At 44.4% G+C, this 244,736-nt stretch overlaps 1 protein-coding gene and 1 long non-coding RNA gene across 7 annotated transcripts; one reads left to right on the top strand and one right to left on the bottom strand.

Annotated features, from left to right (window-relative positions):
* Positions 1-4,854: 4,854 nt before the first annotated feature.
* Positions 4,855-210,777, bottom strand: RBM20 (RNA binding motif protein 20). 3 transcript variants are annotated; one of them, XM_057530739.1, is made up of 17 exons: positions 210,387-210,436; positions 172,449-172,492; positions 168,340-168,458; positions 167,773-168,245; positions 68,238-69,324; positions 66,773-66,834; positions 64,802-64,893; positions 63,896-63,993; positions 51,887-52,021; positions 47,005-47,136; positions 38,441-38,520; positions 35,494-36,142; positions 28,923-29,027; positions 26,888-27,548; positions 25,206-25,340; positions 11,727-11,848; positions 4,855-7,880 (listed from the first exon to the last, which is right to left on the bottom strand). In XM_057530739.1, exons 4-17 carry the CDS (start codon positions 167,811-167,813, stop codon positions 7,770-7,772), a joined length of 3,510 nt encoding a protein of 1,169 aa, XP_057386722.1. In that variant the 5' UTR covers positions 167,814-168,245; positions 168,340-168,458; positions 172,449-172,492; positions 210,387-210,436; the 3' UTR covers positions 4,855-7,769. The 3 variants fall into 3 exon arrangements, 2 of the variants coding, with proteins under 2 accessions (XP_057386722.1, XP_007173136.2); XR_450227.2 differs by lacking the exons at positions 167,773-168,245; positions 168,340-168,458; positions 172,449-172,492 and having other exon boundaries at positions 4,855-6,279; positions 7,470-7,880; positions 210,387-210,777; XM_007173074.2 differs by lacking the exons at positions 167,773-168,245; positions 168,340-168,458; positions 172,449-172,492 and having other exon boundaries at positions 210,387-210,777.
* Positions 210,753-214,995, top strand: LOC114236602 (uncharacterized). Of its 4 annotated transcripts, none has more exons than XR_009005637.1 (3): positions 210,753-210,789; positions 211,439-211,989; positions 212,125-212,856. It is a non-coding gene; the product is annotated as an uncharacterized LOC114236602 (long non-coding RNA). The 4 variants fall into 4 exon arrangements; XR_009005638.1 differs by lacking the exon at positions 210,753-210,789 and adding an exon at positions 213,360-214,995 and having other exon boundaries at positions 210,996-211,989; positions 212,125-212,209; XR_003622512.2 differs by lacking the exon at positions 210,753-210,789 and adding an exon at positions 213,360-214,995 and having other exon boundaries at positions 210,996-211,989; positions 212,125-212,201.
* Positions 214,996-244,736: the final 29,741 nt, after the last annotated feature.

The raw sequence follows: 244,736 nt of genomic DNA on the forward strand, positions 1-244,736 counted from the left end.
CTAAAGAAAGTCATAGTTTCCAAATAGAGAGAAAGGAGAAGGGCATCCACGCAGTGGGAGGGCCAGGCGCAAAACTGAGGGGCTGAGAAGGGGCCTATTTGGGGACTGATGCGGCACTGAGCATGGCCGGACCACAAGTGGAGGCTGTGGCGGTGAGACAGCAGGTGGAGATGAGGCAGGCGGTGTGTAGGTTCAGCTGATGCCAGCGGAGGCACACGAGGAGCCAGAGCCCAGAGGCCAGGATGGCACAGGAGTCAGCCTGCCCCGCAGACGCACCCGTGTTTGCTCCTGAGAGGGACCTGTCCCCCGCCGACGGGGGACCGCCCCAGCGGGGATGGGAAGATGGTAACAGGACCAGATCTCCCGGCAGGCCTGTGGCACACAGCGCTGGGGCTGCGGGAAGTGCAGGACAGAGACGACCATCCCCCCGCTCGTGACTGACCTCGAGTCCCGCTCAAGTCCCACTTTCCCTTCAACAACCTCGGGCAAGCTCAAGACACACATCAAGTGCAGATGGGAAGACTGAGGTGGCGGGAGGTCCACATTTGCCCAAGCTTGAGTGAGTTCATTGTGGATGTGACACAGGGGCTCAAGGCCCTGAGGCCCGGCACAGGGAGCGGCCCCTGAACCAGAAAATTCCCTCCCTCCCGGCCTTGTAGACGGCAGCAAGCATGAGAGCGCTCACAGGCGGGTCCTCTGCGCCCCTCCTCCCCAGGGCTAGTCCTTATCAGGCAGGTTTGAGGTGGTTTCCAGGCTCAGCCTGAGGGGGTCCGTGCTTCCCAGTATGGCTGGGTTCCCTTTTGGCTGAGGTCAGCCCATGCGGGAGCCCCAAAGAGTAAACGCCCTCGAGATTTTCCCGGAACCCAGACTGGCAGGGTCCCCACCCAGAGTGCTCTGTTCTCAGGTGGGTGCGCTGAGCAGTCAGATGGTAGCAATGACAGTGGCCCCCTTGTCCTGTGGACACGGCTCCTGGAAGCTCAGCCAAATAACAAGAGAAATGTGAAAAAGTTTGGAAAAAAAGCTGAAACACACCAACTCAAACCAGCACACTGGCTCACGTGGGCTAGGCAGGCATGAGCAAAGGTCAGGCATTTGGACGCTTGGGAGGCCTAACTGTGACATCAGGAACCACTTCACACAGAGCAGGGACCATCCTAATGTCCCCTCCAGAGTGGCCGCCACTGTGTTCTTTTCCAACTTTGGGCTGCCAGCTACCTAAGGATATTCTCCAAGCCTCTTAGTGCTTCTGCCCATACCACGTTCGGTCTCAAAGGAGAATTCTTCTAGAGTCTGGAATCGAGTAGAACAATTTTCCCAGATTAACTGGCATGCTCTCTCTATTCTAAGAAGGAGTGCCAAGTAAGGGAGCATGCTTCCCCTTTTTGCCTTGGCTCCCAGGAGGCTCCCAATCACATTTCATGCTTCTTCACCACCACCACATCAGCCTTTACTGCTCAAACACTTGCTGCCTCCAGGTTTCCTGAATTCTCACTTAAAAATCTTCCCTCGGCTTAATCTGGTCACACATGGCCTGTGTTGTATATTATCTCAGCTCCTTGCTGTTAAGAGGCTGTGGGTAAATAAACAATGAAGTTCCCCTCAGGAAAGAAGGGTTAAAAGTGCAAAGCCTGGCCCGCATTTTGGGGCAGTGGGAAATCCCCTTCTGATCACGCCCTTATACCCCTGAATTCCCCAGGAACACAAAACAAGGCACTTTCCTCCCGGCCCTGAAGCAGAAGCAGCACCCCCCAGCACCCGGCCCTCACCCACTGGATCCAGCTCCCCGGGGTGAAAGCTCCTGGGTAGAGAGAAGGAAGAAACAGTGTTTCTCTGGCACCTTCAGCCTTCCTGCCTGTTTTCCTGCCGTGCGTGGGTGGAGGCCTTTCTTTAGCTACATTCTAAGGAGGGGATGTGTTGAGGAGATCAGTTTCAGGAATTTAACAATCAGGAGGTCAGTCATAAGCACCTGAGTCTAGCTAAATTTGGCTCTGTAATCCTCCCAAACTGGCTATTCCTGGCCCACCCAGGGTCTAGAGGTTTCAGCAAGAAGCAGGAACAAGAGAAGACCCCAGCCCTGAGACGGGCGGTAGAGAATAGTGGTTAAAAGCATTGTTTGAGAGTCAGGTGGACCTGGGTTTGAATCCCAACTCTGCCACTTACTGGCTGCCTGTCCCTGCGCAAACCGCTTTGTGTTTCTGAGCCTCATTTTCCCCATCTGTGAGATGGGAGAATAATGGTGCCTGTCTCTCAACGTTGTAAAGAGGCTAGGAGACAGTGTCCCTACAGAGTGCACACTGAGTGTGGCGTGCAGACAGGCTTAATAATCTGCAGGGCTAATAATGGTATTCGTGGTGGCTCATGGAGCATGGGAGAGAGTGGGTGTGACCCCAGGGTTCCCCGCTGGCAGTGACAAGGCCCTGGGGAATTCCCCTGCTGCCTGTGACTCCAAAAGGCCTGCTGACTGCACAATGCTCTGCCCTGAGGGGGCCAGCCTATCACCAGGAGTCTTCTTAATAATCACAATGCGTTCAGCCATTAACCAGGGTAAAGAGACCATTGGAAGACTTTTGCCTAACCACAGTAAGTATGAATTCAACTGAAAAAAATCCTGACACATGCTCCAAACCCAGTCTGATGACCGCCCCCTACCACCACCAGCTCCCACCATCTCCATCTGCCATGGCCAGACCGTCGCTCCTCCCCGCTCTGTCTCCCATCTTGAAGCCTTTTCCACACTGGAGTCTTCCCTACCTTGAATGGTTTCCATTCACATCTGTTCTGTCCTTCCCCTCAGCAAAATAAATGTCCCTTCTATTCCAGGAGCTGCTGGGGAAGTCCCCGGTTGACATCTAGGGCAGCGTTTGCAAGCGGTGTACTCCACCTGCACTGAATCACCCACGAGGCTTGCTAAGATGCACATGCCTCGCCCCCAGCCCCCATGACCTAGTGAGGCAGAATCTCCACGCAGGGGGCCGGGAATCTCTAGTTCTAATGAGATTCCCCAGGTGATCCAGATCCACGCAAAGCACAAAAACCAATAGTTTGTTTTGAGTCCTTGCTGATTGCTGGAGTCCAGCTAGGGCTAGACCTAGAAAATTCATGAAATAATTTAGCTGAAAAAATCCAAACTCCCCATGTGTTCCCAGTAGGACCACCCAGGAGATCTGGATTCCATTCTTACCTTATAGCAGTAAGTGGTGTTACCTTAAGCAAGTCACTTCCCCTCTCTGGGCCTGTTTTCTCACCTGTAAAAGGAAGGGCCAGGACTTGGGGGTCTCTGGGGCCATCCTGCTCTAACATGTTTGGAAATCCACTTGGGTTAGGCTGCTTTGTAGGGTCGGTGTGGTGGGGAAGGAGAATGGGGAGCTGTTGAGGGTGAGCCCAGATGTCCCATGACTGCCTTGGGGGACAGTCAACAGTTGCTGTTGATGTTCAGAGGGGCACAGAGATCTCAGGCCAGATGAGGGCCAAGGTCAGTACCTACGCGGCCTGGCCTGCGAGGGCTTTGAGGAGCAACTCGAGTGTCTGGGGCCGTGGCGGAGTCAGGCTGGGGCAGTCTGGTGCTGATCCTTGGGGAAAGGAGGGAGCCTGGAGAGTGGGTCTGAATGTCAGGGCTCCGGCCTGGTAGACTGGCTCAGAACCTGGCTCTCAGGCCCTTAGGAACACAAGAGAGCAAACGGGAGCCCCCAGGAATGGCAAGGAACTGCAATTCAGGGGGCCCCCTGGCAGGACGGCTCCACTGCACAGCTCCGGGGGGCAGGGGCATCTCACAGAATACAACGTGCGTGGTGCCCCCAAGAGTTGTGCCACATGGAGGGACGCGCTGGGACTAGGCACCAAGGGTACCGCCAGCCATTCTGGATCCTGAACTTAGGGCAGCAGGACGAGCTCCAGGCCCACCCACTGCCTTGGCCTGCTAGGGCGCAGCCAGCACTTGCGGGGAAGGATGTTTCTCCACCCGTCCCGGTTGGGAACTGGAGGCCTGAGCTCAGCCCTCCCATGGCCACAATAGGTGGGGGGGGGGGCAGGGGGCGGGCAGCAGCAGGCTTGACGGGAACTTACCGCAGATGGACAAAGCTGCTCCCACTAATTACAGGCAGCCCTGCTCACTATGCCCTCTGGGGCCAGACTGCCCAGCCCCTCCCCGTTGACTCAGGAGCACTGCCAACAGGAGGGGAAGGCCCAGAGAAGGTTCCAGGCCATTCAAAGGACTTGCTAACTGGTCCCAGGAGATTGGCATTGTTTTGCTAGAAGAAATGGTTGAGAAGGAACTTAAGAACCACTGAAAATTGGAGGGTTGTTGTCCTGAGCACAGACTCCGAACAAAAAAGATTCAGGGCCATGCAGCATAGCAAGTGCTTTGACCAGCAATCATCTTAACCCTGAAACAACCAGGGAGGTGATTAATACCATTACCCGCCCTCACACCCAAGGAAGCGGGACTTCAGAAGCCACAGAGCTAACAAGTGCCCAAGCTAGGCGCTGACCACCTGACCATGATGGAACCTCTAGAAACAGCCTGACCCTGGTGCAGGACAACAAAGTTTGGCCACTAGAAGATCCGAGAGTACTGGGTAGAAGGGCCGGGGGGTATAAGAGGCCAAGAAATTTTTCTATCTGACCCTTCTGGCGTGGAGAACAGCAGCTCCCCACTTTCCCAGACTCAACTCTCCTGGAGGTTCACCCCTGAGAAGCTCTGATCCCCCCAGAGGCCTGAGTGTAACCTCTTGTGTCTTTTCTCAACTCTTCAGAAACATTCCAGATTCAGAGAGGGACCAACTCCCAACTTCCGTGCTCGCTGAGCATCCCCCAGCCAAAGGTTGAGGGATCCCTGTGTGACAGATGGCTACTCACTCAAGAGCTTTCAAATTCTCTTTATTAAAAATCTTTTTTTTTCCTTTTGTAAAAACAAACACTTGCTGTCAGTTATACAGATCGGGAAAAGTGGTGACGATTTATGAGACACTCAACAAATTCCAATACTTTACAAGTTCAAACTTAAACGAACTAATGTTTTTTTTTCATAAGCTCAAAAGTCAAACTCTGGTCCAGTTCAAGTATAATCTAACAGATCACAGCCTCAGAGTGTCAAGGGAAACCCTGATACTAACGGCTGCTGCGCACACCAACATCAAATTTACCAAATTCTTTGGGAATACTCTGTGGATACACTTTATTTCAGGTGCTTACGATAAAGAGAAAGTATACAGGCCTTTTGTTATGTTAACCCGGGGTACAAATAAATTTGTTGCTCAAGGCAGCATTTGCTCTTGAACAACCTTTTCGGGGACACATTTTGAAATGGTTAACAAACATTGAAGAAAAGCTTTAAAAAAAAAAATCAATATTTTCCTGGTTGCTTTTAATACTGCGTTGTGTATGTCACACGTAGGAATAAAAAGTGCAAATTATAGAGTGGGTGAAACTATGCCAATGGAATTGTATAAAAATAAATAAAAATAAATATATATATACACACAAAAAAAGGATCTTAGATGATTTTTTAAACTACAGGTTCTGATTGAATGCAAAGAGCCTCTTCTCTCTCCTTCACAGGGCCATTCTCCAGCTTTAAAATATGGGGAAGGTCAGTCTATCAGCAAGGGAGCCATTATGTTACTAGGGAATTCAGCTGTTGGAACAGCCATCCAGATTTCCATGGAAACGCTGCTTGGGGGGATGAGCGGGCAGGGTCAGCTTCCACTTTGCTGGGAGAAAAGACTGCCAGCATCTCTGAAAATGCAGTTTTAGCCTTTAGGTTTTTCCCAGCAAGGTTCAGTAAGGAGGCCAGAGAGCTGTCCCCTGGCTTCCCACCAGTGGGAAGGAAGACACACAGGGTCAAAAGTTTCCAAAAAATGGAGGAGGTGGGTTTCCAGAGCACCAGGTAAAAAAAACAGAGGAGTCAGCCAGGGGACCAGGTCTGGGCTGAGTCACCACTTTCAAACTCTACTCTCTTTGAGACACTCACCTTGCTGAGGCCCCCAGCTGCTTGATGCCAAGTTCAGGCTCCCTGCTGCCTCCAGCTTCTCCCTACACCTGTCCAAGCTGGTCTGTGCCTCTGGTGCTCGCCTGAACTCTTCCCTCTCACAGGTCCCCAACAGTTGTCTCCTTGCCAGCGACCACTTGCCCCAAGGTTTACACGTGATCCTCTTATGTTCTGTTTTTCCTTCCTTTCTGTGCCTCAGTTTCCTCACTGATAAAACGTCAGTGTCGAACTCAGATAATCTCTCTACCCTTCTGCCTTTAGTGCAGAGGACAGAATGCGCAGTATAGTCTTATCTACCGTTGAAAGAAAAAAAGCAAAAAATTAAAATAAAACACACAATCTCAACCTAGTCTACCTGCCTGTGGTCAGGAATAGAACTACCAGGAACCGTCTTCCAGGGGCTGAGCTGGGGCGGCTGCTTCCAGGCGAGTGTCTCAGCTTGAGGAAGTAGCACCAGGCTCCCCTCTGACCTTCTCAAGGGTTTCTCCAGGGCTGCAGCTGAGCCTCATTTCCCCCCAGCACCTTTTCCCAGACCCTTCCAATGGATGGCAGACCCTGCAGCCTGTTCTGTCTGGGGCCTGAAGCCACTGACCTTTCAGTATCACAGAGCCTGGTGGGAAGGAGCTCTGTGCTGCATAACATTTAATATCAAAGTCTGCACACGGGGTCAACTCTGAGATGCCCTTGACCTTCTGCCCAGTTGGAAAGGGTCCACCTACAAACACCTGGCAACCCTCAAATGCTCCTCAGTCCTGCAGTCTTCTCTCTCATTTGTGTCCCCTGCCTCCAAGAGACCATTTAAAAACCATTCTGCTATGAGGCTGCTGGAGCCCAGAGTGTAGGCCCCAAAGGGCGAGTCAAGGGCAGATGCCACTTCCTCGTTTTGGTGTCTCTCAAGCCAACCATTTACGGCTGGGAGGCCAACCTTCAACGGAAGCCCTGACCTTCTGCTGTTTTAACTGGAGGGGGAAGACGCTTCTGTTTTCATTTTTACTTAAAGTGAGTCTAGACCAAATTCAATGTCCAGAGTAGAACAAACCCTGGCATCTCTTGAAATCAAGAGGAAGGAGATACATTTGGGGGGAACTTATCAGAGCTTCCAAAACGAAGGGGTCTTTTCCTCCTCAAATTTTATTTTAAGGCATGAATCTGGTGGGCTTCTAGTACGATGGAGAGGATGAAAGAGTTATGAAAATCAGGGCTTTTCAGAAAGGTGGTCCAGCTGGAGGAACTCCCAGCTTCTGCCCACTGACTGTCTAGGGTTCCCCCCTCCAGGACTGCAGGACCCATCTCAGCTCCCCACACACAGGATGCCAGGCAGAAAAACTGCTCCAGGTTCACTGGCATGGTTCTCAACCCAGGAGTCTCCGTGAAATCTTTTTTTTTTTGGAAGACTCAGCCTGGCTTGACCTGTCCTATCCCATCAAGAATCGGAACACTGTGAAAATCCCTGAGAAGTTGGATTTTATGAAAAGAAAATTACCCTGGGCACAGGAGGGAGAGGGGGATGGGGAGGGAGAAAGAGAGAGAAGCAAACTGAAAGACTGTTTGAAGGAAACAGGAGTCGACAGGAAGAGAGTGGGTGCCCCTCAGCAGACTGGACACACCGCGGTGAGGAATCCGGCAGACGCTTCAGGGGCATTTCATGAGTCTCTGAGGACAAACCCAGGCCACGTGGCCTGCCTGGTCTTCCTTCCTCTCTGGCCTTAGTTCCTGTCCCCGAGGGCAGGAAGGCCCCACCTCTCATGCCCTCCTCTCCCCTCTTGCAGCAGTGGCAGGGATGTCAGAGCTTTTTCCTTTCAAAGTGTGGCACGATTCCGCTGTCCTCGGGCCGAGGGCTGCCTGCCCCCTCGGTCTCCATCAGGCCCTCCTTGGCCAGCTGGGACAAGTACTTCTGTGGGACAAACACGGGGGTGGGGGGGGGGGAGAGAGAGTGGTGAGCTGCCAGGAGAGGAAGGGGGTGTGTGCCTTGACCCCCTCTCCTATCACCTTGCCCAGTGGGTGGGACCCCTCTTCTTCCTCCCCAGATTCTTCCAGGGCTCCAGGACCCATGCTAAGTGATGAGCTCCGCCCCCTTTATGTTAGTTTACAAATGACCCATAGAGAAGGTAGAAAGTACAGATCCTAACCATAGCAAACACATCCGTAGGCCGTATCCCAGACCAAGTGCTATTCTAACTGCTTTTCTTCTATAAACTCATTTAATGCTCACAACAACTCTACTTCTTTTCCAGAAAGGTTTCTAGTATCCAGGCAGCACATCACGTGTAAAAGGCAGAGGGACGAGAGGGAGGCTGGAAGGGTGGGGAGGGGAGCAGCTCTGTCCTATAGTGACTGTGAAAGAGAAACCGCAGCCTTACGTTGGAGACTCCAGCAGACGGGCTGGCAGCCTCTGTGTCTCGGAGGTTCCGTGGTGGGGGGCTACCTCCGCCCTGCCCCAGAGCACTCACTGCTCCCGCTGGCCCCCAGCCCAGCTCGGCGAGCCTGTCGGGCTGCTCCTGGGATTCTGGATTCAGCGCAGTGAGGTGGAACCGGAAAATGCCTGGCGCCCCAGCTGCATATCCTCTGATGGCTGGGGCAGCCAAGGGCAGTGCAGAGAGCACAGCATTACGAGTCAGCAGGGTTAAGTCCCCTGCAGTGGTCAGGTGTGTGGGCTTTGCCATCAGATGACCCGGGTTCAAATGCTAGCTCTCAGCAGGCAAGTTCTCCAATATCTTCGACTGTAAAGTGTGAGTAATATAGTAACTACTGCATAAGGTTGCTGTGAAGTCCAAGAGAGGTACCATAAAGGATTGAGCACACTGCCTGGCATGGAATAAACACTCAGCAATGTTGCCCTTTATCATTAGTGGCACCAACTGTCTGATTTGGGGAAAGTCACTCATCTTTTCCCAGCTTCAGACCCGAAACTGTTAAATGGGAGAAATGATATCTTCCTCCTTCCTTCTCCAGGGTTGATTCTGAGGGTCAGACAAGATGATGTGCTTGAGGTGACAGGGTCGACCTGCTCTCTCTAGGAGGGACTGTGGTTGGCTTTGAGTGGTGGGTGAGCCTGACGGGGAGAAGGGCAGACCGTGGATCTCTCCAGGCTAGGCTGCTGATGGAGGGCCGGGTTTCTCCTCCACCTCGTCTCAGGGAAGGCAAGCAGGTGGGTGTACCACCAACTGGACTGAGCAGGCGTCTAGTTTTCCCATCTAGCACTGACTCCACCTGCTATTCCGATCACTCTGGTGCGTTCTCTCAGAGCATGACCACCAGTGGGCACAGCCGGGATTGCAGAGAGAAAATGAAGGTTCCTTCTACCCTGCCTCAAAGAACAACCTGACTCCTACCTCAAGGCCTCCCGGGGGTGCTAGGTTTACAAGTTGCCTGACTTAGGTGTCAGCCAGCACCTGCTACTTGGGGCTGAATTCCTCCCTTTTCACAAGTGTAACATGGAGTGTGGTGCAGTGGGTGTGACTGTGTGGACAGAGACATTCTGTCAAGGCCACTTCCCAGATAGGCAGAAACCCTATCTGGGTAGCCTGCGATGGAGGCTCCCATCTTCAGGACAGGTGTGCCAGGGCAACCTGAACTGCAGTTGGCGGGCGTAAGGGGCTTAGCCAGCATCTGGACCTGACATGCCTGGGACCACAGGAATGGTCTACTGTGGGGAGGCGAGTCTGCCTGGGGGTTTGGCCCAGAGGCCCAGAACACAGTGCAGTCGGCTGCCCTGCAAAAAACACAGGGTTTAGAATTCAAGGCCCTGGCAAGTCTGCACTCACTCTTCCTACCTTCCTGGGTGACCTTGAGCTGTGTGTCTCCTTGGGGGCTACACAATCCAGCCAAGAATGCCGGATGAGATCACAGGTTCTCATGTTGAAGTATCATAATCTGCTGGAAAGACTTTTTAAAATGCAGATTCTCAGGCCCCACGCTACAGAGAGAATGAATAAGCACGTATAGGGTAGGTCCAAGAAGCTACATTTTTAAAAGATTCCAGCTGGTGTGAAGACCAAGGTTTGGGAAAATCAGGACCGGATGATCTTGAAGACCCCGTCCAGCCGTGCCGTTCTAGAGGTTTAATCTTGTTGGGGGTGAGGGACGATGATGTCTTCAGGGTAGACAGCTGCCCTCGGCTGGCGCCGGGTAGCCCAATCCGAACCCTTGGCCTGGCCAAGTCACTGCCCGCCCCCAGGAGAGGCTGGGACCTGGGCCCCAGACCTCGTGGCTTCCTTGGTCATAGAACAGCTGCTTTCCAGAGGGAAATCAAGAGGCTTAAATGACCTGAGTTTGGGCATAGCCAAGGACAGTCCCTTGCAGATGGTGACCCAGGCCATGACATGGGTCTCAGTTTGCAAGACTAGCTTAGTAGAGTGAAAAGAGGAAAGGGATTAAGAATCAGGCAATCTGGCCCCAGGCCTAGTAACTCACCATCTACATGGCCTTGGACAAATGCAAGGCTTGGACAAATCCTTGGCTTCTCTGGGCTCCAGTTTTCCTCAATTATAAAACAAGAGAACTGGCCCATATCTGAGTTTTCTTAACTGGGGTACACATTCAAACCATTTGGAGAACTTTCTCAAATTACATATTTGAGAAAGTTCTCAAATTCTACTGAACACCTGGCCTAAGTAGTATAAATACTTTTGAAACACTGTCTAGGGGATTTTGGTTCACATCCCTGGTTAAGAACCACCAGAGCAGCCATTCTTTAACAATTAAACTGATAGTAATGCCTGCTCTGGAATTAGGGCATGCTGCTACCACAAGGGTCTTCTAATGTCAAGGCCTTGTGCCTCAAAAATGTAGTTTGATTCCTTGTAGTAAAAACAGGAGTTGCCTTGATATACTTACCCCTGAGTGTCTGATCTTCCATGATTTGTATTACATTACTAATCCCCAGCTTATACCAGAAGTTATATGAAAATCACATTCTAATATGCTATATATTATATAGGTATATATTATAGGATATATTGCTATATCTTGTGATTTTAAGAAGTGTTTTTTCCACACATTAACAGTTCTGAAATTGAGATGCATTTTACAGTTGATGGAGTCTCACCGTTTAATTTGTAACATTTTTTTCCTTGTTGATATCAAAAAATAGTGGTGTGTCTTACCACCGATGGCACCTTAGATTAGATAAAATATGGTATATAGGGTATTTTTTATATGCCATGGTTAATATACTATGAAACGTACTTATTTTATTTTTTGCTTATCTCCTACGCTAGAATGGAAGGTCCATGAGGGCAGGGATTGCTGTCTGCTTTTTTTGTTGTTGTCTACCCAGTGCCTAGAATAGTGTCTGGTCCATGCCTGGTATGCCTGTGATAATAGCTACAGTATGGACGGACATTTCAATAGAACATAATAGTGGGTTTTATTCTAGCAAACAAGGATAGTGCACAGGTAAAGAGAAACATAGAGAAATATCTGCATCTGGAACATCCAGGTGAAAAGGGACCAGACCCAACCAGGGGCCAGGTGAACGCTAATGAGTCATTCGGTCTAGAGGGAGAGGCAGTTACAAAAAAACCCAAGCCAAACAGAATGCTTTGTACCAAGGTGGAGACAGATGTTCTGAGAGCGTGTGGGAAGCTGCTACCATAAGGAGCCACCTGGTAGAGTCAGGACTGAGAGAACAGGAGGAGTTTCCCATGAGATGGAAGGAGACAGCAACGCACAGAAACTGAGACCAGGGCGCACTCCCCACACCCTCCCCGGGCGCTAGGCAAGGAAGGCCAACGGTTACCTGTAAGTTCCGGTAGTGGACGGCACTGCGACAGTGGCTCATCTTTGCCATCTCCTCGCTCGTGTAGAACAGCCCACACAGTTTGCAATAAAAGCCGGTCCTGGGCACCACGAACTCCACCCCTGCAGAAGGATTGGAGGTGGATAGGTAGGCAATTAGGAAGGTGGAGGGAGGCCCCCGGGGTCCAGACAGCAGTCAGGTGGTAACAGGAGCAATGCACTCCAGCCCTCTATTACTGTTGACTTTGGCTGGTTACCCAGTTTCTTCAGGCCTCAGTTTCCTCATTTGAGAAACAGGCACGAAGAAAATAGCATCAACTTCATTCACAGGCAGCTGTGAATGTGAGGGATGTACTCCCTGAAGTGTGATGGAGGGCTTAGCAATTATATGCTCTGCAACTGCCTTTGGGAAGTAGGTCCAGGCTCTACTACTCAGCCTATTTCCAGGGAAAGGAGGAGGAAGGAGGTTTCTTACATTTCCCTGGGTGGATTTTGTTTCTCCACACTGTACCCCTCTCTGCAGCTGTTGTGGCCAGGACTCTGGAAGAATGCTCTCTTTTTTTTTTTTTTATAAAGTGAATGTTTTTTAAAAAATTTATTTAATTAATTTATTTTTGGCTGTGTTGTGTCTTCGTTGCGGTGTGTGAGCTTCTCATTGCGGTGGCTTCTCTTGTTGCGGATCATGGGCTCTAGGCACATGGGCTTCAGTAGTTGCGGCACGCGGGCTCAGTAGCTGTGGCTCGTGGGCTCTAGAGCGCAGGCTCAGTAGTTGTGGCGCACGGGCTTAGCTGCTCCGCGGCACGTGGGATCTTCCCGGACCAGGGCTTGAACCCATGTCCCCTGCATTGGCAGGAGGATTCTTAACCACTGTGCCACCAGGGAAGCCCAAGAATGCTCTCATTTTTGTTTGCTTATTTTCGAATTATGTTCATTAAAGAAAAATTTTAAAGATAGAAGTGAGGAAAAATCACCCAGAGTCATTCCAATCAAAATATTTTCTTCCACACTATCTATATAGAGAGCCTTTTTTGGGGGGAGGGGGACATTTTTAATCACACCCTAAGTGTAATTCTATCTCCTCCTTTTTTCATGTGATGATCTAGCATAAACATTTTTCCATCTTTCTCCAGTCTTTACACCTGAATCATTAATTAGTAACATTATATTTATGATGCGTTAAATAAAAGTGCCAGGATTCTGGGAGGCGTTCTGATTCTGAGGAAGGGAAATGGTGGCCCAACAGCCAGACAAGTGACAGTGTCACAGCCCAGAGGATTCATCTCTGAAGTGGGACGGTGGCCGCTCCAGCCTCCACCAAGGTGTTTGAGGGTCACAGTTCTCCTCTTGAAGACACAGACAGCAGACTGGAAAGAGCCCAGGTCTGAGAAGGCACAGACCAGAGGCTAAGAATCTGTGTAGCCTGGCGAGAGCTGGCTGAACCCCTCCTGGGTCTCAGGTTCCTCAGGCACCTGATCGTGAAGCACCAGCTAAAGAACAGGGTGTGAGGGCCATGATGAGCAGGACCCACTGCGGAACTAAAGGAAAGGGGCTAGCCACTCAGGACACCCAGATCCCGCCTTCAGACTGGGGCCGCTCCCTGTGTGCTGACACACTTCAGCTGGGCTTTGCTGCTGCCCGTCTGGTTGGTTCTGCTGGGGGTGGGGGAAGGTTGGAGATCTGGCCCCAAGGGGCGGCAGGGAGAGCGGGGCTGGGAGCGGCACACCAGGGCCAGAGCAGCTTCTTGCAGAGAGGGGGACAGGCCAAGGCACTGCGTGTGACCACAACCCTGGGCCTCGCTTCACTTTCCTTCTCCTGCCTCCTGACAGACAGAGCTAAGTGCACAGGAGACCCTGTCATAGAGGAGCAGCTTAGACTTGTAATTATAACTTTTTTTTTTTGCATTTCAAAAGAGCCACTTATCAGTGTGGAGGGGCAGGCCTGGAGGGAGGAGGGAGCATGGGAGGCCTGCCTGCGGCCTGCCTTGACTGATGGCTCCTCTGTGGTCTGGGGCCTGGGCGGCCTCAGCCGGTTCTAACTGCCACACAGCAAGCCCGCTGCCGTGCCCTCAGCAGTCTCCAGTGGTCCCTGGGCGGGGGGGGGGGGCATCCCAGCTGCCCAAGGGGAGGCCGAGTGTCCTTCCCCTCCCCACCATCCTCCCACCCTCACTGCAAAGGATGGGAAAGCGTTGGCTTTGCCTGTGTGTGGCCAGCCCACCCCTCCACCTCCCCCGGGCCCTGGCTCCTGGCTGTGGCTGGCAAACGAGCATTAAGCAAGGCCTGCTTTTGTCCTCTGTTCCTGCAAAACACTTCTCCCCTTTGCTGCTGCTCTATGGGGAGCAGAGGCCCACACAAGACAAGAGACGGGCAACCAGAAAAGGAGAAGCACCACCCGAGGCCACGTGGAGCAGACGCAGGCCTGTGATCAGAGCCTCTCCCTGTGTCCCGTCCCAGACCCTGCAGGATCGGCCAGTTGGGTAAAACCAGGAAAGAAGCCTTGAGGTTTTCACTGCAGACCCTGCTGAGGCCTCCAGAATCTTCCAGGTTTCCCAAGAGGCCTCCTAGTCCCTGTTCTTGGCCCCCCAAAAAGGGTGCAGCTGCCTCAGAAGCCACCACAGAGGGTGAAGCAGGGTCTCAGCAGTGCCCCTTTCGACCCCAGCAGCACAGCTACCATCTGTAGTGAGATTTCACTTGAACAAAGGCTTCCACTGGGGAAAACAAAACAAAACAAAACAGCTCGGAAGCCACAGTATACTGGAGAGAAAATGGAATATGGAATTTAGAGTCAGATAGACCTAGCTCTTTGACTCACATTGTGTGATCTCAGGTATGTTATTTAACCTCTCTGAGATCAGTTTCTTCATCTATGAAACAGGAATAATAATACCACAAATGGTGTTATGGGGAAGCACCTATCATTTTGCCTGGTGCTCAAAAAATATTAGTTTCCATGGGGGCTTCCCTGGTGGCACAGTGGCCGCCTGCCAATGCAGGGGACATGGGTTCGAGCCCTGGTCTGGGAAGATCCCACATGCCGCGGAGCAACTAAGCCCATGTGCCACAACTACCGAGCCTGCGCTCTAGAGCCTGTGAGCCACAACTACTGAGCCCACGTGCTGCAACTACTGAAGCCCGCGTGCCTAGAGCCCATGCTCTGCAACGAGAGAAGCCACTGTAGTGAGAAGCCCGCGTGCTGCAACAAAGGGTAGCCCCCGCTCGTCGCCATTAGAGAAAGCCCGCGTGCAGTAACGAAGACCCAATGTGGCCAAAAATAAATAAATAAAAATAAATTTTAAAAAAAAGCATTAAAAGAATATTAGTTTCCAGACACGTGTTGAACCTTTCTGCACAGAGGCCAGAAGGCCCTCCAGCCTTTCACCAGAGCCGCCTGGAGAACCCAGACTCCACGGCTGCCAGCAACTCTCCTCCCTGCCTCCACTGGCCTCTGGGGCTCGTTGGGCAGGTGGTCAGAGACAGCTCTGAGGAAGGAGAAGCTGGGGCAGGATCCCCAAACGCCTGGGAACTCACCCTTGAGTAACCGGCGGTTGCACGGGCACTAGGATACCAACACTGCCTCGGGATGCCTCTGGAATGTGAGGGCCAGGGGAAGCAGCAGCGTCAAGAAAAAACTGCCACAGCCCCAGTGAGTTCTGGAGCAACCTGGTCCTCCCATTTTTCAGCCTCTCCTAAGTACAATAACTAAAGCTACATCTGCCTTCTAATAATAGCTCCTGGCACTGGTAATTACAACTCTGTCATCCCAGCAAAGCCTGGGATGGGTGGCGGGGGAGCTTGCATTTTGCAGGCAATGCCCTTTGGTTCTGGGAAGAGCAGGCCTTGGCAGGCTCACACTGGCTGGGGTCACCCAGAGCTGGCCTGAAACACATAGGGTGCCCTTCCCCACCCCCATGCCCAGTCCAGCCCCTAAGCAGCAGGACTCTGCCCCCCCTCTCCTCCTCATTCTGCCTCTCTGCTCTCCACAGGGACCAAGCCTGAGTTGTTCCTCCACCCCCAGAACTCTCTCTGCTAGGAACAGACCATGGAGGGTGAAGGGTTATGTAGCCCCCAGTGAGAGGAAGCATAGTAGGTCTCAATAACTATTTCATAAATGAATAATAACAATAGACAACCTGTATTAAGTACGTTCTACTGGAAGACACTGAGACCTTACCAGTACTCATTCAACTCATCCTCAAAATAACCCTACATGGTAGGCGTCTATTACCAGCCCTTATTTAGAGATGAAGAAAGCCAAGGAGAGAGGTTAAATAAGCAGCTTTTTGTCCCACAGCCAGCTGGGATTTGAACCCAGGAAGTCAGATTCCACAGTCTGTGCTCTTAACCACTCCACCCAATTGCCTTTCCTCCACTGTGCTGCCTGAACTGTAGGAACAAGAGGGTCTCCAATTAGGAATCCTCAGTTCTGACATGAGCCTGCTGTGTGATCTCAGGTAAGAAAGTCTCTGGGCTTCAGTTTCCTCACCTGTCAAATGCAGAAAATAGTACCGTATGCACCTTACTGAGATGGATGAGACAATAGGTCTCAAAGCTAATCAGAGGGGAGACCTTCAAGATGGGGGAGGAGTAAGACGTGGAGATCACCTTCCTCCCCACAAATACATCTACATGTGGAACAACTCCTATAGAACACCTACTGAACGCTGGCAGAAGACCTCAGACTTCCCAAAAGGGAACAGACACCTGAGGGCGGCCTACATGCAGAGGCGGGGCCAAACCAAAGCTGAACCCCAGGTGCTGTGGGAACAAAGAAGAGAAAGGGAAATTTCTCGGTGCAGCCTCAGGAGCAGTGGATTAAATGCCCACAATCAACTTGATGAAACCCGCATCTGCGGAATACCTGAATGGACAACAAATGTTCCCAAAATTGAGGCGATGGACTTTGGGAGCAACTGTAGACTTGGGGTTTGCTTTCTGCATCTGATTTGTTTCTGGTTTTTATGTTCATCTAGGTTTAGTTTTTAGTGCTTGTCAGCATTGGTAGATTTGTTTATTGGTTTGGTTGCTCTCTTCTTTTTTAAAAAATTATTATTATTTTTTCCCTTTTTTCTCTTTTTGTGAGTGTGTATGTATATGTTTCTTTGTGCTATTTTGTCTGTTTAGATTTGCTCTTACCATTTGTCCTAGGGTTCTAACTGTTTGGGTTTTTTTGTTGTTGTTGTTTGTTTGTTTTCTTTTTATGAGTGTGTGTGTATATGATTCTTTGTGTGATTTTGTCTGTTTAGTTTTGCTTTTACCATTTTGTTTGGGGTTCTATCTGTTCATTTTTTTTTCTTCCTATTTTTTCTTCCTTTTATTCCGAGCTGTGTGGCTGGCAGGGTCTTGGTGTTCCAGCTGGGTGTCAGGCCTGAGCCTCAGAGATGGGAGAGCCGAGCCCAGGAGATTGGACCACCAGAGACCTCCCAGCCCCATGTAATATCAATCAGCGAGAGCTCTCCCAGAGATCTGTGTCTCAACACTAAGACCCAGCTCCACCCAATGGCCAGCAAGCTCCCATGCTGGAAGCCCCATGCCAAACAACTAGCAAGACAGGAACACAACCCCACCCATTAGCAGAGAGGCTGCCTGAAGTCATACTAAGTTCACAGACACCCCAAAACACGCCACTGGACATGGTCCTGCCCACCAGAAGGACAAGATCCAGCCCCACCCACCAGAACACAGGCACCCGTCCCCTCCACCAGGAAGCCTACACAACCCACTGAACCAACCTTACCCACTGGGGGCAGACACCAAAAACAACGGGAACTATGAACCTGCAGCCTGCAAAACGGAGACCCCAAACACAGTAAGTTAAACAAAAAGAGAAGACAGAGAAATACGCAGCACATGAAGGAGCAATGTAAAAACACACCAGACCAAACAAAAGAGGAGGAAATATGCAGTCTACCTGAAAAAGAATTCAGAGTAATGATAGTAAAGATGATCCAAAATCTTAGAAATAGAATGGATAAAATACAAGAAATGTTTAACAAGGATCTAGAAGAACTAAAGAGCAAACAAACAATGATGAACAACACAATAAATGAAATTAAAAATTCTCTAGAAGGAATCAATAGCAGAATAACTGAGGCAGAAGAATGGATAAGTGACCTGGAAGATAAACTAGTGGAAATAACTGCCACAGAGCAAAATAAAGAAAAAAGAATGAAAAGAATTGAGGACAGTCTTAGAGACCTATGGGACAACACTAAATGTACCAACATTCGAATAATAGGGGTCCCAGAAGAAGAAGAGAAAAGAAAGGGTCTGAGAAAATATTGGAAGAGATTATAGCTGAAAGCTTCCCTAACGTGGGAAAGGAAATAGTCAAGTCCAGGAAGCACAGAGTCCCATGCAGGATTAATCCAAGGAGAAACAAGCCAAGACACATATTAATCAATCTATCAAAAATTAAATACAAAGAAAAAATATTAAAAGCAGCAAGGGAAAAACAACAAATAACATACAAGGGAATCCCCATAAGATTAACAGCTGATCTTTCAGCAGAAACTCTGCAAGCCAAAAGGGAGTGGCAGGACACATTTAAAGTGATGAAAGGGAAAAACCTACAACCAAGATTACTCCACCCAGCAAGCATCTCATTCAGATTCAACAGAGAAATTAAAACCTTTACAGACAAGTAAAAGTTAAGAGAATTTAGCACGACCAAACCTGCTTTACAACAAATGCTAGAGGAACGTCTCTAGGCAGGAAACACAAGAGAAGGAAAAGACCTACAAAAACAAACCCAAAACAATTAAGAAAATGTTAATAAGAACATACATATCGATAATTACCTTAAATGTAAATGGATTAAATGCTCCAACCAAAAGACATAGACTGGCTGAATGGATACAAAAACAAGACCCATATATATGCTGTCTACAAGAGACCCACTTCAGACCTAGGGACATGTACAGACTGAAAGTGAGGGGATGGAAAAAGACATTCCATGCAAATGGAAATCAAAAGAAAGCTGGAGTAGCAATACTCATACCAGACAAAACAGACTTTAAAATAAAGACTATTATAAGAGACAAAGAAGGACACTACATAATGATCAAGGGATCAATCCAAGAAGATATAACAATTGTAAATATTTATGCACCCAACATAGGAGCACCTCAATACATAAGGCAAATGCTAACAGCCATAAAAGGAGAAATCGACAGTAACACAGTAAGAGTAGGGACTTTAACACTTCACTTTCACCAATGGACAGATGATACAGAATGAAAATAAATAAGGAAACACAAGCTTTAAATGACACATTAGACCAGATAGACTTAATTGATATTTATAGGACATTCCATCCAAAAACAACAGAGTACACTTTCTTCTCAAGTGCACATGGAACATTCTCCAGGATAGATCATATCTTGCGTCACAAATCAAGCCTTGGTAAATTTAGGAAAATTGAAATCGTATCAAGTATCTTTTCTGACCGCTACACTATGAGACTAGATATCAATTACAGGAAAAAAACTGTAAAAAATACAAACATATGGAGGCTGAACAATACGCTACTAAATAACCAAGAGATCACTGAAGAAATCAAAGAGGAAATCAAAAAATACCTAGAAACAAATGACAATGAAAACACAACGACCCAAAATCTATGGGATACAGCAAAAGCAGTTCTAAGAGGGAAGTTTATAGCAATAAAATCCGACCTCAAGAAACAAGAAAAATCTCAAATAAACAACCTAAACTCACACTGAAAGCAATTAGAGAAAGAAGAACAAAAAAAAAGCCAAAGTTAGCAGAAGGAAAGAAATCATAAAGATCAGATCAGAAATAAATGAAAAAGAACTGAAGGAAATGATAGCAAAGATCAATAAAACTAAAAAGCTGGTTCTTTGAGAAGATAAACAAAATTGATAAACCATTAGCCAGACTCATCAAGAAAAAAATGGAGAAGACTCAAATCAACAGAATTAGAAATGAAAAAGAAATAACAACTGACACTGCAAAAATACAAAGGATCATGAGAGATTACTACAAGCAACTATATGCCAATAAAATGGACAACCTGGAAGAAATGGACAAATTCTTAGAAAAGTACAACCTTCCAAGGCTGAACCACGAAGCAATAGAAAATATGAACAGACCAATCATAAGCACTGAAATTGAAACTGTGATTAAAAATCTTCCAACAAACAAAAGCCCAGGAAGAGATGGCTTCACAGGTGAATTTTATCAAACATTTAGAGAAAAGCTAACACCTATCCTTCTCAAACTCTTCCAAAATATAGCAGAGGGAGGAACATTCTGAAACTCATTCTACGAGGCCACCATCACCCTGATACCAAAACCGGAGAAATATGTCACAAAAAAAGAAAACTACAGGCCAATATCACTGATGAACGTAGATGCAAAAATCCTCAACAAAATACTAGCAAACAGAATCCAATAGCACATTAAAAGGATCACACACAATGATCAAGTGCGGTTTATCCCAGGAATGCAAGGATTCTTCAATATACATAATTCAATCAATGTGATACACCATATTAACAAATTGAAGGATAAAATCCATATGATAATCTCAATAGATGCAGAAAAAGCTTTTGACAAAATTCAACACCCATTTATGATAAAAACTCTACAGAAAGTAGGCATAGAGGGAACCTACCTCAACATAATACAGGCCATATATGATAAACCCACAGCCAACATCATTCTCAATGGTGAAAAATTGAAACCATTTCCACTAAGATCAGGAACAAGACAACGTTGCCCTCTCTCATTGCTATTATTCAACATAGTTTTGGAAGCTTTAGCCATGGCAATCAGAGAAAAAAAAGAAATAAAAGGAATCCAAATCAGAAAAGAAGAAGTAAAACTGTCACTGTTTGCAGATGACATGATGCTATACATAGAGAATCCTAAAGATGCTACCAGAAAACTACTAGAGCTAATCAATGAATTTGGTAAAGTAGCAGGATACAAAATTAATGCACAGAAATCTCTTGCATTCCTATACACTAATGATGAAATATCTGAAAGAGAAATTAAGGGAACACTCCCATTTACCACTGCAACAAAAGGAATAAAATACCTAGGAATAAACCTACCTAAGGAGACAAAAGACCTGTCTGCAGAAAACTATAAGACACTGATGAAAGAAATTAAAGACGATACAAACAGATGGAGAGATATACCATGTTCTTGGATTGGAAGAATCAACATTGTGAAAATGACTATACTACCCAAAGCAATCTACAGACTCAATGCAATCCCTATCAAACTACCAATGGCATTTTTAACAGAACTAGAACAAAACATTTTACAATTTGTATGGAAACACAAAAGACCCTGAATAGCCAAAGAAAAAGAAAAGAGAAAGAGAAAGAAAAACGGAGCAGGAGAAATCAGGTTCCTGGGCTTCAGACTATACTACAAAGCTACAGTAATCAAGATAGTATGGTACTGGCACAAAAATAGAAATATAGATCAATGGAACAGGATAGAAAGCCCAGAGATAAACCCACGCACACATGGTCACCTTATCTTTGATAAAGGAGGCAAGAATATACAATGGAGAAAAGACAGCCTCTTCAATAAGTGGTGCTGGGAAACTGGACAGCTACATGTAAAAGAATGAAATTAGAACACTCCCTAACACCATCCACAAAAATAAACTCAGAATGGATTAAAGATCTAAATGTTAAGGCCAGACAGCATAAAACTCTTAGAGGCAAACATAGGCAGAACACTCTATGACATAAATCACAGCAAGATCCTTTCCGACCCACCTCCTAGAGAAATGGAAATAAAAACAAAAATTAATGAATGGGACCTAATGAAACTTAAAAGCTTTTGCAGAGCAAAGGAAACCATAAACGAGACAAAAAGACAACCCTCAGAATGGGAGAAAATATTTGCAAACGAAGCAACTGACAAAGGATGAATCTCCCAAATATACAAGCAGCTCATGCAGCTCAATATCAAAATCCAAAAATGGTCAGAAGACCTAAATAGACATTTCTCCAAAGAAGACATACAGATTGCCAACAAACACATGAAAAGATGCTCAACATCACCCATCATTAGAGAAATGCAAATCAAAACTACAATGAGGTATCACCTCACACCAGTCAGAATGGCCATCACCAAAAAGTCTACAAACAATAAATGCTGGAGAGGGTGTAGAGAAAAGGGAACCCTCTTGCATTGTTGGTGGGAATGTAAATTGGTACAGCCACTATGGAGAACAGTATGGAGGTTCCTTAAAAAACTAAAAATAGAACTACCATAGGACCCAGCAATCCCACTACTGGGCATATACCGTGAGAAAACCGTAATTCAAAAAGAGTTGTGTACCACAATGTTCATTGCAGCATTATTTACACTAGCCAGGACATGGAAGCAACCTAAGTGTCCTTCAACAGATGAATGGATAAAGAAGATGTGGCACATATATACAATGGGATATTAGCCATAAATAGAAACGAAATTGAGTTATTTGTAGCGAGCTGGATGGACCTAGAGTCTGTCATACAGAGAGAAGTAAGTCAGAAAGAGAAAAACAAATACTGTATGCTAAGACATATATATGGAAGCTTAAAAAAAATGGTTCTGATGAACCTAGGGGTAGGACAGGAATAAAGATGTAGACGTAGAGAATGGACTTGAGGACTCGGGGAGGGGGAAGGGTAAGCTGGGACGAAGTAAGAGTAGCATTGACATATATACACTCCCAAATGTAAAATAGATAGCTAGTGGGAAGGAGCTGCATAGCACAGGGAGATCAGCTCGGTGCTTTGTGACCACCTAGAGGGGTCAGATAGGGAGGGTGGGAGGGAGACTCAAGAGGGAGGGGATATGGGGATATATGTATATGTATAGCTGATTCACTTTGTTATAAAGCAGAAACTAACACAACATTGTAAAGCAATTATACTCCAATAAAGATGTTAAAAAAATTCTAATCGGAGACTACAATCAAGAATAAAAGTACAATATGTAATAGCCCCACACCAGAAACAACCCAAATGCCCATCAACAGCTGAATGAATAAACAAAATGTGATCTACCCATAACCACAATGCAATACTCCTCAACAATAAATAGAAACCAACTATCCATACACCCAACAGTTCAGATGAATCTCAGAATAATTATTGAGTTGAAAAAAGCCAGGTGACAAGAGTACATACTGTATAATTCCCTTTATATAAAATTCTAGAATGCAAACTAATATTTAGTGAAAGGAAGGAGGGCAGTGGTTACTTGGGGACTGAGGGTGGGAGCGAGGGATTACAAAGGAGTATCAGGAAATATGGGGGGTGAAGAATATGTTCACTACGTTGGTTGTGGTGATGGTCTCACAGGTGTGTACATGTGTCAAAATTCATCAAATTGTGTGCCTTATGTGAACTTCATTATCATCAATTATACCTCAATAGAACTGTGTTTTAAAAAATAAAATGAGCTACCATTTTCCTCCTAACAGGTTGGTAAAGATTAAAAACTGATAAGATCCAAAGTTGGCGAGGATGTGGAGAATGAGTACTCTCACTTGAGGTAGCGCTGAAAACTGGTATAATCTTTTTGGGGAGCAATTTAGTGGCAATTATGAAAATATGAAATACAAATATATATGGACATCCCCCCTCCCCCGGGCCAGAACGTTATCCTCCAGAAACCCTGATTCACACACAAAGGTGACAGTGCGTTTGGAAGGCAACAAAGCTCAGAGGCAGCATGGCACAGGGAGTCAAAGAGCTGGGGTTTGAATCCTGACTCCAGTCTGGGCTGTTCGTTAGCTTTGTAACCCTGCATCTCATTTCTTATCTGTGATATAGGGATAAAAATATTATTTACCTCACAGGTGTTTTGAGAGTTCAATGAGAAAAATACTAGAAGTGGTGCCTACATGGTAAATGATAAAAGCCTAACTATTATAGCATTTTAATAATGGAAAAAAAATGAAAACATAATGTTCACCAGTAGAGGAATGGATCGATAACGTATGGTACAGCTTTTAAGATGGAATATTTGCGGTGGTTAAGAAGAATGCATTCTCTATGTACTGATGTGAAGAGCTCTCTAAGACCCACTGTTACATTATAAAAGCAAATTGCGCAACATTATGTGTATAGTTTGATCCTATTTTTGTGGGAGAAAAACTATCTGTGGGTATGACAGTGGCTACCTCTGGCGAGGGGGAGAGACTGGAGGGAAGAGATACAACATTTAATATTTACTTCATATGGTTTAAAAATTGGTTATAATAATCTTTCACACTTTTTATAATAAAAAATAAAATAAAACATGAATTATAAGGTAGCAGAATTTATTCTTAATTTTTGCCTGTGTGTGTCATATAGATTTCTAAGTTCCTAGATGCCAAGAGACTTGTGTTCCCTTTCTCAGTTCCCCCTGAGCGTCTCACAGAGTGCCACGTTATCCAGGAGGGGCTGCTGACTAAGTGAATGCATAAATGAACTGTCTGGCACCTTTTTCCTGAAAGGCAGCCTTTGCAACTATTTTCCAGCATTAAAAAACCCAGGGCCTTCTGGCAATCATCTTAGTTCATTCGAAGGTCAGTGTGTATTTGCTTTTTTTAGTTTTTGTCCTGGAGCATACTGGACGCTATGCAGCAAACTCATCCTTTAAAAAAAAAGAAAGTTTGCTCTTCGAAGCTGACTAAATGGTACACTTGGAGGACAGGAAACAGTACGAAATTTTTAAAAGCAGATGAAAAGGAAAAAAGGAAACCTGATGGAAAGGGTGAGCCTCCATGTTGACTCGCCCCTCTGGGGCTGATTGACTTGTTCATAAAGGACTTGCAGTGACTGGAAAAAAAACCCCAAAAACATTCCTGGGTATGACTTGTTTGAGGATGTGCAGTTACCCAGCATGGGAAGGACAGGGGCCCACGTCTCTGTTCAGTGCTCTTCTATCAACTATATAGGGTCTGCCCCAGACGCAGTCTATTCAGCGTCAATGGCTCAGAGAAGCTGGTCTCTCAAAGAGAAAACAATGCAGCGTTGTTTTGAGAAGGGCTGGGGCCAGGAGGGCAGGGAAGACATTAGCAGAAGAGGTGCATTTCTTTCTTTCTTTTTTTTTTTTTTTTTAACATCTTTATTGGAGTATAATTGCTTTACAATGTTGTGTTAGTTTCTGCTATATAACAAAGTGAATCAGCTATTGGCTTTATGGCAGCTGTTGGTCTCTGCTTCCCTGGCTGAATAAGGGCTGTGTGGTCAGGAAAAAAGCATTTCCTGACAGGGAAAACAAGTCTCTGCTCTGGCTCCCAGGGCAGTGCCGTTCAAAGTCTGGCCCCATGAGGTATCTGGTCTACTATGGGAGACTGAAATTTCAAGAAACTTTAAGGCAGCACACACATCTAGGTAATTGCATCAGACACGAAAGACAACAAAATGACAAAAAGCCCTCTCAAGCTCTTAGATGTTATTACAGGACTATCGTTTCCTGGAGCCAAATTCTCAGGAAGGACTGTGTATTTCACCCACCTAGAGGAATGCTAAGTTCTCTGAACACATCCTCAGGTTCCCAGGAAGGCAAAGAAAGGGGCTGTTTCAGCTCCACTTCAGCATATTCCAGTGACCTCACGTCCAGAGATTTCATTTCCATGTACCTGGAGTTATCTGCAAAACATGAGCCAGGGCAAAGTGATAATGAAACACAACATGCCTCAAAGAATCCCTGCAATTGTATTCCTTGCACTGTGTGATGGGAAACAGTCCCTTGTGCTGCTTAATAACATGAGACTAGGCCAGGGCTGCTAATTAGAACCAAAGTGCTATAACAAAGAGCTTTTTCCGCTGCCAAAAGAATGCCACACGCAAGAAAACTTGGCAAGCAGCTGCATCAGGTCCGTGGGGGGATGGGCTGCTGATGCCTTCAGTTGGGATGATCCATCCCCGTGTCCCCGGTTCAGTAACAACTCCATCTCTGCAGGCAGAAGAATTATTGAAGTGCAAAAATTGTGCTGATGTCCACAGAAGCACTGAGGCGGGCAGAAAAGGCAATGCCATTCTCACCCCAAGCCTGTCGAGCAGTGTTATTAAATATGAACTCCAAACACTGGCTAAGCTAACAAGCCATTAACACCAGTGCATGTCGAGACCTATACCGCAAAATACAAGGGGTTCAATCAGAGCAAGGTGAACACCACTTCGCTCCTTTATTCTTGCCTTCTCTAGACACAGCCCAGGCCTCAGCGTTTCTCTAGCAACAAGGCAGCTCACAGCAGAGTTTCCATGGAGACTCAGATCCACGCAGGTGAAAAACAGCTCAGGTCAGCTTGACATGGAGGGAAGTCCAAGCCGCCAGCTCACCTACCAGCTCGTGCCAACCACAGAGCACTGGGTTGACATGTTTATTTTTAAGCCTTTCCTCTGTGTTTTCTGCCCTCGACTCTTATCCCCCTTACTTCAAACTCTGGAATACTGCAGGCTTTCTGCAAAATGAATTTCTAGCTATTTTCATTGAGAGAAAAATGAGGACTACTCTCCCCTCCCCCACCATCCTTGATGGATCTTTAGTTTCCACTTGGCACAGAAAACAGGGCTTAGCCTATTTTAAACTCTTTCATGATGTCATAGTGCCAGGCACAGACACACATCACCTCCAATGGAGGTGGAGGAGCTCCCGGGACAAGTCTTGCTTCACTGTCAGACGCTGGAGAAAAGTGGGTCTGAGGTGGTGAGAATGGGAAACGGCCATGCCCCTTCATAAGCCCCTCATTTTTCCCTCTGCCCGTTCCCTTCTCGGCCTCCCACGCTCCCGCCCCCTCACTCAGGCCTCACAGAAACAACGGCCTGGGTGGTCCTCGGTGGTGCAGACAAGAGAGGCTGCTTGCTGATCCTTAGGAAGCAAAGCTCCTTTGATAACTCCAAACATTTGCTAATTTAGTTGGCAGAGTCCATCTGGGATCCCGTAAATTCAGAGAAGTCCGTCCTATCTGAGTTTGCTTCTCAGAAACGTGTGGCCTCCCATCCGACTTCCTTTACACCAATTGCCTAAAAGCTCTAACGATTTAGCCAGGCTGTTAAGCTTGCCTTCTGCACCAGCTTTCAGGCTGGCTGAAACCTTACTTCTGTCCGTTCCAGCCTGCACATGCCCATACACTGCTCTAGGGAAGCAGTGGTCCGATCAACCCAACCGCACAGGAGAAAAAGGAGGTAGTTACCCTGGGTCGACACTCCTTGGCAAGCCTGGCTTTGGAGGTCTGTTTCGGTGAGGGGGCTGGCTTTCTCCTCCAAGGGGCTGCCTTCACCAGCCCCATCTTCCAGGGTCCCCCTGGCCTTACAGTCATCAAGAAAGGGGCCAGGCTGCCAGGCTCTCTCCTCTGCTGGCTTGGGGGAAGACATTTGCTGGAGTGTGGGGGCCAGACGAACATCTGAGCTCTCTGCTCCCTCTGCCTGCTTCTCGCAGCAATCTGAACCCTCCAGTGAGAGGCCCGTCTCGCATTCAGCTGGCTTCCGCTCAACATCCAGATTTAGGCCAGGCGTTTCCACGTCCATGTCACTGGGACAGCTCATGGAAGCAGAAGGCAGTGCTTTGGGCGACTTGAGGCTGATTTCTGCAGCCTCATTACCTATGGTCTTGACTCCCTCCTTGGTGAACTCTTTGGCTAAGTCCAGGTCTAAGGTGGTCGTCACACAGGGACATATTTCTGGACAGATTTTGTCCTTCTGTTCGATGGGCACAATTTCCTCCAGTTCTGGGATGTCCGGTTCCATGATAAAATCTTCTTCCTCCCCCACCTCGTCCACTGTAACCAGCTCCTCCATGTTCGTGGGGTACCAGCTCTCCCCCTCTGCCTCACTTCCACTTTCCGAATCTTGCTCCTGAATACAAATGAGGAATGGAGGTCAGAGGGTGGCTGAGGAGTGGGTCTTGGTATTTAAGCAGAAGAGGGTGCAAACCTTGACCACAGGACCCCTCAAACCAGAAAGATGCTGAGCAATCTTACTCCTACCTGGGAACATTTACTGGGTAATTAGGAGCTGTAAACCACTGAAGTCTCTCATCACTGATTTATCCCTAGGATGAGGCTCCAAACAGCACAGGAGTTGGAATAAGCCCTTAATGTTTAACCCACCAAGTGGACAAAGAATTTCAACTCCTGGTATATAGTAGGTGCTTAATAAATAGTTTTTTTTCTTTTGTTTTGTTTTGTTGTTTTTTTAGTTGTGGGCAACACATTTTTATTCAGTAATGTGGCTTAGAGGTGTTTCTATATCATCGGATCTACATCTACACCTTAACTGTTAATGCCCGTGTAGGATTCCAATCAAAGTTATTTAGCCTGCTTCCTATTAATAGATATCAATCTCTGCTCATCTTTTTCTGATCAATTTCTGGAAATTTTATGTTTTTTTAATTCTGAAAACTAAATAGTTTTTGAACAAATGAATGATTGAGTAGTAAGCGCTAAATGCATCAACTTGCTGGAGCTATTTCCTTGCATGTAGGGCATCACTAAATGTTAACTGCAGCAAAGTCCCTGCAAAATTCCCCCAAACACCCTCTCCCAGCAAGGGTGCAACCCTCCGTAGCCATGGCTCAAACTTGGCCTCTCCCGAAACTTTCCCGTTGCGTCCCCAGCAGCCCAGGGACCCAGCAGCCAGCTTTAGGAGATCAGCTTCCCTGCCAGCGATACTCATCTCTCCGCCTCTCCTGGCCGGAAAGTCACGAAGCTGGCCAAGTTCCAAGGACACTTCTTTTTGCTGTGGCAGCCCCAGCCCTGTAACTGGGTTTTTCATTTTAATTAAGTAAAATAATCTTTACAAGCACGGTAGATGTTTTGTTAATCCCAGGGTCAGGGCCTGCTGAGGTCAGGGCCCCAGCTTCAGTACCCAAAGCCTCCTTCCTCCTCCAGCCCCTCCCAAGGCAGCTGCCTATTTTGGGAGCCTGGCTCTGAAGCCTGAGTCTTTTTTGGGCACATGTTTTCTCTTATGAGTGCAGCCAAGTTACTGAAGACTGAGGCAGAGCCCAGGCATGTGGTAAAGATTTCCTCAATAAAGACTGTGCAAAGATCCCAGGCAAAGCCATTCCTCCAAGAAGTGCTGGCTTCTTTCACAGACCCGCTGGTGGGGTCTCAGGCACATCCCATGCAGCAAGCAGGTCATCACCCGGCAGGATGGGGACGCCTGTGACTTGGGGCCCAACGGCTGTTGTGTTGATGTGGCTACGCTGCCAGCATCTGGGACAAAGTTTACCTTCCTTGCCTTTGTGTTCTCTGCATCAAAGGACTCTGTTTCTTTCTCCTGCCTGCCCAGATGCAGGGGGCTCTCTTCCACGCTGTCCTGTTCCTCTTTTTCAGCCTTACCGAAGGAAGAGCAGAACAAATCAAGTCAACAGTGAGAAGTGGCAGAGGGCACGCCAAGAGGAAAACAACACTATTGAGCACAGCTAACGCTGTCGGATGTGTTTCACACACATCACTTCCTTCATCCTCACAAAACCCCTCAGAGGCAGGTGCTATTATCATCTTCATTATATAGATGGGGAAACTGAGGCTCAGAGAGGTTAAGTAACTTGCCCAAGGTCACACAAACGGAGGCACAGAAATGTCTTCACGGCTGGCCTCAGGGCTTTAGGGAGACAGACATCCCTGGCAAGCTGGGTACTTTTTGCAGCTGTAAAATCTGTAGACAGTGAGGGTGAGTAAAGGGGCCAAGGGGGAACTGACCCTGGGGTTCACAACCATCATGGTGACATCTCACCAACAGATCAGTCTTAGCCATAAAAAATATCACCTCCAGGCCACTTATGGGTAGGAAGGGTGTTGTCACCCAATCAGGGCCCCTCTCACCTCTCTTTTGCTTTATCTCTGTCCTAGAGCTATAGCCCCAACTAGCAATGCCGCCCCGTCTTCCTTCCTCCTATTCCCTCCCTCAGATTAAGTCCCTCACACGCTAGTGCTCATGTCTGGGAAATTGAACAACTGAAAGCAGATATTTCCTTTGAGAATTAGGGTCTCTGACCAGCCTTGAAAACAGGGGTCAGCCAACTATAGTCCTCAAGCCAAATCTGATCCAGTTCCTCTTTTTTGTACAGTCTGCGAATTAACAATGCTTCTCATGTCTCTAAATGGCTGCATGTTAAATGCTTATATTATATTACCTACATAATATCCTCAATTTTGCCTCTTGGCCCATATGCCTAAAATAGTTACTCTCTGGTGTTTTGTAGAAGAAGTTTGCCAATCCCCATTTCAGAAGTTTGAGGAGGACATTCTCCCATGACAAACTTTGGCCACCAAATCAATCACTGTTCCTGGGCATTCTTGGGAGCAAGCTGCATTTTCTCGACAATTTTGGCCGGAGGTTGGCTCAAAGTAAACCACTCTCGCTCTGATTTCTTATGAGCAGACACACCCGTCTTTGCCAACAAGGAGGCAGCCGGGGGCAGGAGCTCAGGGCTGACGGGTTTAACCAGTTGTTATGGGACAGGGAAAGACAGTTTAAATCCTCGAGTCTTTGCTCTTTCCGGTGTTCGGAGCGGAAGCTCTGCTCCAGCCTTCTGAGCTGACCTGAGCTCAAAGCAGCTCCAAATGCCTTTTTAGCCCTCAGAACCCAGAGCTTCTACCAACAGGGGACCCCTTTTCTTTATTTTTGTCTTCCTGAATAAATTATCCACGGCCCTCCCTTGTCAAAATAAATAGCCCTTACCCTTCCCAGGCAGTTCCTGCAGCACACGCCCAGGTCAACACAGTAGAGAGACTCCCTCCAGTTCAAGCTGGGAGAGGCAGGGACGGCCTGGCCGCCGAAAGCCCCCCGCCAGGCGGACCTGCTCTCCCTCCCTGCAGGCAAAGGAGACAGAGCGGTGCCCTTCAGTGCACCCCTGGCCCTGGGATCCTTTCCAGGTGACAGCAGCTAACAGGGAACAGACAAATGCAACCAAGGCACTCGTCCCACCCTGCCACCAACCAGCTCAGGGACCGATGTGTTAGGTCCCAGCTGCTGCAAGCAGGGCTGCCACCACAGGACCGGGGTTACTGTTAAACCACCTCCTAACTGGTCTTCCACTTCTGCTCCGTAGCCTCCACTCAAGTGTATTCTCCCCGAGGCGATGAGGAATGATGACTCCAAAATGCAAAATCTATCATATCCTCACTGCACCTTTTTGCTTGAACATTTCGTTCGCTTCCCCTTTGCTTCACCCAGTAAATACCCACCTTTCCTTTCAACCCCAGCAGCCACATCCTAACCAAGGAGAGCCTCTGATTCGTGACAGGCAGCGGTCCCCAACCTTTTTGGCACCAGGGACTGGTTTCGTGGAAGACAATTTTTCCATTGTCGGGGAGGGTTGGGGGCGCGGGGGATGGCTCAGGCGGTAACGCCAGTGACGGGGAGCGATGGGGAGCGGCAGGTGAAGCTTTGCTCGCCTGCCCGCCGCTCACCTCCTGCTGTGCAGCCCGGTTCCTAACCGGAGGCTAGGGGACCCCTGGTTACCGGCACTAACAGCACTGTATCCTCCATCTCCTTAGCACTTCACACTCACACTCGGGTACTCATTTAAGGAATTATTTGATTAGCATGTTTTTCATTAGACCATGAGCTCTACGAGATCAAGAGTCATTTTAGCTTTGACTCACAACTGCAGCCCCAGTGCCAGGTGCTCCACGAACACTGGTCAGTACAAGAATGGAGACTGGTAGGAGAGGGTGGAGTGAATGACAAGTACACACCTGCCTCCCAGCATGCTTGGGTCTCTGTCTGGGCTTTGAACTGAACATAAGTGGGTTTGCTATTTCTGTCTCCTATGGATTGTTTATACTGGGGGCTGCGTTCTAGGGACGCCTGGGGCTCCATCTGGCCCACAGACGCGTTTTGTTCTATACAGTTTCTAAAACGTGGGAAATTTCATACAGATACCTGCATCTGGACTTTGGTCTTGCTCTAAGAAGTGGGAAATCTGACGACACAGGGCAGCTGTGGCTGAATGGCAGCCACGGAATGGAGCTGAGCAGTGGCTGCCCAACAGACAGGTACCTCCTGCTTGGTCCACCGCGGTCCCAGCTCTCCACCTCGGCTTCAATCATGCTGTCTGGCCTGTGTCAGCTGCCTGGCTTCCCTTCTCTAGGCACCTGGTTCTGTAAACCCTGATGCCCCTTCCAGGAAAGTGGGGGAGCGCTTCTTTTCCAAGACTCCCTATTCAGTGACTTGACTTCTTTTTTTTTACCTCTGGTCTCATGGTCAGGGCTGGGCCTCATGTCTGGCTGTGGCCACCCAGAAACACTGAGCAGCGCACACACTGGCTTCCCCAGCACTGGGCACTCTCTCCAGAATCTCCCAGGGTTCCCCGTGAGCACAAGCTTGTTAAAGTCCTACAGCAGCCTTGTGATCACACCCATTTCACAAACAAGAAAACTGAGGCTGAGAAGAACAGGGTGTGACTTGGTTCTCAGAAGCCAGGCCTCTACCTCCAGAGTCTGGGTTCAGTCATTCATTCCTTCAACAAATACTTATTGAATGTCCACTCTGGGCCAAGCCCTAATCTAGGAGCTGGGGGCAGGGCAGTGAGCACAGCAGACAAAAATTCCTGCCCTCATGGAGGTTACATGGGGGATGGGGGTAGGGGAGGGTTGGGAGGGAGAACAGACTCTAAATAAAATAAATAAAGACATTAGGGGATAGGTCGGAAGGAAACAGATGCCACCGAGAAAAAGAAAGCAGGGAAGGAAAAGAAGTGGGTTGGGATGTTGTGATTTTATGTGGTGGCCACGAATAAACTTGGGAGACTGTGACAGTGAGCAGGGAGCCACATGGACTTTGGTGGGGGAGGGGCTCCCGGGTAGGGGAACACGTGCAAAGGCCCTGTGGTGGGAGGTGCCTGGTATATCATAAGAAAGGCAGGGACCCTGTCCTCAGCCCTGCTGCCTTCATTCCCCAAGTTTAGTTGCCGCCTGTTCTCGGACTCCTGGGGCAACCCTGTGGGTTCTAGGCTGTTCTCAAGATTGTGATGAGATCAGTGAGGAAAACTCTTTGTTCTGCTGTTATTCCAACAAATGGTATTGGGCTGCCTGGCTCCAAACCCACAGAAACAACCTGTTGGGGACCCCAACAAGTCCCTACTGACCCCGCTCTAGGGCTATTAGAGGCAGAACCTACGAGAAGGACAGAATTGTGGGGAAACCCACGGGGCCTTTCTGGGAAGCTTTTTTTTGCAGCAGGGGCTCTTGGGATGATCCACAGCGTGCGTCACCGTGAATGAGCAATGTTGTGCAAACCAGTGAAAGCAGGGTGGGTACAATAGGAGAAGTTACCAAAGAAGAGTCTCAGAAGTGTGGGTAGGAGGGCAACGGGGCAGCTCCGCCCCTTTGCCATGGGGGACAGAGGGTTCCAGACTAGTGGTACGTGTATGAGGCCTTGAGGCCCTGCTAACTCTTGCTCTCTTTCCTTCTTTTCTCAAGGTACTGACCCATCACCAGCCCCTTGGACACCTCTGAGCATAGACACTCTTCTTAAAAACATCCACTGGTTCACAGGTCCTCTGGATCCAGTTCAAGTACACACAAGAGGTCCTTCATGGGCCCACCCCACCCACTTCCCTAATCTTGTCTCCTGTGCTTCCCCTGCTCTGCCAGGGGAAGTTGTGGCAGACTTTGAGATGGGCAAAAAAAGACTGCTGGGAGTCCTTCCAGTGTAAGGCTGGGCATTTGTCCAGCACCCTTCCAGGGTACCTGATTCTATCGGAGTCTGCACCTTTCATTAGCTTGAACTGAGCTATTTCACAACTTTGTAAATTGCCGAAATAGGATAATAGTACAAATGATTCTTGTTCATAGAGATGCGAAGGAACTTTATCTGCTGGAAGTGCCACTGATTCCCACAGAAGAGGCCAGTTTCACATCTATTAGCAAATTCATCTCAGCATTACTGAGTGCCTCTATATGCCTGCTCTTTGGATTCTCCTCTGAACAGCCTTTTACATCTTACTGGTTCCCTCATTAATTAATGAGTTAAACGATACCTTTGACAGGTATTCATTTTATGTTTGTATGAGAGCCATGATTTTACTTCTTAAAAACATTACCCTTTAATATGCCCTAAAGAAGCAGCCACGTTGAGTATCTCCAGATTCTTCAAAACAGTCTTCCCTGTTATGAAGAACCTGGAGTATTACTCGGCCATAAAAAAGAATGAAATAACGCCATTTGCAACAACATAGATAGACCTGGAGGGAATTATGTTTAGTGAAATAAGTCAGACAGAGAAAGACAAGTACTGTATGTTATCACTTATACGTGGAATCTAAAAAATAAAACAAATGAATGAATATAACAAAACAGAAAAGAGTTCACAGATACAGAGAACAAAAGAGTAGTTACCAGTGGGGACTGGGAAGGTGGGAGGGGCAAGATAGGGGTAGGGGATTAAGGGGTATAAACTGCTATGTATAAAATAAGTAAGCAACAAGGATATATTGTAAAGCACGGGGAATATAGCCAATATTTTATAATAACTTTAAATGGAGTGTAATCTATAAAATAGCAAATCACTACGTTGTAAACCTGAAACTAATATATTATAAATCAGCAATAAAAAAAGTCTTCCTTTCTCACTTTTGCCCTTGCTGCTTCCCAAAGTGCTTTTTTCCCCACTTCCGATGTCCAGCTCAAATGTCACCTCCTCTGTGCAGCTTTCCTTCTCTCCTGTGCAGAGCTGACTGTCCACTCAACTCCAGCAGGGGCCCCACTGTATGTAAATTATTTTTGTAGGTTGGCTTCCACCACTAGAACTTAATCTCTGCCATAACATGACTACTTCCTACTCATCTTTGAACCCCTGTGCCTAGCACACCCCCCAGCAATGCATGTAGGAATAAAGTCGTGGCCAAAGCACAGCCCTTCAGTGTTCATGGAGTTGAGGCCTGGGATTCTTATTTGGACTTAGTCACTGTCAACAGCTCCTGGGTCAGACTAGAAAATATGCATGCAGGATTTTTTAACTGGATTCTTTATGCAGGCCACCCCCACCTCCTCGCCAACCTCCACCATCCCACTCCTATTTAAATGCAGGCGGCTCTGGCAAGAAGGAAGTGCAAGCCAAACTAGAGTATAAACCTGGTACCCAGAGTCCTCCTTGTGACCCACTGTGTGAACTGAAGTTGTGCAGCACGCTGTGAGCCCTGGATGAAGCACTTGGATGAAAGGTGCCAGCCAGCTGCTGAGCATTTTTATTCCAGTGGAAGGAAAACACTGTGGACTGGGTCTAGAGAAATACATCAAGCCCTGGGTGCCCAGTATCACTGAATGGGTGGTGGCTGCTTCTCCTTTACCACCTCTCATCAAAGCCCCAACACTGGTAGACGCTTTTGGCAGGAGAGAGGATGGAGCGAATCAAAGGTCTAATCTCCCCCGGCACAGTCTGTGGGTGCAAATACCTCAGGGCCGTTCCACTCTAGACAAACAGACAAAATAGAAGGACTTTGCATCACGTCCCTGCCTAATTTCTAGTAAAGGTAGCAGGGTGCTGTGGGATTTGGAGCCAGATCACCATTCCAGCTCCACCATTTCCTGACTGTGTGTCCTTGGGCAACTAACTTAAACTCTCTGTGCCTCAGTTTCCTCATCTATAGCAATGATAGTATTATTACTAGTATTACCTCATAGGCATGCCGTGAGAATTAAATTGAGATAAAGTGTTTAGCACAGTGCCTGGTACAGAGTAAACATTCAGTAAACGTTTCATTCACTCAATAAACGTTCATCACCATTCTATTAATAGTATTCTCCCGTGGGACCTGCCTCTCCTTACCTGGCGGAAGGGATTACATCATTACCTCATTCTCTGCCATTCTGCTTTCTTTCCTATCAGCTCCTTCTTGGTCTCTATCAGGTCTCTTGGTTCTGGTTTTCTCACTCTGCTTCGACTTGGTGCCCTTCGGTTCCAGCCCGTCTTCCCTGCCCGAGTCGTCAGGCGGGGGGTGTCTGCCTTCCCGCAGCCTGGCCTCATTTTTCCTCCTGGACCTCCCAGGGACATCCTGCTGCTGCTTCAGATACCTGTCCGATTTGCCCTTGGACTCTTTGCGGTAGTAGCCGTCTTCTCGGCTTTTGTATCCCGACGCGGAGTGGAGCGGGTTGGGGGACCCAGACCTCGGGTGCCTTTCTCGGTAGCCCCTCCCTCCTTCCAGTCGCTCATCTAACTCGGCCTTGTCCAGCTGCCGGGGATACTGTTTGCGGTCATGTGCCCACGTGTCCGTCCTCTCCCTCTTGTCCTCCCCGTTCTCCCTCCAGGGGACCGGGCCTCGCTCTTCCTCCCTCCTGGCGTAGGGAGAGTGCTCCCACGAGTCCCGGCCGTTGCCCCAGTCGGCCCGAGAGGGGCCCAGAGGGCTGTGAGAAGAGCTGCAGGAGGTGAAGCTCGGAGTGTGGGACCTCGGGGACAATGACCGGCTCACCGGACTTCGAGATCTCGGCCTTTCTGGGCCGTATCTGTGAAGGAGCAAAGGAGCCGTTTTAGAATCTGCACCTCCCTCAGCCTCCATCCCCAGATACACCCCGTCTCTGCAACAGACATACTGTGCACGTGACCCCACCTGGCCATACACGCTTCACCACAACTGCGCAGAGCGCACAGAGAGGTCCAGGAGCAAGCTCGTCCTCCCTCCAGGCTTCTGGGAGGGGTTTTCCCTGAGCACGGTCCTGGGGGCTTTCTGCCCCTTTACTCATTCTGCTCCTAGGAACTGGGATGAAAACTTGGGCTGTTTTGGCTCACCCCAGCTCTCTTCCTCTTGGAAATGAGCTACGCCCAGGGAGCAGGAGACTCTCCTGGGGCTGGGGTGGCTGTGGGCCAGGTTGCCCTGGTCCAGCCTGGTGGGCAAGACTGGCTAACCCCGGGGTTCAGTCAGCCGACCTCTTGACTATGAGACTGAAGCCGCCCCTCCACCTGGCCTCTACCGAAATAAAGTCCACCTCTTGGGCTGCATTCTCCTAGGAAGGCATTTTGGGGTTGGAAGAATCCTTAGAGCTCTGACCTGCGCATGTATCAGACGAAGAAACAGAAACCCAGAAAGAGACCCCAGCCCGTATAGCGTTCAGAGCAAGACCTCTTGGTCACCTGCCCCCCGACTCTACCACAGAACTGCAGGGTCACGGTGTGGCTTCACACATCTTTTAAAAACCCAAAAAACCATAATATTAAAAACAAACAAACGAACAAAAATCCCAAACCTGAACAGCTACATACAAAGATACACATACACACACACACACACACACACACACACACACACACACACACACAGGTTGTTATTAAGCAGGTCAACTGAGTCGTCCACCTGACATTCTAAAAGGACAGGCAACTTTCATTTGGTTCCCAAATACAGGAAAATCACGCAGTCCTCACTGACCAGGGGACAAGAGGCGTGGCTCACTGGGACCAGCCTTGACCTCCACTGGGGAAGCGGCCTGGGCTGGGCCCTCTGCAGCGAGGTTAGAGTGCCATCTGCGGCAGCCCTGGGTAAGAACTACAGAATGTGCCGGCCAGGTGCCACTCCTGCTGTTTCCCACAGTGGCCTCTGCAGGGACTGTCTCCATAGGGCAGTGACAGTGGTGAACTTGTAGCCTGGGCTTGGCAGGGTCACAACTTCAGCTGGGAGAAATGAGTTGGAAATGTGACTGCACTCGATGTGCAGAGTAAATGACTGGTCAGGTCATGGATGTTTCTACACCTACATTCAGCTCAAGAAAAATCAAGGGCTGGCTCTAAACAGAAGACACCCACACCACACACCACACACACACACCCACACCACACATATACACCCACACATGTACCACATACACATACCACACACGCACAACACAACACACACCAAACACATACAACACAAAATGCAACCACACAACACACACCAAACACAACACACCACACACCAAACACACACCACACATACACTCACACCACACACACATACACACCACACACATACACCCACACATGTACCACATACACACACCATAGACACACTACAACACAACACACACCACACAACACAACCACACAATACACATACCACACACACACAAAACACAACACACACAGTACAACACAACACACACCAAACACACATAACACACACACACACCCCACACTACACACACCACACACACAATACAACCACACAACACACCAAACACACACCACACACAAAAAACACACCACACACAATACAGCCAAACAACACACACCAAACACACAGAACACACCACACACACATACCACACACCACACACACAACCACACAACACGCAATACAAACACATACCACACACACACAAAACACAACACACACAGTACAACCACACAACACACACCATACACACAACACAACACACACACATACAACACACCACACACACAATACAACCACAAAACACACCAAACACACATGCACAACACACACAACACACAGACACACTTTCAGGCTGTTTTAAGAGAGTGTACATTGCCCCTGAGAGCCATAGATCAGCCTCCTATACTCCTTGACAACAAAGGAGGAGCAGCTAAGGGGAAGCTTAGCATCTTGAACTTTTCTGAGGTTTAACCTGAGCACTGGACTGGACTGATGCGTTCCATCAGGCACGTGGAAATAGAGGGCCCAGAGAGGCTGATGGACAGGGCAGAGGCAAGGGTAGAGCACAGAGTGACTCAAATACCCCTAAGAATGAGAAAGGGCAGAATGTTCCAATGACCCAGAATCTGCCCTGAGACCTAAGACAGGGCCTCACCTGTCTGCTTCCCGGAACATGTCCCTCTCCCTCTGGGAATGGATGTCCTGGATGATGGCAGCCACGGTTTTCCCAGGTTTCTAGGCAAAGTCAGAGGGGTCACCATCAGACCAGAGACGGCCTTGCAAACACCAGAAGGAAGCAGCTAGGACTTGGGTTCATTGCCCTGTCCACCAAAGGGGGGAAAGTGCCTTTTTAGGGGAAGAAAAAGTTTAATCCAGAGGATGAGGAGTATGAGAATAATGCTGAATGGCGGTGGGGCTGAGTGGTCCAGGGCACGTGGCATCCACTGAGCTGGGAAGGAAGGAGCCTGAGGCTCACCATCCACACGCTGGGAAAAAGCAGCATTTGTTAATACCCACCTCCCACCTCCTTCCGAATAAAAGAAAATACCTAAAATGTGAAAGGAAGGAAGGGAAAGAGGGCGGGAGGGAGGCAGGCATTATGACTTGGAAAGAGACTTGAAGATCACTAATATGCAGCCTCCACATTTTACACCTGAGGAAACTGAGACCCAGAGAGGTCATTGAGGCAGAGTTCTGCCTGGCACAGCTCCAGTCACCAGCCTCATTGTGTTCTAGGGTGACTCCTGGGGTTGTGCTGTGTTTAGGAACACATTCAAGGTCACAGAGATCATTAGAAAATCAGGACTTGACAACAGGCATTTTAACTCCAAGGTCCTTTCTATGCCCCACACTTCCTGCAACTCCTGACTTCAGTGCGGGGCTCCGCAGGGGTCATTTGGTGCTCAACGTAAATCTGCAAGGTGGGCAGTGCAGGCTGTGAGCCAGGTTTCACAGCTGAGGATGCCAGGCACCCAAAGGCTCTGCCCTTCCCAGAAGTTACTACGGAATGACTGTGCCAGGACAGGACCAAGCCAGCTCCCAAATCCCAACCAAAGCCCTTTCCTAAACCCAGAATGGCCAAACGTTAACAAAACAATAAAAAATAAATGATTAAAATAAGAAATTCATGAGCACAGAAGAAAGGATGGAAGCATTTTCCAAAAGACTACACAAAATTCATCCATTCAATTAAAATGTATGGAACAGGCTGAATTTATGGTATGTGAATTACATCTTAATAATACTGATGTTAAAAAAAGACCTAAAAACCCTCAGTCTGTGATGTCAACTTTTGACAAAGAATTTTATTAAGAAACTTAATCAACTGCTCTTTTTATCCTCAATTTTTTTCCTATGTACTTAACAAAGGATCATGAAATCTTAGAGCTATACAAATGTTAGGTCTCATCAAATATCTCATTTTATAGGTGTGAAACCCAGGACCAGAGATATGAAATGAGCTCTGTGATTAGGCGGGACTAGAATTCTGTGAGTCCTCTGAGTGCGCAGCTGCTTATCTGTGTTATTGTTAAGATTGAAGCTTGGGCTGGGAAAACAGTTCAGGAGAGAATAAAGGAGGAGCTGCCTGTGGTCTCAGGGGAGACGTCAGAGCTCGGACTTAGGGAAAGGATGTAAAATGTTCAAGCCAGGGAGGGATCTCTTGTCAACTCGAAATGCAAGAGGAGAGAACATCAAAGAGAAGGAAGTGGTCGTGAAGAAGGAGGAGGTCAAGAAGGCAGTCAATCCCCGTTCAAGAAAAGGCCCAGGAACTGAGCACTGGTCAGGATACCCACCTGAAAGGAGCCTCACACTTTTGGCAAATGGTCCCTTTCATCTGACTGTAGCTATAAAGGTTGACCCTCTGTAAGCATATGGAAGTGTCACCTACAAGTAACCAGATAACCCAAGCCCTGCAATGTCAACTGGCACCTGAGCTGCTTAAACTGGGCCAGAAGCAGAGACCGAAGGCCAAGCAAGAAAAGAGCTGGGGCTGTGGGCCTGGGCGGAGAAGAAGGCTACTTCCCAGGATGCTTCCTTCCACCCCACCCGAGACCATCTGTCCTCCCGCCAGCGTTGTTGGTCACCACCTGTGGGTAGAACGAGAAGGTTCACGTGGAGGTGATTCCACTGAGTGGGTCTTCCTCCTGCCTCCCCACCTTGGGCCACAAGGTGGAAGTTGCCTCCTGCACCATCATGGGAGAGGCCCGCCTGGGATGGCTGGTCCCCAGGAGACCCACTGCAGCACTGCCTCCATGCTGGCCAGCTTGGGAAAGCCGGCGGGAGCCATCAGGATCAAGTGCAGGGACGTGTGATGAGATCTCCTGGCACTGGGGAGGCCACATCCCAAGTCCCAAATCTGTCCTCACCCTGCCAAGCTGGAATAGGCGAAGGCTAAAGAATGTGCCCCCAAACCGGGTACAATATACCATGGCGACTTTTCAGAACACACAAATTCCCTGAGGGGATTGGATCAGGGACTTTCTGTGGCAAAAAAGAGTCCCCAAAGTCCCCAAAACTTTTCTTCTGCTCTCTGGAATCTCAAACCCTCGTGATTGTTCCTTCCGGTCCAGATCCAGGAGAGCCTGGTGTGAGAGCAGGGGGCCTGGTCAGGGAGCAGCTGAGGTTTTGCCGGTTACCCAGGGGTAGCATGGGTGGTGGGGTTGAGACCTGCAGGGACGGGCAGGTCAGGCCAACGTCAGAGCCAGAGGTGTTCTAGGAGCTCACGGTGCCTTCTGCACCTCCATCACCACAGACAGCAGCCCCTCGGGCCCTTCCCCTCTGGGTGCCCCCTGATGAGGGCAGAGCAGCCAATCAAACACCACAGATGGAAACATCCTCTAGTGGCCCAATGTGGTCCCCCGGCGGTCAAAGAGATGCATCCAGAGTTCTTTGGGGGCTAGAAGAGCCTCTTCTGGGCTTAACTATTTCCTTGCCCCTTATTTTCCCAATCACAGAACAGCCTCCTGGGGCCACTGTCAGCCCAGCGCCCCCTGAAGTTCCTTCTGTTCAGGTTGCATGGCCCCAGTGAGGCAGGGAATGGGGTTATTGATCGCAGCCGTTAGTGGCACAGGGCCCCGCATGGAATGAGCGCTCCACGATGACTGGCTGGAGAGATGGAGGGATGGGCTGACGAGAAAGATCATGACAATCTGCAAATACTATACGCTGGGGCTGGCGGTCACAGGCACTGTGACCCCCCTCTGAGGACCACAGGTCAGTTTCTCTCTTTTAAGTGATAATTCCAAATTGTTGGCACTCTCTGGCCCAAACACCCTGCCAGCTGCCATCTGAGAAGGAGTCAGAAGTGGCCAAAGACTTTCAAATAACAGAGTCAACTTTTCACTCTAAGAAAATCCTCTCAATCTTCCTCTTCAGGCCTGGCCTCGTTATCCTGTGGTTAAAGGTATAAAGGAGGCAGGTACAATAAAGCTGTAATCGTTGCAGGGGAATGGAAATGGAAGAGAACAGAGTAGGTCTGCGATGATGTTTGGGGGTACCTTTTTATTGCAGAACATTTCAAACACACACAAAAGTAGACAGAATGGTATATTGAACCCCCCCCCCACGGTGAATCCATTTCCACTGTCAACAAGTCCCCAGGGGACCATCCACAGTGCTCTTGGTCAACACATCTTGCTACTTTAGGACAAGGGTGAGCTTTCAAGCCCCATACAGTCCCAGGGAAGTGTGCCCTCAGAGGGAGGCAGATGCTGGGCCAGCATAAAAGAAGCTGCTAGAGAGCTTCGTGCCTTCGGACCCCTCCGTGGCTGTTTTACATGTCTCCAGAGTCCCAGGAAGATGCTGAAACCTTCCAGATGAGCCCTGAACTTGTCAGAGCCAGATCCTGTCCCAGCAGCCCTGACTGTTTCTGACATGAGTGTGCTTTCCAGGCTCTACGTCTCTTCTCACCCGACTGCTGCCCAGAAACCCCCTCTCTGTTTCGTTAAGTTGCCTCATCCTTCAAGGCCCTACTCAGGAATCTCTCCCTTTACACAAGCAAGTCACACTGCCTTTTGCCACTGAACTTCTAGGAGTTCCGTACGTATGCACTCAGGTTGAAATCACAAGAATTGTTTATCTGCCCAGTTTAACTCTGCCAGCCCCAGCGTATAGTATTTGCAGATTGTCATGATCTTTCTCGTCAGCCCATCCCTCTATCTCTCCAGCCAGTCATCGTGGAGCGCTCATTCCGTGCGGGGCCCTGTGCCACTAACGGCTGCGATCAATAACCCCATTCCCTGCCTCACCGGGGCCGTGCGACCTGAACAGAAGGAACTTCAGGGGGCGCTGGGCTGACAGTGGCCCCAGGAGGCTGTTCTGTGATTGGGAAAATAATCACAAGTGAGACAGCAAACTTTCCCCAAGTGAGGACCATTCTCATATTCATTGTAGCTCTCAGCACCACATCTTATATGGAAAAGACCCTCAATCATCATTTGCTGATTTATTCTTCCTAACCAAGAGCATCATGGACCACTCACAAGACTGCTTCCCAGGGCCAGGGACCATCTCTGTGGCTAGGAGGCTGGCAATTTACCAGTGGCTCTGAAACCAGGCCCGCTGTCCCCAAACCACCTGGGAGCTTCAGTCCCACCCCAATCCACTAAATGAGAACATCTGGGCAAGAGGACTTGAAAACTCCCCTGACAGTTCTCTGATGGAGTGACTGGAACACACAGGTTCAAACTATTCCAAGTTCCCTTCTGCCAGTAAGACACTGTGACTCTGGGGAAGTCGCTATAGAATAACCAATCTTGTCACGCAGGTCTGCTGGCAGGAAAACACTCACTTTTTATTGTTCCTTCAGATTTTCTTTCTCATTCATTTCACACATTTGTTGGACACCTATTATGTGAAAGTTTCTGCCCCAAACGCCCTGAGGAATAAAATCTCTGCCACAAAGAGTGAGACAAGATTACTGGCATGAGGAAATATTCAAGAGAGGAGAGGAGAAAATGCCTTAAAAATCTCTCCTTCTTCTCCCTCCACTCTGCCTGGTGAGCAAAAGGTAAAGTTACAGGACAGAGACCCATCAAAATTTCCCCCACCTCTGCAAGCCCTGGCGGGACCCCATGTGATAGTCCTTTGGCCCAGAGACACATGTGGATACAGTGCCACACGTGGATACAGTGCTTTGCTGTCTGCCTCCCCAGGAACCATCCTCTCTTCTGCAGCCTGCTCCCAGGACTTAGCAGGTGACACAGGCCTGGCCAGTCACAGCACGGCCCCAGAGACTGGCTCAGGGAAGAGCACGTGTCCAAAGCTAGCCTGATTGGAATGACTCTCGGGACTTCTGTGGGAGCTACTAGGAAAAACTCTGGCTTTCTCTTGGTGGAGGAAATGGGAGGCTGAGGAGCCAAAGCTGCCGGAATCACTGAAGCCATCACGCCACCTAGAGGAGAGAGCCGGGGGCTGTCAGGGGCCATCGCAGGGAGACCCCAGTGACAAAGCCAAGCGAACAGAAAGCAGAGTGGAGAGAAACCAAGTCCTAATGATAGCATACGGGCCCTGAATCCAGCCATGCCTGCAGCCAGGGCTACTCCTTGGTCTTTTCAGTTACATGAGTGAAAAAATTCCTTTTTTTACTTTAGCCATTATGCTAAAGTTCTAGCTGATTCAGGTCAACATAGGGACCACAATGCACATATTTCTATGCAGTGGAAACATGCCTTGAGATGCCTTCACATAGAGGCAGTGTGACTGCTTGGGAAGCAGAAAATCCTTACTAAAGGTCAGGAACAGTGTTTTCTAGCTGCTCAAAGTGTGCTCTGAGGACCAGAAGCTTCAGCATCTCCTGGGAGCTTGTGAGAAACGCAGAATCACCACCCCGCCTCAGACCTACTGAATCCGAAATTTTAACGAGATCCATAAGCGATTTGTATGCACACTGAAGTTTGATAAGCTCTATTAGAATACCATCTCTGCTGCTTACTGACTGGATGACTGTAAGCAAATTACCTGATTTCTCTGTTTTTCACATGGACAATAGAGAGTATAAAAACACAATATAGAGATGCAAATACAGTGCAAAACCAAAACAGTCCTAGGTTTTAATCACGGCTCTTCCAGTAACTATGATCTTGGGCAAGTTACTGAACTTCTATGAGGCTCAGTTTCCTCATCTGTAAAACTGAGATAATAATACCTGTCTGACAGGACTGACGCCAGGATCGCAGTAGATAATGTATTAAAGTGCTTGGCACATTACTTGACCCAGGACTCAATTAAAGGTACATATTCTTGTTATTATTGTTGTACTATTTTAATTACTGTTATTATCCACCCTACACACCTCATAGGGGAGGGTGATTGTGAGCCTCAAAGAGACCATTTATGAAAAAAAAAATGCTTAAAATCAAAGAACACAAGGTATAGTACTTTACTGATCTGGAAACTGAGGTTCACAGAGGTTAAGCAATTTGCCCAAGGTCATCAAAGAGGGAAGGCATAGAGGCTAGGCTGGCGCTACCACTCTGCAATCTAGTGTAGGTCACATGGCTGTTGATGGTTCTATGTTTATGTGTTCTGTCTCCCCAGACTTGCTACCTCCAAATCCGTGGGGCCTGGCCCAGTTCCTACCCACAGTGAGCACTCACTGAACATTTGCTGAATGCAAACTTTGACCATCTGACCTCTTTAACCCACAGTTTTTGCACCACCCCAAAGGACCTCTCTTGATAAGGGACTACAAACGCCTTGGTACTTTAAGAAGCAGAGTACTGCAGTTAATCCTAATTAGAACCTTATGACAACATCTCATTTGGAGACCAAAGCTCCCCTGGGAATTCACTGCAGTAATTCAATTCTAAGCCCCCAGGGCAGAATCCAGGAGAACAAGAACTTTGGGTACGGAATGGGGTGGGATCGTTGACTTGTCTGAGAAAAGCAACAGGCTTTCCTGAGTTGGAAAAAAAGTGCCAGGTTCTGCCTGAAGCAGAACTGTTGGCAAAGGAACTTCAGAAGCAATAATGCAAGCAAAGCAGAATCAGGACTTTGACAACTGGTTGACATATTACCGATCTACATATGTAGACTTGTCAGAATGCTAGTCCTAGCTAGAAACAACCACTGAGCCTTTGTCTTCTGACTTGAACCTTGAAGGCAGATTAAGGGCTGTGAGCCTTGAACAAAATGGACCCTAACAAAACATGGAATGAGCTGAAGTCAACTGGAAAATCCCATTAAACAGGACAGTAGAAAGCACAAAATAAGAAGTTAGATTTAACCACAAATATGGCATTAAATACAATAAATCCAAACGGACTAATGGCTCCAGCCAAGAGAACTCCTGCAAACCAATAGGAAGATACAATCCAAAAGAAAAGCATGGGCAAATGGCTTAAAAAGAAATTTCCCACTGGAGAAGACCTAGATGGAATAACCAACAAACACATGAAAAACTGCTCAACCTCAATTAATATAGAAAATAAAAAATAAAATCATAATAAACCATTACACTCTCCCCAGAGAGGCAAAAATTAGAAAGTTGGACAAGACTAAGTGTTAGCAAGAAGGTGAGCTATTGAAAACTCTCAGACACTACTAGTAGGAATGCTATCATCTAGTACAGTTGAGGGTAAGCATGCCTTGTGATCCAGCAATTCTACTTCTAGTTATGTACATTTTCCTGGTTATATGCACATGTACATGGGTACTGGGATAACATGTTTGAAAATGTTCATGGTAGCAGTGTCTCTAATACCCTAAAACTGGAACCCAAATGTCCATCAACAGTGGAATGGCTAAACAAATTTATAGTCATACAATGGAAATTTATATAACAATGAAAATAAAGATGCACCCAACATAGATGGCATAACGTAGAATGAAAGAACACAGTATGATTCCATTCACATAAAGTTCAAAAATAGGTAAAACTATAATGTTAAAAAAGGCATAGAGAGGGGGTAGAATAATAAGGAAAAGCAAGGAAATGGTTATCTCAGGGTCAGGAGAGTGGAGAGGGAGGGGTTGAGCACAAGAAGGGACTTACAAAGTCTTCTTGGTGCTGTCCGTGTCCTATTTCTTGACTTTGGTGGTGGTTTTGTGGGATTTATGGGAGTTCACCCATTATTACTTTTTCAACTGTGCAATACAAAATTAGTCACTTTTCTGTCTGTATGTTATACTTCGTGATAAAACAAAAAAGAAAGAAAAAAAGAAGAGAATGGTAGAGCAAGCTGAAACAAAAACAAAAGCCCTGTTTGGAATTACCTCAATTCAATCCTGAGTTCGGACAATGGCCAACTCAGTCATGTGCTGCTTAGAAGGCTTTCTATGGGGCTTAAGACAATAAATATAGAGAGGGTGGAGGAGAGAATATAAGATCAATGGGGCGACAGATGAAGAAAAAGTTACTGAAGACCTGTCTGGGTTTCATTCAGGGGTTTATGCTTGGAACTCTCACCTCTGAAAAGCAACCATCTTTCCCTTCTTTCTTCATCTTTCAAGACTTCTCTTAAAATCCTCCTTGGGTCCCAGGTAGGTAGTCATCTTGCCCCAAGCACCCCTTTGCATCTTGTACTTACCTCAATGAGCACTTTTCTTGCCATGTTATAATGGGTTTGCCTTTCCATGTGATATCCTCAAAGGCAGTGGGTAATTTTTGGATCTTTTCCTGTGCTCTCCTTCCCACCAGCACTTAGGCCAGTGGCTGACAAGGAGGAGACACTTAGCTGTTGCTTGTTGAATGACTGAATGAAGGAGAGAATGCTTTACCTTCAGCTGCAATTCCTTGTATCTCTTGGACATCCGAATGAGCAACTTCTCACCATTGATCATCGCAGATTTTTCTTGGTAATACTGGACCATGGCCTGGGCAGCCTCTGTGTAAGCCATCTCTAAAAAGGCCTAGGAAAGAAAGGAAGGACAGACATTGGACTTGACTTGAATGGTCTTAAAGAAAATTCTGTTCAAGGTATGACTCCATGTATATGAAGTTCAAGAATTAGGCAAAACAAACTGATGGTGGTAAAAGTCAGAGTTGAGCTTCCCTCGGGCTTGGGGGTGGGATATTGACTGGGAAGGGAAATGAGGAAACCTTCTGGAGTTCTGGAAATGTTCTATATCCTGACCCACATAGCAAATACATAGGTGTGCACATGTAAAAAATTAATGGAGTACACTTAAGACTAGTGCATTTTAGAGTATGTGTTTTATACGTCAATAAAAAGGAAAAAATTCAGTACAAGGAAGAGCTTTCTTTGATCCCATCTGTTCAAAGAGACTTATTTATTAACTTCAGCAAAAGAGCTCATTATAAGATGGCCCCTCTCCTGATCCCCATGGTTACCAAACATTATTCTTAATTACATATGTCCATCCTGGGCTACATCATGCCACAGGAGTCCCTCTGGATGGGAGGGTCCATTAACCCACAGTTCCCCTGAGGGAAGGGGGTGGGGGAGCTGAGTCTGTTGCACAAGTGACCTTGGGCTCATCCCTGAAAAACTTGCTAATCGGTGGTGGCGATGACAGGAGACAGACACAAGCCCTGGGTATCTGAGCTCTCAATTTCTTTGCAAAGAAAGAAATACACTAAAAAACTCGGGGGCTCCCCAGGCTTGAAGGAAGGCCATGTCTTTGTGAGCTGGAGAGAGAGGAGACCCTCAGTTACGTTTCCACAGCACCTCTCCTCTTTAACTTTTCTGATAAAAACCCTTACAAAGAAACAGGTTTTCCACTCAATCGGTGCCTATAGGGAGTTTCTAAATAGCCTGTTTTGGCTGACCTGTCAGTTGACCCCAGGAGCTGCTGTGGCAGATTCATCACTGTTATTGTCTTAGATTTGTTGGATTTGTACTATACTGACGCTGCACTGGTCTGGTCCCTCAGTGTTGAAAAGGAAACATGGCCTGTGGCAAGGGAGCCCTTGCTGTGGGCCCTCATCTCCCATTTCCTTGAACTGCACGGGCTTAACAAGCTCATCCTCCCTCCTTCCCTCACATCTGCTTTTGAATTTCAGACATGCCTTTCTCCGTGCTGTCACAGTCTATGGCAGAAGCATGGGAAACCAAAAAGTCAGGGTTCTTTTACTCTAAGATCAGGAACAAGATAAGGTTGCCCACTCTCACTGCTATTATTCAACATAGTTTTGGAAGTTTTAGCCACAGCAATCAGAGAAGAAAAAGAAATAAGAGGAATCCAAACCAGAAAAGAAGAAGTAGAACGGTCACTGTTTGCAGATGACATGATACTATACATAGAGGATCCCAAAGATGCTACCAGAAAACTACTAGAGCTAATCAATGAATTTGGTAAAGTAGCAGGATACAAAATTAATGCACAGAAGTCTCTTGCATTCCTATATACTAATGATGAAAAATCTGAAAGAGAAATTAAGGAAACACTCCCATTTACCATTGCAACAAAAAGAATAAAATACCTAGGAATAAACCTACCTAAGGAGACAAAAGACCTATATGCAGAAAACTATAAAACACTGATGAAAGAAATTAAAGACCATACAAACAGATGGAGAGATATACCATGTTCTTGGATTGAAAGAATCAATATTGTGAAAATGACTATACTACCCAAAGCAATCTACAGACTCAATGCAATCCCTATCAAACTACCAATGGCATTTTTCACAGAACTAGAACAAAAAATTTCACAATTTGTATGGAAACACAAAAGACCCTGAAGAGCCAAAGAAAAAGAAAAGAGAAAGAGAAAGAAAAACGGAGCAGGAGAAATCAGGTTCCTGGGCTTCAGACTATACTACAAAGCTACAGTAATCAAGATAGTATGGTACTGGCACAAAAATAGAAATATAGATCAATGGAACAGGATAGAAAGCCCAGAGATAAACCCACACACATATGGTCACCTTACCTTTGATAAAGGAGGCAAGAATATACAATGGAGAAAAGACAGCCTCTTCAATAAGTGGTGCTGGGAAAATTGGACAGCTACATGTAAAAGAATAATATTAGAACACTCCCTAACACCATACACAAAAATAAATTCAAAATGGATTAAAGACCAAAATGTAAAGCCAGACACTATAAAACTCTTAGAGGCAAACATAGGCAGAACACTCTATGACATAAATCACAGCAAGATCCTTTTTGGCCCACCTCCTAGAGAAATGGAAATAAAAACAAAAATAAACAAATGGGACCTAATGAAACTTAAAAGGTTTTGCACAGCAAAGGAAACCATAAACAAGATGAAAAGTCAACCCTCAGAATGGGAGAAAATATTTGCAAATGAAGCAACTGACAAAGGATTAATCTCCCAAATATACAAGCAGCTCATGCAGCTCAATATCAAAAAAAAAAACCAGCCCAATCCAAAAATGGGCAGAAGACCTAAATAGACATTTCTCCAAAGAAGATATACAGATTGCCAACAAACACATGAAAGAATGCTCAACATCATTAATCATTAGAGAAATGCAAACCAAAACTACAATGAGGTATCACCTCACACCGGTCAGAATGGCCATCATCAAAAAGTCTACAAACAATAAATGCTGGAGAGGGTGTGGAGTAAAGGGAACCCTCCTGCACTGTTGGTGGGAATGTAAATTGATACAGCCACTATGGAGAACAGTATGGAGGTTCCTTAAAAAACTAAAAATAGAACTACCATACAACCCAGCAACCCCACTACTGGGCATATACCCTGAGAAAACCATAATTCAAAAAAGAGTAATGTACCACAATGTTCATTGCAGCTCTATTTACAATAGCCAGGACATGGAAGCAACCTAAGTGTCCATCGACAGATGAATGGATAAAGAAGATGTGGCACGTATATACAACGGAATATTACTCAGCCATAAAAAGAAATGAAATTGAGTTATTTGTAGTGAGGTGGATGGACCTAGAGTCTGTCATACAGAGAGAAGTAAGTCAGGAAGAGAAAAACAAATACCATATGCTAACACATATATATGGAATCTAAAAAAAAAAAAAAAATGGTTCTCACGAACCTAGGGGCTGGACAGGAATAAAGACGCAGATGTAGAGAATGGACTTGAGGACATGGGGAGGGGGAAGGGTAAGCTGGGACGAAGTGAGAGAGTAGCATTGACATATATACCAAACGTAAAACAGATAGCTAGTGGGAAGCAGCCGAATAGCACAGGGAGATCAGCTCGGTGCTTTGTGACCACCTAGAGGGGTTGGATAGGGAGGGTGGGAGGGAGACTCAAGAGGGAGGGGATATGGGGATATATGTATATGTATAGCTGATTCACTTTGTTATACAGCAGAAACTAACACAACATTGTAAAGCAATTATACTCCAATAAAGATGTTAAAAAAAAAAAGTCAGGGTTCTTTCAAATTCCGCCACTCAGCTTTCTAAGTGCCTCTTTCTTTTTTTAAAAATTCTTAAATTTTTTATTTTTATACAATTTTTAAAGGTTACTTTCCATTTACAGTTATTACAAAATATTGGCTATATTTCCCGTGTTGTACAATACATCCTTGAGCCTATCGTACACCCAGTAGTTTGTACCTCCCACTTGCCCATCCCTATATTGCCCCTTCCCCTGCCCCACTTGTAACCACTAGTTTTTTCTCTATATCTGTGAGTCTGCTTCTTTTATGTTATATTCATTAGTTTGTTGTATATTTTAGATTCCACAATATAAGTGGTATCATATAGTATTTATCTTTCCCTGTCTGACTCTAAGTGCCTGTTTCTTCATGCAAGCATTTTAGCACCTCGAGCTCTCACCAGTCACATGGGAATAAAACGAATTCAGTGAATCTCACTGCATTCATGTTGCAAGCTGAATTTTGGAAATTTGCCCAAAATAGAATTCTGAGAAGGAGGAATGAAGAGACTAAATGAGTAGTCTAAGCCCAGGTTGACAGAGGAAGACCACTGATGATCCAAGGTGGCTCTGAGTCTCCAAAGTTCATGCCTTAATTAAGAAAAGAATTTCTCCTATGCCTGTTCCTCTGATTCCTAAAGTTAAAATATTTATTAAAAATAAAAGACTAAATATTCTTACTTCTGACCAGTCACTGTATAAACTACCCGCTTTGACTTTAGAAATGAAGACAAACATATTAACCCCCAAAGACTCAGTCAATCCTCATACGTTAAGGGTTCTTAGTTCCGTAGATTCACCAGGCGTCCATTAATTCCCACCTACTCTTCTGCTCTGAGAACCAAGAGCCTCAGTTGCTAAAACCAAGGATCAGTGAAAATAACCTGTTCCCCGTCAGTTGTTGGCTGGCTCAAAAATCCACGCCCTCAAGAGATGAGAAACTTAGAAAGTAAAAAAGACAGTAGCATTAGCTCACGGGGTGGGTAACACGGTGAAAAGACTCAAGTTCATGGATTTCTGTTTTAGGGACCTGTTAGCTTTCTGTGATAATGAGTACCTCATTCCAAAGCACATCCTCACCTCTAGGTAACTCACAAAGGCCTGGATCCATCACAAGAAGGGTAAGGTGAAACACGAGGAAACAAAACACCACCATCAATGAAAACCTCTGTGCTGTACCAGCTGTAGGCCAGCTGTGTACTACCCCTTTATGTTATGAACAGCTGCTTTTTAAAAAAATTACATAGTTCCCCTCCACCAATGTGTGGTCTATCTGGTACATACCAGTGTGAAAGTGCCCAGACCTACCTGATTAGTAGACTTCATGAGGATGTAATTAGTGACCTTTCCAAAGGGCAGCCCCAGGTTAATGACGTCATTCTCGGTGCAGCTTCCCTCCGGCAGATTGCAGATGTGTACCACGCGGCCAGCACCCGTTTTCCGCTGCGCAAACGGGAACAGAGAGCAGTGGTTTGGTCTTCAAAAGACATTTCCTTCTTGCCCTCTATCTATTCCAGATGCTCCTACTGGCTATGTTCCCCCAAATAATGATCAAAAAACTATAATTTACAAAATGAATGCAGAAAAATAATCCATTTGCAGAGAGATATAAAACATTGATTTTATGCCATCTCTTTACAAAAAAGATTCGTAACAATTTTAACGAGATATCACATCCAGGGCTGTCGAAGAGATAAGGAAATGGGCATATCCATATGTTGCTGGTGGGAGGTTGTGTATCTACAATCTTCTGAGAAGATACTTTAGCATATTGAATAAAACTTAAAATATATATAGCACAGGATCCTGCCATCCCACTTTTGGAAATCTAGCCTACAGAAATAAATACACCAATATGTAAATACTTATGTACAAGGACATTTATTGCAGTTAATTTATTATAATAAATTTATAATTTATTGCAAAAATTTTTGGAAACAGCCTGAATGTCCAAGAATAGGATAATGATTGAGTAATTGATGGTTCACACCTACAATGGAAAACTATGTAGCCACTGAAAGAAGGTGGTAAATGAGCTGATCAGGAAAAAATGTTTAAGATAAAGTAAAAAGCAGGTTGCCAAGTACAGGTGTAATATGATGATATTCTTGTAAAACAAAGCAAAAACCCAAAAATATCTAAGAAAAAGATGAAGCAAATGTAAAATTTTGATAATTATTGGAATTGGGGGATGAGTACACAGGGGTTAATTACACTTGTCTCTACTGTTCTGTATGTTTGAAATTTTTCACAATGAAAACATTTTAAGGGATATCAGCACAGACACAGAAAGGTATGGGGGCAATACATATCAACCTATCAGTACTGGTTATCTTCAAAGAGCAGAATTGGAAGGGAGTAAGGGGGAGATGTTTAACCTACTTCTTATATGTCTCATATTGTTTGACTTATAATTTTTAAAAAACCCAATAAAGAAAAAAGAATATAGAAAGGATTTGTGAACTTAATACATATACATAGACATTCACAGCGACAACCTTTGGTTTAGGGCAGTGGCTTCCAAAATTTTGTTAGTCTTGAAATCCTTTCTTCAAACAAAAGCTTGCCCACCAGCCCAACATATTCAACAAATAAAGAGGTGCTGCTCTAGACAAACCTTGCGATCCAACACCCTGTTGCCACCCCCCCATCCAGCAGTCCCAAAGGCATCTCTAAGGAACACAGTTTAGAAACGAAGACCCGGGCCTAATCAAAGCTCCTGGAGGGAGGAAGTGTGTCTGGTCTGTGCAAACCTTAATCAGACTGGAGTCTCCAGGAGGTTCAAGAATTAGTAGCCATAAGCCAACCCAATGTGGAAGAGAAGGATGCAATTTTCTAAACCCGTAGTAATAGCATAGCCCATATTTGCATAATCACCATCTGCTTTCTATGATAAAGTGAACTTCAACATCTAATTACATTTGATGTGGGTCCTACTCTACTATAGTAATACAGTGGGAAAGTCTGAGGTCTCATCCCTAACAAGGGCTAATACTTGGGTAATTCTACCATGAAAAGCCCTCGTTTGTCTCATCTGGGCTGAGGACAATAAGAGTCAATAAGAATTTCCTTGGACGGTTCAGCCCTGAATTGGAGAAACCCAAGTGGCCCTTTCAGACCTCCCTCTCCGCAGTGTCCAGAGGTCAAGCACTTTCCCAAAGGGAAACAGTCTTCAGTGTGTGGCCCAGGCAGCTCCCAGAGCATGCCCACACCTCCCTAAAGTGCAAACGGTGCTCTCCATAAGCTGGGAGACTTTGAGTATGAGCCTGGCTAAGGAGGACCGAGCCCTTCTCCAGGGAAGACAGGAGGAGGGCTAAGAGGCAGGATCTTTGCCTCTCATTAGGGTGAGTGGCCACACAAAAATGCAGACCCAACTGAGCTCTCGGGCTGGGCAAAGTGGCCAGTCCTCTGAGTTTATCAACAGGAGGGCTGAGGCTGGGTGCTCTGCTGGTTCCTCTTAGCCAGGCACGTTTCTGCCCATGTGACTCTGCTGTGGCCGGCCCGGGCTCATGTGTGCTTGGACAACAGAGCAGACACGCAGGGCAGTTCTGGACCGATCCTGCTCCTTGCCTGTCCCGTTGCCTAGTGACTGGGCACGAGGGCCAGCGCCTCTCTCATCGTCTCCTCCAGACTGAAAGAGCAACTCAAGAGGCTTTTATCCAAGCATAAGTGTAGCAACTACTGCTGAGAGCAGAGCATGCCTCCCGAGGAATAAACACCCTCACCGCTGCTGGTCACCAAAGAACAATATGAAGTCACACTGCGGACAAGTTAGAAAGGTGCTAAAATGAGTGAGTCTCAATTAAGATTTTCATTTAAATTTAAAAAGTACACTGCAGCAACATGCATGGACCTAGAGGATTGTGACACTACGTGAAGTAAGTCAGAGAAAGACAAATATCATATGATATCACTTATATGTGCAATCTAAAAAAAAATGATACAACTGAACTTATTTACAAAACAGAAATAGACTCACAGACATAGAAAACAAATTTATGGTGACCAAAGGGGAAAGGGGGGAGGGGGATAAATTAGGAGTTTGAGATTAACAGATACACACTACTATATATATAAAACAAATAAACAACAAGGACCTACTCTATGGCAGAGGGAACTATATTCAATATCTTGTAATAACCTATAATGGAAAAGAATCTGAAAAAGAATAGACATATATATGTATAACTGAATCATTTTGCTGTACACCTGAAACTAATACAACATGTAAATCAACTCTACTTCAATAGAAAGTTGTTCGTTTTGAAAAACTAAAAAAAAAAGTATCTATTTACATAGAAAAAAATGTACATTTCATTGGCTCTATTTCCTCCCAAGATTTTAATCAGCAATAGAAATTGGATTTTATTGACACTCTTGTCGTCACTTAAAATACTCATGAGATTTTTAGTAATCTTCCAATTAATCATATTAATTTGGAGTTTCTCCACTGGTGAACTGCAGATGGGTTACAGGTATGCCAAGATACTGGCCCCTTGGGGCAAAGCACCTCCAGTGGCCACAAGCAGCTTCTTCACTTTAACCAGTTCCCTTCAGTGTATCATTTTCTAAGGGACCCATGAAATGAAAATCTTGACCATCAAAAATCTGTGTTGTGTCTGGTATCAGGGCATGTGAGAAATCTTAACCAGTTAGAAACATTTTTTATGTGTGGTATTCTTTTGCAAATATTTGATTTAGGATAGTTCAGCCTACTTTCCTTTCTGTCACTGACCTAAAGTATCTTTTTGTTAAACTCAACTAGGTTCAAAATCATATTTGATTCATAAAGGGTGTGGGGTTATATGTATAATCACTCTATCCTTGAACAGTTCATATAAACATGGCTATTATTTGCCTTACGTCCTATGGGAACTCTGGACGATGGGGGAGAAGGGGTGAGAGGAAGGCAGAATACAGTCTAGGTGGTACTCTTGTAGAGTAAAATCTGTCCACTGGGGTCACAGACAATCCTGAGTGCCTTGAAGCAGGCAGCATGATGCCTTACGCTAATTCCCAACCTGGGTTCTCTAAGAAGTCCAAGTCCTGAAGGGTCTTTGAAGGTAATAATATATCAAGGAAGGATCGTTATTTTTGACATTTAAAAAACCGGAGTTGAGGGACTTCCCTGGCGGTCCAGTGGTTCAGACTTCGCCTTCCAATGCAGGGGGTGTGGGTTTGATCCCTGGTCAGGGAGCTAAGATCCCACATGCCCGGCGGCCAAAACACCAAAGCATAAAACAGAAGCAATATTGTAACAAATTCAATAAAGACTTTTAAAAATTTTAAAACAAACAAACAAACAAAAAAACCTGAGTTGAGATCATACTTTGAGTTTCTTTACTGAGATGCTAATCTTGGTTAGATCCTTACCCTGATGAGAAAGTCTGGTGTATCTGTGTTTTTCGATTCATAGAAATGGGGAGCTAGTTAATTACTCACTAATGTAAGTGCTTTGGCAGATACAGTACTCTTGCCAAACATGAAATGCAGGACAGGTGCTGCTTGAGGTAGGAGTAATAACTGAAAACAGTTTGGGCTGTAAAAAGCACAAGACTTCCTGACGTAGTGAAAGAACCTGATCTTGGAAGACAGAGGACTGGGTTTCAGTTCCAGCTCAGCAACCGATTAGGTACATGACAAGGACAAACTAATTTTCCTTTCCTTAGTTCTCCAGTGTCTGGAATGAGGAAGTTAGTCTATACGTCTTAAGTCCTCTCCAGACGTAAAATATCCGTGCTTATGTGGCTCAAAGTTCTAAAATTCCACTCCTCTCAGAAGCCTTGCCAAGCTAAACCCTAAGATCCAGGTTAATGATAAGCTTCCCCAACTGTGTTGGGCAAAAACAGGAAGTCTGTGTTTTTCCCACTCCCTGTCCCAATGAATGTAATGTTTGTCCTCCCGCTCTGCGTGATCAGCCATTTCAGCAAGCATGCATATGTGCACAAGCATGGCCATCGTTCAGACAGGCCTGTACGTGTTGTTGCTGGTTTCATCTTTACAGGGCTGAAGATAAGCTCCAAGCAGTGAACAGCTTGCCAATGTGCTCTGCCCTGAGAAAGACGCTGCTCCCTGAATGAACGAGAGGAGTTGAGATCATATACTGAGATAAACGAAAGACAGGTGGGACCGCTGCCTCTCTGAGGACAGACACACATCAGGTGTGTGCCTCACGGTCTTCAGGCACCAGTGCCAGGCCAGTGGGAATATCAGACAGACCTGGGTCTGTGTCCCTGCTCCCCAGTGACTACCGTGGGCAAGTTACTGAATTTCTCCAAGCCTGAGTTTGTTTGTCTATAAACCAGGGAAAATAAACATTGATTCCACAGGACCGTTTAGAAGACAAAAATGCCACAATGTATGTAAAGTGCCTTTGTGCAAGGCCTGGCATCAGCAGGCTTCTATAAATAAATATTTGTCTCCTTCTTTCCTCCAACAGTTAAAGGATGTGCTATGACGCTCCTGGACTGGGAAAAAATGTAACTGTACTGTGATTATGTAAGAGAAAGTCTGTGTTCTTAGGAAATTCATGCTGATGTAGTTAGGAGTGAAGAGGTACCATGTCTCCAATGGTTCAGGAGAAATATGCATAGATCATTAGATGGATGGATGGATGGATGAATGGATGGATGGATGAACAGATAAAGATAGAGATGGATGGATAGACAGATGATAAAGAGACAGAGACAGAAGAGACACAGAGAGAGAATGATGAAGTAAATGGGCCAAAATGTAAAAAAAGTAGTAAATCTAGGCAAACGGTATATGGGTGGGGAGTGTTCCTTATACCTTTCTTGCAACTTTTCTGTAAGTCTAAATTATATTAAAATTAAAAGTTACTAAAATAAATTTTAAAAGATGTGCTCTGCGGCAGAGAGCAGCTGGGTTTAGAGAGAATTGTGAGACCTGGTGTTGATGGGCTCCGCTAACATCCCACCTGATGGTCTGCCTGCTGAGCTCTCGGGAGGCACACATGCGACAGTGCATTTGGAACTTCCCAGTCCAAGGTCAAATCTCTAAGAGAGCTAAGGCATCTGGGCTGTAACTGAAGCCCTCATTACTAACCTAAGGGGACAATCATCCTTCACCAGCCCGGGGGACGCTTCAGTCAGCTCGTAGACCGGCATGACCCAAATGCCCCGACGTGCAATCAGGCGCCTGGGCTGTACATTTTCACAGGCTGGGGTCACTCATTTAAAACCAGATGCTGCTTCTAATGGTTCATGCAGCCGAGTCCAAGACCTCTCAAGTCACCCACAAATCTTTTATAGATGGGTGGAAATGTGAAAAGAGCAGACTTGTGTAGGAAGATTATGAGACCTTTCAATGCCCTCCAATGCAGGTGGGAACAGGCTTTGCGGATGAGTTCAAAGAACAGCCCCAGTTCAAATAACTCACAGAGTTGCAATAAAAATGTGGCTCAGGGCAAGAGGCCTGCGGGGTGAGAGAAGTCTCTCAAAGTGCTTCTTAGAGCTACGAAATGTAGATTCGATCTTCAATAAACAATTTTCTCTGCTCCAGTCTGATCTCCTTTAGATGTGACCTAATTTACTCTGGCACTCAGTCTGTGGGCCTCTGCTGGGTTTGTGCTAAACAAACCTGAGGACAGACACAGGGCAAATGTTTATTTCTCATGGTGTTGATTTCGAACATACTATGCAGAGAGTGAATGGGTATGAGTTCCAAAGCTATGGATCTTGGTGTAACTTGGAGGATAGAAACAGATGTCTTTATTGATACTTTCAAATATTTTATAAAGCATATTAGCTTTGACTTAGAGAAAATCTACTTTTATTGGTGCCGGATTGCCTACAGGTCTTGGGTGGCTCATGTGCCGAGCAACTTCAACATTACTGTAAACTTTAGAGTCACGGAACCTTAAAACCAGGAGGTCATCTGGTCCACACTCATCAATGTGTATGAAGACACTGATGCCTGGGAGAAGGTAAGGAACTTAATCTGTGGGCAATGAAGCAGGGGTAGATGTGTGATAACAACTCTCCCTGAAAAACCAATAAATCGCAGACTTGATAAATTACGGTAAACATATACAATAGATGGTGTTACAACATCTGATAGTGTTTTATGTTCAGATGTGAAAAGATGTCTATAAATCAATTAAAATGTCTTGAGAGTTTATGTGAAGTGAAAAAAAACCAAGTTGCACAACAGATGATATGGGGTAATCTGACTTTCCCCCAAATATATACTTTTAGTAAATAAACATGCACACATACACTAGCTAGAGATAGATAGCTATAGGCAAAGACATTTACCTTTGGCTTTCTCTGCAGGGTTAGATTTTCTATTTTTTATATCTCTGTTACTGTTTAAAATTTTTTACATCAGTTTACTGTTTTTGCAACAAGAAAAAATAATTCGGATTTGTAAAAAGAAAAGGAAAAAACCCAGAAAACAAAACCCACCCAGGTCTCCTGTTTCCCCACTCTCTGCTCTCTTCGAAAATGTACAAGGTGACCCCTCCCCAGGGGACAAGAGCGAGGACAGAGCTGGAATGGTGAGGGAGGGTGCCACTTCAGTTAAGAACTCTCCATGCTCTTTGGCGGTCAGGAGACCAGAGTGCTCTGAGCCATGGACCCAGAAGGCCAAGGTGGACAGATAGATGTTCAAGAAACAGCCAGCAATCTGAGGGACAACCTGTGACTTAAACCTCTGGTCTTTCACAAACACTTCTATTTTCCTGTGCCTCGGTTTCCTTATTTATACACGTTTTCTGGTGTGCAGGGTCCTGGTGAGAAAGAAACCATAAAAACAATGTGTATCGTCCCAGGCCAGGGAGGCCCCATCTGAGGCACCAGCACTAAATAAACTCCAAGGTGGCTGTGAAAACTACAAGGTGGTTTTACGGGGACAGCCAGCAGGCAAAGTGCATCTCAGGCAGGCGCAAGAAAACTATTTACAGCCTGAGAAGGCCCCTATGGCCCCTTCTAGAAACCTGATTACTCTGTTTATGACAACTCAGGCAGCAAAGGATAAAGTGCCTCTGCTCTGTCAAATGGCAGAAGCTTAAGAGAAAGTGAACGCTCCTCTCCCAGGACCCTGGGGCTAGAGGACCCTGGGGCTGGAGGGGACAGACACAAAGCACCCACCCTCAGCAAATGCAGCACACAACTGTCACTTCAGTGCCCCATCTCTGTCAGAAATAAACATGGAAACGAAGGGCTCGCATTCCCACCGAGTTGAGACAAATGTAAATTCAGCCAAGCCTGGGCTTGGGGGAGGTGGTAGATGGGTCATGTGGTCGTTATAGGTTTCGTGGCAGTTCAGATACCCTCTGAAGCCACAGTCATGACACGGAGCCCCTTGTCACTGTGTTCCCCTGCTTAAAAACAGAGGGCTTTAGAAGGAAGAACTGCTCTTTGCTCCACAAACAATAGTGATATGACAACGGCTGAGTCCTGGCTGTTCTGGCTTTTACTCAACAGAATGTGTTTCTGAAAAGACGCATGTAAGCGGAATCAGGCAGAAAAAGCCCTGGCACTGGACTGGAACACACTTCCCGGGAAAAGGCATCAAAGCCTTTATGGGTTCTCTACAGTAGCTGGAAGGGGGAAGTGGGAGGAATTTCACTGTCCTCCTTAAATATTTCTTTTCTGTTTGAATTTTCACAAAAAGCATAAATATGTAAGCAGAAAGAACCAATAGAATGCAAAAGGAGCTCGCCGGGCACTCATGGAGCCCAGAAAAGCATACTCTGGTAACACAGTAACCACCCCTTGATGTATCTGCTTATCTTGGGAGGTCAGCATTTGTAGGCAGAAAAAACCCCAATAATTTCTCTGAGGAGCTCTCCTGCTACTTAAAGGAGCCTCGCAGAGCATCGTGGCAGATTCATCAGCTCTTCATTTCTCGGCTTTTCTCCAGGGGTCAGTATTTTTGGATTTCAGGTTTTTCTAAAGAGACATACCCACATTCGATAGCATTCGCCAGAAACGGCAACAAGAGGACCAGAAGCCGACAGAAGGCTGTGGCCATCCAGGCACTGATGATGCAGGGAGTGGCTGGGGCAAACTGTGTCCTCGGCCCCCAGATTATCCTTGGGAAGCGCACGTGACCAGCAAGGCTTCGCAGAGCTTGTAACGATAAAACCAGTCAGATGAGAGCTCTTCACCTCCAATGGGTGTACAGCAATGCCTCCAAATGTCGGGTTCATCTTGGGAGACGCTGTCACGGTACACAGAAGAATTCGGCTGCTGGGTCTGATGGCCTTTTCACCTTTTGCTCCATGGCTGCTGCTGGCCAAAGCCTGAGAAGTCCTCATCACCCCCAAGGCAGCCTCAGAGACTGCCAAGCAGCTTGTGGAGTGGGAGTGGGGGAGCGGGGAACTTACTAATGAGAGAATCATCACAAGGGAGAGAACTCAGAGACCCTCAGAGACGGGCAGCAGCACTTAGTGGTTGAAAATGAGGCTTCTAGATAGAGCCGGGTCCCCTGGGTTCAAATCCCAGTGCTGCCACTTACCAGCTGTGTGACCTTAGGCAGGTTACTTAGTCTCTCTGTGCCTCAGTTTCCTCCCCTCACAGAGTTGTCTGGAGGATTAAATGAGCTAATACATACAAAAAATGCTAAGAATGTGTTGAGCACTATGTAAAGGTGCTATTATGATCACCATCTGACAGTGTCTGGGCTCTCCATCACCTTCCTGCTGCTGCCAATGCTGAAAGCAAAATGTTTCTTGTGTTGCTTCTCGGGCTCAAGCCAGATGAATGCCCATCTCTAGGCGTCTGGAGGAAACTGTACTCATGAATGGTCACGAGTCAGCAGATTGCTTGTGCCTGCCCCTCACCTAAGTAAAGCCCTTCCGTGGGAGCCTCTCTCAGCATCTCTCGGGGTGGGGAGGGCAGATACGACTACAGGGATTCCCAGACAGATTCGCACAGGAGGAACGCTGACACTGAGACCGGCCCCAAATCACATGACTGGCAGACAGAGCTGGCCTTAGCATAGGTTTCCCCACAGCAGGCTAAATGGACTCGTTACTCAATAACAGCCATTATTACTTCTTACACACTGCACGGTTCACAAAGCGTTGTCACCTACACGGTCTCATTTGACCCTCACAAGGGCATCGAATCAGGAGACTGTGCTCAAATGGCCACATGAGATGTTCCAAGATTAGAGGCATAATCAGAAGGATCACAAGCCAAGTGAAAACCTAACTTCAAAAGTCATTATTACGGGAGTATTTTCCCCATTTAAGGAAATGGAGCCTCAGAGAAGTAAAGCCATTTGCCCGAGGCCACTCAGCTTCAGGATCCAGAACTGGGACTTGAACTTAGGGCCTCTTGCCTCCACATCCACAGCAAAGGGCCTCTGGTTCACTGGTCAGCGCCGGAGGACGCAGCTGAGGCATAGACAGACACAGAGTCCTCCTGCCCTTGCCTCTCCTCGCCCCCTCAGCCCCTGCCCCTTCATAAAGGGACTTAGTTGACACGGGTTCTCTCTCCTGTGCCCAGACCCCTGGCCCATCTGGCACCCACCCCTGCCTCCCCTGTGTGGGTCACAGCCCCTTTCCGCTCAGTGCTGGGGTCTCAGAGCTGGCTCCGCGGTCCACAGTGTGGGAAACAGGCCCTGGGGGGTTGGGGTGGTGCTGGAGTAGCCAGTGCCCCCATCGGACATGAGGTCAAGTAATCGGGCGTCTGACTCCAAGACAAACGCCAGGTTCACTGAACCCAGCCATTCTGCTCGCCTGGGACTGACCCCAAGCTGTCCCTGACCAGCCGTGGCTCTCAGCCTGAAGACTGCAGAGGGAAACCACAACATTCCTTCACACACGGGCTTGCAGACAGGGGCTCCCCCTTGAAGAACGTCTCCCCGAAACACAACTAAACAGACACAAACAAAGGGAAATCTCGGCCCAGACAGGCCTCACTTCTCATCACGAGCCTCTTCACCTCCCCACTCACTCAGCCCCCAGGGTCTAAAACCTACACTTCTCTGCTTGCTCTTCCTAAGTTTTGCTCAAATGCCCCGACAGACACGTGGAGGGGACGGCACGTGGAGACCCGCTCTGCTGAGCGCAAGAAGAGAGAAAGAGCCTGCAGCTGCTCACATCACGAATTGGAAAAATGCAGGCACACACATATTGAATGATTCCATTTCTATGAAATGACCCAGAGAGGTAAATCCATGGAGACAGAAAGCAGAGCAGTGGTGACCAGGGACTGGGGTGACAGGAGTGAGGAGTGACTGCTTACCGGGGGGCGGGATTATCTCTTGTGTTGATGAAAATGTTCTAAACCTGGTTCTGGTGTTGGTTGCACAAGTCTGTGAATATACTAAAAACCATTTAAAAAAAAAAAATGCAGGCACAGGCAAAACCACACAGACACACACCCTCGAGCAGGGTTCAGCCAAACACAGTTTGCTTTACAGGGGGCTCTGCGGCTCCCACCCCCTTCCCCGCATTTCCCAGGGAGGAAGAGAAGCTGGGCAGCTCCTGGGGGACCAGGCTACATGCAGGGGGAAAACTGAGGGGGGAGAGCAAGTTGTCACAATTGCTGGAAAAAGGAGGAATGAATCTTTAGAGCTATGGGGGATGAAAGTGCCCGTTGTAGAGAGGAAGGAACACAAACACAACTAAAAACGAAGTATTGATATTATGCAGATGTCACCATTTCCCCAAGGGGACAAAAATACCATTAGTGTACGGTCCTTAGTTTTCAAACACATTTTCTCTTTCTGTTCAAGTTTCAGAATTACCCACTCACAGGAAATGGTCCACTTCAATAAAATGTCCAAGTCTTAGAAAACACACAGCACACACACACACACACACACACACACACACACACACACACACACACCCTCATACTTATTTTTTTCTAAACCAGTGCTGAATGCTAGAAAATCTTTGAGTGCTTTCAATTTTAAGAAATTATGTCAGCTTTTTAATCTATGTGTTTCAACACCAGCTGGAATGAATTAAACAACTCGATTTTTAAAAAAATATTCATCCATTTATTTATTTATTTGGCTGTGCCGGGTCCCAGTTGTGGCATGTGGGATCTCCAGTTGCGGCATGCAAACTCCCAGTTGTGGCACACAGGATCCAGTTTCCCGACCAGGGACCGAACCCGGGCCCCCTGCACTGGGAGTGCGGAGCCCCAGCCTCTGGACTACCAGGGAAAACCCTGAATTAAACAACTCTTGACCTCTGCTTTCCTGCACTGCACTAAGTCCCATCTGTGCCAGCTTCACCCCAGCCCCTTCTGTATCTCTACACCCAGGCAGAGCAGGTGATACAAATGCGTTGATGATGACAAATGACAGCGGAGAAAATGCTTCTGTACTCACATTTGTCCCTGGGGAAGCTGAAGGGAATGCGGGATTTGACAGAGTATATGACCTCACAGGAATGGCCGCATATGATGTTCCAAGATTTGAGGAGTAATCTAAATGGTAAATTACACAAAACTGGGTGAAAACCTAGTCATTTCCTTGACCTTCGAAAGTCATTATTTATGGATATGTGCAAGAGTAATGTTCCTCCTATTTAAAACTAAAAATGACATTTTTTACCAAATGTTCTTTTAAAAAAATATTAAATTTAGCTTTTCTTTCTTGAAATAAATCATTCTTTTTCATAAATGCTTAAAAGTCGTAAGGCAAACGTAATAAAATAACTGGTTTAAGCCCCCAAAAAAGTCATTATTAGGACAGAAGTGGGAAGACAAAAGTGAAAATTCCATTTTAACACAGTGATTAGTGATTGGCCTGATTATTATACTTCTGGGCATGTTGATAACCAGCAAAGCTTTACGTCTAAAGCACGTAGAAAACACTGAGGAGCCCAGAGAGCAGGCCCAGTGCATTTTAGCATCTTGGGATCTGTTTGCTTTACAGATGTGTCCACAAGGGCACATCGGGGACATTTGGTTATTAAAGATGGGGAGTAAATGTAAAATAGCTAGCTAGTGGGAAGCAGCCGCATAGCACAGGGAGATCAGCTCAGTGCTGTGTGACCACCTAGAGGGGTGGGATAGGGAGGGTGGGAGGGAGACGCAAGAGGCAGGAGATGTGGGGATAGATGTATACGTATAGCTGATTCACTTTGTTATACAGCAGAAGCTAACACACCATTGTAAAGCAATTACACTCCACTAAAGATGTTAGATAAATAAATAAATAAAGGTTGGGAGTAAGAAGCCTTTGGAAAACTGATTTCTGCTTCAAGCTGCTGATCTGTGGGCCCTTTCTCACCTTCGTTCCCAGCAGGGTTATAAACGGCTGTGCTGTTGGGAGAGGCACACAGTGTTCCCTCTGCCGAACCGAGTACACACTGGACAGCAGGGCTGGAGAGGGGTGAAAAAGGGGAACCAGTTACTGAATAAGTTAAACAAAGAATTGCCATGTGACCCAGAGACTCCACTCCAAGGCTTAGACCCCAAATAGTAGAAAATAAATGTTCAAACAGAGATGTTCACAGCAGCCCTATTCATAATAACCAAAAGGTAGAAACACCCCAAATATAGATCAAAAGATGAATGGATAAACAAAATGTTATATATATATATATGAATATTATTCAGCCATAAAAAGGCTACAATGTGGGTGGACCTTGAAAATATTATGCTAAGTGAAAAAGCCAGTCACAGAAGGTCACATGTTATATGATTCTATTCATATTAAATATTAAATGTTCAGAAGAAGCAAATCCATGAAGATAGGAAGCAGATTAGTGGTTGCCAGGGGCTGGGGGTAGGGAGGGGGAATGGGGAGTGACTGCCTAATGGGTATAAGTTTCCTCTGGGGGTGATGAAAATGCTCTGGAACTAGAGACTGGTAGTATTTGCAAAACCCTGTGAATGTGCTAAATACCATTGAATTGTACACCTTAAAATGGTTAAAATGGTGAGTCTTATGTGAGTTTTATCACAATAAAAAAATGGGGAGCCAGAAAAGAAATGCCTTTTTAAAATCACTTTTTTAAATTGTGGTAAAATACACATAACATAAAACTTACCATCTTAACCAATTTTAAGTGTACAGTTCGGTGGCATTAAGTACATTCACACTGTTTGGCAACCATCACTACCCTCCATCTCCCGAAGAACTCTTCCCATCTTGCAAAACTGAAAGTCTGTACCACCTCCCCAGCCCCTTCTCCCAGCCCCTGGCAGCCACCCTTCTACTTTCTGTCTCTATGAATCTGACTACTCTCAGTACTTCCTGTAAGTGGAATCACACAGCATTTGTCCTTTTGTGACTGGCTTATCTCACTTAGAGTAACGTCCTCAAGGTTCACCCATGTTGTTGCCTGTGTCAGAAATTCCTTCCTTTTGAAGGCTGAATAATATTCCACTGTAAACACAGACCACATGTGTTTATCTATTTATCTGGCCTGGACATTTGGGTCGCTTCTACCTTTTGGTTACTATAAATAAGGAAGGGAGGCCTTTTGGGTGACCTCATTTCAAAACACTTAACCCCATCCTCTGTTCTACATCCCTGGGCCCAGGCTCCTCTCTTCTGTGTGGATATCTGGAACCCCCTCCTCACTGGTCTCCCCGAGTCTGCCTTCGCCCCCACCACCTATTCTCAGCATGGCAGCCAGGGTCCCAGTCAGTGAAGCCAGAGCACATTCCTTCTCTGCTCAGCCCTCCAGGGCTCCAGTCCCATTCAAATCAAAAGTGAAAGTCCTCTCCACAAGCCCGAGTGCTCAGGATGGGGCCCCACTTCTTCCCGGGCTCCTCCCCCCAGGTACTCCGCACTGCTCACAGTGATGCTGCCTGAGCATCCTTGGACCACGCCAGGGCCCTCAAACTTGCTGTTCCTTCTGCTGGGACTGCACATCCCCCAGATGGCCACGGCTCATTCCATGCCCTCCTGGGGTGTCCTCAGTAAGGCCTTCCCACCACCAGCCCCTATGAGTGCACGCACACACACACACACACACACACACACACACACACACACACACTTCCTGCCCCTGCCCTGATGCCGTTTTCTGCTTAGCATTTACCACCAGAGATGCTCTAGAGTTCACTAGTTTATCATCTGACACCGCCCCCCCCCAACCCCACCATTAAGTGTAAAGCTCCTTGAGAACAGGGATTTGCTTGTTTTGTCCTCTGCTCTTTCCCCGGCAAGAACAAAGCAAGGCACACAGTAAGTGCTCAGTGAATGTACGCTGAGTGCATGCACGAACCTGTCCTCCTGGACAGCACTTACTTTTCAGAGAAGAGCAGGCATTTCTGAGCATGTAGTTTCCCTTTTACATGCAGCTCCCAGTCCTAGGCCAGAAGGAAAGAAAAATGACCGAAGGAGAACTGAACCCCCGGGAAGGCAGTGGACGAGTACAGGCTTCCTCCTAAAGGCAGGGAGCGCAGAGTGCCCAGATGCTGGACCAGCCCTGCTGACTCCTCTCCCTCCCCTGCTCCCCTCCCATCCAGGCTCCTCCCCCGTTCCTGCCTCCCGAACCAGCCGTTGTCATCATCATCATCATCATCATCATCGGCCTCCACCTGCACATCCCATGCCTATCTTGGACAGGAGCCCAGATTCACAAGTCCGATTTCCTCTTCCCCTTTCAGGGGGCCCCTGGTCCCACCACACCTCCGATGTACTTCCATATGAGAATCTGGCAGGTGGACTCCCAGGGTGTTGCAAAGCCTTAGAAAAGACTATGAGAGACAAAGTCCTCCATCACCTCCCACGTTAGCCGGCCCCCTCCTGAGACAGGAGGTGAGAGGGTATGGCCCACCCAAGCGACAGGGATGCGTTTGCATGACATAACCCAAGCAGAGGGGAATGACACACTGTGGTGTGTTGCCCGCTAAACAAGGATTACTGTGCTCTGCAGACAAGATGAGAGACAAGAGGCCATACAGCTCAGTGATAAGAGGCACAGGCTCTGGGAGGGTCAGACCCACGTTCGAATCTCCACTCCACCACTTTCTGGCTATGGGGCCCTGGACAAGTCATTTCACGTCTCTGGGCCTCAGTTTTTGCATCTGTAAAATGAGTATAATAATAGTATCTACCTTGGAGAGTTACAGCTGACACAGAGAAAGGGTTTAATATATGCTAACTGCAATTATTATTGCTTTGGAATATTTCACTGCATCATCAATACATCTTGGGGGAAAATTTATACTACCATGGACTTTTGTTTGCAGGGGCCCAAAGCACTTTACAACCACTGAAAAGGTGTAATAAGGCTCTACCTCCATTTTGCAGATGCAGAAGCTGAGGCCCCTCTATAATAATTTGTCTAGGTCCCACCTGAGAATTACTCCCTTGCCCCACTCAAGATTCTGCTAACACTTTCCCCCTTTTGTACTCAGTACAGTATACATTCTCAAGGAATGTAGACAAGGAGGCAGAGGCTAATTTCTGAGTCTCTTTCCCATAACCCAAGTGGGGTCACTTGATCCTCCACTCACCCCCATCTCTCACCTATAACCATGGGTAAGAATCTCTTACTTGCCTTAAAGCAAGGGACTGGCCCTGATACATTTCTGAAATTCCTTCTGGTTCTAATACCTAGGCTTTTCGTCAAGGGTACCGATGGCAAAATTCTGTTACCCAGTCCCCAAATGTCATAGTTCCTGGCCCGTGAGCAGCAAGGGTTGGGCTGTGGTGGCGAGCCCACAAGGCTCCAGCTGTGGCTCCCAGCCGGTCCTGGATGACTCACCTTCAAATCAAACACCTTCTTGTCGCAGATGCTACAGACGTGGGGCAGGTGGAGGGGGGCCACACCGTGAAAGTCATTCAGCTCGTGCGCCTGCAAGGGCCGCACGGACAGCGTCGCCTTCTCCTCTGTGGCCCGCCGCCAGGCTCCGCTGAAACCCTGTTTGCTGTTGTTGAGCCGACCCCCGAAGGAAGGAGGGGTCCTGTCTTGGGTGGGTTCCTCGGGGTCATACAGCTCATAGGGCTGGCTGGGGGCTGGAGGCCACACGTTGGGGACTGCTGTAAGATCGGGCTTGCTTTGGCCAGAGAATCCATGGGGGCTCTCCCACTGGCTGTTTGGACCCTGCAGCAGCGGACCTACCTCGCCTTTCAAGCCCCCGGCCGGCTCAGCCGCAAATCCACCTGCCACCTGCGATCCTTGGGCGTTGGGTCCGTAGAAGTCCTTGGGAAAGGCGGCTTGGCCATCTTGCCCCGAGTGGCTGTAGTGCCCTTCATAGGTCACGCTGCCCGAGGTAGAGGCCGAGGCTGGCAGGAAACTGGGCTGACCATCAGTTTCAGAGCCATATGCCTGGCCTGAGTTGGCTTTGCCATACTCATAGAATCCCGCTGCAGCAGGGGCGGGCGCAGTCTTGCCAATGCCCAAGATGACTGCTGGCTGGGCAGGGGTCTGAGGCATGACCCCGCTGAAAGGGTGCATCACGATGGCATTGGGGGGCTGGCTGGGAAGGCTCACAGAGGGCCCTGGGCCTCGTGTCTGGCCCGGGGGCGAGAAGGCAATTGCATTAGAGGGAAACCGGGCACTGGGCAAGGTTGCTGCGTGTTGGGGCACCCCGGTGTGGCCATGGGGGGAGCTGATCATGGACGGATGCCTCAACTGGTTGAAGAGAGGCTGGGACATGGCCACTTTGGAGAGGACTTGGTTCAGCACCGTGGCGGCCGCGGTGTTGTTAGTGACGGCGGTCTGTGCCAGCTTTAGCCGGTGGAGGGTGAGCTGAGCTTGCAGCTGAGCCAGCTGGAGGCTCGCGGGCGAAGGAAGCAGCGGGTTTGGGTTACTGACCGAGAACGGGGTCTTGTCCAGGAGCTTGGCGGCACTGCAGGGAGACAAAGGTCTAGATGCACAGCTGCTTTCCACCCAGGGGGACAACAGGCTGTTTGTTTGCTCATCTGTGGTCGCCCCTCCCATACAAACAAGACCCTCCCACACAGGCCCCACATATAATCGAGTCTGCAAAAACCTATGCTCATACACATCAATTAAACAATTGTTTTAAAACTCCAACAGAAAAATTCTTATATAGCATAATGTTCAATCTCACTGGTAATCAAAGAGATACCAGTTAAACCATTAGAAACAAATATCTGCCTAGCAAAGTAGCAAATATATATGTATATATATAAAACTATATATATATATATAAATATATAAATATATATATATAACTATATAACCATATATATATCTCACAGCACTCAGTGCTGGTGAGATAAAGCAGAATGGATACGACATCAATGATAGTCTAAACTCGTGCAACTTTGTCCAAAGGTAGTCTGGCGACATGCATTCATTACAGCCATACTCTTTGACCCAATAATTCAGTTCTGTAAATCTATCCTAAGAAAATGAGCTAAAATGCAGACAAAACTTGATACCCAAAGATGTTTAATGATACTACATTATTTAAGAGTCCAACATTGAAAGTTACAAATAACTGATAACAGTAGGGAAGGGAGTTTTAAAGTGAGTAAATTATAATACATTTATAGAATGAAATGTTCAGTAACCATTCACTACTGGTGCATAAATTTCTATTGTATTATGTAATATTTAAGACATTCAAAAAAGTGTTCCCATCACCAAGCTTAAGACAGAAAACATTCCACCACACTAAGTCCTCCTTGGGTATCTGCTCTCCCCATCCTCATCCCACACTCGTCCTTGCCAGTGATAGGCTCCATTTTGAATTTGGTAAGGTCATCGTTTACAAAGAAAAAAAAAATTAGTGACATGAGAAAAATCCATATACTCTAATGTTAAATGAAAAAAGTAGTCTTCAAAATTGCACACAGAATGAATTGTGTGTGTATATTTGTGCCGAACACATTTTCATCCTTGTCCTCATTTCACATCCAAAAGCAACAAGAATCATGTGCCCTTCAGTTCACTCTCAAACCCAACTAGCATAGGAAACAATCACAAAATTACAAGTGAAGAATCTGAATTTGAGATCATAGGCAGTGGTGGGCTCTCACAGAATCTTATTTCAGGGGTGTTCCGTCTGACACGTGCCTTTCACGTGACCCCTGTTGGTTGGTTATGGTGTTTTCTAGACCAAAAATCAGGACCCGTGGACTGGAAAGGGAACAGACTTTCCCAGAAAATCTGGGATACGTGGTTACCATTGTCAGGGCTCTTTTGTAAGACCCTATATTTCCTGGTCTTAAAGTCCCCTTCCGAGGAGTGGGTGCAATCAGGAAATGTGTTCGGGATGTTGATAAACTGGAATTCTCAGAACATTTTAATGGGAAGAATGGGACCGTGCAATTGAGATTGGGATTGCCATGGACAGCCCAGGCTGCACGTTCAGCATGTCTACAGCAGCGTGGGATAGAAACTGCAAAGCTGGGACACTTTAGACAAGGTGTCCACTGTCACATGCTCTGTACCGTACAAGTCTGATGATAATGAAACAAAGGAGAAGGGCCAGAGGCAGGGACACGCGAGGGAAAAAAGGGAGGTGTGTGGCATGTCACTCCTCTCCCACTTTGGGTTGGCGCTTTGCATTGGTCCGAGAGAATGAGGGGAGGCGGGTGGGGGAGGCAGGTGAGTGGGAGAGATTCTCACATTTACTGCGACACTGTGTGACCAGTGCTTTGCCTATGTTATCTCATGGGATCTCGCCATTAGTCCTATGGGCTATGGGTAACTTCACTCCAATTTTGCAGGGCAAGAACCTAAAGCTCAGAGAGATTAGGTGATCTACTTAACAAATACCCATTGTTGGTGAGTACAGACCAGGGAGTCAAACCCCAGCCAAGCTTTGCAAAGAAGAGAAGGGGCGCAAGTGGTTAAGTACACAGCTCCTCAGCCCTCTTTGAGTACTTCTTCATGGGCTGCTTCAATGTTTTGCCTGAAGTGAGTTCTCAGAACATTAGGCACACCCACATTCAAATTCAAGTACAAAACACATTTCGCAGCCAGACAAAAACGACTTTGTCTTACTCTTTCTCATTCTATGAGAGATCAAGAATTTGCTGTAAGTCATTAAAGAGACAGGACCTTCACCCAGCCAGCAGCCCTGCTGTGCTCCAAGGACAGAAGAGGATGGCTGCATTTTAAGATACTGGAGGGTTGCTTAAAGGTGGTGACAGACCCTTGCTCCTCTGGGTAGTTGTGCTGGTTGCAGCCAAGCCTTGGTGGCCCCAGTGTGGCCCGGGCACAAATCGCGGCAGCAGCAGAGTTGCGGAGGTGTTAACTGTCCACGCAGGCAAGAATATGAAAGAAAAAGGGGGATGGTCTAGAGTCTGGTGATAGATTTCTACTTGTGTAGTATTAAGTAGCTGAGCTTTGGAGGAGCAATTAAGCTTAACTCAAAACCCTGCCCACACTGGGCCAACCCTTCCTGCCAGGGCTGTCCGAACGCAACGCGGCCTGTCCTTGCTAACAAGGCGATAATGAGGTGCCAACTTGGTTTCCATGAGAGAGTAAGACAAGGTTGGTTCTGTTTTTCCCAGAGAAGTCAACTGTATTTTCTAAAACTGTGTTCTGGGCTGGAGGGAGCTCTTGCTGGAGATTCCCCTTTGCCTCTGAAAGGAGCTCTTGCTGGAGATTCCCCTTTGCCTCTGAAAGGACACGCAAGAAAGAGCTGTCTTTCCAACTAGGAGAGCCAACCTCGCTGGGTATTTGTAGGTCAGCCACAGGAAACGAGTGCTTTTCTGAGGACAGTCCAGGTTACAGAAGTTTACTCATTCACATGCAGCATGAATTAAGAAGACTGGCTAGATTTTCTTCCCAACTTCCGCTTTGCCTAGCAAATTCCTATTGTCCCTAACTTGAATCAACTTTGAATGGAAGTGATTTCACATGAATCATCAGAGTTAGATAACTTTTTGAACCAAAGACCCTTAGATAAAAAAGCAAAGACACTTTATCCTACTTTTAAAAAGCGTTAAAATTCTTAGCCTATCAGCATTAATAACTTAAAATTCAGGTGCATATAACAATCATACTTCTGAGCCAAAAATTGGGGCATGTGGTCTGACACCCTAAAGGACAGAACAGAGGTCACCCTCCTGTCTTCCTTGGTTTTTCACTGTCACATCACTGCCTTATATTGAAAATAACTGCTTATGGGCCTCTCTCCTTCCACTAAACATAAGCTCCACCAGGGCAGGGAGCACGTCTTGGAGATTCTCGCATTTTCCGGGCACACTGCCTTGCACTTGGTGGGTACTTGGTAACCGCCACGAACAGAATGTTCTCTGTACCTGAGTGAAGTTTAAGCTGTATACAACAGCAAAATCCATTTGCTTTCTGCATATATTTAGATTCTCCTTCCTATAATGCATCCATTATCTTCTTCATTCATAAACTTCACTCAGGTACAGAGTCACCGGCCTAGGGAGCTGTCTACAATTCCCCATTCCAAAGCAAGAGTTCCAATACTCTCACTCCCTGTCCAAATCTAGGTTTTGAAATCAAATGGATAATCCCTGTGGTAGGCTGAATAATGAACACACACCCCCCAAAAAATATCTCTACATCTTGATCCCCAGAACCTGTGAATCTTACCTAAAATGGTAAAGGGGACTGTGCAGACGTGATTAAATTAAGGATCTTGAGATGGAGAGATTATCCTGGATTATCTGAGTTGACCCAATGTAATCACAAGAGTCCTTATAAAACACAGGCAGGGGGATCAGAGTCAGAGAGAGAAGATATAAGGATGGAAGCAGAGTCAGAGAGGAGAAAAGATGCTATGCTGCTGGCTTGGAAGATGGGGGGAGGGGCCATGAGCCAAGGAAATGCAAGTGGTCTCTAGAAACTGGAAAAGGCAAGGAAACAAAATTTCCCCTAGAGCCTCCAGAAGGAACCAGCCTTGCTGACACCTTGACTTTGGCCCCGTGAGACTGATTTTGGACTTCTGATCCCCAGAATTATAAGAAATTTAAATTTTAAATTTAACTGTAAATTACTAAATTTGTGGTAACATGTTACAGAAGCAATAGGAAACTAATAAAATCCACCAAGAAAATTAGATGCAAAAGAGGCTTCCACTCAGAGAGGCAGCAGTGGGTGTGGGGACATTGGCTGGATCTTTCTGGTATGAACTCTTGCCCCCAGAGATCCTGGGGAGCACAGACCATCTGACCCAGGATCTGAACACCCTCTGGGAACTTAGCCAAGAGCCAGAAAAACCCAGAGGTCTCTTCCTTTTCCGAGTCATATTCCTCTAAGCAGCTGGAGCAATGGCACCCTGGGAAAGCTTAGAATTACAGACCCTTAGGGATCAACTCATCCACCCCTCTCATTAACAAAGAAAGTGACTCGCCCAAAGGCACACAGTTGGGTGGCAGTAAAACCTTAATGAAAATCCAGAGCTTTCAAACCAGCTTCTAGTGCCTGACAGAATAGCCTTGCCTCCAAAAGCCTTAAGTTCCAGAACTATCTATTTCATCACCAAATTATCATCTCCACCCGTATTTCCCTGCGGTCCTCCCCTCTGTTCAGTGAGATGCTGACTACCTTCCATATGCAAGGCACTTGCTGAGCACTGGGGAGATGCAGAGATACAGGCCCTTTCTGGAACCCCTGTCAGCTCCAGAAGTGAGAGCAGGGATGTCCCCTTGTCTGGGGAACAGGTGGGGGGCACGGTTCTGTGCACCTGCCACATCCTCTCTTCTTCTAGGTTTTGGTGCAGCAGCTCTGTTTGCAGTCACATGGTCAAACCTCATCTCTGGGCAGGAGGGAGTGCAGCCCAGTGAGGCACATGACCTGGGCATCCGGCACAGAGCTAGAATACCTACCACACAACCCCACAGAGGGCTGGTCCACATTCGCAGAAGAAACAGCACAGCCACTCTGATTCATCCAGGCCTCCACGAGGCTCACTTCCCCCAGGGCTGAGGTTTCGTTTCCTTTCCAGAGCCGTTAATTGTAACAAAGAATTCACAGTGCAAAAAAAAAAAAAAAAAAAAAAAAGAATTCACAGTGCGTAATTACATTAAAAACTTTGGTTCCCTGCTCACTTAGAAAGTTGGTTTTTTTGTTTGTTTGTTTGTTTTTTGGTTTTGTTTTTCAATTAAAGCAGAATTTCTCTCAAGAGTTTTAGAAATAAAATACAACATAAAGGAGAACGAGTTGCCTTTATGATACTGGGAGATTTACGAGCTCCAGATGAAAACTGTTCTAATGGTTTAATCCCATAGCGTCAAAAGGATGTGTGACATATTGCACCCCCTGGGACAGCCAACATCTGTCTCTAACCCTCACTCTTTGTCCCAAAGCTCTTTCACATTTTGTTCTGAGTCCCCAGCAGGATGTCATGATGGATTAGTATTTGGGCACAAGAAGTGAGGCACTGTCCTTCTTCAGTTTGAGTCGGGGTGCTGGAAATTCAGCAAGATTTTTGTGACGTAATCCATCCTGTTCCGAAAGGAAGGGAGGGTACCCACGACACAGACAGGGGCCGTGGGGCCTCTGCTCTGAAACAGACTCCAGCAAAGGGGCCAAAGGGGCTTCACGAGTTTGATTCAGCCCACAGGGACTGAGCATCTATTATGTGCCAGGCAAAGTTGCTAGAGATGGAAAAAGAGAAATCTTCCCGAAACCACAGGGGAGACAGGTCAACACAGAGAGGATGAATGTTCCGAGGTAAGCACAAAACAGCAAGGTACACGAGGAAGTGGTTCAAGCCTCAGACATTTCAGAGAAATGTAACAAGCGAAAGAAAAGGCCAACTCAAGGGCCGTCCCTGAACTCTGAACAAAAACTTACAAACATTCTGGGTGTATTAATCAACCTACAGATGCAAAGATGCATCAGCTGTTGGTGAAAGGCAGCTATAGGGTGAGTTGTGGTCAGAGACCCGGCTTCCGTCTGCCTGTTACTGGTCGTATGATGGGGGAAAGTCGCTTAATTTTTCCAACCCTTAGAATTTTCTCATCTATACAACAAGAATAGTAATGTCCACCCAATGTGACCCAGTCCCGGCCAGTCAGAGCCCCTGGCCACAGTGACTGGCTCAGGAATGGACACTCCTGGATACTGCTGGAGCTGTCAAGAGAGAGACGCTTGTCTTCTTGTCAGGCCATGGCCAGGTTGCTAAACTGGCAGAATTTAAGCCACCACTTAAGGATGCCTGAGAATAAAGCCCACCCAAAGACACTGGCCTGGAGACAGGGGCACAGGCCACTCCTGAATGTCTGCACAGGGATGCCTCATGCCGGCTTCCCCTGGATCTGCTTGGACTTTTCTTTCCATGAACCAGTGCATTTCTTTTATGTGCTTAGTAAAAATAACAATGTAAAAAGAAAGCCAACCTACTTGAACCACCTGCATGGAATTCAGACGGTTCCCTCCATGGCCTCATGTTGACTCAAGAGCTCCCTGTCACGCCCCAGCTCCTTCTGCAGAGCAGACTGACCATATGGACCCAGCGGCTGGAGGCGAGGGGTTACTCAGGGGACGCTCGGGCAGGCACTCTGGTGTATCTGCTGACCAGAGAGACCTGCTTGCTGGAGGTTCGGGAAACAGAATGCTCCTCCATCCTCGGGGGACTAAGACCCCGCACCGTGGGCATGAGGCCACGTATGCATAGGGTGCCAGGGGAGAGGCCCCGCAAGGGTGTGGGCTGCACAACTGTCTACAGGTTTGGAGATCCGGCTCTGGCCACACAGGTGCTCCTGTGCGAGGGGACACAATGCCTCGGCCCTCACCTGGGAGCAGTTTCTAAGCCACACCTTTCATTCCTCAGCACCTAACAAGCCATTTTTTGTTGTACTGAGAACTGGCTTTATTATGCAAGGCATTCATTTATCCCCCAGGAGGAAAAGTTCTTTATTACAGATATGATGGTTCTCTGGTCTTCTTTCACTTGGAGGAGAGGTGAGTGTACATATTGGGCTGTGGGCTGCCCTGTACGAACCAGGATAGGAAATCAGGCATCCTGGGTTCCAGTCTTAACTCAGCGCTTGTCAACTGAGTCACAGTGGACAACAGACCTTACCTCTCTGAGCCTCCGTGTCCTCATCTATTAAAAGAGAAGTCACAGTCTTTCCTCATTTACATTATGAGGGTTGATGCGGGATTCACTAAGGAGTTGTCAGAACGCTCTGGAAACTGTGCTGTACAGACGTAAGGATGTGGCACTGGCCGAAGATTACTGGAAAGAGAACATCTTCTGTGTGATCACAGCACACTCACCCCTTTCAGAAAACATTCCTCTACAGAGGAAGTGATATTTGTCACTCACGTCCTTGGAGATAATCTCATTGCCACTAGGATTCAGAGTAGAAAGAGGTAAAATCGATTCAGCCATATTAATGGAATACCAACCATACCGATGTGATTGAGCTCTGCATCACACATGGGGGGCGGGGATGGGAAGGGACATTGCCCAGAGGCTAAGGGCACAGGTTTCAGAGTTCATATCAACCTGGGTATGAATTCTAGTTTGCCACGTATCAGCTGGCGACTGTGGGCAAATACTTATTCTCTCTCAGCCTCAGTCCTCATTATTAAAGCAAAGACGGTTATTTCTGAGCTATCACCTAAGCTATAGGTTTGTTCTGAGAGTTAAATGACAGGGTAGGCATAAACTGTTCCACACAGCTCCTACACACAGTAAGCAGTCGCTAAACCAACGCAGCAGCGAGCGGCACTACTACTAGACTTCTTACCACTATCGTTACCATTACTATTACTATCATCACCGTCATCGTGGTCATCATCAGGGCAAAGGGCAGGTGAGCTCTGCCAAGGCAGAGAGACGAATCTTCCTTAGAGACAGATGGAGATGGATGACAGAGAACACAAAGAGATGTAAACACAGAGAGAAAGGAAGGAAAAAAAAAATAAGAGTGGACCTGTGTTGGGAGAGGAGGGAGCAGGAGTGGGGACTGGCACTTGGGGGGAACACGGAGCGTCATCACTGCTGCTTGGTGAACTGGGTAGGTAGTCAACAGTATATCTAAAGGCCATGGAATAACACAAGGACGCAGCTGAAGTTCAGCGGTATGAATGTGTGTGGGCTCACAGCAAGCTTTTCCCTGCCATCCAGAAGCAGAAGGCAAGAACCGCAGCTCAGAGCATGGTGGCACCTACCCCAACGGGACCGGTCACATTTTCAGTAAGCACCATAACTTCCAAGAGAAACAATCAGGAATTTAAATTCACTTCCAGTTCAACACAGTCCCCTTTCCAGGCCAAGCAATGAATAAGCCATTTCTTCTCACCTGGTAAGATACAAAATACAATCCGGACGAGAGAGCTCATGACCAGGCAAGAGAGTGTTTTCCAGGTTTGTTCACACTTTACGGAGCAACCAAATCAAATCAAGTGCAACGGTCAGGGTCAGGGTCAGGCCTTTGCTGGGTCCTGCCCTTCCATTGCCTCCTCGGAGCTGAACCTCAAATCATAAATTCTCAACTCGCTGTAACACTCTTAGAAGCTAGGTCAGGATATGAACCCCAGGGAACATCCCTAAGTGTCAGGTTACAAAGATGACAATGATGATACCACAGTAATATTGGGGCTGAAGTTTAAACTGTAGCTAATTATCACAAATGTTAAGAGCAAGAAGAGATCTCAGAGACTATTTAGTTTAACACGCTCATTCTACAGAGGAAAAAAGGGAAGCCCGAAGAAGTTGCCATAATATGTGACTCAACCCAATCACACAGCTAGATAGAGGAGGGCTGGGACTGAGAGCCAGTCCTCATCCTCGTTCCTCGGGGCTCATGCAGCCACTAGGGTGTACCGTCCCCATCAGCATGCACCAGGTGAGTCTTCTTTGTGGGAGAAGAGTGAGATCACACACTTTTTTGACAGTGCTGTCTTCCTGGTAACAAGAGAGCTCCTGGATTATCACTTGAGAGGCCTCTGTGACTAATTTTTGAGATGACTGGGTTCATGCTGGCATTACCCTGTGTTTTGGTTTTAGCCTGACATTATCATATGATGATTCATATCACCATGATACCTCTTGGAATGATTCATAACAGCAATGATAATCCTATCATCTCTCTTTTGTTTCATATTTTTTAGTTGGAGCATTAGTGTTTTCACCTCATTAGCTATCTGACCTCTAGGACAACAATATGGGTAGGTAAATCAAATATGAACGTTTCCAGTTTATATTAAGAAGACTGAGTGAGACCAAGAAAGGTCACATGAATCACCAAAGGGCATCCAGCAAATAAGGGACTAGGCTGGGACTTGAATGAGGGTCTCTTTACCATAAGGCCACTTTTCTATCCTCGGTTTCCACATTCATTAAAGGGAGCTTCTAAAACCACATTCCTGTACCTACTTCCTTGGGTGCAGTTTTTTTGCTTGGGGGGGAGTTGTTTGTTTAAAGGTACTAAATATAAAGCTATTTCCTTTATTTTGTGTTTTTTCTCCCAATTTATCATTTTCCAGCTTTATGAGTATATAATTAACATATAACATTGTATAAGTTTAAGGTATACATGTAATGATTTGATACATGTATATACTGCAAAATGATCACCACAATAAGTTTAATTAACACATCTCGGATGTGATGTTAAATAACACATTTGATATCAAATCACCAGCCTTTTGGTCCATTGCACTCTGTACCACTTTAATCAGTCAGAATAAGATTCTAGGAACCTGGGGGACGTGCAGTCACAAAGGGGCAGCTAGTGATTTTATAACTGACAAGAGAGGGCCTGCCTTTCCTGCCGGAGTTATTAGAAGTGCTCAAAATGTGCAAAAGAGACCTGATAATGCAGCAACTGCAGAGAAAAGAATACACATCCTGCTAGTGTCATAACAGGAAAAGACTTAAAGCAGAGAATTAATGTCAACTTAACCACCAAGAGCCAGATACTAGCTTTGTTTTTTCTTTTCCTTCCTTCTGTACCAATTTTCTTTCTTTAAAATATCCTTTATTTTATAAAACGATGGTATTGTAGGTGGTAATTTATTTTTCATATTCATATTTGTTTTGTTTTGAATTATAAAACTACAAAAATCTAAAGAATATAACAAATACTTATTAATTAATTGCTCATCACTCCAAATTAACAAATGTTACCATTATGGGCATTTTGGACCCAATGTTTTTTATCAAAAAAATAAAATGATACAGATAAAGCTGACATCCCCTTTGAGGCACTGCATAATTCCACCTTCATCTCACCAATAACATCTACATATGTGTGTATATCTATTTATCTATATATCTGTCAGTTTACCCATCTATATATAGAAAAATTATAAAAGTAAGAGACTTTTTCTGTACCTGCATGAGCTCATAAAACAGCGTGTAAGACTGGTTTCAACATTTCCCTTAAAGAAACAAATGCATATTCTTCCAAGTTTCTTTTCACACACTGAAGATTGAAAGCAGTGTGGTGAAGTGAAGAAATTGGCGAGCTAGAACTCAGAAGACCCAGGCCAGGTCCCACAGCCACCATTTACTCCCAGTGGGATTACATGTCAGTCAACTTCCCTTTTTTTGTAACATGAGAAAGCTGGATGAAAGGATCTCCAAGGCCTCTTCCACCTTTGAAATCTGATGACTCTAAGGTTTAACTTCCTCATCTGTCAAACGGAGATAATAATGTCCACCCTGCTAGTTGTTACAAAGATCAAATATAACGTACAGGTGTTCTGCAAAGCACAGTGATGATAATAATAACAGTTGAATAATACTGAATTATTATTATTATTATTACTCACAAATTGAGCTATTTTTAAGCTCCCGGGAATGCTTTTAAAGAAACTATTGTATACTGTAATTGTTATATATATCTTGGTTCAGATAGATGTGCTGCAGTCCAGCCAGCATGAAATAATTTAATTTCTTCTAACCCTCCTTTCTTGGGCAGGCAGTTCTACACAAGGAGAGGCTCTCAACTCTGTCCATGAAGACTAAGTGAATGAAATACCAAAAGAGCCTCGCCATAAGACGCTCTCCTCCACGAAGCATGCCACAGACAGAACCAGCTTTCACAGTAAAATGCAGCTCAGAGCCATTCGGGACTGGAGTTGGTTTGCCTGAGACACAATTCTTCAGGAAATTCACGCAGACTTTCACTCATTTTGTGCAGGCTGAAATCAAGGGGGGTGATTTCACTTCCAGGGGTTAGGAGAGATCTTTCTGTTTTCTCAGTGACATAAGATACGGTGACCTCTCAACCCACAAACTTTTCTAGGGAACATCAGGGTCTTTTGAGACGGAAAAAGAAGCTGTTTGAAATGTATATTTAAGGGAATTCCTTGGTGGTCCAGTGTATAGGACTTGGTGCTTTCACTGCAGCACTTTCACTGCTGTGGTTCAAGTGCAATCCCTGATTGGGAACTAAGACCCCGCAAGCCATGGGCGTGGCCAAAAAAAAGTTGAAATGTATATTTTAAAACTGCTATATAAGTTCTCTATGAAGCCAAATGTTAATGCTTATAAAAGCAAATGAAATATTTAGGGGTTTATAGGCCACTACAGCCCCAGGGAAGAACAATGGGCACACGAACACCTTTGCAATAAACTGCTCCCTCCAGCTGGACAACCTCCCCACTACTCCCCCTCACCTGGGTAACTACCATCCTTCAACATGCAGCTTAGATGGCACCTCCTCCAGGCAGCCTTCTCTGACTCCTGCCCCCATCTAGTGTGTGCTCGTGCCCCTTCGGTGAGCCCCCATAATGCCCCGCTGTTCTGCTAAGCCTCAGTTACACTCTAACCCCTACCACCCTCGCTACTAATTGTCTACTCCGTCACTCATCTGATGTCCTCACACCCCACGGTCATTTTGAAGGCAGAAACTACATGGACATTTCACATCACAGTGCCTGGCACACAGTACGTGTGTGGAGCCAATAAACACATCTATACGTGTACACACCTGCTCCGTGTGTGTGTGTGTGTGGAGATAATAGCTGTGTATCACATTCTCAATTTGTTTTCCTAGCTAAATGTGCCATGTGTACGCTGCTAAAAGGCTTTGAAGATGAAGCTCCGTGGAGAATGTAGATTAGACTCCGTCTTTGAACACTGTCAAAATTATGTAAATACCACCAACCACATCAAGGATAAAATTCTAAAATATTCAACAAACAGACTTGTTGCCACATTTTTCCTTTTAACTAAATCTGAAGAAAATGCAATGTCAGTGTGTGATCTGAGGAGATATGTGCCTAATCTACATGATTCTGAAATGAAACACATGTTCCAGGAATGGTCCCTATGTTTTCTAAACTTTATTTTCAGTAGTTTATACCACTGAGATTTTTCTGGTAAATGTACAAAGATGATTATAAAACTCAAGCCAATTTTAAATCAAAATAAAAACTCAGATTAATTTTAAAGAATTTAAATTCTCACTCAATAAAACTGGTCTTTTCCTAGAGTTGCCTGATTATTACCTGGACATATTAATCAATGTGATTTAAGCCAAATACTAGGAGTCCATATGAAACTGAAGACGCAGTGTGGGGTATTTGGGGAGGAGGCCAGGAGAGACACTACTTTGGTTGTAAGTAGACCCCCTTCTTAGACAGGCTCTGCCACCAATAATCGTACATCTTATTGCAGTCAATTTACCCTGCAGACCTTAGTTTTCTCATCTGTGAAACGGGAGGGTCAGATGAGATAACATTTAAGGTTCCTTTATGCCTTGTGATTTCAGGATGGTGGGTGTTTTCCTAAAGCTGTTATTTATGGACACATGGAAAAGCAAGGATGATCTGGCCACAGTGTAGAGACAGATTTCAGCCCGAGAGATCTGAGTTTCTAGCCTCTGTTGCTCCTCTAGTCCTGGGTGACTTCAGAGGCACTTAATCTCCACTTAGATCTGTCTGTGAAATAACAAGGTGAAACCAGAGCAGTGATTTTCGAGTGTTGAAAATCAGAACATCAGGAAAATCAGGGGCATCAGGAAAGTTTCAAAACACAGATGCTGAGCTCACCCCAGTCTCTATCTTAGGAGGTCTGGGTTGGGACCTGAGAATTTGCATTTCTAACAAGTCCAGGTGATACTGATGCTGCACTTTGAGAACCACTGAACTAGACCATCTTGAACCAATCTTCCAACTCTAAGAATCTATGGTGAGTTATAAGGAATTTAGTAACAGCTGTATTTTTTTAGGAGCCACCTCTATCTACTAGTCATGCAGTGCCCCAGGAAGGGGCTTCCTTTTCCATGCAAAGGAAAAATGTGATTATTCTTATACCTACCTTCCTTTAAGAGACTCAGCCGACATGTTCAACAACATTTGGCCTCCTGGAATCAAAACACTCAAGGTTCACAAACCTCAGGTAATTTAGTTGGTAGATTGATTGGCTCAGTGTCATGTTATCTTTGTTGAATAGGAAGAAAACATACCTCCATTTACACTTGAGTTCACTAACACAGAGAACAGAAGAATCAGACCCCAGAATGTCAAAAGTTCTTTAGTCAAGCAACATCATCATGAGAAAGTCCACCTTCCAACTCACCTTAGGCTTAAAAAAAAAAAAGTCTTCGATAAAATCATCTATGTCACTAGACTTCAATGGCACTGCAATTACTTGAGGTGTTTTTTAATGTACTGATGCTTGGGTCCCATTTCCGGAGATTCCTTTTCACCCTAGGCATTGGAATTTTTAATAGCTCCCCGGGAGACGTATTGTGAAACGAAGTTTGAGATTCACCAATTTCTAAAGGAATAGAATCAATCTGTTCTTTGTTACTCTGATCCCCACAAGCCATTTTTGTCACTACAAACAGCATGACCATTTGTCTTAAATTATACTTAAGAATAAACACTGAAATTTTTATATGCCCACAAAGGGTCACAAACACGGTGGGCAATCAGTCAATATTTCTTAGCTATACTGAAGCGTCTTTCACACAGTTCAAAGAATATTTTTTGTGGCAAGACTGCCCCAGAGTACATATACAGTTTCTGCTGTAGGAAGCCGGGTGAGGTTTGCTGGGGGATGACTGTTGCCTTCTAAATTATAAGCACCTTGAAGACATCATCCACATCCTAAAATCTTTCCAATTCCTGAGTGTCTGTCTGGCTCAGGGCCGGGCAAATTAGAGGCACTGAACAAATACTTATTCAACTCACTTGAATTTACGACTGTCTCTAGGCCTATGGGAACAGAGACCTTGGCAGAATATGCTAAGTGATTCATTGTGGAATATGAGGTATATGTTTCGGTGCATGTGCTGGGAATGTGCCCTGTTTAATTCTTTTAAATTCCTTAGAGTAAATGAGAATATTACAGTTGGGACTTTTTAAAATACCATATAACTATTTATTTGAGAAAGCAGATGGAAGTTTCTGGTGCCTTAAGAAACATACCTTTATGACTACAGCCAACAAAACACAGGTGCCACCCAAGGCAGAGAATATTCTATGTAGGTGACTTCTGACTTTTGCCTCTGTTTTGCAAAGCGGTGGTCGTATGAAAGGTACTGTGGAGAGGAAACAAAAAGCAGCAACAGAGGGGCAGGCCCATCTCGGTTACACGTGCACATGCCCTTGTAGGTATTTTCTCAAATCGCCACAAATTAAACCTGTGGTTCGGATCCAAGCAGATTGAGAACTGCCTTGGCTGAGGCAGAAAAGAATGGTTAAAACCTGATGGCTGGCTTTTCACTCAAAACTGCTCTCCAGTCCTTTCCCCTGCTACCCCCATTGCTAATTAGGGGCAGCCGAGGCTTGACATGTACACAGTTGTCTATAGTGAAATTGATTATTATATTACTATGGAAAATAAGGAAGTCATTTTGTTCAAAATATCAAATTCCACAAAATCATAACGTGGCAGCTGTTAGTGTATGCATGTGGGGGAGGGGTGAGTGTGTGAAAGTATTAACCTCTCCCCTTCAGTTTTCTGACATCTTGGCAAAAACGTGCAAAAAAGAAAGAAAGGAAAAAAAAAAAGATTCCAACACATGTAAGGCAGAAACCAATGGCAAAGCTACATATGGATTTTTTTAAGGTTAAAAAAATTCCCATGATGTAAGATACATCATATGCACCATTTTACGAGAGTGTGGATTTACTTTGACACGCTTGCAAGCAGAGAACCAGTATTCCTTTCCCGAATGTGTCAAAGCGACTTTTAATTGCATCAGATAAAGAAACGAGGTGAGTCATGTTTGGTTGTGCTTGAGCCTGCTAACAGATCATCACATCCATGTCCAAATATGTCGCCTGAACCTCATGACAGAAGTTTATATACCTGCTTGTTTGCTTGCTTGGGGACTATTAAAATAGTTGTGTTTTGAAATGTAATTTACTTAAAGATACCTAAAGTTGCTGAAATGCATATCACGGCTCCTTCAGAGGTGCTCAGAAGCAACTTTCATGCATTCTTTTCTGGCAAAATATCCCTGCTCATGAATCCTAACACAGCACTCCCCTCCGGTTCATGAGTCTGACTCTACACTCAACAGATACGAGACATTTCAAATGCCTTAAGGTTCATTTTCCATCATAGACAAATTCCAGCAATTAACACAAAACACCTCAGCCTTAGGAAACCCCCATTATTCACAAGGTTTCAGGATTTCGAAAATGCCCCCTTACATTCCCTCCGATCTGGTGATAATGTGATCTGGTGTTAACGCAATCTGTTTTCCCGTAGCCATGCGACTTTTCTTTATAAAAGAGTTTAGTAACCAGCATAAAAAAAGCATCTACACTTCCTTCATATTGGGATCGCTGATTTCACTGGGGTCATGAGGAGAAGTTTTAGGTCACATGTTACCCTGCTGCTGTGAATCATTTATTGCAACTTTTTTAAACAGGAGGGGGTGGGGATACAGACAAATAGCATACTCATGCACAAACGCTTAGCGCCAAGAACACGGTCAGAAGTGCTGCCCGGACTAAAGAATTAAACAAAACAAAACAAAAAACCCCACCAAACCCTTGATTTCCTGCTTGGGCTGGGGAAAGGTAGGATGACGTCATGCAATCTTACCTTTTCGAAAAAGATCAGGGCTCCTGGCATGGAGCGCTCACCTGAGGCCCCTGAAGCCGGGAATCATTTTGGGTGTCGCGCATGTGCCTCCCTAGAAAATTCCAATGACATTCTACCAGCTTTCCGCATGCCAGTCATGACAAGCGTCCACTTAGACTCTCCCTCCCGAGTCTGGGAAGGGGCAGAGGAGGGGGAATATGAGGGAGGGAGCCAGCGAAAGAGAAACAGCGGTCCCAGGCACCGCGCACCCGGCTGGAAGGACAGTCACATGCCGCCAGGAGCCATTCCTGCTGCATTACACATGCTGAGTGTAAATGGCAAACAATATCAGTCGATGTTTATGCCACATGTTCTCAGCCTCTTCACATATCAACACCCAGGCCAGCTCTATGCAGACAGGACTCCTGAGACCGCTTCTGAAGGAGGGAGTCTGGTGCTAACCATGAGTCCATCTTTAATAAAACTCCAAAGCCTTCGGTCCTGGTTTACTTTCCTATTTTTTGTGGGTGGTGGTGGTGATGGTGGTTTGTCTGCTTGTTTGTTTACTTGCTTGTTTTTGACTCTAGGTTTTCACGTGTGACGATTTAGTCCTGAAGGTCCCCAAAAGGACCCCATAAGGACCCTTAGTGATGTAGCCAGCTCAGACAGCACGGTCACACTGACTCCCAACCCGCAAAACTGCTGAACAGCTGGCCCCTCTTTTTTAAATTTTTGTGGAGCAGGAGGAGATGGAGTGAGGTGACCCACCGTTTCACCTTCCCAAGTAGTAACTGCCACACTTTCCAGCAGGAAAAACCGGCTGTCTTCTGCTCTAAGCAGGGGCCCTTAACTGGGGGAGAATTTCCCCCAGGGTATGCTGCAGATGTTTTGTTTCAGAATTGGGGGCGCTACTGGTGTCTACTGGGCAGAGGCCAGTGGTGCTGCTAAAATCCTAAACGCTCATGACAGACCCATAAGCAAGGATTACCAGCCCAAGATGTCAATAGTGCTGCAGCTGAGAAAATATCCTACAGCTAAGTACTCCTAAAAGTCTTGCAAAAAATATGACACCAAGAAAAAAAAAAAAAAAAAAGGAAGGAAGAAGGAAAGAAAGGAAGAGAAGAAAACAAAGCCAAGAAGCCCCTCTCTGTGAGGCACTGACTGAAGGTCATGGGTCCCGTGATAGGCTTGGCTTGACTTACGTTTAATTACTTAGGAACTTGCTCACTTTTCTCTCCCGGAGCCATCATTCTCCTGCCACTTTTCTTCCTCTTTTCTTTCCAAATCTCACACTGTAATACTTAATCAAACCATCTAAACCTTCACGTGATTTTCTAAGTCAAAAGCTGCTGTCTGCAGGTACCTCACTGCCAGGTTACACAGAGCACCCATAGCCCCTCTGTGCCCTGTCTGGACCATCTGATGTTCATCTGTGATGGCCACAATCCAGTATAACACCCTCTCAAAACTATTCAGGAGGGTACACTTTCTACAGGGTAAAACCTCCCCAGAAGAGCTTAGAAAGGACTAGAGGTTAAAGCTCACAGCGTTCTCCTATTTGACTGAGACTCCTTGGGGGGGAGGGGGCGGGGATGGTCACCAGCGTCAGGGAGGCTCCCCTCCTGTTAGGACTCAGCGTGTGACGTTCCTGCAGCCACTGAGAAGCCTGTCTGAACAGACGGCTCCCAGCTGCCCACCAAAAGCCAGTCCACCGCCCACTTGCCCACTGAGCTCCTGGAGAGCCCGAGGGCTCTTTCTTCCTAATTTAGTCACAGCCCACAGTCTGCCCCAGGCACCCTGGCTCTCTGCCGCTCACTAAGTCACAGACACCTAAAAGTGCCAGTCCCAGATCCTGACCCACGGGATCCAGCCAACCTGGCCACAGCCGCACTTCTGCTCAGGCCTTGGGCCCCTCCCACGATCTACTAGGTCTCCCCAAGGCACGAGGCTAGGCTCCAACCAACCATTGCACATTCTGCCCTTCCTCTGTCTCTGTCTCATTTCATTATACTTGGGACTTTCTTAGAATAAGAGTTTACTAAAAGGCACTCCACCACACACATCTCCCGAAACCCGTATCTAAGCCTCTGCCCTCGCTTGTCCCGAAGGAGAAGCAGTGGTGTGGGGTGGTGAAGAACGCAGGCCCTGGAGCCAGACAGCGCAGGTGGCCACAGGAAATGGGACGAGGACTGTGCCTGCCTCCAGGATTACGGAAGAAGGTGTGTGTCCAACAGCCCAGGGCCCAGTGCGAGCGGCGCCAGCTGAGGATGTGCAATCGTGAGCTCCACGGCATGACACACTGATGGTGAACTGAATTATTAAGGAAAAAAGTGCCCGATACAGGGCCTGGAATGCAATTCCCAGGAGAAGAAAAGTCAGTCCTTAGAATGAGCCCCTGTGATTGTGCAGTCCTAGCTCTTACCCAGAGATTAGGACACAAACCCTGGCCCCACTTGGAAATGAAGAGGCACAAACTGACCATCACAAACTGAAATGTAGTAAGCGTATGTTGAGCACCTACTGTATACCAGCACTGTGCCAGGCAAGGAGGGAAGGAGGAACAAGAGGTAATACTGAGGGTGGATATGCAAGGCATTACACTACCCACACATTCTCTTGGTCTTCACAAGTCTTAAAAGATCAAGATCACTATCCCCACTCCATAGATGAGAATACTGAGGCTGCAAGCAGCTGGGTAACTTACCCGAAGTCCCAAAGTCAGTATGCGGTGTTTTGAAAAAGGTCTGCTTGATTCCAAAGGCCTTGTCCTTCCACTAAAACACCTTCTGGTGTGCAAGGTGAGTTGTAAGTGTGAATAATAGAGTAAAATAAGATGAATGCTGCAGGTAAGGTGTGTTCCAAGTGTCATAAGAGCAGAACGGGCTCATAATTTGTGGGGCCCAGTGAAAAATGAAAATACAGGATCACTGTTCAAAAATTATTAAGAATTTCAAGATGGCAGCAGAGGAGCATTAAACCTTCTAAGCGAAGGGCCCTATGTGAACCCATACCCACGAAGCCTGTCCTGAAAGGGAGGAAAGAGCTCAGAGAGGGAAGAGGAGGGGTGGGAGATCATCATCCACCCACCTTGACGGCAGCGATTCCCAGAGCACCACAGCCCAAGGCCGTTTGCTGGACATCCAAGCCTGTCCTTGTTTTCTCGGCTAATCCTTTCTCCTGCTACACAGCCAGCATTAACACAGGGAATTGGAAGGGTTCAGTGGTGGGCCTTGGGCTGGGAGAAGCAGAAGGCAAATCTGGCCCAGATGAATGCTGCTATTTATTATGAGACTATGAGTTCCTTGAGGTGGCACGATGGAAGGGGATAATTTGGCCTCCACTCCTGGGGCGACGTCCCAAAGGGGGTGGTGTAGTGACCCTCAGTGGAAGGTGGGCGAGGGGTTACACACAGTAACATAACAAGAGACACACCTGACAGGGGTATACAACCCATCGGTGAGGGATGAAGGCAGTGGAAGGTTGAGAACCGAGTATAAGGAACTCTCAACTGGGAGGAGGGAAACGTGGGGTCTGCACCTGGCTTCAGTGCGTGATCTCCACCCCATTACAGAGTCCTTGTGGTTCAAAACACCCAAAGTGCCAAGCACACAGAAACTTAAGGGCATACCATGTGGCCGTGAAACGTGAAGTCTACGGTCCACTTGCTATTTAATGTTAAATTAAAAACCAGTGCTGTTGGGAAAGCTAGACAGATGCATGTAACTCAACGAAGTTAGAACACTCCCTCACACCATACACAAACATAAACTCAAAATGGCTGAAAGACTTAAATATAAGACAGGACACCATAAAACTCCTAGAAGAGAACCTAGGCAAAACATTCTCTGACATAAATCACAGCAATGTTTTTTTAGGTCAGTCTCCCAAGGATATAGAAATAAAAGCAAAAATAAACAAATGGGACCTAATCAAACTTATAAGCTTTTGCACAGCAAAGGAAACCATATACAAAATGAAATAACGACCTATGGACTGGGAGAAAATATTTGCAAATGATGCCACTAACAAGGGCTTAATTTCCAAAATAACAAACAGCTCATACAACTCAATAACAAAAAAACAAACAAACAACCCAATCAAAAATGGGCAGAAGACCTAAATAGATATTTCTCCAAAGAAGACATACAAATGGCCAACAGGCACGTGAAAAGATGCTCAACATCGCTAATTATCAGAGAAATACAAATAAAAACTACAATGAGGTATCACCTGACACCAATCAGAATGGCCATCATCAAAAAGTCTACAAATAGTAAGTGCTGGATAGAGTATGGGAAAAAAGGAACCCTCCTACACTGTTGGTGGGAATGTAAATTGGTGTAACCACTATGGAAAACAGTATGGAGGTTCCTTAAAAAACTAAAAATAGAGCTACCATATGATCCTGCAATCCCACTCCTGGGCATGTATCTGGAGAAAACTCTATTCAAAAAGATACATGCACCCCAATGTTCACAGTAGCACTATTTACAAAAGTCAAGACATGGAAGCAACCTAAGTGTCCATCAACAGATGCACAGATAAAGATGTGGTACATATATGCAATGGAATACTACTCAGTCATAAAAAAAGAATGAAATAATGCCATTTGCAGAAATATGGATGGACCTAGAAATTATCATATTAAGTGAAGTAAGTCAGCCAGAGAAAGACAAGAATCATATGATATCACTTATATGTGGAATCTAAAATATGATACAAATGAACTTATTTACAAAACAAACAGACTCACAGACGTAGAAAACAAACTTATGGTTACCAAAGCGGAAAGGGCAGAGGAGAGATATTGATAAATTAGCAGTTTGGGATTAGAAGTACAAACTACTCTATGTAAAATAGATAAACAGCAAGGTACTACTGTATAGCACAGGGAACTATATTAAATATCTTGTAACAACCTATAATGGAAAAGAATATGAAAAAGAATATTTATGAATCACTTTGCTGTACATCAGAAACTAACACATTATAAATCAACTGTACTTCAATAAAAATAAATAAATAAATGTTTTTAAAAATTAAAAAAAATAAAAGCCAGCACACAAAATTGCATATATGTTATGGTTCCGTACATGTAAAAGGCAAAATAACCCTTAGGTAGGAAGAAAAAATATTAAAGAACACACCAAAATGTTAACAGGAGTGGCTGTGTTTAGATGGTAGAATCTCAGGTAACTGTTTCCTCCTTTCTCCTTTTGTAAATGTTCCAATTTTTCTCTAACAAACATGCTTATTTTTCAGGGCCAAAAAGTAATTTTTTAGAGACAAATGAATTCAGTTGGGCAGATACTGCCCCATCTAACTTACAAGGACCTTCTAATGAGTTCCCGTATATTAAGTTGTCTATCACGGCCTCTCTCCTGGAGAACCAAAATGCCAAAAAGTAAGGGCAAGACACCTGGAGAAGCAAGGCATCCGCATTTGTCCTCTCATGAAGGCCCAAGTGCATAATCCAGGTGCGTTTTCACACTTGGACTGGGAAGGCACTTGTACAAAGCAGCCAGAGCACGTTGCTCAGGGGTCAACAATGGGGCATTTTATGACCTCAGACTTCTTACTAGAGAGATCAAGGTTGCCAGCATCGAGACAGCTTCATGGTACCTGCTGCAGTTCAAAGTCCGCAGCCTCTTTCCCTTTCCCACTGCTGGCTTGGGGATGGGGAGGGGAGCTCTGAGTTCACTGCAGATGGTCAGGCAGGACCGAGGGGAAAAGGCAGGGTCACAGCTCAACCCCCGGAAGCTGGCTGGGGCCCACAGCCTCAGTTCTATGTACCCGTCAGGGTGGTACTAAGTAACTGTACCTCCTTTGGGGTGTGCAAGTGCAGAGAGAGTGGTAACCAATGGGCCTCCTCTAATCTTCAGCACACTGACCCTGGAGTGGCCACCTCATCTCTGTTTTCAGCTGAGAATCTTGCTGGAGACGAATCTCCACCCGCACTGGAGGGGCAGAGCTGGTCCCTGCCACTCCCCGCCCCCCAGCCCCCCCAGCCCCGGGATAAGCCAAGAGCTGCTTGGAATAGCCCAGTGCTTGGCCAAGCGGTGCAGAGGTTTCCATGGCCTAGGAGATCCCAGTGCATGTGCGGCATGTGAGAAAACCACTGCGAACATTCCTGGAGCCTCTCTTTGTCACTCCTCTCCTCTCCTCTTTTCTTTCTTAACTCTTTCAACAGAAGTGGAAATTCATGGTGAACCTCTCTCCAAAGACCAGTTTCTCTTTAGAAGCAGGGCTGACTATGCCGTCTTCAGCAATAGGGTTGGGGGAGGGGGGAGCTAAGCCAGAAAAGATGGGGCCTCAGGCCCCTGGGATGAATGGAAGGCAGTAAGAAGAATGCAGAGGGACCCCTTAAAAGAGCAATAGTAGAGGTTCCAGCCTCTGGTTACAAAAAGATGCAAGGAAAGTACAAAGACAGGATTCATTCCCAGAATGAACAAGCGAGGCCTACGTAACAGCTACATCCTGCACAGACAAAGGCCAGCCCCAGCCCGTGAGTCGAGGAAACCAGTTAAGAGTTGTGAGTCAGACAATGTGGGAATGAGCTCTTCTTAAGAAAGGAAACGGGTTCTTTGTTGGGCAGGGGTTTTTAATTCCCATCTGGTTAACTGCTGTTCCTCTGTGGGTTCTCCAGGGACCCACAAAACACAGGCAGGAAGCAATTTTAAGTTTACCAGATTTGCTCTTTGAAGACTGAGCCCAGCTTCCAGACATAGATCCCATGCTGGGTTCTCAGGGGGACCATGTCCTCAGGACCTTTGCACAATCTGTTCCCTCTCCTTGAAAGTCCTTCCTCTAGATCTACACTGTTCATGAGGATAGCTATTAACACACGAAGCTGTTTAAGTTATTAATATTAAATACAACTTAAAACTCAGTTCCTCAGTTGTACTAGCCACATTTCAAGCATTCAATAGCCACATGGGACGAGCAGGTACCACACTGGATGGTATGTAACATCGCCAGCACTCAGAAAGTTCTACAGGACAGCACTGCTTCAGATCTTCATGTGACTGGTCCCTTCTCAACCTCAGGTTCCTGTGCTACTGTCCCCTTCCCAAAGAGGCCACCTCAGACCTGGAAACCTAAAGGACATATGGTCACTCTGTCCCCTTATCCTACCTTTGTCAATATCTGAAATTATCTTGTTTAGTTTGTGCTTTATTGCTTGTCCTTCCCCTGGAATATAAGCTCCATGAGAACAGGGAGCTTATCTGCCTCTTCTATTGCTGCCTGCCCAACGCCCGTACCTGGCACAAGCAGAAGCTCAGTAAATACTGCTATATAAATGACTCACAGTAGGGTTTACCCCAACACTCAGGGATCAGAGGACACCAGCCATCCAACAGAGCTGCAACTTACCTTCCCATGGGCCAAGATAATGTCCAAGCATGGGCCCATAAGAGCACCTGGGGAGACTGAGTGTTGCAGGGGTGCCCAGGTAGTAGCAGAGAAGCCAAAACCCAACCTTGTCCTGATTCTCCTCCAAGAACACTGGTTACCTTGTGTCACCGCTATCAAGCCGTCAACAGCGCTGTGCCCAACACACTTGCACTGTCTTCCTTCTCTGCTTTTGTAAAAGATCGAAATAACCTCTAACATAGTATTAGATACTCCCCAACACGTGATCACTTTTCCTCCACATGTACATACAAAAGCAAGTAATAGAACGAGATTTATCCTAAGTTTAAGGAGTTGGTATTTTAAGACTCTGCATACTCTATGAGTGCTTTCTGATGTCTCCTCCGGGAGAAGAGAAGAAGGAAAGGGAGGAGGAGGAGAGGGAGGAGAAGAGGGAGAAGGAGAGGGAAGAGGAGGAGAGGGAGGCGGGGGGGAGAGGAGGAGGGGGAGGTAGAGGGTCCAGTCTACTACAATTGTGTTTTACTATTTACATCAATTAAAATTTAAATGGCAAGAGTATTACATTCAGCAAAACATGATCCCCATGGCCAAACGCCAGAGGAGTATAAAGATATAAAAGTTGGACAACATACCATGTGTCACATGTTACTGAATTTTCACAACAAGCTGAGTACAGAAGTCGCCCTTGTTTGGGATCAAAAAACTCAGCAAGACAATCAGAGGAGCAGGACACGGAAAAAGAGCATGTGCAATGAAAGAAGAGTAACGAGCAAACAGAAAACAAAAATAAAAGCAAGCGGAATCTGTGCTCAGAATCAAACTAGGAAGGAATTCCCATGGTCAAGGAAGTTGGGGGCTGGAAACTAACAGCCTGATGACTGCTTGCCAAGAAAGAGAGGGGCACCTTGGTGAAGCTTTCGAGTGTATCCTCTAATTCTTGCTGAAGAAACAAATCTGATTTTAAGCTGGTTTCTCCTTAAAGGCACATGTGGCATTTGTCTACTGAAGTTCTACCTGCTCTCTTAGTGGCATTAATTAAAAAGTGCATCAAACTCATCTGGGTAGAACAATGCAGAACAGTGATTTTTGAGCGAGCTGGTGAAGAGAACACATCTTTCACTCCAGCCATGTTTTATTAATCAAATTCCAATATCCATTCTAAGATGATTTCCAGGAAATTGAGTCTATTCTGACGCATAAATCATGAATTAATTTTTGTTTCTTTGCATGAAGCTTGGTGATAGGCAGCAAGATTGGTTTCCACCTTTCTCCACTACGTCTTTTGCTAAGTCTTAAAAAGAGAAGCACAGCCACCTTTATACTTGACCAAAGGATGGGCCTCCTCCAGGTGGAAAGGTCACACTCGCAGATATGAACCCAGATTGGGGAGGGATGCTCACTGAAGTGCGGGGAAGGAAAAGAACCCCAGCCAATCAGACCAGCCAAATCAAACCTCATGAGCAATGGGATGACAAACATCACAGATGGCTCTCACAGTCAACCTCAGGGCACCCCCCCTTAAATCTCAGTTTCTTTCTTAGGTGACCATTCTTACTTAATTCTTCGCAAGATTTTAAGCATCCGGGGGGCAAGGATACCACAATACCCAGCATGATGCTTTCCATACAGTAGAAGTCCGTTAAATGTTTTATGAATCAACAAATGACTTACAAGCTTTTCCTCATGTTGACTGTCATTTCAGAGGCTTCCATCCAAATCTGGGATTGGAGGACCAAGGGGTCAAAAATTCATTCTTGACATTTGGGATTTAAAGTTTTGAAAGCTTGATCCAAGACCAACTGGCCAAAGCGTGATGCCGAGGGTTGGCCAAAGACTGGACTCACAAACCTGGCCCAGGCATATCTACTTATCCACGGCCAGAGTCAGGAGTCCACCTTCACCGTCACAGACACACGTTGCAGTGCTAAGGCATCAGGCCATGAGAGAGGAGGCTGCTGACTAATGTTGTCTCTACCATCTGAATCAAAGCCAGCTGCCCTCACAGCTGCCTCGGATTTGAAAAAGCTGGACCGTGGCCATTACAGGGCAGCTCAGGACCAGGCTGAGGTGTCAGGGAAACCAGCTAAGAGTGGTGTTTCTTTGGTGGTTATTTTTTCAAGGCAAGGATGCAACTTATTAGCCAACCAACTGAAGTTACCCCTTGAGGAAAGAACAAGTGGTGTCAAGCAAGATGAGCTCTTCAATTTCATAATGTCACTGGAACAATCCATCAAAGTCTCACACCTTTTTCCCCCAAAACTCTACACCAGATCAGTCTTCCACAGGATGACTACTAATCTCTTAACACACACACACACACACACACACAAAACTTGTGGGCGCACATTCCCTTGATCTTTTTGCACTATAAATTTCCTAAAGGTAAATATAGTGCATAATTGTACACAATAAACATGGAACAGCTGTTTCCCATAGGGCAGGTTAGGTAGGGGGTTATTCAGATAAATCCTCTGGCTGAAAAAAACTCTGGATAATCACCTTTAAGCACTCAGGAGTTGAAAAGATAGTGCAGCCCTACCAGGCCAATTTGGGGGGGAAGCTTGAACTCGAAGAAACTAGAGAATTATTTGAGTGCCCAAGTTGCTTTCACCTTGAAGACACTGGAGGGGTAAGGGCGACAGGCAACCAGGCAAAGAGCACATTCAATGTAAAGACTTACAGGATACTTTTTCCTGCATGAAGCAGGGTCCCAGAGTACACTCTCAGAATTAGGGTAAACCTGAACTAATCTGTTACTTCCTATTCCTCCCCAACCCCACAGGCCAGGAGAAGGTTGCTCTGTACTTAAGTAGAGCAGGAGAAGGAAAAGGAAGGGGGATAAAATAATCTTGAGAAGATGTGACCATAGACCTGTCCTCACGCACATTTCGCCCCAGGAATGTACAGCATAGATGGGCAATGAATTTGGTTTGATGTGGTCCCCAACTTGTAGTGCCCCTAAAAGCCAGCCATAAGGAGGAAAGTACACTTATTCCAAGCCTCAGAAAATCTCCACAAATAATGTTTTAAGGGCAATGACTAGCAAAACAGTTAATGATAATTGGATGCATAGGGAAATAAGGCAACATGAGTGAGAACCAGTACAAACAGCTGAGAGCAGAAACACACCTGGACAGGCTTCAGATACAGACTTATTAAGTTTAAACATGCTTACCACATGAAAAAAAGGAAACAACAAGTTCGCAAATATCTGCAGGGAAAAAAGCTGTAGAAGATGACTTAGCAGATCTGGAAGAGGATCAAACAAAACTTCTGGAAAGGAAAAATACAGTAACAAATTAAAATTTCTATAGAAGCGTTTGGCAGCAAATTAAAAACAACAGAAGAGAGAATTATAAACCAGAGGTTAGATCAGAGGAAAATGTCCAGAATATAGCAGAGAAGAGTAAAAGTATGGAAAACAGAGAAGAGTGAGTTTACAACATGAAGGATACAGTAAAAAGGTCCAACATACATTTCACTGGAGTCCCAGAAGAGGAAGAGAGTGAGGTCGGGCTGAGATAATTCTGAGGAGATAACAGCTAAGGATTTTCCTGAACTATTGAAAGACACCACGGATTCAAAAGACCCACGGACTCCCAAACAGAATATAAAGAAATGTATACCTAGACGCATCATGGCGATCAGTAGTCACAGCTATCAAAACCAAGATTAAAATATAGATTACCTTAAAACAAATGATGGTTAGACTGAGAGATGAGGTCTCAACATCAAAAATGGAAGCCAGCAAGAATATACAATGGAGAAAAGACAGTCTCTTCAATAAGTGGTGCTAGGAAAACAGGACAGCTACATGTAAAAGAATGAAATTAGAACATTCTCTAACACCATATATAAAAATAAACTCAAGATGGATTAAAGGCCTAAATGTAAGATGGATACTATAAAACTCCTAGAGGAAAACATAGGCAGAACAGTCTTTAACATAAATTAAAGCAATATTTTTTTGGATCTGTCTCCTAGAATAATGGAAATAACAAAAATAAACAAATGGAACCTAATTAAACTTAAAAGCTTTTGCACAGCAAAGGAAATGATAAATGAAACGAAAAGACAACTTACAGAATGGGAGAAAATATTTGCAAATGATGCTACCAACAAGGACTTCATTTCCAAAATATACAAACAGCTCATACAGCGTAATACAAAAAAAAAAAAACCCAATCAAAAAATGGGCAAAAGACCTAAATAGACATTTCTCCAAAGAAGACAAACAGATGGCCAATGGACACTAGAAAAGATGCTCAACATCACTAATTATTAGAGAAATGCAAATCAAAACTACAATGAGGTATCACCTCACACTGGTCAGAATGGCCATCATCAAAAAGTCTACAAATAATAAATGCTGGAGAGGGTATGGAGAAAAAGGAACCCTCCTACACTGTTGGTGGGAATGTAAATTGGTGTAGTCACTATGGAAAACAGTATGGAGGTTCCTTACAAAACTAAAAATAGAGCTACCATACGATCCTGCAATCCCACTCCTGGGCATATATCTGGAGAAAACTCTAATTCGAAAAGATATATGCACCCCAGTGTTCATATCACCACTATTTATAATAGCCAAGACATGGAAGCAACCTAAATGTCCATCAACAGATGCATGGATAAAGATGTGGTACATAAATGCAATGGAATACTACTCAGTCATAAAAAAAGAATGAAATAATGCCATATGCAGAAATATGAATGGACCTAGAAATTATCATATTAAGTGAAGTAAGTCAGCCAGAGAAAGACAAAAATCATATGATATCACTTATATGTGGAATCTTAAAAAATGACATAAATGAACTTATTTGCAAAATAGAAATAGACTCACAGACACAGAAAACAAACTTATGGCTACCAAAGGGGAAAGGGGGAGGTAAATTAGGAGTTTGGGATTAACATATATACATTACTATATAAAAAACAGGTAAACAACAAGGGCCTAGTGTATAGCACAGGGGACTATATTCAACCTCTTGTAATAACCTATAATGGAAAAGAACTTGAGAAAGAACTGAATCACTTTGCTGTACACCTGAAATTAACACAACATTGTAAACTAACTATACTTCAATTTTTTTTTAATGGTTAAAAAAAGTGGAAGCCAGACGACAGTTGAATCATATCTTTAATGTAGAAAATAATTATCAACCTATAGTTTTATACAGTCCTGTGCAAAGATGAATAATGGCCTGCAAAGATGGTGAGGTCACAGTCCCTGGAACCTGTTGCCTTATATGGCAAAAAAGACTTTGCAGATATGATTAAGTTAAGCATCTCCAGATGGGTGGATTATCCTGGATTATCTGGGTAGGCCCTCAATGCAATCACAGGTGTCACTACAAGAGAGAGGCAGAGGGAGACTCAACACAGAGGAGAAGGTGTTGTGAAAAGGTGGAGATGTGAAGATGCTACAATGCTGGCATTGAAGATTCGGGAAGGAGTCATGAACCAAAGTATACAAGGAATGCAGCTCTAGAAGCTGGAAAAGGCAAGGGAACAGATTCTCCCCTAGAGCCTCTGGAAGAAGCACAGGTGTTAGCCTCTGCTAACACCTAGACTTTAGCCCAGCGACATGGGGTTCGGGTGTCTGGCCTCCAGAACTATACAAGAATAAACTCTTATTGTTTTAAGTCACCAAGTTTGCACAGCAGTCACAGGAAACTAATATAACTGCCAAGACTACCCTTCCACAATGAAGGTGAAATTCAGGAGTTTTCAGGCATATAAGACCTGAGAGAGTTCATTACCAGCAAAGGAAATTCTAAAGGTTGTACATCAGGCAGATGGAAGACTGGAAACGCAAAAGGGAATGAAAAGCAAAGACAGTAACAAATGCATGAATAAATCTAATTGAACGCTGACTGTGTAGAACAATTTGTTTTGCGATGTTCTTAAAAATGCACAGGATTAAAACACACAGCAATGAGAGAAAATAAGTGAGAAGGGGGTAAATGTTTTAGAGTGTTCCAAGGACCTGGTATTACCCAATGGGAAATGAAAGTTTTGATCAACTTTAAACTCCAAGTACAAATATTGTAATTTTTAGAATACAAAGAGCATATAACTTTTAAAGCAGTAGAGGGAAACACGGGTGGTAAAACTGTAGAGAAAAGTAGGAATTTACCATAAAAGCGTAAGTGAGGGAGGAGGCTGGGATGGGTCAGGGCCCCTCAGAGACTCCGGGAGACAGCAGCATCCCGTTCATCGACCTGGTGATAGTTACACAGGTGTTTAATTTATTTGTCGAATTCTGCATATATGTTTTAATTATTTTTTTGGTATATACACAGTATTTTACAATGGAAAATAACTGCAAACAACAATCACAGATGTATCCCTTTCAACTATACTCTATGTCCAGACTCTTCTATCCCAGCTCAGTGTTTAGCAAGTCAAAAATCCATAGGTGACTTCTCCAGAGACCATCTCATCCAGCCTCCTGTCTATAGACAAGTATATTCTTATTTTACCTAGGTTATAGGTGAGCAACTGAAGTCTAATGAAGTTAAACGATTTGTCCAAGGCCATAGTGATTTTATCCGGACAGTTAACCGAGAATAACTTTTACGTCTGCTTTTCAAAAACAAGCAGATTCTATTTTTCATTTGCCTCCCCCCAGACACACACTCCATTTGTCACAAACACATCTGAAGATTTCCCAGGGTTGTATCTGTTGCACTGAGAGAGCCCCAGAACTGAGTCTGCATCCTCTTGCCTCTAACTATTCTGCATATTTAAGAAAGACATGCTAGTGGCCAGAAACGTGAGAGCGCTTGTAATTAACAGTGCTTTTGCAAGACTCTCCCTTAATATTGATGCAACAGTGCAAGACCAGGGATTAAAAAAACAGGACACATAATCAAGCCTGGACTTGAGGTGGACTCCCAGTGAGATGCTCGCCAAAACCAACACTGCTAAAACCGCAAGTCATGCATCAAACCGAAGGAAAACAGCACCATAGTAGGAGGAAGCTGCCACTGCCCCAGAACAAGGCATTTACTCAGGGAGGAAGTATCACACAGCCCTGGGAGGGGGGTGGGGAGAGGTGGGCAGGGAGGGTGGTGGAGAAGGAGAAGCACAAATAGTAGCAGTGGCTTAAGAAATAAATCCGGGGAGCTTCCCTGGTGGCGCAATGGTTGAGAATCTGCCTGCCAGTGCAGGGGACACGGGTTCGAGCCCTGGTCTGGGAAGATCCCACATGCCGCGGAGCAGCTGGGCCGGTGAGCCACACTTACTGAGCCTGCGCGTCTGGAGCCTGTGCTCCGCAACAAGAGAGGCCACGATAGTGAGCGGCCCGCGCACCACGATGAAGAGTGGCCCCCGTTTGCCACAACTAGGGAAAGCCCTCGCACAGAAACGAAGACCCAACACAGCCATAAATAAATAAATTAAAAATATATATATATACTTTAAAAAAAAAAAAAGAAATAAATCCGGGGACTGCCCTGGTGGCGCAGTGGTTAGGAATCCGCCTGCCAATGCAGGGGACATGGGTTCGAGCCCTGGTCCAGGAAGATCCCACATGCCACAGAGCAACTAAACCCGTGAGCCACAACTACTTAGCCCGTGCTCTAGAGCCCGCGAGCCACAACTACTGAGCCCGTGTGCCACAACTACTGAATCCCGCACGCCTAGAGCCCATGCTCCGCAACAAGAGAAGCCACCGCCATGAGAAGCCTGCGCACCGCAACAAAGAGTAGCCCCCGCTCGCCGCAACTAGAGAAGCCCACACACAGCAACAAAGAAGACCCAACACAGCCTAAATAAATAAATTTATTAAAAAAAAAAGGAAGAAATCTGTACTCTTTTAAAGAAATCAATTTCATCTTAATACTAATACTTAGGGAGCAACTTCATTTATTGCTAGTTTTTAATTATAATCTCCTAACAGATCAAAACAACTGCCATAAAACACAAGATTTTCAACACTGGTCACTGAACACACGTACTTCACATTTGCCTCTGGGCAATGCTCACTTTCTCCAGGTCCCTCTCACTCTCAGCCTCTGCTATGCAAGTACTATCCCTTCAGTGAACTCGCTCAAATAAGGCAGCTCTCCTCACTGATGTCAACAAGCTAGTGATGAAGCTTAAAAGCTACAAAGTCAAATCACAGCCAGTACTTTGGGAACCATGGGTTTCAAACCGCATGGCCGTTTTCACTCCAATCGTTCAGGTCACAGAAAGCCACAGTGGATTTGTTTTAGGGCATCTCTAGAGCCTACCCTACAAAACACTGTTGTGACGACAGAATGAAGCCTCTGAAGGATTTCTCAAACCACCTCGCAAGGAAAGAACCTAGAAGATGCAAAGAGGAGATGGCTAAATGAAGTAAAGAGTGTAAGAAACAGAGGAGAGAGGAAAAGATAGGAGTTAGGCTGCGGTAGAAAATGAATTTCTTTAGTACTTGCAGCGGAAAGATCAAGAGGAATGTAGGGAGAATGTGTGCCTACACTCCCAATCCGATCCTGCTACAACCAGCTCTCCATTTAGATCAACCGAGTCTCTTAAAATTCATTCCTGTTGCAAAGAGGGGCCATTAGAGGATGCCCTGCCTTTCCACTCTGATTTTCTTGTCATTAAGCACCCAGACCGGTTTTACAAGGACATCATGTGAAGTCTGAAGAATGTGTCCACACACGGAAATTATTTAAGATGACTGAGATCTTGGTTACACTCCCTGCAGGGATTGAGAGCAGCGATAACTGTAATTATAAATACTCAGCCCGTGAAAAACTGTTCCCCATCCCGTCCCCCGCCCCCCCGCCTTCTTCTTGCCCTCTCTCTCTTTGCAGGTAAAAAGGAAATGATCCCCTCCATCACTCTGGTCTCATTTGGTCAGCTCCATTTCACAGGTGAGAAAACTGAGGCTGACAGGCCAGCAGATCCATAGGTGAGAGCTAGGATTCCAAGACTCCTGTTTCTAAATGACCAGCCCACAGACAACCACCTTGATCAAAGCACTGGTACCTCCTTGGAGACCCCTGACATTCTTTCTTGCTCCACCCCACCATACCCGGGTGAATTTCTTGGTTCTTTTTCAGGCTCTGACTCCAGAGCAATAATGGAGACCAATTAAGCTGAGACATCCATGTCAGCAGCATGCCGCTCCTATTCAGTCCCAGCTAATTAAGAATCTCTGCCACTTGATAGGGAACACACTTATCACTACAGGGCACCCAGATCCACCCTGTCGAGGAAAACAGCAAGGTCAAGGGTTTAACAGAAATCAGGCGGGGCCCATGAATTAAGAGGTCAGGCAAACAGGAACTGAATGCAGTGATAATCACCTCCCTGAGCTCATACAGAACTTATGCTTGTGAAAATGCTCTTCCCTGTGCATTCTTCCTTTTCTGCTCCTCCAGCAGTTGTAACCTCTCCCAAGAAAAGAAGAAAAAATGTTAGAGCTGGTAAGGGAGAGGACATGAGCAGACTTTTGTTTTCCAGAGTGAAAAGCCCTGGAGACAGAAGGTCTTACCCATGGACACAGCTTGCTGATGGCAGTGCCAGGATCAGAGTCAGACTTTTGGGTCCAGGCAACTTCCCTAATACAACTGTACCTTCCACACTGCTTGCTGATTTGGGTTGGGAGTTGCTATGTGTTTTCTTGGAAACAATTTTAAATACAAAAATACTTATAAATAGGTGGACAGGGAGGGTGAACTGGAAGACGGCAGTCAAAAGGTACAAACTTCCAGTTATACGGTAAGTAAGTACTAGGGATGTAACGTACAACTCTGCTGTATGTTATATATGAAAGTCGTTAGAGTAAATCACAAGCAGAAGCTTTTTTTCTATTTCTTTTATTTTGCACCTATTTGAGACGATAGATGTTTACTAAACTTACTGTGACAATCATTTCACGATGCATGTAAGTCAAATCATTAGGCTGTACACCTTAAACTTAAACTTATACAGTGCGGTATGTCAATTTATCTCAATAAAACTGAAAGAAAAAATAAAATTTTAAAACTTTATAAAAAATATTTATAAATATAATAAGCTTTATGTTCCCACCATCCAAAAGTAACCAATGTTATCATTTCCTCGCTTTTAACATTATGTATAAAGTTGAGTTCCCTGTCTCATCCTCCCCCCTCCCTCACTGTCCAGAGACAACATCTATGTATATACTTCTAAGCCATATCCTTATACTGCACATCAGTAAATAATAATACTTTAACATAGTCAAATTTATCAACCTTTTTACTTCTGAGTTGTGTGTTTTGGGTCTTTTCTAAGAAATTCTTTTTAACCCCTGAGGTCATAAAGAAATTCCCCTGGGGTTATCTTCTAACAATGACTTTTAAAGTTTTAATTTTCACATTTAGGCTTGGCTAAAATTTATCTTTGTATATGTTGTGTGATAAGGATCTAATATTCTTCTATAGAAAGCCAGTTATCTCAGCATGAGTCACTGAAGGACGCAGACTTTCCCACTGATTTATAATGCACTGCTACCCTACGCCAAGTTACAGGGATCCTTAGGTCTGGTTTTTTGCTCTCTAATCTGTTTTATTCATCTCCTTGTTCCTTTTTTTCCCAAAAAAATCAGACCTATTTATGTACCTTACTTTTCCAAAAGAATTTTAGAATTGGTTTTTGTAGTACTAAGAGAAATTCTGTTGGGATTTTTATTAGAATTGTCTTAAATGAGATGCTTTTATGCTAGTAAGTTGTCCTGTCTATGAACATATCATTGTTCATTTATTTTATACTCTAATAATGTTTTATAATTTCTCCACTAAAGCCTTATACATGTTTTATTTAATTGATTCCTAGGCACCTTACAGTTTACTTGTTATTATGAATAATATCTTTTTTCCTACAGCATTTCCTATAGGTTATTGCTATACTGAAATGCTATTGCTGTTTGTATGTTGATACTGTACTCTGAAACTATGTTTACTTCTTTTATTATATATAATGTTTTCAAAATTCTTGAATTTTGAAGGTAAGAAATCATATAATCTTCACATAACAAAAACTTTGTCTCTTATTTTCCATCCTTATGCTTCATTTACCTTTCTTGTCTTGTTGCATTGGCTAGGTCCTCCAGCACAATGCTGAACAGTGGTGATATCTAGTATCCTTATCTTTGACTTTAGTTGAGAAGGTAACTAAGGTTACCCTAGTAAGCATGATGTTGGCCATAGGATGGCAGTTGCCTTTTTTATGTTCTCGGATGGCATCTTCTCAACTAGTAAGCTCCTTCAGAGCAAGGCCTAAATCGCATACATCTTTCCACCCATTATAGCACAGTGCTTGTCACAGAGTAAGTGCACAGTAAATGTTTGCTGTTGTCTATATGTTTTTAAACTCTATTAATTGGTGTTTATTTTGACACTTCCTGCTTCTCTAACCCTAGTGAATGTGGTAGACACTGCAGCAACATTTGGCTAGATGGTTATAAGATGAGTGTTCTTCGTGTGTGTGTGTGTGTGTACTTAACTTTATGAAGATGATAGCTTTAGTAGTGAGGCTCTGAGTGTTCATGAAGAAAACAAAGGATTCTGGTTTTTAAAAAGTGAATTCTTTCAAGGATTTGGGATTTGATTACCCTCTGGAGACTGTTTATCTGCTCATTCCTTGTTCATCCCATACAAGACAAGATTAATTGAAGAGACTAACTGTCCCCTGAATGGGTCACTGACTTTTTCGGATACACAAGGACCTATTCCTTTGTGTAGAGCAGCAACTCCACAGGCAGGAGGGAGCTGCCCTCACGGTTCAGTTGGAGTGATGCCACACACCTCTGGCTTCTCAGCAAAAATGCAATTCCTGGGAATGTGGCCAGCATAGTCCCCCTGAGGCTATGCACACAAAACCACCAGGAACTCCATTGAGTCCTGCCGAGAAAATGCCTATGGTGAGGAAGAGAGAAACAGAACTGCAGTCTGTGCTTCCTTCTCACGCTCAAGTTCCTGCTCCCTTTGCCCCTGGCTGAGCCACTGGCTGCATCCCCGAGTCATTTCCCCAGCGATAAGCTCACTTGCCTGACATACATGGAGGAACGTGAATGTCGGGAGATGAGATGACTATCACCGCCACCCCAAACTCTCCTTAGCCTTGTCCAAGCAAACAGCTGGAAAGGGAAAATGGGAGTGACGCTGCACATCCGGGGTAAAGTGAGAAAGGCTGAAGGCAGTGACCCGCTCCGCGGCAGCAGGGTGCGAAGGCGGGGGCAGGCACAGGTGGTGAACAGAGGACCGTGCTCCTCTGCAGGCAGGGAGCCTGCGTTCAGGTCTTGGCCTGACCACTTACTTGTCATATCACCATAGGCAAACTTTCAGTCTCTAAGTACCTCATCTGTAAAATGGGGACAGGCACATGGTCCCAAGTTCAACTGCAGCATGGGCCAGGGTTGAAGGACAGTCTGCTTAGTCCCTGAAACGTCCGAAGCCCCTGAAGGAAGTTTGCACTGAGGCTAGAGATTGAAAACAGATTGAAAATCCCTGAATGGTTGGCTTGAAGGACCAGGGCAAGCTGAGAAGACTGGGGATAAGTTATTAGCTGGGCTCCACCAGAAAGACCCATAAAGCCTTCCCTCACAGTGTCATGAAAACTCCTTTATTACTTAGCAACCTGTCTCAGGATACGTCCAGCTCAATGTGGAACAAAGCAGAAATGAGAGAAGCTGAACAGGATGGCTGGGCCGCAGGGCCTCCTACAGGATCCCCTTGGGCCCACCTTCACCTCCTTACCTCCCTCAGACCCCAGAGCCATGCAGAGGCCAAATCCTTTTGAGTCCACCTCCACTACAAATGGCAAATTCACCTGTTCCTCGCTGTTCCCACTGCCAATTCACTGCTTGGTATTCTTGCCTGAATGATTCTAATACCCCTTCCCATCACTCCCAGGCCCACACGGAGCTCCATAATGCCGCCATGCTGTCCTCCTAAAGAGCAGGGTGGAGCACGTCACTCCTCTGCTCAAAACCTTCAATGGCTCCTACTTGACACTGAATGAATCCAGACATTCCAGAAAGGCATTCAGCTCTGAGCTGGGTTCATCTCCCACCTTGTTTCCCTATAGGCCTCATGCGTCAGCCACCCAGGCCATCAGCAGTTACCCAAACACACCTATACCTTTCACCCCTGAACTTGAGTGCTCTTTCCTGTATCACTAGTGTCACCGCTTAGTGACAGAATGAACCAGACACACGCCTCTCTTCTCCAGCAGACAAGCACCCTTAAGGGCATGAACTATGTTTCATTCTTCTAGTCATACCCCACAGTGCCCTTTACATGGTGATCTTTCAGGAAGTAAAACTAAGGTTAAAAAACATGGATGACCTTTGAACACACTATGCAGAGTGAAAGAAGCCAGACACAAAAGGCCACATACAGTATGATCCCATATATGAAATATCCACAGTAGGCAAATCCATAGGGACAGAAATCAGATCAGTCGTTATTAGGGGCTGAGGCAGGAGGGAGTGATTGTTAAATGGGTGCAGGGTCGCCTTTGTGGGTGATGAAAAGGTTCTGGAACTAGACAGTAGTGATGTTACACAACATTATAACACTGAAATGTATACCTTAAAATGGTTAAAATAGTAAATGTATGCTATGGATATTTTACCACACACACAAAACTGAGTCTGAAAGATGAAAACTCTAAAGATACGTGCACCCCAATGTTCAGAGCGACACTATTGACAATAGCCAAGATATGGAAGCAACCTAAGTGCCAATCAACAGATGAATGGATAAGGAAGATGTGGTATATATACACAATGGAATATTACTCAGCCATAAAAAAGAATGAAATTTTGCCATTTGCAGCAACATGGATGGACCTAGAGATTATCATACTAAGTGAAGTAAGTCAGAGAAAGACAAATATTATATGATATCACTTATGTGTGGAATCTAAAAAATAATACAAATGAATTTATTTACAAAATAGAAACAGACTCACAGATAAAGAAAACAAACTTATGGTTACCAAAGGGGAAAGCCAGTGGAGAGGGGTGGTAAATTAGGAGTATGGAATGAACAGATACACACTATTATATATAAAACAGATAAACAACAAGGATTTACAGTATAACACAAGGAACAATATTCAATATCTTGTAATAACCTACGATGGAATAGAATCGGAAAAAAAATATATATATATACACACATAACTGAATCACTTTGCTATACACCTGAAACTAACGCAATATTGTAAATCGACTATACTTCAATTTTTAAAAACTGAGGCTGAAAAGATATAAATTATTCTGAGGGCACAGAGCCAGTGAATATGACTGTAAGAGTTGATTTTAAGAGCCTAGTTTTTCACTGCAATTTTAAGAGTCAACAGAGGGCTATCCCCCTACATCTCCACATCCTGCCCAAGCCCAGGGCATTCTCTCTGATGCCCCCTCTGAGTGATCCAGGCCTCAGGAGCCTTTGTTTCCAGAATCGCCCATGGTACACAGCTCAGCACAAAGGCATCACTGCCCTGTGTTACTCTCTGGCGGCTTCATGCACACTGGTCTGGGTCTCCACAGCTAAACCCTGAGGTCTTTGAGGGCAGGACCCGCGGCACAGCCTCCCCACCCAGCTTACTGACCTCACTGGTGTGGCGGATACTGACAAGCATGCTGGGCACTGTTATATTTTGTCAAGGTTTTGACTTGCATTTGAACGGAAAAGTTCCCATGCTCTTTGGTCAGCAAAACATCACAGTCTCCTTTTGCCAGTGAGTCAATCTCAGGAAATACCTTTTTGCCACAGATCTACTAAGCCAATTGCTACCTATTGTTTTCTCATTGGTGGGAAAAACAAAAGTTAACACCACTTTCTCCACTTATTCATAAGAGAAAGTTTCATTTCTCTACTTCAAACACTGGGTGAACATCATAGGTTGCATTTTTGTAGAGCAAGCCAATAAATAAAAACATGTGAAATAATGGCTTAGAGTTTAAACATGGAAACTTCAAAACAAGTTTTATTACTTCACTTGAAAAAGTTTTTTCTCGTTTTACTCTATTTAGGAATTGGCAAGGAAAACCTAGGTTAAAGGTTAAGGCTCGCATATTAGCCTTGGATCCGTCTCTTATGACCTAGGGCAAGTCCCTCACCCATCAGAGTTAGTTTTCCTATCCACAAAACGGGACTAAAAGTGCCTTCCTATGAGCCTTGGAGGAGTGTTGTAAGACACTATTAATACTCCAAATGGGAAAGTGCTTAATAAAAGGCAGAGCCCTGAATGTAGGAGGCACCCGGAACAGGACCTCAGTCCAGAGGGGAAGAAGGAAGGTGAAAGCACCTCCAAGTCCTTGGCTCTAGCCCCTGTGCACAGCTGGTCAGCTGGTCTAGCAGGTGCTCTGCGGAAATGGCCAGTGGATCTGAGGGGGGAGGAGAGGATGCTACTCTGGCAGAACAAGCAAAAAAAGTTTTTTTAAATCGAGGCTCAACTCTCTTCTCTCAAACAATAATGCAAATACAAGTAAAACACAAGCAGGTGGGGGTTATTTATAGAGAGGATTTTTTTTCTCACTTTCTATTCTGAAATAATTATAGGCTTACAAGAAGTTGCAAAAATAGCACAGAGAGGTCTCTGTCCCCATTACTCAGCTTCCCCCAGTGGTAACATCTTATGTAACTGTATTACATTATCAAAGCCAGGACCTGACCTTGGCTCAATACGATGAACTAGACTACAGATCTCAATCAGATGTCATCAGTTTTTGCTCACACTGTCGCTTTTTTTTTTTAATAGATCTTTACTGGAGTATAATTGCTTCACAATACTGTGTTAGTTTCTGTTGCACAACAAAGCAAATCAGCCATATGCATACTCACATCCCCATATCCCTTCCCTCTTGAGCCTCCCTCCCATCCTCCCTATCCCACCCTTCTAGGTCATCGAAAAGCACCGAGCCGATCTCCCTGTGCTATGCTGCTGCTTCCCACCAGCCAACTATTTTACATTCGGTAGTGTATATATGTTGATGCTACTCTCACTTCGCCCCAGTTTCGCCCTCCCACCCCAAGTTCTCAAGTCCATTCTCTATGTCTACCTCATTTATTCCTGCCCTGCAACTAGGTTCATCAGTGCCATTTTTTTTTTTTAGATGCCATATATATGTGTTCGCATACGGTATTTGTTTTTCTCTTTCTGACTTACTTCACTCTGTATGACAGACTCTAGGTCCATCCACCTCACTACAAATAAGTTTACAAACAGCTATAATGGTAGAAGATAGAGAAAACACTGCTATAGAATAATTTGCAACACTGTAATGAAATCAATACAATGTAATTTTGATAGGTAGCTCATGAGTACGCAATTACAAACAATATTCCTTTGTGTTGTGCCCATTGTGATGGGATGATATTTGAAGCATCTTATTTGCTTATATTTACAGAATCTCCCATCCTAGGAGGTAAAGAGGCTTCACTGATCTTTGTTCCCACAACAGTTCTGTAAGAATAAGGAAGAGTTGGTGTTTCCTTTTCCAAAGGGGTAGCCAACGCCCATTTGGGTCCTCATTCCAGGCCCCCTCTGTGATCAGCACCACCCAGCCCTGATCCACCCAGCCCAATTACAGGAGTCCTCAGCTTTAAGGGCATGTCCAGGTGGAATTTGGTGCTGACCTTGAAAACTCCAGGTTGATTTAGCAATGCCGCCATCTGGTGGTCAAAGAACTAAGAAAATCGGTGATAATGGGTAGCTCTTTGTAGACTTTGAGTTACCTACTCACTTTTTAAATCTACTCCAGAAAGCTCTACTTAAGGCACGGAATATTCTAATAAGGAATGTTTTGTAATGAGAAATACCTACTCTGCTGTAGATTAAATATGGCCACAAATTCTTTGAAGCCCTTTCCATGAAGAGGTGGCATCTGTCTCTTGACTCTGGGCTTGGCTGGTGACTTGCTATGGAACAGGATGCACAGGAAGTGATGCTGCTTGACTTCCAAGCCGCTGCTTCAAGAGGCTTCAGAGCTTCCCACCTTCTTCTCTTGGAACACTGCCACTTTTTGAACAAGCCCAGGCTAGCTTCCTTAAGGATGGGACTCCACGCAGGGGGAGAGAGAGAGAGGAACGGCTATCTCAGTCATTTCTTCTAAGGTCCCAGACATGTGAATGAGGCCATCCAAGACCAGGCAGTTCCAGCCGAACCACTACCAAGTGTAGTGATGAATAAGCGCAGGCAAGACCAGCTGAAGCCAACACAATCATGAGAAATAGTAAATTGTTGTTCTAAGCCACTAAATTCTGGGGTGGCTTGTAAAAAGAGCAGTAGATAACTAACACACACTCTCAAATTTATGTTTTAAAAATATGTATTCTGAACTATGAGCTTAAGGTTTCTTATTACTATTTTAAACTGGGGGAGGGAGCATACATCAGTATTTTCACATGATGAATCTTGACTCGCACAAATTTTGAATGCTGTATACTTTGATTTTCTTATGCATTTTTCGGACCCTGCCATGTGTTATCATTCATTCATTCATCAAATATTAACTGAGCATGTCACAAGTAATAGCTACAGGGGAGGCATGAAAGACTTGGCATTGAATTAGACATGATGCCTACCCTTAAGGTCACGGCTATTGGAGAATACACATATACAAATGCATCATAACATTGTGGTATGTGTTAGGTTAGAACAGAGGAGCAACTACCCAGACAGGGGTAGGGAGGGGCTGGTTGGATGGATACATTAGTCAAAACCCAATTAGGAAAAAGGAAACCACTCCAAGTATTGAGAACAAAGAGGATTTAATCCAGGGAATTTGTTATACAGGTGAGAAGGCAAACAAAAGATGGGACAGGAAGAGGTGGGTAGAGCCCTGGAAGATAGTCAGTTACTGCCAAAGATGCCACCAGCCATAGTGAAGGAAAGGCAGAAATGCCTGGGTATCTCCCCTTCTCCACCCTCCAATCTCCCACCAGTGCCTGTCACTGGTCAAACCCAGCAGGAGCCAAGGAGATGCTACCCGCAGGGATCACCGTCCTGCAATGTGGAACACAGCACTGGAAGAACAAGGAAAGAATGCCAGCAAACAGGCTTAGGATTTGCCACGTGAGGTGCTGTGGGCTAGAAAGGCTTTACAACTGAGGAGATGATCAGATTATTTCATGCCATCCATCCATTTCTCTACCTGCCTCTCCCCCACCCTCGGAGCAGCATCAGGGTCTCTGATGATCTTTCATCCTGGTGCAATTCTAGCTCGGCCATGAAAGATGGTCAAAGGCCACCACAGTAGAGATGACACGATTCCTTTTGTGTCTACATGGGCCCTTTTCAAAGGAGAATCTCAATGAACATTTGAATAAGAAGCATTAAACTATGTGGGATGAAGGACAGAGTACTTGTCTGAGTCAAGATCTCAGCCAGAAGAGAAACCTTGGGGAAACATGCGCAGCTCCCTGAACGATGGCAGGCTGGGCTAAGAAGGGTTAAGGGCTCTTTTGGGTCTCACGGTCTTAAACAAACCTGGAAGAGAACCCTGAGCACCTCCACAGCCCATGCAACTCGTGAGATCTGGGAGACACTGTGGCTTGATGGTGGACAGCGGCTACCGGGGCTGTGGGTTCAAATCCTAGCTCTGCCGTTCACTATCCATGACCTGCAGCAAGTTGTTCTCTCTCATAGCCTTTGTTTTCTTGTCTGTAAAATGGGGCAATGATTCCTGACTTACAGGGTGTTGTGAGGATGAAGTTAATTCCCTGAGCACCTGTCAGATGATCTAGGGCTGTGGCTTTCAGAGTGGGGTCCCTGGACCAAAAGCATCAGCATCACCTGGGAACTTGTTAGAAATGAAACTTCTGGGGCTCCCGCCCAGACATACTGAATCAGAAACTCTGGGGTGAGCCCAGCGATCTGTGTCTGATTCTACCCTCTAGGGATTCTGATGCCTGCTAAAGTTTGAGAACAAATGATCTAGCTAGAACATAACGGGTCCTCAATAAATGGTAGCTGTTACTGTTATTTTACAGCTTTAAGGAATGATTTTGGAAAAGGAACATCTGGATGTATCAGCAACTGCTGGAGTCATTTGGGAGGAGCTGGAACATGAGGAAAAGCCTTTAAGCTCCAACACCAACTGTGAGTGGCAAGGGGAATCCCCCTGCCACCCCACAGACTGGCCCCGCTGCCCAGATAACCTCAGAGCCACCCTTCCCAGGCCCCAGCTGTAACAGGCTTGCCCAGGGCTGTTACTGATCCTACCTGCTCAAGATGAGATATTCTTTCACATCCCGGAGGAGTCTGGGAATATCTCAAATCAGGGAGAGGGAAAGGGACAGAGAGGCTTTCTGAGGGAGGGAGGGAGAAGATATGAAAGAAAAAAAAGAAAGAAATATTCAGCCCTAATAAAGTAGAAGAAAATCTGAGCAGAGAAAGATCTCAGCCCAGAGATTTGGGGGGTAAGAACGCTGATAGAAGAGGAAGAAGAAAAAGGGAACAAGCAGCCTAAAAGATTCATGACACCCAAAGAAAGTATAAGAGGGTGATGTGATGGCTTCAGAGGAGCAGGAAGCAACAGAGACAACATACAAGGAGTTAAAGAAAATAATGTTCCATTCCTTAATCGCCCCTTCCTTGCAGATCTTGTATTAGGAGGGTCTTATCTTCTGTGGAGAGCATTGTGATATTTGTTCTGTCACTGGTACAGCCTGATTCCACCAATTATTGTACAAGCTACACTCATGGGTGCTCAGACGACTCCACTGCCACTAGATGGGGGTATTTTGCTGAAGTGGGTGGGAGATGCTGAGATAAATGTGACTATTTTGAGATGTTCCGCAGTCACCATTTGGGCTTGCCCAGGAAGAACAAAGATGACAAGGCAGAAGGTCTGTAATTGAGCAACTGCTTACAACACTGACCCCAAGAACAACAGTGACAGAGAGGGTGCAGAAGGAAGATGCTGGCGCACCGAAGAAGCAGAAAGAACCTCTCACCCCGGGCTCTCGTTGGCGCTGGGAACAGGCGAGTCTGAGGCCACTGTTCAGTGTCCCGACTGCGGCTTCTCTGGTCCACACGCCGGCCACTGTGTTTCACCACAAGACAAGCAAAGGATGGACTCACTGCCTTTGCTAGAAACAGAGCTGAGCCCCCTATCCAGAGATTCCTTTCTTTTCTCTTCTTGGTACAAGTGAACGTGTCTTTAGATTTCTTCCTCAATTGCTACATGTACATCTAAACTTATTTGAAATGAAATAAGGGATTGGCTCAGTTCTAAGGCACGGCTGACAAATTTCAGCAGCATCAGAATCACCTGGAGGGTGCGTTAAAGCACAGTATTGCTAGCATCCACCCCAAGAGTTTGTGAGTCAGTAAGTCTGGAATAAGGTTCAAGAATCTGCATTCTATTAAGTTCCCAGGTGATGATGCTGCTGGTCTAGGACCACACTTTGAAAAAGAATGTTCTAAGGTAATAGCTTTCCCCCAAGTTCTTTTACTTTATATATCAAGTCACCTTCATATTCTCATCCCATTGGTAGCCACCCCCATCATCCAGATAATAAGCATCAGCTGGATGCTTGTGAAACTACACTTTCCCTGCCACTTTCTCCCCACTACAGGACGTGAGAGTCTGGAATGCCCTCCTCATGGGCTCCTGGTTAGCTGCATCAGGACCATTGGAGTCCTGCAAGCCTACCGTGTGCCAGGCATTTGCTAAGGGACTGACAGGCGCTACTTCATTTACTCCTTCTCGTACTCCTACTTGCATTTCCTCTTAATGGATGAGGTATCTGAGACTCACAGAGGTGAAGTAACTTGCCCAAAGTCACACAGCTGGCAAGTAGAGAAGCTGGGGTTCAAACTCAGGATGTGTGGCACCACGGCACCAAAGTCCCAAGATCTTGATAATTCTGTTCTATTTCCTCCACATTAAAAGGGGTCTGGTTCTCCTCCTGCCCATCTCTACTCCTCCTGCTCAGAGCCACCTTGTCTTCTTCCAGCTGACTTTACATTTTTGAAGTTGAGAGAGAAGGCATCATAGTGTCTGCTAGATTCATGCATATTGTTGCATGCTTCAGCAGTTTGTTCCTTTTTATGAAAATCCCAGATTAGAGGAGGCTCTTCAAGATGGCAGGGGAGTAAGACGTGGAGATCACCTTCCTCCCCACAAATACATCAAAAATACATCTACATGTGGAACAACTCCTACAGAACACCAACTGAATGCTGGCAGAAGACCTCAGACTTCCCAAAAGGCAAGAAACCCCCCACGTACCTGGCCGTGTGGCTGACAGGGTCTTGGTGCTCTGGGCTGGTGTCAGGCCTGAGCCTCTGAGGTGGGAGAGCCAAGTTCAGGACATTGGACCACCAGAGACTTCCCAGCCCCATGTAATATCAATCAGCGAGAGCTCTCCCAGAGATCTCCATCTCAACACTAAGACCCAGCTCCACTCAACAACCAGCAAGCTCCAGTGCTGGACACCCCATGCCAAACAACTAGCAAGACAGGAACACAACCCCACCCATTAGCAGAGAGGCTGCCTAAAATCATAATAAGTTCACAGACACGCCAAAACACACCACCAGACGCACTCCTGCCCACCAGAAAGAAAAGATCCAGCCTCATCCACCAGAACACAGGCACTAGTCCCCTCCACCAGGCAGCCTACACAACCCACTGAACCAACCTTACCCACTTGGGGCAGACACCAAAAACAATGGGAACTACGAACATGCAGCCTGCGAAAAGGAGACCCCAAACACAGTAAGTTAAGCAAAATGAGAAGACAGAGAAATATGCAGCATGTAAAGGAGCAATGTAAAAACACACCAGACCAAACAAATGAAGAGGAAATAGGCAGTCTACCTGAAAAATAATTCACAGTAATGATAGTAAAGATGATCCAAAATCTTGGGAATAGAATGGAGAAAATAAGAGAAACATTTAACAAGGACCTAGAAGAACTAAAGAACAAACAAACAATGATGAACAGCACAATAAATGAAATTAAAAATTCTCTAAAAGGAGTCAGTAGCAGAATAACTGAGGCAGAAGAATGGATAAGTGACCTGGAAGATAAAATAGTGGAAATAACTACCCCAGAGCAGACTAAAGAAAAAAAAACCAAAAGAATTGAGGACAGGCTCAGACCTCTGGGACAACATTAAACACACCAACATTCCAATTATAGGGGTCCCAGAAGACAAAGAGAAAAACAAAGGGACTAAGAAAATATTTCAAGAGATTATAGTTGAAAACTTCCCTAATATGGGAAAGGAAATAGTCAAGTCCAAGAAGCACAGAGAGTTCCATACAGGATAAATCCAAGGAGAAACACGCCAAGACACATATTAATCAAACTATCAAAAATTAAATACAAAGAAAAAATATTAAAAGCAGCAAGGGAAAAGCAACAAATAACATACAAGGGACAGATAGCCTCATCCACCAGAGGGCAGACAGCAGAAGCAAGAAGAACTACAATCCTGCAGCCTGCAGAACTAAAACCACATTCACAGGAAGAGAGACGAGATGAAAAGGCAGAGGGCTATGTACCAGATGAAGGAACAAGATAAAACCCCAGAAAAACAACGAAATGAAGTGGAGATAGGAAACCTTCCAGAAAAAGAATTCAGAATAATGATAGTGAAGATGATCCAGGACCTCAGAAAAAGAATGGAGGCAAAGATCGAGAAGATGCAAGAAATGTTTAACAAAGACCTAGAAGAATTAAAGAACAAACAAACAGAGATGAACAATACAATAACTGAAATGAAAACTACACTAAAAGGAATCAATAGCAGAATAACGGAGGCAGAAGAACGGATAAGTGACCTGGAAGACAGAATGGTAGAATTCACTGCTGCAGAACAGAATAAAGAAAAAAGAATGAAAAGAAATGAAGACAGCCTAAGAGACCTCTGGGACAACAGTAAATGCAACAACATTCACATCATAGGGATCCCAGAAGAAGAAGAGAGAGCAAAAGGACCCGAGAAAATATTTGAAGAGATTATAGCCGAAAACTTCCCTAACATGGGAAAGGAAATAGCCACCCAAGTCCAGGAAGCACAGAGAGTCCCATACAGGATAAACCCAAGGAGAAACACGCTGAGACACATAGTAATCAAATTGGCAAAAATTAAAGACAAAAAAAAATTATTGAAAGCAGCAAGGTAAAAATGACAAATAACATACAAGGGAACTCCAATAAGGTTAACAGATGATTTCTCGGCAGAAACTCTACAAGCCAGAAGGGACTGGCATGACATATTTAAAGTGATGAAAGGGAAGAACCCACAACCCACAAGATTACTCTACCTGGCAAGGATCTCATTCAGATTCGATGGAGAAATCAAAAGCTTTAGAGACAAGCAAAAGCTAAGAGAATTCAGCACCACCAAACCAGCTCTACAACAAATGCTAAAGGAACTTCTCTAAGTGGGAAACACAAGAGAAGAAAAGGACCTACAAAAACAAAAACAAAACAATTAAGAAAATGGTAATAGGAACATACATATTGATAATTACCTTAAACGTGAATGGATTAAATGCTCAAACCAAAACACACAGGCTCATTGAATGGATACAAAAACAAGACCCATATATATGCTGTCTAAAAGAGACCCACTTCAGACCTAGGGGCACATGCAGACTGAAGGTGAGGGGATGGAAAAAGATATTCCATGCAAATGGAAATCAAAAGAAAGCTGGAGTAGCAATACTCATATCAGATAAAATAGATTAAATTAAAGAATGTTACAAGAGACAAGGAAGGACACTATATAATGATCAAGGGACCAATCCAAGAAGAAGATATAACAATTATAAATATATATGCACCCAACATTGGAGCACATCAATACATAAGGCAACTGCTAACAGCTATAAAAGAGGAAATCGACAGTAACACAGTAGTAGTGGGGGATTTTGACACCTCACTAACACCAATGGACAGATCATCCAAACAGAAAATTAATAAGGAAACACAAGCTTTAAATGACACAATAGACCACATAGATTTAATTGATATTTATAGGACATTCCATCCAAAAACAGCAGATTACACTTTCTTCTCAAGTGTGCATGGAACATTCTCCAGGATAGATCACATCTTGGGTCACAAATCAAGCCTCAGTAAATTTAAGAAAATTGAAATCATATCAAGCATCTTTTCTGACCACAATGCTATGAGAGTAGAAATCAATTACAGGGAAAAAAACGTAAAAAAAAAAAACACATGGAGGCTAAACAATACTTTACTAAATAACCAAGAGATCACTGAAGAAATCAAAGAGGAAATCAAAAAATACCTAGAGACAAATGACAAAGAAAACACGACGATCCAAAACCTATGGGATGCAGCAAAAGCAGTTCTAAGAGGGAAGTTTATAGCAATACAATCCTACCTCAAGAAACAACAAACATCTCAAATAAACAATCTTTGTTTCTATTGCAATCTAACCTTACACCTAAAGGAACTAGAGAAACAAGAACAAACAAAACCCAAAGTTAGCAGAAGGAAAGAAATCATAAAGATCCATAAAACTAAAAGCTGGTTCTTTGAGAAGATAAACAAAATTGATAAACCATTAGCCAGACTCATCAAGAAAAAAAGGGAGAAGACTCAAGTCAACAGAATTAGAAATGAAAAAGGAGAAGTAAGAACTGATGCTGCAGAAATACAAAGGCTCATGAGGGATTACTACAAGCAACTATATGCCAATAAAATGGACAACCTGGAAGAAATGGACAAATTCTTAGAAAAGCACAACCTCCCGAAACTGAACCAGGTAGAAATAGAAAATATAAACAGACCAATAATAAGCATTGAAATTGAAACTGTGATTAAAAATCTTCCGACAGGACTTCCCTGGTGGCGCAGTGGTTAAGAGTCCGCCTGCCAATGCAGGGGACACTGGTTCGAGCCCTGGTCCGGGAAGATCCCACATGCCACGGAGCAACTAAGCCCGTGCACCACTACTGAGCCTGCGCTCTAGAGCCCACGAGCCACAACTACTGAAGCCCGCACACCTAGAGCCTGTGCTCCGCAACAAGAGAAGCCACCGCAATGAGAAGCCCGCACGCTCGCAGCAACTGGAGAAAGCCCGCATGCAGCAATGAAGACCCAACACAGCCAAAAATAAATAAATAAATAAAATTAAAAAAAAAAAAAAAAAAACTTCCGACAAACGAAAGCCCAGGACCAGATAGCGTCACAGGCAGATTCTATCAAACATTTAGAGAACAGCTAACAACTATCCTTCTCAAACTCTTCCAAAATATAGCAGAGGGAGGAACTTCCCAAAACTCATTCTACGAGGCCACCATCACCCTGATACCAAAACCATACAAGATATCACAAAAAAAGAAAACTACAGGCCAATATCACTGATGCACATAGACGCAAAACCTCAACAAAATACTAGCAAACAGAATCTGACAGCACATTAAATGGATCATACACCATGATCAAGTGGGGTTTATCTCAGGAATGGAAGAATTCTTCAATATATGCAAACCAATCAATGTGATACACCATATTAACAAATTGAATGATAAAAACCATATGATAATTTCAATAGACGCAGAAAAAGCTTTGGACAAAATTCAACACCAATTTATGATAAAAACTCTATAGAAAGTAGGCATAGAGGCAACTTACCTCAACATAATAAAGGCCATATATGACAAACCCACAGCCAACATCATTCTCAATGGTGAAAAACTGAAACCATTTCCACTAAGATCAGGCACAAGACAAGGTTGCCCACTCTCATTGCTATTATTCAACATAGTTTTGGAAGTTTTAGCCACAGCAATCAGAGAAGAAAAAGAAATAAAAGGAATCTGAATCAGAAAAGAAGAAGTAAAACTGTCACTGTTTGCAGATGACATGATGCTATACATAGAGAATCCTAAAGATGCTACCAGAAAACTACTAGAGCTAATCAATGAATTTGGTAAAGTAGCAGGATACAAAATTAATGCACAGAAGTCTCTTGCATTCCTAATACACTAATGATGAAAAATCTGAAAGAGAAATTAAGGAAACACTCCCATTTACCATTGCAACAAAAAGAATAAAATACCTAGGGATAAACCTACCTAAGGAGACAAAAGACCTGTATGCAGAAAACTATAAAACACTGATGAAAGAAATTAAAGACGATACAAACAGATGGAGAGATATATCATGTTCTTGGATTGGAAAAATCAACATTGTGAAAATGACTCTACTACCCAAAGCAATCTACAGATTCAATGCAATCCCTATCAAACTACCAATGGCATTTTTCACAGAACTAGAACAAAAAATTTCACAATTTGTATGGAAACACAAAAGACCCCAAATAGCCAAAGCAATCTTGAGAAAGAAAAACGGAGTTGGAGGAATCAGGCTCCCTGACTTCAGACTATACTACAAAGCTACAGTAATCAAGACAGTATAGTACTGGCACAAAAACAGAAATATAGATCAATGGAACAGGATAGAAAGCCCAGAGGCAAACCCACGCACCTATGGTCACCTTATTTTTGATAAAGGAGGCAAGGACATACAATGGAGAAAAGACAGCCTCTTCAATAAGTGGTGCTGGGAAAACTGGACAGCTACATGTAAAAGAATGAAATTAGAACACTCTCTAACACCATACACAAAAATAAACTCAAAATGGATTAAAGACCTAAATGTAAGGCCAGACAGTATAAAACTCTTAGAGGAAACCATAGGCAGAACACTCTATGACACAAATCTCAGCAAGATCCTTTTTGACCCACCTCCTAGAGAAATGGAAATAAAAACAAAAATAAACAAATGGGACCTAATGAAACTTAAAGCTTTTGCATAGCAAAGGAAACCATAAACAAGACAAAAAGACAACTCTCAGAATGGGAGAAAATATTTGCAAATGAAGCAACTGACAAAGGATTAATCTCCAAAATATACAAGCAGCTCATACAGCTCGATATCAATAAAACAAACTTAATCCAAAAATGGGCAGATGACCTAAACAGACATTCTCCAAAGAAGATATACAGATTGCCAACAAACAAATGAAAAGATGCTCAACATCACCAATCATTAGAGAAATGCAAATCAAAACTACAATGAGGTATCACCTCACACTGATCAGAATGGCCATCACCAAAAAATCTACAAACAATAAATTCTGGAGAGGGTGTTGAGAAAAGGGAACCCTCTTGCACTGTTGGTGGAAATGTAAATTGATACAGCCACTATGGAAAACAGTATGGAGGTTCCTTAAAAAACTAAAAATAGAACTACCATATGACCCAGCAATCCCACTATTGGGCATATACCGTGAGAAAACCATAACTCAAAAAGAGTCATGTACCACAATGTTCATTGCAGCTCTATTTACAACAGCCAGGACATGGGAGCAACCTAAGTGTCCATCGACAGATGAATGGATAAAGAAGATGTGGCACATATATACAATGGAATATTACTCAGCCATAAAAAGAAATGAAATTGAGTTATTTGTAGTGAGGTGGATGGACCTAGAGTCTATCATACAGAGTGAAGTAAGTCAGAAAGAGAAAAACAAATACTGTATGCTAACAGATATATAGGGAATCTTAAAAAGAAAAAAGGTTCTGAAGAACCTAGGGGCAGGACAGGAATAAAGAGGCAGACATAGAGAATGGACTTGAAGACATGGGGAGGGGGAAGGGTAAGCTGGGACGAAGTGAGAGAGTGACATTGACATATATACACTACCAAATGTAAAATAGCTAGTGGGAAGCAGCTGCATAGCACAGGGAGATCAGCTCGGTGCTTTGTGACCACCTAGAGGGGTGGAATAGGGAGGATGGGAGGGAGACACAAGAGGGAGGAGATATGGGGATATATGTATATGTATAGATGATTCACTTTGTTATAAAGCAGAAACTAACACACCATTGTAAAGCAATTATAATCCAATAAAGATGTTAAAAAAACCAAAAAACCAAAAAAAAAAAAAACCGATTAAATACTTAGGAATAAATTTAACCAAGTAAGTAAAAGATGTACACTGAAAACTATGAGGCACTGATGGAAAAAAACTGAAGAAGACACAAATAAATGGGAAAAGATTCTGTGCTCATGGATCAGAATAATTAATACTGTTAAAATATCCATACTACCCAAAGTGATCTACACATTCAAGGTAATCCCTATCGAAATTCCAATGGCACTTTTCACAGAAATAGGAAAACAATCCGAAAATGTGTATGGCACCAAAAAAGACCCCAAATAGCCAAAGCAATCTGGAGAAAGAAGAACAAAGCTGGAGGCATCATACTTCCTGATTTCCAACTATGTTACAAAACTGTAGTAAAAAAACTGTTCCCAGCTAACAGGTCTTTCCTTGGATCTGGGGGATCCAAGCCCCCCAGAAAGCAGATCTTCCATGGGGGGAGATGGAGGCAAAGAATGTGGTTGAAGAAGATGGAAATGAATGTTTTTGTGTTTCTGGTATCAGCCCTGTGCTCAATAATCAGAGGAGTCTCTGCTTTCTGCACATGCAGCTTGGGGCAGGGGGTGGTAACACATTAACAGAGCCTCCCAGCTACCGCCAGGTGCTTTTAAAACAGAAAATGCTAAGAAGAGTTACTAAAATATAGTTACTGGACCAGCTGTGCCTGAGCAGTGGAAGACTACACTACTTGGATTTCGGTCTAAAGTTGGGGTTCATTTTCTTTCAATATGTCCTTTGTAAAAGAAAGAAATAGTGTTATGAGAAACTAGAACTTTTATACAAGGAAGTTTGTGGATGAAGGAAAAACGCTGGTTCAGCTTTTTTCTTTTTTTTTCTTTTTTTTTTTTTTTGCCTTAACAGATCCAGAAAAAGTCCAGATGCGCGTACTGCAAAGGAACTGGCCCAGGCCGCACCCTCTAGACAAAGGTCCAGGGGTCCACCTTGCTAAGGTTCCAGAGACTTCAGTTGCTCAAGCAGCGATGCTATCCATGTCCTCTGTCTTGGAGGCTTGTATATGGGGGACCTGGGGAAGGGCCTCCAGGCTGGGAGCTAAGGAAGGAACAGCTCAGGAAGCTAATGAAAGGCCAAGGTCTCCCCTCTCCCCAGCCCCTGATCTGGGAGAGGGTGGTGCAGAAGGCTTCTCTGACGAGGAAGAGCAGACGGAAGAGTCCAACTGGCAGCAGTGGACACCCGCTGGCAGAATCTCAGAACATGAGGGCAGGAAGGGACTTTGGAGCTGCTCCTTGGTCTATCTGGTCAACCAAAATGGACAGGCATTCTCCGGGTGGCTCCAGGGTCCAGGCAGCACCTGGCGTCCCAACTTTCCATTCACTGGTTTTTCCTCTATGTTCCCCTGCCTCCCTTGAATCAGGCAGAGACAACTTGAGCCACTTCTGGGCTCTGCCCCGGAGGAGTGGCTGATCTGGGGGGAGGCAGGTATGTAAACTGACCATTCCCACAGCAGTGGGCATCTAGAGGAGCAGGAGCCTGGAAGAGGGTCCCACTGGATACTCCTGGGGAGAGAGCGGGGAACATGGGCTTTTAGTCCAGGAGGGCTCCCTAGAGGAGGTAAGGTCTGAGCTGAGGCTTGGTGAAAGAGTAGGACAAAGACAGGCAAGAAGCAGGTTTTGGGCATCTGGGGAAAGGAAGGGAAGTGGCGGGGGGGGGGGGGGGGCGGTGCTGGTGGATAGTGCAGGCACGGGGAGCAGCACCTGCACAGCTGCAGGGAATTGAAAACAACTTCAGCCTGCTGCAGAGCTGTGAGTCCGTGAATGCCAGGGGGCTGGGGGAGTGGGCAGTCCTGCTGAAGAGATAGATTCATGAAAAATTTAGGACAAAAAGCTGGCAGAACTTGGACGTGGAGGAGTGGGGTAGAGGTAAAGAGATAAAGAGATAAAGGGTAAAGAGATAAAGGAAGGAGTCCAGGATGACTTGTAGAGCCCTAGCCTTCTGAGTTGGCAGTGGTATCGTGTAGAGTAGGAGGAGAGGGGCCAAGAGCATGATGAGTTCAAGTTCAGACACGTGAAGTTTTTGGTGCCAGGGGACATAAGATGGAAATGGCTGCAGGACCCTGGATGCCCAAATCAGAAGGTTGGGAAGGTCACAGAGCCAGAGACCCATGTTTCCTTAATATTTGTGCTTTCTGTGGTACCTCTGTAGACAGTTTCTTATTTGTATCCACTCTAAGGTAACTTAAATACCTGTGCTATAGGATCTAGCAAATCCACTTCTGGGTATATACCCAAAGGAAATGAAAACAGGACAGTGAAGAGATAGCTGCACTCCAATGTTGATTGCACCATTATTCATAAATAGCCAAGATAAGGAAACAACCTAAGTACCTATCAACAGATGAATGGTTAAAGATGTGGTGTGTGTATATATATATACATATATTATATATGTGTGTGTGTGTGTATATATACATATATATATATATATATAAAATGAAATATTATTCAGCCATAATAAGAAAAACGATACACCCTTTGTGACAACATGGATGGACCTTGAGCACATTATGTTAATGAGCACATTATGTTAAGTCAGACAGAGAAAAGCGAGTACGGTGTGATATCACTTATACGTGAATCTAAAGAAGCCAAACATAAAAACAGAGAGTAAAATGGTGGTTGGGGTTGAGGGCTAGGACAGATGCTGTTTAAAGGTACAAACTTACAACGAGTAGTAAATACGCTCTAGAGATCTAATAAGCAGTGCGGTGAATACGGACAACGATATTGTATTATAATCATCAAACGTGCTAAGAGACTAGAGCTTGATGATTCTAATCACTAAAAAGAAAGGATAACTATGTAACATGATAGAGGTGCTAATTATCACTACAATGGTCATCATATTACAATATATAAATGCAGCAAATTAACAAGTTGTACATCTTAGATTTACACAATGTTATAGTCCAATATATTTCAATTAAAAAATTTTTTTAATGTGTGTGCTTTTCAGGTTATTCACAGGAGCCTCTGGCATGGGGAGGGGTGGAAGAGGCCCCAGATGAAAAATGGTATGGAAGGCAAAGACAAAGAATGCACTGAGGGGGATGGGAGACACTGGAGAAGCAAGACAAGCTGGAGGACATGCCGGGGAGCTACTGAGGGAAGCACAGCCTACCCAGAGGAGGAAGTTAAGGAAAGCCCAGCTGAATACCACAGAATCAAAGGAAAAGACAGGTGCAGATAGTAAGGTAGAGAAGGACCTGGACTTCAGATATGAGAGCCATGTTACCTGAGACAGAAGCTCCCAACACGGGGACCACAGAGGATCCAGCTGGCTTCTGAATCCTCTCTCTGAACTCACAAGAGCTATCGTGCATGCCCTGTGCATCTGCTGAGCACCATCTGCTGGGTTCACTGTGTTACAGGTTTTCACACGAATAAGGATATCATACCTGCTGCCGTTCTCCTGACTAAGGTGAAGAAACCAAGTCATCTTAGCCCAGGAAGGAGCCCCCCGTCCATTCCCAGTGGAGGTCAGGTTGGCCACAAATTGCCCTCCAACACTCCCCACCGAGTCCCACGGGAGGGGAAGCTGTGGAGGGGAGAGGAGGGAGGGTGGGCTCCATCTCTCTGGCAGATGCTTATCCTGGCTCTGCAGAAGGCAGCCTCCACCCTGGGCTCCCACCAGCCCCCCTGCAGCCTTCCTCTCCAGCTGGACCTTGGCCGACCTCCTCTCCCCAGACCCCACCCTCACCCATGAAACACTCACACCGGCTGGTACCAACTCAGGGGCCCGGGTCTGCCCGGCCCATTCGGGTTTGGCTGGCTCAAAAACACCCAAGCTCAGAAAAAACATTCGTTTTCTCTCCAGCACACAAGCCTGGTGACCTACACTGGGCAATTCCATCAGAGACAAAAGCATCCTCACCTTCCAAGGTCAACATTATTCCATGCCAAGGCCATCAAACACACACCCAAGCAACAGATTTTTACAAAATCCTGAACAGCAATCTTTCCAGAACTCTGAGGCGAGCAGCCCTGGGGCCGCCGACCAGACTTCCTTCCTTGGCCACAGCATTGACTGCAAACCTTGTCTCAGCTCAGCAGTTGGCCGAAATGCCAAGCTGCTTTAGCGCCCAAGTTCCCAGACAAGCCCGCATTGCTGAGGATCAGGGGAGGCTGGAGCAGGCCTGGGCGCTGGAGCAGGGAGCAGTGGAGGGCAGCCCAGCCTGGGCTGAGAACAGCAAGAACAGGTGGGGCCACTGGGTGAGGTTTTCTTGTTGCTGTGAGGGGTGCATTTGCAAAGCCTTGACGGCCAAGACAGCCGCCCACCAGTCCTCAGGCCAGAGTCTTGACCTACCTCCGCAATCTCAGTTCATCTTCATAACAATCCTGCCAGTGGGGATTACTTTGTCTTTTATAGACCAAAGGTGCCCTAAACCATACCTCCAGGAAGTCACCCCCTGAAGTTTAAACTGACGCTAATGTTCTTTCCTCTACTCTGCCTTCCCAAACAGATGGGTCCTCTGAGTTCTATCTGGAAGGCTTTCTAATTTCTTCCCTTCTTTCTTTCTTCCTTATGCATATACATAAGCACTTTTTCCTAATGTAAAGTTGTCTGAGATGTTAAGAAATCAGGCAGTTCAACAAAACACCCCTATTTTGAGAGAAGACTATGGATGAATGCAGCATCACAAGGATGGGAATTTTGTGTTTTCTCCACTTCGGAATGTCTAGCCTCCGAGACAGCGCCCAGCACATACTGACATAGATAAGGCAAGAAGGCACCCAATCAACGTTTGCTGAACAAACACCCTCCTAGATTGCAGATTCTTGCAAAGATATCATGGTTCCTGGTCAATCCCCTTCCTGAAAACAAGGCAAGGTTTCAAGCACCCTCAGCTGGGCTAAAGCAGTCACATGCCAGCCTAACTCAGATGTGTGCAGATACCAGTCCTCATGAGGCCAGCCTACACTCAACAAACAGAAAGACATCTATCTGACTTCCCTCGTCCAGCCAGAAATGCCCCCTGCAACAGTGGGATCCTGGGAGGAAACTGACAAGCCCCACCCCCTTTCAGTTCTGTGTCAGCTCCTGAAGGATTCTGAACAGCTGTGGAACACTTCAAACACTTCCCACTAATTCTGCAGCAAATGGGCTCTTCCCACGCAGTCAGTGCTGCCGGCCTGGGCTCCCAACACAGGTCTCCTGAGTCCCACCGGGAAATGACAGATAGATGGGCCCCTCACATCTCACAAAGTCCCTGAGCCAGATTCCCTGTAGGGCTGCTGTGGCTGAAGACCCTGCAACACCACTAATTTCCTTTAGGAGAAGAGTAGCCTGATTGCTCCGAACCTCCTGAAACTGAGCAAGCTGCCCCGGCCCCCACATTATTTCTGCTGACCTGCAGGAAAACCACAGCTAAGGAGCTGGGCCACCCATCAGCTTGGGAATGGGCCCCCAGATAGGGATAAACCAAGGTCCTGGTCTCAAGCAGCTTGCAACTAGTGTGAAGACCAAGACAATTTTTAAATCGGTTTACAAATGTTTTAAATTTAATTAAAACTTTTAAAAATATTTTTTAAAATAATTTCAAATTTTTAATAAAATAATGCTTAATTTTTTATTGTGAAATAATAAATGGACAATAAAGTACATAAAAGGCACTAATTTTGTTAACATACATGTATATCCATCTAACCACCATGCTCAAGCTCACCATGCTGGAACTATAAAATAGTTCCAGTACCTCAAAAGATTCTCTCATATACCTCCCTCCTGCTTTAAACCTCCCCAACAAGGTAACCATTTTTCTAATGTCAGGTATTAGTTTTGCCTGATTTTTTAAAATTTATTTTTGGCTGTGTTGGGTCTTCGTTTCTGTGGGAGGGCTTTCTCTAGTTGCAGCAAGCGGGGGCCACTTTTCATCGCGGTGCGCGGGCCTCTCACTGTCGCGGCCTCTCTTGTTGCAGAGCACAGGCTCCAGACGCGCAGGCTCAGTAGTTGTGGTTCAAGGGCTTAGTTGCTCCGCGGCATGTGGGATCTTCCCAGAACCCATGTGCCCTGAATTGGCAGGCAGATTCTTAACCACTGCGCCACCAGGGAAGCCCTATAATAAGAAATATGTATTGGGTCTTTACCCAGTTTCTGGCACAGAGCTCCTAAAACTCTTGGAATTCCCTGCGATGAGAGTGATAACGATCTCTTTTGTTATGCTAATGAGGTGGGTTTTGGTGGAGGTGCCTATGCAGGGCGACTGGTTGCTAGGAGAACTAACCATGTGATTGGAGGGTTGGGACCTCCCGGGAGGGGAGAAGGGCTGGAGGTTGAATCAATCACCTATGGCCAGTGATTTAATCCATTGGGCCTATGTAATGAAGCCTTGATCCAAAAAGGATAGGGTTTGGAGAGCTTTCAGGCTGGTGAACACGCAGAGATTCAGTGAAAGTGGCGGCCTGGAAAGGGCATGGAAGCTCCCCAATCTTTCCCTGTACCTTGCTCAATGCATCTCTTCCATCAGGTCTGTGAGCTGCTGGAGCTAATTAATCAAACCCAAGCAGGGGGTCGTTGGAACCTCCAATCTATAGCCAGTCGGTTAGAAGCACAGGTGACAACATGGCATTTAAAGGTGGGCGACGTTGTGAGGGGACAGTCTTGTGGGACTAAGCCCTTCACCTGTGGGATCTGACACTATCTCCAAGTACAAAGTGTCAGAATTGAGTTGAAATTGTAAGGCACCCAGCTGGTACCAGAGAACCATATACACACACATACCTATTGTGCTGAACCTTTAACAGCCTAAGCTTGTGGTTAAATTCCGAAGTCTCACTCCCTGGGCTGAATGCTCAAGCCATGAAATTGGCAATCCTAGGCAATCATGCGAAACTCCTACTAAGATGCATGTTAATTAGCAACTTTGCTTATATACCTTTTGTATGTGGGTCAGTGTCCTGGGTTCTATATGTGGTAGCAGGTGTTTAGAAGGCATAAAATCTAGAGACAGTGGCAGACTGGGGGGCAGACAGGCACTCTCATACCTTGGATAGTTATTTTTATCAAACTAGAGAAGCATATTCCTTCCACCCAGCAATCCTACTTATAGAAATGTACCCTCCGAGTAGACTCACAAAAATGCATGTGCTAGCATGCTCACTGCAGCCCTATCAGTAACAGCAAAATATTAGAAACAACCTAAATCAACAGGGACTCTGCAAATAAATTATGGTAACTCCTACAGTGGAACACGATTCAATCAAGACAAAAGCACAATGTGCCCACAGGCAAACTCCTCAGAGACATATTGTTAAAGCAAAGTGAAATAAGGTGGTTAAATAGTGTGCCTATGTTACTTTTTGCATAAAAAAGATATGCATGCAGATACATGTTTTTATAAGTAGAGAAGAATATCTCGAGAAAGAGACCCAAGAAACCAAAGAGGGGAAACAGAGAAATGAACAATGTCTCAGAAAGAAGGAAGATTTACTGATTATTATTTATACCTTTGCACCATTTGCATTTTTATCATATGTATGCAAGTTTTTCAAATAATAAATTTAGTTTAGTTTTATTCACTGGAAAAATATACATAACAGAAGACAGAAACTTGATTTTTGCCCAAATCAATATGAGCCAAACAATAACTTAGATACACAGCTTGCGAGGAGACATAAAAGCAAGTGGAGTTATTTGGGGTATTTGGGGATGACTCCAGAAGCAAGTCAGCTCTGAGCAGGGGCCAGAAGGATACAACACAATTAGACGCCCCTCCCTCCCCAAAATATATAATAAATCTCTGAAATGTTTTATACCTTTGGTCTGCCTGTGAAAGAGCTCAACCCACTTTCCCTCCTGGCCTAAGGTATCTTGGTGTTATTATTATATTCATTAAATATACATTTCTCTAGGGACTAGTAAAGATCACACGTTTAAAGCCAGATGGGCTCGGGTTGAAATCCTGGCTTGGCCCCTTACTCGCCATGTGTCATCAGGCAGATGACGCTTTCTGTTTCCTCATCTGTAAAGTGCAGACAGTAACACTTCCTTGTAGGGTCCTCTGTGAAGGTTAAATGAGGTCCTGGAGGTAAACTTGCTTAGCCCAGTGCCCCGATCACCGGGGCAAAGTGAACGCTTAGTAAATGGTAGGGAGTGATCACCATCACTTTCCCCATTTTGCCTCTCACTGAACCAGCCACTCGTGAGGACAGTGGCGGTTAACGTGGAAGCATGCCTGGCTTCCAACGCTTTTCCATTTGGCTTTCCAGTGAGGTAGGCAAGTGGAGTCTGAGTGCTGTCCCAGGGACCTGGGAAGAGGTAAGGTACATCACTGCCCCAACCTCACCAAGGAGCCTCTGAGGCAGCTGGGCACCCAGTTCTGACACTCAAGCTTCAGAGAGGCAGGAAGGGACAACCGTGCCCTGCCATGGATGTGCCTCAAGGGCCACCTGAGGCCAGCCCAATGCCCACAGGGCAGACAGCCTGGCCTGGACTTCCCTCGCTATAATGGCTGAGCTGGGCTGAGCAGGGGCTGCTGTGGGGAAGACGATAATGACTGAGCTACGTGAGAGGTGTGCGGCACATGCATAACCACACCCCATCCTCTCAGCAACCCTTTTCACAAATGAGAAAATATCCACCATTAAGATTAAGAGCACTACTCATCTCAGTGGGTTGGGGTCTAGGTATATTTAGGACCTGCTTGAAATGGGAATATGAGGGAATTTTTATATAGGATCCATGCCAAAGTTTTAATGTCTTGGCTTATAGGATAAAATGAATTCACCCACAGGATTGAATAAAGTAAGCTAAAATGTAAAAAAAAATTTTTTTAATCTCCATACTTTGGTTTATTTTAGAAAATAGTTTTCTTACATGTATGTAAACTAGTTTTAAGGAAGAAGATTACACTGGTAAATATTTTAAAGAACCGAGATTAATACAAAGTTTAGGGAATTAATGGAATGTAGTATCTGCTGAAAATGTCCTCTATTGAGGTACATTCCCTCCTATTTGAGGAGTTGTCAATTTGGGGTTTATTTCTCTCTCCCTTTAGCTTTCAATTTCTTCCCATACTTTTTGCCCCAACAACTGTCTTCCCACCAACAGTGCACAAGGGTTCCCTATTCTCTGCATCCTAGCCAATACTTGTTATCTCTTGTCTTTTTGATGACAGCCATTCTAACAGGTGTGAGGTGATATCTCATCGTGGTTTTGATTTGCATTTCACTGATGATTAGTGATGTTGAGCATCTTTTCATGTACCTGTTGGCCATCTGTATGCTTTGTTTGGAAAAATGTCTATTCAGGTCCTCTGCCCATTTTTAGATCGTATTATTTGGTTTTTGTTTGTTTTTGTTTTGTATTTTATTTTTTTGCTATTGAGTTGTATGAGTTCTTTATGTATTTTAGATATCAACCCCTTATCAGATACATAATTTGCAAATATTTTCTCCCATTTCACAGGCTGCCTTTTCATTTTGCGGATTGTTTCTTTTGCTGTGCAGAAGTTTTAGTTTGATGTAGTTCCAATTGTTGATTTTTGCTTTTGCTGCTTGTGCTTTTGGTGTCATATCCAAAAAATCATTGCCAAGACCAATGTCAAGGAGATTTTTCCCTATGTTTTCTTCTAGGAGTTTTACAGTTTGAGGTCTCACATTTGTCCTTAACTCATTACAAGTTATTTTTTGTGAGAGGTGTAAAATAGGTGTCCAATTTCATTTTTTTGCATGTGAGTATCCAGTTTTCCCAGCACTATTTATTGAAGAGACTATCCTTTCCCCCTGAGTATCCTTGGCTTCCTTGTCAAATATTAGTTGACTATGTGTGTGGATTTATTTCTGGGCTCTCGATTCTGTTCCATTGGTCTACGTATCTGTTTTTGTGCTGGCATTATATTGTTCTGATTACTACAGTTTTGTAACATAGTTGGAAATCAGGAAGTATGATGCCTCCAGCTTTGTTCTTCTCTCTCCAGATTGTTTTGGCTATTTGGGGTCTTTTTTGGTGCCATACACATTTTCGGATTGTTTTCCTATTTCTGTGAAAAGTGCCATTGGAATTTCGATAGGGATTACCTTGAATGTGCAGATCACTTTGGGTAGTATGGATATTTTAACAATATTAATTATTCTGATCCATGAGCACAGAATCTTTTCCCATTTATTTGTGTCTTCTTCAGTTTTTTTCCATCAGTGCCTCATAGTTTTCAGTGTACATCTTTTACTTACTTGGTTAAATTTATTCCTAAGTATTTAATCGGGTTTTTTTTTGGTTTTTTGGTTTTTTTAACATCTTTATTGGATTATAATTGCTTTACAATGGTGTGTTAGTTTCTGCTTTATAACAAAGTGAATCATCTATACATATACATATATCCCCATATCTCCTCCCTCTTGTGTCTCCCTCCCATCCTCCCTATTCCACCCCTCTAGGTGGTCACAAAGCACCGAGCTGATCTCCCTGTGCTATGCAGCTGCTTCCCACTAGCTATTTTACATTTGGTAGTGTATATATGTCAATGTCACTCTCTCACTTCGTCCCAGCTTACCCTTCCCCCTCCCCATGTCTTCAAGTCCATTCTCTCTGTCTGTCTCTTTATTCCTGTCCTGCTCCTAGGTTCTTCAGAACCTTTTTTTTTTTTTTTTAGATTCCACATGTATGTGTTAGCATATGGTATTTGTTTTTCTCTTTCTGACTTACTTCACTCTGTATGACAGACTCTAGGTCCATTCACCTCACTACAAATAACTCAATTTCATTTCTTTTTATGGCTGAGTAATATTCCATTGTATATATGTGCCACATCTTCTTTATCCATTCATCTGTTGATGGATGCTTAGGTTGCTTCCATGTCCTGGCTATTGTAAATAGAGCTGCAATGAACATTGTGGTACATGACTCTTTTTGAATTATGGTTTTCTCAGGGTATATGCCCAGTAGTGGAATTGCTGGGTAGTTAAAATGTAAAATTTGATGCAGATGCAAATCCAGTTTTAATGGGGTGAAAGACTAAACAGAGGGAATCATTCCCAATGACCCCTGAAGTTCAAAAAATACTCAAAACCATACCTGAAAGTAAATTACTTAAAAATTACAAATATGTATGAGCTCCTTGAGCCAAGTCTTGAGTTCATTTCTAAACTGATCAGGCAGTATCTCTGGACCTAATTTTCCCTGTTCCAGTCTCTTCTCCCTTCCTCTTTCTTCTCCCACAATCCCACCATCCTTTTTGCTCAATATCTCAAGAGTAGGTCAGCATCAAAGGAAACACAAATCAATTTCTTCAGGGACACAGATGAGACCTTCTTATCACACTCTATGACATTATAAAACCTAAATCAATCAAGAAGAGATTTTTGAGTTAGCATGCTTCTTTCAAGTTCTTGCCCAAAGACCAATACTTCAAGACAGAATGAAGACTTTCAGTAAACCATGAAAATGATCTCTTCATCCAATAGAAGGAAGGGGTTGGTTTTAGTTTTATGAAAAAAGGGAAGGAATGAATCTAGTGAATGTGGTTTAACAGACAGTCCCAGGTACACTGAAAAGACAAGGAAGACAGGTATGGCTAAACATCACACCCACACAAGCTGCTTAGCTGAAGTCACGTGTGAGACCACTTTTTTGAGAAAGCACTCCGGAAGGGAAAACCAAATTACTGAGAAAAAAATATGTTCATTACTTTGCTTTAGAGGCGATAATCTTTGAGAGTGAAGGTAGCTGAGCGAGCAGTTCTTGGTCATTCTTGGGCATCAGGTGGCCAGAAAGTGCTGAGTCACAAAAGTGTGGGCAAAGTGTAGCCAGAGCAAAGCCAGTATTTCTAGGGCTAAACAGAAACCCCAGACAAGATCCCCAGGGAGCATACAAGGGGCTGCACCCCTGATTTGCCATGACCTTAATAAAGGCGCACACACCAAAGAGCTTGCCGTGCATGGGCAACTCTACTCATAGTAACCACAAATCACAGTGTTTGCCTCCTCAGTGTATCTGGAGATCTTTGCCCAGAGGCAGCTTCCTCCAAAAGACACCCACCTGGGTAGACATTTGGAAGCCACATGGACAATCCTCTCATCCATACACCTGGCTCTGTGCTTTGTGGTTTCATTTCATAGTTCTGCTCATCCCTACACAAGAAGCATCCCCAGCAAGGGGTGAAGGATGTGAGGGGGTCACTGATTCTGCCCTAGAAGAAATGTTAGGGTGGGACAGGGATGGATGGAATTGAGACACCATGAACCAGCTGTGGAGCTAAAAGGCTGGAAAGAGGCCCCAAGAATGGCTTCAAAAAGAACTCCATTTGCTGCAAGCAAATGGCCTGGTCAAGGCACATCTCATGAACAGGTAGTCAGCAGAAAGGGGAATCAAACTTCGGTCTTTGATGGTAGCAGTAGTAGCAGTAGCAATGGTAGCAAGTTTTGGAGCAAATAACATTTGGGTGAATAGTTGTGGAATCCTCTGATCTTAAGAAAGTACATCTGATTCAACCTTTCTTAGTAATAAAGTATTAGAAGTCACAAAAACCAAATCCCTGCACATGAGTAAAAGTACCTCCTGATATTGTTGGATTTTGCAGGTGATTGAGAACCCCAGGGAACCCTCAGGCTTCCCTGCCACTTTGGATAGAAATGCACTCTGGGGTTGTTATTGTAGAGTGACATTGTTTATTCCCCAAACTAGTATGGATGACACTACGATTCCTCTATCATCATCATCATCCCTTAACCATTACCATCATCGTTATCCTCATAATTGCTTTGTGAGAAGAGTAAATTCGCATTATTTTACTGAGACATTATCGGGTATTGACATTTTAAAGACTTAAAACAGTGAAGATAATAACATAATATCTTGTTATAATAAATTGGCCCTTTATTTATGTTGTTTCAAAAAAAAAAAACCACTCTACTTGTCAAAAGGGCATTGTTTGTCAAGGGTGCATCACTTTAGAGCCTTACCGGCTTCTCTATTGCTGTATTTTTAAGTGGTGATGATGACAGAGACAGGAAGGGAGCAAAGACTCTTGACTGAGGAAGGATATCCAGCAGGGATTCTGGTACCCACAAAAATTGATTCCATAAAGGAAGTACTGACTTAAAGGAAGTTTTCTGAGCCTGGTGAATAGACCTGATAATACAGGGAACTGAGATAGGTCATCACTGATTTCAGGCCAGATCCTGATGCCTGGGAAGGTTTACTAGGGCTTCCTGGGGTCTGTTATAGGGAACTAGGTACTGCGGGGGAAGGGGCTGCTGATGGTTCCAAGGGTGAGAGATTTCCAGCAAGGTCCTCAAGTCTCCTAGGCTCAGAAGGCCAGGTTCCCACCCTTACCACCAGCTCAGTCTTCTTGGGGCAAGAAAAAGAGCAAGCCTCTCCCACAGAATTTCTGCTCCAGAATCCAACAATGGGGTGTCAGCAACCAGCAAGGACAGACCTCAGTGTCAGGGATTCACACTCAGCCCAGAAGGCCCCTGGGCCCCAGGAGGGAAAACTGGCATTTGGGAAATAAAAGAAATTTAGGGAATGATTTCAGAACCTACCAAAGAATGAATCCCAACTCTTGGGGACAAACAGTGAACTGAATGTGCCCTTGAAAACCCAGTGTTACCTCTGTCAGAAGTCGGTGGCCAAGTGACATTGCTTATACCTGGTGGAGAAATGAAAGCTTCCCCCAAATTCTTAACAGAAATCTGAGAGAGGAGACTAAGGGCAGAGATGCCTGTCAACACAAGAAATGCTTCTTGCAGAAGCAAGTACAGACTAATGGTGGGTCAGGGAAAGAAAGTCGACGTTAACTTCCCAAAAAGCAACGGCAGGGAAGAATAGGAAAAGGCAGACATAACAACCATTAAAAAGATAAGTAAACAAAATTACAATATAGAAATGCTGGAGGCTGCTGCATAAAAGAAATACCCTGGAGAAAAGACAGAAAGGGGAGGAAAAGACCGTCAGAATCAGAAATAAAGCATGATTATTAACTCATCAAAAGTGGCAGTTATTTGAGATACATTGTCCTTTTAGAAAAAAAATAGGTGGGAAGATTAAGAAGACAAGACATGGCTCTCGAGGTGATGAAGGTAAACCCATGGCGTGAGATCCATCTTCCTGTGAGATTAAAAGGCATCTAATGCCAAGGGCAATGAGTGAGCATGCACTGGATGAAAGAAGACCAGATTTATACCTCAAATCTTATATTTTGCAAATTCAGCTGAAGAGAACACTATACTCAGTATGAAACTAAGGAAAATCCCTGCAGAAGCCCAAACCCTAAGGAAAGCAATTTGAGGTGGACAAAGAAAGGTAGCTTTTGCCTTTGGAAGCCACTCTACCATAAAGATTTCTATCTTCATTAGCACATTCTCAGAAAAGTCTAAGTTGAGTCAGCCTAGACAACAAAACAAAGGGGGAAAAAGGTACTATCTACAGGGAATTCCCTGGCAGTCCAGTGGTTAAGACTTTGCCTGCCAATGCAGGGGGTATGGGTTCAATCCCTGGTTGGGGAGCTAAGATTCCACATGCCTTGGGGCCAAAAAAACAAAACATAAAACAGAAGCAATATTGTAATAAATTCAATAAAGACTTTAAAAAAATGGTCCACATCAAAAAAAGATCTATAAAAAAAAAGATATTACCTACAAATGTGTAAGATAAAGGGCTGCTGAAACATTATTTTAAGGATCAGGATGGCAGCACATATAAAAATGACAGAACTGTAACTAAAGCAGATTTATAAATTCAGCTAAAAAGCACGGATTCCTGGATTTTTCAGAAAGATATGGGATATGACAAAGGAAATCTGTGGCCTCGTGAACAAGTGTAAGATAATATGGAGGGGACATCACTGCTCTAACTGAAATTCCAAACACGGTTTCAACTTTTCCCCTCATCCATCCCATCCTCTCACTGTTAGCCGAGAAATCAAATGAGATGCCCCCTCTTCCTTCTTTCCTTCTCTCAAGGAAAGGAATAAAGCAGGGACACTAGCAGCTTCTTGGCTTGCTTGCCTGTGTTGTGTCTGAGTTTGAGGACAGGCATGGGGAAGGCGAGAGGAAAGCAGGAAGGAGCCTGGCTATTTTCCAACAGGGTTAATAACCAGCTCCCGAATATTGAGAACTGGCCGCGCTCAGAGTAACTGAGAGGATGATGACCTTTCATACCAAGAAAGGCTAAAACAAAACAATTTCATGCCTAAAACTTAACTTAGTCATTGAAATGAAATACTAGGAGGCTTAGAGACCACTCAACACAAAGCATGTACGCTACACGTTGAAGAACAGATCTAGCACACTGGTTTACTAGGACAGTACGGGGTGACTAAGCCTACATGCCCACCCTAAGCAGGAGGGGGCTGCAGGGGGAAGGCAGGTGGCACTTCAAGTACAAGTGTGGGGAGGGAGGAAGAAACCAAAAAGGATGCCTCCCTTCTTGCCTCCTGTTTTCCCTGCCTGCCGGCCTCTGACACATGATTTTGCCCTTGCATTGTTGTTAAATAGGAAGAAGAGAGAAGAAAGAGGAAGCAGGTACTGAGCACAGGGTCCCAGGGCTCTTTGTCCTGGCTCAGGAAACTGAGAAAGACTGGAGGGGGCGGTCTCCATCCCACTGTGACGAGCTTCGGAGGGGAGGATATGGTGACATGGCCCGAGGGCCAGCCACAGGCCAGACACTCTGTCCATCTTACAGATGAAGCTCTGAGCAGCTTAGAGCTTATTCAAAGCGCGGATGTACCAGCACAGCCGGAAGGGAACCCCAGCTTGTCTGAATCCAAGGTCTGCACAGCACTGCCGCCCCTTCCGAGGCTGGAGAAGGAGCGCTCAGGACCAAGCTATGTTCATTCTGCCAGAGGACTTGCAGAAGGGGTGGAGGTGTTAACGGAGTTAAGACACCCAGGGTAGGGAGTGGGGTGGACAAGCCAGGATTCATGAGGTTAAAACTGGGAGCCTTCAATTTGGATGTTCTTAAATCTTTGCGTAGAGGCTTTGCCTCGGCGCTGCCGTGTGAATGCACAACGGGGAGGACACCAGTGGTAGGAAACCATGTCAAATGCGTTACAAGCCACCACCTAGCTGCTGTCTCCCATCCAGGAAGCTGCTCCTCCCGGGCAGCATGCAGAGCTAAGAGCCAGCACAGGCGAGCACCTGGCACTTGGGGCTCCTCGAAAAGGAAAGGAAATGATGATAACATTCCCCAGAAAGAGGAGGTCAGCGGAGCATTCCAACATCCTACATGGGGCGCAGTCCCCCTAGGGCTGTGGGCACTGCAGCCAGGGCGCCAAGGCCAGTGTCTCCAAAGTGGGAATCAAGCCCTGGAGCCCGGAAGAGATGCCCCCTACCCCGGCCGTTACGACTGCGGCACATGACGATGGATCTGGGACATCACATCCCAGCTTCCTCCCGCGAGGGGCTCAGAGACTAGCAGAAGAGATAGATATTAATCAAACTGTCAAAGAAATGTGAAACCGTGACTGGATAAATGCTTCAAAGGAAAGTGTAAAATGTCGGGGTGTGAGCCTCCACTGGGGTCAGAGTTGGGTTGAGGAGGAGGCGGTGGGGCTTCCCAGGAGAGAAGAGTGGCCAGGTGCCTGGAGCTGAAGGTAGACACGCCTGGTAGCAGGACGGAGGTTTGGGAGCAACAAATATTGTTTTATAGACTATTTAGCTAATTACCTGGTAATTATCTAAAAAGGAGGAATGATTGTGCCATGAGCCGCCTTCTTTGTATTCAAGGTACCTTCTCATACTGAATTCCTTACGCACCTAGCAAAACGCTTAAGTTATTCCTGTCATTGTGCCGGTAGCAATAATAGTGCCAAGTGTTAACTGTGAGTACCGATGTTCCACATCAGCTACCAGTATTATAAGTCTACCCTTTACCTGCTTGACCTCATGTGATTCTCACAACAATCCTCCTGGGCAGGGGAGCAATGAAGGAATCTGCCCAGGATCACGCAGCCTGGGTGTGGCAGGGAGCAGATCTGAACCCAGGCCCATCTGGTTTGCGGCTGTGTAAATGAACCACAGAGGCACTGCTCTGGGGATTGGCAGGAGAAGCTGATAGATACCCTGGACTGCTACCCTTGTCCCTACGGTCTGTCCTGAGTCCTGGAAACTCAGCAAGCCTCCTATGACCTCACTGCCTCACCTGTAAAATCAGGATAATAACACCTATCTACCCACTTCATCGGGTTATTGTGAGGTTCAAACAAGCACAAGTGAACCTCACAGGTTCAAAGCACCACATGAATAAGAGGCCTGATTATTTGGCAAAAACATACCCCATATTAACTTCAAATAGGCAAGGTGAGTGACACCCTCACAAGACCACAGACACAATCAAAGAGAAGGGAGAAAGAAGGAGAATTGAGGCCACTCCCCCTCACCTTGACCCTGGGGCATAAAAATGAGAGCCAACAGCAATTCGCTGAAGTCTACCCCATAGCAGGTGCTGTCTCTGTGTAGTAAAGAATCAAGCTTCACAAAGAGAGGTCTGGCCTTCATCTTGCTCTTGGTTCTGAGAGGCGATCTTTAAGCCCTTGCATTGTCCTGCCTAATAAGAGTGTCTGTTACCTGGGCGCCCGGGGCCTCACCGGACAGTCTAACAACGTGACTTATGGTGGGGGCTCTGGCCCATATGGTATCAGCTTGACCTTCAAGAGGCTGGAGACTTGAGGTCAGCCTCGTGGGCAGACGACTGCGTCTACAGCAGGAGATGACAATCAGAAGCTCCACGCATGGAATTTTCCTGGACTCTGCCCTGTGTTTCTCTTCCCTTGGCTTATTTTAATCTGTAACCTTTCAATATAACTGTAATTATCACAGCTTCCAGTAAGTTCTGTAAGTCTTTCTAATGAATTATTGCCCCTGAGGGTAGTCTTGGGCTCCACTGAACTTGCAGTTGGTGTCAGAAGTAAGGGTAGGGTCTTGGGGACCTCCGAACTTTGGAGTCCCTCTGCATTGTCATTTCATTCGCACACAAACCCAAAGAAATAGGTGTTATCATTCCCACCTCACAGACAAGGAGAATGAGTAGCTGAGGCCATCACTTGCCCACAATCCCATATCCAGCAGGTGGGGGACCTGGGGTTAATCACTAAGCTGCAGCATTAGTGAAACTCTCACCTGGGCACGAGTGGTCCTGCCGCCACCTGCCAGACCACATCTCAGGCTACCGCGAGAGCTGCAGACCAGTGAATAGAGGGCCTCTCTTTGAACAGCAGGCCACACCGTGGGAGGATAAGGGGAGAACTTAGAAAGTGTTTTAGTAGGAAAAATAAAATACTGTGCTGTTTATAGATGCTGGGTGGTATTGTGACCTTACCATTGCAACCTTGAGACATGCCACCTAGGACAGAGACACCACAGCAGCCCTGAAACCCAAACCTCAGCCCTTTCATGGTCAGAGTCACACCAGCCCTGGGAAGCAGGAGCCTGGACAGAGTGATGCAATGCCTCCCAGGACAGGACATTCTACCAAGAGGCCGGTGGAGGGGCTGCGTCAGGGGAGCAGGGAGGAGGGTGTGCGGAGGGAGGACTCCGGCAGGAGGGGGCGGATAGGGTGGCCAACGGTGGCACCACCGCCTGCCAGCAGGGGGAGGGGCAGGAAGGAGGCTGCACACACAGCAGATTCCCCCCCAGCACCGAGACCAAGCTGTGCCTGTCAATCCTGCCCCCGCGTCTCCGGAAGCCTGGCATGGCCAATGCCCTTGGCCTCCTACGTACACGCCACCCCAGCTCTGTGCCGTACAATGTTTGACAAGAGCAGTAGATTTAACACCGTCCCCTCCAGAAACACTTCTGTGGGCTCTGCAGCCCCCAAGATACACAACCAAGCAGGATGTCATACCTAAAATCCAGATTTATGTGCTTTGTATGTATTCTTTTTTAAAGTCTGCTCCTATGCCATTGTCTTCTACTTTATTTTATACGTGTATACAAGGACAGAAGAAAACTCTGGTCAATCAGATTACCCTGCTTTTGCTTTATCCTTGGGGTTCAAGAATCTACAGTAAGTAATATCTCGTCATAAGGAACATTTAGAAAATGGTATTTTGAAGAAGAAAGGTTTTTGACAAAGAAATAACTGGGCATCAGTATTCTAAATAACAGTAATATGAATTATCATCTGGGATTTTAAAAACACCCTTCAGGAAATAAGCTCTGAAACAGGTGTTAGCCTCATGGGGGTCCGTGGATGGGTTTCAAGATATGCATAAAAGCCATGAAATTGAAATTGTCTGCAAAATCACATGGGTGTGTGCCCCAGAGTAATTTTTCTAAGGTGAAAGTCCAAAGTTTTCATCATCTCTTTAAACGGATCTCTGACCCCAAAACGTGAGCGCTACTAGCACATTCAGGGCTGGTACATCCTCGGTCTCATTTGCTCTCAAGACATCCCTATGAATTAAACAGGGAAAGAATGAGCAGGAGGGAAAGGGCAGTGATGGTCCAAGTTCACAAGGTTATGTTTGTCGCTTTATCAGCAGCTCAGGACCTCTTTATCACAGCGGTGGTCCACAGACGTTTCTCCAAACCAAAGACTTAACACTTCTTGAAAACAGAGACTGGGCCTCAGTCACCAAACACCCAGCACATGCTAGGTGTGCGATCAAGGGCCGACAGGTCAAGTTCCTGGCGGTGGGGAGAAGCCGGGTATAGCCATACTAAACCAGGCGCACGCACACAGGGTGCTGGATAAATGCTTTTCTGTGATCATGGTGATCCTGTCTTCCTTGCCTGCTGTTCTGACTCCTCACATGCAGCAAAAATATCTGCTTTGGCTACAGAAAAAGAATGTACCCTCTCTTAGTCTCCAAGTGCCAGGCTGCCCGCAGGGCGACAATATGACCCAGCATGCCAGTGACGGCAGGGACGTCACCAGGCATTGCACGGCAAATATTTGTGAGGAAGAGCCCAAGAGTCAATGGAAGGGTGCTGCGCAGCCTGAATACTGACCACTCTCTCCACTCACAACGGTAAAGTGAGTCAGTGATCGAATGACCCAACCATCTGTCTTCTGCCCTAGAAACAGAACTGAGGACATCCTGACAAAGCACTCCTGCAGAGCAGCAAGGAAACACCTTCACACTCCCTCCCCTTCAACAAAGAAGTGGTGACCGGCTGTAAAGCCAACTCAGTGCTACAGCTCCCAGCTTTGAGCTATTTCAGCTGGAGCAGGCTGCAACCTGTGGGAACAACTTACACGCCACAATGTCCTTCTGGGTATGAAAATGTTTGGGAATGAGACAGCAGTGATGGATGTAGAACTTGGTGAATATACAAAAAAAAAAAACAAACAAAACACTGAATGGCAAACTTTAAAAGGGCGAATTTTATAGTATAGCGTGTGACACGTATTCCAGTAGAGCTGTTACCAACTGTAGGGTACCCACCTCCTACCTCCCAGGGTTGCTGGGAGAATTATCGAGCCTGTTGCTGCATCACCCCTGGAACCCGGGTCCTGGGGCTCCTTTGTCAACAGTACTCAAGGTGGAATTAGTACTATCACCCTGTGCTCCAGGCTTCCTGCAGAGCAAAGCGAAGGATACACAGGGGTAAGAGGATTGGTACTGGGACAGGTTCTGAGATTGTGGGTGGTGGTGAAAAAAAAGCACGTTAGCTTTATATGTAATGTTTTAATATTTTAAAGCAGAATGTATTCACATACTACTTGAGTAATTAAAATTAAATTTTAAAATGCCCGCTACTATGCTTAAAATACCTTTTTCTATTAATCATTTCAAATCGTCTGTCCTAACAGTCATTTAAGCACTAATAGCAACTAAGAGCCAGGAAGGCTCTATAGAGGAAACACTGCCACCGAAAGAAATACAACTAAATTCATTGCTCCGAACTACTGACAACAGTCCTCCCCAGCCACCAAAATTAACCAAAGGCAGACAAGAGGAAGTGGTCAGAGGTAGGGGCAGGAGCAGGTGCCCAATGGGAAGCCCTCCTCTCCCCACATGGCAGGGTAGACAAGACTCTGCCCCCCCACATGCCTCATTCTGACCTCTGAGGCCTTGGGATGCACTGAACTGAGAAGGTGTGGGAGATCCAAATACCTGGCTACATTAAGATGTCTCATGAGAAGCAGTGAGACGCTTTCACAAGCAAAACCAGAGTCGGATGCCACGGGGTGTTTTTGAAGATGACACCAATTAGGGAGGCTGCTGAAGAGCTTGCTGATTTGCCCTTTGGTCATGTGGGCAGGCATGGTCTGGGCAGCGATGATTTACTGCTGGGAGGACTCTGCCTGCACAGACCCAAACATGGGCAGACACAGGCAAACGCCAACCCCTTCTGTCCTGGCCGAGCCTACCTGAGCCCAGAGCCCGCGGGAAACGGCGTTACCAAGAGCAAGCGTTCCCATAGCCCGCATCCTCTAGCTGACCAATGAGAAGGCAACCAAGCTTCTAACAGCAGCCTTGGCCCTCATCAGGAAGAGCCCAGGTTGGACATTTCTATGTTCATTCAGCAAATAAGTGAGGGACTTGGATATGCCAGGCATTGCTCTGTGTGCTGGAGATTCATTCGACAGAAAACAAAATCTCTCTTCTCATGGAAATTACACTGCAGTACAGAAAGAGAGAAAAATTGATAAATGCATAATGTGTCAGGCATTGGTAAACGATAAGAGAAAAACCGAAAACGGAAAAAGGGCCTCTGGATAAGGTGACAGTTGAGCAGATGCCCACATGAAACAAGGGAGTGAGCGCAGCAGGCATCCAGAAGGAGAGGGCTCCGGACAGCAGGCACAAAGGCCCTGGGGCACCGGAGGAAGAGCAAGACACCCAGTGGAGAGTGTCAGAGAGAAGACAGGAATGAAAGAAGAGGACCGTAGGTAAAAACCATGGAGGGCCTCCAGGCAAGACCTCTGGATTCTATTCTGAGTCACCTGGGGAGGGGCTGGAGGGTTTTCAGCAGAGGAAGGAAGTGACTGGACTTGCATTTTAAATGGTCCCTCTGGCTGCTATTGGAGAGCAGACTGCAGGTAAGAGGTCATGGTGGCCTGGCCCCAGTGGTGGCAGAGGAGGTGGTGAGAAGTGGTAGGTTCTGACTGTGTTTTAAGGTAAAGCTAATGGGATCCGCTGATGGATTGGATGTGGGGGAGAAAGATGAAAGTCCCAGATGACTTTAAGGTCTGGGGTCTGAGAATATGTTTGAGTCTCAAAGTTAGGGTGCAATCTGTGCACTAAGAGAGAGGACATGAGAAGAGGTTTGCTTTTCGAAGATAGCAAGTGAGGTCTTGGGTACTCCCTGGAAGCAGCTAGTCACCCACTAGTGGCAGGATGGACACAGGATTCCCAAACATTGTGCCCAAACTCCGTGGCATCAGAGAAACAACTCTGACAACACCATTATGAAGGAAGGAGGCTTCAATGCAGTGCTTGGAAAAGTAGGAGGTTGGAGGAGGAGACAGGAGCCTTTGCACATTATCTCATTCAACCCTCAGGAGGTACATATGTCTTCATCTATAGATGACAATGACAGTGCTGGATGAAATATCTGAAGTTTTAAAAAATACCCATAGGAGAAACTCTTTGTAATCCGGGATAGGAAAGGCCTTCCCAAGCAAGATGCAAAACTCTGAAGCCATAAAGAAAAAGATTGACAAATTTGAATGCACAAAAATGTAACAGGTCTGCCTGATCAAAGATTAAAAAAAAAAAGACAAAACTTAAGGCTACACACATACCCAATAGACAAAAACAAACACAAACTCAAACCCATTTGTAAACAAAACTAAAAGCAATACCTACGAGAAAATATTTACAACGTCAATAACATAGGGTTGGTTATCTATAATATGCAAAGAATTTATTCAAATCAATAAGAAAAAGACAAAGAACCACATTTTTAACAAGCAAAAACTATGGATATCAACTAACACAAAGGAAAAATTCAGAACTTCTGTGAAAGGATGCTCACCTTGCCAGCATTCAGAGGAATTCATGAGAACAAGGACCTCATGTTTTCACTTTGGGGATTAGGAAAATGGAAGGGTTCTCACCTTCAGTGTTGGGAAGGGGGTGGGAAACACTCTGAGTAATCAGTCTTCCCTTTTTGGAACATGATTTGGCACAATCTGTCCAAACATTTCACGTGTATGTCCTATAACTCAGCCATTTTACTAGAAGGCTCTACCTACAGATATATCTCCGTATGTATGCAAGAAAACATGCCAAATTATTCACTGCAGCAGTGCTGTAACAGAAAGAAAAAGGCATGACAGTAACAATTAAATGTCCATCGACATGGGATTATTTAAGCAAATTATCCATGCTATCAAATACAATGAAATCTTTTAAAAAGAATGAAGTAGAACTATGCGTAGTAGCATTAAAGACTTCCTAAAAAAGGTGAAAAAAGTTACAGAACAATATACATAGTATGTACTCTACATGTTAAAAAATAAAACACAAAGTATATATGTGTGCATACATGTATACGGATGTAAATGCAAAGACAAAAGGCTAGAAGTATATACCCCAAACTGTTCCCAGCAGTTAGACTTTGGGAGAGGGGGTTCATATCAGGCAGGGGAGAGGAAGAACGGAGCCCCCCACTTATTACTCAATGCCTCTAAGGAAACAATAAGCTGTTTGAATGTTTCTAATTAGGAATTCATACTGCTTACACATTTCTAAAAAAACTAGAGGATGATGATACTTGTTCAAACTCTTTTAATTGCACATAACAGAAACCCAGCGCAAAGTCACTGAAACAAAAAGAGGAGGTGATGGAACTTGGGAAGCTGGGGTAGTACCGACCCCAGGCCCCCTTCTTGCAGGAGCTGAGACAGTGTGGCCAAGCCTCTATCTCCTGCCCCAGCTCTCACTCTCCTCCTCTCAGTTCCTCATCATCCTCAGAGGATATGACCACGTGACAAACAAGAGGGCTGCCTAAGCCCCAGACACACATCCTCTCTGCAGAGCAGCCCTAGTGCAAAAGGAACTGTTTCTCTCCATCGATAAGTCCCAGGGGAAACTTGACAATAGAGTACTTTGGGTCACCTGCCCACTCCAGTGAGTGAGGAAGCCCCTCTTCCAGATTCCATGATTGACAGCCCCCAGGACCATGTGGAATGAATGGGTGAGGCATGTCCCCAAAGGAACCCCAACCAGAGGAAGAGGGTTGGGGAAGTGTGACAGGCAGACCAAGCAACAGACAACACAATCCACGACAGACTAGAAATGAACAAGATCTGAAATTACTGCCCAATGTTGCACAGCTAGTCAATGGCCAAGGGACGCCACTCTCAGTAAGCCCTGTGTGTGTGAAGGGGATGCTGGGAGCCTGTCATCCAAGAACTCAAGTAAACCTATCACATTCCTTAAAGTTCCCCCAAGACTATTACCCTTAGAACAAAATGAAATTTGCACAGATAGAATTTTGCTGGAAAAACAGAAGTAAAGGGCGAGAGAGGGCAGTAGAATATTTATGAGCTATGAGGGAAAAAGATGAGATGGGTCCCAAAATTCTCTGAAAGAATAGGAAAGTATGAGGGTGTAGTGAATTAAATATAAAGACCATTCCTCAAGACCACCTCATCACCTTCATCATTTATTAAACACTGCGTTTTGCATTGCAGAAGTAGCTGTGTAAAGAGAATGGAGCAGGTATATCACTGCTCTGTCTCCAGAAGCTTGCACTGAAGATGGTCACACGGATGCAAGTGACCATCACGGGATACCCAGACAAGATAAGCATGACATCAATATAGCCAACCAGCTTTTCTTTATACAGAATCCAAATGCGAAAGGAAGAAAGCCCAGCCAACAGATAATTTCAAATACACTTACAGGAAGGATAACAGGCACAGTTGCAAATTCAAGTTTTCCATATTGTTTAATCCTTTTACTCCCATACTCCAGACATTTATTTAACAGATATTTGCTTACTCAAATACTCACTGCCTTCTGAAATCCTGACCACTTTTATGCTTCATTCTAAATTAGGACATAATCTACTTCTTGTATTATTGAATCAACCAGATTACCCCAAACCCAAACCACACTCTTTCAGTGGTGGTTGAATGTATAAAGGTAAACAATGCATTTTTTAATTATGTTGGCTGCCACGTAATTAAGATTGGTTTCACCCAGGCCTGGAGAGCAAGAGAAGCCAGCACTCTGGTGTCCAGGCATGTGGTGATGCTGCAGTTCCTGCCCTTGTTCCATGGTAGGAAATGAGGTCAAACCTTGCCTTGGATCAAGGGATCTGGGCCTGCTCTAACCACCCTCCTCTCTGTTAGTAGGAAAGATACCATCATGCAGAGGATGCCTAAACTACTTGTTACTAGCCTTTTCCAAACTGGGCAATTAGCAATGTATACTTCATTCTTCTTACTTCTTCTTCTTATTTACCCTTTTGCAAATTGTACAATATATTAAATATATTATTATATTTTAAATATAATAATATATTTAATTTAATATATTCAGCAATATATTAAATATATTTAATTTTTAAAATTCCTTATCAATGTCATAATTATTCAGATTAAGGTACTAAATTATTAAATAACTATTCCGGCCCTTAAGTATGCAAAATATCACAAGGGACCCAGAGAGGTTTAAGGCCTGGTCCTTGTTCTTTAGTGACTTATCCTCATCAGGGTTATAATCTAATTTAAAATATGAGTGGAGAAGACTCAGGATATCATCCCAGCCATGTCCCTCGCTTAACAGGGAGGGAAACTGAGGCCCAGAATGGTTAACTAATAACCAACAGCAGCTATAATGCTAACACTGCATGTTACCCTGTGTCGGAGACTTGCTTAGGATGGCGCAGCAGGACTGAGGCCCAGCCTGGAACCCGAGTGTCCAGACTGCTTGGCCGGGACTACTCCCATGTACCTATAAGTCCACTTCTGTGCCTCTGCCCTGTTAGGCCAGACTCTATGTCCACTACTTATCTTTTGTGATTCTCATATTGGAAGTCCCAAAGGGGCTTCCCTGGTGGCGTAGTGGTTGAGAATCTGCCTGCCAATGCAGGGGACACAGGTTCGAGCCCTGGTTTGGGAAGGTCCCACATGCCGCGGAGCAACTAGGCCCGTGAGCCACAACTACTGAGCCTGCGCGTCTGGAGCCTGTGCTCCACAACAGGGGAGGCCGCGATAGTGAGAGGCCCGCGCACCGCGATGAAGAGTGGCCCCCGCTTGCCGCAACTAGAGAAAGCCCTCGCACAGAAACGAAGACCCAACACAGCCATAAATAAATAAATAAATAAATAAATAAAATAAAATTAAATTAAATTAAATTAAATTAAAAAAAAAAAGAAAGTCCCAAAGAACAGAGAAGAAAAAAGCAAGAACTGAGATAGTGGGCAGAACAAAAGAAGATTACAGGAGGTAGCCCAGAGGAACTGAGGCACTCAAAGAGGATGAAAGAAACACTCAAAATAGGGAAGTCGAAGTGCAGATGACCAAAACGACTGAAAATCATTTTAAGATACTCTACAGAGAGTATAATAGATATGCTGGGGAATTACAGAAAAGCCAAAAAACTGTTTCTCCCAAAGAGAAACATATATTTGAGTCCAGGTGATAAAGTATACACCTATGACATAACAGAAGAGTAATTTATTGGGGCCTCCAGAACAATTTATTAGCCTCAATCAGTAAAGGCTGAAAAATTCTAAGAAGTCTTCTCATGCCATGATTGGACTATTATAGTAGCTGCTCAATTGCAGTAGCCTTTAGTTTAAAAGGACTCAGCTCTGTTCACAATTACAACTACTACTACTATACACACACACACACACACACACACACACACACAAACGACCTCATCTGTGGTCTCTGGCCTCAGGAACACTGACAAAAGCCTCCCTCCCAAGCCACTCCCCTAGAGGAACCTTGGGAAATCTGGATGCCCCCTTCCAGGGGTGACATCTCATGACAACATGTCCATGTGGGAGCCTCCTTATTTCTCAAGCAATGTCAGTCCCACAGACTGTGGTCCCAACGTCACCTGCCCGCCTCCACATTCTAGGGTCTGGGGCTCATGTGGGACCTGTCCTGGAGCTGGGGGACCTGTCCTATCCCCGCTTCTCCCCCTGGGCCAGGAGCCCAGAGCAGGTAGCAGTTCCTGAGGAAGCAGATATCCAACTGCGAAGCCAGCCTCTGAGGTGCCTGGTCTCCATGAGAGACTTTGGGAAAAGGAAGCCCTGCCCCTTCTCCCCCAACCCAGAGAGGGAGGGAGGGGCCAGCCTCTCTTCAAGAAAACCTGCACTCCCCCAAATGTGAGCTTCTCTCTCCCTCCTCAGCCCTCCCCTATTGGTGAGGTAGGCTCCAATGGGGCTGGGGGCTGGGCTGGGAGGCAGAGAACTGAAAGTGGAAAGCAGCTCTCAGGAGCCCCAATATTCAGTTATGCTCTAAACTCAGAACCAGAGGTGCTGTGAAATGGGGATAAAAACACTATTTACCTCGTGGGGTTGTCGTGAGGATTAAGTGAGTGAAATGGGAAGTGCTTAGGCCAGTGCCGAGCACACAGTGTCTGCTACAGAAGTGTTCGCATTATTTTCCTCCTCACTGGAGTCCTGGCTACATTTCCAGACTATTGGGGAATAATATCCTGCTCAGCTTGACCACCAACCTGCTGTGCTAAAAACCACCTCAAATACAAAGCACAGTGTTCAATACGGTCACAGCCCAACTGTTGGTATCTGCTTTCACTCATCAGCACAAATGTCAGTGCTAAAGAGATGGCAGATGTTACTAAGGGTCAAACAGCATCGTTAAGAGATGGGTCAAATTCTGTAGTTTTCACACTTCCTACTTTTTAGCAATGAACACTTTCGTCATGTGAAATAGTAGGTGGAAGACTAAAATATAATGCTGATGTGATTGAAGGAGTTCTGGGAAATGTGAGGGGCAAGAACCTAGAGGGGACCCTTACCCTACCCTGTCCCTTTGCAGCAGCCCCCGGGGCTCCAGGGGACACAAGTTAAAAAACAAACTAGCTGAATGGATCGAACATTACATTCTCTTAACCTCAGATGGGTTTTCATTCTGCTCTACTTTGACTCTTATAATTTTTGAAATTATAATTTATCTTTAAAAAGCACAGCAAAATGTCCATTGGCAGTTGAATGGGTAAAGAAGATGTGACACATATATACAATAGAATATTACTCAGCCATAAAAAGCAACGGAATTGAGTTATTTGTAGTGAGGTGGAGGGACCTAGAGTCTGTCATACAGAGTGAAGTAAGTCAGAAAGAGAAAAACAAATACCGTATGCTAACACATATATATGGAATCTAAAAAAACAAAAAAAAATTGGTACTGATGAACCTAGTTGCAGGGCAGGAATAAAGACATAGAAAATGGACTTGAGGACATGGGTTGGGAGGGCAAAGCTGGGGCGAAGTGAGAGTAGTGTCGACATATATACACTACCAAATGTAAAATAGTTGGCTGGTGGGAAGCAGCAGCATAGCACAGGGAGATCGGCTTGGTGCTTTGCAGTGACCTAGAGGGGTGGGATAGGGAGGGTGGGAGGGAGGCTCAAGAGGGAGGGGATATGGGGACGTGTATGCATACGGCTGATTCGCTTTGTTGTGCAACAGAAACTAACACAGTATTGTGAAGCAATTATACTCCAATAAAGATCTATTTTTAAAAAAATCAAAAATAGAGAAATAAAAAAAAAAAAAAAAAAAGAAAAGCACAGCATAGGGCTTCCCTGGTGGCGCCGGGGTTAAGAATCCGCCTGCCAATGCACGGGACACGCGTTCAAGCCCTGGTCCGGGAAGATTCCACAGGCCGCGGAGCAACTAAGCCTGTGCGCCACAACTACTGAGCCTGCGCTCTAGAGCCCGTGAGCCACAACTCCTGAGCCCACGTGCCACAACTACTGAAGCCCACGTGCCTAGAGCCTGTGCTCCGCAACAAGAGAAGCCACAGCAGTGAGAAGCCCGCGCACCACAACGAAGAGTAGCCCCCGCTCGCTGCAACTAGAGAAAGCCCGTGCGCAGCAATGAAGACCCAACACAGCCAAAAATAAATAAATGAATAAAATAAATTTATTAAAAAAAAAAAAAAAAAAGCACAGCATAGACCAAAGCATTTCTGCCCACAGACAAAAAATAAAAGATGACCCCCTAAGGTCAGGGCAGAACTTCCCTTTAGCAAAGGGACTGGACAGAGGCTGGCTGGAGTGGGGGTTATCCCAGACTGGCCTGGTGTCTGGTCCAGTGTTCCCAGCACGCCCGCAGGGTTGCCCTCTCGCAGGCAGGCGTCCAGCAGAAGAATGACCCGGTTACCCCCTAGTTCTTTTACTCTCAACCCGGCATTTAATTCCTGGCCATTTCACAAGCAGCAGGCGGGCTTTAGGGGTGCCACCATGCATAGCAGTGGGTGAGACGTCAACAAGAATTTTGAAGCCAAAGCTGTTTATCTCACACTGAATCTGACCGCACATCACAAGAAGGACAGCCCTGCCCTGGTACAAAGGCCAGCTGCAGCTCTGGCCATAAGCAATGCATTTCTGGCCTACTGTTAAACTGAGAGGAGCATTTAAAAGAAGAAAAACATATACAAGACTATAGTTGATACATACACACACACACACACACACACACACACACACGAAAAACCAAGAAACACAAGAGTTGATAGCCAAGGACTTAAAATGAAATAAGATTCCATCAGTGCCTCATGTAAAATTGGATACCAGGTCCAGATTATCCCCAAGTTTACTAACACGCACTGAACATTTCTGCCAAAATAGTACCACCCACTCTCAGCCACACTCAATCCAAGCCATCTCTTGACCCCCCGCTAACATTTCTGTGACTTCTGTGACTGCCCTGCAGGAATGGGAACCCCAGCACCCCAACTCTGCAAGGCTGCCTGCCAGAATCAAAAGGAGCTGCTCTTCTTTTTAAAGCTACAACGAATGAATCCGGTTGGGTTTTTTTTTAGCTTTATTGTTTCTCCCCCCTTCCCACATTACAAAAATAATTCCTGCTGGTCATAGAAACTCGAATTCAGAGCCATAAAACAGAAAAAGTGAAAATCCTCTGAAATCTCAGCCTCCAGAAACAGCCACGATTAATAATTGGAGAAACAAGAGTGTCACTTCACTTTTTTTAATCTAGCAAAAATATATGGAACCTACATATTTTAATAGATATTAATCAAGAAATAGGATTTTGGTTTTATATCATATATAACAAAATTAAAATGTTCAAAAACACAGCCTTATCCATTACTTAGAACTTTGAAAATAGTTGAAAAGAAATATATCTAAATGAAAGGTCATTAGTCCTTTATGGTCCTGGTCCTTACAAATTCATATTTAGGGAAAAAAAGCTGGTAAACATCTGGTTAGGATTAAGGTGGAAATTCAAAAGCCCAAAACTAGTTTAAGGTGAGTTACCAGGTGGCTGATTCATGGGACCAGCTACCTAACTTGCAGAGCTCAGTGCAAAATAAAAACGTGGAGTCCCTTGTTCAAAAATGATTAAGAATTTCCAAACAGTGACAAAGGAGCATAAAGAAGCATAGGACCCTTCTAAGCATGGGGCCCTGTGTGACTGCACACGTCACATGCCAGTGAAGCCGGCCTGGCCTACGCACGTGCATTTAACCATATGATTGCCAAATGTTTACTTTTCTTTGTATTTTTAAGGCTTCAGATCTATCATGTTTGCCTTTAAGACCATTCATTCTGTTTTCTAAAAATGTTTACCATTCTCTAAAGAATGAATAAGATGAGAATAAGGCCAGGAAGAATGTTGAAAAAAACAAACAAACAAAAAACCAGTATATTTTTAGCTTGACCTTGATTAAGTTACATGTTTTCTGACATATTTTCCAGTCAAAAGGCATTTGGCTATGCAGCTAATATTGGAGAAACACAAAACATTCTGGAATACCAAGTTAGCAAAAATAAAATCTTAAGCTCCATTTCACATTCAAAAATCTACATTTGAGATTATTTACAACATGAGATAATTTTCTAGGATAAATTTTGTAATATGCTTTCAGCTTTTTTAAAACAACAAGATATGCACTTCCTTTCCTATACTCCAATAAGCCATCACTAAACAGACTTCCCCTAAAAGCAAAGGAAAAGAAAACCTTATCACTTGGCAGATTAAACTGTATAAAATTAAGAATTCTCTTTAGTCCCTTTAAAGTGCAACAGGTTCATGTTACAACAAAAAAAATTGCTACATAAAATAGTCATCCTAGCGCCTCCCTGGGTCATTTAAAGGTATTTCCATGTTTAACATGAGCTGGGTCATGAATAAAAATAGCTTGATCTTTAATACATGATAAGAATACCAAAAATTCTTTCTAAACTTCTATAAAAGGCTCACAAAAGCCAACCAAAGGCCTGGACCACATTCCTTGGCAATTATCAGTATGAGGAGGTGGCAGAGAAAGAGGGGGAAAGTAGTTTGTAAAAGGCCCCGACTATACCCAAGCCTCTTCATTTAAGAGAAACAGGGCTTCCCTGGTGGCGCAGTGGTTGAGAATCTGCCTGCTAATGCAGGGGACACGGGTTCGAGCCCTGGTCTGGGAAGATCCCACATGCCGCGGAGCAGCTGGGCCCGTGAGCCACAATTGCTGAGCCTGCGCGTCTGGAGCCTGTGCCCCGCGACGGGAGGGGCCGCGATAGAGAAAGGCCCGCGCACCGCGATGAAGAGCGGTCCCCGCACCGCGATGAAGAGTGGCCCCCGCTTGCCGCAACTGGAGAAAGCCCTCGCACGAACCGAAGACCCAACACAGCCAAAAAAAAAAAATAAAAATAAATAAATAAATAAATAAGAAAATCCTTTAAAAAAAAAAAAAAAAAAAGAGAAACAGCTGCAGAACCTCTTCTCTCCTCAGCAAAGGAGAATCACTTGTGTTCCTGAGGGTTACCCTTCAGATAGACAAGCTGGACACATTGTCCTGAGATTCCCCACCTTTCGGCCCAGGAGAGACCAGAATAGCTGTCCACACCCAAACCCGCATTCTGATGGACTCATCTGGGAATCCCAGGGTGTGTGTTCAAGCTTCTCCTGGGCTTCAACAGAGTCGCTCAATGAACACTGCTTAACCAGAACAGCGGCTTTTCCTGGGGGAACGTCAGAAAGAGGACGAGAAGGGAGGCAGGTCTGTGACTGGCCCGCCTCAGCTCCCTTCTCAGGGTCCAGGGCTAGCCCCAGAGACACACAGATGTTGCCCATTCCAGATGGAGGAGGGAAGACAACTCACATTTCTTAAGAACGTACTGTGCCCCAGAGCCTACTCCAGGTGCTCTATGCAGATTACAGTATCAATATTAACCTGCACAAAACCTTACCAGGGCTTCCCTGGTGGCGCAGTGGTTGGGAGTCTGCCTGCCAATGCAGGGGACACGGGTTCGAGCCCTGGTCTGGGAAGATCCCACATGCCGCGGAGCGGCTGGGCCCGTGAGCCACAATTACTGAGCCTGCGCGTCTGGAGCCTGTGCTCTGCAACAAGAGAGGCCGCGATGGTGAGAGGCCCGCGCACCGCGATGAAGAGTGGTCCCCACTTGCCACAACTAGAGAAAGCCCTCGCACAGAAACGAAGACCCAACACAGCCATAAATAAATAAATAAATATTTAAAAAAAAAAAAAAAGCTTTCTGATGGATATTTACATTCTTTAAAAAAAAAAAAAAACCTTACCATTTTGCAGATAAGCAAGCTGACTATGGCTAGTAAAGTAACTTGCTCTAAGTCACAGGGCTACAAACAGGCAAAGCCGGGCTTCAAGATCTGTTCAACCGAACTCGAAAAGCCCCCGCTTTTCATCAGTGCTGAAACCCAATGTGGGGCTTGCCCGGTGCAGGCAATAAGGCAGGGCTTTGTCTCTAGAGAATTTAAAACAAAAACCATGAAAAGTCACCTGCTTTTTTTATCACCAAGCATCAGCAATTCTAAACAATGTCAGTAAGAAGCTATTCCTCCTGGAAAGCATATTTTGCCGGCTTAAGTTCTAAAATACCCCTGCAGTTACTGCTGAGTTTGAGTAATATATTTGTAAGCTTCAAATGAGCATATTTGTATTATTTATCCTTTGATAAACATTGTATTTACATGAAAGGTAATTTGGAGCATCCCTAGCTTTGCAGTTGGCCCCCATCCATGCAAACCAGACTCCTACCGATTTCAAAAATAAATTCATAATAGGTCAGAATCTTTTGATTCCAATTCCGACACAGTCCATGTCTCCAATCCCTGCAGTACTATATATTCCTGTGTTTAAGTCGATTTAAAATAAACAGCGATAGCAGTGCTTGTAAAAACGAAGAAACAGAACTTGAGTTACTTCAATTCAGTCACACTACGGGACCACTTGGAGCTTTTGTTCGTGTTTAAAATTCAAAACAGTAAAACAGCAAACTGCAAGATGTGATAATTTTGCTTGGAAGCATAAACTTTAATTCAGATGTGAAATATCTTATTAAATTTGAGTAGTATCTTTAAGCCTTAAATGTATTCTTTTTCAATCTTTCATTGTTTACAAACTAAAGAAAACAATCAAGAAAATAATGACTACTGATTACATGGTTTTTACTGGAAATAATTTTGTCATTCAGAGGATAGGAATGTGAAAAATTATCAGCTCCAGATGTCAGACATGCTAGGTGAGCTTTCACTGCACTCCATCGAACTGACCCCCCTCCACAGGAAGAACCAGCATCCTTCTAGGGCCTGGGAAAACCAGCGTGTGACCTGGCCAGGAGTCCAGCTCTTTGTCCACAACGGTGAAATGTGAAATCCAGCTGGTTTTCCAGCAATGCCATGCTTCTATTCTCTCTTGTAAGTAAAGAATGCCCTTACGAAGGAAGTTGTGATTCTACAACGATCCTATCTTTGACCAAAACAAATATTTCATGCAAAATTGATGCTTTTCCTCAAATTCAAATATTTCCAAATTTTTCTCCAATACAAAAGACTGTGAAATTCCTGATTTCAAGCACTGGTGGCACCGACATTGACAACCCTTTCCCAAACCTCCACTCTCTCCCCATCCTGCACTTCCCACCTCTGCACTGTCCACTGGGCTTTTCCAAACTGTCTACAGTCAGGCAGCACACAATTTTTATATTTGGGCTCTTATTTGCAACTACTCAATTCCCACACCCAAGATGAAACATTTCCTAAAGACAAGAACCAGTCACCATACCCTTGCCTGCCCCTTACACAGTCTTGGATACACTGTAAAAGTCAGTGGCCCATTTTTACTTATTTAACACATACTAATACAGTGCTTACTACAAGTCAAAGAATTGAACATAAATTTAACGTTGGAGGTGCAAATTTAAATAACAAAGTGTTATACCTATTACAGTAGCAAACCTAACATATACCATACAATCCAACAACTGCACTCTTGGGCATTCCTCCCAGAGAAATGAAAACTTACGTTCACACAACAACCTGTACACAAATGTTCACAGCAGCTCTACTTGTAATACCCAAAAATTGAGAAACGCCTAGATGTCCTTCATTGGGTGAATGGTTAAACATCTATGCCATGGAATTCTATTCAGCAAGAAAAAGGAATGAACTATTGATATACTCAAGAACTTGGGTCAGTCTCCAGGAAATTAATGCTGAGTGAATAAAGCTAATCCCAAAAGGTTGCAAACTGTATGATTCCATTTATATAACATTCTTTTTTTTTTTTTTAAGGCTGCACCACACGTCTTACAGGATCTCAGTTCCCCAATCAGGAATCGAACCCATGCCCCCTGCAGTGGAAGCCTGGAGTCTTAACCACTGGACCACAAGGGAAATCTCTAACATTCTTAAAATGACAAAATTTTAGATATGGAGAACAGATTAGTCTTTGCCAGGGGTTGCTGGAAAAGGAGGGATGTGGGTGTAGTTACAAAAGGGCAACATGAAGAATCCTTTTGATGATGGAGCTGTTCAGTATCTTGACTGTGGTGGTGCAAACATGAACCTACACATGTGATAAAACTGTACAGAACTAAATGCATACACACATACAAATGAGTACACATAACAGTGGGGAAATCTGAATAAGAGAAGTGGATTGCATCAATGTTAATTTTCTGGTTGTGATATTGTATCACAGTTTTGCAAAATGTTACCATTGGGGGAAACACGATAAATGGAACATGTAACATGATAACTCTGTATTATTTCTTACAACTGCATCTGAATTTACAATCATCTCAGAAAAGTAGTAAGCCAACAAAAATATCTCAAACTAATAAGATTTATTTATTTAACACTTATAAGGAGCTTACTAATTGCCAGGTAACATTATAAGCGCTTAAATGTTAACTCCTTGACTCCTCCTAACCACCATAGGGTGTCATGACTATTATTATTCCCATTTTACAGACAGAAAAACTAAAGTACAGAGGAGTTAAATAGCTTGTCCAAAGGACACATAGCAAGTAGGTCAACTGATTGAATTGATCCCAAGGCAGGCAATTAAGATCCAAAACTCTGGGACTTCCCTGGTGGTGAAGTGGCTAAGAGTCCACCTGCCAATGCAGGGGACACGGGTTTGATCCCTGGTCCGGGAAGAGCTCACATACCGCAGAGCAACTAAGCCCGTGCGTACAACTACTGAAGCCTGCCTGCCTAGGGCCCGTGCTCCCCAACAAGAGAAGACACCGCAACGAGAAGCCCACGCACCGCACGAAGAGTAGTCCCCGCTCGCAGCAACTAGAGAAAGCCTGCGTGCAGCAACAAAGACCCAACGCAGCCAAAAATAAATAAAAAATAAAATGTTTTTTTTAAAAAAAAGATCCAGAACTCTCCTCTCAGAGATATTTGCATTTCGCCCTAGAAGTCTGGGGACCACCAAGCAAACTCGATCCTGAATGCTGACAGTGGCTCTTCTGGAGGATTCCCCAAATCCAAGCCGAAAGTTTGACAAATCCTTCTGAGCATAAAGCCAATCATAAACTTCACATGCTGTCAACTTTAAAGGCAGTAAACAGAATTACCAGATTCTAGTGTAAAAATCTTCCACCGGGTGAGAGGATGAAAACTTTTAACACAAGAACAACTTGCCACAGAGTAAAATCTACTCTTCGCTTTGTCACTTTTGCCAGCAGAGGTAGGAAAATGGAGAGAAGAGTTGGGCACATGTGGGAGCACATTTCAGGGAAAGAGTGAGGAGCTATAAAAAGCAAAATGTACCTGGGAGTAGATGAAAGAGGAAAGCTGAAACAAGACCATGTGATTGAGTCAAGCTCCACACACCCTGGCCCCAGTTCGCAGCCCTGCTGCCCTATCTCTGGCACCGTGTCTTTCCTGGCACTCTGGGAATGGCCCTCCGTGAGCTCCCCACCTTATCAGCTTCAAGCCCACCAGCTCTTACAAATGCGAGCCAATGAGGACCCTGGCGATTGAAACCCAGAACCTACGTGGCATTCCAGAGTTGCAGGTCTATAGCAAGGCAATCTGTCTTGGAAGATTTTCAGATTATCAAGTGGGGAAAGCAGGAATGTCACGGCCTCTGTGGGTGGACATGGGGACATCCATCAAAAAGATAGCTACCATGAAACCACAGTCTCCCTTTCCCACTGGAGCGGCTCAGAGCTGGGGTATGTGAATGTGCATGTGGGTGTGGACATGCACGCATGCATACAAACCAAAGTTATTTTAGCACAGAAATCATTTCCCAAGACTCAATGCTAGAAAGGGCAAAGGGAGGGCTAGACCCAAACTTTTCAAAAGACAGACTCCCAACCAGAGGGCACTGTAACTTAACACTAATCGTGAGAGCTCTGGCTCAGAGTTCCCACTGGGTAAATGATGTGAACGGTATGTTACCCGTGGTCCAGGCTGATACGATTCACCATTCAGAAAAGGGGGAATGGGTACCAGACCGTAGGGGCCAGACTTTATTGGCTTCTAAGGCAAGGGCTCATAGACATTCTCGGGTGAGCCTTGGCTCATCAGTTGATGAAAATTAAGCCCAACTATGAATTCTGGGCTGGAAGAAACTAGGAGAAAATAAAGTTCTTCTCAACCTGTGATTTTGAGAAAGAACAATTGGGAATGGAGTTGGAAAGGGGCACGGGAAAACGGAGTCTCAGCTCACTCTGCCACAGATAGCCCCAAATGACTCAGATCCACGTCAGTTTTCACATTTAAACAGCATTTCCTTTGCAATAAGGATCCAAAATTTTCTGCTCCCAATTAAGAGAGAGGTAAACAAAGAGATCATTCTGTTGCCCACCCTCCATCCCCACTTCCTGCTTTGGTTGCTGGCATAAAAGTACTGTACATGATACTTGGAATCTGTGTCAGCCACCCTGGGAAGAGGAGGCCACGGACATGAGAACAAAAACACCATTGCACACGGAGAGGTGGAGGGATGGAAAGACCCTGGGGTCCCTGAAGACCCTGTTGAACCACTAAAGCAATCCTGGGCCACCTGTCTCCAGGCTTCTTGTTAAGAAGATGATAGGGCTTCCCTGGTGGTGCAGTGGTTAAGAATCCGCCCGCTAATGCAGGGGACACGGGTTCAAGCCCTGGTCCGGGAAGATCCCACATGCCGCGGAGCAACTAAGCCCGTGCGCCACAACTACTGAGCCTGCACTCTAGAGCCCGCGAGCCACAACTGTTAAGCCCGCGTGCTACAACTACTGAAGCCCGTGCGCCTAGAGCCCGTGCTCCACAACAAGAGAAGCCACCGCAACGAGAAGCTTGCGCACCGCAACAAAGAGTAGCTCCCGCTCGCCGCAACTAGAGAAAGCCCGCGCGCAGCAACAAAGACCCAATGCAGCCAAAAAATAAATAAATAAATAAATAAATAAATAAAAAAGATGATAAATGTCCCTCTGGTTTAACCCAGTGTTTGTTGGGTTTTCTGTTGTCAGTCAAACATTTGTTAATTGGCATAAAGCTCCCATAATGACTTTGCTCAACAACTGTATTATAGCTTCCAATGTCACATTCCCTAACTGGCCCATGGCTGAAACTTGGATGAAACCTGTAGATCTCTTGATCCTTGTATCTAAATCTGAAGCTCCCAAGTAACAGAATGTAGCACCTATAAACCTAGTCAGCATTGTCACCTGGACATCGGGGGTTAGTGTCAAAGGCACAACAAATTAACACAAAGACATGGAAAGGAGGGGGAAAAGGAGAGTGGAGAGAGGGGAAAAACAGGAAGGGGGAAGTATAAGGGAAGAAAGAGAGACAGGAAACAAGTGCCCTTTAAGGATGTGCCTTAATTTTTTTTGAGGGAGGCCCTCACACTTTCAAAATCGGCACACTCTAAGTAAACAACCACTGTGTGCCTGATCTCCATCATCACAGAGCTCTGGAAAGGCCAGATCCCATCAGCGGAGCCCCTTGGCCACATGGTGCAGACATGTGAATGACCGATGGGTTTCTTGCGCTGCCTGTGCATGACTTGGCGGGGCAAAACATATTTTACATTAGCTTAGGTCCTGACATTCTATCATGTTCCCTGTCAAGAGGCCAAGTAGTTCTTGGAACCCTGCACACCAAGTGACATATAACAGAACCCTAGCAAATGAGATGGCTATTTGCCAAGCACCCTTAAATTAAAGGCTCCTCTTACCTCTCCCACCTCCACTGCAGTGGTCTGGCTGGCTGAGCTGGGCACAGAAGTCCACTAAAGAAAGGTCATCATCCTTTGCCAACATCTAAGGTACTTTTCAAGGAGGCAGTGTTACAAGGTGTGGGGCTATTTGCCATTAGGTTGCCGTTAGCGATTGGTATCACCAAGTTAGGAACTAAAAGTGGGACAGAGTGAGGTACCCAGGCTCTCGATGGAGCACAGCTGGGGGTACAGCCATCAAAATGCTACTTTCCCTTTCTAGCCACAGGCCGTCTTCAGTGAACCTTGTCCTGCCACCCCCAGGGACACTCTGTCAGGCTGTAAGGGGAGAACCTCAAAGGCCACCTCACATGACACTGCTCGGAATGCCTGCAGCCTGACGGCCAGCTGGAGTGTGTGTCTCTCCATGTGTGTGTCAACGCTCTCACAAGGACAAGCGGTCCTCAGGCTGGATTCCTACCAGGCGACTGCCAGTGAGGGCATCTCCTAGTGCTTTCCCCTCTGCCCCCTCACCCCAGGTGCTGCCATCTGCAGCCTCTTCTTTTGGGGCTCCACTTACTTTCCCAGACCATCTCCTGTATTTACTGAGCACCTTCTGTATGCTCAGAACCACGCAGGGCATTATGCAGCCATGTCAGGAATTATGAGGCAAAGCCTTTGCCCACAGGGCATACCACCTATAGTTTAAGAAAAAAGGCCTTTCTTTTTTAATTTGAGGGAATCAATGACACAGTCCATTGTTTGGTGGTGTAAGAAATACATTGATGAGGAATTCAGAGGAGGAAAATGTCCCAGGACAAAGGGATGGCCAGCGAAGACTTCTTGGAAGAGACAGGACTTGAGCAAATGCTTGAAGGATGGGTGAGGGCCAGACAGGGAAAAAAGAGAGAGGGGGATGGTGATGGCAGAAGTGGGACAGTTGTAAGTCCCTGGGCTCAGGGACCAGGACACAGCCAGCATGGGTGGCACCCAAGGGGGTAGTGAGAAGTGAACTCACAAAGATGGGACATGCCACACATCTGGTGAGCTTCACCGCAAGCTAACAAACAATGCATCATCTTTCTGCCCATGAACACCTCTGTACTCCCAACACCTGGCATGTGCCTGATTCACAGTCTGTGCTTAGTAAATGCTGATGAATCAACGAATAAAAATTATTAAGTACCCTCAGTCATGCTAGAGGCCCCAAACCAATAAACCAAACAATACCTAATGGCAGGGACCACAAAGTCAAATGCCCACAGGACCAGGCAGGAAACAAGGGTAGCCAGCTAGGAGTGAGCATTGGGGGCAGTGGGAGTTACTAAGGAGGGGACACCCATCTTCTGGGGGGACAGTCCCCACCCAACTGCAGCCCAGCATCACTGCCAAGGTACGTGAGCCCTGTGTTACCAGATCTTTTGATTGCTATGAGGAATCCCCCATTTTGGGGCAGTAAATTTTTTTTAAAAAACTGTGCAGTCCAAACAAAACATAATTTGGAGCCATATCCAGCCTGTTAGTGACCTTTGACTATCCAGGATACATTTTCTGTTCAAGAAGTTTATAATCTAAAAAAGTCCCCAATAGAAATTAATCTATGGTGACAGAGGCGAGAATGGGGTTTCCTTTGGGAGCAGGGGCCTATGGGCTAGAATGAGTACAGGGAGGCTAGAAATGCCCCATATTTTGATCTGGGTGGTGGGTTATAAGAGTGAGGACACATTTAAAAATTCATCAAGCTGCAAATCAAAGAGCTGTACCCTTTATTATATGTACGTTTTAACTCGATTTAAATATAGAGTCCCCAAAATCTGAGTAAAGCACTCTCTAGAGTGTGCTGCTCCTTCCATCTAAAATTCCCTTCTGCCCCTCCCTCTTTGCACCCTGCTGTCACCCTACCTACCCAATAAGAGGTGGCCCAGGCAGAACTTCTTCCAGGAAGGCTCTCCTATCCCAGGCTCGCCCAGGTCTGAGCTGGGCTCATCTGGCTACTCCCAGACACAGCCCAGTGACTGTCATCTTCACACCCCACCCCCAGCACCTGTCACCTCCTTGTCTGCCTCCTGGGGAGCTCCCAAGGTCGTGTCGACAGAGGCTGTGTACTGTTCACAGGGGTCCAGGCCTAGCACACAGTGGGCGTTCAGCAAGTGTCTGACATTATAGCTCATCCTCCATCTGGCAATCAGCAAATAGAAGGATGCCTCCCAGCTCACCCCATCTCTATCTTCCTAAAGAGACTGAACATAGAATCTGGAAACGTGAGATCTGCAGAAAAAAGCCAGGAGACTAGCTGCATCCTGGGTGGGAAGCCGTGGGGGTGAAGAAACACATGCATGTAAGGATTTTAAACATGATTCTCTTGCAACCAGCTGTGGTGACTTCCTACTGAGAGAGGAAGTGGGTATGTGTAAGATTATTAAGTCGCCTCTCTGGTTGAAGCACCTCTAGGCCAGGGGTGCTCAAACTTTAGCGGGCATCAGAATCTCTGGAGGGTTTGTTAACAATAGATTACTGGGCTCACCCCAGAGATACGGATCAGTAGGTCTGGAACACGGTCTGAGAATTCTGATTCCTAACTAGCTCCCAGGTGATGCTAGTGCTGTGGCCCAGGGACCTCCCTGGGAGCGGCACCAGACAAGACCACAGCTGGGAAGTGTGAAACATCACGATGCATCAGTGTTCTTTCCTTTGCATATTTAACAAACTTTCATTAAGTCTCTACCAGGAGCAAAGCCATATAAAAGATGCAGACATAATTAGAACGAGTAGCTGTCTTCTCACCTTTGGTCACCAGAAAATGGATTGCTACTCCCCTGTGCCCTTCACAAGATTTGCTGTTGAAGCAGAAAATGACACCAACTTTTTTTTTTCAGCCACTCCCCAATGCTCAAATGGTCTCAGGTTCAAACTCCTGACTCTGAGAATAAAGTTTTCAAGGTCCACTCCCATCAGTGAACTCATCTGCTTCTCCAAATGTCTCCAATTAAATGAGCGATTTTCCTGGGTCTCCCTTCAATATATCACCTCCTTCATTTAACCAGCTGAGGAGTTGGGTATAGATTTTGTACTCAGGGCTAGACGCAGGGAAGATGAATTTCCCTGGAGACCAAGCCAGCAAAGGGTCTCCAGAAGAGTCAGAGGATAGAGGCAGTCTTCCAGCAGACAGGCAAGCACACTTCTCTGAAATAGCACCCTCTCCCTGTCCCAGGCGGGAGCCATGTTCTGACATATTCAGTGACGAGTGAGTGCCTGGGCATTAAATCGAAATGGCCCACGGTATGGAATGCCTGGGCAGCATGCGGTTGGATTATTTATGCCCTCTGCACTTGTGGAAGCCGAGATTTAATTATTTATCTCGTGTTAGATTTCCAATCCTGGGCTTCCAGTCTGCAGATGAATAAAGCACCTCAGTTAAACTGCAGGGGGACTCTGGGTCACCACTCAGCAGGGGCCAGAAAACTTAGCAATTTCAGCACCCTGGGATATCATCTCACTCTCCAAGGATGTCCTCACGAAATTCGATCATGTGTGGAAGAGTTTTAAGAGTGCTTTGAAGTGACAACCCTGAAAAATTCAATTCTGTTCCCTCAATGACAATGTAACTCAGGAGGTAAAGCACAATGGTTGAACCGCGGACATGGTACTCTTGCTGAAATGTCTTTCCTGACACTCTCCTGACTCGTGGTAGGAGGCCACTGGCCAGACGTACTCTGAGTCCTTGGGTAGAAGGTATTTCAAAATTGTAGGAATTCTCAAATTAAACGCCAGTCAGCTTCTCATGCACTGTGATTAAAATGCAAAACCAAGGTCTGTTCTAACAGAACGAGTTCTCTTAGGGTAAGATCCAGTTCGCCGTTGTTGAAAGGCCTATGGCTTGGAAATTACTTTATAACCCAAACCATCCCCAGCTCTTCACTTCAAGCAGAGCAACTCAGAATTCAAACCTCAACTCTTCTCCATCTGTCTGCCCCTGCATTTGTAGCTTGAATCCAATCTTCTGTTTCAGTGAAATGGTTAGATTCCCATTTTGCCATATTTCGCTCTGCGGCGACAATATCACTTTTCACATATAATTCTGGAAGGCTTCCAAGGCCCTGCACAAATTTACCTACTGCTTCATCACAGTCTCCTTCCCCTTCAAGGGGCTACTCAAGCTTCCAACACAAGGGCCAACCCAGCACCAACCAAGATGACAGCCAAGATGACAGCGCCTGGGGATGGAGTCAGTTCATTAATAGGAACAGGACGAAAAGGTTCTAGACTTTACTGTTTGCACGGCAGAATCATCTTCTTTTTGAGGACCAACTCTGCCTTTTGGTTTTGGTTTTATCCCTTGGTTCTCCCAAGACACAGGAAGTTGCCCTTTTTGTGTGCTTCTGTGTTTTGCATCATCAGGAGAACTATGGTTACAAAAGTGTGTGGCACACAGCAGGTGCTCAGTAAATAACTCTGAATGAATGACTTTCTACCGGAAAACACCCAGCCTGAGGACCAGATGGAAGCACAGGGGAAAGTCACAAGCTCTCATGCCACACAGATGGGGGCTGCTTCTCTTGGCTCTGTCAGACCCAGTTACTGAAAAGAAACTTAAGAAATTGAAACTTGAGCCAAATATATAACTGGTTCATTCTGTTGTACCAATTAAATGGGATAAAAAAAAACTACACGAAAACAGTTTATAAGAGTAAGAATAATTTTTAGTCTATTCTGATATTGTACCAAAAACTCCACAGAAACCCTGTAATCTAAACTATAAGTAATTAGTCTGTTGGAAATAGTTTTATATACCCTGATAATCTTATGTATACTTTTTCACCTTTAATGAGTCACAAAACACAGAGTAAAGTATTTTATTAAATATCTGACAAAAATAGAATACACATCAACAATAATATATACAACCAAAACTCTCATATTCCTTTGGTACTTTACTTTGTAAAGAAACAACATGTCATTTAAAATGAGAGTTTCACCCAGGCAAGAAAGTAATAAAATCAAACAGACAGAAATAATCTGCCAAAAGTTCAATTTTTAAATAGTCATAACTGAGATGGACAAATACCTAGCAACATACAATTTGCCAAAACTGACCCATGAAGAAATAGAAAATCTGAGAAGACCTATAAAAAGTAGGAGATTGAATCATTAATCTAAAACCTCCCAACAAAGAAAATCCCAGGACAAAATAACTTTATTGGTGAATTCTATCAAACATTTTAAGAATTAACACCAATCTTTCTCAAATTCTTCCCAGAAAAATGATGATGAGGGAACACTTCCTAACTCATTCAATGAGGCCAGCATAACCCTGATACCATAGCCAGACAAAGACACTACAAGAAAAGAAAACTACAGGCCAATATCCCTTATGAATATTGATGCAAAATCTTCAATAAAATACTAGCAAAGTAAATTCAGCGGCATAATCAAAAAACTCTACACCATGAGCAAATGGGATTTATTCCCAGAATATAAGAATGGTGCACCATAAAATATCAATCAGTGTAATACATGGCATTAAAAATATGAAAGAAAAAAACCATATGATCACCTCAATTGATGCAGAAAAGCATTTGACAAAATTCAACACTCTTTAATGATAGAAACATTCAGTAAACTACTAATAAAAGAAAACTTCCTCAACATGATAAAGGCATTTATGAAAAACCCATAGCATGGGACTTCCCTGGTGGCACAGTGGTTGGGAATCCACCTGTCAATGCAGGGGACACAGGTTCAGGCCCTGGTCAGGGAAGATCCCACATGCCACAGAGCAACTAAGCCCATGCATCACAACTACTGAGCCCGCGTGCCGCAACTACTGAAGCCCGTGTGCCTAGAGCCCATGCTCCACACCACCACAATGAGAAGCCCGCGCACCGCAATGAAGAGTAGCCCCTGCTCAGCGCAACTAGAAAAAGCCCACGCGCAGCAACGAAGACCTGATGCAATGAAAAATAAATAAATAAATAAATAAATCTTTTAAAAAACAAAAAAACCCATAGCTAACATCATACTCAATGGTGAAAGGCTGAAAGCTTTTCCCCTAAGATCAGGAACAAGACAAAGATGCCTGCTTTCACCATTTCTGTTTAACACAGTACTGGAAGTTCTAGTCTGAGCAATTAGACAAGAAAAAAAAATAAGAAGCACTCTAATTGGAAAGGAAAAAGTAAAATTATTTCTTTTTGCAGATAGCATGATCTTATATGTAGAAAATACTAAGTAAAATCGTCCATGAATAAAACTGTTAATGCTAATCAACAAGTCTGCAAAGTTGCATGATACAAAACCAACAAAATCATTTGCAGTAGCAATGAACAAACCATAAAGGAAATTATTAAAATAATTCAATTTACAGTAGCATCAAAAAGAATAAGATACTTTGGAATAAACTTAACAGAGAAGGTAAAAGATTTGTACACTGAAAACTACAAAGTATTGCTGAAAGAAATTAAAGAAGACAGAAATAAACAGAAAAACATTCCATGCTCATGGATTGGAAAACTTAATAAAATTGTTAAGATGTTAATACTACCCAAAGTGATCTACAGATTCAATGCAATTTCTATCAAAATCCCAATAAAATTTTTGGTAGAAATAGAAAAATCCATCACAAAATTCATATGGAACCTCAAGGGACCTTGAATAGCAAAAAAAGGGCAGACTAACACTTCCTGATTGCAAAACTTACTACAAAGCTATAGTAATCAAAATAATACTGGCATAAGGACAGACATATATACCAAAGGAACAAAACAGAGAGTCCAGGGAAAAACTCTCACATCTATGGGGGAAAGGCCATCTTTTCAACAAATGGTGCTGGGAAAACTGGATATCCACATGAAAAAGAATGAAGTTGGACCCTTACGTTATACAACATACAAAAATTAACTCAAAATGGATCAAAGATCTAAACTTAAGAGCTAAAACTATAAAACTCTTAGAAGAAAACATAGGGGAAAGCTTCATGACACTGGATTTGGCAATGATTTTGTGGATATGACACCAAAAGCACAATCAACAGAGAAAAAAAATGGATAGACAGGACTCCAAAATTTAACTGTTTTGTGCACTGAAGGACATCATCAAGAGAGTGAAGAGAAAACCCACAGAATGGGAGAAAATATATGCAAATCATATCTCTGATAAGTGGTTAACATGCAGAATATATAAAGAAATCCTACAATTCAACAACAAAAAACAAACAACCCAATTCAAAAATGGGCAAAGGACAAAGGACCTGAATAGACATTTCTCCAAAGAAGATAGGCGTGTGGCCAATAAGCATATGAAAAGATGCTCAACATCATTAGTCATTAGAGAAATGCACATCAAAACCATAATGAGGTATCACTTCATACCCACTAGGATGGCCATAATAAAAACAAACAAACAAGCAAAACAGCAAGCATTTTTTGAGGATGTGGAGAAGTCAGAACCCTTGTTCATTGCTAGTGGGAATGTACAATGGTACAGCCACTGCAGAAAACAATTCAGCAATTCCTCAAAAACCTTACCATAGAACTGTTATATGATCCAGCAATTCCATTCCTAGGTATATACCCAAAAGAACTGAAAGCAGGAACCCAAACAGATGTTTTTACACCAATGGTCATGGCAGCATTATTCACAATAACCAAAAGATGGAAACAACCCACGTGTCCACCAACAGATGAATGGATAAACAAAATACATACAATGCACGTACAAAGGAATATTATCCAGACGAAAAATGGAATCAAATTCTGACACATGCTACAATATGGATGAACCCTGAAAACATTATGCTAGGTAAAATAAGCCAGACATAAAAGGACAAATACTGTATGATTCCACTTATACAAGATACCTAAAATAGGCAAATTCATAGAGACAGAAAGTAGACTAGAGCTTACCAGGGGTTGGGGGAAGGAAGGAATGGAAAGTTATTGTTTAATGAATTCAAAGTTTCTATTAGGGATGATGAAAAAGTCCAGGAAATAGATAGTGTGGATAGTTATACAACATTACAAACGTATGTAATGCCACTGAATTGTACACTTAAAAATGGTTATGTAAAAAAATGCTTATGTTATGTATATCTTACCACAATAAAAAAAATGCCTTGAGTGCATTTGAAATCACTCATTTCCAGGGCTGTAAAATAACTGACATCATTCAGTATACTGAGCTGAAAACCCTTTTTCAGTATTTTTTAACACCCATGATGTGGAAGCGTTTAAAATGATGAAATCACTTTTAGAGAGTGACACAATTTGACAATCAGATGAAAAGCCCATTCTAAATATTTGCAATCCAAAACCTTCCCCCTCCCTTTGATCGTGCCACAACCTCCTTAGGTACCAAGAATACTAAGAAGTAAAAACACTGTAACAGGCTTTTTACACTTTGTCTGTTGTCACTAAATGCACAAAACGCCATCACTGTGAAGCCAGACCCTACACTGTGGGACGAGAAGCAATGGAAGCAAGGCTCTCCCTGGAGTTTCACTTAAAGATTTTTAAAGATCCACTGCCCCCACAGAACACCAAGGATTTCCAACAAATGGGGTGTAAAATAGTTATACATGATTTTAATGAGAAACACAGATTAAACAGTTACCCTGTCAAAAGCGAGCAGCTGCTCTGAGGCTCCCGCCCCATGTGACCAGGGCTCTGGATTCTCACAGGAAGCTGGCATTCTGGATGTCCTCCTCTCTCTCAGTCCACAGTCTCTTGATTTTTCTTCATGGCACTGATTAGCTGCCATCCTATTATCTCTGCATGTGTTTCCTTGTTCATGTCTGTGTCCCGGAAGCTAAGCCCCAAGAGGGTGGGTTTGTCTCTCTTTTCAGCCCTGTCGCCCCAGCACTCCAGCAGGGCCTGACCCACAGGAGACCTCAGTCAACATGCACTGAACCAAGAGGGTCCAAGAGTTGGGCTGGATGACAGATACTTGTGCGGGTGGGAATGTTCTGTAACTTGACTGTATCCACATCCTGGTTGTGATATCAGACTGTGGTTTTCAAGGTGTTGCCATTGAGGAAAACTGGGTAAAGGGTCTCTCTGTATTATGTCATACAACTGCATGTGAATCTACAATGATTTCAAAATAAAAAGTTTAATTTTAAGAAGCTTACCAAAATTTAAGCAAATAACACAAATGCCTAAAAGACATCCTATAAAATACCTGGCCAGTATTCTTCAAAGATATCAAGGGTCTGAAAAATAAGGAAAGACTGAGAAACCGTCACTGGAGGAGACCAGAGACATGATGACTAACTGTCATGTGGGATCCTGGACTGGATCCTGGAACAGAAAAAGGACATTAGTGCAAAAACTGGGGAAATTTGAATAATGTCTATAATCTAGTCAATAGGATTGTACCCAACGTTATTTTCTTAGTTTTGACAAATGTAAGCCAGTAGTAACATTAGGGGAAGCTGGGTGAAGGCCATATGACAACTCTCTGTAGTCTTTGCAACTTTTTATTAAATCTAAAACTATTCCAAAAGAAAAGTTTATTTTTAAAAAATTAGTGTCATAAAAAAAAATGTAGTGTTGAAGGAGAAACATCTGATAATGCACCAGGTAGTTAACTAGAAATGCACCTGTTTACTTTTCAGATAAAATCATGTAAATTTAAGCAATAAAAATGTCGAGGTGTCCACTCTTATAAACAATTATGCTGTGGTTTGAATCCACAATCCTTCACCCCAAATCCTTGGGGTCAGATTTGTTTTGGAATTTAGAATCTATCTAATTTCAAAGAAGAAACATGACACATGTGTTGTATGTGAAACCCCCAGCAGGGTCCAGGCAGCAGTTTATTATCAAACACATGAAGAGTTCTTCAGCAAGATGCATGAACAGTCACACCATGCAGGGTAAATGAAGACCACAAACAGCCATCATTCTTCAGGTAAGATTTTGTTGCCAAAAATTTTTGCTAAAAACTTTCAGTTTTCAGAGCTATTTGGATTTCAAAATAGCAGATAGGGGATTATGGATTGCATTAATAGGATTCCAAATGAAAAAAGTTCTGACTTTTAATGTTAGACTTACAAATTTCTAAAAATTATTACCACCTCAATTCTTTTTTCTCACTCTCTCTCCCTCTCTCTCTTTTTTCCTACATTTAGGAGTTGCACTCAAGCCCCAGGGTGGCTTCTAGAATGCTGATAACATCAACATTTTATCTCATAATCCATGGCTGGTTAGAAGTGTGAAAATACAACGAGCTATGCACGTATGATTTGGCCACTTTTCTGTGTGTACGTTAAATGTTGACAACATTTTTTTTTCAAAAGCAGCAATCACAGAATTAAATACAAAGTCACAAAATGTTAACACTGCAAGAAATCTTCTCTCATTTACGATATGTAGTCCCATTTCCTGCATTCCAGAGCTCCACAGTGGTGAAGTGAGCTGCCCAAGGTCACAAAGCAATGCAGTGAGACAGCTAAGACTCCCAGCTCGACTCCTAGTACAGAGTTCTTCCCGTTTTGCAAAAACATGAGATTTCTGTTTCAAACATTTGTTCTACAATATTTGTTACTAATTAACTGGGAAAACTGGTAATATCATCACATTGGAGTTAATACCAAAACATTTTTTGCTCATTTAGATTTATTTTTTCCCATGGAATTACTGAACTGATGTCTGGATCAGATGTCCCCGTCTAATTTGGTGTAACTATGCTTCTCTCTAATAATGTGTAAAACCATCAATGACCATAAATACAATTTAAGTGTTTTGTCACGTCATCCAACTTAATCATTCGGCTATAAATATATCATGGATGACTTAAATCACATTGATTGGGCTCGTCACTAAAAAAAACAAACAAATAAAAACCCTCTGGTTAACTATGACATTTTAAGGATGGAGAGGGAAACATGATTTGGGGGCCTTTGATTGATGTACTTTTAATATCATACTACTTTCCTGGTCAGCACCATGACTCAGCTTTTCCTTTCGTTGCATTTACAATCTTGCTCTTGATAGTTTATAATCTTGCTGTATGCAGCTGAACTGCGGCAGTCCTGGAAAAAGGACTGAGCTTGTAAGGACACAATTTAATGATTTCTTCCCCGAGAGAAATAAATGATCTAGAAAGATGCAGAAAATTCCAAATGCCAGGCATCTGTAAAAACCTAGTTCTCTCAGATGGAATTATAATTTCCATAAAAGAAAAGCACAGTCACATCAGAGGTTCTCAACTGGGCTTCAAACTATGAACCCTTGACATCAATGCTAAATTGTGTGTGTGTGTGTATGTGTGTGTGTGTTTCTGGAAAGGAGGCCCATACATCAGAATCTCAAAGGGAGCCACGACCTTAAATAAAGGAGGGGTGAGGGAAGACTCACTAGCTACTATAAATAGCAGAAAATGAGGTCTGGGCATGAGACCCCTAGGTTCTATTGCAGGTTTTACGAAATATCTAAAGAGCCTTGACAACGTAGTATAGCACTGTACTGTGGACCCTCTAGCAGCTCTGTGAGGCAGGCAGGAAGACCTGGCTCTGTTTCACAGATGAGGCAAGCAAAGAACTTTGATTAGCTCCATGGCTAATAATTGTGGATGCAAGATGATGGGAATTCATACAGCATTTAAACCGATCCCCATCAGAGCTACATGCACATTTATGTTAAAGTACAGCTGAGGAGTTAAAAGTGTTCCCATCACATCAACCCGCACCACCATTTTTGAAACAAAATCTTACATTATGTAAAAGAATTACAGAAATGCAATTTTTAGTGCATGAGTTTTAATTTTGTCTTATACAGCATGCAAAAAAAAAAAAAAAAAAAAAAGCCCTGCTTTCTCATCACCTCTATCCTCTCTCCGTCCCCTTCCACTACCCAAGGCTACCTCAAATCCAACCTTTATTTTCCATTTTCCTTCCAGTCATCCCCTTTCCAGGTGCTAAATCCACCAATGGTAGAAATGTCTCTCTCTCTGTGCTTTCCAAACCAGGAGTGGGGTGTCTTTTCCTGCCCACCCTCCTGGAGGTCTCCCCCTCACCTCTTTACCTCTCGTTATGGATGACTAGGGACTTGCTAACCAAAATAGAAAAGAAAAATACATTCCATCGCTCCTTCCTATCTAGGTGTTTAAATGCCAGAGCTATCTTCCAGCTACCCTATGACCATCCTGCACACAGACACAGCTGTCAACAGAAGAACAGAAAACAAGAAAGTCCGTGTGAGTTTGACCTGACAGAAGACAGGTTTGTCACCAGTCTCTAAGTTGAAAATAGATCACCCACCGCTCAGAAGGGCACAAGGCACTTTTCCACTCTTATCTCAGTGGCCTCCAGCAGTTAGGTGAAATGCGCTGAGCGCTTGATGGAATGAAATGTACAATCAGCGATATGCTTTCAAAATAACTTCTCTTTGACAGGCCTGCCAAGGACAAGAGGACAATGAATCCATAATGTCGCAAGTAAAAGCGCTGAGCTTCCACTGTGATCACAAACCCCAGAAAGGCCAGGAGTGGCCCACACAACGTCTTTCCCAAATCTACAGCTGGTCCAATCACCTCATTTTACAAACAGCATCCCCAGTCTGCACTTCATTTCAGACAGAGAGGCAGATCCAGGAACCTGTGCTAGAGCTTTTGTGAATCAACTCACTTCCCAAGATGTTAGGAGCTACCACGATCACCCACAGATGTCATCAGCAGTTCTCTTTCCTTGTCTCCTTCACAGTATTTTTTGGGAGTAATTGTTTGGGGGGCTCTAAGTTTCAAGAGATCTACATCTGACTCACATGTGTGACTTTATTAGGCTGCTTCACAGACATTGATAAGGATACCTGGTGACAAAGTCTATGATTCCCTTTTGTAAATTTTTTAAAGTATTAATATCTTGGCTTTTCATTCAATCCTACAATTAGGCAAGATGAACAACTTATGGAGAAATGGCATACCAGCGTTTTGGATGCATTTTCTCAGTACTAGTGGGAACCTGCCTAAACTTCCCCAAGACTTGGAGCACACATGTTTCTACCCTAAAGAAGGTAGGAATTAAGCTGCAGTTTTTGAGGCTCTGTCTCTTAGTGAATTCTGTCCAGGACAAGATCAGAAGCTCCCATATTTCTTGACTCTAACAATGTCTTGGGCAAATGAAAATTCTTTTCTTTCTGTTTTGTTTTTTTTCAAGTGATACCGTAGGAGAATTCTTTCTATGAATTTCTTTAAAATCTGAGTTAATTTAACTCTTTCCCCCAAAATTAGTTAGTTAAAAAATCTTTCAAAGTGAGGAATACAACCCCGTTCCTCGTTACAGGACGTACCTTGATTTTTCTCTCTTCTTTCCATCATCATTGACTGAAGAGCCCTAAGTAAAGAACATTTTCTGAAATCATCTAAAGGACTAACAAAAATGGAAGAGCCACACTCATCACTGTTCACTTAATCTTTCATATGGTGCTAAAGGAGTAAGTTTTACAGGGAAAAACAGAAGTTTCTCCTATTTTAGAAAGCTGACTCAACATACTCATTTTGTGTTTAAAAGCAGATCAGACTGCTTACATTTTGGAAGCCTGTTTAACTTTCTAACTGAGGCAAAATCATTTAAAATGACATTTTACTTTAACCTAGTAACGTGCATGCAAAAGCAATGAAACTCTGTTTACTTTAAACTCTGTTCCTAAGCCAGCTTTTTCACCCTTAAAGCTTCCCGACAAGTAGAATAAAAAGAAAGCTCTTAGTGAACAAGGAGGAGGAGCTAGTAACTTGGACCACACTCACAATTCAAACCCGATCTAGAATGTACCAGAAAATACTACAAACTCCTCCTCCACCCAACAAGATTAATGAAAACCAAGTGCCAGCTCCCAACCAGCTCCAATTGCCCTAAGGCTGACACTCCCACTGCAACTCAACCAGCTGTGTGGTAGACTCAGCGTGTAAACTTGTCCAGTGCTTTGGGCTGAAAAGTAAAATCGCCTCTGCCATTAAAAAGTTAATGAGGGCTTCCCTGGTGGCGCAGTGGTTGAGAATATGCCTACCAATGCAGGGGACACGGGTTCGAGCCCTGGTCTGGGAAGATCCCACATGCCGCGGAGCAACTAGGCCCGTGAGCCACAACTACTGAGCCTGCGTGTCTGGAGCCTGTGCTCCGCAACAAGAGAGGCCGCGATAATGAGAGGCCCGCGCACCGTGATGAAGAGTGGTCCCTGCTCGCCGCAACTACAGAAAGCCCTCGTACAGAAACGAAGACCCAACGCGGCCAAAAATAAATAAATAAATAAATTACAAAAAAAAAAAAACACCCAACAAACAAACAAAAAAACCTACACCTTTAACATTAAAAAAAAAAAGGTAATGAAATGCAAACCTATTAGGTCTGAGTACACCAGATGCCCACAAAGTGGAAATTAGATAGAATAAAGCCAGCTATGACATCAAGAGGGTGGTCAAGAGTTAGATGAGACCAAAGAAGTCCAAAAGAGGAGATTCTGCAGCCACCTCAAAAATCATGATCACCGTAATCCAAAATATAAAAGAAATATCTATGAGTCCATACTGATATAAAGGAGCAGCTCTTCCTTACAGAAGAATTCCAATTAATAAAGGTAGAAGAAATGAGTGAAATAGAAACTCATCATTAGAATACCACAGTGATAACTGTTACAGGCAAGATCCTCTAATGGAAGCTAAAATGAACAGGTGAAACTTTGAGGAGAAACAGGACATCTGCATAATCTTAGAGTATCTGGCTTGAGAGTCTTAATTACACAGTGGGGGAAAAACACTTTTAACTTGACAGTTAACGCCACCTTAACCAAGTGATTAAGAGGTCACTGAGACGGTCACATCCCTTCTGTGGGGTTCCTATTTAAAAATGCGTAACCGCAATCTGATTATAAAAACACATCCAACAAACTCAGAGGGTCCTTCTACAACAGGGGTTGCAAACTTCAACCTGAGGGCCAAATTGAGGCCTCTGCCTATTTTCATAAATGAAGTTATATTGGACCACAGCCGAGCTCATTCACTTACACAGTGTCTAAAGCTGCTTTGGGGTTACAACCGTAAAGCTGAAGATTTACAACAGAGACCATACAGCCTGCAAAGCCAAAAATATTTACTATCTGACCCTTGACAGAAAACCTCGGCTGATCCTTGTTTTTAAAAAATAACTGACACTTCAAAAGTGTCGAGGTCATGAAAGGCAAGGCAAGAGTGAGGATTTGTCACACACTGCAGTAGACTACGGAGACATCACAACTAAATGCCATGTGGGACCCTGGATGGTCTCCTGGAACAGAAATAACATTCGTGGGAAAGCTGCTAAAATCTGAAAGAAACTCTACAACTTGATTTCAAATATTGTACCAATATTTCTTTCTCAGTTTTAATAAATGGATTGTGCTTATGTAAGATATTAACACTAGGGGAAGCTAGGTGAAAAGTATACAGGAATTCTCTGTATAGCTACTTGCTATTTTTGCAAATTTTCTGTAAGTCTAAAATCATTTCAAAATAAAAAGTTAAGAAAGAATTGTGATGAACTCCTCAGCCTTGGTCTGAGGCCGAGGGAGCAGCAGGCAGCAGCCGTCTCGAGACCAGCATCACCTCCCAAAGTTTGTCCTTTTGGGGCTTAAAGGCAACTGTGAAAATAATTCCAATGTCACTGACACTTCATGCCAGCGGCCTGAAGGCAGACGGGATTAGCAGAGAGTATTATCGATACTGCCTTTAAAAGTATATTATAGCTTGGGGATTCCTGCACTTAAATACAAAGTACTTAATAAAAGGATGAACTTAGACATCTAAATCTCTCCCATGAGGGCTGTCAAAGGCTAAAGCAACTCTAAGAGGTAGGTAGACAGGAAGATCGTCTTGGAAGAGTCACAGGGAAAGGTTCGGAGCGGACCCCACCGCAGAGGACGCTGGTCTGACAGCAGGGGGAGATAGTGTGTTCTTAGGATGCAGGGCCAGTTCTGTCACCAGCTCCTCATGCAGCCCTGATGAGGGAGGGAAATGCCTCCAGCAGAGATGTCCCTCTTCATTTACTCAAGGGCTTATCCCTGCAGGGTCAGTGAGGAACGTGAGGGTAGGGACCCCTGCTTCTCGCCCATCAAGCAACTGCCCCCGGACAGAAACAAGCCAAAGAGTCAGGATTTTCCATGAATTTTAACAAATCACATCTTATGATTTGCCACAAATTATGCCACGATAGAGAGAGAGAATCGGAGACAGAGATTACAAGAAAGAGGAGGCAAAAAGAAGCAAAGGGGAGCAGGTGTGAGGTCAGGGGGAGCACACGTGAGGAGCAGGAAGGAGAAGTGTGGGTGCAGCTCTTCCCTGCAAGTAGCAGACGGGCAAACGGACCCTCAAGGACCACCTGTCTGCCCCCAGCCTTAGGATCAGCCCCTGAGCAACTGGACCAAGCTGGGCGGAGGGGAAGGTCCAGACAAAGCGGGCCAGGTGGGTCTGGCCTCCCCCAGGGGCCCACTGCCCCGGGCCCCCATGTGAGCTGCCTCTGTGACAAGCACCACGGGACAGAGTCCCGGAGCCCAGGCTGGGGCACCGTGTGTGTCCGTCCTGGAGCTGGCCAGGCCCCCTGGGCAGGTGCTGGCTCCCAGCTGACCCCGCACCCTGCGAGGAGGCCAGGCCATCTATCACCACGAGTCTGCTGAGAGCGACCCGGCAGAGCCTGGAGAACCAGGCTCTGAGTGCCTTTTCAGCTGACAGCGTTCCTCCTCCCCCCTTGAGAGAAATGAACCCTTGAGGTGGGGAAAACCAGGCTGTGGCCAGGGCCATGTGGAAAGGAAGAGGAGGCGTTTTATGAATGGGCCATCTGGACAGGAAAACAGCCCTTCGGGCCCTCCCCGGGTGGGGCCGTCCCTCCTCCCTCTGGAAATTCTTTGAGTCCCATCTGCTCGGAAAGAGGCAACACACCCAGGGAGCAAACCCACCACCCACTCCCCAGCTTCCGCCCCCACCAGGAACATTCCAGTGGTTCTGCCAAACAAACTAATTGCTGTCTGCCCCGGGCCAGGCTGCGTGACAACAGGTGCCCAGCTCCAGGGCCACCACTCACAGTTTCTGGATTTTATTGTTGTTAACTAGCCTATATAATTGTTTTCAAAGTCATTTAAAAACAGCACTGTCCTACTATGTCCTTCTCTGGAAGTTTCAGACAAAGAGGCTGGAGGGGGCAGGGTCAGTCTGCAGATGAAATTGAGATGGAGGTGTCCTCCGACTGCCTCTGGCCTGAGACGGCAGGAGCCGTGAATGACAATCACCAAGTGAATGACTCGGTGGCCATCTGTGGGCTGGGCCTGTCTGTCTGGATGGGAAGTGTGTCTGCATGTGCCCCAGTCCATCAGGGCGGGGGGAAGACAGACCTGCTTTCCAGCCTCAGCCAAGCCCTCCCTCAGAAAACAGCCACCCTGCATACAGACAGACCTCCAGCCTTCTGCTTTTACCTGCCCAGTCCTACCAACTGGCCCTCGGAGAGGATCTCAGCGTTCACAAAGCACGTTCACATAATCACATTTGACTTTCCAAACAATCCCGAGAGACAGGCACCACAGGCAGGACACCAAGACAACGGGGGTTATGTGACGTGCCCAACTGGAGAGCAAACAATAACTGAAGCCATAATAATTATTAATAAGAAAAATGACAGCAGTAATGGACATTTATCGGGAGGAACATTATGAGGAAGAGAGGAGGATTTATAGATGAAAAAAGGAAGCTCCATTTCATTGATGCAAAAGCCAAGGCTCAAGAAGGCCAAGTTTCCCACCCAGGTCCACACGGCTACTTAGTGCAGTGTTCTGGATTTGAACCCAGAGCCTGCAAGCATACCCACTGTGGAGCCCCCTTGTCTCGGAACGTGGGCTGCAGCTGACCACAAGCTCATCTATGCTCTGGGCCTGAATGAGCACAAACTAAGTCATTCCAGGAGTCCGTGGTACTGTTGAGCCTGGAACTTTCACACTTCTGGTCCAGGGCTCCCTCTACTGCATCGCACCATGAAAACGTCTTAAGTATGAAGTGATTCTACCCAAACATTCTCCTACTGCCCATTTCTTCTAAAATAAAATTTGGAGCTAGAAAGATCCTTTAAGGACATCAAGTTCAACCCCTTCATATTCCAACTCCGCTAGTCTCAGGGAAGCCAAGCTCCTTGAATAAAGGAGATGCAGCAGAATGGAGAGTAGACCCCCATACCCCCCTGGCCTTGCACGCTCAAGGGTGCTTTCCAGAACCAAACTGCACTTTACCAGAAATAAACAATGAGGGGGAGTCACCCAATCAGATGTTTTCCATGATGGCCCTGACTCCAGTGGGGGACATTCTCCAATGACACTGTAGTAGGTATGATGCTGCTTTAACTAAAATGAACCAAACTATGAGAAAATGCACTGCTAACGGCCTCAGCATGGCCATGGACTCAAATGCGTCTTGAATTCATTTAGTGACACCTTCATGGCCAATTAATGGCAACTTGATGTATTTAAACACCTTGACGCTCACATTTTTTGCATAATCATTCTTAATCTTTGTTCTTTGTTTAGGCTTTTATAGGAAACTTTTTTTATACGAATAAACTTTTTAGTTTTAGTTCCCATAGCTCTATTTTCCCACCGTGGGTAGAAAGAACTCCTTTCTTTTCCTTCCTATTACTTATCTCAATTAATGCTTTTATAGTTATCTGTATTTTTTTTTTTTTTTGGTTTATATTTGTTTTCTCCATTAGACTGTCGTTTCCACCCACAAAGACCACACCTGTTCTGTTCATCACTCAGCACCTATGACAGCACCTAGCACTGGTAGGTGTTCAATAAATACTTCTCTTAGTTGAATGAAGTGTCCCATGTGTTAGATGGGGAAGCAGCAGGCTCTGGAGGATGTGAACCCCCTTTTCTTAAAGTAAAACAATTCAGAAAGCCATTATTTTACCAACCAGGTTGACATTATTACCTTTGGACAGTCATCCATTACATGAAGAAAAGCAATGTGAGATACATGCCCATCAAAATAACCAACTATTTAAGACCGCCTGTTTTAAAATGCACCTATCAGGAAATTTGGAAAATGAAACAGTGGGCAACACTCTGGTTTTTCCAAAATACCCCTTAGCACCAAATAGATCTAGCAAGTAGCAATCTGACTCTAGCTGTATTCGAAAACTTAAAAATTCTACAGTGACTCTGGAATTTTAATAACTTTTCACATTTTCAGAAACACTACATATTTTTTAACACTTATTTCCCTTTATACCTTCTTGCATTCCCAAATTTCAAAACCAATAGTGGATTAAGAGCAACAAAGAACATTTGATAGTTCCAAAGAAACCAAATTGGATTATATCAAGGATACAGGCAAGAACAAATAGACTTATCACAACCAAGGAGACTGAAAATCCGAAAAAAACTAGAAACTGTTCTTTTTTTGTAGCCCTTTGCATTGAGGCTTTTGCAATTCTTTGAAGAAGTAACGTTAAGAAAAACTACAGCCACAGAATATCACAGAGAAAAACTACCATGTGAACAGTCTGAAATGTGCAGGGATTCAAGCGTGAGAAGCACGAAGTGCTGTTTCTTCATCAGTTCTGAGAGTCACATTTCTAAACAGCATTTCATCTTAGTGCACGGTTTTTCTTCTACTGTTCCTTTTAAATATTTTGTTCAAATGTCCCTGTCTTAGTTATAATTATTCCATGCATCATTTAACTTTATAGACAATTAAATATGCAACTTTCACATATTTATGGTTCTTTCTAAGATGCAACCCAATTATCTGCGGTCAGCACTATCAAGAAGCAGGAAGCAGCAGAGCAAGGACTCTCATAATTTCAGCAGATCCCAATTTCAGCCCCTGGAATGTACAACTGGCACTTTCCCTGTGCCAAATTTCAGTACAATGGCAATGTCCTGGTTTTACCCTCCAAGTTTTGGAGGACACAGAGAAATGCAGTCTGTTCACAGAGCAATGCAGAACCACCTTTGGAATTTATAGTCCATTCCTGGAATGCTCCAGAAGGAATCCAGCATCTGGTATCTGTGTTGGCTAATTATGATTGCAAGTGACACTAAATAAATTCTACCTGAATCATGTCTTACCCTCATTCCTTCTCCTTCTCAGAGGCCTCTTTATAGCCCAAGGTATACCTGAGAAATATAAGCCCATAGTATCTATCATTTCCCGCCTGCTTACTCCCTGCTGGGTATTCTGCTAGGTGATATGTATATTTATTATCTCATTTAATCCTCCCAACAACCCTGAAGTAAATATTATTATCCCTCCTTCATAAATGATGAAATCCAGGTTCAGAGAAATGACTTGCAAGGTTATAGCTACTAAGTAGTAGAGCTAGAATGTGAGCCCAGGTCTGTCTGACTTGAAAGGCTGGGATCCTCCAGAACCTAAGGGGAAGCGGGGACCATGTTAATCTCATCAAGAGCTCTTAACTATTACTAAGAGGTAGTAACACACTGTGGTGAAAACACAGACTCTAAAATCAGGCTGCCTGATTCAGTCCATTGGAATCCCAACTCTATCACATACCAGCTGGAAGTTACTTAACTTCTTTACATCTCAGTTCCTCTGCTGTAAAGTGGACATATTAGTAATTGTTTCATAAGGTTGTCTGAGGGTTAAATAAGACAACATATGTGAAGTCCTTAGAATTATGTAGTAAGCACACAATAAAGGCTAGCTGCTAACACTACGCTGTTGACGATGATGGCGACGGGGGTTTCAAGGATCAGCCTCTCTTCCTGACCTTGGGCTCCTCCCAAACCTAGACCCACCATCCTATCGAAACTTTCATCCACAAAAATTAACAAAAATCTTACTCTCCTGACCAGGCTCTCATCTCCTTTATTCCACAACAGTCTCCTCTGGGTATAACTTCAGTAACTTCACTTCCACTATCCAAAACCTGCTCATTCCTTCAAGGCCCCTCAAAATTCCTCCCCCTCCAGGAAGTCTTCCCCAAACACTGAGACCCCACTGGTCTTCTCCTTCCAGACCACTGGCACCCCGTTAACACTGGCACTTAGAAATCATCATCAATCAGCAATGCCCCATGAATACAAAATTATATCCTGTCTTGAAGCATTCATTTAATATTTCAGCTTTATGCCTTATTCCCACAACCTGGTTGCAAGCTCCTTGAGGACAGTACGTGAGATACTTCTGTATCTTCTACAAGCAATGACATAGAGAGCTAGTGTACACACACACACACACACACACCCACAGCAATATAAAATGAGCATATCCCCTGGTGGGGGAATCCTAAAACTATTGGCTTAAATTATTTTAAGATACTTAACATACTTATTTGAGATAATTAAATTATCTCCAAGAGTGGAGAATGAACTCAAGAAAGAGTCTAAAGAATATCGTTCATTGACAGCCTCAAAAATACCAGACCCTATATTTGATCTCGAAGCCTTAAGCAGTATCAATCTTAATGCCTGCTCTTACTATCATCTTGTTAATATGCTGGCTTCCTTTATGCAATTGAAATTATGTGGATTAAAAAGCTTCACTAGGCTTCCCTGGTGGCGCAGTGGTTGAGAATCTGCCTGCCAATGCAGGGGACACGGGTTCGAGCCCTGGTCTGGGAAGATCCCACATGCCGCGGAGCAACTAAGCCCGTGAGCCACAACTACTGAGCCTGCGCGTCTGGAGCCTGTGCTCCACAACAGGAGAGGCCGCGACAGTGAGAGGCCCGCGCACCGCGATGAAGAGTGGCCCCCACTTGCCGCAACTAGAGAAAGCCCTCGCACAGAAACGAAGACCCAACACAGCCATAAATAAATAAATAAATAAATAAATAAATAAACCCAAAGTTAAAAAAAAAAAAAAAAAGATGTAACACTCAAGATTTCAGCTTTTCTTGAGCAATCACTAAGGATTTAATATGTGGTCATTTCTAATGGGAAAATAATAACTATCTCATGGAGTTGATTTGAGGATTAAATTAGATAATGAACATGAAAATGCTTCGTAAGGTTTAAAAAAAAAAAAAAAAAGCTTCATTAATCCAGTGAGTTTCTAAGTGTTCCACAAAGACTTGGGAGACACTGTTGAGCTTGTATAATCATGACACAAACATCCAGCTACAGGTTACATAATTCAAGTCTGCCCATCATCTGGACACGCGCTGGGAATTGAGAATAACTCTAAGAAGATACTCGCAACTTGTTTAAAATGCAGAACATTGAACCCCAGCTCTAACTCAAAAGCAGTAGGGCAAATACAGCAGCCTTGGATTTAAGAGCTCACAGTTGTAAGCAAAGTCCCAGGAACATGAGAGCCAGGCACAGAATATGTGAACTGCTGATAGTTACAGGTTTTCTAGTGGATTTTACAGAAAATAAGAATTGACCATGAACAATTCAAACAAGAATACCATCCTACACAGTTCACTTGTTATTAAACCCAGCCCTTCTGAGACAGGCTGGGACCTGGGACCTGGGACCCTTTGCTGCAGGGCTTGCACCTGGACAAACATCTCCTCCAGCAACAAAATACAAAGAAACTGTAAGGGACTAAAAAGTACTGCGTGCATGGGCAGTTGGGGAAAATTATGAACAAGATACAAAAAACCCCAAAAACCCCAACTGCCACATCTGAGGTACTGGGAGCAAAAGCAGGGTACTGCGCATGCCCCCTGCACACACCACCACCAGAGGGGTGGGCAAACTACCTAAGCCACCCTTCCAGCAGGACCCCTGGACCCGCCCTTACCCTTACCCCACATAAAGAACCAACTCGCCCCCCACTCAGAGAACAAGCAAGGGAACCTGTTACTTGTTTTCGCTCCCCACTGCTGCAGCAGGAGGCCCAGTAAAGCCTTGCCTGAATTTCTCATCTGGCCTCTTATCAACTTCTACTGGTGAAGGAAGGCTAAGCACCCTGGTTGGTAACACTTCCAAGACATTTGCAGACTGATGGCTATAAGTGATTTCTGCATGTCTTCCCATCGACCTGACACACAGAAGGACTGACGTGCACCCTTGAAGAGAGACCCTCTCTCTCCAGGCAACAGTTATAACAAACAACTGCAGTATAAACCTCTGGGGCTGGTTAGGGTTGGGAGAGCACACATAACGATGTCAGATCCAGCCCCTGCCCCAAGAAGACACATCCTCAAACTGCCGAGGGAAAGCCAAGCCCCCAGAGGTGTGTCACACACAGAAAATGGTGTTCCCTTTATATGTGACTCAAGCTCCTGCCTTACCAAGCCATGACAATTTTAGATGGTGCCCTATTTTAAACACATCAATCCAAGAAAACCTCTAGAACCACTTCAATCCCTGACACACAACTGAACCTCATTTCCTCGGGTTCAGTAGAGGCTGATGTCCTCAAAAGGCAGGGAGTTGGAAATAAGTGGGTTACAGAAGGCAGGCTTCCACAGTCAGTACTTCCTAATACTCTCTGCCTGTGGCCTTGGCCTCAGTATCTGATGAGGATTCTCATAATACTCAGGGCTGGTGAGGCTGGCACAGAACATACATTCAGGCATAGCTAGCAGGAGTGAAAATTGGTACAAACTTTTTGGAAAGCCACTTGAAATACACACACACACACACACACACACACACACACACACAGAGAAAGGCTTAAAAATATCCCCACACTTTGCTCCAAAAAATTACAGTAATGAGACTACAACCTAATACAGAGAAAGCTTTAGGCAAAAAGATGTTTACCACAGAATTATTTTTTTTTAAATAAAAAGAAAACCCCAACCATCTAAATATCCAACAGAGGAATGGCAGTTACACAGCCAATATGCATGTTTGTAAGATAATGTTAAGTGCAAAAAAGCAGACTTCAAAATTCAACATTATAGTACAATTAAAACCAGGAAAAAAGGAAAAACTAATCTACGGATAGAAAAGGCAGGCAAAGGGACTATCCCAAACAGCAGCTGATATTGGAGAGTGGACCCATAAGAGTTTTTTTGCCTTCTTTTCTACTGTCCTATATTAAGCACCTGTTAAGCCCTATTTGAAAAACTGGTAAGGTACAGGTCCATGGTATGTCCCAGCATGATGGGGGCATTGGCGCCCCAAACGAAAGAAGCTGCTTTCCCAATCCTGGAGGAAAGACCATCTCTCTGGGGCCACTATGCCCCTTCCAGGCCTGGAAAGGTCTCCAAGCAGGGGGCAGAAGCTGCGGATGCAGCAGCTTCGGGGGCGATGGCGAACCGTGCGGCCGTGCGCGCACACCTCCCGGCGCCCTCCCAGGAAGATGTCAGGGGCCCAGACCACCATCCGGGGCTTTCGACCGACGACCCCCGCGAAAGCTCCGCGGGTCCCAGAGAGGGCGGCCGCCAGCCGGTAGAGGCAGTCTCGGCGAAGCGAGGACGCAGGGTCCCCGCACAAATGACACACTGCGCACGGGAAGTCTCGCCTTCGACCGGCTCGCGGAGATTTCTCAGGCTTCTAGAGCTTTTAAACACACACAAGGATTGAATTATTCGGAGAGCTCAGCAGAAACAATCAGGATTAAGGAGAGGAAAGCTGATGGAGCCATAAAGTGACAAGTGCTGCCACTTCTCCCGCCCTCCAACCCTGGCCGCCCAGTTCGAGCTGAAACCCCACCACCGCCGGCACCCGCATGGTCCAGGGCATCGCCACCAGGCGCGGAAGAACCCGCTCCACGTGCGCCAAGAAACGCGGAAGCAGCAACGAGGGTCCCCTGCATTTTCCCAGGTAAAAGCAATCTTGGACAGCCAAACCCGGATTCTACATTAACAGCCATCCATCCAACAAGAGAGGAAGAAGATTCCTTAATACAGGCCCTAAAATACACATGTGTTTGCCCACTCCACTCCACTCCCAGCGTGGCGGAAGGAGAGGCGGAGGGCCCATTTAAGCATTCCAATTCCTCAGAGATGGGTGGCTGACCTTCAGCCTCGGCACCTCTCCCACCCAGCTGACATCTGACCTTCAGACGGGAACCTAAAGGGATACAGGATCTCTGTTTTAAAAGTTTAAGGACTCCTGGGACTCCCCTGGTGACGCAGTGGTTAAGAATCTGCCTGCCAATTCAGGGGACATGGGTTTGAGCTCTGGTCCAGGAAGATCCCACATGCCCGGGAGCAACTAAGCCCATGCTCAGCAACTACTGAGCCTGCGCTCTAGAGCCCGCGAGCCAAAACTACTGAAGCCCGTGCGCCTAGAGCCCGTGCTCTGCAACAAAGAGAAGCCACCGCAATGAGAAGCCCGCACACCACAACGAAGAGTAGCCCCCGCTTGCCACAACTAGAGAAAGCCCGCCAGCAGCAATGAAGACCCAACACAGCCAAAAATAAATAAATAAATAAATTTATTTTTTAAAAAAATTTAAGAACTCCTAATTAATGTGAATAATCCCACCAGAATGGGTCTGTTCTGTAAATCAACATTATAAAATCTACCTTTTCCAAAAAAGAGATTTTAAAGGGGGTGTTACTTAGAAATACTGTTAATAAACACGTTTAAATATAAAAACAAAGTGTTAACATTATTTCTATTAATTTTTAAAATCTTGAACTAGAGAGATGTGTTTTACAAACAAGCAGTGCATAATACTTTGAATACTCTTCTAGGCACTATACAAATATTAACTCATTCTTAATAATAGCCCCATGAGGTAGGTACTATGGTTATCCCCACACATGGTTATACAGAAGATGTAACTGAGGCACAGAGAGGTTAAATAACTTGCCCAAGGACACACAGCTGGTAAGTGGCAAGTGGAAAAGCTGGGATTCAACCCCAGGCAAAGTGGTTCTCCTACCCCCTCATGAAAATCATGAGTTTCATATGCAATTCATACCCTTGTAAGTTACTGCTGACTTTGTAAACTGGTAAAACTTTATTGTAAAGCAACATGGCAAATATATCAAGAGCAAGGAAAATACTCATACCCTCTGACCTAGTAATCCCATTCCTGGGAAATATTCCAAGGCTCCATGCATGAAGATATCCATTACTATAGTATTAAGAGTGAAAAAGTGAAACCATAATTTTCTATCAATTGGTGAATAATTAGATACAATTTTGGTAGATCAGCTCAGTGGGATATCAAGCAGTCATGGCAAATTAAATTATGAAGATGATGCAGCTGCAAAAAAAAAATACTTTTACAATATATTGTTAAGTAGAAAAAAATAAAGTTGCATGTACTATTTCAAAATATATGCACATGACCGAACATTAAAGGAATGAAGACAAAACAGGCAAATAAATGAGACTGACAGATCACTGGTAATTGTTTCCTTTCAAAAATTTCCCTTTATATTGTTACAGTAGAGCTGTTATAAATAAAATCTGGAGAAAGGGAAGTATGTCTTAAAGTATTTATGAGAATAAGCCAGATTTGCACAAGCCTTGAGCATTCAGAAGGAAACTTCTGAATCCTCAGAAGCTTCAAAGGGATGGTTCGATTGTATTTAAATGGTCCCTGAGCCTGGCTCCCCCTAGCTAGGGAAGGAGGAGGATCCTGCTGGCAGCTGGAATTAGCACCGCTCTCAGCCGCTGTGCTAGGGAACTCCAGCTGAGACAACACTGTGGGGATTCCAGGCCTAGCCTCAATCCCACAAATCATGATAACAGTGAAAGAAGCAAAGGCTAATGCCAGAGGCTTTTCACATACAAGCACACGGTCTAAAGAAGTGAGAAATTTCGGACCATTTCAGAATGTGCCACATTCTTCACTTCCTGATCTATCTGTGATCTATCTGCCAGGCACCACCCAACGGTCCCTGGGCAAGAGATAAGAGTGATCCTGACCATTTCTTGGATCCACCCTGAAACTCCAAGATGTGAAATCCTTAGCTTCTCTAAGGGGTCAAGTTGAGGCAAAGAAAAAACAAGACAAAAATGCTCTCCTTAACAAGAACAACCAAAGTGATACTGAAAGGTTTCATAGGATGAATCATTAAATTCGCTAAAGAATAATGTTGAGTCAAGGTCAAAAGTAAGACAGATATCTGGAACAATTGAATAGGGTAAAATTGAATGGTTTCAAAGAAATAGCAGGGAATTCCCTGGAGGTCCAGTGGTTAGGACTCCAAGCTTTCTCTGCCAGGACCTGGGTTCAATCCCTGGTCTGGGAACTAAGATCCAACGAGCTGCGCAGTGTGGCCAAAAAAAAGGAAAGGAAGAAAGAAAGAAAAGAAATGGCATGTTATTTTGAATTCAGGAAGTCTGTTTATGAGGGGTTTGTCCGTTCACCAAATCCCAAGCAACTGCCTTATTCAGACCAGAAGAGCATCTTTCAGTCACTGTACTTAAAGACTGAGGCAATGTATACCTCTTCCCACCCCTGCCCCTACCTTCTTTCACTAAATGGACAGACCCAAAAATATCAGTCTGGCTGGGAGAGCCTGTCCCTTAAAATTTACTGCAACCAAGTGAAGGTACAAAGTTTTCAGAATTGAAAACAACCTTCTGAGCCTAAAAGTGTTGTAATTTAATCCAAAATTTTATTGAAAAGATCATTAAAGCATGCAAATGGCTTGTTGCAGGCAACAACTGCAGGCAAAAACCCATTAAGAGATTTTTTCTGACAGACGGTAGTGGCCTATAAACACATCATACTTCATTTTGATTGCTTTTAACAGAAAATGCAAATAACATATGGAAGGAGCTCATTGGTCAAATATCTTTCCAATTCCCCAAAGTAAAATGACCACACACACACACACACACACACCCACACACCTCTTCCCCATGCTCCCCTCTCAGACTCTATCTGGAAACATTTTCAAAGTTCTCTAGCCATAAACAACCTCACCATCAGCGGATTAGCAAAAGTAACTGGTATTTTAAATTAATCTTCTGCTTATCCTCAAGGATGGCTTTGCTGCCATACCAAAAAAAGAGAAGGAAGTTTTCCCTCTGCTTAAAAATGACAACACCTTAAAAGGGGTTCAGGACAACAGGAGTTGAATTCGTGTAAAACTGCAAAGAGAAATGACACAACTTGTACAAACTGTCAATGTTTTTTCACATAAAATCACCATTTAAAAAATCGCTTTTTGTGAATTCCCTGGCGGTCCCGTGGTTAGGACTCGGCGCTTTCACTGTCGAAGGCACGGGTTCAATCCCTGGTCCGGATCTAAGATCCCGCAAACCTCGCGGCTCGGCCAAAAAAAAAGAAGAAAAAAAAAATCACTTTTCAAAAAAAAAAAAACAAACAAACAAGGGCCAGGATTTATCATGATAAACAGGCTTCTCTTCCAAAAAATGTCCACAGAGAACTGCCCTAGGAGGGAGTTCAAAAGAGAGCCTTTGTCAGTCCCTGCCTTCCAGTGAAACTTTAGGCCAAAGAAAAGAGTTAGGATCAACCCTGACCTCTGCCCTCCCTTCCCTTCACAGTGCTCAAAGAGCAGACATTAAAAAGATTTCAAAGAGAGAATTTAAGAGGGTTTCTGAAAGTTTTCCCTAGCATTCTCATCACTCATCATGAACTCTCTGCACAGGAATGACACTTGTTAAGTTTTTTTCCCTCTCCCTCCCTCCACCTGTCGTCCCAAGTCTCTGTTGGTATGCTGGGGCCCATCGCACTTTCTGCTTGAATGACAAAGCCTCCCCTACAATCCCATGTCTTCCCTTCCACCCAAGTGGCTGCTTCTAAATTGGGGGCCCTAGAAAAATATGTACCAATCAGGGGCTACGTGATAGCTAAGCATCACAGAATGGCCACAGGTTGGCTGGTGGGTTTTTCCCTTTATTTTTTTCAGTATAATGACTAGCTCCACCTTGACCTTCCCTAATAACTTTCTGTGGAGTTGGGATGGACAAAGACAGGCAAACTCAGACAGCTGGGGATCAGCAAGGTGCCCCTAATTTCCCTTTGGGCCTCCCCCTGTAGGTAGACCCAGACACAGCTCAGGAATTCCAGGCGGGATGCTTGGCATAAGTAAGTAATTGAGTTAAGGGAGATCTAAAGAAAGACTTCATGTCCACATTCATATGCTAAACTTGGTTAAAAATAGGCTCAAGAAGGACCTGACTTCACTTTTAATTTTAGCCTGGTGATGTGAACATGCCCTAAAGACAAAAAGTCACCAGGCATTTTCCTGAGGGCAGCGATCTTCATGTTTTTATAAAAAGGAAATGCAGCATGTTCTATTAATAAAAGTGCTGTAGCCTCAGTTAAATCTGGACAGTTCGTAAATCAGGGCTCCCTTTGGCTGAGCTTCCCCAGGCCAGCAGCTCCCTCACACCCAAGCCCCCAGCAAGGGGGCCGGTCACATGCAGTGGCGGAAAGTGAGCCTGACACCCAGGGATCAGAGGCCACACTCGATCAAAGACCACAAGGTATGGTTCCTGGACACTTCACAGGGGACCAAGTGCCTCAACCAAGAGCATTCGCCAGGAACTCTTTTAAAAAGGGCTCCTGAAAAGATCCTCATTGCCAGGATGGAGCCCGGTGTGTTATGAGATTTAGTGAGGCAAGGGGGACAGGTTGTGATTGTAGGAGGTGCACAGGGTAGAAAGTAGAGAATATGTGATGCTTCCTTCAGAAAGGACAAGCAATTTCACCTTTTCCTTCCAATCTCAAAGATGGCGAAGTTAAAACTGGCCTCTGGCTATCCGGCTGGACCTTTCCATGGACCCACCGAAGAAGGATCCTCTCCAGCTGCCCTTGGCTATCAAGCCGCATAACAAAATAAAATGTGGCCAGGTGGGAAAATTACCACCCCTAGAGCACTGAGCCTCCTCACCCAGGCTAACTGGTAATTCCAAACTTGGGCAAGGCTGCCCCAGGTCCTGGAGAAAAGTGCTAGGGCTGGGGTGTGTGTGCATGTCCAGGTCACAAGGCACTTCCAAACACACGATCCCCAGCCCAGCTTAGGGACTCTTAGGATCTCAGTGAATTGCTCTTCTGCTTTCTTGTCTGAGTAAACATTTGAGGCCTTACAAACTCACATAATCCTCCCAACAACCAGACGAGATTGGTTGAAGAAACCGAGGCACAGAACAGTAAGGTCACACAGTTAGAAAGGGATGGGCCATGCTTTAACCAGGTCTCTCTCAATCCAAAACCCAGGGTAGTGCTACAGGAAAGGCCCAACAAAGTCAAGGTGGAAGGTATGCAGTCTTCTTCCACCTTCTTGCCTTTCACTTGGGTAAATTTCCCTCCCTCAAAGGAAGACAACTCTAATGTTTTGGTTCCGATTTTTGGTTCTTATTTTGCTTTCGCCCCCATTTTTCCACGTTTATATTTTGGCCACTTGTAAAATCCTATAAACCCTCAACCTAAACAATGCCACGATAGCCTGAGCCATAGAAGGTCATAACATACAGGGAAAAATGGAGAGACCTTGATTTGAGCTTTGTGGCCAGACAGATGTGAGTTCGCACCCCAGCCCTTCTTCTTGCTAGCCAAGTGACTTCAACAAGGGTGTACTCCACAGCCCCAAATTAAATTCAGGAGCAGCTGAAATCAGAATTGGCCAAATGACTGAGCTGGCAGCTTTTTTTTTTTTTTTTAACTTTTACTATAGAAATTTTCTAACTATACAAAGGTAGAGAAAACAGTATAATGAAGTCCCATGTACACATCACCCAGCTTCAACAATTACTAACTTTTGGTCCGCCTTGTTTATTACTCTGTACCCCTACCCATTCCCACCCTCCACACTATTATTTTGAAGCCAATTCCAGATACATCATTTCATCTATAAATACTTCGGTATCTAGCTCTAAAATATAATATCATTTCAATTTTAACATAATTTCAGTATCTTTATCACAACTATAAATAAATAAATAAATCTTTAGCATCAATATCCAGTCTGTTCAAACGTCCTAAGTGATTTTTGTTTTGGATACTACTTTATTCATATGTGCATACTACACTTGATTTCCACCCCATAGCAAGCACCAGCCAGAATGAAAAACTGTAGAAATCAAAGTCAATTCTATAACCTGTAAAAATAAAGGCCTTTATTTAATCAAACCTAACCAGTAGCTTTCATGGGAGCTTTTGATACTTTAGAATTTTTACCTTTAGATCTTGTGTTTCTCTGGTATAGCAATTTTTAAAATATTTATTTAACACCTACTATGTGTTAGGTATTCTAGACCTGGGGCATAGTTTGTTTTTTAATAGTTGGTTTGTTACAGCTAAGATCCAAAGATTATAGGCCCCATAGATAAAACCACCTGCAGTTCTTATTGTAATTTATTTGTTGAAGAAAACAGGTCTCCTGGCCTAAAGAATGTCCACGTTCCAATTGGTGGATTATTACCTCCATGGTGTTGTTTTAACATGTTCCTCTGTCCCCCGTATTTCCTATAAACGGATAGTTAGATCTCAAGCCTGGCGTAGATTCAGGTTCTATTTTTGATGGTGCTGTGTACTTCCTGCTGCATCAGTAGGCACATGATGCCTGGAAGTCTTTCTTTTTTGTGACATTAAGATTGATCAGTAGGTTTAAATGTCATCAGCCTGATCCATCCATTATAAAGTTTCCCATCAGCTTCACCTAATGTTTTAGCAGCCATTTAATAACCATGTTCTCTAAATTCATTGTTTCACTAAGGGTTACAAAATAGTGATGTTCCAATTCTATAATTCCTTCTGCATTTATTAGATAGAATTCGTCTACAAAAAAGAACTTTTCCTCATCAACAGTTTGGATACCCTAAGGTAACCAATAAGAAAGGACAGAATGAATGTCTGATTCTTTCCCTTTCTTGGCCAGTGTTCAGAATGAGTTGGTTTCCCAACCTCCTCCAGTGAAACATCATTGAATTTTTAACTCATGAATTTTACACTTTGGAGCAGGTTTGGTATATGTGAATCCACTATAGTTATTTGTTTTAATGCTCAAATTATTCCATATTTGGGCACCAGGAGGCCCTTCAACTTGTCTCCAAAGTGCTTCTGACATGACACAAGTGGTCTTTGATAGCTTCTTTGCTTTCTGATGCAAGATATGCCAACTCATTTTGTACATTTCCTGTCCCAGACCTGGAATCAGCCATTTTTCTCAGGATTCTTAGTCCCTTTTAGTGGGGAATTGTATTTAGAGGCCACAATCCGGATGTTACAGGTGCTCATTGCTACTGAGTTGGTCCTTATTTCTAGGCTTTTCAGCGGACAAAGTTAGGAAATACTTTTTCATTTGTTAAAGAGAAAAATACATCAGGAGTTCATACCAAAATTTTCAATTCAAATTTAAGATTACAGGATTTTTACTTAACATCTTTGATTATAAAATTGCTGTCTCTTTTCTATTATGCTAAAAATATTGCTTTCTGATTTTAACATAATTACTATATACATATATATATATATATATATATATACACACACACACACATATGTGATCGATTCCAAATAGTAATACCAATATTATTACTAACAGTATTACTGAAAACAGCTTAAGATTTATTTGAATTTGTTTTGCCCTTAAGATATATTCCACTAGAGATGTATAATCAAATTACTGTGTTTTAAAGTTGTGTGGAATAATTCTTTGTGTGATTAAGCTACCAACTTGACACATAAATTTGTTTCATTTTAATCTTGATTTGGGGGGGTTATTTTTTCTATTTTAATTAAATTTTGTTTATAGTTAAGGAAAACATCTATAGGGTTCCAAAGTCAAATCTATAAAACAAAATACATTTTAAAGAGTCTAGATTCTATCCCTGACCCATCCATCCATTTCCTCCCTCCCTCTATTTTATTGGTTTACTCTTTCATTTCTTTTAATTACAAGCAAATATATATGTATTTCTCAGATAAGAGGTAACATGCTATCTATTATTTCTGCACCCTGCTTTTTACACTTAACAATATACCCAGGAGATCATCCCACAGCTGTAGCTGGATACAGAGATCATTCTCCTTCCTTTCTATAGCTCTATAGAAACCCACTGTATGGATGTCCCATAGCTGACTTAACCCATTCCCTATTGATGGACATTTGGGTTGTTTCCAGTCTTCTGCCATTACAAATAATGCCACCACAGAAAGCCTTCTGCATACGTCTTTTCCTATTTTTGCCTGTGTATTTTGGGGACATATCTTATAAACAGGATTGTGTGGTCAAAAGAAAATGCACATGTAATTTTGCTAAATATTGCCAAATTCCCCTCCTTAGAAGTGGTACCATTTTTATATACCCACCATGAGGTGATAATTTTTACATGCTGACTTTAATATTAAAAAATCTCTGAAATCTCAGGGGCCTTAATTAAAAATCCCTGAAAGGGGTTTTAATGAAGCCCATCTAATTCAATTCTCCACGTTCTGGACAAAGGAAATTTCTTTTGAGAAAGGGCAATGACATGCTCAAGGAACTGCCTTCATCCCTTGCCTTTCTGACTTAAATACACAGTTTACACATAATTCTTTCTATGTCAGAGAAGTTAGGCACAGTATTAAATATTCGGATTGAAAATATCATAGGTTAGTTTAGGTCTTTGTGAACTACAAGTAGTTCCCTGAACTGAAAACTCGAAGTTCATGGGTGGGGAGCAGGGGGCTTCTCAGTGCTCTCTCCTTTCCTGGTCCCCTTTCCTCCTTTTAACAAATCACAGATTTGATGAGGATTGCGATGGTACCACAGGCGGGTGCTGGCTCCTATCCGCACCCACACCACTGAAGAGCATCTCCCCTGAGCGTCCCTTTCCCTACAGTATCCTCCCAGCGTCTGAGATTAGGCACTTATCTCATTCACTCCTCACAATACCAGTATGAGGTGGATGCCCTATCGGCCCCATTTTACACCTGAAGAAATGAAAGAGCAGAGAGGTTAAGTAATTAGTTCAAGGTCACACAGCTAGCAAGCTAGCCAGGATGCACACCAGGCATTCCAACTCCAATACCTACCTTTAACGGTTGTGCTGCGGTGCTTCTATGTTTCAGACCCTCAACACCTGTCGCCCAACTAGTGCAGGGGCCTCCCAACTGACATTCCCCATCTCTAGGGGCACGCCTACACACACACACACACACACACACACACACACACACGTGCACACATGCACACAACTCTGCCAATTATCCTCCCTTCTCCAATACCCATGTAATCTTTCCAGAACACCAGTCGCATTACATCAGACCCCTGCTTACAAATAACTACTCAAAAGATAACATCCAAACTCCTTAACTTGAGAAACACAGTTCTGTATCACCAGCATCCTGCCTTTTTTTACATCCTTAGCTCTCGCCATTCCCAGCCACTCCATTCCATATCCGTGCCCATTAGTTAAAAACACACTCTGACCTCCAGTCAAGTGGAATTACTCTGAGGCTCCCAGTTCACCATGTTTTTTCTCATCTCTGAAAATGCATCTCTTCTCCCACCTCCATCTAGACCCCACCCTCCCCCATCCACTTGACAAGCCCTTAGGCACAGACTCAGAATCAGCTCAGGATGACCTCCTCAGACATATGGGCTGGTCCTTCCTGGACCCTCCTCCTCCACCCTCCATCCCCACTACAGTACCTGCTACAACAGAGTCTCACTCTCACACCCTCTACCCACTCAACCCTCTTCTCCACCTGCACTCAGAGGTAACCATTTTATCAGGTCTTCTTTTTGTTTATTCTTCCAGTAATTTTTATGCAACAAAGGAAGATGTGAATATATATTCATATATTTAAGAATATATAAATGTTAGACATAATATATACATATATTTTACATAATAATATTATATATGTTCCTATTCTCCCCTTTTCTTACACAAAAGCTAGCCAACTATGCACACTTTCTGCACTCTGCTTTTTTCTCTTGATATATCTTTGGGATTTCTCTGTTACAGCACACAGAGATGATCCTCATAGTATGGGAGGATACAGCCATATTTATTGATTAATCCCCTGTTGCTGGACATGGAATAGAGTACATCCCCTGTTTCAAGGGACTGAGTGAGACCTCGTCCTGCTGCTCTTCGTCCAACATCAAGATTCCACCAAGCGCACAGCTCTGATCTCTGCCAAAGAGAGTCCAGTGGGACTGGCCACTGCTGGAGCCAAGCCATGATAAGAGCACCAAGTCATGGTGCCAGGTCCAGGGGGAGCAGCCCAGGTTCTGCACCTTCTTTTACTTCCAAGAACCACACAGGAGCAGAGGTTATGATCCTCTAACTTCTTGCACCTTCATTTCAGTTTCCTGAATCACAAAACTCAGATCCTGCAGCCCACAGAGTTCACATCTTAGGTGGGCTCAGACAGGAAACAGATGCCACCATGTGTCAATGACTAAGCTTGGCATTTCATCTAGTCATTCAACAAATATTTGGTGAGCTGCTTCTAGGAACCAGGTATTGTTCTTGGGGGCTGGGGGTGTAAATCACTGGATAAAACTCCCCAGCACAGGCAGGATGGGAGGAAATGTAATAGACAATAAAAACATAATAAATAAGTAAAATAAGTAAATGATAGTTTGTTTGAAGATAACAAGTGCTATGGAAAAAAACAGAACAAAGTAAGGGAGTTTGGACTGGAAATGCAGGATGCAATTTAAATAGTGGTCAGAGTGGATCTCAGTGGCAAATCATGGCACATAACTTATTTTCTGGGCAACTCCTTTTTGCAGCTGCCACAGGTCAACTGTCATTACCATTGCCACAATTAAACTGTTGTTATCACAATGTCAAGGTAATAATAAAGTATCCGAATGCTGCAGTTGTCTTGAGTTGTGTTGTTCTAGAAATTGCTTGAAATAAGGAGAGTGTTCACTTAGGGCTTAAAAACTTTTTTTGTCATAAGAATTTCTGTTGTTGAAAACTTTGATGCCATGGGGCTTAAGGGGTGTCCCAGGTGGTCACGTCCACCATCTCCCCTATTTGAACTGAATCTCACAGAAGAAATTCAGCCTGGAAATTGCCTGTACCTTTAAAGGCACAATTACACCCCTGGCTGGAGATGGCTGAGTGACACAGAAAGCCAGGTTACGCTATGACAAACATGTATTCAGCATGTCCTTCCTACATTCCTGTCCCTGTGTCATGTCACTGACTGTTACACTCAACCCCACTTCCTGTAAGAAGCCCACACTCTCTCAGAAGCCCCGCACATCGGCTCACGTGTGCCTTGAAGGTGGAGCCCAGACCAGAGCTTGGGCTTCTTGCTGCCTGAGTTTGTGGCTCCCACACACACCACCACTTATCCCACCTCTCCAAACACAAAGGCAGACTAGTTGTGTCTCTCTAGCCCTTTCAGACTGGCAGCCCAAACAAAGCGTAAGTTGGAGAAAACCAAGCTTTGGTCTCACATCAATTCTCAGCCATGAGACCCTCCTGAGTGGATTTTCTCATCACAAAGTCACTGAGATCAAAAGTTAGGTTGCAGGTAACTTGCTCTTTTTCTCAGGTGTTCAACAAACTATGTGCCAGGGACCCTGCCAGATGCTGAGGACACCAAGATGAACAACAGTGGCCCTGCCTGCAAGGACGTGGCAGGGTCTTTAGAGGAGATCAACAAGAGGTGAGCACGGCGTAAATGCTACAGTGGAGGCCATGGGGCATGAGAGGAAACAGGCACCCAATGCCCCCTTCCTGCCTGGGGCCAGGGAAATCTCCCTAGAAGAGGGGAGTCAGCAGAATCCATGAAGACAAAAGGAATGTTCCAGTTGAGGACAGGGAAGGTGGTTCAGGTGGACGAAGCAGGAGGGCAGCCAAGACAGAACAGCAAGTCCAGACTGGAGAGCTAGTGGGGGCAGGGCCAGAAGGGGCTTCTCAGTATCTGAATCTCGAGCTACCGGCAATGAGAAGGTACCGCAGGGCTTTAAGTAAGCAGATGACAAGGCGAAGGCTGTGCTGGTATGGAGAAAAGAACAGTCTGAGGACAGGCTCCATTGGAGGCAGGGGAGAAGCTGAGAGGCCTGAGGCCGTGGCTGTGGGCAAGAAATGTGGGTAGGGAGTTCTGAAGGAAGGGGACAGCGCAAGTTGGAACGGGTCAGAGGGCCTGGCTCTGAGCCTGGGCTCTCCAGTCGCTGGCTTGAGGACCCTGAGCTACTAGTACTTATTTAATCCCTACCTACTTCACAGGGTTGCTGGAGGATTAACAGTGGCTTGTGAACCGTACAGCATGGCAGGAAAGCAGGGCTGTCCACTCACCCCCTGCACTGTTGCATCTGTAGACCCCTCGTCGCTAGGAGACTTAAAGTTACCCTCACAGGCACATATGTTTTCTCTGCTCACTTAACTTCTCTGACAGCTGAGTGGTCTTTGGTAAATCTGTTCTTCCTTCTGGACCTGGCTTCCTTTTCTACAAAACAAGATCATTGAATTAGAGGATCTCTAGGGTGCCTTTCAGCTTGAAGTTTTGTTTTCTTATTCAACTTGTATCCCAATTTCCAGGGTAATAATTATTTGTAAAATGAAAAATTATTGAAGGAAGAGTCACCAATAGAAGGAAAATAAACTAAGCTAACGAGTAACTGACACTGAAAACTTAGATGATAAAGTGTGTGTTCTTTAAAAGCCTTGAAGGCTCATATTAATAAGTTCCATTCAAAGACACAGTCATAAAAATTCAAAGGTGTTTTCAACCAAAAGAATGATTCTTATGTATAACATCTGTGCTCCCAAAAGGTTAAATTATCATTGGCCTAGATGTTTACCCAAGAAAACTAAAAGACATGTCCACATTAAAACTTGCAAAGGAATATTCATATAGCTTTATTTGTAATAGCCAAAAAATTAGAAACATCCTAAATGTCCATCAACAGGTGAGTGGATAAATAATTTATGACATATCCGTAAAATAGAATACCACTCAGCAATAAAAAGGACCAAACTTTTGATATATGCAAAAGAACAGATGAACCTTAAAATCGTATGCCGAAAGAAAACCCACAGAATGGGAGAAAGTACTTGCAAATCATCTATCTGAAAAGGGTCTCGTATCCAGAATTTATAAAGGACACACAATTTCACATCAAAAAGACAAACATCTCAATTTAAAAAGAGACAAAGGACTTGAATAGACATTTCTCTAAAGAAGATATAAATACAACAAGCACATGAAAAGATGCTCAACATCATTAGTCATTAGGGAAATGCAAATCAAAACCACCATGAGATACTACTTCACACCCACTAGGATGGCCATAATTTTTTTAAAAAACAGAAAATAACAAGTGTTGGCAAGGTTGTGGAGAAACTGGAACCCTCATTCACTGCTGGTGGGAATGTAAAATGGTGCAGCCACTTAGAAAACAGTTTGGAAGTTCCTCAATAAATTAAACACAGAATTACCATATGACTCAGCAACTCCACTTCAAGATACATACCCAAAAGTATTGGAAACAGATGTTCAAGCAAACACTTGCACACAAAATTCATAGCAGCATTACTCACAATAGTCAAAAGGTGGAAACAGCCCAAATCCATCAACTGATGGATGGAAAAACAAAACACTGTCTATCCATACAATGTAATTTTACTCAGCAATAAAAAGGAATGAAGTACTGATACATGTTACAACGTGGATGAACCTTGAAAACATTATGCTAAGTGAAAGAAAGCCTGATACAAAAGGCCACATATTGTATGATTCCATTTATATGAACTGTCTAGAATAGGCAAGTCCATAGAGACAGTAAAAAGCAGATTAGTGGTTGCCAAAGGCCTGGGAGAGGAGGGAATGGGGAATAACTGCTTAAAGGGAACAGGGCTTCCTTTCGGGGTGATGCAAATGTTCTGGAACTAGATAGTAGTAGCTGTTAAACAACATTGTGAATGTACTTAAAACCACTAAATTACACTTTAAAATAGTTAAAATGGTTAATGTTACATGTATTTTATCACAGTTTTAAAAAATATTATTTCCCCAGAAATCATTATGCTGAGTGAAAGAGCCAGGCAACAAAAGGAGTGCATACTGTGATTTCATTTGTATGAAATTCTAGAAAATGCAAACTCATCTATAGTGCTAGAAAGCAGGTCACTAGTAGCCTGAGAGGAAGGGGCTTAAGGGAAAGAGAGAAAGATAAATTATAAAAGGCATGAAGAAACTCTTACTATCTTTATTGTTTGATTGATGCTTTAAACATGTACAGCTTAGGGTACTTCCATTATACCTCTGTAAAACTGAAAAAAAAAGACCAAAAAATGTTTTAAAAATTATCACTGGATGTCTAAATTCTTAGACTTATTAAATTTCTAAATACACTGAGGAACTCACTGTTTAAAGGATCTTTGCTATAACCCCTTTCAAAGGTCAAAAGCAAACAGTCTTTCCCTGATTTATTGATTCTATTAAGTCTGCTTTTTACATTCAATGGTTTATTAAAGCAAAAGAACACCTGTAACAATGTCTGCTAAAACTGTTCAAGAGTATGTCTGGTGAAGACTAAGCGAGCTTGATGTGGCCATGTTTCAAGTCAGAAATTCCTTTTTGCTATTAATAGGAGCCTAGGACACTTTAATCACTGCTGAATCCTGGTTTTCTGAATTGGTTCAAAAATGGTCTGGCAGAGGCTCACTTTGCAAATCAAACGATCATATGTTATTATTTTAGCACATGCTGAGTGGATTATTAGCGTTTATATACTCTCCGTAAGCATCAAATTCAGATCTTGCCTAACATGTATAACAAGCAGAATAAGACAGTGAATCAAATGCCACAGTCAGATTTGCTCATGGAATTTAAATTGGGATGTGGATTTCAAAACCAAAAAGGAATACTTAAAGCTACAAGAAACGGAAAAAGGGGGTTTTTAATTGGACTGCTTAGTTTGTCTCAAATTAAATTCAGCAGTTCAAATTTATTTCAGCAGTTTTTTCCATAATATTTTCTTTGCAAATAATGGGTTTTCTATAAATTATTTTGAGGATGTAGATATTTACATAGAGATGACATGATCACCTGTATTATATAACATCCTCCCATCCCAGCCCCACCCCACCAGTTCTTTCATAAATACTATTTTTCTTACTTGGTTGAGTCCTTTTAAGTTTGTGACTTGATTTCTTCATCTGTAAAATGGGGAGAATAACAGCACTAGCCTCACAGGGTTATTGTTGGATTAAATGACTAAATAGATTATACATATATAAAGTGCTTAGACTAGTAGCTGACACACAGGAATCACTCAATGAATGTTAGTTGTTATTCATGTTATTATTACTATTCCCTTTTACAGATGAGAACACTGAGGCTCAGGGTTAGTGGTGGCAAAGCTGAATGTAGAACATACAGCATGCCTGCTCCTGATTCTTTTCATTACTCCACACCACTTTCCCCACCCATACATATTTTGTGCATGAAAATAAGAGTACCAATCTGGAAAAGGCAAAAATAGCTGTGTAATTTAAATCTGAAAAGCATGAACAAACTGGTAGTCACAGACCAGCTCCAGGACTCATCCAGTTTAGGTTCCAGGGCAAGTCATCAGTCATTTTTAAAATCGTCTTCACATAGTGATTTCGAAAAGGGGGATAAAAGGTTTCTGCAAAGAGTCAACAGACCTCTGAGGATGCCCCCAAAATTGTGCGAGCTAGCAAAAATTACATACTGCCCATTCACTGCCTTCAGCATTAAAACAGATTTATATATTCACTTTGTATGGACATTAAAAAGTACTGCAGCCCGGGATAGAATGTCTGCTGGAGGGGTTAAATGGAAAGTGGCAGGCCCATCAATTAAGTTCCTATCAAGTCAAGACGAGAAAAAACCAGAGGATCCAAATCATATCTACGGGCTGCTACAATGCAAACATATTTGCAAGGCTGTCTGATTTAACCTACATATCCAAACTAATCCATTCTAAAGTGATATGTAGTTATTGTTCCAGTTCCACAGATTTCATTGAGGAGTTTTTTTTAAAAATATGGTCAAATTAAAAGATAACACCACTAGCTGAAAGTTTGTTGGGAAACAGGATATTCAGAGGGTCTCACGGTATCACTCCCAAAGACAACTTACTAATCACAAAGAGAAAAATGTCCCGTAGTGATAGAGAGATCTGGCGGTGACCACGTTAACCAAGGGATCAAACTTAGCGGAACACACATTACCCGTTGTATGTGGATCCTTGCCAAAGTGCTTAACCTGAATCTGGTCATGAGGAAACAACAGACACATCCAGATCATGGTTCATTCTACAAGACAACTAGCATGGAATCTTTGGACACGAAGAGTAGAAAAGAGCAGGTAACACTTGCTACATTAAAAGAGACATCATAAACAAACAAATGCACTGTGAACTTGAACCAGGGGGGTTTAAAAATCGCTATATGAAAAAAAAAATTGCTATATGAGACATTTTTCTGACAGCTGGAAAAAGTTAAAAATCAAGTGTGTATCAGAAAACTCATTTAAGTAAGACTAATTTTCTTAGATATGATAACAGAATTATGGTGATGCAATTTACTTTCAAATGCTCAGGAGAAAAATATGTGACGCTCTGCTTCTGTTTGGAAGGATGGAACAGAGCATGAGACGCCCCAGAGAGACCCAGTCTACCCCCACGTGCAGAAAGACCTTTGGGGGAGATATGGGAGGAGATAACATACCCAAAGATGCTTTTCAAAATTCTCTTTCGGGGGCTGAGCAGACTAGAGCCAGCAGATAAAAGGTCAGTTTATGAATGTTCTCCATTTCTCTCTCTCCCATTTCCAGGCAGAAAAAAGGGCAAATAGCAGAAAACACCGTAGACGGAAATATGAGGATTCTTATCCCAGCCTGCCCATTACCTTGCTGTGTGACCTTAAACAATTCTCTTGACTTCTCCCATGCTCACTTGCCTTACCTAGAAAAACAGGAGGGCTGGGCTAAAGCAACTTTCAGATGCCTCCCAGGTCTAAAATCTAAGATGCTAATGGCTCATTCAGTCTTTAAAGACAATGTGCAATGCCAACGTGAAAAGTCTATTCCTATTTTTGTTTTTAAAAATGCAAGTAGTGGGCTTCCCTGGTGGCGCAGTGGTTAAGAATCCGCCTGCCAATGCAGGGGACACGGGTTCGAGCCCTGGTCTGGGAAGTCCCCACATGCCGCGGAGCAACTAAGCCCATGCGCCACAACTACTGAGCCTGCGCTCTAGAGTCCATGAGCCACAACTATTGAAGCCTGCACGCCTAAAGCCTGTGCTCCGCAACAAGAGAAACCACCGCAGTGAGAAGACCACGTAGCACAACGAAGAGCAGCCCCCACTCACCGCAACTAGAGAAAGCCCGTGTGCAGCAACGAAGACCCAATGCAGCCAAAAATAAATAAATAAAATAAATAAATTTATATAAAAAAAGAAACAGTTTTAGAATAATTAGAGAGCTCATTAAAATAAATAAATAAATAAATAAAAATGCAAGTAGTTTTTTTCCTCTGATTAGAAAATTAATACATGCTCACCGAAAAAAAAAAAAAAGTACAAAAAGAAGGGATTCCCTGGTGGCACAGTGGTTAAGAATCCGCCTGCCAATGCAGGGGGACACAGGTTCAAGCCCTGGTCCAGAAAGATCCCACACGCTGCAGAGCAACTGGGCCTGTGAGCCACGACTACTGAGCCTGCGCTCTAGAGCCCACGAGCCACAACTACTGAGCCCGCAAGCCACAACTACTGAAGCCTGCGTGCCTAGAGTCCGTGCTCTGCAACAAGAGAAGCTACCACAATGAGAAGCCTGCGCACCTCAACAAAGAGTAGCCCCCGCTCCCCGCAACTAGAGAAAGCCCGCGTGCAGCAACGAAGACCCAACGCAGCCAAAAAATTAAATTAATTAATTAATTAAAAAGGAAAAAAAAAGGAAAAAAAAAAAAAACCACTATAATTACGCCACCTAGAGTTAGCACCACTGTTACTGTCTTTATATTTGTTCTTTAGATGCTTTTCCAGGCTTACAGGCCCTGGCACAGGCTCATACAAGTTTTTTAGAAAAACATGAGATCCCTGTATACATGCTGCTTCTAATTTTTTTTAGTTAACAATATTATATGGTTTATATTCCATATTAATAAATATAGAACAATGGCACCATTCTAATGGCTGAATGGTACATGATATTACACATGCACATGATTTATTTTCTCAGTGAGAAACATGTGGGTGGTTTCTAATTTTCTGCTCTTCTAGACAATGCTGCAATAAATATCTTATGTTCATCCTCATTATGTAAAGTCTCTAAATCAAGATTTAATCACACAACCCCTCTCCCTTTTCATACAGAAAGTAAAAGAATCTCTTTTCAAGTATCAAATAAAGGTTCTCCATAACTCCAGACTATCAGCAACCCTGCCAGCCCAGGAGGACATAGGGGCCCGAGGAGACCCGGTCTTTAGAAGGCTCTGGAAACAATATTTGGTCTCTTCGATTCAAGGAGGCCACACGGAAACCTGAGGCCCAGCTTTTGGATAACGCTGATCTCTTTGCAAAGTGTTTTTTGGCTGTGAGCTCTGGGTGCAGCCCACGCTGTGGTAACTGAGCACACAGCATCGTTTACCGAGTCCTACTTGGGGCAGCTGGTAGGCTCTTAGAAACATCTGTCAGCCTATGCTTATGTTCTCTGCCTCTAAAAATAATATTGTCACCAAACACACTCCCACCTGCCTGTGTTTAATACAATCAAATTTAGACACGTGAAAATTACTGGATCTTTCTCCCGAATTGAGAACAGTACTCTTTTTGCAAACTCAACTATTCACTTTAAGATTCCAAAATAATTAACATTCCAAAATAATTGTTTTTATTTTTTAAAGTTTGTAATAATTAGAAAACAGTATGAAACGCCCTCCTTTTCACTGACATTAGTGTCTACTTTTCCATCTTAAAATTATGTCACTGATCCAAATATACTTTGCAAGTGTTGCAGAAAGCTTTTAATTCTCTTTTTGTGGTTATTGTTGTTTCTGTGAGTGATCAATCTCACAAACATGTACCTATGCCCTTGATTAAAATGTAACTCATTCTCCATCAGATGTCTAGGAGGCGAGGGGAGGCATTCTACAGTGATAATCACTCAGCAATATTCCCGGGGATTCACATAATTTTATTCTTGGAAGGAACTGACACCAATCATTTCCAATCCCTGGGGAAGCAGGATTAGGAAGGTTAGTTGGCTTGTCCAGATCACCTCCTCTCAATCCAGGGTTTCCTTTTCCTCTCTGACCCTCTTTGTCAGAAACCCAATAATTAATTTAAAACAAAGATGCTCATTTTACACTTGACAACACTGGGAAGATCCTACCTATCATTCTATTCAATAACGAATTCAAAATAAAGCAAAAGAAGTAACCGTGAAATGAATACATCTTTAAAATATATATTACCTTGTCTACTCTTTCAGCATCATGACACTGGAGGTCAGGTTTAAAGGCGGGTCCAATAAGAACCAAAAACATATCTGGAAGACAGTCTATAGACAAGCTGCACAACTGAAAAGCATTTAAGATGTTCAGACAGCTGTGAATGGAGGTTTCTAGGTTCGGACCAGAGTGGAAGTGGCAACTGAGAACTGGTGGGTCATTACTGTGATGGAGGGAAAGCAGGTGCAAACAAAGGGCAGTAGCAAATGGCCCTGGTGCATCCCTGAAGCAAATATCCACGTTAAAGAAGGGAAAAGTGGCGTGAAAACTATCTTCATGGGGTGAAAACCACCCCCAAACACAGGCACGACCCCGGGCCTTTTGCTTCTGAACACATGGAAAGATTTATTTGGCAAACTGAGCTACAAGTTATTAACACATCCTCATACAACTTGCTTAACAGCTCCCTTTTTGCTCATAAAGTACATTCACATCAATATGTACCATCCCCCTGACGGAGCTGCTGTCAGCAAGTTGGAAAAGTTGCCTTGTAAACCGTCAGGGGACTTATTTATCTTATAAAATCCAGCAGGAATTGTAGGAAAGGGGAGGATGAATTAACTTGGCTGTCACTTCTGCCACTGTAAAGACTTTATCCTATTAGATGGACGTACGCATTAAATCCAAAATACCCCAAACTTGCTGTCCTGTAAATGTCGAAGACTGAAATCTTAGTTGGGTGGAATTTAAACAGTGACCACCCGCTGAGCCAGGCAAAATACCAGCCCACCGCCAATACCCCCTTGGTGGTGGCTGGAAACCAAATTCACATTCCTGTTGGAAAAATGTGCCTTCTTAATTAAAGTCAGGATTTCCCAGTCTTCTCACTGGTGGGAACAAGAAATATGAGGCTTCCAGAACAACACACACATCACCAAGACCTAGCCAGGTTCATTAACCAGAAAGGGAATTGCCATGTGCTCCTTTCTACAAGCCACTAATTACGGTCTTTTGCCCCGATTCTGGAATAAGGACCACTTTGCTTTCTGCAAAACTTTTCAACACGCTATTCTAAACCCAGCTACCAGTCACTCACCAGCAACTTCCCCTGTTAAAATACACGAAATTGTATCAGCTAGACCATCCCAAACAAAATAATTACTGTGGCAGGAAAACAAAAAATCAGATTAAGTGGGATTTTTGTGGCACAGGAGATCCCTTCAAGCTTTTGCCTAACAGGGGGACCAAGGAGGATGAAGGAAGGGGGAGCCCTACCTCTGAATTTGTCTTTGGAGTTTTAACTCCACTATCTCAAGCTTCTTCCATTCTTGCTTTCCAAGGTTAGTTCAGTCTGTTTTTAATTCTATCCCTTGGTTAGATCTCAGTTCCTAACATTTTGTAGACTCTTGTTTATCAAAGCTTTGAATTGAGCTATATTGGTTTGTTTACTTGAGGACTAGCTGTTGTGGGCAGGGAAGAAATATTAGTTTAGTTGGAGTCAAGAACCTACAGCCTCAAGAAAAATAAATCAGAGAGAGAGAGAGAAACTGGATGATGGGGGATCATTTCACTGTGAGTCAGTCCTGGTGGGGTTTTTTTTTTCCCCCCTGGTGACTTACATGCATAGGCAAAGAGATCTTAACAGATCAAGAGTCCACATTCCAAATGACAGATATGGACTTTTTAAATTTTTTTTTTTTTTTTTTTTTTTTTTTGGCTGTGTTGGGTCTTCGCCTCCGTGCGTGGGCTTTCTCTAGTTGTGGCAAGTGGGGGGCCACTCTTCATCACGGTGCGCGGGCCTCCCACTGTCGCGGCCTCTCTTGTTGCGGAGCACAGGCTCCAGACGCGCAGGCTCAGCAATTGTGGCTCACGGGCCCAGTTGCTCCGCGGCACGCGGGATCCTCCCAGACCAGGGCTTGAACCCGCGTCCCCTGCATTGGCAGGCAGACTCCCAACCACTGCGCCACCAGGGAAGCCCCTTAAATTATTAATTTGATAAACTGCTAAACCGGTAACAAAAGAATAAGTGGATAGAAGAGTAAAATGGGTAACAAAATTTGACTTCTTTTTTTCTCCTGCAGCACTGGCATTAGAACAGCTCTTTGTACACCATATGTACAGTCATTTACTGTGACTAATGGGAATAATGTACTACATTTCATAATACTGATCTCTTTGGCAATTTGAGAAAAACTCATAACTGGATGGCTACACTTACTATCTAAAAGTACTTATCACAACAACCCCTCAAGCAAAATTTCTTAAAAAAAAAAACCAAAAAACCCTTAATAGGCTTTCTAATGAAGCAAAGAAACTTTTCAGAATGCTAAGAAAAGAACCCACCCTCTCTCCTTCCCCGTTTTGGGTAAACGCTTAATCTTCTCAGATGTTTTCTCCTGCTGAATGCTTGTCTTACGTGCAGTTTAAGACGGTGTTTAAAATTTTCAAAATTCCTTCTAAAAGTGTATCCTTGTTTCCCCTAAAAGCGGACTCAAACTGATGTTAGAAAGTGGCACTGATGTTAGAAATTCCATCCTTTTTCCAGAAAAGGACCAACTATGAGTTGAGATAATGTCCCTTTTTGGCAAATTCTTATTTCCTCTCCGATTCTGGATGTAACTGTCAGCATGGCCATCACAGTGGGTGGACATCACACACAACTTGCCTGTGTATCGCTCTCTAAGAGTTACATGGAGATCCTTCCAAATGCAAAATGTCTGTAGAATTATCTGCGATCAGAGTGACTACTTGTAACATTTTCGAGACTGACTTAAGGAGCACTTTGCTCTGAAAACACAGTTGGCCGGTGTCCTAACGCGATGCAGAAGACTATAAACTTCAGCAATCGAAGCTGGATTTATATCTTCGTAAGTCACAAACACATGCAGGTGATGCTAACTATCAAATGCTAGACCAAAACTTCTTCTATTTTCATAATTGATTTTTTATTCATTTCATACCAAAATAATCTGTAAAGGAAAAAATAAGTCATCTATATGCAAATTAAATATGCAACCCGATATCAAGCATTAGCCAGGAGTATTTCACTGCAAATCAAATAATTTAGGAAAATCACCTGTGTGCTCACCTCATAGATGTGTGTGCTTGTTTGCTTAATTTTCACCATGATTAGTACCACACTTTCTAACTGCATCTGACAAATGAATTCAACACAGCACACAGAACTAATGGCTCTGTTTTCATTCTGAAGACAGTTTTAAAACTTACAACCTAAAATTGTAATTTCTGATGTTCATCATGGTTAATAAATAACTTGTTATAAATCAAGAATTAGGTTTGATTAAAATTAAAATATAAAATACTTTTGGAAATAAAATATTGTGAATATTTGAGGAGATAAATCCTTGTAAAGTGTTCACCAACAACATCAATGTCTTACTTCTGCTTATATGAAGATATTTTTTTAAGCTTTCAAGTTATTCTGATTTCCTAAACTCATCCCAAATCTCTTCTTAAGGTGTTATTTATATTAGTTGTTGCCCAAATGGCTTACATAATGCTTCACATTTTATCCAATAATGTCTCCACATTGACCATCTTAGAGAATGCACGTTTAAAACAAAGATCTTACAAGATATTAGTTATATGTGTCTAACATGGCTGATAATCTTCATAGGTAATGCGAATATTGGCCTGGAGTCAGAGGTTAACAAGAGCAGAGAGGGCATGAACCATGCTTGACTGAAGCTAACAATGCAACAATGAGAAAACTAAATATACCTGAACAGGCCAAAGGAACTCCACAGTAGTTAACTTTTGGCACCATCTTCGTAAATACCGAGACTGGATTCCATAAGACAAACACCAAAGTCAGTCACGTTATTCACTGTCACACCTCATTCTCTTAAGACCAAATATAACATAGGTGAATAGGATTCTGTTTTTATTATGATTATGACTATTATGATCATGACTTTACCCAAAATGAAAACCGTGATTAATGAAGATCAGTAAATAGAGACATTAAGCAGTGAAAAAGGGACTTCCCTGGTGGCACAGTGGTTAAGAATCCTCCTGCCGATGCAGGGGACACGGGTTCGAGCCCTGGTCTGGGAAGATCCCACATGCCGCGGAGCAACTAAGCCCATGCGCCACAACTACTGAGTCTGAGCTCTAGAGCCCACGAGCCACAACTACTGAGCCCACGTGCCACAACTACTGAAGCCTGTGGGCCTAGAGCCCGTGCTCCGCAACAAGAGACGCCACCGCAATGAGAAGCCCGCGCACCGTAAAGAAGAGTAGTCCCCAGTCACCACAACTAGAGAAAGCCACACGCAGCAACGAAGACCCAATGCAGCCAAAATTAATTAATTAATTAATTAATTAATTTAAAAACCACAAAACTTCTCCTCTTATGAATTACATAATAACCTTACTCAAATAACTAGAAAAAGTGCAGGTTCCTCAATACAATGTATTTAACATGCCAGCCACTAGAGGAGAATTTCACCCAAAGCTCTAGCTCACACAATTCTCAAATCAAGAGGACAACTCATTTCGCGGCTGAGGGCAATCTCCCCGCTACATTTCTCAAAGATGGCTGATACAAACAGCACCTCATAACTACATAAAATGGTTGCTCAGATTAAATTATGCAAACGCAGTTTCAAAATAACCTGCTCAAGTTTCAGCCCATTAAAGATGGACCTGCAAGGCGTTTGCCATGTTATGTCTGCTTCCAATGGAATTTCAGTGGTTACTGAGGGGAGTGCAAACCCCAAATCATCCTTATAAATAAAGACTTTGAAACATAAGCGCAAGGACACGGGGAGGGGGAAGCGTAAACTGGTACAAAGTGAGAGAGTGGCACTGACATATATACACTACCAAACGTAAAATAGCTAGCTAGTGAGAAACAGCCGCATAGCACAGGGAGATCAGCTTGGTGCTTTGTGTCCACCTAAAAGGGTGGGATAGGGAGGGTGGGAGGGAGACACAAGAGGGAGGGGATATGGGGATACAAGTATATGTATAGCTGATTCACTTTGTTATACAGCAGAAACTAACACAACAATGTAAAGCAATTATACTCCAATAAAGATGTTAAAAAAAAAAAAGAAAGAAAGAAACATAAGCGCACAAACATCAAATCCCATGAGCACATTCACCAGCCTTGGACCTGGTGCCTGAACACTGATCTGTCACCAATGCAAAACAAGGCAGAGCCATCAGGCACCTCTTTGAGGTCTCCATCCTGGACTGCTAGCCGAAGGGGCCATCTTTGAAGAGCTCAGGCTTATCTACTAAAGTAAAATATTCCAGGAGTGGAATTTTCAAAATGGGGGTGAATTTACAGGGTAAATTATTTATTACATGAGGTAACTGAAATACACTTGAAATGATCCATCTCCCACAAAAACGGCCTTTATTTTCAACCTGGCAACATTTCAAAATCAGTCACCCCTCTACAAAGATTTTTCTATGAACATAAAATTCTTAGTTTTTTCCTAATTAAAAGTAAATGATAAGAAAATGCAGGGTGACTACAATACCAAAGCAAACTCAATGTGCACCTTAACTTCAAGCCACAAGACACTGGCCAGTAAGAAGCACATGAGATGTTTCCCAGTTAATAATCAGTCAATTAGGTTTCTTTTTTCTCTTTTACTAAATAAACTTTAGGTTTTAAACATTTTTTTCTCTGTTAGTTTATATTTATGTTAAGGACTAAAAACAAATTTTAAGCAATGATGTACTTAAACTGTCCATCATATTTAGTAAATCTTAGCTGAAATTTGCAAAACAAAGGGAACAGAATAACAATATAAAATATTTTCAGTTTCAAATAGTTAGCTACTTGTAAGTAGTTGAAAGTTATATAAAATCAAACTAAAGCAAAAAGTTGTCATAAGTGGAGCTTTTAATATTCTACCAGTCAAAAAAAAGGGAACCATTTTGTTCTGAAATACGATACCAGCGTTCTTTGATGTCAAACTTAAATTTTCACTATTCTATTACATAAGTCAGTCTTAAAAACAATATTTACTTCCATTTATGCCCCATCACTGGTTATTTCTCTTACATTTTAATAAGTTTATGTAACTCAAAGCAGTGCCGAAAAACCCCTACTCGGTTCCATAGGACTGATTTTGCTGTGCTTGTATTTCTTTAATTTTCTCCAGTTTCGCCCAAACACTCATCATTCAGACTTTCCAACACTAATTACACTAGTTTTGAGGACTTCATTACAAGCTGAGGGAAACTTTTCGGAGAATAAGGATCCTTCAAACAAACCAACATTCTAGGCCTTAAACTGTCAAACAAAATCTCGAAAGAATGAACGAAGCCTCACCGTTTTACTTTTATGTCTCCCAAATGGGCTGAAAGAGCTTCTCAGAGCCTACTGACCACCCCCAAACTACTCGACGCATTGGGACGGCCGGCCCGGAAAACTCGCGACCCACGTCGCACAGTTTCAACCAAATCACAAGATGGTAACGTTAATGGAAAACGGTTCCGCGGCTAAAAACTCTTCGCAAGGGCCTTCTTGGAAAGTGTAAACACTTCTTGCAGGACAAAGCAAAAATACGTTGTCTACAAACCCTCACCACCCTTTTCACCCAACATCACTGTTTGACTTCATGGGCACCATTAACGGGGGTTTCTTCGGGCGGCGTTTTACTCACACGCCCTCCAGCACGCGCGCGCACACACTCACGCACGGCTCTCCATACGTTCCAGCGGCCTCTTGGGACTAGAAAGATGAAATATAGTCCCTGGGCCATTTCCCCCCAGTTTGAGTTAATTTAGTTCAAAATATCCGGTAACGTCCCCGAAGAGAAGAGACGGGATGAGGAAGAACAAAATTATTTTCCCAAATAGCTTGGCTTCCCTTTCCCCAAACTCACAAACAGCCAGAATGACACCGACCCTGCCGAGAGGGCGGGCAAGAAAACTTCAAACGCAAGGCGGCCGAGCGAAGTTTAGCAGGAACGGGAGAGAGGAAGCCACAAAAGGGGGCGCCCGGGGCATGTCCCCCAAGCGCACCCGGGTCCCCGCTCCCCCTTTCCTCCTCTTACTTTTGGATGATCTGGGGTAGGCCGGCTTGGGGCGGAGGCGGTGGCGGCGGCTGCATCCCTCTCGGGCCTGGGGGCGCCGGGGCACCGGGCACGCTGCGGGCATCTCTGTCCGGTTGCTCGGGGCCGCTGGGCTCGGCGTCCTGGCTCATGGCTGCGGCCAGCACCTTGCGAAACGAGACCGGCCCGGGCTCGCGGCGGGAGAGCGCGCGCGAGGGGCGGCCCCGGGGCGCGGGCACTCACTGGCCGGGGTCCCCGTGCCCAGTCCCCTTGTCCTTCCCGGTGGCGCGGGGAGGAGACGCGAGGGGCGGGGAGGAGGCAGTCCCGGCGGCGCCTCCTCCTCCTCCTCCTCCTCCTCCTCCTCCTCCTCCCGCCGGTCCCGCTCGCCCGGCCGGGCCAAACAGAGGTAGGGGTCAGGGGGCGTCTCCCAGCCAGCAGGAACCCCTGGGCGCCCGGGTGGTCGGGGGAGCTCTGCCCGCCGCTCCTGGGCGCGGCGTTCGCCGTCCGCCACCGCGCGCCCTCTGGGTCCCCGGTCCCGCGCCCCGCAGCTCAGCGCAACCGCGTGAGGCGGCGAGACGCACGCCAGTCCGCCGCCGGACGCCGAGTTATCGCCTCTCCCGCTAGCCGGGCGGCCTCCAGGCTATCCCCGGGGACCGCGCGCGCGAGTTGGCGCGCTCCTGACAAGCGGGGCGGACCCAGCGCGCCCCGGGCGTCTGCGCTCTTCGCCAGCGCAAAGTGCGCGGGGCTTGGCACCTTCCCGCGACTGGAGCCGGGCCAGCGCCACTGGTGGCTGAGGGGCCCGACCCCGCGGGGGAAAAGCCCGGAATTCCCGCATGTCGGTGGGACTGGTAACCCCAGGTCTTAGATGACCGGACCCGAGGGCTCTCCAAACTGGCCATTCCAGCTGCTGATTTCAGGGGTCCCCAGAAGCAGCGGGCGAGGCCGCCGTGATTTCGCTTCATTTATTTCCTCACTTCTCTAAAGGACCTGCCACGATCCCGCGAGCGCAAAGACAAAACCACGTATATGTTTTATTCTTGTTATTTATTGCCCAGATCTCAGTAGGAATGTAAAGGCTGGAAAGGAGTTCGGTGACATCGCACCCCCAAGATCACCGCCTCTGAAGCTCTGTTGGTTGCTGGGAAGCCAGTGTGCGCCAGTTCACCCGCACACACCGGTTCACAGTTGTGGACGCAGGCATCCTGCGCTGAGGAGTCACCCCGCAAAGTGGTAGCACGGGTAGAGGTCTGGGGAGGCACCTGGTGCCGCAGAAACATCTAGAAGCTGGGCAAAGACCTCGGAGAGTGGTTACCCTGGAGATCCTTACCCTCCGTCGGGCACACGGCTTTTTAAATCCTGACACGGGCAGCACCGAAAAGCGTCCCTTGGGTGCGTTGGAAGCCAGAGCGCACGTCAGGGTGCCCCACGGCCTGGAAAGAAGTTTGCTGAAGGTCTCAAGCCAACCCATCCTCCTCCCGCAGCCACGTGAAGGAAAATTCTGGAGATGGGTTCTCCGGGACTGGCAACTAATTGAATTCCCTGAAAGATGCTTTCTTCTCTCCCTAGACTGTGAGTTTCTGTCAACTTCCCTGCCAGTTTCAGGAAGGTAAGCCTCCCTTGATTGCTGTCATCCTACTTAGATCTTTGCCGCTCCCACCCTCTCTCTCTCCTATACATAAAATGCCCTGTCCACTCTCACCCTTCCTTCTTCTCTCTCTCTCTCTCCCTCCTTCACCTACAGATAAAATGGTACATCAGTTCCTTGTATTCATAAAAGTAATCACAATTCGCAAAATTGAATCTCACCAGAAAACCCAGGTAAAGAGGTACTGATTGTTTATTCATTTCACAAATGAGGCAAGTCAGGGTGATTTTTCCAACTATATATGGCTAGTAAGAGGCCGTCCCAAAAAGAGTCTTCTCGGGCTCTGGGAGTGGTTAGTTCATCATCTTTAGTTTCTATCACTGAAGTCCTGACTATGGTTTCCATAAAACTTCACCTTCCACTGCTCCCCTACCTCCTTGGTTGAGGGAGATTATCTGAAATTAACATTGCAACTGTCCCAGAAACTAAAACTTTCCATATGCTTGCATTAAAATATCACTCTGAGAATCCCCCAAAACCTTTGTGAAAAAAGCTTCGTAGTCAAAAAAAGACAGATCAGCAGTTTTTACTAGAGAGGTTGAGTGACTCAGTCTCTCTGAGTGTCAGTTACCAAATATGTAAACTGGCAGGGATGAGACCCGGACTTGCACAGTGTTAGGATTAGAGATAATGTATCTTGCACATTTGGTGCAAGAGGTATTCAATCTGGCAGGTCTCACAAACATGATTCCTTATATTCCAAACTTGTAGCCAAATAGAACAACAGATCTCAAACTCCAGGAAGCTGAATGCCTGGAAGTCACAATATTAATATAACTTAATCCATTCTCATAACATTTTTACTGGCATAAAAAACAAAGGAAGAAAGGAAGGAAAGAAGGGAGGGAGGAAGGAAAAAAAAGAAGGAAGGGAGGGAGGGAAGGAAATTCGTATTATACGAATGCACTTCTCTACATCTCAAAAATGATGTATTAGTTTTGTGACAAAATAATAACAGTGGGTAAATCTTGGTTATTCATTAGACTTTTCTTTCATCCTTTCTGTAAATTGAAATTTTCAAAAAAAAAAAAGGAAAAAAATAATAATTCACAAGGTGTTTTTAAGAAGCCCCATTTCCATGAGTATAGCTTAATGTTTGCAGTTTATGTATTATGTAAGAACTGAAATTTGAATTGAAGCAGATGTGAAGGGTGAGGGAAACACTGCAGCAAAAACCTAAAGCTAGTTCCTGTCCTATCTCAGATCCCCTCAAAATGTTGTCCAGGATAATAATGAACAAGACTTTCCATTTTGCAAGTCTAACATTAAGTGTGTTAAGCAATTCCAATGAAAAATATTTATTAACTTAATGTCGTTTCACTCCTTTCCAGGAAAAATGAGAAAGACCCCTGGCTGGGGTTGCAGCCATGTAAGAATCTTTAGCAGTCTTGCTTTTGTGGGTCTGCCCTGTGTCATCACCACCCCCATCACACTAGGATGTGCTTTACAGTTACTGAAGTGAGGGAAAGGCTGGGGGGAGGGGAGGGGTCACCCGATTTGACAAATGGGGAGGGGAAGGCTGGTAACATCTCTGTTCCACTCTGCAGAAGCATTCTGTCCCTGCTGACATACCAGTAAACTGTGATCAGGAAGTGAGGCTTTTGCTGTCTATGAATATATTGAACATTTCACAGGAGTCAGCTGCTAAATGCTTTCATAGATTATTACTTACTTCATACTCACAATAATCCCATGATGTAGCTACTGTTACCTTGTTTTAGAATTCAGGAAACTGAGACTAGAGGGCTGTAAGAACTTGCCCCAGGTCACCTGGCTTTTAAGAGGCAGAAGCAGGACTGCAGTTAGGTCAGTCTGACCCCAAACCTCTCCCACTGCCTCAGTGGCACACCTAGACCTAAGATGCCACCTGTCTTCTTTTGCTGTGATGCTGCCTGCATCTTCCAGTGAATGTAAAATGCCCCCTGCATTGTGATTCAACTCTGCCACTCATATTTATCTGAATCAGTAAATTAATAGGCAGGATCCAAATTGACGTCTTATAAACAAGAAAATTTAAAGAAATTAAGCAGCCTAGCAGTGGGTAGTAGAAAGGAGCAGGAAATAGAAACCAGGTCTCTGTCACTCTCAAACTTGCCAGGGACTCTGGCACTCTGGTTGGTTTTGTAATATTAATAAATGTTTACTGGGTTCCAGACAGTGGTTCTAGGAGCTTTCTTATGCCTTATTTCATGTAATATCACCAGTTTGCAGACAGAGAAGCTTGATGAACCTGTCCGAGGTCACAGGGATAAAAAATAGTGGAGCTGAAGTTCAGACCCTGGTCTGACTCCCTGCAACTACCTGCCCTCTGTTCAAGGTGATTGTGAGCATTCATCTCTGCAGATGGAATCACTTAATATGTCCTGCTATTCCATATATGTATATTACTACTATTTTTTTAATGACAATTTACTTAGTAGATTATAAAGTTTGATAATACTTAGAACTGGTGAAAATGCAGGACACAAACATTCTCATATACTGTGGGTGAAATTATCAGTTGCTGCAACCTCTTTGGAAGTGAGTTGGCACTGTCTATTACAGTTACAACAAAGGAAACTGACTCAGTAGTTACCCTTCTAGGAATTTATCCTATAGGTTTATTCGTAGCAACAACCAAAGTTCCACGTTCAAGGAAGTTTATTGTGGCATTGTTCATAATAGCAAAAACCAGAAACAACCAGAATGCTAAGCAAAGGGACTGGTTACATAAAGGATTGTCCCTACATGGAAGGGATTACAATGTAGCCCTCAAAAAGAAGGGGGCAGGTCTGTATGCACTGCTAGGAAGAAATTGCCAAGACCTGTTACTAAGGAGAAAATACAAGTTCCTCAGCAGTATTGCAGTATGATTAAATTTGTATAAAACCAAAGAGTATAAAACATTCCAGGAAAATTATACAAGTAATTAATTATTAACAGTCATTACCTCTGGAAATTGGGATGGGGCAGGAACCTTTTTCTTTTATGACCTTTTATATCGTTTTTATTTGAAATAAAATGTTATCGAAGTACAAAACATATAGTGTTTGAAATTTTTTTACTATAAACGTGTGGTTTTTTTTATTAACTAACAACAGAACAATTCTTTCTTTCTTCAACTAGTAATTCTTAATAACACTTAGCACATGAATAGGATTTTATTTTTAAGGTAAAACTTCGTCTGGAAGAATGGACAATGTATTGTCCAGAGTAGCCTTTTGTTATCCTAACAACCCCAGTAGAGACAATTGAATAATTAACTCATTAAGTTGCCATCAGTCATGTTGATACAGTTACAACCTACTAGTTTGATAATTGTGGATAAATATTAAGCAACCTATCAACATTAGCCATAACATATTAACAGTTATCTGGGTATTAATAACAACAGTTATCATTTCTTGAGTATTACTCTATGTCAGACTGTCCTGAGCACATAATATTTCTCATTTAATCCTCACAATTACCTTATTAGGTGGCTGTGTTTATGCCCATTTTAAGGATAAGAAAACTAAGGCCCAAAGAAGTTAAGCCACTCAACAGCTACTAAGTGGAGGAACTACAAATCTAACCCCAGTCTCTATTCCTCCTAGGATAGAGCTTTTAACTGCTCCACATAGTGGCATGATGTTTCTTGGTATAATGGGGCTTCTGAGACCAGACGTTCCTCTGCTAAATGCTGGCTGGTTTGACGCTCTCTGCTGTCTCCAGTACCTCATCCTTTGGTTTCCTATCTCTCCACAAGACCTGGCTTCTCTTTTCTATCCCCCTGAGGTGAGCTTTACCTGTTTGCTGGCTTCTCTCTCAGAGCTACACCCTAATCTTTTTTTTTTTTTTTTTTAACATCTTTATTGAAGTTTAATTGCCTTACAATAGTGTGTTAGCTTCTGCTTTATAACAAAGTGAATCAGTTATACATATACAATATGTTCCCATTTCTCTCCCCTCTTGCATCTCCCTCCCTCCCACCCTCCCCATCCCACCCCTCTAGGTGGTCACAAAGCACCGAGCTGATCTCCCTGTGCTATGCGGCTGCTTCCCACTAGCTAGCTATTTTACATTTGGTAGAGAGCTACACCCTAATCTTTTACTTAAACTCCATGGAATCCCTGCAGATGTGTCAAAACAATCATAAAATAAAATCCTGTGCTAGCTTCACAAAGGATTGCCTCTCTGAAAACGCAGGAGAGGCAGTGGCTGAAGGATGCTGTTTAAAAATAATATGGTTACTCATGGATCTGGATGCACATTTGAATTTGAAGGAGACAGTCAGGGAACTTTAGCTGAGGAAAAGTGAGGACATGACCCAAGAGGTTCTTTTCTGCCTAACAACTCACGGAGAGCATCCCTCATTGGCTGTAGGGACAGGCTTAGCCTCCATCTCTCTGGTGGTGGATTTATCAGCCAGGCCCCTTGCCCTCTGATGAGCCGCACAGGTATTGTACTATAATCAAAGTAACAGTTGGCTGGGAGTCAGAAAATCTGGGTTCTGGACCACTAGGTGTATCCAGTGTTCCTGAACAGAAAAGCAGTCATCTAAAACGAGGAGAGACATCAACATCTTTGCCTTCCCTAAAAGCATCACTGCCCCAAGCCTAGGTAGCTTGACCTCTGTCTTTCCACTGCTTGCTCAGTACCTGGCCATGAACCAACAGTGGATTGAGTTAGAATCCTAGGTGGTCAGAGCCGGGTAGGGCAGGGTTACCTGCATCTGGCTTCCAGGAAAAGAAGAATTTTGAGCTGTGCTTTGAAGGATCCAGAGAATGGCTTTATCTCTTTTGCTATTACCAAGAGAAAGCAAAGCAGCAGGGTACAATAAGGGGTGTTATGAAACAAGTTGCAGCTGAATTTTCTTGGAGGGGGGATGGGAAGTGATGGAGGTATGAAATGAATGTGGGAGAAATGTTAGCTGGTGGCTAGTTGCATGATTTAACTTCCATGGGGCCCGGCACCCCCTGTGGAGACCCAGCTTCTACACTGCAAGCTTAATCCCTGGGGAATGTCACTGTCATTCAGAGGCTGGTAGTGTGACTCGGGCCAGAGCCAAGCAAAACAGCACTTCTCAGAGGCAGGGGATTCCTTTATCCAGCCCCTCCCCACAGGTGCCTCCTCCGTCTTCCCTTATCACCAGGGCTGTCTGTCTGTCAGGCCAGTTGGTCAGCAGGGAATAAACATCTCAGGCTGTTTGCCCACTGGCTCGGGGATCAGGTGACCATTATGGAAGGCAACACCGGAGGCCTTTGCATGCCAGCGTGATGCCAGGAACAGTGAGAACCTGTGATATGCTGACCTCACTGAGTGGGCACCCATGCAGCTGGCCTGGAGTGGGGAGACTGGTGCTACTCCCTGATGTGGCACCTATGGTCATCCCAGGGTCACCCGAAGCAGGACGCCCTGCCCAGCCACCTCTCAGCATAGACTCTGGAGTCAGAATAGCTGGATTAGAAACCCAGCCCCATGACCTGTTAGCTGCATGACTTTAGGCTACCTTACCTCTCTGAGCCTCAGTGTTCCCATCTGAAAAATGGGAATAATAGTGCCCCCATCATAAGTGGGCCCTGATCCAATATGACTGGTGTCTTACAAAAAGAGGGCAATTGAGACATAGATTACACAGGGAAAATGCCGTGTGATGACAGAGGCAGAGACTGGCGTGACACAGCTGCAAGGCTGGGAACACCAAAGATTGGCAGCCACCACCAGAAGCTAGGGAGAGGCAAGGAAGGATTCCCCCAGAGGCTCAGATGGCCCTGCTGACACCTGGATTTCTGACTTCTGGCCTCCAGAACTGTGAGAGGATACATTTCTGTTGTGGTAAACCACCTAGTTTGTGGTGCTTTGTTACAACAGCCTGAGGAAAGTAATATAGGGAGGAAAGGGACTGGTGGAGAGGGAGGAGCTGAGGGATTTTGTTCCCTTGGTCTGACAGCCCAGTAAGCCAGGTGAAGGGATGCACAACCAGAGGGGACTCGGGGGCTCTCCACCTTATCCCCCAGCCCCTGAGGGCTTGAGCTCAACTCCAACCCCAGGGCCACCAGGGAAGGCAAGATATTTGCACCCCGTGAGAATAGGAAGTGGGGAGAAGCCAGGAAACAAGGATCCATGGTCCAAGAAGGAAGGACTCTGACATCCAGAAACCTTCACAGCCTCCCCCTGGTCCAGCCTCCAGGCTCAGCTCCTTTCACACTTGAGTCTGGCCAGGCTGGTGTGATCCTTTCCCTGGAAAACACCTTATGCGTTTTGCCCCCCTGCACCTCTTCTTCTGTGCCCTTCTCCCTCTGTGCCCTGCCTGACTGAGCCCATTTCCATCGCAGGAGCGTCTTCTAGCTCAGGAATGTCTCCCTTCTTGGAGACCATATTGCACTGCTGGTCTGCACATCTTACTTGGCAATTAATCACGTACTCCCAGTAAGTGTGTATATTTTTTATTTGATAATGTGATCCTTTTTTACTGTTTTGTGGTTTAAGTTTTCATGTGTCATGCCTTGTTCTCCTGACTATATCAGGAATGCCTGGGCTGCAGGGACTGGGCATGCCTCTCCTAGTAGCCCTTTCATCCCCAAACATGGAGATTTGCCCACAATAGAATGTATATTTGTTTCTTTGATTCAGCACAAGAATGTTGGCTATGAAGACTTGGAAATCTGGAGTGGTTTTTAGTTCTGCCATTGGCTTGTTTGTAGCAGTATCATTAGGGGCATGGCCTTTAGAATCAGACAGACCTGGGCTTGAATCCTGATTCTGTCACTTAATACCTGTGTGACCTTCAGTAAGTTACCTAACCTTTGCGTGCTTCAGTTTCCTCTCCTCTAAAATGAGGTTCATAGGTTGTGAGTGTCACAGCGCTGTGTGTCTGGCACGTAGTATGCCTTCAGAGTTCATCTGTGGATGAACAATATATGTAAGTGCTTGGCACCATGCCTGCCAAAATTCCCTGGGAAGCAGACTCTGAGACGGAAATGGGCTACAGCAGGTTTATTAGGGCCTGCTCATGGGATCAATACATGTGGAAGAGAAGAGAAGGAAGCAGGATTGGGCAGAAAGAGAAGTCAGGCTATAACAAAGTCTCAGTGGAGACCTCAGCCAACCCCATGGAAATTCTGAGGCTGGGCTGGCCCATCAGAAGTGGCAAATGGCTCTCAGCATTTCCACATCTACACTCCCCCTTGGTTCAAGTCTAGTAGAAAAATGAGTGTGCCTCTCCCTGTCATCTAACAAAATCCTTAATACACTTCTTTGGCTCTGATTGAGTCCTGTGCCTATTTGTGAACCAATCTACAGCCAAAAAATGTGATAATCTCACTGGCTGAGCCAGAGATCATGCTCACCCCTGGTGCCAGATGCCACATCCACTCCACCTGAAGCAGGCATATTGGAGAGCCTGTGATTCCCCTAGTGGAAAATCTGAGGGTGCCAGGAATAGGTGGATGCCGGACTGTGAAAGCCTGACAAACGTCTATTCTTTAACTGAAAAGGATGTTAGCATAGGAACAGCCTCTGGTAGGGCAGGTGTGTACTGAGAATGAAGGACATGATGATGTGTGATGCAACGTGCATTGCAGGGTGTCTGACTCAGAGGAAGGTATTAAACAATGTTCGCTGAAAACAATTAAATAAATATTCCAAGTAAATGGGAAAAAAGCATCCCCTGAGTGATCCTCAAGTTGAGTTTTAAATCTTAGTCCTAGCGAGGCTTCTGAGCTGTTGGATGCTCTGGATGGTTTCATAGATGGATTCACTTTGTAGAAATTCCACAAGCTATACATTTATGATTTGTGTCTCTTTCTACACATATGTTATACTTTAGTGAAAATGTGCCTTAAAAAGTAAAAGAAAAAAAAAGAAATCTCACATAGTCTAAGGCTAGATAATAAGACTGCATTCTTTCTTCATATTCTAGTCTTTCCTTTCTGTCCATAATCTTTGACAAGTTACAACCACTCCATTCCTGGGTGTTCATTGCCTGAAGAACTATTTCATCCAGGATGATTTTTATCATAATTGAGTGTCTCTACAACCTTCACCCCAGACCTCCAACAATTAGAATTCAGATTTCTAAGGGTGTGTCATGAAGATGAAGATCATTACTAAAGCAACAGGTTTTTTGGGTTTTTTTCTTTTTTTGGGTGGGCTGCGCGGCTTACAGGATCTCAGTTCCCTGACCAGGGATTGAACCTGGACCACGGCAGGGGAAGCCCGGAATCCTAACCGCTAGGCCACCAGGGAACACCAAGAAACGGTTTTTTAAAATGTGTGTTTCATATTAAGCTTCGAGGATTCAGATAATTATCTAATATTTTTGTTGTTCCTGAACTAGTTAAAAATAAGTGGTAGACACCATGACAGTTCATTCCTAAATGCCAAGTATTCCCAAAGAACAACGTTGTTCTTCTCTATAACCACAATATCATTAAGACACCCAAGAAATATAACGTTGATACAATAATATATAATTTTCATTTTATATGCAAATTTTCCCAGTCATCTAAATAATGTCCTTTATATTTGCTTTTTTGTTTCAGTCTAAAATTCAACCAAATTTTTGCATTGCATTTGTTATTCTCTTTAGTCTGCTTTATCCTAGAACAGTTTCCACACCGTTTTTTTTCCATCATTCACGACATTGACATTTTTAAAGAGTCCAGGTGAATTGATATGTAGAGTTCATATTCTATATTCTGAATTTGTCTTATCATTTTCTCATTACTAGATTCAGGTTAAGATTTTTTAGCAAGAAGACTACATAGGTGATGTTGTATGTTTTCCATTCCTCACATGAGAGGCCCATTTTTTTCAGATTGTACCATTATTAATGACACTAAGTGGTTTTGCTTGGTTAAAGCAGGTCTCATCTCTTTCCCTTTGTAATTAGAAATCATCTTTGGGCTGACACTTTGAGACTATGTAAGTGTCTTGGTCACCAATAGTCATTCACCCAATGGTTTTAGCGTCCACTAATGACCCTTGCCAGAAGCTGTTATAAATAAAGGCTTTTCTAATTGAATCAACCCTTCTATGTTTGTTAGCTGATTCTGTTTTCTTCTAGTACTTGTATGATTTTATTTTTTATGCTTAGACCTCTGATCTATTTGGAGTTTATTCTGGTGTACAGTGTAAGGCGTGGATCCAACTTTATCTGTCTCCAAATAGCCATCCAGTTGCTCCAACACCACTTATTAAAAGAACCAGCTTTTCCTCAGTGATTTGAGATAATATCTTTATCATATGCTAAATTCCCATGTGCACTAAGGTCTATTCCTGGACTTGCTATTTTATTCTAATAGTCTGTCTATTTATTTACCAGTTTTAATCATAGATCTTTTATAATATCATTTACTATTTGAGAAGCCTAGTCTCTTCTCACAGCTCTTCTTTTAACAGTGTTTTTTTGTTTTGTTTTTGGCTGCACTGGGTCTTTGTTGCTGCACGAGGGCTTTCTCTAGTTGCAGCAAGCGGGGGCTTCTCTTCTTGTGGTGCACGGGCTCTAGGGCGCACGGGCTTCCGTAGTTGTGGCCCATGGGCTCAGTAGTTGTGGCGCATGGGCTTAGTTGCTCTGCGGCATGTGGGATCTTCCCAGACCAGGGCTCGAACCCGTGTCCCCTGCATTGGCAGGTGGATTCTTAACCACTGCGCCACCAGCGAAGTCCCTTTTGAGGGGTTTTATAGCTATTCTTGCATGTTTATTTTTCTACATGATTTCTGGAGTTGACTCCTCTAGAAAAGAATATGGTATTTTTATTAGGATCATGTTAAAATTATATATTAACTTCAGGAGAATTAGAGCTTTATGATGTTCAATGGTCCTGTCAGAGAACAAGGGATGTCTCTTGCTTTGTTCAAGTCACCTTTTATGCCTTTTGGGAGCGTTTTAAAGTTTTCCTCAGAGAGGTTTTGATTATTTTAGTGGTAGCAAATAAAACACTTGACACTCCAACAGATCAAAGCAAAAGTTTTATTACAGAAAAAGTGATACCAGAAGAGAGGACAGAGCCAAGAAAGTCACCACATTGACACCAGCTGCCAGTCTCATAGCACAGAGGCACAAGAGACCTGGAGCCAGATGGATAACCAGCCAAGGCAGAAAGTGCAGCTGTAGCACCTCTCCTGAGACTAGACACTGCCCTCCTGATACCTGTGCTTGTGATAAACTAGGGATTCAAAATTACTTACATAGGTGGCTACAAGGAAAATATCTGCCTTCGGTTTCTATAGACGCTACATAGAAAAATATAGCCTGTTCCCTGTTTCCAGGAACAGGGATTTTTGTTCCTGTCATTGCTTTTGTGTATTTTGTCTTGCTCCTTTTTCATATTAGGTTAACTAGAGGTTTAAGTATTTTGTTGATTTTTCAAAAAACAAGCATTTGGGTATGTTCACTATTTCTGCTGTCTTTCTACTTTTTAAACTCATTAATTTTTGCTTTAATAGTTCCGCTTTTGGCCTGGTGGGCTAAGCCCACTGTAGCCTACGTAGACTACTAAAAGTAGTTTTCATTCACATGGGGCAGTCAGCAGTATACATCAATGGTCTTGCTCCAGAACTTTAACTCTCCTGTCCTCTGTCATAAAATAGCCCAAAGGATCTTGGACAAGCTGGAAATTCTGCAGGATATCACAAGAGTCCTCTATTTTGATAATATCATATTAATAATAGCAGATGAGCAAGAAATATGTTGGAATCCAAATGGTGAGATAGTGAACCTTATAAAGATTCAGGGGCCTGCCACATTAGTGAACTGTTAAGGATCCAGTGGTCTGAGGCCTGCCAGACATCCCCTCCAAAGTAACAGACAAATTACTGCATCTTGCATCACCCACCACCAAAAAGGAAACACAACACTTGCTTGACCTCTCCCTGTTCTAGAGGCAGCATATTTATTTCACACTTGGGATACTGCTCTGACCCATCATCTGTCAAGTGATACAGAAGGCTGCCAGCTTTGACCAAGGCACCGACTAAGAATGGATTCTGCAGTTATGTCCAGGCTGCTGCTTGGGTCACATGACACAGAAGACCCTATGGTGCTGGAGGGGTTTCTGTAAGGAGGAGGTGCTGTGTAGCATTCATTACAAACCCCAATAGGAGAATCATAATGTATACACCTCAGTTCTGGAATAAGCCATGACATGTGCAGCAGAGAATTATATACGTATGAAAAATAGCTGGGCCCTGGTAGAGACAGCATCTCTGACCTTGCTGACCATGGAGTAACAAGTGCCTATGTGGCCAGAGATGCTGTAATCTATTTTTGTTGATGTGTGACAAATCACCACAGATGTAATGGCTTAAAGGAACACACATGTATTTGCTTACAGTTGTATAGGTCAGAAGTCCAGAATGGCTCAGATGGGTTCTCTGCTTAGCATATCACAAGGCCAAAACCAAGGTGTTGACCAGGCTAAGTACTTATCTGGAGGCTCTAGGTAAGAATCTGCTTCCAGCCAGGTTGTTGGCCAAATTCAGTTCCTTGCGGTTGTAGGACTGTTCTTGTTGGCTGCCAACTGAGGGCCTTTCTCAGCTCCTTAAGGCCCCTACATTCCTTCTAATGTGGCCCCATCATCCTCAAGCCAGCAACAGTACATCTAATTCTCCTCCCACATCAAATCTCTCTGACTTCCTCTTTTGCTACCAGCCAAAGAAAGCTCTCCACTTTGAAAGGCTCATGTGATTAGATCAGGCCCACCTGGATAATCTTCTTATCTTAAGGTTAAATGTGCTGGATAGCATAACAGAATTACAGGAGGCATAGCTCATCATATTCACAAATTCTGAGGATTAAGATAGGACATTTGGGGGCCATTTTAGAAATGGTCCCTACCACAGCTGCCTATCATGAACCGGATTATCTTAAACCCATTAAGTCAAAAGCTCAGGTAGGTCCACCAGCAATCCATTGAAAGATGGAAGTTGTATGGCAGGTCTGGGCATGACCAACACCTGAGCACACAAGTAAGCTGCCCCAGCAGGTGGCTGAGACCCCTTGTCATCCATCACTGTTGCACCAGTGCCTCTCCCTCAGCTCGTATCTATGTTCACAAGGGAAAGTCCTTTATGACCAGCTGACAGAGAAGGAAAAGTCCTCATAAATGGGTTGTTTGGTACATGGAGCCAAAAATGAACTGCTGCCCATGTAGCTCCGTTCTGGTGTAGCACTGTAAGAGCACTGAGAGGAAGTCCTCCCAGTGGGAAGAGCTTCAAATGGTACACTTGGCCATTCACTTTCTGTGGACACAGAAGTAGCCCAAGAGAAGAATATGCAGAGACTCATGGGCAGTGGTGAGTGACCTGGCTCATTTGACAGGGTCCTGGAAAGAGAAGGATTGGAATATTAGGCACATGGGAGTCTAGGGTAGAGGCAGATGGGTGGAGCTATGGAAGTGGGCATAAAGTGTGGAGATCCTTGTATCACATGTTAAGTGCTCACCAGAAAGCATTCACCATAGAAAAGGCAGGGAACATCCAAGTATCCAGAAAGACTTGGCCAGTTAATATCAGTCAGCCTCTGTCATCAGCCACCCTGGTACTGTCACAATGAGTATATCGACGAAATATCTAGAGTACCAGGAATGAAGGTCATTTAACAACTCAACAGCACGGGCTCCCAATCATTAAGGATGATCTAGCTAATGCATTGCTGAATATCCAACCTGCCCAAAACTGAGACCAAAGCTGAGTCCCTGATATAGCACCATCCCTGAAAAGAGAACAAAAACTTGCAGGCAAGTCATCTTCTGTGGGGTCATTATTCTGCGTACCATGGATGAAGTGTGTCAGTTGCAGCTTTGAGACCATTTCTAGCAGTGGGGTCTGTACTTTGTCTCACTAACATTTCTCTTGTAAGTTTTCCGCTCAAAGAAACCACTAGAATCTTGGAGGAGCTGCTCCATGCTGCGATAAGTTTGTTGTACAAAAGCAGGTGCAACTGAGAGATACGAGGGGTGGACGGAAATGGTTGCTTCCTATAGGCTCAGAAGGACGACACCTCTGTGGCAGTTGCACAGCAGTTTAGCTTCCCCTCTGCACAGTCCTGCTTCTCACATTCCTCACAGATTTTGTTACTGCGAGCACTCCTCTTGCACACAAATATCAGTCTTAGAGTCTTTTTTGGGGGAAACCCAACTGAAAATATCTGCCTTTGGTTTCTATAGACGCTACATAGAAGAATATAGCCATGGGGATTCATCTTCTGCTTTCCCAAAAAAATTGTTGAGGATATTATACTTTACATAATTTAGTGCCATCATAAAAAAATTGCTTTTGTGGGACTTCCTTGGTGGCGCAGTGGTTGGGAGCCCACCTGCCAATGCAGGGGACACGGGTTCGAGCCCTGGTCCGGGAAGATCCCACATGCCACGGAACAACTAAGCCCGTGCGCCACAACTGCTGAGCCTGCGCTCTAGAGCCCATGAGCCACAACTACTGAGCACGCGGGCCTAGAGCCCATGTTCCGCAACGGGAGAAGCCACTGCAATGAGGAGCCCGCGCACCGCAGCGAAAGTAGCCCCCACTCACCACAACTAGAGAAAAGCCCGTGCGCAGCAAGGAAGACCCGATGCAGCAAAAAATAAATTAATTAATTAATTTAAAAAAATTGCTTTTCTAAATTAGTGCCAGGAAAAGCATGCACCGTATTCTCCATAATAATAGCTTTGCAACTTCCAATACCTCCATTTTTACCATGGGTGCCACGAAGCTCAGAGCCTATCTGAGCAATCACAGCAACAGTTAGCACATTGGCTTTAATTCCCACTCAGTAGTACCTGTTTTTAAGCCATATTGTAATGCTTTTATTGTAAGCTACCTCAAGCACTTTATTAAGAGCAGCAGGGTATATATAATTTAAACACGATAACCCACCAGTAGCACCCTTAGGGGAAAACCAGCTCACTCTCACTGCTCTTAACCGTCTGAATGGTATAACTCTTGTGGTTCGAGAACTGGTTCCTTCTGTTTATTAGTAAGTTGAGCTCGAGCAAGTTACCTAACCTCTCTGGTTTAGTTTCTGACCTAAAGAAATGAGGGTAACAATACTACCTATAGGACTGCTGTGAAGATCAGTGAAATAACATTCACAAAGTGAGCATGTAGCTGCTTAGTTATTGAAAGCTGTCAAAACCAGCACCAGCACCACCATCATTGTCATCACCAATGTCATCACCACAAGGACAATAGAGGCATGACCATTGCTGTTTTAGACCCCTTTGGCCTAGGGAATGGCAAACAAGGCTCTGATGAAATTACCATGGAATGAAAATAGTTTGGGGCTCCAAATCCTAAAGTACCTGAACCCCTGAGACCCCTAAATTTCCAAGTTCTATCAAAGGGTCATGGATGGCTCATGTCTGGTGGCTGTAATGGTTTTGCAGATGGTAACTTGTGACCATTCAACTCATTCCGGTCTTCCAGGAGTGACTTAACCTTAATTGGCAGCTGTTCTTCTGCACTTGCTGGCATGGGTTAGGCTCCCTGGTCTGTGCTCCCACAGCATCCAGGGCTTTCCCCGTCCCACCCTTCCTTGTATTTGCCTCTTGCAGGCTATATCCCCTGGAAGCTGTGGGCTGCTCTGTGAAAGTGAATGTTTTTGTCTTGCTATTGTATCCCCTGGATCTAACACAGCACCTGACAGCATCGGAGGAGCTAACTAAATATTTGTGCAACAAATAAATGAATAATGCTCCCCCCAGCTCTTTTAATCATCATACCTAAGAAGGGAAAAGGAACTGGGTGAGTTAGGAAACATTACTGGCCTGTAGCAATTAACAACCCCAATCATGAACACTATATGGGAAGTTAGGAAAATAATTACGTGAGAATGTTAAGCGATAGACAAGTTAAATTTCTTTTGGCCTCACCTGGAAAATGGGGCTATTAACATCTACTATACTGGTTTGTTGTGATGATTAAATGAGACAAAACAGGTTTATCCTAGTGCCTACTTACTATGAACATGTGTTTGATAAATGATGTTTATTTTGTTGTTGTCATTATCATTTACAGTGATATTCAGTAGTCAGTGAAAGAAAAAACAGAACAAAAATAATTCTTTTAGGCTGATTTTGACTAATAAAACAAATTTTAACCATTTCTTTTAATGTAGCAAAATAAGGTTTTTTTTCTATAATTTTAAAAATTTTGTGATTAAAGTAAAAGTGACCAGGGTTTATTACCAGCTCCCTGAAACTCATTCATAAAGTAAAAATAAGTATTATGTCCTCCTTGCCTAATAAGGTTTCAGTGAATTAAATGAATTTCCAAATGTGAAAGTGCATTAAATGTAGTCACATACCTTTTTCAGTTCTTTCTCTCTTGCCTTAATTTCCCCCTCTGGTGTCCTTGTGAAGGATGTACTGGCCATGAGGCAGACCCTGAAAAAGAAGGGAGAGTCAGTAATTCAAGTGAAAATCCGTGTGGGGCTGGCCATGACTTTAGGAGTCAGGTGCCAGGCTGGAAGGGATCTGGTGAGCACCTCCAAGGGAGAGGGAACCCACAAAAAGAATCTTGGAATATCTGGGAAGTGGAGACAAATGCTGGGTCCTGGGTTTGGAAGTGCTCCAGAAAAATGCTATCAAGACTCAAGAATTTAATTTTAAAAATGCCAAAGGAAGGCAGCCTCAGATCTTCACCAGGGCTCATCTGTGACATTTTTTCACTCAAAACTAGCTCTAATATATGTATATGTATAACTGAATCACTTTGCTGTACACCTGAAACTAACACAACATTGTAACTCAACTATACTCCAATAAAAATTTTTTTAAAAAATGTAGCTCTAGCTTCTCACCTCCCACACCTAAACATCCAATATCCTCCAGCTTCTTATTACTACTGGCTGTTTGGATCTGAATGACAGGACCCTTTGACTCTGTCCCTAAGAAAGACATAGGTCCTGCCTAGTTAATTTCTACAAGTTACCAGAGCTCCAGCAACTGATCAGCACCAGAAAGGTTACTTCTGCTACTGGATTTTTCACTTTCTGGCTCCAGAAATAACATACATTCTGACTTTGTTGTGTTCTACTTACTCCCTCTAACACACAGACAGAAATTGGATTAAGGGACCACTCAGTGTCAATGTGAGCAGTCACAGGTATCTGGAGTCCTTTTGTTTAAAGTCCAGCAGCCTCCTTTGCACCTGTTGGCAGAATATCAAATTGCTCTATTTCATTCATGCTGTATGGGAGGGTCAATCACAGTTTCAACTACAAAGTCAACATTTGGGAAGCCGGGCCAGGCACTTTTCACTTAATCCTCACAAAAAACTCTGCAAGGCAGGTGTTATTATGCCCATCTGTTGGGAGAGAGAACTAGGTCTCAAAATTCAGAAGCATGAACAAGATCACACAGCAGAGCTAGGATTCAAAAGTAGGGCTCTGGCCTGCTGGGAGCCTGGCTCTTTCTACTACATCAGAGTATAGACAGAATGTTGGACTTTAAAGATTTGCTCTATAAGTTCATATTTTAAGGCACTACTGCTGCTTCAAGTACAAAAGAATAATAGATAAAATATAAAAAACAATCCTTGCTCCAGAGCACAATGAACACCTCTGTGGACTACTGAAGATGAACCTGAAAACCAAAAATTTTGAGCACATCAAGAAATCTAACCCTAAGAAAGAAAGCTAATAAAATCAAATAATAGAAAGGAAAATTTTAATACAGATTAAATTAAAATAATAGGATTTTTAAAAAGATGTTAGGATTTCTGACATAAAAATTCAAATGATATATTTAGTATGCATTTTTCTCATTGCATCTTAACAAGGTGCATGGTTTCAATTTGTCCCATTAACAGTGATGTTTATTTGGACCACCTGATTAAGATGATGTCTTCCAGGCTTCTATACTGTACAGTCACTCTTTTCCCCTTTGTAACTAATAAGAATTTTGTGGGGAAGCCATTAGGATGCTGCTGCATGTGTGCAAACTAGAGTCAACGATGTCTTCTACTGAGATAACAGCAAAGGAGGTGGGCATATTACATAAACCTCAGAAAATAAAAGCCACAAGCCATGGTAGTTATTTGGATATGAGGAATGAGAGAGGGAGAAGCTAAGGACAGTGTAAAAGTATTCTGGCCTAGGCAGGTGGGTGGATGGAGACGAATTATGGCACAAGAGAGAGAGTAGTCAGGGGAAGATGGAAAGTTCAGTCTGTGGGTAGATTCTCACCCCTAACTTGTGAGTCATTATTCTTATTTCAAAATTATTTCAAATTTAATTTTTGAATAAGTAATATATTCATATCATATGAAAATATTAAAGAATACAGAATATTTGGAAATTAAACAGCAAACTTCTAAATAATCCATGGGCCAAAGTAGAAATCAAAAGGGAAATTAGAATATATTTGGAAATGAATGAAAATAAAAGTACCACATATCAGGGCTTCCCTGGTGGCGCAGTGGTTAAGAATCTGCCTGCCAATGCAAGGTACATGAGTTTGAGCCCTGGTCAGGGAAGATCCCGCATGCCGCGGAGCAACTAAGCCTGTGCGCCACACTACTGAGCCTGCGCTCTAGAGCCTGCGAGCCGCAACTACTGAAGCCCACGTGCCACAACTACTGAAGCCCACATGCCTAGAGCCTGTGCTCCGCAACAAGAGAAGCCACCGCAATGAGAAGCCCACGCACCACAGCGAAGAGTAGCCCCCGCTCGCCACAACTAGAGAGAGCCCACGTGCAGCAACGAAGACTCAACACAGCCAAAAATAAATAAATAAATAAATATTTTAAAAAAGAAAAGAAAATAAAGTACCATATATCAAAATTTGTGGGGTGCAGTTAAAGTGGTGCATAGATGGATATTTATAGCTTTAAATGCTCATATTAGAAAAAAAGAAAAAAGGAAAGCTCTAAAGTAAATTATCTAAGCTTCCATCTTAAGAACCTACCAAAAGAAGAGCAAATTAAATTCAGGGTAAATAAATAGAAGGAAGAAAATAATAAAGACCAGGGCAGAAACCAAAGAAATAAGAAATGGACAAATGGATAAAAATCAATTAAACCAGAAGCTACTACTTTGAAAGAATCAATAAAATTTATCCCAGGGATGCAAGGATGGTTCAGTATCCATAAATCAAACAATGTGGTAAACCATCTTTAACAAGAATAAAAATTATATAGCCATCTCAGTAGATGCAGAAAAAGCTTCTGACTAAATTCAACATCCATTTATGATAAAAACTCACCACAAAGTGGGTATAGAGGAAACATACCTCAACATAATAAAGGCCATATATGAGAAGCTTACAGCTAACATAATACTCAAAGGTGAAAACCTGAAAGCATTTCCTCTAATATCAGGAATAAGGATGCCCACTCTTGCCACTTTTATTCAACATAGTTTTGGAAGTCCTAGACACAGAAGTCAGGCAAGAAAAAGAAATAAAAGGAATCCAAATTGGAAAGGAAGAAGTAAAACTATCACTGTTTGCAGAAGACATGATAGCATACAAAGAAAATCCTAAAGATGTCACCAAAAAAACTACTAGAACTCATCAATGAATTTGGTAAAGTTTCAGGATACAAAATTAGTGTACAGAAATCTGTTACATTTCTATACACTAACAATGAACTATCAGAAAGAGAAACTAAGAAAACAATCCCATTTATAATCACATCAAAAAGAATAAAAAGGAAAAATAAACAAACGGGACTATATCAAACTAAAAAGTTTTTTGCACAAGGAAGGAAACTATCAACAAAACGAAAGGGCCACATACTGAATGGGAGAAGATATTTGCAAATGATATATCTGATAAGGGGTTAATATCCAAAATATACAAAGAACTCAACATCAAAAAAACAAACAACCTGATTAAAAATAGGTAAGGGACCTTAATAGACATTTTTCTATAGAAGACCTACAGATGACCAACAGGCACAAAAAAAGATGCTCAAAATCACTAATCATCAAGGAAATGCAAATCAAAATCACAATGAGATATCATCTCACACGTGTCAGAATGGCTGTTATCAAAAAGAACAAATATCAAGTGTTGGTAAGGATGCGAAGAAAAGGGAACTCTTGTGTAGGGTTGGTGGGAAGGTAAATTGGTGCAGCCATTATAGAAGACAATACGAGGATTCCTCAAAAAAATTGAAAATAGAGCTACCGTATGATCTAGCACTTCCACTCTTGAGTATGTATCCAAAGAAAACAAAAACACTAATTAGAAAAGATATATGCACCCTTGTGTTCATTGCAGCATTATTTACAATGGCCAAGATATGGAAGCAGCCTAAGTGCCCATCAACAGATGAATGGATATAGCAGCCTTGGACTGAGCCTGGGAAGGGCCTGAGCTGGTGGGGAGGGGACAGGGGCTCAAATCCTTTCTCTGCCACTTAGCTGTGGATTCTTGGGCAAGCTACCTTACCTCACCTTGGCTCAGCCAGTTCTATGCAAAATGGGGATAAATGAGGCCTGGCTTAAAGAGTTTTCTGAGGTAAGTAAGAGAGTGTAGGAAAAGCACCTGGCACCCGCCTAGCACAGAGGACAAACCCTCCATACAAGGTACTTCTGCTCTCTCTCCAAATGATGTGTGTGCCGGTGTGTGTGTGTGTAAAGGTGTAAATACACGTGTGTGTTCATGAGTGAGAAAAGGCAGGGCCGGCTGTGGGATACAGCACACAGTTGGCTCAATTACTCATGGCCTCAAAATAAAAAAGCTGCTCCAAGCATGTATAGGCCCCAGGATGACTGTAAATCCCATAGCCCTGGGCCCAGGCCAGAACACTTGCCAACCCTACCCCACCTCCTCTGCTGGTGGCCAGAGCTCTGCTGCCTTCCTCTCTCCCCACGTGGCCTGGTCCATGCCTACCCAGGGCGCTGGGAAGCCACAGAGCATCAGGGGCTCCAGAGTGGTCCTGAAGGGTCCAGGGAGGGGGTCTGCGGCAGAGGCTGGGACCCCGGTTGTCTGCAGGGCTTTTTGGAGACTCTGCACTGCTTACCTGCTCTGGGGACCTCTCCAGGTTAAGGAGATCCATCTGGAACCAGCGAGTGGAGGGAGGCACAGCCTGGGCCTCTCGCCTTACATGTGGCTCAGCCAGGGGTGTGGATCCTTAGTCCCTCCCACATGGGAGCTGGCAGAGCAGGTGGAGCACTTTAGCCTCAGTGTTTCTGAGGAGGGGTCAGGAATCCCCTTCCTGTTCTGGAGCTTTGGGAGAGCTAACCATCTAAAGGACTCCTGCTGTGACTTTATTTCTAAACAGACAGCCCCCTCCCCGGTTGAGCTGTGTAAAGCTGTTTTTCTGTGACTTTGTTAAAGGTGAGAGGCACACAGACTGCTCTGGAAGGTCAGCAAGAAGCCAGCAGGGCTCTCTGTTTCCCCAGTAGTTCTAGTTAGCCCTGGGAGTGTTGGCAGGGGTGGTGATCCTGGGGAAAGATTCAGTGGGCGGCAAGTCCAGCCTCCTTCCATTCCTCTAGACAGGAAAGTGGAGTGCCAAGAAGGGACAGGACTTGCCTGAGGTCACCCACAGTAGAAGCAGGTGCAGGCTGAGGTCTACAATCCAGGAATACTCTCCTGCCCACCTCTGTGTTCCCAGCGTCAGATCTAAGGCCCCAAGAGTAACAGGGGCTCAAAGCAATAGTGGGCTGAACTCAAACCCAGGTTTCCTGGTGGTGAGCCCAGGACTCTTCCTACTCCCCCAAGATGCCACTGCAAAAGTTCTACATGAAGAAATAAATATTTTATAAGCTCCTACTTGAGGGTAAGTGCGGTAGATTAGAGATGGCTGCAAAATCTTGGCTATTCCTCCCGTGCAGAGGTGGGGCCCTCACCTTGGAACTTGGCTGGGCTCTGTGGCTTCGTGAGTCGCCTAACAAATGAATGATGTGAGAGTGATGCTCTGGGACATCTACGGTTAGTTTCCCTTAACTTCATACCAGATACAGGAATGAAGCCACCTTGGACTCTCCCAGGTGATCCCATCTTCCAGCTGAATCCCACTCAGGGGACTGCCATTGATGCCACGCAGAGCAAAGAATCACCTAGCTGAGCCCTGACCAGATTCCTGACCCACAAAATCATGAGATAGAATAGAATGGTGGTTGTTTTAATCTACTGAGTTTGGTCTCATTTGTTGCACAGCAATAGATAACTGTACGGTAACTTTCCATCTTGAACATATCAGAGAGCAGCTGGCTGTTGACTACTTTCAAAAGCGAGTACACACACCGCTGAATTATATACATGTTGTCAGCATGGATTTCTTTGGAGCTTTTCTTAAAGCTAATTTTGGCCCCAAATATTACAAATGTAACTTGGATGCCAACCGGCATAAAAAAAAATTAAACGTAATTCTTATGGAGCAACCAAGGCGTGCAAAGCACTCTGTTCTCATTTAATTCTAGAACCACCTTTTAAGATCGTTTCATGTGGTATCTCCATTTTCCTAGAGAGGAAATGGAAACAGAGGTTAACAAGCTGGCCTAAGACCATACAACTAGCAAATGCCAGGGTTGGGATTCAAACCCCTGTTTTTTTTCCAGAACCTCCCTCGATGGCGGGTGCTTCCCTGAGGCCCTCCCCACGTCTGAGACAACACACCTGGACAGGCTGTGTTGGTGGCACTAGGAGCTCTGGGCAGATGCTGGAGTGAGGGTTCCAGGGCCCCAGGAGAGCTGCCTCTAGGATAATGAATGAGCACAAACCCCGGGCCCAGGCTTTCTCCACCTGCCCAAGCCCCTTCCTCAGACCCCTGGCACAGCTGTCACCATCCCAGCCTCTGATCCGATTACAGACCCCAGAGCCCCTGGCCTCCTCCTGCCCCTGCTGCTGCTAAAGGAAAGCAGAGGCCCAGCCTGCCTGCGAACAACGCGGGAGCCGGAGGACGAAGCTACCCAAGGCCCTGCCAGCTGCCGTCATCGCTGTGGCCCCCGCCCTCCGAGCTCGTTCTCTGGGGTCTTAGGCGGCGGCAGCTGCTGAAGAGGGGCAGGAACGAGGGCCCTGCGGTAAGGATGTGAGGAATCCTGCAGTTGGCTTTGTTTAGACGGGTGGTAGGGCCGCCTCCTCCCTTGCACCAGCGTGCGGACAAGTGCGCACATGCGCACACACAGAGGAAGCCTCCTCCACCTCCCACCCAGTGGCCTCGCACAGGAGGCCCAGGCCTGGATTAACTCTGGGCTTAACCAGTTATGAATTTGGCGACTCTGGGCCTGCTCCTAATCTAAGCTTCAGTTTCCTCACGTGTAAAATGGGTCCATCAGAGCACATAACTCGTAGGTTTTTACATCCCAGGTCCTCACCAAACGCTGGTTGAGTAAAACCAGTCCCCGCCACATCGACCCATCCATTCCCTGTGGTACAGGCCCCGGACCCCACTCTCCTCTGCACTTCTTTCCTTCCTAGCACCCCTACACCTACTCAGCTGGGCTTGACCCGAGGTGCTCTTTCCTAGGCCTCCCCCTTCCAACTCTGCAAGTCCGTGAGCTACTTTCCTCAGGGTCACATTTCTGAGGGCTAGAGTGGGGGGTCCAAGAGGCTTTGGATGTTTAGAAAATGTACCCAGTTCTTGGAAATAAGGCGTAAGCCTACTGAATGCTCTTTCAAGGTCACACTAGAGCAGTGTCCAACAGGCCCCCTAGGGGCCTTCTGACTCTCTAAGGGAAGGTCATTTTGTTTGACACACTGTCTTCCACTGATTAGGGTGTAGGCTCTGCAAAGTTAGATGTTAACTTAGAAAGAAACAAGATTAGGAAGTTGGAAATGATCCTTGTAGGCTAGAAAAATAACCCCAAAGATTATAGTTTTATTGACCTATAGAGCCTTTGTCATGCTGCTGGTTCCCTCATTAATGAGATAAATCTCTTAACACACGCTCACTATATTGTGTATGAGGATCGTATTTTCAACTTTTCAAAAATGATGCTTCAACACGGATCTCACGTTATTAGGAAGAGGCCAGGGTTGGGGTGGGAGGACCCCTGAGGGTGGAAATTGGAAAGAATGCAGCCCCTGTGGAGGATGACGGGCTGTGGATGGAGAGGAAGGCTAAGCTTAAGGCCAAGTGCACCTGCGTCCTGAGAGCGGTGATGCTTAGGATGCCGGTGGTGATGTGTGTGGGGGGCGCAGAGGAGAGGGGGTAGATGGAACTACAGAGGGGTGATTGCTGAACATAGTGATGACGCAAAGTGGCAATGGAGAGCCCGGAGCTCACGGGTCCCTCTCCCTAAGCCTGAGAGAAGAGACAGGTGAGAAAATGTGGTTTCCATCAAAAGGGCTTCGACAATGAGAGACCTCAGAGGAAATCATCAGGGGGTAGAAGGAAGGTTTCAGGTGTTGAGATTGAGGCTGAAGGTTCCAGAAGGCTTCGCGATATAAGAGGTTTCGGAGGAGGTGGGGCAGGTATGGAGGATGGCTGGCTGCAAGGACCTCGCCTCAGGCCCAGGGATCAAGGCAGCAGGAGGGCGGGAGGCCGTCTGCAAGGAAGCGGAGTCAAAGTGAGGCCAGTGACAGACTGGGCAGGCCTGGGGCTTCTACCAGAGCAGGGCCTGGTGCACATCAGAGGTCAGAACTGCTCCTAGTGGGGACTCTGGGCAAAAGGCACTGGAGGTTTTCCTGGTGGTCTAGTGGTTAGGATTTGGGGCTTTCACTGCCGTGACCCGGGTTCAGTCCTTGGCCGGGGAACTGAGATCCTGCAAGCTGTGCGGTGTGTCCGAAAAAAAAAAAATGGGATTAAGAAAAGGGGGTTTTCCTCCCTGGCTGGGCGAGAGGACACCCTGAGTTGGTCACACTCATCTTGGGTCGTGGCTCTTGGCTTTCAACAAAAGCTCCCCAGAAACCTCAGGTGTGCAAGGAAGGTATCAGGGCAGCAGGGAGCAGCTGTCAGGCCCTCTAGCTGCATCCACTGCAGCACCAGGGCGGTGATTATCCCCCGAGGGTCACCCTTAGAACTGCTGGCAGCAGGCACGGACCCTCAGCTGGGAGCCTCCAGGCCCCTTCTATTGAGGAAGCCCGTGAGTCAAGCTGGTAAGTTTAAAACTACTCTCCCCTCAAGACAGGAATTAGTTTAAAGCACCCAAGTCCATTGGGGGAGGTGGAATGGTCCTGAGGCAGGACGGCGGCGGCTCTGGTCTGCCAGTCGTAGGGACCTCCCTCCCACCCACCCCCCTGCAGCCAGCTGCCACCCACTCTTTACCTCGGTTCAGATGAAAGTTTCATTTTCCTCTTTGGATGAAGCATAACCAAAAAAGTCTGCTGCTTTCCTTTGCATAGACGTCTTCAAAAGGATTTCTCCCAGATCACTGGCCATTCTTTGTTCCAGAGGTCAAGGATTTCAACAGGCCGGAGCCCACTCTGTGAGGCCCGTAGATTTCCCCAGTTAACAGGCAGGACCTGAGGCCTTCCTGCGCCCTGCCCCAGACCTGCTGATTTAGAATCTCCAGGGGGAAAGGCTGGAGAAACGGCATCTTCCAAAACCGCTCCAGGTGGGGAGTTCCCTGGTGGTCTAGTGGTTAGGATTTGGGGTATTCACTGCCGTGACCCAGGTTCAATCCTCGGTTGGGGAACTGAGATCCTGCAAGCCGTGCAGCATGGTCAAAAAAAAAAAAAGAAAAAGAAAAAAGGGGGGGCGGGATTAAAAAAAAAACCACTCCAAGTGAATTTGATGATGAGGCAAGGCCTGGGTAATATAGGTTTCTGTTAGAACTCCGCCAGGATATGGGGTATTCATACACTTCTCGTCAAACTTCTACTAAATTATTCCAGCTTCTTCCCCAGCCACCAGGTTCACCCCTAGGGTGGGGCAGAGTGGACCCCACAGAGCATAGCCTTGCCAAGCATCCACGCCCCCTTCTCCATGGGGAGAACCCTGTCAAAGGGAACCAGGGCGATGATAGAAGTAGTCTGAGGGAGAAGTCGGAGGGGAGAAGCAGCCTGGGGTGTCCCAGGACACGGCCCGCAGGCAGGAGGAAGTCTCATTGACGGGGAGGCACCACGTGCCTGTGGACCTCAGAGGAGGACAGACCTGGGCTGGGGTCCAGCTGCCCCCATGTAGAGCTGCGTGACTAGGGTTCGGGGTGGGGAAATAGCCTCTTTGAGGCTTGGTCACCTTCTTTGGAAAACGAGGACAGCAGTTCCTCTCTCAGGGTTGCTGTGAGGTTTGTCTGCCATAAAGAATATAAGTCACTGAGCACAGAGCCTGGCACATAGTAAGTGTTCAGTAAGTGCCAGCTGCTATTATCAATCGTTCATTCTACAAACACTCTGCATAAAAACGGCAAAAACAAACAGCAAAACAAAAACTTAGACATGGCCCCAGTCCTCATAGTGCTTACAGGGTAGAGGGTTTTAAAGGGATTTTACTCTAAAGTAAGGCAAATAAAAGGATTTGTTTTTAAAGTGACAGGAAAAGAACTTTGGGGAAAAGCACAGGTTTGATTCAGATGAGAGTTCTGCCCTTGCTCCTGCTTTCAGATTCAATCTGTTGGAGCAAGAATAGATTGTGGAGGTCCCAGAAAGGGGGCCTGACTTCCTGAGACTGGAGAACCTTTTCAGCCTTGAAGAACAAATAAAACTGTTACCCCCGTGCCCTGCCCCTGCACTAGTGTGTCTAAAAGCTTGGTCACCTGGAACTATTCTTAGTTCTATCAACTTCCAAGTCTGCCTCTACCTCAAATGTCTCAAGTTACTGCTTTAAAACCTTCCTGTACCTGCAAACTACCAAGTGAAGACTAATTAAATGGATTTGAGAACCAAAAGAGAAAAGGGATGGTGTGGGAAGCGGCACAGAATCACACACAGTCCTGCTCTTCAGAACTGGAAGATAAGGTGAATGAAGACCGAACCCAGGCTCTCCTCAGGGAAAACTGAGCTCTAAGAGGCTAGGGAAGAGGGGTGGCAGTGGTGGCAGTGCTCAGTGTGCAACCTTTGCCTTTTTCAAATTGGGAGCAGAGAATAGGGTTGGGGGACTTAAGAGGAGTTGATGGTTAACTGCTAGAGAATTCCAGAGTCAAAAGCACTCAGCCAGCATCCTCCTCTGCAAAGATGCTTGTGTGATACAGAGTGGGGGGAAAAGGGGGCTCCTGGTTTTGGATTTGCAGTTCCTTCCCGGGAACCACCTAAAGCTAAGAGCTTGCAGAACACAGGATGGTGTTTCAACAAGACCTTCTGCTTTTGTGGCCTTGCATCCCTGGGAGACGGGTTGGGGTGGGGGAACAAAGCTGCAGGAAAAAGCAAAGCTCCACAAATACACGTCAGATTTGCAGACGGGGCTCTGAAACCAACCGGTCCAGAGGTGCTTTCACGCTGCTCTGTGGCTGCTCAATCTGCAAGTGTTGGCACCAACTTCATTTTGAGTTTTAAAAAGGGTGTCAGAGAGGTCTAGTGAAGTAGGAGAGAGCAGGGCTCTACTCTCAGCCCCATTACTTTCTAACAGGAATTTTTCAGCAAGTTACTCAACCTCACGGAAGCTTCATTTCCCTTTTCGCAGACTGGTTCACACCACCCACCTCAAAGTTGTTGCCCTTAAGTGAGATGATAGAAGGGTCTGTCTGGTACTTAATAGGTAATTAATTACTATTAACTCACACAAAGTTAAACTGTGTAAATCAGTATCTGGCAAAGATGCTGTCTCTGAAGACTGTAATCCCCATGCTTCTGCCCCAAGGCATCAAGTTGACCACCTGAAATTGAACTTTTTTTTTTTTTTTGCCGCACTGCGTGTCTTGCAGGATCTTAGTTCCCTGACCAGAGATCGAACCCAGTGCCTGGGCAGTGGGAGAGCAGAGTCCTAACCACTGGACTGCCAGGGAAGTCCCCAAACGTTTCTTTTTAATACCCAGCCAAGGGCAGAGGTTAAACAGACACCCCAGGAGCATGTCCACAAGAAAAAGAAAAGAAAGCAAAGAGTCACTGGAAAGACCTCTTTGGCATGCAGCTTCAGTAATTTCTCTTTCTTGAAGGTTCCAGAGCTTTAATCTCACAATTGAGATGAAAGACAGACACTCTCACCTCAGAAGTGAAACACCATGTTGCTTAATTCTCTACTTGTACCTTAAACTCCAGTGCATCATAAGGCCACGCTTGGTGCCAGTATTTGCATCAGGGTCATGGATGGAGTGTTAGGGAGGACAAGATTTAGGCCACTGTGTGACTCCAGCTGAGGAACAGAGGCAGGGCCATGCATGTGCACAGGCAGGCACACGTGCTCCTTCACACCTGCTCACCGAGAGGATGAACACTTTATTCTTCAGCAGTACAGAAACTGGACTTCTGGGAAAATCGTAAAGAGGATAATAGTGCTTTCTCCAAGGCTACAGCGGTGCTAACTAGGTTTCTAACAAGAAAACAAATCATTAAGTATTGTCATCACTCTGTGAGAGAATGTAAGAGATCCTAATTCTGACTCAGAGTAGTGTTGGGGAGATGATGCTGAAATGGTAAACTGAAAAGCAACGTAATAGGTGAAGGTGTTTCCATTAAGGGATGCAAGGTGTGAGTCAGAAATAGGAAACAGGGAAAACGAAGACAATCTCTTCTGGGTCTACAGAAGGATTCAGAAGGCACCGGCAGAAAAAAATGCTGCTCTGAGGAGAAACAAGTAGGGCTGTTGGAAGAAAGTGTTGCCATTTTGTTAACAAGATCCTATTAAACAGCTGCTGTATTATCTTTCTAAATAGCAATACAACCTGTTGCGAGCACTAGGTACCTTGGCTGAAAGCATCTGCTTTATGACTGAGTTGCAAGTGGTTATAACACTTAGCTCATAAACTCCAGCAACAGGGCAATCTCAAGAATATCACACCTTGACCTTCTCATTGCTCCTGGAACTCTACTAATGAGGAACTAAAGCGGAAACTAGTTTGAAAACTAGACTGGAAAAATGGAGGGGTTGGCATGCGTCAAGGGCCCCCTCTAGCGGTTCTGGAAATAAACAAAGTAACTTGAGATTTAGAGTATCAGGAGAAAAAAATAGCTGCATAGACAAAGCTGAAGCAAGCCTTTGCAGTCATCATTTCTAATTCTGAGGGCGTATGATAGATTCCTGTTTGAAAAACCTCTCCTAGCAAAGGCTTCTGCCTTAGAAGTGGCATGACCCTTTTACTATGTCACACATTAACTGCCTCTGTGACCTTGGTTCCAAATGATTTGGTCTCACATCCATGTCCATCAAATTCAACTTTCTACTGTTTGTTTTTTTCTCTCTCTCTCACCTATATGTACTTCTGTGTTACCGGTCTTTATAACTATCAATTTTAATGAAGGAAAAATTTCAGACTTATGAGGCTAAAGCAGGACTTGGTATCACTGCACACTTGACTGCTTGTGTATTATATAATCAACATGCCATGCACTGGTCTGAAGCACACAGAATACATAAAAGATGACATTCAAATGTTAATGTCCTCTTTGCAACAGACTTATACCAACCAATGTGATGACTCGAGAGAGTAAATATATCCACATTCTCCTTGAAAACCTAATCTCTATGCTGCCTCCTATCCCTGTGCAGTTACTGGCTGCCACAAGGGCTCTTACACCCAGGAGACGCTCTGTCTCTAGGAAGGGGAGACTCGGTGCCACATGGTGGCAGATTTATGGAGCAACACTGACATCTTACATGCAGAAGTCTGGCAACCGGGCGTAACCCAATCCCCCTAGGACATTCAGGGACACAAGTGATCAGAGTGTACCTAAATGGGTGAGGGCGAAAGAAAAGGGGAGAAGGGTGGGGAGGGAAAAGGTAAAGAAAACTAAAGATGGTGGTAACTCGCCCTTAAAATCTGTTACTGGGTGTGACGAGGAGGACCAATCAACACTGTACAATTATAGTACAAAATATCTCTTACTTTCATAGTTAACCAGGGGGAACAAAGAGCTAACCATTCCATATTTTACATTTTTTAAAAAGGTGCAAAAATTATACAAACAACTTTCTATCTTGGGAAAATAATCCTAAATTTCCACAGTTCTGTGTAAAAATGCTCAGTTTAAGGGGGTTTGTTTTTGGCATTGTAGCCAAAAGGAAACAATCTAAGCACCCAATAGGAGGTATTTTAAGTAAATTAGGCTACTTCTATTTGACAGAATTTTGTGGCTATTAAAATTTTGTTTCTGAAGAGGTTAAACAGAGGAATATTTTATATTGTATTACTAAGTGAAAAATTCAGGATATAAAATTATATACGCACTTCAAATCTACTAATACTTGGTAACAATATTAACAAAATCTCAAAGTGGAAAAATCAGGACAGGACTATCCAGCCACAGAGAAGCACTTTTTAGATTTATGAATCACTGGCTAATTCCTTTGGTGAATTTCTGTCCTTCCTCTAAGTTTCTCAGTTAGCCAAGTATGTCCAGGATTGTCACATTTTTCTATTCATTTTCATTAAGAATTAATAATTTATAGGGAATTTCCTGGCAGTTCAGTGCTTAGGACTCTGCACATCCACTGCCAGGGCCGAGGTTCAATCCCTGGTTGGGGAGCTAAGATCCCACAAGCTGTGCAGCGTGGCGCAAAAATAAAAATAAAACAATAAATTTATGACTGAGATATAACAAGGAATATGGGTTTTATATTTATATTCTATGTTTCATTATCTAGGTGCTTATTGTTACAAATTCACTGGAGTCTCATTTATACTCATATTCTTGGGGAGATGCTTTAAGATTAGTAGGAAGTTCTAGAATGATGGCATGCAGGTAACATCCCTTGCCAAATTCTTTATTATAGAGGGTGGGTCATATCAGGGCAAAGTTATAGATCATAAACTATATACCATTTCAATCTCCACAGGTAGTGACTCATAATGAATATTCTTGGGGAGATGCTTAAGAAACATTTTCGGAATATCACAAAGATACTGTGCTTACATAACCCTTTGAATGGGGTCTTAGAATATTTCTTATACCAAATTCTCTGTTAGGGAAGATCAGTTATATTATAGCAAAACTATAAACAATATACTGAACATTTAAACTCTACAGAGATTCAGCTGGTCAAAATGAAAACTCAAAGTGAATGTATATTTTAAATTTAAAGTCACAATACTTTTTCCTCATTTTAGAAGTGCCTCTTTAGGGATTTCTGGCTCCCACCAATGGAGACTCCTAACAAACCAACCCTCTTGTAGATAACAACTATAAACTCTGAGGGAAAAAAAAAGTCAGCAAGAAAAAGAAATAAATGGTATATATATTAAAAAGGAAGAAATAAAACTGTCTATTTGCATATGACATGATTATGTAGAAAATCTCAAAGAATCTACAAAAAAGACCTAGTAGAATAAGCGAGATTTCCAAGGACACAAGAGTATTCAACCCAGTATAGGCTGTACTGGTGACTTGTTTCCAAAGGAGTGTCAAAGGGGGAAAAAAGTAACTATAGTGAAGAAACCTGACAAACAATCTTGGGCAGGTGATCGAGGTAAACATCACCAGTGATAAAGCATGTTAATAACAGGCACTGCTGATGTGAGGTGATGAGGACATTTCACCTCTATGGTATTATATATTTAACTCCAGTTTAACCATGAGAAAAATAGCAGACAAGCCCAAATTGAGGGACATTCTACAAAACATCTGAAAAGCAGTCCTCAAAACTGTCAAGGATGAAAAACAGACTAAGAAACTGTCACAGACCAGAGGAGACATAACAAGTAAAAGTAATGTAGTATCCTCTGTGGGATCTGAGAAAAAAAGGCATTAGTGGAAAAACTGGCAAAATCTGAAGTTTAGTTGAAAAACTAAATGTACCCATGTTGGGGGGAAAATGTACCACGGTGACTGTTATGGGCTGAATTGTACCCGCCCTCCAAATGCACATGTTTAAGTCCCAAACCCACTACCTCCAAATATCACTACTGTTTTGGAGATAGGACCTTTTAAAGAGGTGATCAAGTTACAATAAGGCTGGAGAGAGTGGGCCCTAATCCAATCTGACTGGTGTCCTTAGGAGGAAATTTGGACAAACAAGCTTATTTCTTTTAAATGTTATGCTTCAAGAGATACCATTAAGAAAGTAAAAAGACAATCCAAGGGCTGGGGTATTTACAAGTCACACACCTGACAAGGGTCTTTCGCATCCAGAATACATAAAGAACTCTCACTTCTGTTATTAGTATTCTATAATAATGCAAACTATGATTCTATAATAAAAACACGAGTAACAGAATTTAAATATGGGCAAAAGATATGAATAGACATCTCACCGAAGAAGATATATAAATGACCAGTAAGCATATAAAAAGATGCTTAACATCATTAGTCATTAGGAAAATGCAAATTTAAACCACAATGAGGTACTACGTCACACAAGAATGGCTATACTAAAAAGACAGAAAAATAAGTGTTCGTGAGGATGTGGAAAAATCATAACCCTCATACATTACTAGTGGAACTGTAAAATGGTGCAGCTCCTTTGGAAAAGTTTGGCAGTTCCTCAAAATGTTAAACATACCATATGACCCAACAATTCCAATCCAGGGTAAATACCCAAGAAAAATGAAAACATATTCACACAAAAACTTGTTCATAAATAGCAGCATTATTTATAATAGCCAAAAGGTAGAAACAACCCAAATGTCCAACTAATGAATGGATAAACAAACCATGGTATACAGTTGACCCTTGAACAACATATAGGTTAGGGGTGCTGACTCCCCTTTGGAGTTGAAAATTCATGTACTGTTATCTCTGCCTCAAAAACAAAGGAATTGATAAATTACTCACCCAAGGGCAGGAAGCTAAAACAGTTTGGATAGAATAAGGCCTCAAACCCTAGATCTTTTGATTCCACATATTATGAACACAATCTTTATCCTCATACTTAAAGATCAATAAAATGACAGTACAGGTGCTATACTGAAAAACACCCAAGTATAATTGGACCTGAGCAGTTCAAACCCACGTTGTTCAAGGGTCAAATTGTATATTCATACAATGGGATATTATTCAGCAATAAAAAGGAATCAAGTCCCGGTATGTGCTACAACATAAATGAACCTTGAAAACATGCTAAATATATAGGAAGTCAGTCACAAAAGGTCCCATACTGTATGATTCCATTTATATGAAATGTCCAGAATAGGCAAATCCATAGTATGAGACACAAATTAGATTTGTGGTTGCCAGAGGAATGATAAGGGGAGAGGGAGATGTAGAGTGACTGCTAATGGGTACAGTGTTACTTTTGGGGTAACTGAAATGTTCTAAAATTAGATGGTAGAGATAGTTGCACAGTTCTGTGAATAAACTAAAAAGCACTGAATTGCACCATTTTGATGGGTGAATGTTACGGTATGAATTACCTCAATAAAGCAATTTTAAAACACAATAAGCAGCAAAACTCTAATCTGGGAAAAGACCAATGTTTCAATAACAAGGTTTTCCAAACTACTTATCCAGAAAAACAAGGAAATTTTATAGCTCAATTTCTTGGATACTCTTCCCAACTTCTATTAAACACACTGCCATTTTAAATTTAAAATACTTTTTAAAGGACTGTTACATTGAGTTAAAGCAGGGGTTCTAACCCTCTCTGAGGGTCAGAATCACCTTGCAGAACTTTAGAATTAACAATGAACAAGACCCTATCCCTTAAAGATTTCGATTCAAATGGTCTAGGAAAAGATTTCAGCAATGTTATATTTTTAGAAGCTCCCTTATGGATTTAAAAATGCAGCCAGGACAGTGAGAGGCCCGCGCACCGCGATGAAGAGTGGCCCCCACTTGCCGCAACTGGAGAAAGCCCTCGCACAGAAACGAAGACCCAACACAGCCAAA

Source organism: Balaenoptera acutorostrata, chromosome 16, assembly GCF_949987535.1.
Source record: "Balaenoptera acutorostrata chromosome 16, mBalAcu1.1, whole genome shotgun sequence".
NCBI classification, from domain to species: Eukaryota; Metazoa; Chordata; class Mammalia; order Artiodactyla; family Balaenopteridae; genus Balaenoptera; species Balaenoptera acutorostrata.

Excerpts from the sequence above, each read along its gene's own strand:
- RBM20 (XM_007173074.2), bottom strand. The coding sequence starts at position 210,535 with ATGAGCCAGGACGCCGAGCCCAGCGGCCCCGAGCAACCGGACAGAGAT. Across the intron at positions 66,835-68,237 it reads AGAAGGTGTTTGATTTGAAG|GACTGGGAGCTGCATGTAAA; the intron begins GTGAGTCATCCA and ends CTTCTGGCCTAG. Across the intron at positions 29,028-35,493 it reads GCAGAATGGCAGAGAATGAG|GCTGAAAAAGAGGAACAGGA; the intron begins GTAATGATGTAA and ends TCCTTCGGTAAG.